Source organism: Silurus meridionalis, chromosome 15 (assembly GCF_014805685.1).
Source record: "Silurus meridionalis isolate SWU-2019-XX chromosome 15, ASM1480568v1, whole genome shotgun sequence".
Taxonomy (NCBI): Eukaryota; Metazoa; Chordata; class Actinopteri; order Siluriformes; family Siluridae; genus Silurus; species Silurus meridionalis.
This window is the reverse complement of record NC_060898.1, coordinates 11,361,809-11,648,672: the sequence shown is the minus strand read 5'-3', so window position 1 is coordinate 11,648,672 and position 286,864 is coordinate 11,361,809. Positions and strand designations below refer to the sequence as shown.

The 286,864-nt window shown below is 37.0% G+C and overlaps 9 protein-coding genes and 2 long non-coding RNA genes across 19 annotated transcripts; 5 read left to right on the top strand and 6 right to left on the bottom strand.

Moving 5' to 3' along the window:
- Positions 1-5,234: 5,234 nt before the first annotated feature.
- rnf180b (ring finger protein 180b) lies at positions 5,235-13,302 on the bottom strand. 2 transcript variants are annotated; one of them, XM_046867019.1, is made up of 7 exons: positions 13,151-13,302; positions 12,448-12,546; positions 11,751-11,837; positions 10,187-10,867; positions 8,758-8,965; positions 7,402-7,527; positions 5,235-5,953 (listed from the first exon to the last, which is right to left on the bottom strand). In XM_046867019.1, exons 1-7 carry the CDS (start codon positions 13,166-13,168, stop codon positions 5,775-5,777), a joined length of 1,398 nt encoding a protein of 465 aa, XP_046722975.1. In that variant the 5' UTR covers positions 13,169-13,302; the 3' UTR covers positions 5,235-5,774. The 2 variants fall into 2 exon arrangements, with proteins under 2 accessions (XP_046722975.1, XP_046722978.1); XM_046867022.1 differs by lacking the exon at positions 13,151-13,302 and having other exon boundaries at positions 12,414-12,547.
- A 2,251-nt stretch (positions 13,303-15,553) lies between these two features.
- On the top strand, positions 15,554-17,085 carry htr1ab (5-hydroxytryptamine (serotonin) receptor 1A b). The gene has a single exon (XM_046868022.1). The coding sequence runs from the start codon at positions 15,562-15,564 to the stop codon at positions 16,819-16,821; it is 1,260 nt and encodes a 419-aa protein (XP_046723978.1). The 5' UTR covers positions 15,554-15,561; the 3' UTR covers positions 16,822-17,085.
- Positions 17,086-24,106: 7,021 nt separating this feature from the next.
- Positions 24,107-29,473, bottom strand: LOC124397583. Its single transcript, XR_006927937.1, has 2 exons — positions 29,396-29,473; positions 24,107-26,634 (listed from the first exon to the last, which is right to left on the bottom strand). It is a non-coding gene; the product is annotated as an uncharacterized LOC124397583 (long non-coding RNA).
- A 45,796-nt stretch (positions 29,474-75,269) lies between these two features.
- Positions 75,270-78,851, top strand: ndr1 (nodal-related 1). Its single transcript, XM_046868348.1, has 4 exons — positions 75,270-75,514; positions 75,666-76,221; positions 76,672-77,402; positions 77,592-78,851. Exons 2-4 carry the CDS (start codon positions 75,990-75,992, stop codon positions 77,742-77,744), a joined length of 1,116 nt encoding a protein of 371 aa, XP_046724304.1. The 5' UTR covers positions 75,270-75,514; positions 75,666-75,989; the 3' UTR covers positions 77,745-78,851.
- eif4ebp1 (eukaryotic translation initiation factor 4E binding protein 1) lies at positions 78,236-89,672 on the bottom strand. The gene is made up of 4 exons (XM_046868349.1): positions 89,469-89,672; positions 89,197-89,372; positions 80,493-80,687; positions 78,236-78,958 (listed from the first exon to the last, which is right to left on the bottom strand). Exons 2-4 carry the CDS (start codon positions 89,330-89,332, stop codon positions 78,927-78,929), a joined length of 363 nt encoding a protein of 120 aa, XP_046724305.1. The 5' UTR covers positions 89,333-89,372; positions 89,469-89,672; the 3' UTR covers positions 78,236-78,926.
- A 2,199-nt stretch (positions 89,673-91,871) lies between these two features.
- Positions 91,872-180,734, bottom strand: ank1b (ankyrin 1, erythrocytic b). Of its 4 annotated transcripts, none has more exons than XM_046867644.1 (43): positions 180,388-180,734; positions 144,200-144,301; positions 143,307-143,405; positions 142,375-142,473; positions 142,176-142,274; positions 141,214-141,399; positions 140,830-140,928; positions 140,331-140,429; positions 139,632-139,730; positions 138,339-138,536; positions 138,104-138,202; positions 137,821-137,919; positions 136,844-136,942; positions 136,562-136,759; positions 135,940-136,038; positions 135,724-135,822; positions 134,839-135,036; positions 133,787-133,885; positions 132,704-132,802; positions 130,772-130,870; positions 130,330-130,422; positions 130,127-130,199; positions 127,664-127,684; positions 126,873-126,996; positions 126,666-126,729; positions 125,674-125,786; positions 125,346-125,570; positions 125,076-125,230; positions 124,680-124,891; positions 122,864-123,068; positions 122,471-122,567; positions 121,693-121,921; positions 119,895-120,023; positions 119,108-119,227; positions 116,089-116,173; positions 113,544-113,618; positions 113,242-113,373; positions 112,750-112,911; positions 102,977-103,640; positions 101,563-101,770; positions 101,384-101,464; positions 100,096-100,187; positions 97,708-97,837 (listed from the first exon to the last, which is right to left on the bottom strand). In XM_046867644.1, exons 1-42 carry the CDS (start codon positions 180,511-180,513, stop codon positions 100,119-100,121), a joined length of 5,730 nt encoding a protein of 1,909 aa, XP_046723600.1. In that variant the 5' UTR covers positions 180,514-180,734; the 3' UTR covers positions 97,708-97,837; positions 100,096-100,118. The 4 variants fall into 4 exon arrangements, with proteins under 4 accessions (XP_046723596.1, XP_046723597.1, XP_046723600.1 ...); XM_046867643.1 differs by having other exon boundaries at positions 102,977-103,046; XM_046867640.1 differs by lacking the exon at positions 100,096-100,187 and having other exon boundaries at positions 91,872-97,837; positions 102,977-103,046.
- Positions 180,735-189,306: 8,572 nt separating this feature from the next.
- Positions 189,307-193,864, bottom strand: LOC124397575. Its single transcript, XR_006927935.1, has 6 exons — positions 193,787-193,864; positions 193,397-193,426; positions 191,661-191,749; positions 191,442-191,549; positions 189,832-189,884; positions 189,307-189,738 (listed from the first exon to the last, which is right to left on the bottom strand). It is a non-coding gene; the product is annotated as an uncharacterized LOC124397575 (long non-coding RNA).
- Positions 193,865-195,028: 1,164 nt separating this feature from the next.
- On the bottom strand, positions 195,029-207,071 carry ftsj1 (FtsJ RNA 2'-O-methyltransferase 1). 2 transcript variants are annotated; one of them, XM_046867310.1, is made up of 11 exons: positions 206,918-207,071; positions 206,173-206,337; positions 202,948-203,017; positions 202,676-202,778; positions 201,298-201,376; positions 201,042-201,094; positions 200,823-200,876; positions 199,316-199,418; positions 196,754-196,837; positions 196,330-196,433; positions 195,029-195,391 (listed from the first exon to the last, which is right to left on the bottom strand). In XM_046867310.1, exons 2-11 carry the CDS (start codon positions 206,291-206,293, stop codon positions 195,197-195,199), a joined length of 966 nt encoding a protein of 321 aa, XP_046723266.1. In that variant the 5' UTR covers positions 206,294-206,337; positions 206,918-207,071; the 3' UTR covers positions 195,029-195,196. The 2 variants fall into 2 exon arrangements, with proteins under 2 accessions (XP_046723266.1, XP_046723267.1); XM_046867311.1 differs by having other exon boundaries at positions 206,839-207,053.
- A 2,238-nt stretch (positions 207,072-209,309) lies between these two features.
- Positions 209,310-246,011, top strand: rictorb (RPTOR independent companion of MTOR, complex 2b). 3 transcript variants are annotated; one of them, XM_046867308.1, is made up of 39 exons: positions 209,318-209,512; positions 209,675-209,722; positions 213,452-213,549; positions 214,307-214,371; positions 214,482-214,613; positions 217,757-217,820; positions 219,836-219,962; positions 220,051-220,220; positions 221,318-221,385; positions 221,477-221,544; positions 221,674-221,756; positions 222,684-222,771; positions 222,889-222,979; positions 223,526-223,592; positions 223,751-223,831; positions 223,922-224,022; positions 225,214-225,379; positions 227,078-227,179; positions 227,259-227,305; positions 227,396-227,531; positions 227,638-227,837; positions 230,120-230,246; positions 230,614-230,778; positions 231,406-231,482; positions 231,723-231,801; positions 232,618-232,727; positions 232,816-232,903; positions 232,990-233,082; positions 233,172-233,278; positions 233,375-233,616; positions 233,941-234,126; positions 234,226-234,967; positions 236,987-237,164; positions 239,227-239,311; positions 239,409-239,609; positions 239,913-240,068; positions 242,729-242,852; positions 245,032-245,170; positions 245,307-246,011. In XM_046867308.1, the coding sequence occupies exons 1-39, from the start codon at positions 209,464-209,466 to the stop codon at positions 245,379-245,381; spliced, it is 5,025 nt and encodes a 1,674-aa protein (XP_046723264.1). In that variant the 5' UTR covers positions 209,318-209,463; the 3' UTR covers positions 245,382-246,011. The 3 variants fall into 3 exon arrangements, with proteins under 3 accessions (XP_046723265.1, XP_046723264.1, XP_046723263.1); XM_046867307.1 differs by having other exon boundaries at positions 233,941-234,967; XM_046867309.1 differs by lacking the exons at positions 239,227-239,311; positions 239,409-239,609; positions 239,913-240,068; ... (1 more) ...; positions 245,032-245,170; positions 245,307-246,011 and having other exon boundaries at positions 209,310-209,512; positions 233,941-234,967; positions 236,356-237,088.
- A 6,576-nt stretch (positions 246,012-252,587) lies between these two features.
- Positions 252,588-271,407, top strand: lifrb (LIF receptor subunit alpha b). 2 transcript variants are annotated; one of them, XM_046867830.1, is made up of 19 exons: positions 252,588-252,797; positions 256,346-256,469; positions 257,981-258,076; positions 260,025-260,107; positions 260,623-260,773; positions 261,915-262,151; positions 262,294-262,420; positions 262,671-262,801; positions 262,898-263,037; positions 263,535-263,688; positions 264,120-264,181; positions 264,283-264,505; positions 264,600-264,782; positions 266,196-266,294; positions 267,856-268,017; positions 268,179-268,301; positions 269,642-269,735; positions 269,844-269,907; positions 270,769-271,407. In XM_046867830.1, exons 2-19 carry the CDS (start codon positions 256,403-256,405, stop codon positions 271,114-271,116), a joined length of 2,544 nt encoding a protein of 847 aa, XP_046723786.1. In that variant the 5' UTR covers positions 252,588-252,797; positions 256,346-256,402; the 3' UTR covers positions 271,117-271,407. The 2 variants fall into 2 exon arrangements, with proteins under 2 accessions (XP_046723786.1, XP_046723787.1); XM_046867831.1 differs by lacking the exons at positions 252,588-252,797; positions 256,346-256,469; positions 257,981-258,076 and adding an exon at positions 258,357-258,417 and having other exon boundaries at positions 259,929-260,107.
- A 142-nt stretch (positions 271,408-271,549) lies between these two features.
- On the top strand, positions 271,550-286,639 carry ccdc61 (coiled-coil domain containing 61). Its single transcript, XM_046867832.1, has 13 exons — positions 271,550-272,509; positions 274,277-274,450; positions 274,548-274,630; positions 274,926-275,086; positions 275,928-276,080; positions 276,182-276,383; positions 283,389-283,471; positions 283,562-283,785; positions 284,167-284,245; positions 284,351-284,557; positions 284,650-284,683; positions 284,780-284,840; positions 285,368-286,639. Exons 2-13 carry the CDS (start codon positions 274,303-274,305, stop codon positions 285,460-285,462), a joined length of 1,530 nt encoding a protein of 509 aa, XP_046723788.1. The 5' UTR covers positions 271,550-272,509; positions 274,277-274,302; the 3' UTR covers positions 285,463-286,639.
- The last annotated feature ends 225 nt before the right edge of the window (positions 286,640-286,864 follow it).

The window sequence follows — 286,864 nt, the reverse complement described above, 5'->3', positions numbered from 1 at the left end:
AAATGTTTTGCCCGAGCTTTCCATGTACTTTAATATTACAATTAAGGTATGCAGAAGGTTTTCTAATGGCAATGCGGCGTTGCACACATTTTGTGGACCCCTGCACCACCCACCCCCAACCCCCCTTAAACAATAGTACAGTAAAATAGAAATTACAATCTTATTTTGTAAGGTAGTTAGCTGGTCCCTCTTCCTGATAATCTAGAGGTCTGTAATACTGACTTTGTAGCAAAACAAATTCATGAATCTAAACTAATAAATTCAGTGATTGTCTGAAAAATAATTAGACATTCATTACCAAAACCAAAACTTTCTTTAAGAGGACAACGCTGTAACAACTGCACTTGCACATGCTGCCTTTTACTGCTGCTCCAAATGAGACATTATTATAGAAAGAGCTTGTAGACCTTTCTCTCAGTTCCTATCACTTTTTTTAATGGCACCTTTACACATTATACAATTAAGGCCAGTTTTAGGACCCTTAAGAGTAAGGTGGAGCACAGTATTTTGTCATACATTCTATTGTATTGTATATGTATTGTATATGTACACTTCAGATTACATATTATGCATTTAACCAAATGAAAACAAAATGAATAGAGAAACCTTTTAAACTCATCTAAACATTAGTATTTTTTCTGCAAAGCTGCATTGTGCATAAATGTTTTATTTCTTTTGCCCAATTGTTTAAAATTAAGCTATATTATCATATCTTCTTCTTCTTCTTTCGGCTTCTCCTATTAGGGGTCGCCACAGCGGGTCATCCGTCTCCACAACCCCCTGTCCTCTACATCTGCCTCTGTCACACCAACTACCTGCATGTCTTCCTTCACTACATTCATGAAACTCCTCCTTGGCCTTCCTCTTTTTCTCCTTCCTGGTGGCTCCATCCTCAGCATTCTCCTACCGATATACCCCATGTCCCTCCTCTGCACATGTCCAAACCATCTCAATCGAGCCTCCCTCACCTTGTCTCCAAAACATCCTACATGCGTTGTCCCTCTAATAAACTCATTTCTAATCCTGTCCATCCTCGTCACTCCCAACGAAAACTTAACATCTTCAAATCTGCTACCTCCAGATCCACCTCCTGTCTTCTACTCAATGCCACTGTCTCTAAACCATACAACATCGCTGGTTTTACCACAGTCCTATAAACATTCCATTTCACTCTTGCAGATACCCTTTTATCACAAATCACTCCTGCCACTCTTCTCCACCCACTCCACCCTGCCTGCAATCTTTTCTTCACTTCTCTAACACACTCTGCAAGGTTGACCCCAGGTACCTGAACTCCTCCACCTTCTCCACCTCTTCTTCCTGCAACCGCACCACTCCATTGCCCGCCCTTTCATTTACACACGTACTCTGTCTTACTCCTACTGACTTTCATTCCCCTTATTTCCAGCGCATACATCCACCTCTTGAGGCTTCTCTCAACCTGCTCCCTACTCTCCCCACAAATCACAATATCATCTGCAAACATCATAGTCCACAGAGACTCGTGTCTGACCTCGTCTGTCAACCTGTCCATCACCACTGCAAACAGGAAAGGGCTCAGGGCCGATCCTTGTTGCAGTCCAACCTCCACCTTGAACCAGTTTGTTGTTCCTACTGCACACTTCATTGCTGTCACACTGTCCTCATACATGTCCTGCACCACCCTCACATACTTCTCTGACACACCTGACTTCCTCATACAATACCACGACTCCTCTCTTGGCACTCTGTCGTACGCTTTCTCTAAATCCACAAACACACAATGCAACTCCCTCTGACCTTCTCTATACTTCTCTATCAACATTCTCAAAGCAATTAAGGCGTCTGTGGTGCTCCTCCTCGGCATGAAACCATACTGTTCCTCACAGATGTTCACCTCTTCTCTCAGCCTGGCTTCCACTACTCTTTCTTATAACTTCATGGTGTGACTGATCAACTTAATTCCCCTGTAGTTACTGCAGGTCTGCACATCTCCCATATTCCTAAAAACCGGTACCAGCACACTCCTTCTCCATTCTCCAGGCATCCTCTAACCTTCCAGAATCTTGTTATACAATCTGGTTAAAAACTCCACTGCCATCTCTCCTAAACATCTCCATGCTTCTACCGGTATGTCATCTGGTCCAACCGACTTTCCACTCTTCATCCTCCTAATAACTGCTCTCACTTCCTCCTTACTAATCCTATCCACTTCCTGCTTCACTATCTCTACACCATCCAACCTTCTCTCTCTCTCATTTTCCTCGTTCATCAGCTGCTCACTTCATCACTCACTCGCATCTCCTTGTACTCCTGCCTACTTTTCTCATCTCTCTTTTGATCCCAATTCTGTTTTGCCTCTTTCTCCTTATGCTCTCCTGCACTTCCTCATTCCACCACCACGTCTCTTTGTCTTCCTTTCTATTTCCAGATGTCACATCAAGTACCTTTCAAGCTGTCTCCCTCATCACTTCTGCAGTAGTTGTCCAATCATCCAGCACCTCTTCACCACCACCGAGCCCGTCTGACCTCTTCCCTGAACCTCACACTACAGTCTTCCTCCTTCAGTTTCCACCATCTAATTTTTCTTTCAGTCCTCACTCTCCTCCTCGTCTTATTCACCTCCAAAACCATCCTACAGACCACCATCCGATGCTGTCTAGCTACACTGTCACCTGCCAACACCTTACAGTCTCCAATCTCTTTCGGGTTGCATCTCCTGCATAGAACATAGTCCACCTGTGGGCACCTTCCTCCACTCTTATATACGTCACCCTATGCTCCTTCTTCTTCTTAAAATACTTGTTCACCACTGCCATTTCCATCCTTTTAGCAAAATCTACCACTATCTGCCCCTCCACATTCCCTCACCTCCTTATCACCTCTGTTCCCTTCACCTACATGCCTATTAAAGTCTGCCCTAATAACCAATCTTTTATTCCTAGGTACATCATCTACCACTTCATTTAATTCACTCCAGAATTTTTCCTTCTTCTCCATCTCACAGCCGACTTGTGGAGCATAAGCACTGATGACATTTATCATCAACCCTTCAACTTCCAGCTTCATGTTCATCTCCCTATCAGAAACTCTCTTCACCTCCACTACACTCTTACTGTTCTCCTCCTTGAGGATCTCCTTCAGGATTTCCCCTACACGTCCCAGTTCCACACATCCACATGATATGGTATGGTTCTATGCTTTGGATCATGGGCAGTTCATTATTCTTCTACAAGCTGAACGTAGCCTCATCTGTCTATAAAATGTTCTTTCGAAAATATGTACAGGGTGTTCTTTTAATATGGTAAACCTGTATTAACTCTGGTGTGGTTTACATTTGTTTGTTGACTTTGACACAGATAGTCCTACCTTCTGGAAAGAGTTCTTAATTCAAACAACTGCTGTGAAGGAGATTTTTTAAAGAACAATTACCACAGCTGTTTTTTATGGTCTTCAAGGCCTTTTGGTGTTTTTCAAGATCACCATTACTTTTTTAACTATATACCAAAAAACTATTTTCTATTTCATTTTTTATTTATTTTGCTGTCTTTTGTCTTGTCTAGTTTTTATTTTCCCAGCCTTGCACCACGGTAAGTAACAGCTCTTTGGACTTTATAGAAAGAGTTAACAGCAACAGATTGCAATTGCAAATGTGACACTTGAAATCAACTCTAAAGCATTCATCTTCTTCATGCTAAGTGAATTACAAGTGCATATGGATTACATTGTCGGGTTTACAGCTTGGTTTTTTTAGATTATTCATGCAATAAATTTCATAATTGTTTTATTAAAAAAAATGGTTAACTACTGGATGGAAGAATAAATAATTAAAGAAAGCACAATTTCAAGAAATTAAATGCTAGCCCTGGTCTCTTTTTTAATGTGTGCAAAGTGAAAAATGAACATGATGGATGCTCCCCAGTGTATTGTGCCCTCATTAGGCATCCTGAACACACTCATGATACAATTATTTGTGTGTAAGGTTGAAGAGTGTCTTTCTGGCCGGCTGAGACTTAAAATCAGTGTGATGTGCTTGGTAATCAGCTGGGTACACTTTAGAGTTTTTATTTTTTATTTATTAAATTTAATATCAAACCATTTTCTCTCCACCTCCTTAAACTCATACTTGGACTGCATAGTCACTATGGGTGTAAGAAAATATTGATACATGTAAGTATCACAATATTTTGTTTGGGGATACTGTATCAATTCTCAAATATCGATATTTAAAATAAAAAAAATAATAAAAATCATACAAGCTGCATGGCAGCTGTTTCGTTTTTAGTTTATATCTCTAATGCTAGATAGATCTGAACTTAGACAGTGACAGTAAGTATTAGCATATGGACATGCCACTAATGTAATAAGTAATAATATCCACCTGTTTCCTGGGGGGGCTGCTGGAAAAACTATTTACTTATTAGAATTAATAGTAGCATTGACTAACTTGCACAAAACGGAAATACATTTTGCTAATATGTTAAAATGGCATTAAAATAACAGGAACATGTGCTGTTACTGAACCAGATGAAGCTTAATATGAGTGCATGACATGCCTGTCTTGCCATGCCTGACTGCATTCTCTACCTTTATAGAATAATAGTCTTCCTATGATTGTAGCTTTTAAATGTATAACCACTAGTTAGTGCTCAGAGCATGCTTCTACTACTAGCCTAATGCTAATGGTAATACTTTATTTAATTAATGCAAATGCAAAATCCACTGAGTTATTTATAAATAAATATATATTTTTTGCTAACGTTTGCATATGGTGGTATGTGCTTAAAACTATCCTAAAATTATATCCTATTTCTAAAAGAAGAAATATCCCAATATTTTTTTCCTTACAGTATCGCAACTAGATCTGCAACAACGAAACAATTAAATCGATAATGAAATTCGTTGTCAGTGCATTTTAGTAACTGTTGTGGTTTTCAGCAAATTCTTATGCATTTGTACACCTATGCATATTTTTTTACTTTTTTAATTAGGCATGTTCGCTTGCTGCGTTTCTCCGTTTTATTCTCTTTTTATAGCATTTGTCTACTACGACAGTAACTTATCTGTTTATAAATATAATTTACTGCAGCTTTACAACGTTCAAATTCTTGTTTTTATTGTTTGTATATTTACTTTATGCATATATCATTTAATTATTATACAAAATTAAATTGATTATATATTCTAGATGCTTATATCTTCACAAATGAACAAAATTTCTATTTTTTTAACAAAAATTGTCTAAGCACTGAATTATATTTTATGTTGATTTTTTTTTAACATGGTTGTCAACTTGCCATCTGCAAAATACAATACAAATGTTGATTTACACAAATTGATTCACCTTGCATACAGTTTTGTGGGACAGGCTCTGGATTCACCATGACCCTGATCAGAAAAAAATCAGTTACTGAAAATGAATGGACAAACTTAAATACAATAAATGGTCAAATGCAATGCAAAATTACATGCCATCAAATACATGCCATCCTATCTTCATATAGGTAATATAAACTCCAAGGTCACTTCCCATGCTGGGAAATTGCCGAATTGGGAACTGGATGTGCAAATAAAAGGTAAGATTGAAGAGTGTATTTTTTTTTCTTTATTAACACTTTTATTATCATTTTTGTTTCTCTCTGCTCAAAATGACCTGGAAAATATATATAAATATCTATCATTAAAAATAAATACTTTTTTTTTTTACTCTAAAAACTGTACATAATGTGTACAGTTATCATATGTATCCACAACTTTGCTTTATACATCTCTGGCATGCTCGAGTTCTCATCATATCACCAGAGGAGGATGTAGAAAAGGCCACACAAGATGATAAAGGAGGGAAGCACCCAGTTCAAAGAGGTGATCATATCAGAGTAAAACGTCCAGCCCCTAATAACGTCCACTCCCAATCTGTTCAGTCCCAGTGCTCTGAGAGGGAACTGCAACTGATCAGCTGAGGGTCTGTGTAGTCCTGAAATATGGAGAACAGTTAAATGAATAGTGAATAATATAATTTAAGTATATTTTGATGTTATCAATTTTAATATATAACATTTAATCTTTAAATCTGGAGACAACAAAAGTAAGAGTTATCCTTTTACTTATAGCATCTATAAATAATCCTCTCAAAGACCCTTCTTACAAAGCCCTGCCACTAAAACCCCTTACAGAAAACATCACCATATCAATTTTAATCTTTTATTAACTCAGAGTCTGCTATACAAGTCCCTGTGAATGAGCTGGTACTAAAGAAACAATACTGTTTTTGAATGAACATTAACATAAACCTGTGATTTGCAGCTGCACTAATGTCAGAGTTGCTGCCATAAAAATATAATCAATATCTTGAAAAAATAGAATATATATTATATAAAGACAATATAAAAGACATGATATGAAGATAGAGCTTCAATTTGGGGGGTATCGGTACACTAAATTCACAGTTTGGTATGTACCTCAGTTTTTAAGTCACTGTTCAGTTCCATCACGGTACAGACAGGGGGAAGAAACGCAAAACAAAAAATTGCTTGTCGTTTTTTATTAACGCAGTTTAATCATTATTATTAACATTTGAAGTTAAAATTTTTAAAACAATTAAAATCAAATGCCCGCTTGGTTAAATAATACCTAAAATAATATTTTATAAAAATAAAACAGAATAAATCAAACTAATGCAATACACTTATTATACTGATTAAACTGAGTAATCAATTAAATTGGCACAAAATATATTGATTAAATAAAATTAAATAAATGAAAAATATAAACAGTTTACATTTGTTAGACCCTATTTGGGTACTACACATGTGCAAGTGTCTAGTTTACATTTAATATTTAATTTAATATAAAGATATGTTCTACTTAACTTTTCTATTTATTTTAGCATACTGTAAAAATATCTTCAGTCCTACCGTTCTACATTTAGTCACTCCCTCGATATGTGGAATTTTTAGGATTTTTAACTTTTTAAGAAAAAAACCATTTAAGAATCCATAGGGCTAGCTTTAGCCGCTAGCCACTGCCTGGTTAGTGGCTAACGCTAGCACTATGGCTTCTTAAATGGTTTCATGCATATTTCCGGTACGGAGTGAGTAACCACAGTGACACTGCGATACTCTAGTTTATTTTTTATACCCAGAGTTAAATAATAATTAATAAAAATGCACTTAAATTGCAACAACCTTTCAGTCCGCCACTTATTACGTTCCTGAGGGAACTCAGATTTGAACTGTGCGCATTCGGTACACATGTATACCAAACCGAAAGCCTGTACTGAAAAATTCTGGTAAAAATACGTGTACAGTTACACCCCTAGCTTCTGTTGTACTGATATGACTTGCAGTTGAGCATCAAAAACACACATATAGCTGAATAATATCTAAAAAACAGAATTAGTAAAATATCTATTAAATAACCAACCCCATAAAATGCGAAAATGCTTCGTGCAGCTGGGCAGGGGCCATTTAGAATAGTTGGTCTTCTGGAAAGTCTCGTCTCTCAACCGGTATTCTTTTTGGAAGTGGGTCTTAGTGTGTTGGTGAAGCCCTGAAACACGAACGCATCCATGATTCTTCCACACATCAGAAATAAATTATGGCCACATTCTTACTGGGTACTACCGTTTTTAATAAAACTCTTTGTTATCGTAAATCATTCTCAGTACTTGAATAGACGTCAAGATGTGCAAAACCCACACAAAAAGAAATGTAAATCAATTTATAGATTCTTCTGTTGCATAAAGCCAATCATATGCTGTATGATTATTACAGTCTCGTTTTTGTTTTTCAATAGAACACACTGCAGCTAGCACCTATCACTAATATTTTCACACAGAAACAAAAATTCATTAAAGTCTGAAGACTGACGGCCAAACATGTCTAACAAGTTTAATGTTGTTCCTTGTGATGGCATTATTCTGTACTGTTAATTTCTTCTTCTTCTTCTTCTACTTCTTCTTACGTAAATACAGTTACAACAGTGTATTTGGCACAGAAATAGGCAAATTGTTTTAATGGTAATTCAAATGTTTCAATTTATGTTTCAATTTTAGACTTAGAAACAATTCTTACTCTTTAATTTTTAAGTTACGCTGAAATTTGTTTATGTTTAATGCAGTGATTTTAACCATAATTAACTATATTGCTGTAGTTAATGCCAAAACCTCACAATTTACATAATTCACAGCTCTTGTTTGTCTACTGCTACCACGACCTACTATAAGGTTTCGCTAATGATTATATATATACATAAAAAAAAAAAACTAGCAGTAAACCTTTTCTTAATATCACCGTAGTACCTGAATGGCTACTGTACAAAAATGTGATATAGCTAATACCGTAATCCCCCGCTTTACCGCGGTTCGAATCTCGCGGTTTATCGCGGAATTGCATTTGCCACATAACTAATTTGTTTAGCTGAATTTCCTGGTCTCTCGTGGAAAACACAATAGACCAAAATACTTAAAGTAAAATGTTAATACAGTACAGTACTGTATACATAAAATATAATTTTTGGGGAGGCTTCCTTTATTGCGGTTTTTCGTTTATCGCAGGAGGTTTTGGGACGTAACCACCGCGATAAATGGCTGATTATTGTACTAGTATTAGAATAATAATGAAAAGTATAAAATATTCCTAGATGGAAAAGTCATGGTACCAAATAAAGAATGTCTGAAATGTGTTGCAAAGGTTACAAATGGTCATTCCTATTCCTATTATATTTATCTAATCATAGACCTAATGCTACAAAGAGATTGTTTTCATTGATTTTGCTGACCTTCCTGGAAGATCACATGCGAGATGAGAGTTCTGCAGAGGGGACATGGTGTGCTGCTAGCCCGGCTCTTTGCCAGCGTCCTCAGGCAGGGCTCACAGAACACATGACTGCAGGGTTGACACATGTACGGCTTGTAGTATACGTCCAGACAAACAGCACACAGCATGCCTTCCTTCTCCTCATCATCACTGCTTAGCAGATTCACCCTCTGGAACACACACATTTCCTATCTTTATGTACATGCCTAAATGATCCTACAAATCTGATTAATTTTTTTTTATAATGTTTGACAAGGTGGTGTAAACTTACCATGTAATGTGGGCTGTTATTTTCTTAATTCAAGTGTTTATTTCCTCTTATGTGGTAATTTGCAAATGTTTTATCAAATAATGACCAATTAGACAATTACAGGATTTGACAATATTGTGGTATAAATTGTTTCATCAAATCTTAAAAAGATTTTCCAAAAGAAGAAAACGTTATTTGCATATATAGAAAATTTCTATAAAATTCTCTACAAGAAAAAACTCTAAAAGATATATCAAATGTGTGTGCATTGGAAATTATTTAGTCACCAATCTTCACCAGAAGAGTCGACTCTTAAATGAGTGTTAAACACTATTGTCTGTTTTTAATGATACTGTCAGAGGTTTTGAGCAGTAGGTGATTGCTAAACATCATCTGTGAACGGTCACTTGAAACGACATCATGCAACTATGCAGTAAAATCTCAAATTCCTCTGCACCAAAACAGTGTAGTGACTAAAGAGAGAAAATTATTTTAGCCATTTGTAGCAAACAATAATCAAGTTTGTATATTCTTAACACATTTCAGTAGAGTCTTTAAATTTTTGCCCTCACATAGTCTTTGAAGTGCATCACTATTGTATTGATAGTGTGTGTTTTACACCAGAGAGATAGTAACCGCTTATTATTATTTAGATGCCTACAATTACAATCTTTTAGCACTAAGGTGGGAATATGTTTGCTTGTATACTCTTGGATTAGAGTGGATTGTATCTGGTTGCTCTTTTGGAAAATGAATGTATTACACAGCAGGGTATACAGCCTTTTAGGATATGACATGCATCTCATATTAATTTGTGCATTTAAATGTCTGAGATGGTTTGTTGAGGATTTTCTTCACTACAGTTCCAAATTTCACTTTGTTATTTTTTTTGTAGAAATTGGTACACTTTATTCCTGATAGAAAGTTTGATCCTGACCTAAGAGAACCTCGATCTGTTGAACAACTTATTCCTCAGTTTATATTTTGGACATTTTGTCATTAAATCACTACCAACTGCATTAAAAAAATGTGCATGAAGTAGAGTTCTTTGCTACAAATTAAAATAATTTGTCCTAGAAAAAGCGACATCACATCCAGTGAATATTAATCTGAATCTGTCTGTAAACCATCTCACCAGTACCTTCTCTTCAAGCTGCCTCTGAATCCAGCGATCTTTTTTCCTCTGCTTTCTCCTCAGGCTCTTTAAGTGATTCTTCTCCCTTTTGGTCAACATCTGCACAGTGGTGAAGCGAATATGATCCTGTGTATCCTCTGTAACACCATCACTGATATTCACTTGTCTGATGTCTTGAGTAGGCAATCTAAAGGAATCGGTATGATTGTCCTGGTCTTGCAGAGGATCCGATAGCTCTGTTGCTGACATCCATGTGTGGCTGTCGGTATCCTGAGCTGCTGCCTCATTCACTTCCTCATGTACAGGACAAATGGGAGGCAAAGGAATAGGACGACTGCATAGAGAGATGACGGGCTGCTCACTATAGAAATGAGTTGCTTGTGTTTGTCTTATCTGGGGTTCGGGTTCTAGACCTACAACATGAGTGACTTGATGTAGCTCACAGCTCGGGGTTTTATCTACTTGACCTTCTGAAACTTTGTGCTTAACCTGAAGCCCTGTCTGTACTCTAGCTGTACCTGGTCTACTCAAGTAGACCAGATGCTTTACAACCTGATCAACACGGCTTTTATTGAGGTGCACGGTTGTGTCTTCTCCAAAGGGGCAGCGTGAACAGTTTAGAAAGTTGAAACCGCCGAGACGTGCTCCACAGTGCTGGCAGTTCAGTTTTCCTGTCGTCCAGTGAACCTGCAAAAGGTGAATATTTTTTTCCCTTCACTCATATTTCTTTAAAATATATACTTTTTTTTAAACATTCACAAACATTCTAATGCCCCAAAGCCCTAACTAAATATGGGTTTTGGGCATTAGAATGTTTGTGAATATTTTACATTGCAAGAATCTTGACATGTTTACAGATGTTTTCTATCAGGTTCCATGACTTATACAAGTGTTTTGTTTCAATACAATTGCATTTATTGTTTACCCCCATTGCTGCTTAATGTTCAAATTGATTAAGCATTATGAAGTCTTTGGCTAAATTATTTTCGTAACAGCAGCTTTGACGAAAGAGTGCCTTTAAATCCACTACTATGATCTACTATATAATAATCTTTATAACTAACAGCTCACAGCTCCTGCATAGCAAACGATCCAGATAAAAAGATTACAAAATGTCTGTTTGATATGGTGATAGTTTCTGGTAAGGACACATCTTTTTTTTCCTTCATTAATGGAAGGAGTCTGCAGTGTCATAAATGTGTAACAGTCAAAGGTGAAGCTGTTACTTTCATTTACAATGATAAATCTTCAGGATAGAGTTGTTTTCAGCTTGGTATCTCACTTATATAAAAAGCATTGTCTGATCACTAATTAAGAAAAAAAAAAGCTAGTGAGAAATCCAACTATTTATCTTGCTTTACCCTTATCAAGAACAAAAACTGGTTTTAAAAATTCTACAATAAAGGGAACAAAACACAGATGGAAAGCATGACAGATCATTTTTAATAAATAAAAAATGCAATCAAACTCATGCCCCAACGTGGTTTATTCCTTATGCACTCTTTAGTTTTAGACACAAGACCATGACAAGAATTGAACTGATCATTTGAAAACTTTACAAGGTTGGTACCTGATTAATAACTGACAAAATCCAATCAGGCAATGCATCAACATTCACATGCCACACTGTGCATTTAGCCATGTGGTCTTCTGAGGCCTGTGAGAGGAAAGAAATAACAGCAGATATTGCCCAGATGTGTTAACTAAATAAAATATATAGAAAGATCATTACTTATCAAACAAGAAGATACCAATGAAATAGTAGCTCAAGCCTACATCAGATTCCCAACTGCTCTAAATTGGCTAATTATGCTGAACTGATGGAATAAGATTTATTTCATGTGCAATTCTTGTATTCTACAGACAAAAAAATCATCAACAGTCATAAACAGCAAGTTTTAACAAGAATCATATTCAAGCTTTTCCCCTATGAGCACCACCTCTCATATTTATAAGCCAACTGTTGTATACATTCTATTATAATTAAATTACATTGATTTTTTTTTTAATTTAATTTAATTACCAGAGTTAGCTCTGGTCCACTAATTTCATTGTTCAAGCGGAGTTCCTGCAATTCTGCCCACACTATTTGAATAGTTCTGGTATAGGTCTCTAACGTTAATAAACAGATGCTCATATACTATAGGTTTCTATCAAGTCTACATAACAGTAGTATGTGCAATAGGTCTCTGTTGTGCAAAATGCCAAACCACTTTTTAGCAAATGAACATACACAAACTTTCACTATGGACTATGAATCAATTCACCGCAAGTAGACATGATGAGTCTACAGCACATCTTCTGCACTTTTTACAGCGAAGAATTGATGGTTCCTCTTGGGTTCCACCAGGATCTGGTACTTCGTCCTGTATTCGAAAATGTCAAACATTTGTTGTCTCTGATAGCCACATAAATGAAGTAAAATATTAGAGGCTGTGCTAAAAGACAGGTGTAGGAGGAAATGTCAAGTCTATTACTATTGTATATATCACATAAATCAGAATTTTTTTTATAAAAATTTAATTTTTTCACTTAAATATTTTTAATCAGAAGAGCATCAAAATATGTTGCAAATGTTGGCTCATTTAAATAAACCCAAGCCAATACACATAATAACGGCGAACAACAATTAAGTAACATATAATCCGATGTTACAGTGACTAAAAGACAAAACATTTTATAAAGATCACTGAAGACAAGGGAATGTTGATCTGTGTTTATTCGAGCCACCATGTTGTTAACTGTTTACAATCTGTAATGTTGTTAATGATAACTGTCTACAGTCTGTAATGTTTAAAGTAATAATTCATAAGTTAACACTTGGGTGCTTTTCAAATATGGTCCTGTAAAACTTTTATACTTAGCTAATGTACGGCTCAGCTAAAGTTTTAAGCATCAGGACACTTACTGTTAATGACAAATAAATATTATGGTCAGTAATATCAAATTAATCATGTAAAATGTAAATACCGTATCAACGGAAGCCATTGTTCGAACGATATTTCCGAGAAAGCCCTGGACGAAACTCAAGCTAACTAGCAAGCCAGCTAAAAACAAATAACACGTTGAGTCGGCTTTTTCCTAACAAACACGATACGGAAGCCATTTGGGGACATGTCTAAAAACGCGGTTCGAAATGATCCATTCACGTCTATGCTTATTGTTTGGGTTTATATCTAGTCAATTACTCATTTGTCCTATTTTCATTTCTTTATCATTTTATAAGGACACTGTCATACAGGAACACTTTCTCTATACATTAGTTTTTTACATCTATCAATGGAAGGAAACCAACCTGAGCACTGAACAGATATAATTTGAGTGGTGTTATCACTTATTACTTGTCACTTATCACCATTCTTATTAAAGCAGTGACCCTACAGTGGTTGTTATCTTTATTGATGAAATAACTTGTGATGGTAGCAGCAGAAAGAACAGTCCACAGAAACCTTCTGTCTGTCAGTTTACAGGGAAATGCATCCAGTCTAATTAGGTGGATTTTCATGATACAAGACAACGACCCAAAACTGCCCATGAGGCAAAAATCTTGTTTAGGGTATAAAGAAAAAGGTCAAATCAATCACCAGTCCTTAACCCAGTTAAGCATGTTTTTCACAAGAGAAGACTTAAAAGAGAAAGCCTAAAAGAAGTAAAATATTAAACATCTAAGCCCCAGTACAAGCCTGATAAGAAAGAATGCAACAGGTTTATGGTGTAGGTGGTATGAAGGCTCGGTAATGTTATTGCGAGCAAGTCATACGTAACCGATATATATATATATTTTTTTTCATTTATTTTAAAATGATGTGTTCCTATAGTATTGATCACCTAAAAATTCAATGGTAAATATCAGGAGATGAAAGGACAGTTCAGTTTTTATTTGTATAGCATTTTTAAACAGTAGACATTATGCCAAAGCAACTTTACAGAGAAAAAAAAGGTTAGATCTTTGAATTTATAAGTTTATAAAGTGCATATAGGTTTTTCCCTTATAGGTTTATGAGCAAGCCAGTGTGACAGTGGCTAGGAAAAACTCCCTGAGATGATCAAGCCATGAGAGAAACCAGATTCTAAAGGAACCTGTCGTCCTCTCAGTGGCACAGAATGTCCATTCATTACATTCCCATCATTGTTGAGGTGTGATGTTCAGTAATGGGTCTTTAAATGCAAAACTGTTCATGCAAACTGCAGTTATAAGCCCCTGTAGCAGATTGTTAATATTAAATTACAATCAACATCCATCCTCATAGTTCTTGAGTTCTTCAGGGCTCTTTAGGCTATTCATGTGGAACCATTCTCAGCTGCACAGAGTGGTCTCCAAATGAAGAGAACTCAATCCAGAGCTACTGTAGGGCATCAGGATGACTCAGGCAGATACAAAGAAAAGAAGGAGACAGGATCTGTGGTTGCTGGTATCTCACGAGAATGTTTAACTTGACACACACACACACACACACACACACACACACACACACACACACACACACACACACACACTAATAATTAATAATATGAATGAATAATATTAAGTATACATATTGTTACATTCAGTTAAAGACACTGTACAGTATGATTAAGGTGCAGGTGACTCTGGCAAAGTCTGGTCTAAAATTTAAAGTTGATCTCAAACCTGACTTTAGTCCTTCGGTCTTAAACTTCCAAATGGTTTTAGAGGCAACTGTACCAGTGCCACATATTCTAAACCAATAATCTTGTCCTTAAACCTGGACAACCAACATATTATATTTTCTGTTTTCTGTTTCCAAAGGATAATGAATTGGCCAATTTCTCTGGGATTTATTTTGATCGCATGTTTAGTGTTCCTGGAAAAGACTTCCCATCCATTGATCAAGAGAAAGTGGTTGCAAAAAAAGACTGAATGAACAAATAAATGAACGAATGAATGAATAAACGAATGAATGAATGAATGAATGAATGAATGAATTAATGAACAACAAAGTGCTAGTTACACCAGGTGGCAGCAGTTGCACTTTTCAGGTTTGTGCGATCGCCACGGAGCTGATGGTGGAAACTTTGGTGGCACAAAATAAGTTGCCCATTATTTTGATCCATTTGTATATCTGACATGAAGTGCGCACGAGAGACTGTATAAAGGGCATATATGACACTATTGGCCTTAAACATTGCCATGTTTTCCTTTAATGATGACAGGTTTTACATGCGCGGATACACACAGAGTGTGAACTCTGATCCACCTGCGTCGGTAACTGACGTATGCTCCAGTACTGGTATAAAAGCTCGCGCGCTCGTCACAAGCCGTAAGTGATGATGCCCATGTCCTGCTCGCGCGCGCTCCTGCAGAAGGAGTTCAGTAAGTAGGTGACCGACGCTTTTTTTTTTTTACCTCCACGCGCTTGTTGATGAACCAAGACATGGATGGACAACCGGAGAACGCGTCCTCGTTGTTCCAAAACGACAGCAATCTAGAGGACCACAATGACAAGGTGTCGCTCACAGCTAAGGTGCCGTTAAGTTATCAGATATCGACGTCTGTGCTGATCGGAGCGCTGATCCTGTGTTCGGTGTTTGGAAACGCGTGCGTCGTGGCGGCCATAGCTTTGGAGAGGTCACTCCAAAACGTGGCCAACTATCTAATCGGGTCTCTTGCCGTGACGGACCTTATGGTGTCGGTACTCGTCTTACCTATGGCGTGTCTCTACCAAGTTTTGGACAAATGGACACTCGGGCAGGTCGCATGCGACATTTTTATCTCGCTGGACGTCCTGTGTTGCACGTCTTCGATTTTGCATCTGTGCGCCATTGCGCTGGACCGCTACTGGGCCATCACCGAGCCCATAGACTATATGAAAAAAAGGACGCTGAAACGTGCGGCGGTTCTGATCGGCGCTACGTGGCTGGTGGGCTTCTTGATATCCGTGCCACCCATGCTGATCATGAAATCGCAGCCCAAAAGCAAAGCAGAAGACATGGCCAACCCCGAAGCGTGCGCGATCAGCCACGACCCCTGGTATACCATTTACTCAACCTTCTGCGCTTTTTACATCCCGCTCATCCTCATGCTCGTGTTGTACGGTCGCATCTTTAAAGCGGCTCGGTTCCGTATCCGCAAGACGGTACGCCGGACTGAGAAGAAAAAAGTCACGTGTCTGACCGTGTCCCCGGCGCTTTTTAAACGCGCTAATGGAGAGCCGGGCAAAAGCTGGAGAAGCAGCGTGGAACCCAAGCCGGCGGCGTCGTGCGTGAACGGCGCGGTAAAGCACACGGACGACGGCGAGTCGGTGGAGATCGTGGAGGTGCACGGCCATTCAAAGCACGAGCTGCCGCTGCCGAACACGCCGAGCTCGGCGCCGCTCTTTGAGAACCGACACGAAAAGAACACGGAGGCAAAGAGGAAACTGGCGATGGCGCGGGAGCGCAAAACCGTCAAGACGCTGGGCATCATCATGGGCACGTTCATCCTGTGCTGGCTGCCTTTCTTCATCAAAGCCTTAGTGATGCCCTTCTGCCCAACGTGCAAGATGCCCGTGTGGTTACAGGACGTGATCAATTGGCTCGGTTACTCCAACTCGCTGCTAAACCCCATCATCTACGCGTACTTCAACAAGGACTTCCAGAGCGCCTTTCAGAAAATCATCAAATGTCACTTCTGTCGAAAATAGCGGTGGATTGCTTAATGGTACCCAGTTTGCTGAATTGACCGGAAAATCTTTAGTCAAACATTCCTTCGGTGGGATAAAGAATGATGACATTTATCCCGTGGTGGAAATAGGTCATTATTCTCATCGTTTATCATTTTTATTATAAATTTTTTTCTGTTTTCAGAAAAGATGTATGATACTGTGTATAAAAGAACTCCATGTACTGCTCATGTCCATTGGAAGCATGAATGTGTTCATGCTTTGAAATAAACTCGTAAATGACTCTCAAAACAGATTCTCTGTGCTTCTTTATTTGCCAGAGCTTAGAAATAAAACAAATATTTTGCATCATTGATAAGCTTTTTATTATTATTATTGTATACAGCAAAACTCTGTTATACAAAAGAGTCACATATATATTTTGATTTCATAGAATGCAGCTTAGCCCCTTGAAAATAATGGAATGAAAATATTTGATAAAATAATGCAATACTAAAGTATAAGATAATGGGAAACTTTAAATCAAACATTTGGTTTTAGATTTAGTTTTAGTGTTATAGTGCGTCATAAGGTGTGACCATTGCTTTCTTTCATTTTTAATAAGAACACACTGAAACTAATTATTATCTTTATCCATCTTTTTTGTTGTTGCTACAGTGTGTTTAAGAATACATTATATCCCTAAATAGATGATTTTTTAGATTTTTCACATACCATTTTAATAATTAGGAAAACTGGAACATATGTTAGGCTCATACATTGATAAAGCTCAATTTATTCATTGAAACTCATGTCTAATTTTCACCTCCAACCCTCACGGCAAAAGAGCAAACAGCCGATGAAGCAAATTTAATTTATTTTTACATGATCAGGCAACCAAATGCAAAGTGATGCAAATAAATGATGGTAAAATGTCTGCAAACATTTCCTGAATTAGGTAGTGGTCACTATCAAGTATACAAAATACATGTTGTTCACCAAACTACTGTCTCTTGATGGCTCTATTATGTTCAGTGATTCTGTTTTTATATCTCTTTTTTTCTTCAGTGCTTAAAGAAAATTCATCTGGTATATTCATATTTTTAATTAATATTTGAATTTTAGTAGCAGTGAAGATTACATTTCTAATGAAATTCAGCATTGTATTAGTCCTTTAATCTTTCCAGCTGTCTCACCTCCTGATCTCTATTCTCTGCACAGACAGATTCGTTTCTAACCCTTCAGTTTAGGCTAACAACACCATCAATAACATCACATATCATATAGTGCTAACCAGTCAGACTCGAATATCTGTTTTAACTCAACATTTTAACTCTGCATTACACCTACAGCTGCACTTCAATGTGTAAAGCTGAGTCCAATGTTTGGTGTCCTTGCACTATGTCTTTGCTGGATGTATTATTAATATAATGTGAATTATATCTGGAATATAGTGACTGGGAAAAGAAGCTTGTGCTAGGGCTTGCAAAGAAACCTGATAGTTATAAAGGATTCATTTTGCTTTTCTGTTAAACACCAGTAACACTTCACTAGCAATAATAATATCCTACTGTGACCAGCATAGTATGAAGAATGCAAAATTCTTATAGGAATACCTGAAATACAGTACCAACCAATAAAGTGACACTAGAATCACAACACAAAATCTTTCAGTACACTTATTACTTGTCTTCATTTACCACAAAATGGATAAATCAAGTAATCAAGATTAAAATGTGTGTTTATGTGAGTAAAGTATGGAATTACATGTGTTGTTTCGAAATTTTAGCTATTTTTTACTTATGGTATTAGCCATACATTCCTAAAAAGCAATATTTTTCTTAAAACCTCTTAAATTATAGTCAAATGTCTACACTTTAATCACATCTTGATTGCTTTATGCCAGATCTTTTTAGGTGGTGTACAGAAGTTGGTCGCTGCCTGAATACTTATGAACCTCACTGTATTTCAGTCAACCTTGAAATGTTTCACCTTTCGACCAGTGTTTTTAGCACAAAATGTTAGCTAGTCTGGTACAATTTATAGAAAGGTACAGCAACATCTAAACACCAAAGCAAAACATTTGCATACTTTTAATTTAAGTCAGTCCAGATTTTTAAAAGGATTTTAGATGTGTTTTTTAACCACTTGATATTTGACCTTCTTAACATTGGAGGTTCTATAGACTACTTATTTTTAATTTTTTGATGTGATAAAAAATAAATAATTATTAATAATCTTTTTGTGTGTGTGTGATTCTATTCTGTTCTGCCTTGTTATCAAAATGCATGTTTCAAAAAAATTTAAGACAAACGTTCTTTTCACATCCAGATGATAATTTTTCACATACTCAAATGACTTCATATTGGTAAGCAGAGCTCATATACCCGAGTAACTCCAGTGGTCAAGCTGAAACCACTAAAAGCCACTCCACACAGCTGGCTGAAATGCTGGTCTCCATAGTGACACTCAGAGGTTGAAAACTCCAGATTTGAGGGGCAATTATCTGATCAAAAGCCCAGGACAATAGAGCGAGAGTCACGTGGGCACCACCAACTGGACAGACACAGAAGCCGAGGGGGTTCACACACAGCTACTGAACCTCCAGGTGAGGATGCAATAGAGACACAGTGGTCCAACCGTAAATGACAGCACATGAGGAGTAAACCACATTGAAAAATGCTGAATAAATGACATGTTAAACTTTTTATCCATCCTCTCTCAAAGTTAAACAGACAAAAATAATTGCATCTTGTCAAACTGCAAAGTGTGAAACTTTCAGTCCTGGAAAATGTAACATTAGAGCTGTATCCCTGACTGTTACAAAGCACTAAAACTAAATACTCTTTCATCAATTATACATTTTATGTTTACAAAAATACATTTAAATATAAATTATTGTTTTTGTTAAAAAGTAACAGGTCAATTAATAATATAAAATATACAATGGATGTTCTAGACAATTAGACAAAAAATCATTATAATTATTTATTTAATTAAATCTAATTCATTTTATTTTGTATAGCACTTAAAAAAAAAGTGTCCTTAAACCATTTACCTATAAATGTATTTACTTATTTTAAATAAACGAATACTCTGGTTAATCGTTATTTTTGCTATTTGTCTATTTACACATTTACCTCATGACATCTGAAATGTGCTTCTTTCTTCTTTGCCTGATGCCTGTTACCCAACATGCTCTACTTCCGCCTACTCATAAGGCAGATGTAGGCTCATCAGGTGGTGAGGGTGGTGGCTGATGATGGCACTGGAAACAGGAAAGAATGAGAAACAGAACTGTTTTCTTTTGAGTCAGCTACCTTTCAAAGCATCATTGTTGATTTGAGCTGTCAGACCGAGCAGAACTAAGAATGTGTGATTTCCTTCAGGACCTAAAGATGGAGATAAGAGGCTTCAAATTCTCTCCCTGGCACTGAACCGAATGACGAGCTGTGATCCGTGTTGTGATTGCTTTACATTCTTCACCTCAAATCAAAACTGCTTATTCGAGCCCAAATATATTGAACACAAAGGCATTATGTATCTATTTTTTTAACTGACACACACAAGCAGCCACACATGTACTCAGCCACACATTCTGAGTCATTAGCAAATTTATCAGTTTAATAAGAGTAAATTAAGCAAATAAACAAAGTGTGCAAATTATTGGAGGAATTATTTGTAATCTTTATTTGAGTCAACACAAACCCTCTAACATTTTATATGCCAGTAAAACCTTAAACAGATGAGCGGATAAGGCTACAGCTAAGCCCCCTGATTATTATATTTACATAAATACCCCTGTTAAAAAGTATCTAATGCATTTAGGAAATGTACAATATATTACTGTAAACATACAATTATGTTGTACTGTAACTATACCACAGTACTTTAATGCAAATATTTCACAATTATTTGTGGTAGATATTCTGTCAGCTCTTTAATGTGGAATATTTACTATAATGCTGCTTAATGCATTAGCTTGTTTACTAGTTTGACATTGGCATTGTTCAAATAATGCTAGGTTGTGGGTTAGCATGTATCCTGCTAGTTAATGATTGGTCTGTTTGTTAAAAGGCAGTTAAAAATGACCATGTTTACTTACACTAATGCTAGTTTATAATGCTAGTTATAGAAACAGACTTTTTAGCCAGTTTCTATAATTGTAGTCAATAAGTTGAAGAAAGACTTACAATATTCTAGACATGATACCTCTTTTTTAATTTTTGACCCTTATCAGACAACACATTGCTCTTGCATATTGTTGTGCTTCTTTGCTTAAAAAAGGTCTTAAATACTTTGCATAAAGGCCTTTAAATAGATACGTTACTGTACTTAAATCGATTTTTCTGGTATCTTTACTGTATTTCACTATTTGTTTTTAACTTTTTACTTTCACTTATTAAATTTTTTACACAAATATCTGTACTTTCCACTTCTTACATTTTCAAAACAGGCTCCGTTCTTTAGTTTTAATCTATTTGGTGAAATCTTTCTCTTCTCAATAAACGAATTCTTTGAATATTTAATCCATATGAAAGTTAGAAGAGGTACAGTTTCTCCGGTATCACCTCATTAAACGTCTGTGTGAAAACATAGTGAAGGTTCCATTTGGTGTTCTGATGATTAACGGAATTTGAAACACCATAATTACTTTAAAACATTTACAAGAATATTTTTTCTTCCTGCTCTATGTTCAGTATGGTTTCACTAATAATAAACATACATTTGCATAAAGCAGGTTGTTAATTTAATGTACATCTAGAACAGATTAAAATGTGCGATTAAGTTGTGATTAATCGTAAGTATAATAACAAATTAATCATGCAAGTAATCGAAATTAAATATTTTAATCGATTGACAGCCCTAATATTAATATGACATGAGATCCAGTTACCAGCATGACACCAAAACACGTATTAGTAATGGCTACTTTTAACTTAAGTACATGTCAGACCCCAAACTTCTATACTTTAACTTGAGTAAAAGGATAAAAGGATAGTCAGTACAACATTTTTTATAACATGAGTATCTTTACTTCTACTTAAGTGAAGGATGTGTGTACTTTTGCCACCTCTGGTAGCATCACGTCTTCTGTCCATAAACGTTCTCCAAATCTCGGTTTTGTTATTCAGGTCAGTTCGATAGATAGCTAGTTGCATAGAATCCAGGTGTCTCTCTTAATTTTTCACTTTCCACATCAATTGTCACGTGTTGTAAGCCCATCTCTTCAGCCAAGCCTTTGCTCTTCACTTTGTTAAATGATGTGGTACATTGACATCTCGCTGTCAAGTGCTGCCTTATCAGCTGGCTCGTTCCTCTCAATTCCCACATGCGCTAGAAATATGCTAATTTCAAAAAAATTAAATAGACACAGGACACTACATTGGCTCTGCCATATGTTTAAAAAAAAACAAAAAAACAATCACTGTCGACCTTATTAGGAACATATGTGCAACTCCATTTTGCAACAAAAATCCAAGATATAGATCTAGATACAAGTCAAAAGCTTCAATTAAAGTTAATGTCAAGAAAAAGTGTGATCTTTGTGACAGTATAAATGACCACACACTCTCCAAACTGGAAAGATGAATACTGTCTCTTACAAGTCAAATCAATGTGATTTTTTTTTTTATATTCAGCTATACAAGTCCTCTCAATGTTTGTGCATGCTGAGGTGCCTTTCCTGCTCACCATGGTTGTAACAACAGTGTTTCCACCAACTGAACTGTTGCTCAGTGGATATTTTTGGTTTTTCTTGCACCATTCCCATTTGGCACCAACAACCAGGTCATGGATAGATTTTCCACATTTGATGTGAACATTACTATAGACCTTGACCTGCATTTGCATGATTTCATATGTTGTTCTACTATTCGCAAATCAGTAAGTGCATTCTCAAAACAATGTGTACAAACAGCACAATACATTGTATTTCTTGCAAAAGCCTGTTTTTTGTTTAAAATCCTTAGTATTTCTCTCAAAAGTAAGTATTTTTATCACTGAACATATAATTGCCATCAAAATAGTAAGTTCTTTTATCATTGTTTATGAACAAAAAAGTCAAAATGTTAGGTCATTTTTTTTCAATATGACAATGCTTTATTTTAGTATTTCCTGATGTAAACTATGTTTTGGATTACAAGTATTGAAAATGCACAAGGCTGATTTGGCAACTATGAATTTCAACAGCACAAATTTACCCATTACTGTATTACTCCTCACCCTTCCAGCATGCATCCTTATTCTTGGCTCTCGACCATGTTCGTTTCCTAGTTGTTCATCCATTTTCAACAATTGTAAATCTGTGTTTTTTTTTTTTTTTATATACACTCGCCAATTACAGTAAAGGTTCATGAGATTCAGCCTTGACCTATTTTAGAGAACTAGTTGATTATTGGTTGATCTGAAAGGTAACACGCCCCTTAATTAGTGACATTCAAGGGGTTCATCTGCACAATTCATCAATTCAAGACACATTTAGCAAAAAAGTTTAATAGAACTGTAAATAAAAAGAGCTTGACAAATTTTGACAACTGGTTTAACCATTTTGCATTCATTGACTTATGCAATGAACTGATGCCTAAATGTTTTGGGGTTAAAACCATTTAGGTATCAGTTCATTGCATAGGTCAATGAATGCAAAATGGTTAAACCAGTTGTCAAAATATGTACACAATCGATTAAATGATGTACCAAAGCATTTGCAATTTGATCAAAGCAACAAGAAATGTTCTAATGATGAGCACAAATGACTAAATGATGTGGAGTTTGAACAAATAGTTTTGAGAATTTAATTTCTGATCTGAGAAATTTTTCATCTGGCTGATACCCACTTTTTTTTTAAGACAGACAGATTGCTCCATTATAATGCATTGTGCTTTGGGAATAGATGATGAGCTCTCGGATCTGGGAGGACCTGATCTAATAAAACAGCTGTGTACATTTTCCCCCGGCTTTACATAAAAAAAATTACGCTTAAACCCACAGTAGTATTTGATGATTTACTAAAAGGTTTTACTGGATAAAGGCCTGCTTTCAACTGTTCCAAACTGAAAGGTTTGTGCATGGTAAAGATTAAAAAGAAAAGAAAAGAAAAGAAAAGAAAAGAAAAGAAAAGAAAAGAAAAGAAGATAAGACAATATACCTGTTATTATTTTTGAAAAGTTATAAAAGTTTGGAAAACTTTAAATGTCAGCAAACGCACACACACACACACACACACACACACACACACACACACACACACACACACACACACACACACACAATATCACAAATGAAAAGTAGGATATTATACACATAAATGCCAGATCACGTACATAAATATAACTCAAATACAATATTTAATACCATTTAAAAGATTCATACAGTGAGAGTTTATAACATGTCCAACATGTTGTAACTGCTTAAAACCTAATTTTTTGTAGACAGAATTAACTTTTTTTTTTTTTTTTTATCATGGATGTAAACTTTTGCACTTGGCATGTTATTGCAAACAACAGAACATTATCATTTAAAAAAAAGTCCCAGTGTGGGCTATTAAAGCTCTGTTGCATTATTCATAATGTTAAATTATTGATAATGTTGAACCTTGAAATTATTCCTTCTGCTGTTTTTAACATAATTAATGTTTTTCTGGGACTACTGCCTTTACTCACCATTCCAATAGCAAATAGAAGCAAGTCTTTAACAACTAGGTATTGGTTTTAGTGATGTTCTACAGAATAAAATATAACTTTAAACTGATTAAAAGTTCATTCAGGTCATTTTCAATAAATAAGAAATCACTTGCAAATTGCTGTTGGATGTGGCAATTGGTTTTAAGTTTCTAAGCTTGGTTTGTTTTATTTTTAGTTATGCTATACCTATATGTCATTTTGACAACTATTAACTGCAAACATGGACAAAACTCAAAAGACTCATTTAGAAAGTGTGGCATAAAATAAAATGTAGGTCTGGAATTGTTGCTATTCTTCTCCTTATAGCCAGAACAGAGGAAGTGAAAAAGTATGCAGTGGAAAAGCTCTCCAGGAAATCCCACCCTATGAAGGAAAGCCAGCGTTACAAAGGAAATAAGAGGCACATGCTACTGTAGATCAAAAACACAGTCAGGAATAATGAGGTCAAAAGAATTTTGCCACTAGTTTTATCTTAGATGAACAACTAATAGAGACAGAGCAAAGAGCATTATGTACAGAACATTTCTGACTAAAATCTGAAATATACTAAATATTTTTAAAGAATAATGTAGCAGTAGTTACAATAACATGCACAATTTCCCCATAGGAAGAAAGCAGTTCTGACCTTAGTGCTGATCTATTAATATAGGTTTATATTAATGCACTTATTAACTAATGCACCATAAAATGTACATGTTTCTATAGTAAAAGTTCATGCATAAGGGATTGTATGCTGTACATAACCAACATTTTTGTAAGAGGAAATTTGTAACATTTATGGAAGGAGTTTCCAGTGTTGGTTGCCTTTTGTAATTGTAAGTAAATATTGTGGCAAGTGAGAAATGTCAGTACAGAATTGTCGCTTTGTTTTGAACCACATAAAGTTAATAAATAGACAAATAAAATTGTTGGCAAATTGCTGTGGTATAGGATGAATAAAACACTCTGTGAAGTCCTGTTAAAGGGCAATAATTAAACTTTGCAATTGGTCCATATCATACTATACTTTCCTTAAACATATTTTTACACCTCATATTCCTTACATACTGTCTGTATTAATATATTTTAATGTACAAATTATGTCTAAACAATATTTAAGCTGAGTATAGGATGATATTAATGCATATAATTTGTGCTAAAGTGTAAGCTATAAGCTTCCCCTGTCAATTACAATACGCATGGCTTTAGTGCAAATATAAAGCAGCAAATCATTTTAGTGTGAAATGGTTATACTATGAATTGACCAAACAGCCTCAACAGAATATTATGTCCATGCGAAGATGGATGAGATGTAGTCCAGTTCTGATGATGCAAGCTTCCCAAAAAGAAACATACAAAAAAGAAACAAACATGACATGAATCACTAGACTGTGAAAGGCAGTCTCTTAGCAAATTCTCTGATGGAAGAGGCAGAGGACAAAGTTCTTCTCTCAAGGGTCAGAGGGACGAGTGTTCAAAAAGAACCACCTGTGTCTGACTCACGCTCGAGAGCCTGGAGGGCTGCAGATTGCCTATACGGGAATATACCTCTGCATCAGACTGAGGGCTGGGTGGGGTAGTGTAGATGAAGGGGTGCGGCAGTGGCACAGCAGAGGGTGATTGAGATAAAAGTGGAGGTGGTGAATGAAGGAGTGAAGGGATGAGTGGATGATTTGGAACAACAGTTGGAGGTGGTGAACAAGAAGGCACTTCCTCAGGGGTTCTATCAGTGTCCACTGAAGCTAAACCTGGAGGTTCATATATTTGTTTCAGGCTGTAGTTAGCCATGTGGTAGAAGCCAAAATACTCTAAAGAATTTCCAGCCTGAACCAGATGCAGTTTGTGCCACAGGTGAAAGACGCAGTAAAACAGAGCCAAAATAAGAAACCCAGCAAGAACCATTAGTACCAAGACCACATTTATTTCCCAGCAAGCCTGAGAAGCAGCTGTCTTACAGTTGACAGTTGGTGGACTCTCAGTGGATGGCATGTGTTTCATGTGCTGAGGTACCAGGCCATCAGAATTCCCCACAAACTGTGTGGGAAACTGCCCAGCAGTCCTTTCAGTGACTGATGCAGGTGGCATGGCACTACAGAAACACTACAGACAACACACCAGTGCTGACTGGTATACTGTATCTGTAGAATCTGGAGAAGTCGACGTTGTGGACTTCAGGACTCAAAACAAAGCCAGGCTACCTCAAAATAAATAACAGAACAGAATAATTAAGAAAGTAAATATTGCATTAAAAGAAATAAAAGCATTCCAGTAGATTAACTCAAATGTCATAAACACAGGACTGCACTTATTAGTTCAGCACGAGGTAGGCTAGTTATAAGTTGATTAGTAGACTACGTCACAAATGAGCTAACTATGATGCATAATGATATATACTTTTATTGTCTATTTACTAGCACAGAATGTATCTATTGCTAGTCAAATAATATTCTGCATAATTTATAGTGATCTAATTTCAAATTCTCCACATTAAGCAAATACAGTGAGGAAAATAAGTATTTGAACACCCTGCTATTTTGCAAGTTCTCCCACTTAGAAATCATGGAGGGGTCTGAAATTGTCATTGTAGGTGCATGTCCACTGTGAGAGACATAATCTAAAAAAAGATATAGATCCAGAAATCACAATATATGATTTTTAAACTATTTATTTGTATGATACAGCTGCAAATAAGTATTTGAACACCTGTCTATCAGCTAGAATTCTGACCCTCAAAGACCTGTTAGTCTGCCTTTAAAATGTCCACCTCCACTACATTTATTATCCTAAATTAGATGCACCTGTTTGAGGTCGTTAGCTGCATAAAGACACCTGTCCACCCCATACAATCAGTAAGAATCCAACTACTAACATGGCCAAGACCAAAGAGATGTCCAAAGACACTAGAGACAAAATTGTACACCTCCACAAGGCTGGAAAGGGCACATGACGGGGCCAAGCAGCTTGGTGAAAAAAAGGTCCACTGTTGGAGCAATCATTAGAAAATGGAAGAAGTCAAGTCAAGTTTATTTGTATAGCGCTTTTCACAACAGACATTGTCTCAAAGCAGCTTTACAGAAATCAACAGTCAAGGTGAATGGTGTGCTTTGTCCCTGATAAGCAAGCCATGGCGACTGTGGCAAGGAAAAACTCCCTTAGATGTAATGTGGAAGAAACCTTGAGAGGAACCAGACTCAAAAGGGGAACCCATCCTCATTTGGGTGAACATGCTAAACATGACTGTCAATCTCCCTCTGACTGGGGCTTCATGCAAGATCCCACCTCGTGGGGTCTCAATGATCCTAAGGAAGGTGAGAAATCAGCCCAGAACTACACTGGAGGAGCTGGTCAATGACCTGAAAAGAGCTGGGACCACCGTTTCCAAGGTTACTGTTGGTAATACACTAAGACATCATGGTTTGAAATCATGCATTCCCCTGCTTAAACCAGCACATGTCCAGGCACGTCTTAAGTTTGCCAATGACCATTTGGATGATCCAGAGGAGTCATGGGAGAAAGTCATGTGGTCAGATGAGACCAAAATAGAACTTTTGGGTCATAATTCCACTAAACGTGTTGGGAGGAAGAAGAATACTACTGTGAAGCATGGGGGTGGTAGCATCATGCTTTGGGGGTGTTTTTCTGCACATGGGACAGGGCGACTGCACTGTATTAAGGAGAGGATGACCGGGGCCATGTATTGCGAGATTTTGGGGAACAACCTCCTTCCCTCAGTTAGAGCATTAAAGATGGGTCGAGGCTGGGTCTTCCAACATGACAATGACCCGAAGCACACAGCCAGGATAACCAAGGAGTGGCTCTGTAAGAAGCATATCAAGGTTCTGGCTTAGCCTAGCCAGTCTCCAGACCTAAACCCAATAGAGAATCTTTGGAAGGAGCTCAAACTCCGTGTTTCTCATCGACAGGCCAGAAACCTGACTGATCTAAAGAAGATCTGTGTGGAGGAGTGGGCCAAAATCCCTCCTGCAGTGTGTGCAAACCTTGTGAAAAACTACAGGAGACATTTGACCTCTGTAATTGCAAACAAAGGCTACTGTACCAAATATTAACATTGATTTTCTCAGGTGTTCAAATACTTATTTGCAGCTGTATCATACAAATAAATAGTTAAAAAATCATACATTGTGATTTCTGGATTTTTTTTTTTAGATTATGTCTCTCACAGTGGACATGCACCTACGATAACAATTTCAGACCCCTCCATGATTTCTAAGTGGGAGAACTTGCAAAATAGCAGGGTGTTCAAATACTTATTTTCCTCACTGTATATGTAAGAAATGGGTATGGCTAATCTAAGAAATGTTTGTGGCTTTTTTAGGTATTTACAAACAAGTTAGATCTAATTAAAAAAAAGACAAATCACTCAATCACTGTAATTAGATACTTGGCACACAGCTAGGTCTTTTATCTGCTGTTTATTTACCCTGCAAGTGCACCTGTCTTTTATAAAGCACTATTTTAGTGTCTCATCAGGTTTCAAGAGCTTCTGGTTAATGAATCCACACACATATAATTTACGTCTACCCGCTTGGTATCCTTTCGTATTGATTTGCTATATTCTTTGGATTCCAAGCATTTCAGAGGAATCTGTGAGTCTCAGATTTATGTTTTTTTAACCACATCCTAACTAATAACAGAGAACTCTAACTCTTTTTAGTTACTGGGTACACCCTTTCAATTCCCAAATCTCCTAATTGTGTTACATATCAAATACACTTAAATTGTAAAATCCTACATCACACATAAATTGCTACTATGGAAACAATAACATTAGAATGAGCATATGTAGCTGTGCTATTTTCAGAGCTTCTGCCCTAAAGCAATACTAAGTAGATAATTCATTCAGAATTCAATAACCCTGTGGTATTATACTGATAAATAAAATGTCATAAAACCTTACAAAATCTACATGTTCAAAACAGTACAGTTGAACTTACTTGAGTGTTCATGCTATAAGCTCCTTCTAGCTGTAGAGACCATTTGAAAAGACAGTATTTGTCAGGTCTGAAGCTCTCTGGTTAGAAGGAAACTCAGTTTTCAGGAAACAGAGCATTTCCTTCGACACATTCTTGCCTGCTGATTGGTCACATTAGTGTATACAGAAAATGGCCAAAGGATCACTGTGTCCTAGACATGAATTTATACAGTGCTGTGAAAAACTATCCTTAATGATTCAAATTATCAAATGTATTATTACACAAAGATAACCCGAGTAAATACAAAATGCAGATTTTAAATAATGATTTTGTTGATTAAAGGAAAAAGCTGTCAAAATTACCTGACTCTATGTAAAAAAAAAAGTAATTGCCGAACCCAGGCCTGATTACTGACATACCTATTTAATAGAGAAATCACTTAAATAGAATCTGTCTGACAAAATAAAGCATGCTAAAGATCTACCTAAAATGTGTTATCATGCTAAAGATAACACATCATGCTACGATCTAAAGAAATTCAAGAACAGATGGGAAATAAAGTAATTGACAATTATCAGTCTGAAAAGGTTTACCAGGCCATTTCTAAGGCTTTGAGACTCTAGCAAACCATGGTGAGAGGTATTATCCACGAATGGAGAAACAGTGAATCTTTAAAATTACTCCAAAAGTGTAAAATAAAAGAACCCAGCAGAAAATCTAAAAAACTGCAGGTCTCGCTTGCCTCAGTTAAGGTCAGTGTTCATGATTCAACAATAGGAATGTGACTGAGCAAAAATGCCATTCATAGGAGAGTTTCAAGGCAAAAGCCACTGCTGACCAAAACGAACCCCAAAAGACATTTGTTAAAATATTCTGTGAACTGATGAAACTTTTGTTTAATGGAACAAAAGTTTTATTTAGTTTGCAAAACTAACACTGCATTTCATAAAAATAACATCATACTTACAGTCAAACATGGTGGTGGTAGTATGATTGTCTTTGCAGCTTCAGGACCTGGACAACTTGCCTTAATTAATGGAACCATGAATTGTGCATTCTACCTAATAATCCTGAAGGAGGATATCCAGCCATCAGGACAATAATCCGAACCACACCAGCAAGTCCATCTCTGAATGGCTCAAAAAAAACAAAATTAAGGTTTTGGAGTGGCCTAGTCAAAGTCCGAACTTAAACCCGATTTAGATGCTGTGGCATGACCTTAAACAGGATGTTCATGCTTAAAAACCTCCAACGTGGCTGAATTTAAACAATTCTGAGTGGGCCAAAATTTCTCAGTAGAGATGTGAAAGACTCATTGCCAATAAATGAATAATAAATAATAAATAAACTCATCTTATAAAAAATTTATTTTGTATTTTCTTAGGATAGCTTTGTGTAATATAAAGATATACTTGATGATCTGAATCATTTGTGTGATTAAATGCATTAAAAATAATGATTTGTTTCACAGCATTGTATCTAATTTGATGTTTTTTTCCAAAAGCTATAATCAAAAGAGAGCCTGGACCTCGTTTCTCTGCTTTATTTACTTGAGCTGGTCATCTAACAAAAATGTACATTTCTGGCAATTAAAAGATAAAGATCACACAGGCTTTAAAATATGAAAACATTATAATGTGTGCAATGCATTCAAGTGCAAACTACACTGCTAATGGCTTTTACTCAAGAAGGTCCATTACTAGTAAAGCTGAGTCTGTTATTATAAAGGCACATTAAAGACCTTTACTGCCTTCAAAGCTACTCAATATCGGAAGGAAAATAAGAGGCAATTATGTTCAGCATCATGTCAAATGAAAGAGAATTCTTTTAAAATACCTTAACAAAAAAAATGCACACTCTACAAAAACGATTTATACATGTGTATGTCTATGCAAATGTCAATACATTTGTATGTACTATAAAAGAAAACAATTCAACATATTTCATGCCTATAGATAATTCTGTGCCATAAAAACCATCATGTCAGGCGGAAGAACGTGCCGGAAACCGACGTGCAATTCACGATGTTTAATGAAAAACAAAAGGGCAAAGGCAGAAAACAGCAAACCAGAACTAAGCTCCAAGTTTAACTAAAGCTGGTGAATGCTATGACCAGAGAAAGTTCAGAGAAATAAACAGACCCACAAACAATTATAAATCCAACAAGCCTGTTTGCTACACAAAAAAACTTATTAAGCCTGTAGAGGTGAGTGTGTGACGATTTAGACATACAGTTTGCACAACTAAAGCTTCAATTTTCTTATGTCTTAATAAAATTTGCTTCTTATTTGTAATGTATTACAATGTTATGTCTACCGCCATGCATATTAACAAATGTTGTGCTTTTTCTACCATGATCTTGTTTGGGCTGAAACCTCTGTGAATTTATCAGGCTCACTGGTGCATTTTTTTCTTCAGAAAACAGTTCAAACACGCTTCTTTGACTCAGCTATCCCCAAAACTCCATATTAAGAGTTCCATATGCAAATGCTTACTTAATTAATAAGCTTATTCAAATTGAATTCAATGACATTGAAATGTCAGAGTTTTGTTCATGTGGGCTTTCTTTGTCTTCCCTGGTGCCCTCATCCCATAGGCTTGAATTTCCCCAGCATACACCCAGTGTTTCTGCTCACATACAAAGCACCTGATATTTTCTGCAGTCTTGTCAACTCATTTCAGGAGAAAGTGAATAATACATGCTCAAAAAGTCACTAGAAGTCACCAGATGGCATCACAGGCTAATTTGCATATTCATAGAATAATCACAATCATTTGCATAGCATATCATAATATTTTACATAAAGAGAAGGATTTCTGAAGAGACTTGTGAGAGTGATTTGGCCATAGTGAAGGTTTAAATGTTTGTCGCTAAAAAATTTTTTTGATAGAAATTAACTTGAGTACCTCAAAAGTTATCAAAATACATAGCAATGATTGTGATCTGACAGTTCCCATTTTATTCAGTTTTTATCAGGAAAACACCAGTGAGGGAGTTGGAGTAAGATATAGTATAATCAATGAACTGAAATATATCCATCCGTCCAAATATCCATCTAAAATGCAGTTATAGACTCCATGTGGTAAAAAAAAAACAAAAAAACACTTGAATATATTTAACTGAAGGCTGAAAATTTTGCAGGACCTCTTGCTTTGTTTATAACATTTTATTTAAAGATTTTTTTTGCCTCAGACACAAAAGAGCTAAAGCTACAAAATAAATAAATGCAATAAATCATAAAAGTCTGTTGCACTTTTCCTTCCCACCTGCAGAAAAAAAAAAAACATCTTATTTTAGCTCAATTTCAGTGAATGATGCTTGAACATCAAATATTCATGAGCCTTTCTCTTAAATATATTCCGATAAATGTAGGTCTGTTGCAGTTATTCTGAGTGGCTTGGTGTGATTGGTGCTTGAGCTATTTACATTTCCTGTGCCTGATTGACGTGCGTCACCCCTGTCATCACCACCGCCTAGAGAAGCTCCTTCAGTCTCCTTCAGCTGGCTCAGGCATCAGTCACTCTGTGTATATGTGTGTGTGTGTGTGTGTGTGTGTGTGTGTGTGTGTGTGTGTGTGTGTGTGTGTGTGTTTGTGTGTGTTTGCTCAAACCAAATCTCTAAGCCCCACTTTGAGCATTAAAGAAAGTTAGAAGTTCACCACTATTGTTCAGGACGAGAGTTAACTGTGCCCTTAGTCATGACATTTTACAGACAATATTAAATATACTATGAATGATCTGTATCATTGTGTGTTACTTTAGACATATCTTTACATCTTTTTAAGTTTTAGTTGATTAGCTTTATTAATATGTTTACCTATTATTAAATTATTATCTTTTCCATCACAAAACACTTCAGAAAAGCTAATGTAAAAGAAAATCATCATGCATTGATGAAAGCCTTTTGCTTTATGAACAATTTCCACTGCTGATTTCCCAGTGATGTCTAGAATAGTTTTAAAGCAATTACAGCCAGGTCAGCAGGTCTTTCCAAGTACTGGAAAAATTGTGAATGTGAGAAATGAGATTGAAATTAAAGGACACATTAACTATCCTGATTAATTGTAATTCTTTATTTATTAAAATATGTCTGCTCTCTCTTCCTGGAGTGAGTGTAGTTCTTCTTAATATGATAGCCTGTTATATTTCTTGCAGTCCTTCAAGAGGACACACAGTTAAAAGGCCCAGGGCTGTCCTCTGTCATATTGACTTTTCACTGAACACTGGATATGACAAGGTTATCCAGCTATCACCTCCGTACATGGGATGACCCTCAGGCCTTGGCTGTCATGAAGAATCCTTTCCCAAACATGGCAGGGCTAAACCCATTCGCTAAAATCAGCTAGTTTCACAAATGAAGATGATGAGCCATATGAGTGTCAGTCTAAACAATACACATGAAGTAAAGGAATAAGCAAGGCCTCTGTATCATTGTAGGAAAGAATTAAACAAGAACTAATGTTCTTTAAAGATGCACAATAAATATAATCACCACTGGTCATAAATGATTTAAAATGGTATTTGATATTACTTTAATGACTGTATAAAGTTTCATGTCTTCTTCTAGCATCCATGTGAATTTCCTCCAGGCTTATCAGTTTCCTCCCAGTTCCCCAAAAATAATCTAATAGGTGGATTTGTTTTGCTGATTGTCACTTATGATTGATTGTGTGTGAATTTGTGCATGCATAGTGTTCTGCAATAGACTGTTTTTTAAACTGTGTAACTTTTTTTGCACTCAGAAGCTCAGGATAGGCTCCAAATGCAGTGATCTTCTAAATAGGATAATCACTTACTATAAATAAATTATTTTATATATTTAAGTCAAAATGCTGGGACATATAATTAAATATAAAATTCATGAATATTATGAAACTTGGGTTACAGCACATGAAGCTGTCATGAGCTTTAATAAAGAGTTTGAATACTGGTATTACTAATCAATTTCAAAATGTATGATTAATTTCTGAAGCAGGCTTTTATTTTTGTATTTTTATTTTGGTTTATGGTTTACTTATGATACTGTTCAGTTACCCTGTAAGGTAGAGGTATTTAACTAAATAGAAGGCACACTTGATAGTTGATTGGAGACCAAGCCAAATTGATTAAACAAGTGGAATCAGGTGTGGCTCCTATTTAATTGGAATGAAAGCCTGCTGCAACATCAGTCTTTTCTGCATAAGATTGAAGACCACTATTTTAAAGAAGGAAAAATCCAGTGACATTAGTCCTTTAGTCTGTCTAGCTTTCCCGTCTCCTCATCTGTATAAACAGAAGAGCTTCAAAAGCTTCAATGCCACAATCAATGATCAAACTTGTCATCTTGTGGAATGCTAACTAGCCAAGGCGAAGACTTTGCTGTAACTGGAACTTTATTATATTCAGGGATTTTCGAGTGTTGTTGGGATTTTGATTGCAGCATTTGTTGTAGCCACTATTTCTGGCTGTATTTTTCATAAATATTACATTGAGCATTACTGATAAATTGTGAGTGAGGAAGAATCTCTTGCTCTTTCAATTTTAGGGGGTAACATCCCACCACAATAGTATTGTCTTTTAAAAAGAATACAGTGTAATGGAAAAGATATTATCTAATATCTAATTTTTTTGCATTATTGCAGATCTGCTATTTACATAAATTTATAAATTGCAGACAACTGCAGTTGTTTTAATCGCTAAAAAGTAGTTGTTTTTTTTCCTCAAATTTTTATTTTTTGTACAACAAATCAACACTATCCTGAGTGTAATAATGTACAGATTTTTCTTTGCTTGAACACTAAACATATTCACTGATTGTTGTTTCTGAAATTATTTTATTTCCTTCTCACTCTGTCAGTCTTTCACAGCACAACTGTGTATTTCTCTAGCTTGAACTGCAAACACTTTCATACACTGTAAACCTATACATAATTTACACCATACACTGCCCTGTGGTGCAGTATGAGCAGTAGTTCTAAAATATATTGAGGTTGACTTCATGTGTTTAGAAGGAAGCCTGTTCAACCATTCCTAGTTAAGTCACCAGTGAATAGAAAGATTAAATTGAATTAATTTTTATTTGTATAGCGCTTTTAATCAATTAATCAATGAACATTGTCTCAAAGCAGCTTTACACAGATAATGTAGTGATAAACAATGAATATGTTCTTTATAAGTGTAAGTTTGTCCCTGATGAGCAAGCCGGTGGTGACTGTGGCAAGGAAAAACTCTTCTGTATGACCCTGGCCATTGCACTGTAACTCAGTTTCAGTTAGCAAGATTTAGCCAGTTGGTGGGAATTGGTCAATCTAATTGAAGGCAATTGGGGGAAAAATAAATAGGGTTACTCATTTCAGCATCAGTATATTTTATTGATAGGGACAAAAAAAACATCATCAACAACTCATCTCCAGTAATCCAATTTTGTGAAAGGTGTTGACTGAAGAAGTCGGGAAGTCATTCACATTCTGGTCCTCTGATAATTTAGAGCCTAAGTAAGCATCAGGATTTAGCAGCTCAACCTTGCTTTTCAAAGATGTCTATAAAACCACTTCCAATGCTGCACATTGCAGAGCATTTGGGAGCCACTACACTATCATCTACTTGGCTCGTGCACTCAGTAGGGAGGCAGAGAAGAGCTAGTGATGAGGGAAAGGGCTCTTGATGCTGAAGAGGAGCAAAGGAGACTGCAGTATGAAAATCTTAAACATTTGCCAGCAATCAGTTTGTCTTTCAAATGAAGGAGAGAAAAAAGAGGAGGGGGTTGATTTTTGCACAGCCATCCACTGATGGCCTCTTGAAAGAACCCACGCAATGGGAGAAGCTCCCGCTCCCCTGCTGGACCTCAGTGATTTATCTGGATGTTTAATGAAGCCTCTCTGTCCACAGAGAAACAGCTCAATCACGCCCAGGCCCAGGGCTTATAAATATTTATCTCATCAGACACAAAAGGCCACTGTTAGATTCTTTGTAAGTCAAAAAGAAAAAGAGTGGATGAATGTCAGCCATGGGGTTTGGCACAGACTTGTGTCTCTACACTATGGCATAAATGTTTAATATTTTATACTTTAAACTCGAAACAGTATTCTTCACGAAGCATTGCACATTCTTCTGGTACATCTGCCTCATGAAACGCTTCACCCTTAAAATTCCCTTATAAATCGAGCTTTCATTGTTCCGCTTAAACTCTAAATAAAACCTCATGTTTTATTATTAAAATAAATAGCAAATAATACAAAATATTTCTAAATCATCCAAAAAGCCATCTTTTGCTTTGATGACAGCTTTGCACACTTTATGCATTCTCTCAGTCAGCCTATGCTTGGGGATACCCCACAGGTGCTCAATAGGGTCCATCACCTTCAGCTTTCTTAGCAAGGCAGTTGTCACTTCTCGGTTTTTCTAGGGTCGTTATTTTGTAGGAAAACTGCCTTTCGGCCCAGTAAAGGGAGGGCATAATGTTCTGCTTCAGAATGTCACAGTACATGTTTGAATCCATGTTTCACTCCCCATTACCAGCAGCACTCATGCAACCTTCACATGCTGGACACTATCTGATCCAAAGAAGTTTATCTCTACAGGACATGGTTCCACTAATTCATACTCTTGGACAGGTTGTCTTTAGCAAACTGTTTGTGGGCTTTGTGAGCCAGCTTGAAAAGAGGCTTCCTTCTGGGATGACGGCCATGCAAACCGACTTGTTGCAGTGTGTTGTGTATGGTCTGAGCACTGACAAGTGGACCCTCCACTTCTGCAACCTCTAATGCAATGCTGGCAGCACTCGTGTCTGTTTTTTGAAGCCAGCTTCACCTGATGTACAACACAAGGACTTAACTACTTTGATCGACCCTTGTCTGTTCCAATCAAGCCTGTTCTGAATTGAAAACCTCTGTATGACCCTGGCCACTGCACTGTAAGTTTCAGTTACCGAAGTTACCGAAATTCCTATGGCTGAGGCCATCTTTGTGGAGAGCAACATTTTCCTTGACATAAGGTGCCATGTTGAACATCTAATGGTCAGTGTGAGAGAATTGTACTCAAATACTCAAATTTGTATGGCCCTGACAAGCAGCCAAAAACAAGACCATGAAGAATAGGACGTGGCTTTGCGTGGTTAAGTAATGTACAGTAATTATTACTTAGGGTGTACTCACTTTTGTCGCCAGCTATTTTGACAATAATGGCTGTATGGTGAGTTAGTTTTAGAGGACAGTAAATCTATACTGCTGTACAAACTACACTTTGACTATATATAGTAAAATATATCCAAGTTTCATTTCTGTAGTATTTTCCCTTGAGAACATATAATAAAATAGTTGGTGAAATGTGAGGGCTATACTCCAGTGGCAGGCGAAACTTCATTTCGTAGCATTTTTATTGGCTGCACTGCTTCCAGTACGTGTATGTGGATGTTAGATTTTTTGTCCAATTAGATTTCAGCCTCTATGTGCAAGTTCGACTGACAAAATGTGAGGATCGTGAGGAGAGGTCGGCCAACCCCAAAGCTAGCTATCTTGGGTTAGCTTTGGGGGTTAGCTTTGGGGGTTAGCTTTAGGGTTTTTTCACCACTTCCAGACCAGTGAATATGAGCCGTACCACTGACTTATAGCCTCTGAGGAGCAGTGCAAATTATGAGTATGCATCTCTGGTGAGTATGTTGTATTTTATTTAAATTGTTATGTTTTTGTCATGTTATTAGACAAATATTGATTCTGAACTGCTTCAGATAATGTAGGTGCACAGTTGCAGTGGTAGTGTAGAGGTTTGGAGTTGTCTTAACTGGGTTTCTTGCTTTAGTAAAATGGTATTCACCCTCCATATACGAAATGCCTCTCTCACTGTAATGCCACACGTTGTTATATTGCGTTTTTGTATAGTATCGATTGTTTCTATAATCACGACATGATAGTGGTAGTATTAAGAGGTGGATTAAATCGGTCCTCACTGAAGGCCCAGGTACCAAATGCACGGCCCGCCACTGGTATACTCACTTTTGTGAGATATAAAAGTGAGATATACAGTATCTCAATTAGAGAATCAATCAAAACCACCGCACAAGCATTGGTGTACTAACACCCAGACGTTAAACAGATTGGCAGAGGAAATCAGAGTTGCTCAGTAGCTCCTGGATCCACAAAGTCAACTGACTGTATAAGGCTGTAGAAAGGGCATTACTCATAATCACACACACTACAGTACTCATGGTAGTTTCTTACTCCCTGGTGTTTTGTATTGTTTTAAGATTTATAATCACACCCTTTATATCACCCCAAATGAGGATGGTTCCCTTTTGAGTCTGATTAATCTTAAGGTTTCTTCCTCATTCATCTAGGTAGTTTTTCCCTGCCACAGTTGCCCCAGGATTGTTCATCAGGGATAAATACACATAATTCACTTTAATTCAAAAGTTCTGTAAAGCTGCTTTGAGACGACGTCAATTGTGAAAAGCGCTATAGAAATAAACTTGAACTTGAATTTGAAAACAACAGTCATTGGCATCAACAATAACCAGAGTAGGGCAGGATTGAAGCTATTACAATCTGTTTAAATATTCATCAGCACTAAGAGTCAGAAGTCTAGATGTAATTCAAAAGGAAATATGGAGAGCCACAAAATTTCTGGACCAAAGATTGAACTATACCAAAATGTGGAAAAGTGTGGTGGAAGAAAGGATTAGAATATGAACCAAAATAGGGTTGTTCTTTTCCATAACTAAGGCCAATTCGATTCTCTTCTCAATGCATAGTCAATGATATGATACATTTAAGATACTTATGAACAGTGTTGGGCATTGTTACTTTTAAAAGTAATGCATTACAATATTGAGTTACTACCCAAAAGTATCTAATTACTAAATGCGTTATATTACTTTTGCGTTACTTTTGCGTTACTTTTGCGTTACTTTTGCGTTACTTGTATCTCTTTCACGCCTTACAGGTGTAACAGGTGTAATATAGATTATTGCCATTAAGAAATAAGATATATTAGGGCAAAAGACATTTCTTAAACATTTAAAATGCTTAATAAATTCTTAGAGAACAATAAGATGATCAATTAAATTTTGACCACAAGGCTGAACACTTTCCAGTCCATATATGCAACATTGCATAATGTTGCATATATTCAACATTATACACACACACACACACACACACACACACACACACACACACACACACACATCTGTAGTGCTGTGCTTTGAATGCAGATGTGGTTTTTTTTGAAGTGGTATTTTTTGCAGTTGACAAGAGCTTTTCACCAACACATAATCTACACTTAACCATTATTCCTTTCTCCTTTTCCTCGACTATTTCAAAGTAATAAGAATACTTCCATCACATTAATGTAATGCTCTGGTTTGCCATCTCCTCTTCTGACCAGCTTCTGTTCCCGTGGCTCGCACGTATGAGTGCGCGATTCTACGTGACTACGTTCATTTTAATTCAGTATTGATTTTTTTATGCAAAATAATTTAACTGAAAAGTAACTCGCATTACTTTTTTAAAAAAGCAACTCAGATATTAATGTGTAAATTTATAAAGTAACGCGCTACTTTACTCGTTACTCCAGAAAAGTAATATTATTACGTAACGCACGTTACTTGTAACGTGTTACCCCCAACACTGCTTATACAGTGTGTTACAGTTTTAGTTTTATTCAATCATCATTCTACAGTAAGGAACATTATTCACAAGTGGAAAATATTAAAGAACACTTGGCATGGCACGTTTAAATTGATTCTTCTTCTGAACCCTATCGAAAGCATTGTCTGTAGGTTTATTTAAATAATTAATCTGTTTAGTTTATATTGCAATAGAGTATGTTTAATTAAATGTGATAGGACCAAATATGTTTGTTATTGCAGATCAGCATTAGTGTGCTGCATTGAGAATGTTTCTTACTTTCTTCTGAGTTATCGATTTATCTATATACCATTTGCTCCATAAACTGATAAGTTTATCATTTTAATTATTGATTTTCTATATATTTATTACATTTCATTTACAGTTTTACTCGGTTCAATGGCTACTAAGTTTAATTGTGTAAACCACAAATGTAAAATTGCATCTTTAAGATGATGTCTGACCTCTCATCACAAGGTCATAATTTCAAATCCCAGCACCACTTATTTGCTACTCCTGGGCCCTTGAGCAAGGCCCTTTACATTACCGCATCTGTCAAATGCCATAAATGTAATGGAAAAAATAAATGCATTTAAACAATCCACACTCATTTTATCACAAAAAACTCATACCAACTGCCAACAGGGTGATGTAGAGGTAATGACTTGACCTTGTTTTGCAGCCACAAGACCTGGGCAACTTGCATTCATCAAAATGGCCATGAGCTTGGCTAAAATTGGGTCATGCAGCAGGACAATGATTCCAAGCACAATCACAAAAGAATGCCTGAAATGTAACTGAATCATGTTGCTGCAATGGTCCAGACCTCAACTTGACTGAAATACTGTTGCAGGACCTTAAGAGAGCTGTAAATAAACAAATGCTCACAAATCTTCAATGTTCAATGAACTACAGTAGAGTAAGCCAAAATTCCTTCACAATTGTGAGAAACTGCTAAAGCCATACAAACATGACTGCTTCCAGTTAAGTGTATGTTACACATAGTTTCTTCATTTCAGCTTGGTTAAAAAAATAAATAAAGTATGGCACGGTGTAATGTCATGTGTTGCTGTTCATCTTAGTTTGTATTTACCAAATTCTGATGAAAAAAACCTCTAAGGACCTGATGATTTTAATTATGTCCTGATATGTAAAATTCGAATAGTGTGTACTATTTTTCACATGACTGTAGATAGATAAATAGGCAAACAGAATGTATGAATGTCTGCATTGGTAAAGCAGTATTTCAGAGAAGGGAAAATAAATTCACGGCTGCCGTATCACATTTATTCCAGAAGCCATTAGAGGCATTTACTAAGAGCCATTCATTAGTCAAATATTAAATACCTAATAGGCATATAATGTGGTGTGCAGGGTCATTTAATCAACTCCTTTAAAAGCAGCCAATTTCCATATTCAAAGTTTATGTCTCAGGGTCAACCAAAGAAAAAACGATCTGCACTTGCCCTTGAATTGCTGTAATGTGCACCCTGAATCTTTACTGCACAGGCACATGCAGTACATCAGACAGTAAAGTGCTGAAGTTTGTGTGAATTCAGTTGAAACCACCTCCTCTAGTAAACCCTTCTAAACAAGTCTCTCTGTTACACAAAGCTGTATTTTTCCCATATGCTGTTAATCATTTAAGACTTTTAATGTTCTGTCTTTCAAATGGGCCTAAATAATCCTTAGTACTGGCATTTTATATGACAGCACTGTTGCGTTATACATTTTGATTGGTCAGAAAGTTTTGATTAACCTCATGACAGTAGTGCAGCTGCAAATCACAGTTTTATATTAATGAGCTTCTTCTAATACAACTTTTTTTATAGTATCAACTTGTTCAGGGATTTCAGACACGAACAAAAAAGAACCTGCAATTGCTGATATGATGAATGTGTCTATAAAGAGAAATTTATATTTAAATGAACAATTAAACATTTAGGGGGTTGGGTGTCCAGTGTCAGCATACAGAGGCGAAGCTGTACCTTCAGGACAGAGCAGATTTCAATTGTAATTATAAATAAATTAATTTTACTATGTTGCATTCTATAAAAAAAATACCTTTGTTGGCAAATTGCTGTGCTATACATAGTGCCCTTCACTAATGTTGCCTCTCTTGGTAAATATGTACAAATATAATCTTTTGTTTATTCAATTGAGAAAAATTGAAAAACACAGCACAGTCATATCTATAGAATGTCTTTGTTACATATATGTATGCCACAATTATTGCCACCTTTTTACTCATAAGTTTGTGCTGCCTCTCTTTGCCAACAAAACAGCTCTGAGTCTTCTACTATAATGCCTGATGTTGGAGTATACAAGGGAAGGCAAGGGATCTGAGACCATTACTACATACAGACTCTCAAGATACTTAAAGAATTGAAGATCCATTGAAGGTTTTCTATGGGATTTAAGTCAGGTGACTGGGATGGTCAATGTCAGGACCTTGATTTTTGTTCAATAAACCATTTTTGTGTTAGTTTTGATGTATGTTTTGGATCATTGTCCTCCTAGAAGATTCAACCCTTGCCTATTTTAAGCTTTCTGACAGAGGCAATTGGGTGTTCATCTAATATCTATTGATATTTGATAGATATTTGATGCTACATAGTATATTCTAAAACATGTCCCGTCACTCTGGCATAAAAAAAAAAAAGTAAACCCAGTTACAGCCACCATCATATTTAACCATGGCATAAGGTACTTTACCAAATGGCCAAATCTACCTCTGGTGTTTATGGTCAAAAAGCTCTATATTGGTCTGATCATATAACCTGATCCCATAGGAAATTCCAGTAGTACTATGCAAACAGTGGTTTGTGTATTTAAATTGGAGTAGAGTATTTTCTCTCGAGACCCTTTCAAACAACTAGCAGTGATGTGGGTATTGGCAATTTCTATCAGTGACTAAGAGAATTTGGCAGAATTTTAATGGTTTAACTTATATTTATACCCCTGTGAAATAGGAAGTCATAATTAAACATTTTCCCATTCCTAGTCTCCCTAGGGCCCTTTCTTCGTACATTGCTAACTATATTTGAGATCAAATCACAGATCAGGATGAGTTAATCATGGTTATTAAGTTCTGGCTAAGTAGGTTCTTCAAGCACGTGTGGATTTGATTAGTATAGCAGAATTGAGTTGTCTGAGATAATTGCATATTCATGCATTGCTTGAAAAGGATATATATATATTTGTGTGTATATAGAGTCAACTGGCAGAAAACCGCTGACAAATAAAATGCATACATGTTCCCTTGTACGTGTGTTGTGCTTTTTTAGAATTATTATTATTGATTGTTTTACATATTACTATTTTACTATTTATTCTGTACTTTGCAGGTTGAAATTTTAGTATCAGGGTCGAACAAATTAATCATGCTATAATATCTTTCCAAAACTAAACTATCGTGCTGCACTAACGGATGCCAGTCTATCTAGCATTCATTGTTGAATCTGAATAGCTCTGCATATTATTCATTAACATGTTGCTCTCATAGAAATGGAGAGGACATGGCTGTGACAGACTTCCCAGATTATCCCTTATAAAGCCATGATCTAATCCTGTTTATGTGACATAATAGAGTTCCCAAACAGGTTTGAGCTTACAGACCTGTTGCTATGACAGCAACTCAAGGATAAGCTTTAAAGAAGCAAACAATCCTGGATCATGTCAATTCATCAGCAAAAAGATCCAGCGAACTGAGTAATCCACATTGACGAACAGACCAAAATGCACTAAAAAATGTCAAATATCAACGGGAATATACTTTAAATACATTTTTTAAATGTATTACTCAAATATATTTTACCATGTGGCTTCGTAAATAAATTTTTAGCTTTTGCCAACACTTTTCTAATAATTGGGGGTAGTACCTGTTTTAGTAATACTTTAAACTGTGTTTTGTTTTGTTTTTTTACAACCAATGCACCACACATTTGTTCTTTCACAGCAGTTAAAGCAGGCAAGAGTCAGAACTTCCATTCTATTACATATGGACAGTTGGGGAAAAATGTCCATATCAAGATTCATCCTACAGTTGATTGACTCCTTATTACGCATCTAAGTTTCAACTGTCCTAATCTTCTCTGTACAACATAAGCTAGATGAATAAACAAAACTGAGTGTTAAAGTAACTACTGATTGAAGGTATTTCCTGTGGGTTAAATTGGCACTAAGGAGAGATAGCTTCTCTGTTGAGACTTTAGAATAATCAGCCATTGCATTATGGCAATAAAGTCTATTAGTTATTACACCTGAATCTGCACCTCAGGCACACAATCTGTCAGCTAAATCAGAATTTATTTTGTCTTACAGTTTTACATTTCTCATCGAATATATTCCTGAAGATGATGAGCATCTGGGACTTTATAATAGCAAATGGGCAGATGTTCTTACAAGGTGACCTGAGGGAAGATGGATTTGTAATAAGTTTTTGGACTGAAATAAATGCAATTCATTTTTTTCCTGAACATGCACAGTAATGCAAATCCAACTTCATTACCTGCTATGACTTTATGAGTTTGAATCTTTTATATTTAATAGGCTATTTTAAAAATAAGCAAATAACTTTTTTTTACCCTCCCCCTCCAGAGAACTTTATTGCTAAGAGGGGCCCATGAGAACACAATACAGGTGAAGGCACAGCTGAAGTGTTACTTTTAAAAAAGTTTCACATATCACATTTGGGTGGCCCATATGTCTCACAGAGGGGTGCTATTTTTCTGTCTACACTAACCACAGGATTCAATTAGATTTCATTGTAGCCACTGAGTCACTGCAATGCAGTCAATTATAATGGAAATAAAGGAAACTATGCAAAAGGTCTTAGCAAGGTAAAGTATCATTACTTATAGTTTTCCCAATACAATATGAAATAACAAATAAATAAAACAGATATAAGACTTTTAGGAATCAGAATCAGGTTTATTGGCCAAGTGTATTGACACACACAAGCAATTTGGTTCCAGCTGTACAGTACAGACATAAATAAAACTATACATTCAGTTTGGACTATACAGAACAAAACAGACAAAACAAGACAAAAACAGACTATACAAGACAATACAGACAATGTGAGACAGTATAGACAGTATGAGTATTAAATAGGGATACAGATTATATGACAGATCAGTAACATACATAAAGTGTGAGAGTGCATGGTAGCACAAATAACTGTTTTGTGCATCAGGTATGATAAAGAATTTACTTTAGAACTTTGTACAAGATATAGCAGCCATAGTGTGTGTAACATATATGGATAATGTAATGACTGACAGATTAAAATTGTTTTGATCTAAATGTGTCTTTTTAAAGCATTTGTTTCTGTATAAGTATTAACAGTTATAAGTATGGATAAGGCAAATTAAAATTAATCTTAATGATAATATATGTTAGTATTCATTGAAAAACTGCAGAAAATCTATCTAGAAATTATTTGCTTTGTTTTATTGTCAATTAATTTACCTTTTTTCTTTGCTTGAAATATACTTATTATAGCAAATATTCTATTACAACATGAAGATGCTTGTAAATACAGGGATAAAGCTTTGCTAATTGCTCTATTGAAATGTCTCATTTTGCATAATTAAATACTGAGGCCACTGTAGAACCTCATAGAGGCTGCAGCTTTGGGATGCAGCTATAATCAGTGAGTGGAGTGTCATTGCAATCAATATTATATGCACAGGTTCAATAAATCATTCCAGCTGTCTGGAGGTGCTAGGCAATTAACAACATTGATTGGCTAATGATAGAGGAGAGGCGAGTCCCAAATGAATCAACTGTCAGTCAATAACTACAAACTGATCCTGAGGGACCTATAAAACTTGCTTGTGTGCTTCATACTTTTGGCTCTTTCAAGGTTATATGTGTAAAAAGTCAAGCAAGCAATATTTCAATGATTCAGGAATACCTGCATCTAGCAGTGCACCCTGGGTTTGTGCTGGACAACCCAATATTCTTTTTGTCATTGCTACCTTGATTCAGTCATGTATCAGGCAATTATTGTCCTCTGAAGCCATTTAGGTACTTTGTTCAGTCATTCTCAAAACCTGCTCACTATCTGACCCTACAATTGATCCAGAATGCACCTGCAAGACTTGGTTTCAACCTTTCCATTTTCTCACACATCGTTCTATTGCTGTGTTCCCTCCAATGACTTCCTGCAGATTTTAAACACAGATTTCTGTCTAAAAAGCTCCACTTGAGTTTCGATACTTTATCTCTCAAGGCACAAGGAAGACATACATCAAGGCTGTCCTTATTTTAGGTGATTGAATTAACTTCTGTTAGCTGGCTGGACAGATGGAGTCTCTCTTATCGAACTAAAAGTAAACTCCAACATCGCCAGCAAACACTTGAAACAGCATAAATTTAATAGTTCCATAAAATAATTGTATAAGTCGAATCCCTTGATTTGTGTGCTTTTCTTGCTACTTTTCTGTAACAAGCTATAAATAGTTAATCTTAAATCTTTCTTTTCATAAGTTTTCTTTTCTTGTGTACTTTGGACAGGATTTGAATAAATAACATTGGCAGAGGACTGAAGCAACTATAATTGTTTCACATATGGCTGTGTTCAAAGTGTGTTCATGTTTCTGATGCTAGATGTTCCATGTATGTTACCCAGTGGTGGGCCATCAGGGCCAGCAAAGCCTTCTCTGCTGGCCTAAACACTATCAGAAGCACTAATCTACATTTACAACCTAAATTCTAATATTTGTAGAATTTGTAAATTAAATTGTATTTATTTATTCCCAAAAGTTTATTCTCTTCATTCCGTAGCGTTTCTCTTGGCTGCACGGCTTCCAGTACATGTATGTTTATGTTAGATTTTTTGTCCAATCAGATTTCAGCCTCTATGTCCTGCCATGTCAATCTAATCTGCCCAGGGCCTTCAAAGTCAGTACTGTTGGCCTTTTTACCTTAGTCTCTAATTTAAATGATTCTGTTTCTTTAACCAATCAGATTTAAAATTTGCCTCACAGGGCAGCTAGCTGGCCCAGAATAGTGTCAGCATTTTTCTGTCCTCTGATTGGTTGGTCAGAGGCAAACTGTTACAGCCAAGTTCGACTGGCAAAACACATTTGTAGCGCTCTGCACACATTATTACGTCTAAGTTACACTTTTTTACGCCGACAATGGCTGACGGAGGAAGATAAATTGATTTGGTCTCTGACATTCTTAAAAATCTATTTTCAAGAAAAACTAGACATCATGAGGAGAGATCGGCCAACCCTAAAGCTAGCTAGCTTGTCTCAGCCCAAAAAGGGTTTGTTTGCCACTTCCAGAACAGTGAATATGAGCGGTACCACTGGCTTATAGCCTGTGAGGAGCAGTGCAATTTATGAGTATGCATCTCTGGTGAGTAGGTTGTATTTTATTTACATTTTTATGTTTTTGTCATATTATTAGACAAATATCGATTCTGAACTGCTCCAGATGATGTAGGAGGCACAGTTGCGGTTGTACTGTAGAGGTTTGGAGCTTGCTTTAGTAAAATGGTATTCACCCTCCATATGTGAAATGCCTCTCTCTCTGTAATGTACGCGTTGTTATATTGCGTTTTCATATAGTATTGATGGTTTCTATAATTGTGACGTGATAGTGCTGGCATTAAGGTGGATTAAGTTGGATAAGTACCCACTGAAGGCCCAGGTACCAAATGCATGGCTCGTCACTGATGTTACCTACATCTCATTTTCATGGAAGAAACTAGCAGTAAATACCCAAAAGTCCTTTTAAACATTGTCTATGCATTATTGTTTGGTATTTAAAGATACCAAAGAGGACAAAGCACATCATTGGGTGTATATATAATGAAAAAAAAGCACAAAGAAGGAACATCCCTTCTACCACAGAATTATAATGAATTTTTTTCCAACATAACAATTCAGACAGGATTTACTATATACAGTATTAGCTTGGGTTATTTCTACTGGTCATATCACAGAAAATATAATGTGAAAAAAATACAAGTAGAATATAGTGTGATATTTCCAAACACAGTGTGTAAAACATTTTAAATAAAGGATTTGGACAAAACTAAAATCCCAGAGATACTCATGTAATAATTACTTTACCGACACCCAGTTCTAATAGGGCTTTTGACCATGACCTATTTATTACCCACACAAGGACATTTTTGATGGAGACCAGAAAGTCTGTAAGTTGCTCTGGATAAGGCTGCCTGTGAAATTCTTTAAATATAAATGCAAATGTAAAAGTTACATGATGAGTGGCTAAGCTTAAAACTCACTTCAGTCCAGAGTCACACAGCACATCAACAGTATGTGACCAAAATACAAAAATATTACTTAAGCAGGGTTTCAGTGGTGTTGCTGTTTTGCTTCACCCCATATCCTCTTGATTAGTTCCTGTCTGTAAACAAGCCTGAAGTGGCACAAGCACGGTTAGTGCAGTGTGACTTCACCATGCTCAGCTGCACCACCACAGCCATGGGTGAGATAAAGAATTTATTAGAGAAGGGACCTGGAGACTCTTAGAAGGGTCCTACTCTGAAGAAGTTCCTACCCAAAAGAACAAATGAAAACAAGCAAACAAGGTCATTTAGGTCCCGATTTACTACACAATTAAATGGCAAGACTAATTTAGCCTTACTGGAAAGTCATATGCACTTATTTTTTTTGTGAATAATATACAGACAAACATGTGAATTTATTTAAACTCATGAAATTATTCAAATAATATGCAATTACAAATTAATAAGCGAAATAGGTCTTAAAATCAAGGGCCAAAAAACCTGCAACCAAAAGATAAAAATAAATACATTGTCACATGGTTACACATATTCATACATAAAAATAAATGACTCATTAGCAAGAAAAATAACAATTGAAAATAATTGTCCCTAAAGAGGTAGTGTTAAACAACCTCTTTATGTTCATCTTTATGTTTATGTTCCAAAAACATAAACATACTTGGCCTTAATATAATATATTTTTATATATAATAATATATATTTTTTTATACAATATAATATATTGTTTTCTTAGTTAGCTATAATAACTAGACAAATACAATATAATAAGTAAACAGACAATAATGCTAATAATACAAGCCATAAACAAGGTGTTTGCAACTCATAACAGGTTCAGAAGTAAAAAAAAAAAAAAAGAATAATCATTTTAACAATTTATCTAATGTCAAACATTTAGGTACACTAGCTAACTAATTAACTTGTATTGTACTCATTAAACTTGTATTGTACAGCCTCACACTACAGCGGAAGGGTGACAGAAAAGTTGTACACATTTTGTTATGAAGGGAAAAGAGGTAATGGAAACTTTGGTAATGACCCTGTAAATGCTAAACCTCATATTTTTCAATTAGTGGTTTCTTAACTGCAAGTGCTTCAATTTTCCAACTTTATTTAACACAATGTAAAAAGTGTCACTGATTCATGTGGTAATTATTACCTAGTAAACATTTCACAATCATGTCCTACATTATGTCCTAAGAACATAAATAGATTTAAATTTAAATGAAACAATTTTCTATATAGCTTTTATAATGGTGAAGACCAGCAAAAAGTCTTTTTACTAAGAGGACAATTCCCTCACGAGGCAGGAGATTTATAATGATATTACAGTGTCAAAGCCCACATTGCTTTAAAGCAATCAGGCTTAAATAATGTGAACATCTTTTCATTTGGACTTGAGACAGTGTCTATCCATTCCAAATGCACATTCGCCTCCCTTGAGCCCCTGGTGACGTCATTTGGATGTGGATCGCAAATCCCTTGTGTATTGAGGTGACAGACTAGCCTCTTTCCTAACCTGATTGATTCTTACAAACTTAAAGAGACACAATTCACACAGGGCAGTAATGCTCATGCGATATATGAGTCTGGTATCTGCATCAATATAACATAGTTGTTGTATCTTCTATATATTTTTATATATATTTTTTCCATTAAAAACATTTTATTTACAATTTTCATAATTAACATTCAATTTCAACCAAATTTAATAAGTAGTAAATGGGTATAAAGAGTGTGTGATTTGACTAAAATGAAACCTATAAATCCTTATATTTTATAAATGTTTTTGTAAATTGTCCTCATTTAATTTTGTCCTCATCTAATTTTTATGGGGCTGCTGTAATTGGTCACATGCCAGGGCCAGGGCTGTGAGATGGAGTAGAGGGAAAAATACTAGAGTGAGTTAGATGAAGTGGTGGAGAGTGTATCTAGGAAAGAAAGATTGGTAATTGGGGCTTCAATGGGCATGTAGGTAAAGGGAACAGAGGTGATGAGGAGGTGATGGGTAGGTATGGCCTAAAGTAGAGGGAAGGGAAGATGGTGGTAGATTTTGCTATAAGAATGGAAATGGCAGTGGTGAATACTTATTTTAAGAAGAAGGAGGATCATAGGGTGACGTATAAGGGTGGTGAAGGGTGCACACAGGTGGACAATGTTCTATGCAGGAGATGCAACCTGAAAGAGATTGGAGACTGTAAGGTGTTGGCAGGGGAGTGTGTAGCTAAACAGCATCGGATGGTGGTCTGAATGACTGGCTTTGGAGGTGAGGAAGAAGAGAAGGGAGAAACTGAAGGAGAAAGACTATAGTGTGAGATTTAGAGAAGAGTTCAGACAGGCGCTCGGTGGTGGTAAAGAGGTGCTGGATGATTGGGCAACTACTGCAGAAGTGATAAGGGAAACAGCTAGAAATGTACTTGGTGTGACATCTGGAAATAGAAAGAAAAACAAAGAGACGTGGTGGTGGAATGAGAAAGTGCAGGAGAGCATAAGGAGAAAGAGTTTGGCGGAACAGAATTGGGATTGACAGAGTGATGAGAAAAGTAGGCAGGAGTTCAAGGAGATGCTGCAGCAGGTGAAGAGGGATGTGGATAAAGCAAAAGAAAAGGCATACAGGAAGCTGTATGTGAAGTTGGACAATAAGGAAGGAGAAAAGGATTTGTAGCAATTATATACAGTACAGACCAAAAGTTTGGACACACCTTCTCATTCAAAGAGTTTTCTTTATTTTCATGACTATGAAAATTGTAGAGTCACACTGAAGGCATCAAGGGCTATTTGACCAAGAAAGAGAGTGATGGGGTGCTGCGCCAGATGACCTGGCCTGGCCTCCACAGTCACCGGACCTGAACCCAATCGAGATGGTTTAGGGGTGAGCTGGACCGCAGAGTGAAGGCAAAAGGGACAACAAGTGCCAAGCATCTCTCGGGGAACTCCTTCAAGACTGTTGGAAGACCATTTCAGGTGACTACCTCTTGAAGCTCATCAAGAGAATGCCAAGAGTGTGCAAAGCAGTAATCAAAGCAAAAGGTGGCTACTTTGAAGAACCTAGAATATGACATTTTTCAGTTGTTTCACACTTTTTTGTTATGTATATAATTCCATATATAATTCAACATGTGTTAATTCATAGTTTTGATGCCTTCAGTGTGAATCTACAATTTTATAGTCATGAAAATAAAGAAAACTCTTTGAATGAGAAGGTGTGTCCAAACTTTTGGTCTGTACTGTATATTAATATATATACGGGGGGAAAGTATATACTGTATATATATATATATATATATATATATATATATATATATATATATATATATATATATACAGTATATACTTTTTCCATATATTTCAGAGGTCTATTTTGCAAACAGCCTCACGGCATTTCGTGATATATTCAAAACTTCAATCTATTGAGTCATCGTCATGGACATGAATTTCCTTTTTTTTTTTTCGTGTCACTCAGCACGACTGCCTCTGTCTGGCTCCATAGCAACAGAGGCAGAGGACATGGGAAATGCTGACAGAAATACCAAAGGTAATTTTTTTCCCCATTTTTATCAGAGAATAGGGCTAAAAATATATACGGTTAGGGTTAGAGTAACGGTTTGGGTTAAGGTAAGGGTCATGGCTTAACTTTAATAAATGTGTGTCTCTAATTAATGCAGTCTCTTTAATTAACCGGGAGAATATATTTACTGTATTTTGACTGGAAGGAACCACTGACAATAGTTTATAATAGCTAGTAGCGTACCGAATATAAGGCAATAAAAACAAGAATAAAATCTCCTGCTTAAATGTTGAGTAATATTGCTTGAAGATTCAAAAAAACCAATAGCAAACAAATGAACAAATAAATTAATAATATAGGTGGGGTAAATCAGCCTTACATTGGGATTTGAACAAATGCAATCGCATGCTATTATTCTATTATTCCATTAAAAGCTTAGTATTGTTTTATTTTGTGCATAGCCTATTTATGGCACAGGAGTATACAGAATACATTACAAGAGAAGAAGATATGAATACCTGGCCATAAGTGTTTGTTGAACATCCTGTTTCGAAATTGGTCTCCCCTTAATTGCCATAACAGCTTCAATTCTTTTAGCTAAGTATTTACACTAGATTTTGGAACTTGTTCAGTCACAAAAATATTAGTGAATGCACTGATAACAGACAAGACTTTGTAGTTTTTACCACCAATGTCTATTTGTGTTGGATTTTCTCATAAACATGGTGGAACATAACCTAATTGTGATTTTAAAGTAGAAAATATATATACAGACCCTCTGAACCTCCGAATAAACCTCTAGCTAATAAAAAGTCATATTGTTGATGTGTCGTATAATATTGTATGTTGAATGAAGAGCCAGTAGGAGGTTTGATTCCACTTTCTCCCTCCCATCATACTTAAAGCTTCACTGAGCTTACTGATTATGTTCAAAAGCTGCCATGAATCCTGCAGCCTTTGACCCTGTCTCTGTTTACCCCTGCTGTCCACTGAGGATTGATTCCTGTTTTCATGCTTGTCTTCACCATGAGACCTATACTTATGTGTCACTGTGGATTAATTCTCTTTCGCTAGGACAATAATGTCTATCAGGCAGATAATAATTTTGTCAGTATTGCCAAGTGTCATAAAAAAGCAAAATGCATATGTTTTCATCCTTGCATTTATAGTCAGCAGCAGAATTATTGGCAAACATGAATGTCCAAACTAAATAATATACACAATTATTCTGATTTGCCATACAAACACTGTACACATGTAAACTGTCTTCAAAATCCATCACTATGTGGAAAAATCAGAAAGCATTTAACTCATGAAAGAGCTGGATATTGACCTTCACAAACACAAGGATAAGAAGGATATACAAGGATAAAAATAAATACAAAAAGTTAAAAAATAATAATAACATTCTGGGATTTAAAGTAAAACTTTAGGAACCTTGTTAGGCTCAGTGGTATTAGAGAGTATTATGTGACATGTTTGCTAGCAGCTGATTTTAATGCCATTGCAACCAAAGACAGACACCAACAAGATGTTGTCCATGTGAGAATTTTTGAATTTGTGAATATTGCTTTTGATGTGCCTCTTAAAAGCCACCAATAAAGGAACAGCATAAGATGATCTGAAGCTCTTGGCACAGCTATGTACAAATAAACTACAGATCTGTTGTTAGAAGATCACTAGCATCAAAAATAGATTTTAAAAAGCAAACATTTATTGAGATCATACAGTGTAACAATTAATAATTTTCTTCATTCTCATGACCTCCATATTGCATTCAGAATAGACCACAAACAACAAATGTTTGTACTGAGGAAATAAACCATTTTAAAAGGGAAATAAATGTTGTTTTTTTAATTTATTTTTTTATTCGGTTACAACAATTGGAATGTTGTCCTATTTGTCTAATACAGGGTTTTAGCTGCTCAACAGCCATGGTTCTTATTTGTCATTTTTTCATTTCATGGTGTGCCAAGTTTTTAATTTGTGAAAGATCTGGACTGCAGGCAAGAAAGTTCAGCACCATGACTCTAAATAGCAAAATTGATGCTGCTGAAATTAAGCAGTATGTGGTTTAGCATTGTCTTGCTGAAAAAATCCCTTCCCTGAAAAAGACAATGTTCGGATGGAACATATGTTGCTTTAAGCAGTGATGGTGCCTTAAACAGCATTGATAGTGCCTTTTATGATGTGCAAGCTGTCCATTTCATAGGCACTAATGAACCCTCTTACAATCAGAGATGCAGGATTTTGAACTGAGTGCTGAATGTAAGCCGGATACTCCCTCTCCTCTTTAGTCCAGAGGATGCAGCGTCCATAGTTTCCAAAAAAAGATTTTTACTTTTTTATTCATCTGACCAAAGAACAGTTTTCCTCTTGACCTCATTTTAAACATGCTTTGGCTCAGATATGCCTAGAGATGTGCCAAAAGAAATGCCGTTTCTGAATCCTGTTTACATATGGCTTCTTCTTTGATGATAGAGCTTTAACCTTATTTGTGGAAGAAATGTTGAATTGTGTTTACAGACATTGATTTTTGTTGATACTTCTGAGCCCATGCAGTGATTTTCATTAAAAAAGAAAGACATTCGAGGGTCCAAAAAAGCATGGGCATATCTTATAAAGATATTTTGTACTGTAGGAGATAAGATATTCAAAGTCTTTTCAATTTTATGTTGAGGAACAATATTCTCAAATTTCTCTACAATTTGTGTTGGAGTTTTTCACATATTGGTAAACCTCTGGCCATCTTTGTTTCTGAGAGACTCTACATCTCTAAAATATTACTCAATCTTTATATATATATATATATATATATATATATATATATATATATATATATATATATATATATATATATATATAATACTTTTTGTTATTAAATGTCCTGTTGCCAATTCACCTAATTAGTTGCAAAATGTTAAAAAAATGTTAACGTTTATTAACACTTATCAGCCTTTTGTTGCCTCCATCCCAAATTTTTGGAGATGGGTTGCAGCCATCAAATTTAAAAGTACGTTTTTTTCTTCATTATTTAAAGTGCTACCTTTCTGTAGTATAAACATTTGATATGTTTTCTTTGTTCTATTGAGAATACAATATAGGTTTATGAGTTACAAATCATTGCATTATGTTTTTATTTAAATTTTACAGAGTCTTAACTTTTTTTGAAAATGGGGTTGCATTATAATAAATAAACGTTGGGCAAAAAGGAATTGTGCACAGGTGGCATTTCAATTCATCCCAATGCTGTTCAGTGGGGTTGAGGCCAGGCTCTGTACAGTTCTTCAATTCCAACATTGGCATATTAGGTCTTTATGGACCTTGCTTTGTACACAGGGGAATTGCCATGATAGAACAGGTTTGAGCATCTTAGTTCTTGTGAAAATGTAAATGAAATTCTACAGCATATAAAGACATCAGATAAAATTGTTTGCTTTCAGCTTTGCAGCAAGACTTTAGTGAAGCACCACATATGGGTGAGATGGTCAGGTGTTCATATTTATTTTGCTTATAGTGCATCAGTTATAAAGGTGGCAGTATTTGTGAAGTTTTTTACAACATATAGCATTACATAAGAAAAAAATATTATAAACATTATCAAAAGCAAACCTACAGAGTAAAATATATATTTAAGATCACTTACTGCATTGTTTTTTACACTACTGTCTTATTCATTTTATATATTTATTTATTCATTGTTTTTTATGTGAAGACAGTTAATAATTGTGGAGTGATTTACAGTCAGGAAATCAGACACTACTGCTGTATTCACATTAATTTAGATTGATTTAAACAGACTGCTTCCCCCCTCTGGGAACTGTCATATTGACTCCTCAGCTCTACTTAGTGATGTGGTCACTGGCTTTCTCAAAAACAAACTGAGACAAAAACAAAACTCAAAATACAACATATTCAGTAAACTGCCTTATTCACTGCCTTATCCTCACTTTACAGTGTGAACAGATCTTAACAAAATAGTTAGCAAAAAGCAAGTATCTTCACAGGTGTTTACACTAATAAATACCAGATTGGGCAGGTAAGTGTGAATGAATTTGTTTGTCACAATTTAAAGTTAAATGTATACATAGTACTCTACAAAAGTTGTGTGAAGTCAGAATGCTTCCAAAAATAACAGTGTAAACTTATTTTCAACAAATAAACAAAAAAAGGCAAATGAACAGAAAAAAAATATAAATCAAATCAAACCCTTTGGATTTCAATTCTTGCGTTTACACATTTTTTTACACTTGCACAAAGTTTTGTAGGACCAGAGTCAGGTGTATGATCACACAATTATACCAAGCAGGTGCTGAAGACCATCAATTTCATATGAAAGTCTAAAAACAGTCATTAGCTGAACAGAAAAAAAAATGGCATTGTTGACGATGCAGTGGTCAGCCAAGAAAACATAATGCAGTGGATAAAATTACATCATGCTTACTTCCCTTTAACATCAGAAGTTTAGTGCCATCAGCACAGAACTGGCAGAAACCAGTGGGTCCCAGGTACACCTATCTACTGTCTTGAAACCTTTGACCAGAAGAGGTCTCTGGAAAAATTGCAGCTGAAAAGCAATACCTTTGACTTGGAAATAAGGCTATATGACTCAAGTATGCATGAAAACATAGGAACTGGGGTGCAGAAAAATGGCAGCAGGTGTTCTAGACTGATAAGCCAAAATCTGAAATATTTGGCTGAAGCAAAAAACATCTATATTCTGCAAATAGAGTTGGAATTTTTTTTTTTTAATTAATGGTGTCCTCAGTGCTGAGAAATATAGGCAGATTATTATGTAAAACCATCTAAGAGGAGCCTGGTTGGTTAAAAATGTATTCTGTAGCAGGACAATGACAAAACATACAGCCATAAAAAAGACAATTACATAAAAATTTATCAAGTCTGTCTATATATATACACATCTGTTCTGTTCTGTTCTGTTCTGTTTATTTCCTTTCCAGTTTGTGAATTGATAAAAAATAAAATAAACCACTAACACATTTATTTTTAAAATCATTCTTACTTTACACACATTATTTTTCTAAAACATGCACAGTATTGTATATGTTATGAAATATCTGCAAGATAAATTCCTGTTATCATTTACATGATAGCAGCTTTAAACAGTTTTTCCCTCACAAGCCTTTCTTTTATTTCTCTGTCATTTGAATTAATGAAACTTGTGATATTCGCCAAAAAAAAAAGCAAAAAGTCTTTTGACCAATAGGATTTAAGAATTAAACAGAATTGTGGTATATGTTGTCTTTTAGTATACCAGCTCCAGCTGCTTTTTTTAAATGATGTTGATCGAAAATGCTCCATATAATCCAACTATAAGCAAACAACTAATAATTTAGCACATTTAAAAGTGCACTATCATTTAACAAAGAAACATGTTTCTTGATACAAACTTTAACATTAGGAGATTTGATGAAGACTCCAGTCATAGTGCTTTGCTAAGCTTCATTCACACATAGAGCGATTTTATTGATTCAAGTCGCCAGTCTTTGTATTATGACATTAGGCAGTAGGCATTTCTACTACTGGTTGCCATGGTAACTTTTGTCAGTGGGTGGCAACTAGCATTCCACTTCTAACAATAAATCAGGAGACAGATCATGTGTGCTCTCCTGTATATTTAATTCCACTAGTAGTTGGCACCAAGTCATTCCAAATTTGCATGAATTAAACTTTACTGAAAAAAAAATCCCTAAACACATTAACATCTAACAATTCAATGGTTGCTGTTGCTCAATTCACTGTAAGGTGGCAGCTCTCATTGAAAAACAATGGTCTCTGGACACTTTGTCACTGTGTATTTCTGTATCTGTGAAAACCTTTTTGTGTGACGGAGTTTTGCAGCCCGAAAACAGTGTGTGCTTATCAATAAATACTTTGTGAAAATGTTGCTGGACCCTCCAGTAACACTCTCTGACCATAAGATCTCCTCATTTTTGTAGTGTCTCTGTGTGATGAACATGTAACTGCTTTATCTTCAAAAAAAAATTCAACAAAATTCACCTTTATTCTTTCCTTCTTTGTTCTCATTTCCTTTGTTACTTTTGCTTCATGAAAGGACCATTCATGAAGCACTGACCTAAAACATCTGAGTCATAGCCGTGATGGATGTGACGTCAAATTCAAAGCAATCTCATTCATTAAAAAAAAAAGAAAACAAGCATGCTCTAAAATTGTCTTCACTTCTAGAACACTCCATCTACATTATCAAAGTTATAAGTTTACCAGCCAGACTTAAGTGGAAAACGAACTGTGTATATTATATACTCTAATCATTCATTTTATCAGTATCGTATATGGTACCTATAGCATAAAAATGACAGGCTGACATTATGACTCATACCATCAGTACAGAATTGAAAAGATCAGATATGATGACAGCACAAGAAGATGCGCAGCTTTTATTATGTCAGTTTGAAATGACAGCAATCAACGTGAGAGGAAACGTGTCATCTCAGGCAGCTGAAGATACTCTCACCGCGACCCGAGGCTGATTGGTGTCATTGGAGAAAAGAGGAAGACTGCGAATGATGATCTCAAATATACACCAGAGTGCATTTGAAGAAAAAAGAAACACAATAAAAAATAATAATAAATTCTAAAATCGATGAGGGAGGGAGGACGAAAAATGTTTCTACAATGAGCATTGCATCATAAAAATGATTAACTTTTGATGCGGTAGAAACTCTGTGGATATTATTGGACATCTGCAGTCTGCACATGTACACTCACCTTCACATTTATTATTATTATTATCAGTACAGATGGACAGATCTGCTGTGCATTTTACTTAGACCAAAACACAAAAAAGCACACAAATGAAATATAAATGACTCTAATACATAAGCAGATTTTAACTCATTCAAATGCAATAATTGCTTTAAGATGTTTTACCAGCCCTTCTTCGCGCTTTTGTTTGTCTCTTTTTTGCGCACCAAACTAATGTGATAAGTTAATAAACATATAAATGAAAGTAAATAGAACCCCATACTGCATTATTTGGCTCATCATTAGAGTCAATTAAAATCAAAGAGTTACTCAAAAATCACCTTCAATCTGTGATAACTGGTGGTCACTTACAGGGCGTCTCTGCCCCATCCACTTGACTAGAGTGCTTGCTAAATGATATGAAGGCAATTAAAATTATGTAAATTAAATGCCTTCACACTTCCGTGGCCTTCACACTTACCAGATCCGAACACCTATCAGAGATTCTGTAGAGAGGTGTTAAACAATGTTCTTTTCACCATCATCACAACATTAACAGAACCCAACACTATATTAGAACACATAATGTTGGCTTATGCTTATCATTTGTCACCCATTGTTATGTCAGTGGTACATTCTGTATGTATGTAACAATATACAGTGGTGTGAAAAAGTGTTTCTTATTTTTTTGCTTTTTTGTTTGGTACACTTTAATGTTTCAGATCATTAAACTAATTTAAATATTAGTAAACTTAGTAAAAGATAACACTAGTGAACACAACATGCAGTTTTTAAATGAAGGTTTTTATCGATGGAAAACAAAATCTAAAACTACATGGCCCTGTGTGAAAAAGTGCCCCCTAAACATAATAACTGGTTGGGCTACCCTTAGCAGCAACAACTGCAATCAAGCGTTTGTGATAACTAGCAGTGAGTCTGTTACAGTGCTGTGGACTGTCCACTCATCTACGCAGAATTGTCGTAATTCAGCCACACTGGAGGGTTTTTGAGCATGAACCGCCTTTTTAAGGTCATGCCACAGCATCTCAATAGGATTCGGATCAGGACTTTGACTAGGCCACTCCAAAGTCTTTATTTTGTTTTTCCTCAGCCATTTAGAGGTGGACTTGCTGGTGTGTTTTGAATCATTGTCCTGCTGCAGAACATCTCTAGGTTACGTATGTAACCCTAGTTCCCTGAGGGAAGGAGACGCTGCGTCTATACACTTTGAGAACGCACAGAGTGTTCATGCTCTAAAATAATAAGTGTTATCAGTCATAAATTGGACGCTGGCCTTCACCGGTGGGGTGACGTCACGACCAGAAACTATAAAGTGCAAATGGAGTGAGGCGATCGCCAGCTTTTGTAAGGGAGAAGGAAGCGCTGCAGGGACGCCGGCAATGTGGCTTAGAGACGCAGCGTCTCGTTCCCTCAGGGAACTAGGGTTACACACGTAACCTAGATACGTTCCCTTTCAGGAACTTGAGCTGCATCAAAACACTTTGGGAATGAGTGTCCAATCACGCTAGACTGACCAGTCCCTGTGTATAAGCACAGCTAGGTCGAAGGACAGAGGGACCAAGAGTTGCACTGTGGTACAGGTTGTAGAACCGGACAAAGGTCAGCGGGGTGGACCAACCTGCAGCGTTGCAAATGTCTTGGAGGGGTACTCCAGAGGACTAAGCCTTTGAGGCAGCCACACTCCGGGTGGAGTGAGCTCTAAACCCAAATGGAGCAGGGAGACCAGAGAACTCATATGATGACACGATGGCATCAATGATCCATCTGCTAAGGGTCTGCTTATTGGCAAGGCCCCATCCAGGCACTCTAGGTTGCACCGGCAGCCTCAGCTTTTTCCGAAGAAAGCGCATGACAAGAGGGTCTCTGCCCAGAGACTGCCCCACAAAATGTAGACTTTCAGGGTGGACAGAGCCAACTCTTTCACGAACTGTCCTTGGAGAAAATCCAGCACTGAACCAACCAGGCAGTGGACTGGATCCAGCTGGTGGTGATTGCACCACGAGCAGAACAGATGCCATCTGGCGGCATACAACCTCCTTGTGGGGAGAGCTCTAGATGGAGAATGGTCTCTATCACCTCGGTGGAGAGGCCAGAACCTCAGAGCTGTGCACACTCAGGGGCCACAGCCACCTTGGAGCCACCTGGAGGAGCAAACTCTCTCCAGAACTCTGCAAACAGATCCCCTTGAGCTTTGCCGAATTGCTCCCAAATCTGCTCCACCACAAGAGGGTGGAGCTGCGATTCCATGGGTCTCAACCCCTGTCTCAACAGGGTGTCTGCTGTTTCGTTTAACTGACCTGGGAAGTGAGCTCTCACTGAGAGGTGCTTCCCATTGGCCCACAGGAGGATCTGGTGCACCAGCCTGTACGAGCGCAGACCTCCTTGATGGTTGATGTAAGAAACCACCAAGGTGTTGCCCGTACAGATCAGCAAATGGTGATCTCTGAGGTCTGGGAAAAATGCTTCAATGCTAAAAGCATGGCCAGCATCTCTAGGCAATTGATGTGCCAAAGTAGATTGGGCCCTTCCCATAGGACCTGCCAAGGCATAAACCTTACCCATGAGCATGACATATTTCCGTTTTCGTGGGTAATGTTGGGGTCTTGACGGAGGAGGCGATCCGGGAAAGAGATAGCTCGCAAGCAACGGTCAACTTTCCGCCCCATGATGTGTGAATACAACGTAGAAGGGTGGTCTCCGGGAGTGGAGCAATCGCATAAAAATGCAAGCAGAATGTGCGCAGCACAATGAACACGGCACAATATGCACAGATCATGCACAAAAAGTGCACAGAATGCGCGCAGTCTGATCTTTTGGTGAACTGACCTAGCTTCGCCCCCAACTAAATAGCTCCTCAAGCCTAACTTGCAAAGCGCACCACCCCTCCTCCTCAGAGAAAGAGGGCCGGAGCTAATGCTCTTGTCGCAGGGGGAAGAAACCGCCAAAAACCGTGCTTCCGAGCCTGTGAGCATGTGCTGGACCAAGCAGGTGAGGTTGGAGAAAGGGACAAGCACGTCTCAAAGGTCCATTTGCAAGCCTCGGGAACTGCCACACCGCTCCGCCTCAGTGAGAGCGGGGCATAACCGCGAGGAGCGCTAACTCTTTCCTCGGAGAGTGCTGCTCAGGAGCAGAGCAATGTCATTGTCTCTTGAGAACCGACTTAGCATGCTCTGGTCCCAGGAATATATATATATATATATATATTTATTCTTTTCTAAGGAACAATTGACAGACAATTCAGCACATGCACACAGAGCGCTTCATGAACAAACAGAAGCTGGCGCTCAACTCACTCCATGTGCATTTTATACTTCCTGGTCGTGATGTCACCCCACCGGTGATGGCCAGCATCCAATTTTTGACTGATTACACACATTATTTCAGAGCGTGAACACTAAGGCGCATTCCCAAAGCGGTTAGACACAGCTCGAGTTCCTGAAAGGGAACCCAAGATGGCTTCAGCTTGAGGTCATGAACAGATGGCCAGACATTCTCCTTCAGGATCTTTTGATAAACAGCAGAATTCATTGTTCCATTTATCACAGCAAGTCTTACAGGTCCTAAAGCAGCAAAACAGCCAGAGACCATCACACTACCACCACCATATTTTACTGTTGGTATGATGTTCTTTTTCTAAAATGCGGTGTTACTTTTACGCCAGATGTAATTGGACACATACCATTCAAAAAGTTCAACTTTTTTCTCGTCAGTCCACAGAGTATTTTCCCAAAAGTCTTGGGGATCATCCAGATGTTTTCTTTAAAGACTCAAAAGAGCCATTATGCTCTTTTTGCTCAGCAGAGGTTTTCATCTTGGAACTCTGCCATGCAGACCATTTTTGCCCAGTCTCTTTCTGATGGTGGAGTCATAAACACTGACCTTAACTCAAGCAAGTGAGGCCTGCATTTGGATGTTGTGGTGGGGGCTTTTGTGACCTCTTGGATGAGTCGTCGCTGTGCTCTTGGGGTCATTTTGGTCGGCCGGCCACTCCTGGGAGGGTTCTTCACTGTTCCATGTTTTTGCCATTTGTGAATAACTGTGCTGGGCTCTCACTGTGGTTCACTGGAGCATTTGTAATGTTTAAACGCTGGTGGTACAAACAACCTCCTGTACTGCCATTCTCTATTTATCTTCTGCTAAAGGTGTGCTATCCGTTTCATCAGTAGGTCATGAATCAGATTGCTGTGAGTTCTTTTCTGTGTGTTTTTCCATGTGTCTTTACTAAAACCACCTCAAAACTCTCTAGTGAGCAACCCCTGACACAGCCAGCTCAGTTTGTTGAGCTTTTTTTCAAATTTAGGAGCACATGGCTTTTCTGGCACCATTCCACAAACATATTTATGAGATCCCTGTATTCCTCCTACTGTCCATATCTAATTTACTAGGATTAGGCACAGCTCATTCGGTCTTGTTTTTTGTATGTCACCCCTAAACAATCAATGCAGTCTTTGTAAATGGTATGTAAATATAAAGACCTAAAGAACTACTTATACTTAAATAAGTATAAGAAATAATGGATTTATTTGTTTCTGTCTGATATGAGTGGCACAATTACTTTTGAGAACAACAAAGGACACTATAAGTACCAGGGAATGCCCTGTGGACTCATATGCTCCATCAATGTTGCAGACAATTATCAGTAAGGTGCTATGGGAATTCTTGGACTATTGTTAATAACCTATGTAACCCCATTTTAACCCTAAAGATTACAATTTACTTATTTTTCACACTCAACTCAGAAACCTGGATTCCCAGCTGTTGAATGGTGAATTGGCTGCAGTGACCGTCTGCAGTCACTGTTCACATGTTGTTTTACTTTGAGAAAATCAAACAAGATAAAACTAATACAGTTTCGTACACGTTGGGCCTTAATATTTCAATGAATATACTCCAAACGATTTACAAACGTTGTTAACCTCTGTTTTTTTAAGCACACACAGTCTCTTCTCACCATGTGCGTTTCTCCTCCCGCATTGTAACTCTCATCGTTAGATGACCTTTAACCTTTAACTCAACATTCATTTGCTAACCATTTTTACACTCACATTTAACACATTAATTCACTGGATATAAAACAAACCCATATCTAAACAATAAAACAATGCTAAATGTAATATTACATTTTGAAATAAAAATAAAATAAATGATTTACATTATACAACATTGAAAACAAAGCATATTTTTAAAGGTCCCTACACCTAAATAGAGGTACATTCTGTTTTCGAAATAGCAAACTTAAGCTTAGGCTATATTATAGCTTAAAAAGGGGTTGCAATGGATCAAAGCCACCTAGTAAAGGTAGCCTCCTGGTCATGGTGGAAAAAATGCCTCCTGGTTTATGACTAAAGAAAATGAATCCCACTTTTTTTAACCTTGCGGCAGGGTCAATCATGCATTGCCTTTGTGGTGTGTGTTTCTCGGGGGGGATCAGACCCAAAATTTGCTCTGAGAAGATGTCCAGAAGGCAAAAACATCTGAGTTTTAAACCCTTCATCTATTTAAAAAAATTGCATGGACCTTAGGACCTTTAAGGCAATGCAATGTATTTCAGTTTGCTCGTCATCTGTGCTAGGTTTGATATTTTTCTCTATTGATATCATATGTGTTCTTACCTTTTTGTATTGTTTAACTGTTGAATTCTGAGATTTTGATTTTATTTATTATTTTTAACCTTGGTCTCTTTTTGAGCATTCATAAATTGTTCATTCTGATGTGAAGGGTGTAAAATATGTTTGTCTGTGGGAAATGTCTATGTTTATCTAATGTGTTTATCTATTTGAAGTGTTTAATCATGTCTACATTGTACAAATAAATATCATTTATGTATGACGATCCTGTAAGGGAATACAAAGCATTTAAACCTCAGTTGCTAAATTAAACTTACATTAAATAGTAATAAAGAATTTATTTTATACCTGACACTTATCATTTTTATGAAGCTACAACTTTTCAAGTGAAAGGAGAAATATATTACTTTTAGAAACAGTGCTGGAACTTGATTTACAGGCTTATGTTACACTCCATTTCTTGATAATAAAATATTATATTCTCAAAAACAAGTTTGCCATTAGATGAGAAACATAGAAAGCTTTGCTATCGCAGCTTTGTAATAATGAGCCCAATCTGAAAAAGCAGCCTTAAATAAAGACAAACAACTTTCCGATGGAAAAGAAATTGATATGTATTTTCTTTCCTTTCGGTGGTAGTATTGCCGGTATTGCCTCTGCAGGTTTGAGGGGCGAGCTGACGAGATTTTTGCTGATTTTCCTCTCAAATTTTTCAACTGTCATCATTGATCATGGTGAAATTTTGGAAGGAACAGAAATAGATGTGGCTCACAGGAATGATACACTCAGAGACTAACAATCTGCCCCTGAGACACACACCGCTTTTCTCTGCTACACTCAATTTTCTGAAAAGAATATTGAGTAGTGGAGCTATTTCGTGCCTGGACGCTGAATCCGAGATTAGACGGCATGCTGATGTTTATCTTGGTGTGTTCAAGAGATGGATTTCATCACTCTATATTGACATCTCACACTCTTCCCTCACTCCGTATCAGCAGTAAATCTCCAGCTTCACCATAAAGCAGAACAATAGGCGTGCAGCTGTAACTGAATTGTTAGCAAGAAAAAAAAGTGTAATATTTTCCTTGTAGTATCACAGCAGTGTCTGAGTTCCTATTTATGGGGCAAAAAGTATGCTTTTTAAATGAAAGGACGTGCCTTTGATCTGGAAAATAATCCAAACCCTTTCATCTTAACAGACTGCTGGAAAACTTTTGATTTGATGTATTGGTTCTTTCTGTGCCATTATTTCAGTAAAACACAATTGTGCCACTCCTTTATACTTGCAACGGCACAAATTGCACACTCTAACCATACACACGCTTTAAATATTAAAGGGTTATTGTGCACTTCCAACACTGATTAAGTAGACTACATGTGACAGATACTTAAAATGTGTCCTGATATCAGAATTTACAGACATTGTATAGGCACTGAACAAAACAATAAAAGAAGTGAGCAATTAACCACTTTTGCTGCTATAAGAAAATAATCAACATTGAGACTGTCTGATAAAGAATACGTTCTTATAACAGCATGCAGTTTGTGTAATTCTTTTTAAGAATTTACTAAAAATGACCATTTTTACTTACTATCTACTTACGTAGGTATTTTATTTTATAAACTATAGTTTCTGTTATTTTTCATGTTATAGTAGCTATAAACATATAACATGACCTCATCATGTTCTCTTTCTTCACTCTCATGAAAATTCATGAACAAATGCAGTTTGTCATGCACAAACTCTAGCCTGAAGACTGAGTGCCACATGCTGAGTATGACAAAATGCTGAGTGTACAGAAAGAATAAAAAAAAAGAAAAGAACAATGACTGAGGATGGGGAGGGAGTACACTGGGACAAATAAGGTTTATAAATGGACAAATTATAATGGTGAAAAGATGAATTGTGGTATGTTAAAATTAGCATCACCCTGTCAAGTAACTGCCAGTCCTCACTGGCGTTCCAGTGACATTCATGGTTTGTCATATTGTTCCAGCCTGTCTTGAAATAAATTAGTCCATTAAAGGACATTGTTACGGATCCATTTTAAGACAGTTTTGATCTTTTGACATCTTTTATGGTACTTTGCCAAAAATCTGTATATCATGTGAAACTCAGGCAAAGGCATCTTTTTATATCTTTCATAACCCTTTGTGAGTTATAACTTGAACTGCAGGATTACAACAGCACCAGGTTGAGCAAACCCTACAAGTCTGGCTTACACTGTAGCACAATGCTTAACTTGGCTTCTTTCTTCTTTGTTAAGGTATGAAATAAAATCATGAAATGCAAGTTCATGATGTTCTGCTTCTTTTTTTACAGCTTGTAGATAATACAGTGAAAATACATGGCTAGTCCTTTTTATTTTTTAGTTTTGCACTGTATAGCTGCCCACATCTATTTTTAATAAGTAAGTAATTATACAGTTGGGGATGAGCTGTTTTAGAAAAATAACATAAAATCATGTCAATCCAAAGTAAAGACGAGATATTGTTACTTTTGAATACTTTCTAATATCACCACATCCTAAGTGTTTTTCTTATATTATAATATTCTGTCAACAATTTGTGCCAAGTTTTTTATATATAAAAAAATGACATACTTTACCATTAATAACTGCATTATTGTTGTTGTTGCATATCTGATAAATAGGTTATGCAGCTTAAAATCCTTTACCAGGCTCTGCTTTTCTCTATCACATATCTAATAAAACAAACAAAAAAATCAGTTTACTCATAAAAATCTGTCTTGAAATCTTTTCTTTGTTGGAAAACTTTATAATTACAGCTACATCCTCTTACTGTTTCAAAGTACGGACACTGTAGATTATATAAATAAATAAACCATAATTAAATAAACATCTTGACTAAATAATTATTTTCATTTGTTTATATTTGCAATGTAAACTTGGGACTTGCACCTGCAATGCCATCAGAGCTGTTGTTATGGAAAATTAATCAACACCTTCTGACCGTCAAAAATTAATATTCAACAGCACTGTGGTTGTTTTTATTAATATTTAAATGAATAAAGATTTACTTGATTTACTTGCTCTTGCAAGATCATTTACTAAGAACTAACTGACTCATAAAAAGTATATTAAGGTTTGAAAATGACTTACAAAAATGATTTGATGAAAACTGGTGCAATTTGCATCAGCTTAAAATAAAGAAGAGTGTTTCAGACACCAAACCATTTGGGGCAAAGCATAAAATGAAATTTTAAATGAAATAAAATGCTTACTGTGTGATTTACTGTATATAATACAGCCATGAGTGATTAGTATAATCTGACACATTAAAGCAAAAGTAATTTTGCTAATATTGAAATATTGACTGAAATGTTTTATTTAAATTTAAAATGTTCTTGTATCTTCCAAATACAGAGGTATTTATGCTAAAATAATAAGGAGACAGAACTCTGGTCCAATATTTCAGTAATTTGATGTGCTTTGACACATGATAAGGAGATTTAAAGTGAATGTTTTTTATTTGAAGTGAACGAGATTTAAAGTGATTTAAATTTAGATTAAGCCTTGAACCACAGTGTATCAGAAAGGGGGGGCATCAAAATCATCCAGAAAATTGTTGGTTCTTCAAAGCCATGATTCTCAATATGGCACCTATGAACCCTCAGGGGTGAATGAAGCCAGGGTGTGTGTGATTGTGTTATGGTGCTGCAAATGACAACATACCACATGAGAACAAAATCTGAAATTATTATATACTTTACAGTGATGTAACAGTGTTTTTAATAAACATATGTAAATTTTGTGAATGTTCAATGCTTACTGTGTAAATTCAGTCTTAACACATATTTTATTAGTCATTTACAAACACCTTTGAGAAAACTGTTGACATTCCTGACAGTTTTTGTTTGTTTTATTTGTAGAAAAGACATACAGGCTAAATTGTTAGACTCTACTATCTATTAGCTTTTACTGGTGTAGCAAAAACCTGATGAAAAACGGCATGCTCTAACCTTACCATGTTCAGAATTCAAAAGTTCTGTTTAAATGCCTCGCACCCATCATGTCAGTTAACTCAAGCGCCATCATAGAATGCAGTTTAGCTAAAGACCTTAAGCTAACAAGAATTAATACAGTGGAATATTTGGACTGAAATCGCATTTAGATGACCTCATTATGAGAGAGAGAGAGAGTTTCAGATGTTATCCCATTAGGCAATTATTATAACATGGAAATTTTATAGTGGCCCAAGCCAATCTTAAATTGCTGAAGTATTTTCATCTTACTAAACAAAACTCTGAAAAGCTGTGTGTGTGTGTGTGTGTGTGTGTGTGTGTGTGTGTGTGTGTGTGTGTGTGCGTGTGCGTGTGTGTGTGTGTGTTTTAAAAGAAACCTCCCTGTCACAGTGGCTTCAAATGACATTGAATATAAACTGCTCACTCGTGAAATAATCTCTTGGCAAAATCCATTTCTCACCATGCCACCAGAACAAACTCAGTCAAGCAGCTCGACATGTTTACAGTAGGCTGTGGTAGAATGAATGTTACTGGACTCCAGTAGCTGTCCTTCAGCAGATAAAGTACAGGACTGAGAGTAATGTCACTGAGCACAGAGAGATGATGTAGGCAAGAGCACTGATGGCAGCAGCCACCATAACGTAAAAATCACTGGACTGAGAAATAGCCCTGCACATCACTTACTTAGATGCAACACCCTGCAAGAAAGTAAACCGTGATACTAAGAACATTTTTTAGTTTCAATCATGGCTTTTAGCTAAGAAAGTTAATGTACCCTATAATTCTATATTCTGATCACAAGGTCAAAACGATAGATAATAGATAGTTTCATAGATTAATTTTCTATAGCAGTCGTTCCAATAGTAGTGCAGCTACAAACCACAAGTTTATATTAATGCACTTATCATTACTATAGTAAAAACGCATTCACCTGACTTGAATGGCAGATGCTTGATTAAAGTATGAATAAATATCTGGTGACTGAGGGTGCCATTATAGTACACTGAGCTCACCGTCATGTATATGAAGTCATTTTGAGTGCATTGTGATCCCATTATCATGTTAAAAGTAGCCATTATAATATGGGAAAAATTGTGGTCATAAAGAGATGCAGATGGTCAGCAATAATACATTTATTTTTATTTATGCTACAGCATTTTAACAAGTCATTGGTTTGTGCCACGAAAACATTCCCTGTACCATTCCACCATCACAAGCCTGAATTGGTGACACAAGGCAGGTTAGCCACAAAGATCCATAAGTTACTATAGATTTTCTGTCAGCTCAAACCAGTCTTGCCATTCTCCTCTGACCCCTCTTATCAACAAAAAATTTCTTTCTACAGACCTGCTGCTCACAGGATGTTTTTATACTGTTCATTGCTCTGCCACCCCACAATTGGCTGATTTTATAGTTCAACGAATAAGCAGTTGTATATGAGTTTATATTTGTCCGCATATCTGTGCATTCTGTGCATTTAATTTCATATTAAATCAGATTGTCAGTCATTTGTATGTACATAAACCCATGATATAAAGGAAGAAAAAAGAATTTCGAAAAATGTGAACTCGTTTCAATTACAAGACCATTTAGGTTTGAGATCAATAAATGAATATTGGATGACATCAGAATTTCAGTTTCTTTCATTATTTGTTATTTAGATCTAGACATGTTCTAAAAACTTAGAACATGGCATCATTTTTTAACATACCAATTGTTCAAATTATCAAATATTTTAGAACATGTGACTGACAGGTGTTCAATTGTTGTAGATCTGTATCCAGCTATTTTGGTTGTTTTAACAATTAATAACGCTGACTGTCTACTCTTGGATTAAGTTATGGGTTTTGCCTCAGAAGACTACATTTGTTAAACAGAACAAACCAACATTGAAGAGAGAAAGCTTTCTTTCAGAGAACAGCAAACCATTTTAAGCTGTGAAAAGAAGGAAACCTCTTACCAGTTATTGCACATGCATTGGACATAGCCAATACAACAGTTACAACAAAGATTCTACTGAAAAAAGAAAAGATATTTTGCAGGAGTTCAAACTGCACAGTGATATTAACTCTCATACAACAATAAAGACACATAATAATCCATATCCTTCTCTTCCTGTCACCCCTCTTCTCTCTCTCTCTCTCTCTCTCTCTCTCTCTCTCTCTCTCTCTCTTTCTCTATCTCACTCTCTCTCCCTCGGTCGAGTTAAACATGCTCCTGAGGTTCCAGTGATCACTGTTCCTGCCCTTCTCCCCTCAGTGGATCCTCCCACTTTGTCCACGCCTGCCTCTGGATAGTGTTCTCTTCGATTGGAGGCCACTCTGTGTGGCTTGGGACGGTTTCCCATCAACACCTTGGGTGGTTCCATGAAATTTCGAAGTATGAATGGGCGCTTTGAGGATGGAGTTGGACTGTAGTTAATGTCAACAGTTTGCTACATTGACTCAGGACTACTTTTCACTTCTGATCATCATCACTGTACCACGCAACATCGTATATCTGCTATAAATGGACATTCGGTGCAACCCAGATGAGGATAGGTTCCCTCTTGAGTCTGGTTCCTCTCAAGGTTTCTTCCCTATGCCTCTCTGGGAGTTTTTTTTTGCCACAGTCGCCACCGGCTCGCTCATCAGGGAGAAACTTACTTATAAAGAACATATTCACTTTTAATCACCACATTATCTGTGTAAAGCTGCTTTGAGACAATGTTCATTGTTAAAAGTGCTATACAAATAAAAATTAATTGAATTTAATTGAATTGCATAATTCAATTGAGAATGCATTTCATCCCCTGAAAAGGAGACTGATGGGAAAAACAGCCCGAGAACCAACAACAACTGAAAGAAGCTTGCAAATGTGTAACAGTACCACTTAAGTGGGTTTGCTGGATTGATGCAGTGATAGAAATTAAAAGATATTCAAATATCAATAGTTAATTACTTTCAGTTGCGCTAACATTATCTGTTCTTTAACTTTTACTACCAATTAGTTTGGTGCATCACCAAACATGCCATGATATAAATATCTGATAATAAAAGAAAACAAAATCATCTCATCATTTTATAGTCATCCTTTAATCTCAATCCCAAATGTCTTCAGCATGCAGGAAAAACTAAAGAATTAACCTTGTCAAATGAATCTACTAGTCAGGTGTCCACAACCTTTTGTCCATATAACGTATATGAAAGTGTCATCATTATAGGTTTTTGTATGTTTTGTTAAGCAGTTTTAAAATAATAAAACATGTGCGAGTACACACACACAACAACAACAACATCAACAACAACGTGATAATGCTAATAAAATCCAAAACAAAGCCCAAAGTCTAAACGCTTTAGGTTTGACTAAGCAGGAAAGACCTGTGGTGCTTTTATCTTTAACAAAATTTTCCTTTCAGCTCATAGTCTATAAACCTTAGCATGAAGCTGAATTAGACTCACTGCTCGAAATAAGCAAATGACAGACACCAGACAGAGCTGACTAATCGACTACATTTTGGATAAGTGGAAAATTGTCTTGTTTTGTTTTTGTCTCAACTATCCTCCCCTAAATTTCACACAGATCAGTGTACACCCACTGATCTTCAAACCATTGTTTCTCACTCATCTGCACAACAAAGTCTACGATACGAGAACATGCTGCAATTTAGCTGTGTTTGCTGAGTGTATCTCTCTCTAGCCGTAAAAAAAAAGCAAGGACCCATGCGATGCATCTTAATGACACAGCACAGATCACACTGAATTTAAGTTGGTATCAAAGGCTTATTTCTAATGCAGGTGCGTCTCTGCAGCGGGGGTAATTATCCCCATTATTCAAATGACGCAGAGGAGGTTGAGCAGCCCTTTCATATTTCACGGCCTTTTTGTTTTTCAGCCGCCTGTCACCCAAGTGCATGGCTCTCCCCAGCGCTCCACAAAGGACCGATCTGCTCTCCTTCTCCTGCTGCTCTTTTTTTTTTTTTTTCCAGAGTCACCCTAAGGCCTCGCTCTGTTTTGCAAACAGATTGACAACAATCAGTGTCCCTGCTGATTAATTAGGGCTTGAATTGTCACAGCAAGTCAGTGTCAAAGTGCCTGCACCATACAGTGACTTCACATTGCATTAAAACACTTACGCTTTATTAAAATCTCAGAGCGCTCATTGCTTTCATCAGTAAAGCTGCTAAAGTGATACACAATATGTCTCACAATCAGTTGTTTCCTCAAGGGACAGAGGGGTGAGATCTTGGAAAGACTTATCCCCCAACCAACACCACTATACATGCATGAATAATAATTTGTAAGCAGTTTAATTGAATAGGGGCACTTTAGATTAAATATCACACCAATAACTATAAGGTTACCGTTCACTTGGAATCACATGTTCACCAAACTGAAAAGAAAATAGAAAATAAATAGCTCACTTGTATTTCTGTGTGCTATTTTCTTTGGCACGTTGGTTAGTGATTGATGCTCAGTATAGAGTTATTGTAATTTTAGTCTTTCCTTAGTAATTTATCAAGCTATCTAAGGAAACTTTTGACATTTTGATACATCTCTCTTGTTTTAACTGCCATTATATCTTCACGTTGTCTATTTTTAAAGACTTAACAACTAAACTATTATCAGTCATTATTTTGAGCACAGTGTTTATATTTCAGTTACCAAGCAACAGTGTGCTCACAACTTTAACCAAACACACTAAACACGGGAACGTTGAAAACACACATTCTTGAGCAGCATCACTTTATAACATCAGCAGAAAATACAACAAACAGCTTTTGTATGAAGAGTCCAGATTCCAAGATTCTTTTTAAGCTCAATTTGAAAGCAATCTGTTACATTTAGAAGACAATTTCACCATCTTGTTAAAACCTCTGACGTTTCTATAGAAAATGTTTGGCTAGGTCCTATAAGCCTTAGCTAAGTGCGCATTACTTTTGAACAGGAAATGTACTTTTATACCACTGACAGTTTTTGCAGTAAAAAACGCTTGACGTATTTGAGATGAAATCAATGTGAAAATCCATCACTTGACACTAGATGTTATTTTGACTAGTTTTTCTACAAAGATATCCCTGCTATCAAATAACAAAGACAAAAATGTTTTGTTGATCTTTAAAAAATTCACCTGAAGAACCACCTTTGAGTTTCTCTCATAAATGAATGGAAACATTATCTAACATTAAATAGCAGTATCAAATGTTAAAGCACACATAACTTGCACATAACTGGAAGATAATCTATCTCGCTTTGTCAGTCTCAAATGTGCACATGTTCATACCTTAATAAATTATTTTCCATGTTATGTATCCCAGGTTTTTTAGTGTTCTCGTTGACAGTCCCATGTTTATTTGATTGACTTGACCAGGTCCCTATTATGTAAACTCAGACAAGATCAAGGCACCTCATACATAGCATTAGACCATCTAATCTTCCAATGTGGAACTGAATCTGAAAGCGTATTTCCATTTTAATGATAATGATCACAGCTGTTATGGATCAGTGCGGATGTGTACAGTGGATTCTTTCATTGGAAGCACTTGATAAAATCATGTGTATTAATAATACACAGCTCTGAAACTATTCCATGATCACCAACCATGTTTCTAGAGATCAAAAACAACATAGGATTCGAACTGCAGCTGACCATGTAGTAACATAGTTCTCAGAATAAACTACAGGGTCTGTAAAATATAAGCAAAAGGTCTGTGATTGTTTATATATAGTTACAGTGGTGGAAACCACAATCCACAATGATAGAATGTTTTATATTAATTATAATTGTTATTTTTTATTTATTATTATTGGGTTATTTTTGAGAATTATCAGCTTATTTCACTGCACCTGACAACATTGTTCAAAAAAGCTTTGTGTATGTGACTGAGGGTTACATTGAGGAGTTTTACAGTTTAAGCAGATGTCAAAATATTATTTCACACATTTGCTGTGTTAAAATCGTACAGTTACAAGGGTCCCTGGGTGCACAAAAAATTTGAGCTGCTGACATAAGGTGGATGTCTAGAAGCTTGGTTTGTGATCACTGATATAAAAAAATATGAATGTGATGTTTACAACCAGCAACTTCTTTTGAAAAGGATGATTCTAATGAAAAACTAATTCTTATTTTAAGGCACCTCTCCATTTTGCAGCAATTTATCCACAACTTAAACTTCACGCCTCTAAATCCCACACGTGTTGTAACGCAGCGCCCTCTGTTGGACATTAAATATAAATTCCATGTCCTAGAACGTTCAGTCATCATCTGGATCTGCACTCTTCTGCTCTCTATTATAAGGCTGAAGCTAAAAAAATTAATTTCCGCAAACTCTTGCTGTCTAAAGATGTTAACAGAAACAAGGACGAAAAGAAATAAGAAATAAGGACGAACACAGAAAGAGCCAGTCAAAGGTCTGGATTCTTTATTTGAAGCTTTATTTGAAGAAAGCTTCGGCCACGCAATAGACAATGAATCTGCTAGAATTTCCAATAAATTAAAAAATATATATGCCTGTGAGACAAATGCGACTTTTTTGTCTTTTGCATAAACACCCCTTCTCGAATTTACATGGGCACAAATATATGTTGAGAACAATAAATAATATTTGTAAAAGATAAATAAATAAATAAATAAATAAATAAATAAATAAATAAATAAATAAATAAATACGGGTTATAAGCGATTTAAGGTAATAGTAGTTTTATACAAATACTAGTTTGTATTTTTTATTATTCTATTAGTGAGTATTTATTTTACTGATATTTTATGAATTGTAATTACTCTCAAAGGCCATTTAGCACTCATGCATAGATAAATCAATAGATGATTGGTACGATTTTCTGCATTCATATACATAATGTTATCTTTAATAACTTTAATCACTTCTCTTTCCTCAAAGGGGTGTTTATATATGAAGGGGAGAGGGTGGGGGGGCGTGATGGGGTTAAAAAATAGTAATCTGTGCTCTGCATTACATTTATGACAAAAAAATAATTGAAAGTAAAAATGTTCAGGTATATATTTTAATAATAATGTATACTTTGGTTAAATACATATTTATAGCATAACATAGAAATGGTTAGTGTGTGTGTGTGTGTGTGTGTGTGTGTGTGTGTGTGTGTGTGTGTGTGTGTGTTAGAGACTCAGAGGTACCTGCTGAGCGAACTTTACATGGGCTGTTTTATATAGATGATATAAAAGCTCCTAAACAGATTACAGAACTGCACAATTTACAAAAGCGTCATTAGGGGATATTCGCCTGAAAGCCCACCTGAGCCAGAAATCGGCGTTGTTAATTAGTGAAGAAATTCTAGCTCGGTTATAAAAGGCTTCTTAGCACCTCAGATGGATTGCGCCTGCGAGCTTTGAAGCCGTGTGAGGTGGGAAACCTGGAGTCGGAAAAGGTCCGAAAGTGCATTATTTTTTTTTTTTAAGTAATGAAACCATTTTCCTCGTCATCTAATAAGGTGAAAAGTGATACGATTGCACACACAAAAAAAACACCACTCTGATTTCCTTGATTTTCATTCAAAATGTAATTGCGTGGGATTGACTTTTCTCCCATTAATCAGAGTAACGGGCTTGAATCTATCTGCGCCGCTAATGGTATTGTTTTAGGCGCGGAGGAGCGGCGGTGCGTTCACACCTCGGCGCTCTCTAAAGGCGGCGTGGTTTCGGTGCGCGATGACCTTGACATGGATCACACGCGGCACTTCAAAGGCGCAGCGCGCGCGCCAAGGATCATCAAACGCCGGCGCAGTTTCTGTAAGTTTTTGAAAGGAGCGTCATTAAGAGGCTCGACATCAGCGGACCGAATTCATTCTATTCCGAGGAGCGAGCAGAGAGCAGACCGTGGAGCTGTCTGTCCTCTGCCTCACTCTCTCTCTCTATCTACTTCATTACACCTTATCTTTTGGATTACTCCTGCCTGGTTATATTGCAATGAAACACTTGGTGTGCGGGATGCTGTGCGTGGCGCTGTGGCTACGCTCGGTCTCCTCCGGTGCGCTCGTTGGCAGGAAGCGAGGCCCCTCTAAAGGACCGTATCCGCTCTACATGATGCACCTTTACCGGACTTTACTGGCCGGAGACGGTTACACTTCGAGTGCGGGACTCGGATACGAGCATCCGTCTCTGCGCCAGTCCGACTCGGTGATCAGCCTCGTCGCTAAAAGTGAGTACTCTTATGTAGATTTATGGAGTTTGGAAAATACGTTGAATCTTGCAAACATTTATTTTAAACTAGTTTAACTTTTTTTTTTTACTGAACGGTAAATTTTTCTTAAACTGCATGGCTTATTATTCTGCTGCATCTAAAGCAAAAAAAAATCCTCAAACCTTTCCTACCTAGCAAACGACTTGTTATTTAGCAAGTCGTTTATTATGCTCAGGGTGTGTATTAGCTGCAAACTTCACGACGTCTGCTTCAAATGTGGGAATACACAATTACCCAATATGAGTCTTCAGCTTTATTAAGTGCGCCTGACTGCAGATGTGTGAAGGCAATCTTCTGCATTGTTACCCGCCCAAAATTAATTAATGATCATTGCGCCTCTTGGTTTACACTGTTTATTATCATTTATAACATGTTCTAATGTCTGTGTTTTCCGTTTTTTTTCTCAAGGTTGCTACCAGGTGGGTGACAGGTGGGCCGTCACGTTTGACTTGTCCTCCATTTCAGCAAGTGACGACGTCCAGAGGTCAGAGCTGCGTCTACGCCTGCCCGGCTTCTCAGAGGCGGAGAAGCCAGTGGTGGACATCTACCATGCTCCCAAAGGCACAGAGGAGCGTCTTCATCTGGGTCGGGTTGACGCGGCGTTGCGCTCGTCCCCATCCACACACTCCTCTTGGAGAGTCCTCAACATCACCCAGCTGCTGAAGTACTGGCTGCACCAGGGGGAAATGCCTCCCACCCAGGTTCATGTGGATGAAGAAGAACACGAGGACCTTGAGCATGCCATCCAGCATCCGACAGGCAACACGGTCATGATGGTGGTTTACTCCAAGCAGATGAGGACAGAAACTTCTACGTTGATCCGCACAGCTGAGCACTCCAAGTATGTGGCACAGGATCGGGCACTGTCCGAGCCTGTGGCCCGGAGAACCAAACGCAACCACCGTGTACATAAGAGGGTGAGCGAAGCAGCAGGAGGCAGTGTGATCCCAGCGTTTACACAAACCGAGGGTGAAAAGAAGACCCTGTGCAGGAAGGTGGACATGTGGGTGGACTTTGACCAGATTGGTTGGAGTGAATGGATTATTTATCCAAAGAGATACAATGCGTACCGCTGTGAGGGTGGCTGCCCTACGCCAGTCGACGAGTCCTTCACACCGACAAATCACGCATACATGCAGGTAAGGAAACAAATTTACGTCTTCTGTCCAGCATGTTGTCCTACTACATTTTTCCCCAGTACACAGATTCACAAACCTGGATCTGGCTCCTGTTCATTTTAATGTCACTCATGTTTCCATGTGTTAAGATAATGTTTTATAATTAGATACAATGTCAACCTAATCTATTCTTCTCTTCTCTTTTTACAGAGCCTGTTGAAACTGCACCAACCAGACCGTGTCCCGTGTCCATCCTGCGTACCGACACTTCTGGCTCCTCTTTCCATGCTCTACTTTGAGAACGGGAAGATGGTGATGAGGCATCACGAAGGCATGGTGGCAGAAGCATGCGGCTGCCACTGATCCAACTCTTAAATCCGAGCCTGATAAACTTCAGCACTTAAGCGTCTTTACATGCCCGTCCCCAACGAGAGACTGCCAGAGAACTTCAGCACTAAGCATAGAGACAATGCAGAAATGTGTACAATGCAGAAACGCATTCTTCTCCACCATACCAGAAAACATAGCCCTTTTATAAAACAGTGGACCATTTGCTCCTTTTAAACTACTCGGTATAGGTGAATCAATTCTCAAGGACGCATGAACCATTATTTAAAAAAAATTCTATTTTAATATTATGTTATATATCATGCTCAGGGTTTATGATTAGCTATTCTGACTAGTTAATGAATTGAGTTCACTCGAACAGCTGGTTCAAAAGAATTGTTAGATACTCAGTAGCTGGATATTTCCTCCAGTGCCTTACTTTCCATGTTTATAAACTGTATGATGTTTGTATATATAAGATCTGACAATTGTAATGAAATATTTTATGCATATTTAGTAAATCTTGATTCTTATTCAAAGGTTGCTTTTATTGTGTGTCAACAAACATCAACAAACAAACAAAAAACAAGCCAAAAGATGAATGAATTGCTCATTCACTGCATTTTTTTTCCATATTCAGATTATTCATAAGGCAGGATTTATTCCTTAGATATTGAATAATTGACATTGTTAACACATGATAACCAAAACTGCAAAAGGGGGGAAAAAGGCATTTTTTTTTTTTACAAATTTTCTTGAATGACACTTTAGGTGAAAAATAAACAAATTCGTACATTTTCATTCGAAAAGGTAACACTGTCACAGGGCAAAATGTTTTGTTTGTTTTCTCATTTAACACTTTCACACTCTCCAGCACCAAGTACAAAAATCATTCAATCGAGCCAATGCTCCTCCCAGTGGTCATGGTAGCAAACTACACAAGCAGCAGGACAGCAAAAAAGGTAGGATTTCACACAGCTTGAGCAGAAGCTTATGCAGAAGCACTGAGTAATTCAAGTGCATTTAGGCACAGCAGTATACGCTGGTGTTGAGACTCGATGGCAGATGTCTTGTTTGTGTCTGGAATGACAGCATCCATACTGAAATAACGGTGGGGAAAACAACAGCAGATAACGAAAGAAGGCAGGATGACAGGAGAAATCGGTTTCATTCATCCTTATGGGACCGTCATCACCGCAACGTTGATGTTTGATATTTCTAGATGTCCATTTCAAATTGGGCATCTTCACCTGGATAGAATGGACACAATCAAAACAGAGCTGATAGAAATACAGTCATGGTGTAATCTATTATTTCGGTTCAGTTCTCTTGTCAATATATCAGATCATTTATGAAAAATTTCCACTCAGAACAATTACAGCAAATGAGCTACAGACACCAGTATAAATCCCTGTTTGCATTGTGGCCAAACTTCTCCACTTTGGACTCATCTCTCCAGTCTCGTGGTTTGTTCAGATGCAACTTTGCAAAACCAAACATTGTATTAACACACACCAGAATGCTCCAGACCAGCAAACTGAAAATAACATGGGCTTTTATAGAAGTGGTCAGACTTCCTGTGCTTTACAGAGTCCTTAAACAGTGGTGTGAAAAAGTGTTTGCCCCTTCCTTATTTCTTCTTTTTTTGCATGTTTGTCACACTTTAAAGTTTCAGATCATCAAACTAATTTAAATATTAGTAAAAGATAACAAGTGAACACAACGTGCAGTTTTCAAATGAAGTTTTTATTATTGAGGGAAAACAAAATCCAAAACTACTTTATGCAAAAAAATTAAAGAATGGACTAGATTTTGAAATGAAAATTACTGTACTGTAACAATTGTCTTATACAGTGGAACCCCGTTGTACGAGCAACCTCGCTCGCAAAATTTTACCCTGTTTCACGAGCAAATTTCGAAGGCACGAGCAAACCCACACTGTCGGTTCCCCGTTTTCGGCGGATGGTCGCATCAGTCGCTTAGTTGATGACGTATCACTCGGTCGCTCTCTCTCTGATCAGTGCAGCAAAAACGTAACTGTGGCAGCGGGGGCGTGGCCGAGCGGTGGTTTGTGAATGGAGGGCGGGTCCGGGAGCAGATAGGCAGGGGATTGCCTCACCTGAAGTTAATGTGACCTAATGATTGTTCTCTCTTTTCAAGTGATCGGAGGGTGCATTTAAGGAGGCGAGCGTGTGTGTGTGTGTGCGTGCGTGCGCCAGAGACGTGCTGCGTGGGGCACTAAGCAGGCCGACACAAAAAAAACAAATAAAAGCAGCTGTGCATCTGACCTGTTGTGGCGTTCCTTATTCCCGTATTCATACGCTCTCCCACAGTAACTTTTTTTTAGTTTTATATTTTTATTTCACTAGAAATCTTAAAAAATGTCTCCCAAGAAAATCAGTGATGGTGCTGTGAAAACGAAAGTAAATAGAATTACCATGGAAACCGAGGAGGTTATGAGCATGGGGCGTGTCTCACACTCGCAATCAACCACTATCACATGAGTAAGTGTTAAATTATGTTTATATTACGGTCATTTGCTGTGTATTTGTTTGTTAAAATAGGCTACAAATACTTTTTAAGTGCAGAAATAAGCGATCGGATGAGATATCTCGGAACGGATTAAATCACTTTTACATTCATTCCAATGGGGAAAATCAGTTCGAACATACGAGCAAATGGACCTACGAGCAATTTTTAAGAACGAATTATGCTCGTACAACGGGGTTCCACTGTATAAGTATAGTCTTATATAAAGTGTCAGTAAGAGAGGAAAACACTTACCTGTGGCCTTGTCTACAGGTGGAATGCTGCTCTTGCTAGTGACATTCTCTTGAGGGTGGGTTTTGTTGTTAGTGCCAGTGTTTGTAAGAGGGCTGGTCACTCCTGGGATGTCAGGCAGGCAGCTAGGGGGCGTGTGAGCCAATGGGGAGCTGCGACAGTCCAGCAAGAACTTCCGGTCATAGATAATTCGGGTTCCTGCAGGGGTCAAATTAAGAGCTGAGATCAGTTCTGTGATTACCGAACACCTTAATGACAGTTTAGCTAAGGGTTTCATTTAAATAAGCACACACATTAGAAAAGTATTCTATTTAATGACAAATCACACCCATGCACATATTGGAATTGGACTTGAGTGTTTGATTAAAGCTCAATCTGCCTGTTTAATGAAGCTGTTACTGTAAGCCTGTATATTACTGTGAGCTGAGGCCTGTCTTACAGTGGATAATAAACGTAGCAACTGCAACATATACTGTATGTTGTGTGCTATAAGTGACCATTATGAGTGATTTAGATCTCAAGTAGGAAAGATTTTCCTTATTCGTTGCTCAGAAACATTGCAATAGAATAAAGATAAGCAGTGTTGAATCAGTGTGAACGAAACTCCTGTTTTCCCCACTCAGAGCTGCCTTTTAGGCAAGTGAGAACACCGCAATCACACTTAAGATCCACTCTAGAGAGAAAGTGATTTTTCTGTTCGCAATTCTGAACTGAGCCAGCTGCAGTAAGTTACAAAACAGGCAGTGTTTGGGTTACAGCAGCATTTTGTACTTGTGAGCCACGAACTGAGCCAAAGAACACTGCTGCTACTCAGGCGCCATTTGTGTTCTGGAGATTGTTTTGTTTAGCTGAGCCTGGTTGTGAAATGAAAAATGTTTTAAACCAGATATTTATACGGTTATTCAATTGTATCTGTACTCTCGAAGTTGTCAGTTTCATGCAAACTCATTAATTGTTTACTATTACCAAATGAATGAAAGTTTTGCAAGAATTCTTGCATATATCCATATTCTAAGTTTGTTGTGCCTCCTTTAATTTTCCTTTAATATTATGCATTGTGAAATCAAACCAAAGGTATTAATTTTTCTAGGTTATAGATTCAGATTTCAACACACAAAATCTCATTGAAAACAATATGAACAATCAGCTCATTATTACAGCTTATTTTAAGACCAAGACAAACCATGTTAAAGCTGTTGTCCTCAAGGTCCTGACAGACAGTGCCTTAAGGTGAGATACTATTACCTGCATGTCCCAACATGTCCCGAACGCGTGTTAAGTAACAATGCATATACACAGGATGCTCAGATCCGATGTTGCAATCACTCGGAATTTGTCACAAGATTCAACCGACTTTTCAGAGACCAGTGTTAAAGAAGTGTGTTGCCACATTTTTGTCCATTTGTGCAATTCTTTGTTTCCTCATTCAATCACTGTTGGCAATATTTACTGTAATAAAAGCTATTTAATCCATCTGTAAACATTTTCTTTGCTTTTTAACTACTCAGCAAAATACTACTTCATTTGCATTCTTGATGCATTCTCAGTCTGCATTCTTCATGAAGAATTTTAAGAAATATGCTATAATCTATAATTATCACTTCTGCTGAAATATTCTTATATGCAAATTGTCACAATGAATATGCAATTTACTCCATGGCATCATCTGATGACTGCTGAAAGTTATACATTGCGCTTTCCTTCTTTATGTGAGCACATGAATGCTACTGATGATAACTGCATACATTACAAATTGGACAAATCATATGACTGACTGCTAAGAAAGAAGAAGAAAAAAAGCCTGGGAACAGGGTGAAATGACTCTGGAGAATAAAGCTCTTGTTCCTGCTTAGCTGGTGAACACTTCTGGTTAAAAGAAACAGCTACTTGAATAAACATAGAATGTAGATATTTAGACCAAAGCAAGGTCATAAAGGCATAAAGTGACAAACTAGAACATAGTATCAGTCATGTGGCTATCAGGCAGCTGAGTTCAGTGTTAGGCTTCCCACCTGCATCTCTCACACACACACACACACACACACACACACACACACACACACACACACACACACACACACACACACACAGGTCCTAATGTACCAGTAAAAACGTTCTGTCCTGCTTTTTTCTACTACTGCTGCCCAAATACAACAATGACATCAGTGCAGAAAAAACAACTAGGGGTGTGTAAAGTGAATATATGAACATGTAGAAGCACAAAACAGCTCTGTTTGAAACATGCAGGCTAATACTTGTCTTGAATAAAACACTATTCGGTTTGTCACTGTTTATAGTGACATTGCACACCACAGGAGAATGGGAAGTGTATAAACAGATGAGCAGATCATGCAGAGGACACATTACAAACCTAAATGTAGGGTTACAAAACAATATTTTGTGTATTTACATCCCATATTTCCTCATATGGTCCTACAGTAGAAGCATGGAGATGTTTTAAATGAGAGGAGTTTTTAACCAGATTGTTCAATAAGATTCTGAAGGGGTGAGCTGCCTGAGGAATGTAAAAGGAGTTTGCTGGTATGGACTTTCAAGAATAAGGAAGATGTGCAGACCTGCAGTAACTACAAAGGAATAAAGTTGATCAGTCACACTATGAAGTTATAAGAAAGAGTAGTGGAAGCCAGGCTGAGAGAAGAGGTGACCATCTGTGCACAACAGTATGGTTTCATGCCGAGGAAGAGCACCACAGATGCAATATTTGTTTTAAGAATGTTAGAGAAGTATAGAGAAGGTCAAAACGATTTGCATTGTGTGTTTGTGGATTTAGAGAAAGCGTACGACAGGGTGCCAAGAGAGGAGTTGTGGTATTGTATGAGGAAGTCAGGTGTATCAGAGAAGTATGTGAGGTTGGTGCAGGACATGTATAAGGACAGTGTGAAAGCAGTTAAGTGTGCAGTAGGAACAACAGACTGGTTCAAGGTGTAGGTTAGACTGCATCAAGCATCGGCTCTGAGCCCTTTCCTGTTTGTAGTGGTGACAAATTGACGGACGAGGTCAGACAGAAGACTCAGTGGACTATAATGTTTGCAGATGATATTGTGATTTGTGGTGAGAGCAGGGAGCAGGTTATGAACAGCTCGGAGGGGTGGAGGTCTGCACTGGGGAGAAGGGGAATGAAAGTCAGTAGAAGTAAGACAGAGTAAATGTGTGTGAATGAGAGGGAGGGCAGTGAAGTCGTGCAGTTGCAGGGAGAAGAGGTGGAGGAGTTCAGGTACCTGGGGTCAACAGTGCAAAGTAATGGAAAGTGTGTTAGAGAAGTTAAGAAAAAAGTGCAGGCAGGGTGGAGTGGGTGGAGAAGAGTGGCAGGAGTGATTTGTGATAGAAGGGTATCTGCAGGAGTGAAAGGGAAAGTTCAAAGGACTGTGTTGTGACATGAGATGTTGTATGGTTTAGAGACAGTGGCATTGAATAAAAGACAAGAGGTGGAGCTGGAGGTCACAGATCTGAAGATGTTGAGATTTTCATTGGGAGTGATGACAATAGACAGAATTAGAAATGAGTTTATTAGAGGGTCAGGGCACGTAGTACGTTTTGGAGACAAGGTGAGGAAGGCTCGATTGAGATGGTTTGGACATGTGCAGAGGAGGGACATGGGGTATATCGGTAGGAGAATGCTGAGGATGGAGCCACCAGGAAGGAGGAAAAGAGGAAGAGGTTTATAGATGGGGTGAGGGAAGACATGCCAGTTGTTGGTTTAAAAGAGTAGCATGGAGACAGATGATGATCTGCTGTGATGACCCCTAACAAGAGCAGCTAAAAGATGATTATTTTCTTTCATAGTCCCTTTTAGACTAGATGAAGTCTGGTTCCTGTCAAAGTTCCTTCATTATAATATCCCAGGCAGTTTTTCCTTGCCACTGCCACTACTGGCTTGATTATTACGGGTAAACCTTTAGGCACTAATTCATGCCTAAAGTAATGAACACTTAAAAACTAAAAAAAACCTGAAAAATAAAATCCCACTCAGCAGCTCAGTGACATGAACCCCCAAAGAGCTTTTCAGCCACCAGCTTGTTCAAACAAGTGTTTAATTTATTTTATACACATTTATTTGTATTCTTTTTTTAATTGTTAAAAACTAGTCTTAAAAAAGGTTCGAATGAGTAAATTTACTTTATTTAAATTGCACTACAAGTGTTATTTGTAGGAATTACAGCTCTTTGTGATTTCAAAATGCAAAAAAACCAACATTAATAATACTTTGTTCCAAAACCTAATCAGTGTCATCAATGGCCATAATCATCACCAGGATCTGAGTTTCTTCCTTGCTGATGCAGGGCCTTGACTGCAGTTTCAGTTCCTGTGTGCTTTTGGTGTGTTTTGCCTTTAAGAAATGAAATAATGCATTCAGTGAAGGTAAATAATTTGGCCACTGCAGGACATTTTACTTCTTTGTCTTAAAATAATATTTTAATTACGGGCTTTAGGTTATTGTCCTTCTGCAATGTGAGGCTCCATCCAGTGTTTACGTTTTGAACTATTTGGTGAAAACTTAGCACATAACTTTACCAAGTATATTAGCTGTTTAACGGTACACAAAATTCATGGTTCAGTACGTACCTCAGTTTTTAAATCACGGTTTGCTTCCATTTCTGAATGCTTATATTCTTAAAGAAATGCTAAACAAAAAAAATTGCTTGTTTTTGTTAAAAAAAAATGTTTTTGTTTTGTAACAATTTAATATTATTAAGATTTGTGATCAACATTTGAACAGTTTACATAAAACGTAAATTAAATAAAATGCTCGCTTGGTTAAATAATATATAAAATATATTTGCATATTTTATAAAAAAATAAAATTTAATAAATCTAATTAATGCAATTATTATATTCATTTAATTGGCACAAATTAATTTTTTTATTATAATTTTTTTATTAAATAGTTTACATTTGTTAAATGCCATTTGGGTAATACAGGGGTGGGTGAGTGTGTGTGTGTGTGTGTGTGTGTGTGTGTACACGTGATTTACATTTAATATTTCATTTTCTGAAGATCTACTAGATTGTTCTACTTACTTCAGTATACTTTAACAAATATCAGAATACTACAGGTTTTTATGCACGTTTCCTTCTTGGCAAACTAATATGGCTCTCTTTTTTGAGGCTTACCAGTGGTTTACGTCTTGTGGTTAAACCCTCCATGTTTACTCTGGGGAAGTTTTGCTGACGCAGATACACCCACTGTCTGGAGGGTGCTCTTGAACTGTTGAGAAGGTTTTTCTTCACCAGAGACAGAATTGTCTGTCAGACATCGCTGTGGTTTTCTTCAATTAAATGTGGTCCATTAAAAATAGAGAGTCCGTGTTCATTATGCGGGCCTTGTTCATTATGTAATTTGAACTCCAATGTACACTCCTCAATAGCTAAATGAAAATACATTTTCTGCGTCCAAACATTAATGAACCTGACCGAGTAATAATAACAACAATAATAATAATAATGGGAAATTAACAGTGCGTAAACACAAAGTGAATAAAACCATATTGTATTAAATGCTACCAACAGCAACGATTATATCACTTATTAACATCTCTTATTAAATCTTACCCATATAAGTACCCATTTGCAACACATATGTAGCCAATCAGTCGAGTTCTGTGTCCAACATTTGTTTGTTTTTTTGTTGTTTGTTTAGCACTGAGGCAACATGACTAATGGTTTCTACCCAGTAATGAAAGTCTTTCAAACAAGTTCAAACTGCCATCACTGCCATCAACAACACCTTTATTTCCAGCTACAATTCTGCCTTCAATCCTAAACGTCTGGCAATAAAAACATCTGTAAAAACATCATTAAATTTGACCATTAAAGACCTCAATTGAGCTAGAGTTTTGATCTAAATAGATATGCAGAATACAAGATACTAGCTAGATTACATATTAACTGTATATTAATTATTCATGGACAAACTATTTTACTTCCATGATATTTACTGTTTATGTTCACCAAAAACAATAATTCAATGTTTTTTTGCACTGTGACCCTTTTGTAAGCAACACAGGATAATTTCAGCCAGTGAAACAGTTCATAAATCATCAGCACAGATTAATTCAAACCCGTTATTTGAATTTTTAATCCAAATACATCGCTTGCCTAAGGTAGAAACTGATATTACAATTAAAATAGTATTATTATTATTTTTATATATATATATATATATATATATATATATATATATATATATACACACACACAGTACAGACCAAAAGTTTATATATATATATATATATATATATATATATATATATATATATATATATATATATATATATATATATATATATATATATATATATATATATATATATATATATATATATATATATACACATATACACACACACACACATACAGTACAGACCAAAAGTTTGGACACACCTGCTCATTCAAAGAGTTTTCTTTATTTTCATGACTATGAAAATTGTAGTCACACTGAAGGCATCAAAACTATGAATTAACACGTGGAATTATATACATAACAAAAAGTGAACTGAAAATGTCATATTGTAGGTTCTTCAAAGTAGGCATCAAGAGAATGCCAAGAGTGTGCAAAGCAGTAATCTAAGCAAAAGGTGGCTACTTTGAAGAACCTACAATATGACATATTTTCAGTTGTTTCACACTTTTTTGTTATGTATATAATTCCACGTGTTAATTCATAGTTTTGATGCCTTCAGTGTGAATCTACAATTTTCATAGTATATATACACACACACACACACACACACACACACACACACATATATATATATATATATATATATATATATATATATATATATATATATATATATATATATATACACATACAACGAAGTTTTGACTCCTTCTGATGGTTCATTTTTCAAGGGGAATTTACAGTACATTTACAGTACAGTAAACTCAACAAAAATTGTAAATTACTTGTCATAAATTTTATTTACTACTTTAAGTGAATAATACAACAATAAAATTGTTTTTCCAATTTTTTTTATGTAATTTATTAGTACAAACTGTTTTTAAATGTTACTCCGAACTTTTGAGCTGCTCACATCTTCTCGTGAACCATCAGATTTTTCTCTCAGTCCCGTTCCAAATGAAGAGTCGCGGTCGCGAGTATCGAGGTTCCACTGTGTATATCTTCCACAGCCAACAAATTTATTGTGTTCTTGTTTATATACAGAATCTCACAAAAGTAAGTGCCCCCTCACATTTCGGCAACTATTTTAGTAAAATTGATATACTAAAATATATCCAAGTTTCATTTTTATAGTATTGTCCTTTGAGAACATGTAATAAAATGTTATGCAGATATGCAGGCAACGTGTATTTTATTTATTTATATATAGAGGAGAAAAACCAAGTAGAAACATTTGTTCTATTAAACATATCTTATTTTCCCTGTTAGTTTTATGTCTTTCTGTATTGAAAAAAAAAAAGTGTTCTAATTCCTCCCAACAAAGTTTTGGGCTGGTGAGATCCTAAGTTTGCAACCTAGTGGACCAGTGTTGATTTACTAATTAACGAAGACTTTAAAACACGTTTGTACATCGCTCTGAATAGGGGGGTGTCTGCTAAAACGCCATAAATGTCAAATGGCGTAAAACGTGTGCGACTTCAGGGGGGGAATCTGGAACTAATTTGTTTGCCATGATTTGGTACAAAGTTGAAGGCTGTGTTTTGTGCGCACAGAGCAGCACTGTAATTACTAGTGTAGCTGCAAAAACTTTAACATGAGAGACAATTGTCTGGTTTGACTGTTCACTCCATAAGAGCAATGGCAAAAGAGAGGTAAAAGGTAAAGGTGCTTTTTTACCAGTCACATGCACGTTACAGCAAAGTGATATTCTTTCTTCGCATGTACTAGCAAAGAAAGTTGGGAACAGAGAGTTATTCGAGAGCCCAAGAGTGGCAGATTGGCAATTCTGGGGCTTGAACCCCCCTCCCTGACCTTCTGATAAGTAACCACAGCAGCTTTAACCACTGGGCTCCCACTTTCAAGAAGGCAACAAATCAGTGTTATGCCAGCAAGCGAAACTTTCCAATCAAACACCTTAACCTATTTTTTTTTTAATTAAACAGATGATAGTTTTAGATATTTGATTGTCCTTGCTCCTGATGCCATTACCTCTGTTAAAAACTGTGTATAAAAATGGTCAAGCTATTTTTGGCCCTGAAGGCTGTGTGTAAGAAAGCGGCCTTAATAACAGCATTGGCATTCCAGTGTGCTGTAACTGTATGTGAGAAAACTTAAGACAGGATAAGAATGGCAAAGTACAAAACACACTAAATAAAACACAAAGTGGGGAAGATGCAAAGAGGAAGCAGCACACCATAAACACAAACAATGCATGTTGCTAAGCATGTGACAGCCTTTCAATGCTGCAATAGTGATACTGGTGATAAATATGACTGACAAAAAAAAAAGTTATATTGGAGATCGGTAGCAAAAAAGTGATACTGGGGATACTAGTGATATGTCCAAGTGATAAAAAACAAAACAGTGAAACTGAAGCCTTCATCCATAAGCATCTTCTAACAGCACACTTAATCATAATAATGATCAAACACGTGAAGTGTTTATTATGCATGTCCCTGTGATTAAGCTGTTACTTATATAAGTGAAGTGAAGCTGCACTAGTGTTACAGCTGCTCTTACAGAGAATAAACAGAAACAATCAGAGAGGAGAATGGTGTTGTGTACCTCCGGGAGTGGTGCTAAACAGAGTTCCTCCAGGTGTGCTGGAGTAATCATGGGGTAGATGGGCCGCGTCGCTGAGGATCACCCTCCTGGTGGCCGGTATGGCGCGGCTGCTGGTCTTCTGGCTGCTGATGGACATCCTGAATCCAGATCTAGTCCAAACGTTTGTCCTTTTACCCCTGAACCACAAGCACACCAACAACACAATTGTCAAACGTGTTGCTAGCTCGCCAGAAATCTGTGGTTATTAGCAACTCGGATTCAAATCTCTTTACCTTCTCCGTCTTCTTTTTTTCTCTAAACCAAATCCAATTCTGTACAAAACAGTCCAGATTTATATCATCTTATCCACGCGCTCACACTTTCCAAGCTAGCTAACAGTGCTAAGCTTTTGCACAACAGCCGTTACACTCTCTCACTCACTCACTCACTCACTCACTCACACACACACACACGACACAAACATACACGCACGACACGCATACCGCACGCACACCACACTTCTATAGAGCTATTTAAAACAGAGCTCGTGACGTTAGAGCGGCGCCCGAATTATGCGTCACAGGAGAGCCAGGGCTTGGCTGGAAATGTAGTGTACACGCGTCAAATATATATATATATATATATATATATATATATATATATATATATATATATATATATATATATATATATATATATATAGACAGAATACCAATACAAGAATTAAAGAAAGGTTATAAATTAATTTGCATTTGATCGAGTGAAATCCTTAGCAAATGTTGACAGTACTTTGAGGAGAAACCCTTATTAACAAGCACAAAGGTCAGATGTTTCTGGTCACCAGTTTTGTGTACATCTCAGGAGGGATTTTGGTCCACTCATCTTTGCAGATACTCTCAAATACGTAAGGTTTTAAGGTTTTCATGTGGCAACTCAAAATTTCAGCTCCTTAAAAAGATTTTCTTTGTGATTAAGGTCTAGGGACTGGCTAGGTCACTCCCGAATCTTAATGTGTTTCTTCTTGAGCCACTCCTACGTTGCCTTGCCCATATGTTTGGGTCATTGTCATGCTGGAAGACCCATCCACCACCCATCTTCATTGTTCTGGCTGAAGCCAGAAGGTTCCCATCCAAGGTTCTACAGTACATTGCCTTGTTCGCCGGCCTCTCAATGCGGTGAAGTCTCCCTGTACCCTGAGCAGAGAAACAAAATGTTGATGTGCCTTTTTGAGCATGGTGACTTGGCGGGCACTGCAGGATCTCAACCCATTACAGCGAAGTGTGTTACAAATGGTTTTCCTTGTGACTGCTCACAGCTCCTTTGAGATTATTAAAAAGCTCCTTATATGTAGTTCTGGGCTGATTTCTAACCTTTCTCAGAATCATCCTTACCCCACGAGGTGACATTTTGCATTGAGCTCCCGATTGAGCGGTGTAATGTATTTACGCCATTGTCGGATTATCACACCAACAGTAGTCTCTTTCTCACAGTGTTTCTTGCTGATGTGCTCATAGCCAATTCCAGCCTTGTGCAGGTCAACACAATCTTGTCCCTGATGCCATTTGAGCTTTTTGGTCTTGCCCATGGTGGTGGAGAGGTTTGAATGAGAGAGACTGATTCTGTGACAGGTGTCTTTTATACACACTATCAGTTGAGTACTTTCCTAAAAAGACAGGACTAATTTGTGTATCTCATGGGCACATAACCGGTCTGTGGGGTCAGAATTTTTGAATGCTGAAGGTGTAGCTATGGCTGCAAAGAAAGGAGATTTAAACTAGTTTTATTTGCTTTATTGTTTTAGTAATGACATTTACTGTATTCTCACTGTATGAGATACCTGTCTGTAATGCAGCATTCTTTTAAACTGCGTTTCTCTATAATATTGATGGTTTCTATATAGCCGTGGCTCCTTTGTCATTTTGTCACTGCTCTTTTGATTTAAACTGCTCTGATGTTAAAGTGTGGAGCACCTACACAAACTGTGCAAAAAGTCTCTCGTCTGACACAGACATTTAGTTATTTTGTTTTTTTTCGGTATACCCCACTGCTTATCCTGACCCCCACCACCACCCAATTGGACCACAGTGTGTACATTCTGCCCTGTGGCATCTGGTGAAGAAGTAAATGTATCCATTTTAAAGATTTTAATTATGTATTAATGACTGTTCTACATAAATTCAGTGTCATATGTTTAAAGTGTATGCAACATTTATATTTTAAACATGATTCCACATAATGTGATGATATTCGGTCCTCAAACTAACTAACTAACATTATGGATGACCCCAGTGTCAAATCAGCATTCGTTTACTTTCTCTGGAAAGGTTTCACAATAAAACACAATTTATTTTTCTTTCCTGCACAGTACATGCAAACTTGATATAAAAACAAACAAACAAACAAAAAAAATTCTAAATATGTTTAAAAAAGTAAATAAAAAAAACATTTATTAATACAAAATAAAAATTTTAAATATTGAATAGATTAAACAAATAAATAAACAAATAAATACATAAAGTTTACCCAGAATAAAATAATTCAGCAGTGAATGCATGAGCACAATAGTCTAAGAAAAACACACCAAGAAAAAGCAAATTAATTTAACTAGAAACTTAAATAAAAGCTGAAATAATTGGAAAAAATGTATAAAAATAATCCAAAGTCTAATAACATATTACACAACACCAGGCCACATCCAATATGTCACATGGTTCTTTATTAAGTTTTTGTAAATGGTCTGAGCTGGTGTGCAGGATAAATGAACTATACATATCCTTGTCAGAATGAATCTGATTAAAAGGCTTGTATACATATTTAGGTTTATTTATTTTTCTCTCCATAGCAATAAAAAAAAAAGAAAAAAGAAAACAGGTTTAGAGCTAGCTCTACATTCCCCATATTCATGTATGGACATGTTCTTGTTCTAGCTAATATGCTTAAAATACATCTATAACAACTCTAATAAGGGTGCATAGCATTCTAATCAATGTATATAATTAGATTTCTTGTCATATATTTGTACATATATTCTTTTGTTTTTAAAAACATATTTTCTGTGCATGTGTGCGGTTGCATTCCTTAGTACAGAGTAATATGATATTGCATTAATATTGTCATTTATCCACTCTAATGAAGTACAAGTGAACTCTAGGGTTTCAACAGTAACATTTTACATAAAATCATCATAATACACTGTAATGGTAACATCTTTGTGTGTTTCTTAAGTGCGTGCCCTTTTTTTTTTTTTTTTTAAAGGGCACAACATCCTTTTTGTCCCCCCACTTTCCTTTCAGACTCACTCACTTCAGTGTCCTTTTAGCTAATATCAAGCCTAAATATTATGGATCTCGTTTTCATTATAGCAACAGTTGCTGCCCATCACATTACACCCCAACGTCCCAAAGCATCTGTAGACTGTCAGAATGATCACTGAACCCCCATCAGAAAATAATGCTTAGGTACAATTTGATATCTCAGAAAATAAACAATGTAAATATTTACTCACTGTAACAGTTAGACAGAACATCAAACTGACCCATTGTACAACTTCCCTTTCAATCCAAATGCACGTCTTTTAAAGAATGAATCCCAATCTAATGTAGCTAACAACTAACTGAAGTCTATCATTCCTTTTTAAATTGCATATATTTCCTTAAATTGTCAGATAATTATTTCAAACTGATTTTTAAGATAATTTTAATATACAAAAGTAATATTTTTTTTTAAAAAAGCAAGCTTATTTTTACGTTTAAATTCGAAACTGAAATATAGTTTCCAACTCTGTCTTGAATTTTTTCTAATATGGCAGGGCCCAGAAAGCACAAAGATAAAGCAAAGATAAAAGTGATTCCATTTCCAAGAGGAAGAACTAGACCTTCGAATAGATCCCTCAATTAACAAAGGAAGAAAATGCCTCACCAATTCAGTATTATTAATTATACACTCAATAAGATCTCTCCAACTATATAGTTTGATGTTTTGCAGACACAAGCATACGTCACTCCTCACAGTTAGCTGTCTCGCTTCCTGTTAACAAAACCGTTCCTACTTTCGTTCTAACAGGGTCCCACTTTATACATTATGTTTTCTAATAACGAACATTCCAAAAAATAAAAACCTTGCACAAATCCACACCTATTAGTCTGCTCTTCTAGATCATAGAATAAAAAAAATAAAAAAAGGTTCACCACTCAAATATAACGTTGGTAAAATATAAACAAAACTTTTCCATGAATACACGGTCCCCAATGATAAGTTAATACCATACATAACTAGTACAGCAGGTTAATGTACTTCCTACACTTGGATAGATTTTGAAACAAATCCCTTGTTCATGCTAATCAAGTCAAGCTAGAGTTTACTTGCGAATATGATTTTATCTAGAGCGACATACAGATTAAATGGACTATAAAAGAGCTGTTGAAGGACACGGGTGCAACAATGGCATTTTAATCCTGCTGGGATTTGATTTGATCAATAGCCTAATGCCTTATCCACTGACCTGCCTCTAGCACTTGACAGTGGCCTCACCTATGCTCTCAGCCCTTAATGTGACTGCTGTGTTCTCACATGGGTTCAGTTCAAACCAAGTAATTTTTACATATGTGAAAGCATTCTAATGGTTTCTGCAAATTAACAAACTGAAAAAAAAACGTTTAAAGTTCCAGTGTTCAGCTAGACGACAAGAAGTTGCACTGTATAACATCACTGAAAGAGATGACAGATGTTTGTAAATTGTTAGCTACATTAGCCTCCAAGCTTGATGATTAACATTTCGACTACATTTGCTGTGAAGGGAAGGTTGTGTGCATTTGATTCAAACAGCTACAAACTTCAAAGTTCAGTTGAGTGCGTTACTTGAGCTGTAAAGAATATTTAAAGATCTGAGTGTGGAAAGTGGAAGAAAAAAATTATTGTTAGAACACAAAACCTGAGTGAACTTTAAAGAGTCAGTAGGATTGGAGTGAGCAGACGTGAGAGGTAAAAAAAATTTGGGTTTCACTCATCCACAGAAAATCTTTAACAATAAATATACAATCGATTCTTTTCATTACTGACACATTCACTGATTATTTACTTTGCATCGTAATATAATCATTCATTCGTTCTTGGAATCTTCATATATATATATAATTGTATTTTTTTTACTCTTTTTCTTTTTAGAACATAAATAACAGAAGATTGTGTGCTACATTTGAAGTGAGTCTGTCAGACGTCAATCGAGCGTCAAAGCTTGCGGCTTTCAGACAGCACCCCCGAGTTCATTTCTACAAACTTGAGCTGGTTTGAACATCACACACTTGCACACAGTGCAACTTTAATACTCATAATGTCAATTTATAATCATATGTAATGTATATACTCTTATATTAATAGAGTTGAATAAAAATGCTACTAGGGTAAACACATAACACACACACACACACACACACACACACACACACACACACACAGCAAATTGTTACCATGATATTGATATTATTTGATATTATTGCTTTGGTAGTTAAAGCATAAATAGGTTTAGTCTGATTGGGAATTTGTGAATGAACATAAAACTAAAGACGATTAAGGATGCACACAGATGCCAGGGTTGGATAATTGCTGTTAATTAAAAGGTATTCATGTGCATCTGTGTGTGTGATATATAATAAAACCAACAGAGGACAGACAGTTGTCACAGTTCAGGGGTCAGTTAATTTCAAGGTGGACGATCACAGTGCTGTCTGTATAGATTTGATCTGTCTGTGCTTTACTGTACACTAATCAGTTGAAAATGTCGAACTTTTGAAATAGGTTTAAAGATGCATCACATCGGTAGTAGCTCTGCGTGTAATTGGTACTGTTCGAAATTGGATCGAACGCCCTGGAAAATGTAGAATGCACATGAACAGGACAGCAAGATGAAAGCAGCATGATGTGCTACATCATTCACCAGGAGTCCAGAGTGAGTCGGGCTTTAAAAGACGTGGAGCTACAGATGCACATAGAGTTGAAGATAGAGGAGATAAAGAGTGGGTGCTTCCCAGTGTTCTAATTGATGCCTCCTTCATCAGTCAGCTTGACTGTCTATCTTAGAAGATGTATCATTTCTTTAACCATCTCAGATAAGGAAAGAGGTTTACAGATTACAGAAAAAACATGTTCAATAGATAGTAGAAAAGTAATAAAAGTAAGGACTAAAGTGTAATATGGGTACTTGTATAGGGTAAAATGGTGCTATTCAAGCAGGCATAAGTGAGGTTTCAGTTATTGGTTGATATGTGTATGGAAGTTTATTGTTAGTTGGTGCCATGTAACACACTGTCCACACTAAAATTTGACAAAGCAACAGGTGACCATTTATTTTCAAATACATGCACAGTTTGTGTGCACACTTTCACTGACAGTGTCAGAATGAAGATCTCCCTAATTCTATGTAACCGCAACAAATACAAATTCAAATGCTTTCTCAGACCAATAGCGTGATCAGTGCTTCTTCAGGGAAACTTCAATTCCTACCTGTGATTAGTTCCAAACATGTCCCTTTTTTTGCCATATGATCTCATTAAGGATAGAGCAAGTAAACGAAACAACTGATTTTCACACATTAGTGTGCTCCTTCATTTATGCTTAACTAGCTGACTTTAGAAGTTAAACATAAAACACAGAAGCCACTCTAGTTGAATAAATGTAATGTTTAAAAAAAAGCCAGACCACATCATCGACAAGATTTAACAGTAGTGGTCACTGCATGGCCTCAAGGGACAAACTACAAGTGACACAAGTTGTTTTGTCATTTGTTAGTGTGAACATGGTGTTATATGGTTGTGCAGAACTTCAGAAATCCACTACATCACTTTACTGAGGCATCACTGAGTAAGTGTGTCCTGTTAGGCAAAACCTTTTGCTACAAATGTTTCCCCTGGTTGTGTTTCCTTTTCGTGCAGCCGTCCCTTTTGTCCGAATAGGAAGAAGCAAAAAACAAGGAAGGGAAGCATGGAAAGGAAACGAGGAAGCACGCAATTTAATAAATGGGAAGCACGAGAGAAATAGAGAGAGAGAAAAAAAAGTGCTTTTCAGAGACAATTTTTCAGCCAAAGTTCCTTAAATTCTGTGTGCAAACAAAATGCTGCCTGTCATATTATAGACAAAGGGCAAATCATGAACCGCATTACCAGGAAGACTTAAAGTTACAGCTTTGCAGAATTCTCCTATAAACGTTAAATAATCATCTCCTTACTCAATTATATGTTTTTTCAATCAATTTCTGTAGTGTGCCAACTTGCATGGCCCTGTGAATGAGCTCACACTATAGAAACAAGAACATATTACTAGTACTACTTTATTTTAAAACTTTGTAGTGTCAGAGCTGCTGGTATAAAAAAATCTATTACCCAATGAGAATACAGAAACAACAGCGCTGTGATATAAGACTATAAAATAGCATTTGATATATAGATATATACACCACCTCAGATCCTTAAACACTGCTTTATTTTAAATAGCAATTACCGACACCTCAGCTTTGGGAGTTCACATTGCTTACGCACATTATGAAGGATTTTTGGCTGAATTGTTCTATTGCTCTGAATATGCCATTTTTACTTCCTCTCCATATTATTGAGCATACACACATACAGCATGTCTGCATTAGTAGAGACGTTGGGGTGTTGCGCTGGCTCACACAGAGACAATGAAATAAAACAACACAACCTCCAGCTGGAGAACCCGATTTCTTGAAATATTCAAACCATGCAGGGGGGATCCACTTATTCCTCCTGGAAGTGACAAAAACCTGGAGGAGTGTTTAAGGAAACACAAAGACACTTCACAACAAAGAACAAAAGGTCCATAATCACACACACGCACACACACACACACACACACAGCAGCCTCATTCTCAATCAATTCACACGCTCGAGAAAAAAGTGTCACGGCAGAAAAAACAACAATCAGCAGCCGGAAGCAAGTACACATGCATTAAATATGGACACACTCACACACACCCACACACACACACACACACACACACACACACACACACGACAACATTCGCATAGCATAGAGTGCATATATCACATAGAAGAACAGGATAAAGGGCCTGTGGAGATGAAGCACTGATGTGTTCAGCGTAAACCTTACGCCGTGTCATGTTGTCCAACTTTTACTTTTTTTGTTATTTGGCTGTGTTGTTCCCAATCCTTAAATCCTCCCCCAATCCTGCTTGGGCCCTTCTCCTCGTCCAGTTTATAGTTGATAGATAATGACAGCTCAAAGGTCATAGGTCATGCACCAGCAGTCGATCATGCATTTACAGTTGACAGGAAGCACTTTTTGTTGTTTTTTTTTTTCTCTTTGTTTTTTTTTTTTTGTTTGTTTTTTTTATGAACTTTTATACAAAAAAGATCATGCCCTAAGCTAGTCTTCTTTTTATCACGCTTGTTAAAAATGTTACAAAAGTACAGGTAGATCTCTTTCTCCTTCCTTTTCTCAAGTGCTGCTCCTTTGTCATTTCTGTTAATTTTTTTGTGGTGGTTTTTGTTGTGTTTGTGTTGGTAATGTTTTTTTTTCATTCACCGCCTTCCATTTTCTTCCCATCATCCTGCCTCTCAGGTGTCTCTCGTCTCGTTCTGTCTCCCAAATGTATTTGAGTGAAGGAAGGTTTGGCAGTGAATGTCCGACCCTGGAGGACAGCAGGAGAGAATAAACCAGTACATATTATAAAAAGAAGCATTTTATCATGGTGACCTTATAAATCCCACTTTGATTAATAGCCAGGCTACAGGTGAATAATTATCACATGCGCTCACCTTTATTGCCTTTAACCTTGAACGCATATATACAGGGAGTGCAGAATTATTAGGCAAGTTGTATTTTTGAGGATTAATTTTATTTGAGGATTTAATTTGAACAACAACCATGTTCTCAATGAACACAAAAAACTCATTAATATCAAAGCTGAATATTTTTGGAAGTAGTTTTTAGTTTTAGCTATTTTAGGGGGATATCTGTGTGTGCAGGTGACTATTACTGTGCATAATTATTAGGCAACTTAACAAAAAACAAATTCATACCCATTTCAATTATTTATTTTTACCAGTGAAACCAATATAACATCTCAACATTCACAAATATACATTTCTGACATTCAAAACCAAACAAAACAAATCAGTGACCAATATAGCCACCTTTCTTTGCAAGGACACTCAAAAGCCTGCCATCCATGGATTCTGTCAGTGTTTTGATCTGTTCACCATCAACATTGCGTGCAGCAGCAACCACAGCCTCCCAGACACTGTTCAGAGAGGTGTACTGTTTTCCTCCTTGTAAATCGCACATTTGATGATGGACCACAGGTTCTCAATGGGGTTCAGATCAGGTGAACAAGGAGGCCATATCATTAGATTTTCTTCTTTATACCCTTTCTTGCCAGCCACGCTGTGGAGTACTTGGACGTGTGTGATGGAGCATTGTCCTGCATGAAAATCATGTTTTTCTTGAAGGATGCAGACTTCTTCCTGTACCACTGCTTGAAGAAGGTGTCTTCCAGAAACTGGCAGTAGGACTGGGAGTTCAGCTTGACTCCATCCTCAACCCGAAAAGGCCCCACAAGCTCATCTTTGATGATACCAGCCCAAACCAGTACTCCACCTCCACCTTGCTGGCGCCTGAGTCGGACTGGAGCTCTCTGCCCTTTACCAATCCAGCCACGGGCCCATCCATCTGGCCCATCAAGACTCACTCTCATTTCATCAGTCCATAAAACCTTAGAAAATCAGTCTTGAGATATTTCTTGGCCCAGTCTTGACGTTTCAGCTTGTGTGTCTTGTTCAGTGGTGGTCGACTTTCTGCCTTTCTTACCTTGGCCATGTCTCTGAGTATTGCACACCTTGTGCTTTTGGGCACTCAGTGATGTTGCAGCTCTGAAATATGGCCAAACTGGTGGCAAGTGGCATCTTGGCAGCTGCACGCTTGACTTTTCTCAGTTCACGGGCAGTTATTTTGCGCCTTGGTTTTTCCACACGCTTCTTGCGACCCTGTTGACTATTTTGAATGAAACGCTTGATTGTTCGATGATCACGCTTCAGAAGCTTGGCTATTTTAAGACTGCTGCATCCTCTGCAATATATCTCACTATTTTTGGCTTTTCTGAGCCTGTCAAGTCCTTCTTTTGACCCATTTTGCCAAAGGAAAGGAAGTTGCCTAATAATTATGCACACCTGATATAGGGTGTTGATGTCATTAGACCACACCCTTCTCATTACAGAGATGCACATCACCTAATATGCTTAATTGGTAGTAGGCTTTCCAGCCTATACAGCTTGGAGTAAGACAACATGCATAACGAGGATGATGTGGTCAAAATACTCATTTGCCTAATAATTCTGCACTCCCTGTATATATATAGTGTACAATTGTTTTGTACTTTTCTGGAATCTGATCATCATTAGAAAATGTTGAATGATTATCTATAACAGCAGCTCTGATAGAACTGCAGCTGAAAATCACAGGTTTATATAAATGAGCTTGCTCTAATACGTTATTATTTTGATATGCTCATCTGTGGGGACCTGAATAGCAGATGTTTCACATAATCTAAAAAACTTCGAAAAAAGATCGATCATTGCTGATGTATTATATAATAATGGAGTCTCTAGTGCTTCCTAACAGTCAAAGATAGAGCTGTAATTGTGAGTTGTCTGACACAGGAAAGAATTCAGGGCATGACAAGCTGTGTGTTTTTGACACTGCACTACAATTGACACCCTTAGTGAATAAGCAATTAAAAGCCAGTTTAACGCTGACCTGACTAAATCTGCTTTTCCAAGACAGTAAAGACTCAGAAATGTATAAAAATCACTTCAGGCATCTTTCAGAAGCAGTTGTGAAGAAGCCAAATGTCAGAATAAAGACTCTGGTCCTGCTCTGTCTATCCCATACCTTTAGAACAGTGTGTGTTAGTTTCAGTGCTTTACACTCCTCAGACTGGCGCGCTTCACTGTCTGCACTCCTCTCTTCACATCCACACCCAGCTAGAGCACGGGAAGGAGGGAAGAGATAGGAGGAGGAGGAGGAGAGGAAAGAAGACCTCAGAAACACTGATTCAATCCCGCTAAAGCTGCAGTGTCAAACTCACATTCTGCCCCTGTCACATCAGCATTTTTGTGAGCCATAATATAAGACTATTATTATTATTAATTTTAATTAATAAATTATTTTTATTTGCTAATAATAAATGAATTTAACCTCCTCTGGAATGCAACAGATTGATCTAAATACTAAATGAGGTTGTTCTTGTCATTATTGTATTGCAAACAAATTGGCCTTATAATAGTAAATTGTAAACTATAATAGTAAAACAGCTCCCAATTTCTGGGAAAAAAACACCTCAGTTGACCTCTCTATAAAGCGTCTGTCAGTCTGAAGGAAAGGATTAAAAATGATGATCTAGGAGCACTCTGAGGAAGTTAGGAAAAATGTTATTAGGACTTTATAACTGTGGAGGACAATTATATCTACAAGGTTAGACATTAATAAGTTCTGTTGGATCAGTAGTGATTTATAATAATGAATAAGAACCTAGGCCAGGTGCTCCCTCAAAACAAGACAGAGATTAGTAAGGGAAGCCACAGTGAGGCCAACAGTTACTCTGAAGGAGTTATAGAGTCTGGTGTTTGAGAGGGGAGTACAGGTGCACTAGACTTACATATTTTGTGCACTCATATAAAGGAAGAGTCATTTGAAAGCATTATTGAAGAGGTTTAAAGCAAAAAAGACCAAATCAACAGACCAAGTAGCAGAACTGCTAGACAGAATGGATGAAAGGGCTGAATTTAATGCAAGCAGGATTTTTCTTCCTTTACATTTTTTTTTTACTGCAATAAAAATACATGTTTATGTGTCATGTGACAACAAATTCTCAATTAACACAACTGCGATTGAAAATAGAAGAGAGTATGGATGTAGAATAACAGAAACTATTCTAATGTATGCAGTAGATGCTATAAATAATTGTTTTTTTTCCAGATTCAAAGGTCACAATAGTATTTTTATTATGTGGAGTAGTATGTACAATGAGTTGTTTTTAATTTATGTATGTCTTATGCAAGTTTGCCATGGTCGAATGCAAGTAGCAGGATCATAAGTTTGACACCTCTGCATTAAAGTGAATGGGATCATAACACCCCATTGTGTGTTCAGTGAACCTGTAACCGAGCAAAACACCCACCTTGCTGACCACATTTCCATGCTCATCAGTGAACTGTTCCTCACTCAGACACTCACTGGTGAAACCAATTGGCTCATCTCTCTGCAAAGAAGAACAATGGCATGTCACCTTTCTCATCAGTAAACACAGTAATACAAGGTTTTTAAATAAACCTGGACAGAGGACACAATTTAATGAACCTGTGCTTTGTGTGCATCCTGATGCGAGAATCCAAGCCCCTTCTCAAAAGGCTGAGTGCCCATAAATCTCCCATGCAGGAGCTCAGACTGACCCGTGTCACGTACCGGAGTGAGCAAGGCTTCTTGGGCCACACGGGCCTGGCTCTGCTCTAGCACACATTCAATGGCCTTCTCTGGAAGGAAAGGCTGAAATGCACCACTACTTAACCTGAGACACAACACGCACACAAACGCACACAAACGCATACACACACACACACACACACACACACACACACACACACACACACACACACACACACACACACATTTATTGTAGCAAAGTATTCAGACCCTTGCCTATAATGCTCATACATCCTGGTACACCCTGTTACATACAAATACTTCATTACTGTACTTAAGTAGATTTTTTTCTGGTATTAGTACTTTATTTCACTGTTTATTTTATAATAACTTTTTACTTTCAGTAAATTTTTACACAAATATCTGTACTTTGTACTTCTTACAGAGCATTGTGCACAGTTTTCAGCTCATCAACCTCTTTCTTGTCTTTGTGCGGCTTTTTCAAAAATCTAAATAATAAAATACAGTTACCAGCGTGACACTAAAACAGGTAGAAGTAATGGATACTTTTTTACTTAAGTACACGTCATAGCTCAAACTTCTTTACTTTACCTTGAGTAAAAAAGTGTAGTCAGTACTTTTACTCTTTCGAAACCCGAGTGTATATATATATATATATATATATATATATATATATATATATATATATATATATATATATATATATATATATATATATATACTTCTACTTAAGTGAAGAATGTCTAATTTTACCATCTGTGGTTTGTTTTGATTATGATGAAATTGATGATTAATGATGATTAATTTACCAATGGATCATTGTTAAAGATGGATTACTATATGTAGCTTTTTTTTTAAGGATTGATAAGTATCAATCCACTAATCCAAAAAAAGATAAATTAAATATCCAATAAATGAATACTTCCTGAACACACTTTGTGTCTTTTTGAGCTACTATGAATTTAAAGTTAGTATTATACTGTACATGCTCAGGATCTTTTTTGTAACATGAGCTAACTAGGTATATTAAGCCTAAAAAAGCTAATAACCTAATTATAGGATAAACATAAACCTAATTATACATACAAACTATAAAATCTGAAAAACAAAACAATTCTTTAAGCAGATTTGAAGCAGTACCATGAAAGAAGACAACAGTAGTACTGTATGAGTGCTGGGATAAATAAATAAACAATGTGGCTTAATTATAAAATTGAAAATGTGGAGCAACTTTGACTAAAAAGTGCATACTACAGATATTTCATGCCAGTAAAGGTTTAAGAAAAAAAATGTAGTTCCAGAAATATGTTCATTGTTAGGAAACTCTTACCTGTCTCCGTTGTGCTCAATTGCTCGGCTCAGTCCAGTTTTCTCACGCAGCTGGGCGTAGATCTGTTGCCCTGTAAGAACAGAAAACTTTTCCCCTGAGCTTGCGCCTAATCCAATTCCTCCACCTCCTATTCCTCCTCTGCCTTTAGCTCCACCTGCCATGCTGCTGCCCGCCGCCACTGCCTCTGCCCTCCTGCTGTCCAACCTCTGACCTCCAACTTGCCCATTGTGATTGGCTTTGGGGATGGCACCACTGGCATGGCCCCTCTCCTTGTCCAGTTCATGTGGAATGTCCTCTTCATCCACCTCCTCCTCCTCCTCCTCTTCCTCTAGCTCCATGATGGAGCCGCTGGCCCCACTAGCACCACTGCTGGGGCGCCCCAGGCTGCTGCTACAGGGCAGACTGAGGGTGTTTGGCTCTGAATCGTCTGCTCGGCTGCTGCCCTCTACAGATGAGTCTTCCACGGTCACCAAGGACGGGCTGATTCCTGCTGGCCACACCTGCACGTCCGACATCTCCATCATGGTGTCCTCCTCCGTGGTGGCAATTGGTGCGCACTCCAGACTCGACACCTCCTGCCAGTAGGGCTCAGAGCCCAGTGGAGAGGGCAGGCTGTACTGCACGGAGGCTGGAGACAGCAGCTCCTCCGGCGCCAGCCCATAACCTGAAGAACGGCCACACAAAAGAGGCAACACTAACACCACAGAGACAAAAGGAGGTGATCTGGACCTCACAGTGGTGCAATCGATGTTCTTGCGGCTTGCTAATATACTTTATTATATGCACATGCTTTAAAGAGAAAATACAAACTCTCAGCTGTGTTTCAATTCATCACACATGCATGTGGCCTGAAACAGAATTTGTGCACATGTTGATGCATAAAACATATAAAAATTATTTATGCCAGTTTACACATAATTCGGTATCACCCAGCACTAAGCTTGTGCAATGATGTTTACTTTTCCCTGTTTACAATATTTAATAAATTCGTTAATCATTCGGAGCCTCCTTGCCTTATTGAACAATAGCGTGTAACAGGGAAGGGTGTAAAAATATTCCACAATAGCTTACTTTAGTGTTAGATTGAGGAGCGCCTCTGCAAAATGCATGCAAATTTAGTTATAAAATATAATATGCATAAATGTGACTTTTAATCTTGCCAATATAACATGTATGGTTATATTTGTTATATAGCACAATTTATATAAACATGTTAAAGCAGTAGAAAGCTAATTTATATATATAAATACATCAGAAATGACATGGCTAATCAACTAAATAAACCAACTAAATAAAAGTGTTTAATGAAATGTGCTCATCAAACGTATTTTTTACATTTATTTAACCATACAGACATGACTATCCCACAAGCTCATTTTATTAACTTACCACTTAAGTCCAGAATGAAGCAGACAGAGACCTTTTGACAATCAGAACATTTGACCTATTTTACTCACATCATACACTTCCCAAGCATTGTATTCCAATTATAAAACAGCAAATTATAGCAGCTACAGATGCTGTTCCTCACCATTTTCTTTCTTTTCAGTATTTTTTCAATTAATAAACCAAACTTATTTAGTCATTGTACAGAGAAATCAAAAAGTAAAATCCTCTCACCCTTAAAGACTTTTCAGACATATCACTTCTACTTTACTTATACTACTACCGTAGAATCACTAGAGACTCCTTCCATAAAGGCCATAACACCAACAAAACTCCTAACAGAATAGACACTAACAAAGAGCCTAATAAACAAAGATAAGAAGAATAAACAGCCTGAAGATAAATAACAACACAACAATAATAATGTGTTCATGAATGCACTGTAATAATACAATTAAGTGCAAAAGTAATAATGTGAAGTTGAGATAATGAAACTCGGGGGAATTTATTTATAATTAGTGTGACGATAAAAGATCCTTACTAAAACTTGTTTTTGCCACTAGTTTAATTCTAATAATGATTCTTGTAAATGGAAGTCAGCTAAGCAGCGTTGAATTACACTGATGGAGCCGCTGGCCCCACTAGCACCACTGCTGGGGCGCCCCAGGCTGCTGCTACAGGGCAGACTGAGGGTGTTTGGCTCTGAATCGTCTGCTCGGCTGCTGCCCTCTACAGATGAGTCTTCCACGGTCACCAAGGACGGGCTGATTCCTGCTGGCCACACCTGCACGTCCGACATCTCCATCATGGTGTCCTCCTCCGTGGTGGCAATTGGTGCGCACTCCAGACTCGACACCTCCTGCCAGTAGGGCTCAGAGCCCAGTGGAGAGGGCAGGCTGTACTGCACGGAGGCTGGAGACAGCAGCTCCTCCGGCGCCAGCCCATAACCTGAAGAACGGCCACACAAAAGAGGCAACACTAACACCACAGAGACAAAAGGAGGTGATCTGGACCTCACAGTGGTGCAATCGATGTTCTTGCGGCTTGCTAATATACTTTATTATATGCACATGCTTTAAAGAGAAAATACAAACTCTCAGCTGTGTTTCAATTCATCACACATGCATGTGGCCTGAAACAGAATTTGTGCACATGTTGATGCATAAAACATATAAAAATTATTTATGCCAGTTTACACATAATTCGGTATCACCCAGCACTAAGCTTGTGCAATGATGTTTACTTTTCCCTGTTTACAATATTTAATAAATTCGTTAATCATTCGGAGCCTCCTTGCCTTATTGAACAATAGCGTGTAACAGGGAAGGGTGTAAAAATATTCCACAATAGCTTACTTTAGTGTTAGATTGAGGAGCGCCTCTGCAAAATGCATGCAAATTTAGTTATAAAATATAATATGCATAAATGTGACTTTTAATCTTGCCAATATAACATGTATGGTTATATTTGTTATATAGCACAATTTATATAAACATGTTAAAGCAGTAGAAAGCTAATTTATATATATATAAATACATCAGAAATGACATGGCTAATCAACTAAATAAACCAACTAAATAAAAGTGTTTAATGAAATGTGCTCATCAAACGTATTTTTTACATTTATTTAACCATACAGACATGACTATCCCACAAGCTCATTTTATTAACTTACCACTTAAGTCCAGAATGAAGCAGACAGAGACCTTTTGACAATCAGAACATTTGACCTATTTTACTCACACATCATACACTTCCCAAGCATTGTATTCCAATTATAAAACAGCAAATTATAGCAGCTACAGATGCTGTTCCCTCACCATTTTCTTTCTTTTCAGTATTTTTTTCAATTAATAAACCAAACTTATTTAGTCATTGTACAGAGAAATCAAAAAGTAAAATCCTCTCACCCTTAAAGACTTTTCAGACATATCACTTCTACTTTACTTATACTACTACCGTAGAATCACTAGAGACTCCTTCCATAAAGGCCATAACACCAACAAAACTCCTAACAGAATAGACACTAACAAAGAGCCTAATAAACAAAGATAAGAAGAATAAACAGCCTGAAGATAAATAACAACACAACAATAATAATGTGTTCATGAATGCACTGTAATAATACAATTAAGTGCAAAAGTAATAATGTGAAGTTGAGATAATGAAACTCGGGGGAATTTATTTATAATTAGTGTGACGTATAAAAAGATCCTTACTAAAACTTGTTTTTGCCACTAGTTTAATTCTAATAATGATTCTTGTAAATGGAAGTCAGCTAAGCAGCGTTGAATTACACTGAAACTCACAGGGGTCCCACAGGGGGCAATGTCTGGCTAGTTTGTAGTCACTTAGTGTAACATTAAAAAAAAAGGTTTTCTATATAGCTCAAAAATACTTCACAGCCCTTAAAAAATCCAACAGGCTTTTTTCTTTTGGATGGAGTTTATTCTTTATTTTAGACGGGACCCCTAGCCAGAATTGACCTTCTCAGCTTTCATTGGTATTCAGTAGTTTTATTCCACTTTACCTTATCATATTTTGTCTTGAAGGGCTGAAAATGTTCCCAACTTTTCTTCTGAAATGTAGGATTTATTTCTAAACTCCTAGATTGACCTTGCAAGCTGTCTGTTCCCTTACTAGTACATCTCACTGAGAAATCTACATTAAAATTATATATATTTTTTATTACAAGTATGCTACAGTATTGTTTCTGCTCTGTATTGCTTGCTAGATCTGTTGTCAGTAATTTTATAGAGACTCCAGGGTTAGGTCTTAGGTGATTAGATCACAAGTGGACAGATGAGATGCATAGCAGTTCACACTTTTCATTATCAATGTGTCGTCACATTGATCTTTGATTGAATTTTCTGTTGGGGAAACACTCTCAAACATTTATTATTTTAGTCTTCTGCTGCATTTATGTGCAGAGAGAAATGTCCTGTGAATCATCTCAAACTCATCTGCTATCTCAGTTTATAAATGAATGTGAGATGAGACAAACAAGATTGAGAACAGCAACTGCTTTCATCTCTACATTTAAGAAGTTGGTTTTATTCATTAGTCCAGAGGCAGAGAAGCAAACCTTTCAGCATGATTTCCACACAGGTTTGCAATAATTACATATTTTCCGGCCAGAGCAATTAAAATGATGATTGATAGCACAATCCAGTGTTCACTGAGACTCATTTACATTCACAGTACAAATCTGAAGTAGCCATATGCATCTCAAACCACCTCCAGATAGTCGTACCCTAATTATAACCTAGCATTTGACCATGTTCTTGCTTGAATTTTTAACCTGTGATCCGGTCACCCAGAATACATCGTAATAATTCTCCTTAGTGCTTTGCAATCATTCTGCAGTGAACATTTTATAGTATAGTATACACCTCCATTGATCTGTCACACATAGAACATATAGTACAGACCAAAAGTTTGGACACACCTGCTCATTCAAAGAGTTTTCTTTATTTTCATGACTATGAAAATTGTAGAGTCACACTGAAGGCATCAAAACTATGAATTAACACATGTGGAATTATATACATAACAAAAAAGTGAACTGAAAATATGTCATATTGTAGGTTCTTCAAAGTAGGCATCAAGAGAATGCCAAGAGTGTGCAAAGCAGTAATCTAAGCAAAAGGTGGCTACTTTGAAGAACCTACATTATGACATATTTTCAGTTGTTTAACACTTTTTTGTTATGTATATAATTCCACATGTGTTAATTCATAGTTTTGATGCCTTCAGTGTGACTCTACAATTTTCATAGTCATGAAAATAAAGAGAACTCTTTGAATGAGAAGGTGTGTCCAAACTTTTGGTCTGTACTGTAAATCAGTATCCACAATCCAGAAATCTACAGAAAACTGCCTATCAAATTAAATAATATAAAAAAATCTACATTTTTAAAAAACCTACAAAAAAATAAAATAGTTGTGATTCAGCTGTGTTGCAGAGAAAACCCCTAAATTGAATCTGTTGCCACCAGCTGCCATCAGAAGTCACATGATTCATTGAATGAAGTGAACAATTAAAATGGTAAATGTGATCTCTTTAATTTAACCTGTAGTAAGTATATCTTTATTAATAAGTAGACCTAAACAAATAAAATCGTGATGACCAAGGAAGTGAAGAAGAATAAGTGAAAGGTATACTGACGGAGCTGGATACATCCACAGCTCATATGTAGCAGTTGTTCAGGACAACCGTAGACTGGACACTTCACAAAACCGAGATTTATAGAAGGATGGCATGGAGAAAGCCAAAAAAAAAAAACATGAAATAATTTAAGGACCAAGAAGATATGTGGAAAAAGCTGTCTTTTGGATTTGACACAATGCACTACATTGGTAGAAACCAAAATATGCTCATCACCATGAGATCATAATCCACACTAAAGCATGATGTTGGCAGAGTCATGCTATGGGGATGCTTCGGCAGCAACTGGGAAACTGGTTGGGCCAATAATAAAATCGATGGAGCAAAATAGAGGTCCAGTCAAAATCCAGATACTTGAGACTTGGGCGGAAACTTCATCATGGACAGGAACAGGAAAACAACTCTAAGAATGCTGCCAAAGCTACACTAGACATGTTTGAAACCATGAATGGTCCAGTAAAAATCCAGATCTCAATCCAGCTGAGAATCTGTGGCATGTTTTTCAAATGGCTGTTCAACAGCTGAATTTGGATGAAGATAATCCAAAATTGGATCCAATTTTAGATCCATTCAAAGATATATAAGACAGAAAACAGGCTGCTGTAATTGCACCTAAAGGGGCAAAGACTGACCCAGGGCAGGGAGTGTAACAAAGAAATGAACATGGTGTGTAAATCAAATGATACAAGCCCCAACTGACTCCATTTCAATTCCAGGTTGTGAAACTACAAAATGTGAAATGGGGTGAATACATTCCTGTGTTTCATCACTAAATATTAGTACTAAAAAATAAATGAGGAGAAACAAAATCAAAGGTATAAGATGGATGAATGAAAAATGTGAGATACTTTACAGAGACCTTCAGTGTCCCTCCCATTATGACAACAAACAGGTGAACAAAAAGCACTGCACGGTATGAAGCACAAGAACCTATGTCAGATATGCCACTAACTTACACCACTACACATTAGCACTAGTACACACTTTCACCCACCTCTACACACTAACATTCATCATTACATATAATACACCAACACTGGACATAAACACACACCACAATGAGGTTTAAAGTATTAGTGCACAATTAATGTGAGACAGAATTCCCACAGTCACACTGTGGGTCTTTGAATAATAACAGAAACACACACAATTACACACACACACACACACACACATATACACACACACACACACACACACACACACACACACACACACACACACACACACACACACACACTGTTGTATTAACATGTCACTATATTTCTTTTTTTTAATCCGGCTGCTTTCTCAAAAAAAGCTTTATTCAAAAGTCTATTGGTTTCCAAAATCTTTAATTATTTGGAATATTATTGTAATCATTTGCAATATATTGTATTGAAATATATATTACATATATTTAAAATAACATTTAACTTAAAATGTATATTTATAGTATAATCTTTATATAATAATATACACAAGGGCAGTTTTAGGAAATAGGCTGTGCTCCTATTATCCTATTAAAGGATATTGTCAAGTGTTTATTCCTCTTGCATCACAAAAATTTGCCCACAATTTAGATTTTTCTATTTGGTGCTGATATAGGTTTGATGCTTTAACCAGCAATGAACAGTCATTTCCTCACAAGCTGCTCTTTTATCTTTTTTAAAGTTACCACAATGAGTCAACTTCACTGTCCTGAAGACTTCCTATAAATGATCTTCTGGCCAAACAGAATTGAAAGAGCTCAAAATATCAGATTAAAACATACAGTTAATAAAGTGATCTGTTAATCACTTCCTGCTTACATTTACAGTAATTATGAGACATATGACATCGAGGTGCATGAATGTTTGGGATGTCATAGATTTCTGGTCTATTAGTTTGTTAAGAGCAGTAAAAGGGAGGCTAAAGCCTGGAAGTGTATTACATCACTTGTGGTTTGTGGAGCTTCTGGCTTTCGTATAGGTTTTGATCAAAATAGACAAATAACTAGTTTTGTCTCTCATCCAGAGACCTCTTCAGAACATTTATTCAGTTTTAATTGAAAGTAATAAATGTGCTTAAATGGAAATTTTTCTACAAATGTTTTAACAACTTAAACTTACGTTAACTTAAGCACGTTCCTTTTTAGCTGCTTTGTTCACAATAAAATTAAGGCATTACAATGGACTTCCTTTGTAAAAACAGCTTCAGCTTACAGTTTGCTAGATTTATTATTAAAAAGGATTTGTTTCATTCAGTGATCATGTTAATACAACCATCGATAATAGCATGGTACACTACTTTCTAAAAAACATGGAAACACACGCACACATAACATCAAACCACCTCATCTTGCACATAATGTTCTCAAAACGCTTCTGTCGACATGACCTGGTCACACAGAGACATTTTTGTAAAGCATTATGCGCACTGCACATATGAGTCATGTCAATCCGTTCACTAATCGTTAAAACGGTTCATAATCAGATGTTTCACAGGTCACTATACATGAAGAGAGCCTCATACATAGAAAGCATGCCATGCAGAGCCTGCACAAGTTGGTTACAGGAAAAAAGCAAAACAAAAACAAGAACAAAACATTTTTATTTATAGTGGAGTTTCCCTGCGACATAACACGAGTTGGTTCAAGCAGCATGCACATGCGCACAGAGGAGGAAAAAGGGCCCTCTTTTCAACAACACAGGACCAAGAGAGGAAAGTAAAACTGAGATGAGAGGAAGGAGGAGGCCCAGAGGAGGTCAGCATGAGGTTGTTATGAGGTCAGAGGTCGTAGAGGAGAGCTGTGAGGAGGAAAAGTAGGACGGCTGGGCTGCAGATGACATGTCAGTAGAAAACAGAGAAAGAGTGAGAGAAAGAGAGCGGCCTGCCTCATTATCAAATTAGCAGTAGAAATGGTTAATTTGGGGGTAGAATATAGACTGAAGTGCCCATTTTTCAAGTCCATACACCATAGTAGTCACGTTTTAGGTGCACATTTACAAACTGTAGCCTGTCTTTTACTATACTATATTAGCGGGTGAGGTTTAAACACGTGAGAAAAACATACAACAAATTTAATTACAGTATAAGATCTGTGGTTATAGTTTAACTATAGAGTAACCAGAATAAGCCTGAGATTCTCCTTCTTAATTTGTTGGCCCTTTAACACTACCAGACACTACCTTTGGTACTGGGTAGGAGCTGCGGTATAATGCAGAAATACAGTCAGACAATGACAAGCTCCTTTTGAGAAAACCACTGGGCAGGGGGAGCTCTATGGATAAAATGCTGGATAACTGATCACAAGTTCACTTGTGAATTCAAATCTTAGCTCTACCTAGCTGCCCTGACTGAGCTCTTGGTCAAGGCCCTTAACCCTCAAATCTCAAAGTCATACAAACATATAAAACGAGATAAACATAATGCACTTTGAATAAGAGGTGTCTGCCAAATGCTGAAATGAAAAGGAACATAGCTGACTCCTACAACACTATGTGCTCGCTAGACATGCAACAATCAGTCAGTCCTGAAATCTGCAAGTCTGAAAAGAAGGTGCAATATAGCGACCGTCTCCTTCACATCACTACTTTGTTCATAACTGTTCAGAAACAAAACATCTCTGGATGCTTTCACATGTGCAGAGTTTATTCCATTTGAACTGGTCCCTGGTGTGTTCTCATACTCAGTGTGAGCGTTTAGGCAAGTGAGAACACAGCACCCACTTCCAGGTACTAGAGCACCTGAGAGAAACCAAACATGCTGTGCTTTGAGCTGCACTAATTTTTATAGAATACAAACTAATCCATGGGGGGCAAACTGTGCCAAAATACAGAGTTGAGGAAAAATTAAAAAACATTTGTTGCAAATCAAAAATGCTTTCAATGAGTTATTTATACAATTATTTGATCATTTATTTAGCTCTAATTTCTATGTGCTCAGCGCTAGGCTTTAGAATTTGGTGATTTCGACATGCATTTATCAAAGGATTGCATAACTGTTTTTTTTCCCCCTTTAAATCAATGGAGCATCAATCCAAATTAACTTAAATAGCAGAGGAACCAAATTTCTCTGATTTAGACTCCTCAAACAGATCAAGAGGTGTGAAAGCGCCCCCTAGTGCTTGGGGACAAGAGTGCCCATGCAGATTCTGACCTGACACATGCACTTTTGGTTAAGGATTATTGCAATGCTCCACTGGATAGAGTGTAAAGCAGTGTGGTAAGAAATCCGCCCACTGCGCAGCCTGTTCTTACCATTGACAACACTGGGAGAGAGCAGGGTGGAGTCACGCTCAGCTAGCCTGCAGGCTCCCTCCATTCCTGCCTCAGGTATTGCCTGTGGCACTGGATCCTCCAGGGACTTCACAATGTCTGACCGGTCAATGTTCTTCAATGCCCCATACAGGTTTTCCACTGCTGGAAACAAAAGTCAAAAAGTCAAAAGTCACTGCTGGAAACAAACAGGAGATGTACGATAAAAAATAACAATAATTCTGTAGAATAGGATTTAGACAAATTCCAGAACAAAATCCCTGCTTTACAAAATAGTCTTTTTAATTTCACATTTTCTTTATCTGTTTTTGGCAGCAGTATGTAAAAATGATTTTTTTATTATTATTATTGTTATTATCATTATTATTCATTTATATGATAATAAAACATTTGGAAATATGTTAGTTTAGAAGTAAAAATGCTGTTACAGGGCAAACATATAGGGAGAAAAGCAGAGTAAATAGAGATGCTCACTCTGGGCTCTCTTGCCCTCTCGAATACCCCACAGGTTGAGCAGAGCTGTACTCTGGTCCAGAAGGGAGTTGGGATTCTCTACTCGTATCCTGTTAATGTCATCAATACTGAACTGCAGTTCTCTGGCCAGTTCTGCAGAGACACAACACAGAGAGAGAAGATTAGCAACACAGTGGTAGAAAGAGTAAAAGAGAGAAAGAGGGAGAAGGACACATCGACCCACCTGCCCAACACACATACACACACACACACACACACACACACACACACACACACACACACACACACACACAAACTCATACCAGTCCAGCTTAAACCCAGCTGCTCAGTGATCAGTGAAATCTTCAGCTCTGTCCTTTCCAAGGTATTCACTGCAGCTAAGCACACAAACATTTAAATGTTAATGTATTACAGTTGCTTAAATATATATAAATATAATACAACACAATAATTCAAATATTACATAAACAAATAGAAACAAATATGAATATCATTATATTTATAATTTTAACTTCATATGAATTGCTATCATGATTAATATCTAATAATGATTATATATCACATATAATGCATATAGTGCATATGCCGCATATAATACAAATACAGGTGCATCTCAATAGATTAGAATATCATTAAAAAGTTGATTTATTTTAGTAATTAAAATACAAAAAGTGAAACTCGTATATTATACAGATTCATCACACACAGACTGATATATGTGTTTATTTCTTTTAATTTTGATGATTTTGGCTCAAATTTAACAAAAACCCACCAATCTCAAAAAATCTGAATACTTCACAAGACCAATCAAAATAAAATAAAAAAATGTGTGAATTGTTGGCCTTCTGGAAAGTATGTTCATTTATTCTATATGTACTACATACTTTGTAGGGGCTCCTTTTGCTTTAATTACTGCCTCAAATTCACATTTTTTTCTCTCATTCATCTTTCCATTAATGTGTTTGGATACAGCACTCTGTGAACTTCTTTAGTGATGACCTTTTGTGTCTTAGCCTCCATGTGCAGGGTGTCAATTATCGTCTTCTGGATAACTGTCAAGTCAGCAGTCTTTCCCCATGATTGTGTAGCCTGAACCAGACTAAGAAACCATTTAAAGGCAAAAATGGCTTTTTATGGCAATTTAATTAGCTGATTAGAGTGTGACTTTAATTTGATCATAGTGTGATTTTTTGTATTGAATTACTAAAATAAATAAACTTTTTAAATATGTTCTAATTTATTGAGATGCATCTGTACATATAAAGTTAATGTACAAATTCATTTTTTAAATATTAATCCTAAAAGACAGTTTTCCAAAATAACAGAACACCTTTGTAAATTATACCTGTTATTTTGGAAAACTGTGTTTGTGTTACATTTATTTATTACGGCACATTTTTTTTCCCATACAAATGTAAATATACCTATTATCAAAGAGAATTAATATTTGCTACTCAAAAATCTGTGTAAAATTATACACTGACAAACGTTTATATTTATATTTTTTTGCTGTACATATACCTAAATATTTATCTGCACTTGTCAATTTGCACAATTGTTACTATTTGCAGTTCTGGAAGATGCTAAACTGCAGTTTGTTAAATAACAATTAGACTAGGGTGAACAATTAGGCTGAAAGAAATTTTGACTGCAATTAAAAATTTTAATTTTAAACGCTATTCAACACATTTAATCATTTATGTGACAAATAACTAAAGTGGTTGGGTCCTATGTAGTGCACTACATAGGAAGACTGAAGGCATTTTACATCCAGCCATAGCTTAGTTTATTGTAGTTGGCACAAATGAATGGCTCAAAAACAGACGGCAACTGTTAGAGAGGTGCTTTTGAAATAAATGGCTGGTTAAGATTCATCAATATTGCATTTACACTGCAAATTATTTTAGTTATAATAAAATTAAAAAATGACAACCAGAATTTTGAGTTAAAACGGGGAAAACTAATCAAAAAGACCAACACTTAAACTCTTACTGATTAAGAGACTAGTGAGAGCCTGGTAACCTGGGGTTACATTGTGTGATTTTGTCTGTCCTTTGAGAGTACTGTACTTCCCTCCAAACTATATTAAAACCCAATAATAATAAAAAACAGTGTGATCACATGGTTATTTCATGTCAGATTACATACTATGGTCTAAAATATGGGAAACACCTGATAATCACATCTAAACGCATTGCTAACATTTTGCCTCACTACTACAGGTCTATAGCTGTTTGTAAGTTTAAAGTTATCCTATCCCTTTATCCTTTTGGTGGCTTTTCAGGAAGTGGCATAGCAAAGCTCACACTCTGGTATTTTAATCAAATAAGTTATGAGTGATGAATGTGTTAAAATGGTTCTGAAAGTGCTAGATAATCTGTACTTACCCAACATGAGTTGTAAATGCTTGTACTGTCTTCATCTACTTTAACCCACTATCATATAGCCTGGCCTGAAGAGTCCATCTAACCCACTCAAGTCTGTCATACAGCTATTATGCATCTTCAGCTTTTTTATAGCGGGCATCGTAGCAGCCCTTTTACCTCGCTCATTCTCTTGCCATGCTAATTATAATTTTTGCACTCGGACCATATCAGATTCAGCAGCATGCACTACATTACTGCTCATTCTCTGGGTGGACGCAGGGAAGCCCTGACCCCACGGAGCTGCCTGAGATTGATTACAATCAGCCCTGCATGGCAGAGTGAGGTGTCGAGGACAGGGCTTAGCATCCAGTGCTCAGTCAGAGCCATGCACATGTTTGGTTTCTGCCAGAGAAAGCAGGGGATACGGCATTCAGATAGAGCGCCCCGTGTCCTCTCGCAGCATGGCGGCGCTGTGTCTTACCCAGTCCCGATTCGCCCAGGGCGCTGTACCTCTCCCTCAGGGCCAGTGGTGTCAAAGTCCGTCTGCGCTCTTCCCCACCTGCCACCTGAATTATAAAAGGCACAAAATACAAATGACATGCTTTTATCTGCCCTATTCACATAGACATGAATGTTATTTGTCTGAACATTTAGCTTGTTGCTAAAAATAGCTCCAAAGATTGACACAGAGGAAAATAATGGCGAAAAAAATGTCTTTCAATTGATTGTGTGACTGTTACTCAGCAGTTTTGTAACAAGTAATGTTTAGGGAAATAATATTAGATTTTTGTTTTGCTTAACAGTGGCAGAAACTGTCTTTGCAAATATTGGCAAATTTAATGATGGTTCAGATATCACTAAAACAGTCTCAAGATGACTTTTATATATCAGTCACAGAACAGAATTCAGTGTAAAGCCACAGCTAAGATCACTGAAATACACCTCTGTCAAAAAAAATAAATCATTGGAAAACAGAGCATGATGTAGAAATATACACCCTGTTAGATAGGCCATTTATCTTAAACAGTCTTGGCAGGTTTTTGGGTGCAGGGTCTAAATAGATAACCCACATGCATAGACAGAATAAGATCCCTGAAGCTATGAGGAAACAACACTTTCCACTTGACCACCTTGTTACCCCAAAAAGTGATCAAAAGCAAAGATTTATAACAGAATTGCTCTTTTGTTTTTGTCCACACAAAATTGGTGGATCTACTGTATATACAGTTGTGTTCAAAATTATTCAACCCCCAGTGAAATTGATTGCTTTGGTCGGTTTGACATTGATTATGATCATTCAGTCATCCTGCTTACAATTAAATCAAAGAGGCACGTGTAGGTCAGACAAATATAACATAACATTTATAATGAAATAACCACAAATGTCTTTTCTGAGCTCACATCATTATCAGTTTTATTCAACCCCCAAGTGACATTCAATCTTAGTACTTAGTACAACATCCTTTTACAGTTATAACAGCTTTTAAAACGTGAAGCATAGCTTGACACAAGTGTCTTGCAGCGATCTTGGTATCTTCGCCCATTCATCATGGGCAAAAGCCTCCAGTTCAGTCACATTCTTAGGCTTGCACTGCAACTGCTTTCTTTAAGTCCCACCAGAGGTTCTCAATCGGATTTAAGTCTGGTGACTGCGATGGCCACTTCAAAATGTTCCAGCCTTTAATCTGCAACCATGCTCTAGTGGACTTGGAGGTATGCTTGGGATCATTGTCCTGTTGAAAGGTCCAACGTCTTCCAAGCCTCAGGTTTGTGACGGACTGCATCACATTGTCATCCAATATCTCCTGGTACTGAAGAGAATTCATGGTACCTTGCACACGCTGAAGCTTCCCAGTACCTGCAGAAGCAAAACAGCCCCAAAGCATGATTGACCCCCCGCCATGCTTCACAGTAGGCAAGGTGTTCTTTTCTTCATAGGCCTTGTTCTTCCTCCTCCAAACATAGCGTTGATCCATGGGCCCAAACAGTTCTAATTTTGTTTCATCAGTCCACAGAACACTATCCCAAAACTTCTGTGGTTTGTCCACATGACTTTTGGCATACTGCAGTCGACTCTTCTTATTCTTTGGGGACAGCAAGGGGGTGCGCCTGGGAGTTCTGGCATGGAGGCCTTCATTACGCAGGGTGCGCCGTATTGTCTGAGCAGAAACTTCAGTACCCACATCTGACAAATCTTTTCTCAGTTCCTCAGCAGTCACACGGGGACTTTTCTCCACGCTACGCTTCAGGTAGGGCACAGCAGTCGAAGTCAGCATCTTCTTTCTGCCACGACCAGGTAGCGTTTCAACAGTGCCCTTTGCCTTGAATTTGCGAATGATGCTTCCTATGGTGTCTCTTGGTATGTTTAACATCTTTGCAATCTTCTTATAGCCATTGCCCTTCCTGTTAAGAGTAATCACCTGTTCTCTTGTCTTCCTGGACCATTCTCTTGACCTCACCATGTTTGTAACCACACCAGTAAATGTCTAGAAGGAGCTGAGTATCACAGTCATTTTAAAGCTGCCTAATTGGTGCTTATTAGGCTTTATTGCTGCTCCCTGATATCCACAGGTGTTTTCAATACCTGATTGAAAACACTTCATTGAACCTCTGTTCTTCAGAGTGGTAGTCTTTAAGGGGTTGAATAATTATGTCAATGAAGAATTCACAAAAGAAACATTTACTACTGTATTACAAAACTAATTGATGTCATTTTAGTTGCATATGGTTCTTTAAGAAGTCCTTGTAGGATTTCATTCTGAATACAATTACAAATGTACACTAAATTCCCTAAAACCATTTACAGCATTGGGGGTTGAATAATTTTGAACACAACTGTACAGTGCAATGAAGCAATTAAAACATATCTTATTTATAGTGCTGTCCAGTTTGGACTATAATATTAGTTTTTCAAATAATAAACTGCTTCTTTCTTTCTCACTTAAAAAGTGAAATTGCAGCAAGGCTTTAAAAAAACAGGGATTCCATAGTGGCAGAACTTCTGGGTTAATATGTCGAATCTCTCAGCTGAATTTATTGAAGATTAAATTTTATAATGAACTAATTCAGTTAGTTTAAAGGTGAGTGTATGAGCTTTATTTAAACAAGGTAATGTCTGCTTTGCAGTCAAGGATATTTACTCATTTTATATTGTACCGAGATGTTGACCTGTATCTGTCTACACACAAGCAAAGCCTGCTTTCAATTTACAAATATATGACAGCTAACTTGCTAGGAACCACTGTGCCTAGCAAAACCTAGCATTATTACTGTTACATTACACCCAGTAACCATAATCATTAGGGGGCAGCAGTTTGTTTATGGCATTTTAGGCAGTCATGGAGATTGGTTAATCTTAGCAAAGTAAGAAAATCAGAGAGGAAAAGTAGAACAAATCCTCCAAAATGTAGCTTGTTCATTGAAATACACGTATAGACTCAAAAAAAAAAATACTGGAAATAAAATAGAATAAAAATTTAAGAATAAAAAAGAAACAGTACCTTTACACAGGGGGGCATGGTGATGTTGAGGTTACACAGCACATGCTGTGCATCTTCATATTTGGTGGACTTGCGGAGGAAAGTCAGGAATCCTGTGGATTCCTTATTGCTGTCTCTTACCTAATAAGCCAAGATGGGAAGACAGGGGAAGGAACAGATAGAAAGAGAGCCAGAGACTCAAGAGGAAAAGATGTCAGAGATGACAAAAGAGTGAAAGTATATGACAGAGAAAGAAAGAGGGTGAGAGAGCGAGAGAGAGAGAGAGAGAGAGAGAGAGAGAGAGAGAGAGAATTAGATAGCTCGGCCACCCAGGGATGACTTATACAGGTAGACGGGGACAGGGGACGGGGAAGGGATGGAAGCAGTCCGTAGGCAAGCGAGAGGAGAAAGATTTACCTTCACATTTACCTTGTCGTCTGTGTGATCAGACAGTAAGAGAGTAACCATGAGAGAGAAAGAGAGAGACAGTAAGACAGACATACCGACAAGCAGGCAGAAAGGTAGGCAAGCAGGCAAGCAAGACAACGTTTACAGCTACACCATGGTGACTGAAAGTACCACAAGAAGCCACAATAACAGAGAGAAATGGACAGGGATTTTGACAGAGAATGAAGCTGGAAAGAAGGAGAGGCTGGTGGGCGAAGAGGTCACGATTATAGATGGTTGTGAGAGATAAATAAAAGTGTGTACACAAAATGAATGAAAACCAATTCATTCATAATAGACACAAGATATGTTGCTGGGAAATAATAAAGACTTTGACACTGAGAGAGACAGATAAACGGACCTTCACAGAAACAGGAAGCCTGTTGTCTCTGAAGGCCTGAAAACTGAATGTGCGAGGTTGCTGTGTGGCCTTCCTCACTGGCACAAGGCTTCCAGAGCATTCCAAGTGCAGCGGCATCCCTTCCATTACCTGTTTCAAAAGAAACAGAAATAAAAAAATAAAAAAAATGCAAATAGACTGTAACGTGAGAATGTGTCAGAGACACAGAAGGGTGAGTCACCTTCCAATATAAAACACACACAAACACTGCCAGTTGATAAATATGATTCATATATTTAATCTTGAAATTACAAAACCATTTAATATATTAGCATTCAACACCAATCATACAAAAAAATTGTTTATATACCAACATAACGAGTCATATCTATGCCACATGCTAAATGGGTTGAAGCATATCAACACAGTGTGTTGGTAGTCTATGCAAACATGATTTTTATGTTGTACCACAAGTCTGTTTATGGCAGTTTATTTACATGCATGGAAATAGTAGTATCGATTTTCCTATTTTGTGTGTAAATAATAAAACACTAATAGGTGCACAGGTATAGAATAATAGTCAACAATATTCATGTGTAATATATAGTTCTTGCCTTTTATGGTTTATAGACATTACTTATGAACTCTACACACTACATTGTTGAATATAATGACTGTATTTTAACATAACATTTTCTCCTGTACACCAAAATAACATAGCAGAAGGTAAGTCTTCTTCTTCTTTCGGCTTCTCTTATTAGGGGTCGCCACAGCAGATTATCTGTCTTCATACTACTTTGTTCTCTACATTTGCCTCTGCAATTACCTGCATGTCTAACCTCACCACATCTATAAACCTTCTCCTTGGCCTTCCTCTTTTCCTCCTTCCAGGCAGCTCCATCCTCAGCATTCTCCTACCGATATACTCCATGTCCCTCCTCTGAACATGTCCAAACCATCTCAATCGGGCCTCTCTCACCTTGTCTCCAAAGCGTCCTACATGCATTGTTCCTCTAATAAACTAATTTCTAATCCTGTCCATCCTCGTCACTCCCAACGAAAACCTCAACATCTTCAGCTCTGCTACCTCCAGCTCCACCTCCTGTCTTTTAGTCAATGCCACTGTTTTTAAACAACATCGCAGGTCTCGCCACAGTCCTATAAACTTTCCCTTTCAATCTTGCAGATACCCTACTATCAAAAATCACTCCTGTCACTCTTCTCCACGCACTCCACCCTGCCTGCACTCTTTTCTTCACTTCTCTTACACACTCTCCATTACTTTGCACTGTTGACCCCAGGTACTGAACTCCTCCACCTTCACCACCTCTTCCCCCTGCAACCGCACCCCTCCACTGCCCTCCATTTCATTCACACACATGTACTCTGTCTTACTCCTACTAACTTTAATTCCCCTTCTCTCCAGCATGTACCTCCACCTCTCCAGGCTCTTCTCTACCTGTTCCCTACTCTCACCACAAATCACAATATCATCCGCAAACATCATAGTCCACAGAGACTCTTGTCTGACATCGTCCGTCAACCTGTCGATCACCACTGCAAACAAGAAAGGGTTTAGAGCTGATGCTTGATGCAGTCCAACCTCCACCTTGAACCAGTCTGTCGTTCCTACTGCACATTTCACTGCTGTCACACTGTCCTCATACATGTCCTGCACCACCCTCACATACTTCTCTGACACACCTGACTTTCTCATACAATAACAACATAGCAGAAGGTAAGTATTAGTCAGTAAATAGGCCATGTGTGGTATAAATATGATGCCCTGAGCACATGTCCAATCCCACAATGAGCTGACCTCTATGTCTCGGCTACGTGCCACCTCGGTGAAGTTCTCATGTAGCTCCAGGGTTTTGTCCATTTTGTCGTCGGTCATGCAGTAGCAGCGCAGGCGGCCCTCACGCGCCTCGTTCATCTTAGCAAACACCACAAACTTGGCCATGTAGGGCACGGCCGTCAGTTCCCGGTACAGCAGGTTGGCAAAAGTCACAGCTTCTGCTGTCCGAGGACAGTCGGCTAGCCAGAACCTGCAGCAAGAGGATACGGAGCTCTGAGCTTCCAGAACACTTAGCCTAGGTTGTCAAACTGTATACAGATATAACAATATAAATTTAAGAGAAAACTTCAAAACATTCTTTTTCTTAATACATATAGCAGATGATCTATGTTATATATGAATTTGGAAGCTGATTAACAACTCCATATGTCTTATGAGATATCTAGTTTTAGCGGACACCCTGAAAGCCCTGCCCATTACATTTTTCAGCTGGTGCGTATGATTTACTTGATGTTAGTGCCTAAAAGTTGTTGCATATTTAAATAGGAATGTATTTGAGGTCATTAATGTTTATATGTTAGATATATAATTTGTAAACAAACCATACAAACAATTGTAGAAACTTAGAAGAAAATATTAAGTGTTTTAATCCACCCTCAGCAGAACTACACATTATTCCCCTTGATGATTGAAAGGTGTGTCAGCTATTAAGGTTTCCATTATTTATACTTGTAGACTGGTTGGCTGTGATGTAAAATGTGTAAATAATCTATTGTTAGTGCTTTGAAGTAAATCTCACCTTGCTGACACATTGGTGGTGAAGTTGGCACAATTGTTGGAGTACATGAGTTTAGTGGTGCCAGTGATGTCCTCCCACTGAGCTGAAGCTGTACCACCTGTAGGAGTTCACACATTTTTGTTAAAAAGTCTGTGTATTTTGTGGTTTCGCTTTAAAAGCAGCACCATCTGGAATCACCATGCTTAGGCTATCTTTATCCCTGTACTCTTTTCCAGGCTGGGCACCATGAGGCAGTCTGTTTCAGCTTTATCCAAAGCCTTGGCAGGGTTAGCATATCAAAGCTGGCTAAGGCCAATACACACTGGAATACAAGCTAATCTTCCTTTCATACATGCGCAAATCCTTTTATCAGAGAGCATAATGTGAGAACATATGTCAAGAACCAGAGTGTACCAATGACGCTACAGAGGAGGCGCAGGCTGGTGGTGTCCCCTTCACCAGCATCGCGTGGACTCTCCCTCCATGAGGGGGGTAGGGGGATGCGCAGGCCGATGGGCCGATGGAACTTGCGTCTGCGTGGCTCCACCGTCACCACAGGGCTGAACGTGGCCTGATTCCCTAAGTGCCGAGTCAGCAACTCGTCTGGGATGGGCTGAGCCTGGAGAGGAGACATAGAGATAAGAACTTAGAAGATGAGTGGGGAAAAAACAGAAGAGTAACAGAAGGGAGGAGATGAAAAATGATCAGATGATATGAAAGGCACCTTGGTGCAAATAAAAAGAAAGAGACTGTGAGTTTGTATCCTTTGGGTAAAATGAGCATCAAGATCAAATGTCATGTTCAGTATATCATAAACTATGTTTAATTGTATAATATAGTTGGCCGTAGGAATTTATTTTTTATTTTGGAATATATTGCACAAATATTCTGTGTTGAATGTGTGAAACAAGACCTCAAAAATTCTTTCTACCATGTTTAAACTAAAAATTAAAAGCTTGTGTAAAATAAATACCCTTCCAATATAATGTTTTGTATAAAAGACAGCAAATTTTCCAGAAATATAATATTCAACACACAGAGAAACAAACAGTAGAGAGACAGTTTTAAGCATGTTTTTCCTACATTGTATATATTGTATTTGCTTCCTTATTCTCCTTAATTACATAATGTTTTGACAGCAGTAAACAGGCAAACTGCTTAATTAAGTAAAGCAAAGAGGAAACAAGCCAACATATTATGCCAATTGAACTAAATAAAGCAAAAGTAAAGGCCACTAAAGCTTATTAAACTTTTCAAAATGTAGACTGGAGAAATCACAGGTGAACAGGAACACAAAAACACACTTTGTGATCGATGCAAAGCAGAAAATAATAAGTCTTGAAAGCTTCCTATACCTGGCCAAAACACCACAAATTAAAAGGTCAACACACTTGAATGAAAAATTCACCCATCGTGAATGACCAGCTTAGAAACCTTTATAACCACGTGATCTTCAATGTTGTCCGGGGTAGATTTTGTAATGAATATCTTTTCTGTCTGTTTTTTTTCTTCTACATGATGGTCTATCATTACTTCAACTATCTGCAGTGCAGGGCAATCCAATCGAGCCTCCACTTCATCTCTGCCTACACAGAGCGACTCAACAGTTCTTTAAACCATTAGGGAATCCAGTTGTACTTCAACTTTGTAAACGCCACTTAAATCAAATCAGCATCCAAAGCATCAAATTTAATCGACAAAATAATGCTCATCATCTTGTAAACTACTAACTGCCAACTCTGGTTTTTGCTGCATTTCCACATCAGTGTAAAAATCTCTGAGGAAGTCCAGAACTGAGACGAGGCTGCCTTTACCTCTAGTGCTGCTTTAGGCTATTACCTTGATGGCACCTCAACAGAATGTACTTTGAATGGTTCTACATACAATTTGTAATGGATTGTGCAGAGGAAAATACCAAAGGCTGGACTTTTTCTGGACTCATAAAGGGGTCCTTTCTTTAAATAAAGTAGAATCCATATAAGAGTGCATGAACTCAACTACCATAAGAACCATTGAATTTCTGGATTTTTTTGGGTCTACATAAAGCAGCATTAAAAAAAATTAGAAAAAAAGATTGTAATAAGTTTGATGGACCAAAAGATGAACATGAAGAAAACCATACACAGATTCTAAGAGGAATATTTTTCTGGTATGAAAAACTGAAGTAAAATATAACTATGCAAATAGAAAATAAAGAATTAATAAACCAATCCTAAAAATCGTTTCTCACCTGCAGGCCCAGTCGCACTCGTTTGGTGACTGCTGTCTCAGGGAAGATAGCCTGAACCTGGGGGACCAACTTACTGATCAGCTGACCACCTTCTGGACCAATCAAATCACTCTCTTGCTGAACACGCGACACCACCGCAAAGTAAAGGGGGAAATCAGTGGAGATGATTCTGCGGATTCTTTTCTTCTCTAGCTCCTCTTGAATCTCCAGATCTGAACAAAAAAGTCTGGAGGTAAGGTCTGCACTGAAGTGATGCACCACACCTAGTCTTTCAGTGGAGTTCTTTACACTCTACTAATTTTATTAAAGAAACCCTTTTATATGCAACATTTATGGATAATCCTGATGAAACACACAGGCTGCAGTGAGAATGCATTAATAATGAGTGAGCCTTACCTTCGTCCATGCCATTCAGAATAGTCTCCAGCATGTTGTCGCCATATCGGCTTCGGTGTTCTTTCCAGACTGAACCATTCTCACTGCGCAGCACCACCAGCTCTCGATCACCTCTTCCCAGTGAAGCAAAGTGAGGAATTTCCACAATAACTGGCCTGAAATTCAGAATTTGAAGCAATTCATATTATCCCAAAACATCTGCATATATGTTGCAATCTGAATGAATGTTTAATACTTTAAACTTTTATATTTGCTAAAAATCAGGCCTACCCCAGGAACTGCATGCTGGATGGTCCCAAAGAGATAATGCGTGAAGCAAGGCCTTCTCCCTCCACCAGGGGAGGAGGGGTTGTGAGTTTCTGTGGTTTGACCAGACGGCAGGTGATGCGTGTTGGAGCAGCACAGGTACGAGGGGGTATGATCACCCGCAGGCCATTGTGTCTGCTGCCACGCATAGACCCACCTCTTGCATCCACCATAAAACTCACCAGAAACCTGTCAACCAGCAATCAATGAACACATTAGTTTACATTTTATACCACTAAACAACTGACATTGTTAAGTGTATGATTCAATATGGTAGCGTATCTCCACTAACCCAGTGTGGATGGGGCTGGCCACTGGGCTAACATTGTCTGAGGTTTCTGTGGCAGGACTACTGGGGATAAGAGAGTCCTCATCATACTCCTTAGGCAAAGGGATAGGAGTGTGCTGCAAACACAGGACATTATGCATCAGATACACAGTCAGATCATCCCGTCTGACAGTGTCCAATCTTTTTTATCTATTGATCTACACTGTGAATGAGTAAAACAAACTAGTACTTAGAACTAGTACTAGTATACTACATATAATTAGAAACATTCAGGGCAGAAATTTCAATAATTGAGAAATTATTTTATATGCAGATATATTGTGATAAAGGTAATATTAGCCCATAAAATATGGGTGACTTAATTTGCATACACCTCTGCCTCAATTCTACACTTTTAGTAGTATGTTTTATAATGAAAAATGTACTTAAGATATCAAGCAGAATTTGAGGTATTACAATCCACCAGAAATGAGAATACAATTTAAATAAAGATTAAAAACACGGTTTGGAAAATAATTTTTAGTGGTTACTTATTATGAATGTAAACCTACAAATCTAAAATCAAAAATTTCATTGTTAAATCTAAGAATTAAATATTCTTCCTGGTAACATTAAGACAAGGCAAGAGAATTCACACCAGTCCCATGCACTGCATAATTTATAAATAGTACATTCACACATTCAGAAAAACAGACAATATAAAGGAAACTACACAAACAATACGTGAACATCACAGCGACCAGAAATCCAGAAAATCAAAACTCTATATCTATACCACAGGGGATGTTTGAAAAAGCAAGTTGTATAAACACCAGTTTGTGTGGTAATTGCCAAAGAGCTCAATTTTGTCTGACTTATCCTTAAAAACATTCTTCAGTTCAAATTTCCCATAGCATCTCAAAACAAAATGTATTTACTCTACATTTTTGTCCATTTCAAGGGTGCTCGTAAATATGAGGCTAAGTGACAACTCCAAAAAACAAACAAACTAGTACCTGGTCAAGCATGACAGTTTCTGGAGATACACATGGAATTCTGGGAATAGCAGGTGAGTAGGGTCTAAAGAGAAGTAGAGATGTTATTTTAGTTATTACTGATATTGATCTCTTAGGTATAATGAACATGTAGACATTTGACTAATATTAGGTTTCAGAATGATCTTAAATATTTAGCTGCTTTTTGGATTAGCACTCAAAACTTACGTTGTGCCCATTCCACTCTCAAACTCCCTTAGAGATTTTTTTGGTGAAAGAAAGTCGTCATCTTGGTCCTTCAAGTCATCTAGCTTCAGGTAGCGAGCACCATCCATTCCCAACAGCTCATCGCCTACAAATTAGAACAACAACAGTCATCAGTTATCTAGAGTAATGGTGTAAAAAAGGGCCAGGAAGGAGACAAAGAAAATGATAGGACAAGTGAGAAAGGTGGAGAGAAGTGAGAGCCGTGATTTAAGGAGAGTGCTGTTGTTATTCCAGCATTCACCACTCGCCATCTTTCAGACACAAGCATACATCCAAGCAATGGAGTTATACACACAAAGAACCAATGAAAAACATGGTGAAAATAAAAACACTGCATTTAAAAGAGGATAGAGTAGAGTGGTTTAATTATTGAGGTCCATGAGGATGGAAAAACAGCCACTGTGTTTGTTCAATTCCTAGGAGCTATCTGTTGAGTCAAATGAAGACCATTAGTCAATTAGGCATTTTATGTTCATTAGTCGATTTACTGTCAGTCCTGTAGTGGTGGGATAAGAGACAAATTCTGAATGATGGTCCCACAAACATGTGTTAGTGCTGACAAAGAAAAAAATCAAGTCATGACCACATGGTGATGAGGAACCCACACTGTTGTAACACAGAGCCATAGATCCCAAAATAGAGCAGCTAAAACTCAGCGTCAGACAGAATGAGAGTGTTCGAGATGCAATCACATGATGTCAGGAACCACCGACAACCGGACAATCAAGGCAGAGACGGTTATACAATCCTACCTAATGTTAGCGGTGCAGCTCCTGGAGAAGAGAAGGAAACAGCACAGTTCAGAGTAGATCATTAGCATCAATAAATCCTTAACCTGTATGCTAGGAATAAAACTCCACTGCATTCGTGTGTTGATCAAACAGGTCCCGTCTTCAGAGATGGTCTGACTGTTTTTCAGCCTATTCACTCCTATAGACATACTATAAACGCTTCCAGTAAGTTTCTATCTATTGAGTATTAGTATTAGCTTAATCATAAATAGCTAGCAGTCCACCAAGGGTTTGTCTTTGGATTTGCTAAACATAAGTATGATAGACATATGTGTATAATCCCTGAAAAACCTTTCACTTGGTGACCTTTCTAATATATGACAATTTTAAATTAAAAGGCTTTCCAGAGAGAAATAAGTCTCTTGGCTATATTTGGCCCAGATTCCACATCTGTCAAAAAAGTGTTCCTAGACATGTAAAATTTAGTAAGTAATACAATTATTTCAAAAATGACATGGCAATGATTCTATGATGTTTCTTTATCTCAGCTTTCTGTTTACATTGTATATTTGAGGCCCGAAATTGAACAACACAAGACTGACAACAAGACTATCAACTCAGCTACACCATTCCCCAATCACAAAAGTACGCTTAGTTCAATAAAGAATGTAAAGTCAAGCTGATTGTTATACTTTCACTGCAATTATTTTGCAATGTTTTAGATGCTTGACTACATATGGGCCATTTTTAACTCAGTTACACAAAGGCCATTGCAATAGTAAGCCCTTAAGTTATGTATCTAAAGAAGGGTGTTCAATCTTTTACAAAATGTGTCTGTGTGGATGCAGGATTTCATCCATGTCAAATTGTAGACACACTTGATAGGTAATTGAAGATCAAGATGAACTGATTTAACAAGTTAAATCAGGTTTAAGGCTTTAGACCAGGGATCTTCAGTCTTATTTAGAAAGGCTGGCCCTTCGTGGCTGCGGGCTTTCATTCTAACCAAGCAGGAGCCATACCTTGATTCTGTTGTTGGTCTCCAATCAGGTGTGGTTTCAATTTAGCTTGAATGAAGCCTGTAGCCACAGTGACCTTTGTGGATAAAGCTAAAGTCTCAATAGATTTTACAGGAGGCAAATTTTTTATTTTTTTTTACTGCAGAAAAAGGTGATAACCGGATATAACAATGTTAAAATATACTATAATTTGTCTGTGTATGCAGCAACACTATTAACCCGGCAGCTTTTTTATATGCAGATTGTTCATTATTTTTAATGCTGTGCTGTGTAAAATGGGATGCTGGGCCACCACAATAATCAGTGTTTCTTTAGCTTATATTTTCTGAAGAGGTGTTGTGTCAATCTTACATTCGTTACTTCTTGTCACATGATATGTACAAACTTGAACTTTGACACTCTGAGCTTCTATTTCCGGTGTCCATTGTCTACATGCGTTGAATAGGAGTCAATGCCCCTTGCTTGGCTGAGGCTCCGTTGGAAATCACTCAGTATTGGTGTTACTAGGTGCAGGTAGCAACACTACTAGCTTAACTCCATGTTTTGTAGTTTGGCAGAAGCTGAAGCTATTTTCAAAATAATGTAACTCTTTCAGTAATTTGGAACCAGGACCGTTCACAAGCAGCTACACAGATCTTTCCATTTGGCATTAACCAATAAAACATTTTTTACCCTGTTCCCTCCCAAATTGTAATTTGCTAATTCAGGCTAGATCTCTTCTATCACAACAACTCAGGTAGGGTGGAAGCTAACACATCTTTTCTCTGACACATAAAGCCATGAGGTTACATTGGTACATTGACATGATTAGTTAATGTCGCTCTGACTGATAATGGATATTTAAAAAAAGCATGTTAAGAAAAGTCTCCCAAATTTACTAACTTTTAATGGGTATATTTAACTAAGTTAAACTGTTTTCTTTACTAATGCCAGACTGGTTAGACTAGTATTGATTGCATACGGTGACTGAACTATGTTTTATGTTGTTTATAATAGCACAGCTGCTTATAACATGCTCAAATAAGTAATAAAATTTTCACCTGAATACAGTACATCTTAAAAAATTAAAACAAAAATCAGTAGAAAAAAAAGGTTTTGATTATTGAGTAGCTCTCGTTACTTTGTTCTTATTTGGCTTGGATCCTTCCACTTTAATTGATTAAGATTTTAATACTTTATCTCTTTATTTATTAAAACCATTTTCGACCGCTGTGGAATGATTTACAAATAAAATCCCATAATATTTTTTTGTGAGACACCCTGTATGTTACAGCTGGTTAATAGAAATGCAATATTAATTCTTATTCATAGTAGATTTGATTGTAGCAAACTACTGTAACAAAGTCGTTTTTTCTAAAACCTGAAACATGAAAGGCTTGCACAAATTACAACTGAACAGTAGCTTTCCCAATACTACGCTTTTACCATCCTGTTAGCCAAAATCCATGTGAAGCACATTACTCACCCTCATCCTCTGAGACATCTAAGATCTCATCCACCGTCTCTGGGAAACTCATGCGATGCTTATCAGTGGTGATCTGAGAGAGAATAAAAATAAAAAACAATGAAGTGGAAGTGATAAAAGCAGACAAGATCAACAGAGACATGGGACTTTTTAACATCATAGAAAGTCACTGATGAAATAAATAACTTCAAGTAAGCACTCACTACGGACACAGATTCCTCAGTCACTAACTTGAGGACATCAATGACAGAGATATATCCCAGTCGCTTAGCGATGCCCAAAGGCGACGTTCCATTCTGCCACACAAGAGACACACAGGTTAGACAGCATGTGGCCATCTCTGATAATATCCCATACAGCAGCACCACACCACATCTTTAACTATTCAAACCAGCTACACTTGATAAAAAGGATTAAATCAGCATGGTCAGCATCAGTAATTCATTTTCTTTTTAAACATCTGTTTCAAATTTAAACCCTGGAACATATTATGGTCTGAAGATCAATATATCCAGCAGGTTTTTCCAAAATACAACACCTGGCAAGATGACTACAATAAAATATTAGTTTGATTGTGGCTTAAAAAATAAGCACAAATGTAAAAGAGTCAAATATTAACATGAACAAAATGAAACAAGTCCTCACAGTTGTGATCTCATTAGGCAGAGCTCCATGTTTCAGGAGGAGAGTGACGATGTCTGTATGACCTTGCTGGGCTGCCTGATGGAGTGGAGTGTAGCCCACCTGAGAGAAAGAAAATTTAAGGACACTAAAACTTGACTTTAGCTTCCAAACATGTTGGGTAGGTGAAACAGTGAATTCAAGTTGCCTCTAGATGTGTGTGAATGTGTGTGCATTAGTAGCAGTGTGAAAATGAATGTACACCCCCTTTGAATTCTATGGTTTTATGTATCAGAACATAATAATCATCAAGTCCTTATCAGGCCTTAGAATAAGTACAACCTCAGATGAACAACAACACATGACATATTATACCGTGTCACTATATATTTTGTAAAAGCTGTGTGTAAAAAACTACGTACAACTAATGGTTTAATAACTTGTAAAACCAAGTGTATTAGCATTAACCTGATGTAGTGTGGCTGTGGCTTTGGCTCAGTCTTCTTTACAATATTGCATCAGTTCATTTAGTTTTGCACAGCTGTCTTAAAGTCCTGCAACAGCAATTCAGTCAGGTTGAGGTCTGACCTTTGGCTGGGCCACTGCAACATCTTGTTTCTGTTCTTTTTCAGCCATACTACTGTAGATTTTGTGGTGTATTTGGAATTATTGTTAGGTTGCATGACCTAGTTTTACCCAAGCCTTAGCTGTCAGACAGATGGCCTCACATATGACTAGAATACTTCGGTATACAGAGTGGTACATGGCCAACTCAATGACTGCAGGTCCTTCAAAACAAGCCCAAATCATCACTGTTCCACAGCCATACTTGACATTTAGTATGAAGTGTTTGTGCTGATATGCTGTGTTTGAGTTTTGCTAAATGTGCATTAAGGCCAAACATTTCCACTTATGTCTTAATTATTCAAAGGACACTGTTCCAGAAGTCTGGTTTGTTCTGATGCAACTTTGCAAACCTAATCCTTGCTGCCATGTTATTTGTAGAGAAAAAAAGCTTTCACCTGGCAACCCTTCCAAATACTTTTTCAGGGTTTCTAATTGGACTAATATGAATTTTAACATTTAACATGGTAACTTAGGTCTGTATAGTCCAAGTCTGTAACTTTTGCATTTCTTTTGAAATGTACTGAGCATTGTACAGTCTGACGTTGGGGTAAATTTGCTGGGGCATCCACAGGATTGTTAACTGTGGAATGTGTTGCAGTTGTGAATAAGCTTTTTGTGGAATGATTGATTTTACATTCTTTGAAAATGGCCTTATAACCCTTTCCAGATTGATAGGCATCAACAATCTAAAATCCTTACCGATGATTTTCCTCTTTGGCATTGTGTCGACACACACCTGAATGTTCCAGACCAGCAAACTGCTAAAACTTTTATAAGCTTTTATAGAGGTGGTCACGTTTTCACACACTACTTTTTATTTTGGCTGTATTTCTGTAACATACATAATGACTATGTCATGTGTTGATGTTCATGTGAGTGTGATACGGACCTGACCGTTGATATATCCTGGTATATGAAACGATAGAATTCATAACTTTCAGTTATGATGCCGTGTATTAGAAGATAAAATGTAGTGCAATTGGCATGGATTTGATTTATGACAATGTATTAGGAGGGGTTGAGTTACAATGATGTAAAGTATAAGTTAAATTATTTAAGTTATAAAAAAAAAATGTAATACAACATATTGGGTGCAAAAGAATTTGATGAAATATATCCAAAATGTTTGATTTATGATGTTATGCAGTGTGAAGTGTTTATGATGTTCCGTATGGGGAAAAGGCTATAGCAATAATCTGATTAAAATCTTTTTTAAATGTATTTTGCCTGCACTTATGCCTCTGCTGTGCATCTAAGTCTATAACAAACCAGTGATTATAAAACTGTAAGTGTTTCAGTGATGTCACATGACTGAAGGTTAAGACTTACTCTGGTCTTGCTGTTAACATGTGCTTGTTGTTGTAGAAGGAACTTCACCATCTTTATGTTGCCATAGTGACATGCTACATGTAAGGGTGTGTATCCCATCTGTGACCAACAGAGTAAGAGATTATAACATTAAAAGTTTATACAAATTAAAAATAAAAGAAGAATAGAAAGAAGTTTGGTTGAGTCCATGCACATGATAGCTTTAGATTTCTGTTCTTGGATGACAGGAGTGAATCTTATGTGTTCCTTCACTGTTGTAGCCTATCTGCCTCAGGGTTCAATATATTGTGCATGTTGAGATACGTTTCTGTACAATTCACTACGATTGTAGAGAGTAATTAGATTTACTTTATCCTTCCTGGCAGTTTGAACAAATTTCCACCCACAGAACTGTCACTCACTCTACGTTTTTATGTTTCTACCATTCCGTGTATACTCTAGAGAGTACTATGTGTGAAAAACCCAGGAGATCAGCAGTTTATAAAATACTTCCATGTCAAAGTTGGTCACAGAAATTACACTTGTTCTTCATTCTGGTTATTGATGTGATCATTAAAAACTTTTGACCTATATCTGCATGATTTATTGCATTGCACTGCTGATTGGCTGACTGCTTGAATGCGTAGGTGTTTCTAATAAAGTGGATGTGAGTGTACAAAAGATAAAGCTATACAGATAATGCTGTACCACAAGGAAAGAAGAAAATTGCCAAAAAAATAAAGGCATTAATATCAGCCTTCACAGCGTAGTGTCTCCAGTAAGAATGGAAGGTCAATGTTGCCCCAATATGACAGTGCCTCAAGTGGGGCTTCTATTATGAGAGTATTGACTGAGAGGTGAGAGAATCCACTTTGGGAATAAGAAGTGTCTGATAAAGGGTCAGAGGTCAAAGCTGAATTGCCACAGCTTGCTCATCAACTCCAGGTTTCACTTAGCTTCATTAAACACTGCATTGACACAGGAGCTCTTTCTCACAAATATCTTTGCTGAATTGTACAGGTTTGTGAATGTAACACTGACATGCATCATAGACGTGTGTGTGTGTGTGTGTGTGTGTGTGTGTGTGTGTGTATGTGTGTTTACCCTTGAAGCTGCATAGACTGAGGCACCCTGCTTCACCAACATGTCTGCGATGCCTACATGCCCCTCCTGAGCAACCAGGTGCAGTGGTGTCAGACCGCTCTACACACATAACAGATATTACATGCAAGTTTTAATGAAAGGCAAGAATTTCTTAAATAAAAACACACATTTTTATAATACAATTAATTAAGTAAATATAATATAATATAAAAGTTAAATAAAACGCTTTAAACTGTTGGATATGAGAGAAAGGGAACCTTAAGATATCACACCTTAACTTTATTTCTCAAATATTGGGCCCAGGGTCCAAATTAAAGTGGACTAGACCAATATTGTGTGAATTTAAGACATATGACAAGTAGAACTTATCACCAAAGGTCTCACCAGCTATGATTCCACTGCCAATAAATCTGGTCTTGTTACTAGTTGGTTGGTCCAAATGCTCCCTTAAAATCTACTTTAATCTGGGAAAATAGAATAACTATTGCAGATATTGCATTGACCTTGGACTGATCTTGCTATGTCCCTGAACTTTTATTGATTACATTTATTATATATATCATGCGAAATTTTGTCCCAAAGTATTTTTAATAAGTGCTCCATGAGTATAGGTTAATAAATATATGAAATATCTCAAAAACATGACTTAGATCATATAAAAAAATGCATAATAACTAACTTTGTGTTTCATTGAACATCAAGGCAAGACTGAATTATAAATTATAATTTTAAACAAATTGTAATAGGTGTGGCCTAATATTGTAATGACTGCTTAGGGGAGATTTAATTTAGATACATGAAAGGAGAAATACAGACATCTGAAATTCACTATATATTACCATCACAAATAATAACATTGTACTGCATATTAACCAGTTAGGACAAGACTGAGTTTTATCTTTAACTGGACTAATTATTTTACACTTTAAAGAAATCGGTGGTAAATCTGTCAAGTAAAGTCAAGCGAAGAACCTTTTTTTTTTCAACCATATATAGCTGACGCAGTACACAGTGAAATTTCTTCAGAACCATGGTGCAACATAAAACAAGACCTTGTTCCCGAGGTTGACGTTGGCCTGTTTGGAAATGAGCAAGGCCACCATGTCAGGCCGTCCCTCTTGAGCAGCCAAATGGAGGGGCGTGATGCCTTGTAGAGACTCCACATTGGAATTAGCTCCAGACTGTAGCAGACAGCTGGCTACCTCCAACTGGTTCTGCTTAGCAGCAATGTGTAGTGGCATGTATCCATTCTAAAAGAGTGAGAAATGTATTCTGATTTAACATCTCTGTATTTCTGGGTTTCGAAATAAAATTAGCTGTTTTAATATTTTTTTAATTTAAATATTATGTATGTATTTAAATAAAATAAAAAACATTTCAATGTTAAGATGATTCAAAATATAGAATCTTTTTTTATTTTTGCATGTTTGCAAAACATTTTGGCTGAATGGGACCTTATTGCAAAAATAGGGCTCTAAATAATAGGTGACATTTATAGTATTCTCACATGTATTCAGTGTCTTATTAAATATAAAAAATAGAATAAAGTCCTTCTTTTGATTGATTATCAGTGTAAGTAGGTAACATGTCAAATAGTGTTCAGGCTTACTGTGGACTACAGATTATATAATGTTGCTTTCTTCAGGGAGCCACTGGCATTCAGCCTGTGTATTGGAGGCTTAAATAAAAAAATAAAATTTTTGAGTGGAAATAATTTAAGAGATAAAAAAGTCACTCGTTTTTATGGGTCAATAGGAAACAAAATTTAAAAAGAAATCAACACGAAGAAATGTACTTTTGCATATGATCATAAAGTGCAGCACTATGCGTCTGTATGTATGTGTATGTGTATGTGTGTGTATGTGTGTGTGTGTGTGTATGTGTGTGTGTGTGTGTGTGTGTGTGTGTGTGTGTGTGTGTGTGTGTGTGCGCATTACTCTAGCTGTGCTGTGTGGAGATCCGCCCTTGCTGACCAGCAGCTTGACCACATCCAGGTTGTTGTGATGGACAGCCACGTGTAGAGGTGTTAGTCCATTCTGTGAGAATAAAAAACAGACATGTTACAGGTTTCATGACACACACACACACACACACACACACACACACACACACACACACACACACACACATATCATGTAGTTTGCCTGCATTACCTTTCCTGCTGCATTTGGGTTTGCTCCTCTGTCCAGAAGCAGCTCTGCCACATCTACTTTCCCATACTTGCATGCCACATGTAGAGGAGTAAAGCCTTTCTGTTTGTCCAAATAATATTAGAAGATAGTTTATATAAAAAATTATACAGAATCATAAAATTATCTAAAAATGATGAAAAATTTGTTATGAAATGATTTGGGAATAAGTCTTGAAAATCAGTGATATACAGTAAACATATTCATATAATATTAAGTGTCAGTAACAAGCAATATATTTTAGCAACAATACAACACAAAAACTATTAAATGTAAAACATCTGAAGGTCTCAATTTATTCCTTATCCACCACATTTGTGTCATATATAACTGTACCATGAAAAATAAATCTGTTTACCTGTTTAATATAATTCAATGAGCAAACATTAAATGATATAAAATTAGTTCAAGTGCAACAGTTATATTGCGCTAAATTGATATCTGTGTAGTCATAATGTGAGTTAAGAGAAATAAACATATTTCTGATATAATTAAATGGAAATCAGAAAAGCTGAACTACATGTGTTTTGTGTAAATCCATTAGCAGATATGAGGGGGAAAAGAGTAGAGACAGGACAAGACTAACCTTAGTCATTTTGATTTGCTGGGCATTGCCGTCTAGGAGAATACGTGTTGTATGGGCGTGTCCCTCACGGGCGGTGATGTGCAGAGGTGTGTGTCCAGCTGTAGTAGCTGAGTCAGGATTAGCCTTGTGTTCTAAGAGCAGCTTGACCAGCTCTTTATGTCCCATCCGAGCTGCACAGTGCAGTGGCGTCTGATCATCCTGCACAGAGAGATAAAGGAAAAGGGATATTTATAAACTTTGAAGATGTTCTAATGAGACTTAATTAATGACGCTTACCCCTACCTTAGCTTTAGCATCCACCTGGGCTGAGTTTTGCAGCAGGAACTGAGCCACCTCGCAGTGTCCTGCCCGAGCAGCCATGTGCAATGGAGTCTCCACTTTCTGCAGGGACATAAACATTGTGTTGCATTCAATATCACATAAATATGCAATTTCAGATGCAACACTAGTTTGTTTATTCAGTTGTCACTAGTTACTCTTGTAACCACACACATGGTCAACATTAAAAGTGCAATAGGTATTTATCTTAATTAGAATTACAAATAAAATAGAAACTATTGGTGTGATTTAAGCCATAAAAATATAGGAAGAAAAATATATAGGAAGAAAAAACAGAATTAACACTGGTAGAGCTTTGCAAAAGTAAGTAAGTGGGTGAATAAAGGTAAAAAGGGTAAAGCTTGTCATAGAATTTACTTCATTTGGTTTACAATTTTATCGAAAGTGAATCATAGCTGCTACAGGATAAAACTGAACAGATCTTTTGTACACCTTTAACTTTAACTTTTTTTTGTTTTTAAACCAGTCCAGAGTTTTATGTATGTTGGCCCAAACCTTGCTCTAGAAAATGGACTGTCTCCGAATATAAATAACTGGATTTTTACATGTATATTGTGTAAAGATATATATATATATATATATATATATATATATATATATATATATATATATATATATATATATATATATATATATATATATATATAGATTGGCAGAAATTGTTTGGTTATTTGGTTAATGGTTACATTTCATGTCACAAAACCTTGTTAGCTATTACAATTAAATTGATATGAATAGTTCTGTTTTGCAACAAAAAAAACACTGCTGCTAATCAGATATTAAATGCTTAATGTTAAGTATAACTTGTTTGTTTGATTGTCCTTATTTCAATGTATGATAGCAGTTTGTACAAAGATTTTTAAACAATGTTTATGTGTATTTAAAGTTCAAATAAATTGAGACCAGAAGAACCTGCTCACCACGTTAGATGCATTGGGAGAGGCTCCTCTCTGCAGAAGACATTTTACTATGTTGAGGTGTCCCATAAATGCAGCCACATGGAGTGGAGTTAGACCAGACTGAAAGAGTACAAACAAAAAAATCCCCACTGATGTTTTCAGTCCTACAAAAGGCTGCTGCAGGCTTTGAGCTCTATGTCAAATAGGACTGAACTACATTGCACTGAACGGTAACATGACATTACTATTGCATAATATAATGGTCAGGAGGACATGGCATTTTATTATAAAAGTGATATCTGACCTCAGTCACTGCCTCCAGAGATGCTGAATGCTTGAGCAGTAGGTCCATGGAGCGCATGTGGTTCTTCTTGCAGGCAATATGTAAAGGTGTAAAGCCATTCTGGAAAGTAAGAGAGCCATCATAGATAGGGTCATCAAGGGACTCTTTGTAAGGTCTCCATACAGGTATATATATAATATTGACATGGGGCAAATAATTTGGCTAAAAGAAACAGAAAATATATAAAATGGCTTACCAGGGCACGGGCATTAGCCTTGGCTCCTTTGTCCAGCAGAACCTTAGCCATCCGGTGGTGACCACAGTGTGCTGCTACATGCAGAGGTGTCAGGTGGTCCAGAGTGATGTCGTCAATCTCAGCATTGTACTGCAGAAGCTGGCGAACACAGTCCATGTGATCACCTTGTGCCGCCATGTGTATGGGAGACAAGCCGTTCTGCATGATGACAGCACAGACAGACCAGATCAGTCTAGAGCACCATTACAATCATACTATCAGCTTCTCAAATGTAGAGAAAGCCCAATCTATGAGGTCAGTAGAGATACTAGTAAAAGCAATTAACAAATAATAACATAAAACTGCAATTATTGCAAGTATGGTTATTTTCATGAGGACAGACATTTCAGCTGACAATTCATTGTATTATGTCTGCAATTAATATTTGTATACTATATATACATATATAGATAGATAGATAGATAGATAGATAGATAGATAGATAGATAGATAGATAGATAGATAGATAGATAGATAGATGATAGAAAATATATGTATATTTTCTGTACAAGAAAATAATTAAAATTTACTGCAACCTTATTTTTGATTACTGTTTTTTAATGTAAAGTAATTAGTAATTAGTGATTAACTAGAAAATGTGAAATTTAACTAACAGCAGTTAAATGCTTAGAGTAAAAATCCTAGAATGAAAACAGTTGTAGTGAATTTTTCTAATAACGTTCTATCAAATGTCTGTATACTTTACACTTTCCTAAAGAGTTTGTAGTATTCATACCAACTAACTCTCATAGTACAGCTACAAATCAAAAATCTTGTCTATGATAATTGCACATAGGCTATAGATGTGTTACTTAGAAAAAAAACTCAGGTATCAACAAGATAATGGTCATAACTTATTAAAATCCAGAATTATGTGCAAGGCAGGACTATACACCCTTTATAAAATGTCAGTCCTCATAGAGAACCACTTACACTCATTTATATCTAGGGACAATATAGCAGAGTGTTTTCAACTACTAGATATCACTATTTGAACAGGATAGAAGTGCTTAGTCACAAATCTGTATTTATTTATTTATTTATTTATTTATTTATTTATTTATTTATTTATTTATGTGTTCTATTGTCACTTCAGTATACAGCAAAACTGCACAGAACTGCACAAAAACATATATATATATAGACCATATAGTATACCAATAGTTAGCAACAGAAACCAGATTGTTGTTGTGAAAGTAGCTTTTGTCCAGAAATGTATACAGCCTTCAATATGTAGCTTAACTGCTGAATTACCTTAGTCTTGGCCTGGATGGGAGCTCCCTGGTCTAAGAGGATCTCGATGACTCGCACATGGCCATTCCTGGCAGCACAGTGTAGTGGGGTCAGCTCATCCTGACAGAAATAAAGAAAAAGACTGATGTATATCTATCTATCTATCTATCTATCTATCTATCTATCTATCTATCTATCTATCTATCTATCTATCTCTCTCTCTCTCTCTCTCTCTCTCTCTCTCTATATATATATATATATATATATATATATATATATATATATATACACACACACACACACACACACACACACACACACAAAATTGCACATATAAATATTTATTTATTTATTTATTTATTTATTTATTTATTTATGCTTTATGCTGCAGTTTACAGTTCCACTGCACCAGTTTCCTTAAAATAGTTTTGTGTAAACCCTTTGACAGTACAGTTTCGGAACATTTCAAGGAAAAGGAAAATGTAACTTTAATCAATCATCCCTACACACCACTTTGCATTTGAATCCCAACTTGAACTGTACATACGAAATACCTGATTTACTCCCAGGAGGACATAAATAGGTCATCCTCTGTAAGCAAGACATAAATAACCCAGCAGTCTAGTTTGCAGAAATTTCATACTGTATCTGATAAATGAACCATCCGCAAGACTGCCATTGTTGGAGGTATTAACAAAAACAAGCAAACAGATATTCTACCTTTGTCCTGGCATCTATCTGTGCTCCTCTGTCCAAGAGTAGTCGTACCATAATCACGTTTCCCCTTCGGGCAGCAATATGCAAGGGAGTAATGCCATTCTGAGATCAGCCATTAAAAAAGGACAAAGAAAGGTTCATTTAGTCATGACTTAAATTTAGTTTTATCCAATAACAGGGTTTCTTAATAGATTACAGGCATTTTTCTGATACCAAACAGTTTCATATGCAAAAATAAGAGAACTTTTATGTTTAACATAAGATGATTAACCTGAGATATGTCTTTCATAAATGTTTAATCATCATTGCAGATACAACACAGTTATTAACTAAATTCTGAAGAGTCATCTTGCGACAGTAAAATGGCTGTATATTATATATAAAACGAAAAGGTTATATTAACTGTTAATGTTTGCTGTGCTGTCATGGGAAGATTTCTCACAATGGGGAATGCAATTCGACAGTGATGTGAACAATAAATGAGATGGAAAAGAGCACCAACCTTTGGCGTGAAGTTCACATTGGCTCCCCTGTTTAACAACAGCTGTGCAACACTAAGATTCTCATAATGTGCTGCGATGTGGAGTGGAGTGAACCCAGTCTACAGGGAAGAGGGTGAGGGAAAGGAGATAGGCAGATACTGAGAAACAAAGATGGCATAAATACTTAAATAAATAAATACATAAATATAAAACTATAATATAAAACCTAATGAGATCAGGATCGGGCTGGATATCAAATTATACTGTTTCCTAAATCCATGCATCAGCAGCTGTAATCAAAGTACACCTGAAAAGAGGATCTTGTCCATGGTCACGTCTTTTTAATGCCAAGCTCCTAAACTGTCAAACACCTGCAAATGGATACACAAACAGACTAATGATACCTTGCTAAGAACGTCTGGATTGGGGTCATTCTGTAGCAGCACAGCTGCAGTGCGCGTGTCATCATTGCGAGCGGCGATGTGAAGAGCGGGCAGGCGCACTTTACCCTTCGTTCCATAGTTAATGAGAAGAGCCACTACGTTCTCATGACCTTGCTGCAAAGCCACAGCCAGTGGTGTGAAGCCATCCTGAGATACCACAGAAAAGAACATACATTACAACAGGCATGCATAGGAGGTCTTCAGACAACCTACTGTACCTCTAAATTATTTCAGGGGAAAGAAGGTAATGTATGATTTAAAACAGCTAGAATCACCAACATCATATACTAATCTGAAATAGAAAAATCTCTCAATTTTATTACTTGTAATTTTAATTAATAATTGAAAAAAGTGCACAGGTGATCAGTGATTGCTCATTGGAAACAATGATGATCAGTGATTGTTAGAACTAACAGTGATCACTAATTGATTGTTGGGAACAAGAGTGATCATCTGTCATTGCAATAATTGGTAATTAGTGATTAGTCACTGGAATCTGTGATTGATAAATTAGAACAATAGTAAACGGTGATTTATCATGTGAAGTAATAATGAGATTTGATTGTTGGGAACAGCAGCAATCTGGTGGCCTGTTATTAATCACTGGGAATAATGGTAAGCGTTATTTGGTAGCAACAATCACTCCGTCAGGATTTAAACACTGGTGGTGGATCAAGCAAACCTGCTCTCATAATTTGTATAACCAGCAGCTATCATGTAGGTTGAAGAACGCATTATTTTCTAAACCCTGCACAAAGGTTTGCTAGATGTTTATACAATTTTTTACTCAAATTAGTTAAAGAATTCTAAAGAGTCACCAAATCTAGCATCAAATTCAGTCCGGGTCTTACACTGGTCTTAAGATTAATAAAAAAAATAAAAAAAAACAGTAGGTGGCAAGTGCATATTGTGTTTTCTCTCACTTCAGTAGGGAGGCTCTGATTGGCTCCATTCTCCAAAAGGAACTTCACTACCTCTAAGTGGTTCTCCTGTGCTGCCATGTATAAGGGACTGAAACCTTTCTGAAAGATAGACATTAAAAAATAAAGCAAGCATCAGCACCTCATATATTGAGACCAGCCCAGAGGCACGATTAAATAAGTCTGACTTTCATAAACTGACCTGAGACTGGGCATTGACATTGGCACCATAGTGCACTAGCTCGGCAACAACCTTCTCTTGACCAGCCAGTGCAGCAATATGTAGTGCAGTATTTCCTTTCTGTAAACAAGAGGAAGGATCGTGTATCCATGCAAACACACATCATCAAACTATATCCATAAACATTTTAATTACCATAATTTCCCAGTTCTGATTGAGCAGTTCATATTTATGGTTTGCATGCCACTTTAGAATCCACAGCAGTTGCCTATTTATCAGTATTTTATTTTATTTTATTTTGTGTGTGTGTGTGTGTGTGTGTGTGTGTGTGTGTGTGTGTGTGTGTGTGTGTGTGTGAGTGTGTGTGTGTGTGTATGTGTATGTGTGAGTGTGTGTGTGTGTGTGTGTGTGTGTGTCAGGTTTTGTGCACTACTCTAATTGATATAAGATAGAAATTTTACCAGTTTTGGTGTAAATGTTCTATTTTAATATTTAGAACAGTTTAATCATTGGTAAAAAAAAAAAATTTGTAACTTTGCTAAAATGGTTGGTGTCCTTTGTAGAAGTGTTACACTTGTTTGCTTATTTGTTCGGGTTTTCCGGTAGAAGAGCCATTACACCAGCTGCAGTAGGTTAAACATCGGTTGGAATTTTTTTTTTAAACAGCATGTACGTTTTTGTGGTAGACATGAGATAACACCTGTTATAGTAGTTTGCCCATTTGTTAGGGTTTTATGGACACCATAGGCATCTCATTCATACACTATTTTGCTTATTATTAGTGGGTTTACTGTAGATGTAATTCTGCATATTCTTCAAGACTTACTGTAACAACTACAATTACAACTGTTACTATAAATAAAATAATCTAAAGTAGAAAGGAATCAATGCTATATTTAGCCCACGATACAGTATATTATTTGACTCATTGCCTACTGTATAGTACAAAATACCTTTGTAGTGCCTTCTAGGTCAATCCCATTGTGCAGCAGCTCCAGCACCATCTTAACATGACCTTCTTTTGAAGCCAAGTGCAACCCGTTAAGTCCATTCTGCCAACAAACAAAAGCAAACAGGTTCTGATCTGTTCAGCATGATGTACTCTTACCAGAGCCACAGTGCTCATATTTGAGTAAAAAAATATCATGCTGTGGAAGTAAGGGGTTTTCATTAAGCAGTGAGTAGAAAAGTGTATCTGGCTGAGAAAAGAACTGAGTTAATTGAAGTTAAGTAGTGACAATTTGCTCTTAAAGGTTTGTGTGTGTGTGTGTGTGTGTGTGTGTGTGTGTGTGTGTGTGTGTGTGTGTGTGTGTGTGTGTGTGTGTGTGATGCTGATCGTATGGGAGGTCTATTTGCTAAAAAATACTTGAAGCTTCTTAAATTGCAATGCCACATAGCCTAGATTTGGTCCATACAACAGCTGTCATGTATGGGATCAGGCTATAGTCACACACACACTCATGTGACTGTCAACTGTAACTTTTTGGGTACCAAAGCATGGGCAATTATTCAGGAGGGAAGCAGACGTGCTTATATCGTCATTAATTACAGCCATTTTCTCATTACAGCACACCAATAAAATGGTAAACACAGCTGCACTTATATAAACATGAATTCACAAATAGGGACACATTCTCACACAAACAGGGTTATTCTAAATGTTAGAGTTCATTCATTTGTATTGCTCAATTTGTACTGTGCCAGCTGAACAATTCAAGATTAATGTTATAGAAACTACAATATTGTTACAGTTTTCAATATTCTCACAACCAAATTGACATTTCATTCTATGAATCAACAGAAATGCAGCTATAAACATGCATGACATTGTGACTCCTGTTCCTACCTGATTGGCTATATTGATGTTTATCCCATTTTTTATGTGATCCAGAGCCTTGTCCAGATTACCTGAGCGTGCCGCACGCAGAAAGCTGGTCGAAGTGTCCGCCTGTTTGAGAGAAATACAGATTAAATATCTGGCAAAGGAAAAAATGCATTGTAGCTAACGCACCAGAGTATATAAACTAAATGATTCGATTTTGACCAAAATACACATTCTAAAGTACATTTCCTTTCCTGATTATCGCTGGTCCTAGTTAGGTTTCTCTGGCTATTCTTCTGGTAAATGAAATCAAAGCAAGATAACCAAATTGTATATATATATATATATATATATATATATATATATATATATATATATATATATATATATATATATATATATATATATATATATATTCATAAATGAGATTTTATGATTAGCAGCCCACCACTGATTGCTGCATTTATGCATAAACACAAAATTACACTCTGTTCTAAATGTTCTGACTGATCTTGCACAGTTTCATATCTTTACTGTCTGCCCTGACCTTTTGTGTTGTTCACTTCAATAATACTTCAATAATAAAATAATAGTTCAGCAGCATGATAAAATCAGTATCTCTGTATGTAAAGCTGCTGGTGTCATTTCTCTTACCTTCTTGAAAACTACAAAAAACACAACAGAATATAATTCTAGCCCATTTTCCCATTTTTAACCCATTTTTTCCCTATTTTTTTTTGCTTCCTTCTCATGTCAGTTATGGAGAATTTTCTTTCCCCTGACCACCACCACCATCTCTCTCTTTCTCTCTCTCTCTCTCTCTCTCTCTCTCTCTCTCTCTCTCTCTCTCTCTCTCTCTCTCTCTCTCAGACATAAAGCTTTTTCATGGCTTCTCTTTTCCTAGTCATATATAATTGTTATGCATAGCTGGTCTGCCACTTAGGGTTGTTTTTCAGTTCTCTCTTACACAATAGCTTTGATTCATTTCTCAGCTTCTGAATGATATGTTTCTCATTATTCATTTATTCCATATTAAAGTACTTATGGAGAGCAGCTCCATCTAATTTTCTCATGAGACTGAATTATTGGAGTCAGAACAGGGCAAGAAATCAATGAGCAGAGGGAGGGCAGAGTTAGCTCATATCAAGCCTGGGGGAGGTTTGACTCAATAAATGAATGAATTTGGCCGGTATGCTTAGACAACACCTCTGCTTTTCAAGACAAATTCTCTCTGTTAAGATCTTCAAATCTGAGTCTTAAAGTTTATTTTCAAACTGATTTTTACTAGCCTAGCAAAAGTGTTGTAAGAACTAATCCCAAAATTTATCCCAAATTATGTTTTAATGAGGTGTTAAGATTTTAAACATTCATATTTAAAATTAAGTGGTACAACTTGAATATAAAATATATAATTTAACCTTATGTAATATGATATAATACATGGAGGCTGCAGGAACAGAGCAAAGAACAATGCATAGCCATTTGAAGCATCAGAAAAACCCACTGAGCCCACAAACAACACAAACAGGCACCATAGTTGCTACCAAAATAAACCAAACAATCTTTGTTTGTTTGTCATCATTATTATACTAAATTCTGATTTATCCTTGAAGGCACAAGCAACAAATTTTAAACCCAACAGGCCCAGTTTCATCTATGAGCTACACAGATGGAGATGGAAAATAAGAAAATGAAAAAAAAAAGCTAAGTACAGCACTGAGGCAGCCAGCCTGATACAAATCACTGAGAAAAACTCTAATATAACACATCAAGTATGCAGGAGAAGTAAACCACACACTGAAACTAATACAAACAACCACACACTAACAAATCAGACAGACAGGCAGACAGTTAAACACTGGCTTTTTGTTGACCACAACTATCATTGTAAAAACATTTGTAACAAGTGAGTAAACTCAATATTCACAGTATTTGTCAAAACAAATTGTAAATACTTCACACATAATAATCAATACTCAACACACAAACAACAAGCATGTGTCAGAACGAGAATACACAATACTTTATACACAAGACTTTACAATAAAGAAACTGAAATATCAGGCCAGATATAAACAACTAAAAACGTAAGTAAGTACTTTCAACTAAAAATGAAAGTAAGTTCAAAAGAAAGCTTTGTGTCTCAGGCTACAAGTCAGAATTCATGACCACAATGATTGTGACCATTTTCCCCATAATCATAGATACAATGCTAGCACAAGTCACAAAAACAACCAACTGGCTTTATTTCAACTCATTGTGTATTAACTCTGGCATATAGAGCTATGTAAATCTATATAACCATGGTCAACAAAGTCCCAGTAAGCAAAAGCTAAGAAAAGATATGGCCCTGGAAATGTAGCTTATAGAGCTCTGGCATGAATCATCGAAGCCTGCGGGATGTAAACTGTATGGTCCTTTTTTTCTAGAGGGTCCGTAGTGCATATGGAATATGACCTAACATTTTGCTACATAAGGAGCTACATAAGGGACATAAAACGGTTGGTTTAATAAAGCCTGTTTAACATAGAACCTTATAGGATAAAGTGCAGTCAATATAGCATCTAGTACCCTTTGAAAATAAGAAACATTGGACTCAAGTTTCGATAATAAACTAGCATTTGCATTCTTGCTAAAATTTCATTTAACTGTAAATATAGTTAATAAGCATTATAATTGTTGTCTAGCTTTATTCCAACTCACACACATGTACTGCCTCTATAAATGTGTATGGAGTGTAAACATTAAGCATTAGTAGGCACACATGGTATGCAGATCCACACCCATTTGGATGTTTGCTGAAACTGTAGATATGCTGATGCAGCCCAAGTTTAGATTTCTCAAGATGATTCAAGTGAGAATGAAACTCACTCTGGGGTGGGGTTATGCGACACCAGTTTCTCTGACTAGGCGTCTATCTGTATATGTCTATTAATATATGCTAAATGATCCATGCTATTATGAGGAATCAGCTCGGTCAGCTCTAAGAAACACAAAAAGAGGTAAAGTGCGTGTGTGTGTGTGTGTGTGTGTGTGTGAGTGTGTGTGTGTGAAAGAGAGAGAGAGAGAGAGAGAGAGAGAGAGAGAGAGAGAGAGAGAGAGAGAGAGAGGTATGATTTGTAATTTACAAAAACACATTAGGAAATAGAACATACTGTGTGTGATTATTACAGATATGAATTTTGACGTATGTCTTCCACCCAGTCATTGAATTATGTCCTATTGTAGTACACCACCAAGTGTTTCACTGGTAACACAAACACAAAATCTCCTCTCTAAAAAAAGCAGTCTCTAACAAGATAAATTATCCAGATTTGTTTCTATATATCTGCTAACTGCTAACTGGTTTTAGACTTAATTGAGGAACAATTTTTTTTTCTCAGAGCAGCTGAACATTGTTTATTATCTATGTTTATCAGATATGTATTATAAATGTGCTAGACTTACACAGCTGGACCGAGGACGCTGTTGGAGAAATGATCTTAGCTAACAATCATCTTTTGTAATAAATTATTCGATCTGCCAAGCCAGAAGAAGTTAAATTGTATTTGTGGTACGGAGACTGACTTCCATGACAGAGGAATTACCTCTTATGTCATAACTCTGCCTGTGTAATTAAGACATTGTTAATCTAACCAATGAGCAGCCCAGCTGTGAATAAAGATACATCGCTACAAGAATTCACTTAAACACACACTAAAAATAGTGGTGGAGACGTCACAGCTAAGCACCAGTAGAGTGAATGTGATGAATCTCAGTAATGAACCCTCCTGGGTTTAACAATGAGACCCACTTTTACAGAAAAAAGTAGCTCGCTCACTCGCTCGCTCTGTCTCTCTCTTTCTCTCTCTCTTGCTCTCTTCTCTCTCTCTCTCTCTCTCTCTCTCTCTCTCTCTCTCTCTCTCTCTCATACACACAAACACATACTCATACCACTGTATACTTATTTAAAGCATGGCTTTTTCAGGGTGAGCAACCACAGGCCTGCAACAGTAGCATAGAGAGACAGAGAAGGTCAGAGTGTTCACCAAACTATAAATACAAGATCTATGATTATCCCACTATCAGCTACCACCTCCGCAACACACACACAGCATGCTAAACCATTCTGTAAGAAAACTAGGGTATAACATCACCTGTATGTAATCATGCTACTCTCAAAATATAAATAAAACCATAAAAGCGCGCTTGCTCTCTCTCTCTCTCTCTCTCTCTCTCTCTCTCTCTCTCTCTCTCTCTCTATATATATATATATATATATATATATATATATATATATATATATATATATTATTATTATTATTATTATTATTATTATTATTATTATTATTATTATTATTATTATTATTATTTGATTTTTTATTTTCAGCAAAATTGCAGCTGTAAATTTAAAACCTATTTCTCAGACTAAATACTCAGGTTTATTGTGTAATCATCAAAACAAATTTTTGGGATTTATTTGTCTCTGCACAGGGTTTCTTTATTCAAGCGTGTTACAGAAGTAGATCATCACAAGCAGGAAAGATTGATCGTTTAGCTGAAATAAAGCTTACATGCTGTACATAATGAATTATTTCAAATGTAATTACAATATGGCTGAAATTTTTGGTGTTTTTTAGAATGTAATTATTGTGCCCAATGTGTCTTTATTCCTCATTTAAACTAATTAAAAAAAGAGGGCTGGTAAGAGAACCCTTTCAAAAGGCTGTTTATACCACACCATTAAATGTTGATAACATTACTATAAATTACTAAAAAAGTAACAAGTTGACAAATTGAGCCACTTGCTAAGTGTCACATTTAAGTGACAAAGTGTAAAATAATATTAATTTACTGACTGTTTTCACCTAAACTCAATCTCACACACACACACACACACACACACACACACACACACACACTAAGCAAAGGACTCTCAGACACACAATCACTAAGCAAAGGACTCTCAGACACACAATCACAGTGAACTATCATCCAGTGTTTTCTAAAGCCTGTTATACCAAGCCATGTTTTGATTGTGATTGATTATTGGGTTGAACTTGGTCTGTCTTGCAGACTTGGTCCGTCTGTGTTAATATAGCCCTAATTCCAAATAGGTTGGTATGCTGAGTCCTTATATATCTGGGATCTGAGAAGACCAGTTGCTGGAGTTTTGGGAGGAGAATGTTGTCCCATTTGTGTCTGGTGTTTATCTGAAGTCGCTTTACAAATTGTAGACACAGTTTTTTGCAGATTGGTGAACCTCTGCTCATCTTTAATTCTGAGAGACTATCCAATAATGACCTCTGTGTATGAAATGTGCTATTCAAATAAACTTGCCTTGCCTTCCCTTGCCTTGCCTAATACACTTTTTATACCCTATAATCTTAATGGCCTGTTGCCAGTGAATCTAACTAGTGTGAAACTAATCCAGCTGTTTATTTTTAGTGCAACTTTTCCAAATTTTTTCTAAATGTGTTGGGAGCATCAAATTAAAAATTACCTTATTTTTTCCTTTAAAAAAATATAAATTTCCTGTTTAAATATTTGATATGTTTTCTAGTTTCTAAAGTGAATAAATTATAGAGATGTATGAGATTTGTAATCATTGCAATCTGTTTTTGTTTACATTCTACCCAGAGTCCCAACTTATTAAAATTAGGGTTGTAATAAAGTCTGTATTTTCAGCCACACCCATATCAGCTACCTATTTATTAATAAATGTAATAAAAATGTTGGTAACATTTTTACCATTTAAATAAAATGTACACACTTTGTGCATTTGACATATTTGACATTTTGTTTCTTGGCACTCATTTTGTAAAATGTATTAAATTCAAAACCTTTCACATTTATTCATTTAATATAAAATTAAATGTAATGAATTAATTACATTGTAGAGTTTGTTTCTAAAAAAATTAAAAAAATAATTTAAACATGCACATTTAAAAAGAGGTTAAAATATGTTTGGATGCACTCGGACACATAACCAGTAATGTTTCCTGAGGCCATTAGGGTTTTGGGTCTTTTGAACATCAGGGGTGATCAGGCATTGGCTTGTGTCCAAGGAGATTATTTTCTATGGATTACCCCACTAATCCTTTAATTTTGCCAACATGTCTAGCACAATCAGAGTCATACCATCTTTCAACACTCTTCAACAAAGTGTGCATACTGTAAATGGTTTCCTACATCCTCCTACATATATATATATATATATATGTGGTTTCCAATGGGTAAAAAAAATATATAATTTAATACTATATTTATAAACCTGTGTTTATCTGGAGGCCACACAAAATGACATGCTCTCACACACTGTTGTGGTGCAACCAAGAACAAGTTGTAGATACTGTATGTTGTAAAATGTAAAATGAGCATCAATAACTTTTAAATGCATGCAGTGTTTTGCACACAATCCTGCAGACATTCAAGGTGCCCATGAATATTTGAACATTCCTCACTCAAGAGCAACTCTTATTGATTTTACATTCTCTGTGTGGAGTGAATTTTTCCTGGCTGGCTCAGGGATTTCATGGAAACTGGCTTTCTTAGAGAACAAAAAAACGAAAAGGCAAGTCAGACAATTTTATACATAGCATGATGATGATGTAGATGTATACAAATTTATACAGAATTATTATTAGTCACACAATGACACCAGACCAGTAAAGACACTTTGCACACCCAATATTCAGACATTAGCCATATATCTTGCCAACAAATTAAACAAAATTAAAACCAGAAGAACTTCAGTGAGCCTTGGCACAGATTATGCAAACCCAGAAACTGTACTGGAGTGATGAACAGCATTGTTCCACAAGATATTCACAGATTTTGCATTGTAATTTAACATTGATGGTGAAAAGACAGCTAACATGTCTAACAAAATTTCTCAAAGGTGTTTAGATCTAAGTGTGAAGAATATTACATCAGATAACAAATGTTTCATCATAGTATAAAGAGGGTCAGTTTTAAGAACTTTGTAGTGATCTAAAGTAATGTTTTACAATTTAGAGTAATTGAAATTATATATATATATATATATATATATATATATATATATATATATATATATATATATATATATATATATATATATACAGTGAGAAAAATAAGCATTTGAACACCCTGCTATTTTGCAAGTTCTCCCACTTAGAAATCATGGAGGGGTCTGAAATTGTCATCGTAGGTGCATGTCCACTGGGAGAGACATAATCTAAAAAAAAAAAATGCAGAAATCACAATGTATGGTTTTTTAACTATTTATTTGTATGATACAGCTGCAAATAAGTATTTGAACACCTGAGAAAGTCAATGTTAATATTTGGTACAGTAGCCTTTGTTTGCAATTACAGAGGTCAAACGTTTCCTGTAGTTTTTCACCATGTTTGCACACACTGCAGGAGGGATTTTGGCCCACTCCTCCACACAGATCTTTTCTAGATCAGTCAGGTTTCTGGCCTGTCGCAGAGAAAACACGGAGTTTGAGCTCCCTCCAAAGATTCTCTATTGGGTTTAAGTCTGGAGACTGGCTAGGCCACGCCAGAACCTTGATATGCTTCTTACAGAGCCACTCCTTGGTTATCCTGGCTGTGTGCTTCGGGTCATTGTCATGTTGGAAGACCCAGCCTCAAACCCATCTTCAATACTCTAACTGAGGGAAGGAGGTTGTACAATTTTGTCTCTAGTGTCTTTGGACAGCTCTTTGGTCTTGGTCATGTTAGTAGTTGGATTCTTACTGATTGTATGGGGTGGACAGGTGTCTTTATGCAGCTAACGACCTCAAACAGGTGCATCTAATTTAGGATAATAAATGTAGTGGAGGTGGACATTTTAAAGGCAGACTAACAGGTCTTTGAGGGTCAGAATTCTAGCTGATAGACAGGTGTTCAAATACTTATTTGCAGCTGTATCATACAAATAAATAGTTTAAAAATCATATATTGTGATTTCTAGATTTTTTTTTTTAGATTATGTCTCTCACAGTGGATGACAATTTCAGACCCCTCCATGATTTCTAAGTGGGAGAACTTGCAAAATAGCAGGGTGTTCAAATACTTATTTTCCTCACTGTATATACTTACTAATGCTCATTATGAAACATGTAGACCCAAGCTTCCATTAGTTTTTTATTAGTTTCTTTCTCATACTTAAACAAGAAGTTCTGAAATATTGATAATGTGCGTCAGGCCCCTGCATATGCAATCCATTAGAAATAAGGTGCACTTTATCTTGCTTTCAGATCCAGTGCTCTGCCTCAGGTCTCTCACAACAGACTCCAAAGACAAGAATGTACAAGATGCAACACACAAACACAACTAATGTAATATAGTCACACACTGATATTTATCTACAATATCTCATTTGCCCCTGACGATAATCTTCAATAAAGTTCTGCCAGCTGCAATTACAAAACCTCAACATGTTACATGAGAATAAGAAAGTGAAAGAGTATTTTGTTTTGTTTTCTCTTGAATCTAATGTGTATCTTAGCATATAGTATACATTATATGCAACTACAGGTCACAAAATAATGACAATTGATGAAGATGTAAAACTTAAAGGCAACTGTAGATGTCAAATTAAAACCGAACAAAAAGTATGCAAACAAGGAAACATATGGTCAGAATACACAAACAAACAAACAAACAAAATAGTGCAGAGGAAGAGTTTCACCACCAGAGAGTTTGAGAGCAAAGGGATTAATTTCAGGCTATGGCCTTCAAGAGGAAGCTGAAGACAGTACATTACAGCCAATGCATAATCTATGAATTTATGCAATTATAATGTTTATATATTATTTTATTTAGAAGCCTTCATTTAAATGCATTTCCTGTGTCTTAACAATAAAAACATGGTAATTACAATCACACTGGTTTCATATCGGCTTGTACTGTATTTATCCAGATTTCTATGACACCTTGTTACAGCACCACAATCTCTTCTCTCTTCCCTTTCACAGGACCAGCATCTCTTCTAAATCATATTAAAGCAGTTGGCTTTCATGCATTGAATACATGTTGAGCTCTCCCATCTGTTTTCATTTCATCCTCATCATCATGTGCTGATGCCATCCTCTGTTACAGTCCATAATATTAGTACTGTGCATTTGGGCATTTTAGATTAGTCCTGCATCTACTTTGCAAACATTTTCAGTTCTATAGTAACAGCTCTTACACTTGTATGGGGAATGTTTCACGTTATTTAATATTAATAATAAACTTATTGAAAACATTAGCATTTAACAGTATACCCCCAAGTGTCTGTTTTCTGAGGTTAAATGCTGGAAACACATGTCTAATGAAGCAGTCCAGTCTCTTACTTAGATGTTTAGTCTCAGGCAGGTGTACCATAGGGCTTTATGATAAAAAAAAAAAAAAATATATATATATATATATATATATATATATATATATATATATATATATATATATATATATATATATATATAGAGAGAGAGAGAATTTTTAATAAGTGATTTGTCAGGATAGATTTATTTAACACTAATGAAAACATCTAAAGTGTCAGGGCTGTAGCAGTCAAAGATAAAGCTGTAAAGAAAAAGTTTTTTGCTATGCAAAGTGTTCCAAACAGTATAGTTTGTGGTGTCTCAATAAAATGATATGCTACATGTAGTATTAACTCCCAAATAGTTTGAAGGAAGGACTGTAAAAATAGATAATCATATACCGTAATTTCCGGACTATAAAGCGCACCCACTGAATTTTACAAATATTTTTATTTTTAACATAAATAAGCCGCACCTGTCTACACTGAAACTAATGAACTTTACACAGACTTTAACAAAAGACACTAAATGCAATATGTTGCGCTCCTATTAGGAGCATAGCGGTATTTTGGGAAAAGCATGTCACTGCATTCTTCCGGTATTTCTGCATGTGTGTGTGTGTGAGACTGAGGATTATGTCCTTTTTATTTTCTGATGCTCATTTCTAAGTTTCTTTGACTAACCCATAACGCTGTTGCCAAGAAAAATACAAAAGCATGAGTTTTGGAAACCTGTCTGTGCTTATATGATTTGTGTTGCAACTGGAGATTTAGTGAGCTCTCCCTTCACCCAGATTCAACGCGCTACAACGGCTTGTATCTAAACAGTAGCCGACCAAGTAAGTCATTGTTCACTGTCTTCCTCCTTCCTTTCACAACTACAGTGGTACCTTGACCTACGAGTGCATTAATGTACGAGTTTTCCGAGATACGAGCGGTCACTCGGTCGATTTTTTTGATTTGTTACGAGAGCAAAAGATTAAGGTACGAGCTCGAGACGCCGCTGCTAGATGGCAAGGCAAAGCCAGAAAGCGAAGATTGTGATAAAAATTAAGATAAGCAAAGAAGAAAAAGTAAAAATGTGAAAGTTTTGGGATACGTAGTGTACTGGAGTGATAGTAAAAAACGAGTTTTCCTTCCGCCTCCGCCTCTACCCCCCTCCAAACACACACACACACACACACACACACACACACACACACACACACACACCCCACCAGCGCTTTCGTTATCTCCAAGGAAAATACACAGAATAAAACCTTATTATATCTTTACAAACTCTTTCTATTATGTTTTTATACAAAATGTGTTATTTATGAATGTATTTTCCAATTTAATAACATGAAACATAAAAATGGGGTGTCATTTTGAGGGTTGGAACAGATTAATGCCATTTTAAGTATTTTCAATATGGAAAACTGATTTGATGTGCGAGCAAATTGAGATACGTGCTAGTCTACGGAACGAATTAAACTCGTAGGTCAAGGTACCACTGTATTTCTCTCTGGAGTTATCTTTTGTCATCGTCGTGCTGAAATGGTGAGGTGTGTGATGTCGCTCAGTTTTTTGGCTTGAAGTTTGTGAATCCGGGAAATACCCAGGATTAATATAAACCAAATAAGCCACTTCGTTGTTTAAGACGAGGGGTTCAAAATGTGGAAAAAAAGTAGCGGCTTATAGTCTGAAAAATAGGGTATGTTATTTATTTTAAAAACAATTTGAAATCTATTTTATTTTTTTTTTTTACTTTTTAAAAAAATCAATAACATTTCCAAATCATTGTTACAACCTGTTGTTGGCTCAGAAACAGCACAATCCAATATGTATTATTTAACTTACACAACAAAAATGCAACAACGGGTAGAATCCTGTCAGGATCTTCCAGGCACTTCCGGGACCGCAGTGTGCACTTCAGCGTTGGAGGCCATCTTGCCGTTTTTTCCAGGCCTTTCAGGCAAGATTATCGCCTAGATTATTACTTTCTATAGGCCCTGGGATTATTCTTGTCACTCTGTCTGCTCGGGATACCTGTACCTGTATCAGTCTAATCACCACCCCACTCACCTCTCTCCTGAAGGGGAAGGCCAAGACCCTTACATGGACCCCAGAGCCCGAGGAGGCCTTCCAGGAACTGAGGAGGAGGTTCAGTGTAGCTCCTCTCCTGCGACACCCGGACCCACGGTTCCCATTCATTGTGGAGGTAGATATCTGCCTTGTTCTCGCGGAAGCTCTCCCCCGCGGAACAGAACTACGATGTCGGGAACTGGGAGCTTTTGGCCATCAAACTGGAGCTCGAAGAGTGGCGTCACTGGCTGGAGGGGGCAGTCATCACAGACCATAAGAACCTCCAATACCTGCAGGAAGCCAAATGCCTAAACCCCTGTCAAGCCAGATGGGCCCTGTTTCTTACCCGTTTCCACTTCACTATTATCTACCGTCTGGGCTCTAAGACCGGCAAGGCCGATGCCCTGTCACGGATCCATGGCCCTGACAAGCCCACGGACCCCGAACCCATCGTTCCTCCTAATCTAATCCTCAGCTCCATCGTCTGGGAGTTGGAGGAGGAGATCCGGACCACGGCGCAGGGAGAGCCAACCCCCGCAGGATGCCCAGAAGGAAGGACATTCGTCTCCGGGCCATGCCGTGAATCCCTGCTGAGGTCGATCCATGAGGTCCCAGATTCAGGCCACCCGGAGAGCAGACAGACTCTTCTACTGGCCCAAGCCCGCTACTGGTGGCTCAGGATGTCACACGTTATGTCCAGGGCTGCCCTGTCTGCGCCATATCCAAGACCCCACGACACCACAGGAAAGCTGGTCCCCCTGCCCATTCCAGCCTCCCCCTTCTACTAATCACCTTCACCTGTCTTCAAACTACTTTCCCCTTCATAAGGCCCCCATTTCCACTCGCTCACCCTCCGATCTCCGATCGATATCGGTTCACACTGGCAATCATCCCTGGACTTCCCACATTACGGATTATACCCGTTTTATGGTTTGTGCTTATACTGAATCTTCTGCCTGGTGTACTGAGAATAAGAAAGCATTTGCCCATACCCTGGTTTCCGACTCTTGATTCACGCGTGACAGAAATGACTAATATGTTGAATAATTACTGATGGAAATGAGAAAATAAGTGGGATGAAAAATGTGATTCAAATGAATTTAATTAACAATTTTGCTGCATAGACAGTCTTGCTAGTCTAACAACAACACTGTATAACTACACTATTTAACATTTAAAAACAAACATGAATATATAGGCTAAATAAGATTTGTATATTAAGGACATTTTAATAGCGTTTCCTAGTTTTTGGGGATTTTGGGGACTAGGAAACCCTGTGGACACTGAGAGAATATGTGAAACACCATATAGATAGTAAGCCAAGCTCAAGATCAAACCAACTACAGAAGCTAGAAAACTACCCACTAAGCCACTGTGTAAATAAGGCCAGCAGCTCCCATTATGTATTTGTAAAACGTGTTGAATAGTGGAGTGAAATCCTTTTCCTAATTTCTTTGCTTGATTTAAACGTCTCTGGCATTTGAGCTCCTCTTTGTGATGTGCAATGTTAAATTAAAGCCGAAATACTTAACAGACATAAAATACTGCACTAAAAGTCTTTTTTTCAGAAAACATACTTCACTTTAAAATAATTAAATCTTTTGAGCTGCCTTTTCATTCATGAAGGACTCATTCAGAGCCAGTAAGCCATGCTGAGATTTCCTGAATGACTATTTTCACTACAGCATTTCCCTCTTTAAAAAAAACAACTTAAAAATGAACAAAGGCAGACATGTCCTGAGGGGAAGTGACCCTTTATAGGATGCCCAAGTCTTGAGGATTACAATACATTTTCTGTGCACAAAGTTGGGTTAGAGGACAGTAGCTCAGAAAGACATATGAACAATAAAAGTATAGCAACTGAATCTGTGCCGAAATATTCTGTTTAAGGGTTCCTAACTGGTGCATATACAACTATAGTCTACTATAGTCTAAGTATTGCTTTTACATTCCACCTGCTCCTATTCCAAGTGTTGGGCAGTTTTACTCTGCAAAAACAGGATTTGAAAGTACAGCAGCTAATAAAGTATTCTGTAATTAGATAATAATCTTACCAAAGTAATACATTTAAATTTTAGCCATTTCATTCTTTTCCCATTCTTACAGTGAGATATTTACAGTGGACTGGGTCCAACTGGTACTTAGCGCACCACACAGTGAACAGACGCCAACTCGCAGCATACGACCTCCTCGTGGAGGGACCTCTGGATTAGAGAATGGTCTCTACTACCTCGTTGGAGAGACCAGAACCTCAGAGCTGCGCCCCTTTAGGGGGCCACAGCCACAGCTTCCACAGCTCTGGTCTGGGTTGAACTATTTTGCCCCAGGAGGAGACGGACTCCGACCTGGCTAACTCTTTTCAGAATTCCTGGAAGCAGCATGACGAGGGAAAGGCCTGCAGGCACCGCCTCAGCCACGGCTGTGCCATGGCATCCATTCCCTGCAGGGCTGGAGGATATAGGGAGAACCACAGGGGACAGTGAAAGACGCGAATGGGTCTACTTGGGCTTTGCCAAACTTTTCCCAGGGCCCATCGGGACACGTCTGGCAGAGCTATCCAGGCTGCCAGTATTCCCTTAAGGGTATCAGTCTCTCGAGACTGACCTCTGGTCCGCTTAGAGCCGGGCAAAAAACCGATGCCGGGCAGAAATCTAAGGAGGGAGCTCACTGGAGCTGGTCGTGCCCTGAAGCACATTTCATGGCAGGGTTAACAAACCAGGTCCCTGAAGAGGAACACGGGCACCGAGAAAATCGGTGCTACATGCCCTCTGGTCCCCCCCTCCCAGCAGGTCCAGTCAGGATCTTTTGGCCGAAGCCCACCAGCGCCGACGTAGTACGCAGGGGTTTGGTGGGTAGTGTTGGAGGCTTAAGAGAAGATGCCACACCTGGGGAGATAAAGCCTGCTAGTGTCTCTTCAACCCAAGGCATGACACCATAGCCATAATCCCTAAGCCAAGGCATTGGAATACACCATGGTCCTGGGGCTAAAGGAGTGGGCCGAGAAAGGCCACGCCCAGGACCTGGACACCTCGGTGTGCAGGTCAAAGTAAAATTGCAGACCCTGACCGGAGGCTCTGGGACACCGAGAGCAAAAAGCGCTCGTCAAGCTTACTGGACAAAGGGGCTTTATGCTCATCGGCCGGCCAAGCTATGTCCAGCTTCTAGACAGCACGTGTCACAACCTTCAGAAGCTCCTAGCTATCAGGTTCGCAAGAGCTCACAAACAAGCCACACAAATGCCTGTGATAAAATTAAGGAAGGGAAAAATGCACGGCTAAAAAGTGTGCTTGGTTTTCTTCGATGCCTTCATTTATTTATTTTTTTATTTTTTTGACAGACAGACAGACAGACAGACAAACAATATTAAATTTCACACAGAGCGCTTTGTGAACAAACAATATGCATTTTATACTTCCTGGTCGTGACGTCACCCCACCGGTGACAGCCTGCCTTAAATTTTGACTAATTACACACATTATTCAGAGCATGGACAATGCAGCCGTGTTCCCAAAGCATTCCGATGCAGCTCAAGTTCCTAAAAGTGAAATGTGTGTTGCATTGAAGGTTTTTATATTGCCTCATTTATATTTTTTGTATCTTTAATAAAAATGGTTGAACAGAAATGAGCGCTGCATTAATTGTGCATTTATAAAAAAAAAAATTTAATTTAAAATGAATTTGTGTTAAGGCGTTATTAACGTGTAAATTTTGACAACCCTAATTATAATATAAAATATTTATTAATTTAGGTTGCTAAAATAGGTTATTGTTTCACTCTTGTCACCATGTCTTTTTATGGGTTTATTCTCTAATTACAATAACCCGTATTGCATTTTTCCCTGAATTATTGAGATATTTATTTCTGCTGTCACATTTTGAACTAAATACGTAGCAGCTCGCCTTATGGAGGTGAACCACTCTCCAGGCTCCCAACAGATAGTTGACTGGGATTGAGAACTAAAACAAAAGCGCCACCATCTTCAGAACACCACCTGCCCACTCTGAGGAACAAATCAAGGCCTCTACTGCTCCTCTGAAAGATCTGCACCAAGACATTTTTTCTCCTTCTAAGGTCATGAAGACTTTTAGTGCTCTTCTGCACCAAGGTTTACTGCTCCCCTCAGTGTTATCATCAAGCTTTCTACTGCTTTCTCCAGGTATGCACATTGAGCTCTACTGCTTTCCCAAGGTCTGCTGAAGACTTCTACTGTTCTTCACAAAGTGTGCACCATGTTCTAAAGATAATTCTACTGCTCAACACTAAGACTTCTGTGAAGGTTATTTTAAACAATTCTACTGCTCAAATTGAGTCCTGCTTTTTTTCTCTGCTCAAGGTAATGAAACCTAAGAATTTTGTGTTTTTATTTACAAAAGTCAGTACTTGCTCAGAGGTATTTTTTACTGCAGCATTTATTAACTTCTGCTGTTTTCCCTGCAATTCTAGCATTTACAATCATTCTATTACAACTTGTAACACCTAAAATAAGCCAAATATTTGTATATTTGTATCTCACAGAGAGTGTAACTACATTAACAAAGAACATTACAGTAATATGAGAATCAGACTCTGTGCTTCAGAGCCTTTAGTGTGCACACTCAACCTAGCAGGGACTATCCGGCATTTACTAACAGCATTTAGAGACCAAATGTACACAAGTAAGAAGAGGTGTAAGAGAGGACATGCTGGAAGACACGAATGTGTGATCACTGTTCTGCGCTGTGCTGACATTGAGCGACCGAGTCTGAAATCTGCCCTGTCATGAATCAGCACTGTCAGGGCTCCCTGAAGCTGACACACACAAATGCAAATGCACACACAAAGACACACACATACGTTTTTCAAACATCTTTTACTGACCTTTTACTTAATGCTTTGATACACCACCATCTAAACCTAACCTCAGTGTTTTGGTTCCAAAATGCAATTTTTAATGTGGGAAAACAAATTTGTTCCTAACATTCATGGAACATACATATGCACACACACACACACACACACACACACACACACACACACACACACACACACACTCTTTTGCTATGCGGACATATGTCTCATATGACATATGTCTCAAACGGCATGACTGCGATTACTAAAGTGTGCCCAACTGCGCCCAACAAACACACACACACACACACACACACACACACACACACACACACACACACACACACACACACACAGATCTCAGCATGCATTTACTCATACCTTCAGTAAACTGCACAGCTTTCTGTAAAGTTAACTGGAGGTATGAGTAAATGCATGCTGAGATGTGCGTGTGTCATTGAGTGTCATTGTGTGTGTCAAGCTGCCAGTCGTGTGCCCTGACCCCCTCCACCTCTCCTCGCTCGATGTCCCCGCTGCATGACCTGGTGGCCTGCATGATGAAAGATAGCCTTGTTAGTGATTCCTCAAATAAGCCACAGGGATTAAGGAAAGCGCACAGCTTGGTTTGATGAATGGAGCTCTAACAGGGACGAGGTGCAGAGCGAGAGAGGGAGAAGTGAGCACAACTGTGAAGAGTATAGTCACTGCTAGAGGACTAAAGTGTCTGAATTACAGTACATTCAGCTTGCAACCTAACAAATGAATAAGCAAGCTAATAAATTTAGCTTGCTTATTCATTTGTTCTTCAACAGAAAATGATAGGAAGAGACTCTTTTCTTACATGAAATAACCATCATCATTACCAATTACCTGGAAAATTAAATTGCTTACTAGGTAAAGTTACCTTTGTACTAAGTAAAACATTAAATACTCTTTCTAGAAAGGGCAACATAAATAAAATGTGTTTAGTGTAAATCATTTCATCCAAAACCTGAGGCCATGAATCAGTGGATATGATTGTGCTCCTTGGTGAAATAAAGGGCTCAATAACGAGTGTTCAGACCACAGATCTGTGTTAAGGCTAATGTATGTAAAGCAGAGAAATACTAAAGGAGTGTTGGATCTCCCATAGTGTGTGTTTGAAGCTTTGTCAGCAGGTCATCACTAACACACAGCAGGAGCCAGAAAAAAACACACACAGGCTCCTGTCCCCCCTAGTCAGGGGTCTCCAAGCAACACACACAGAAAAGATGAAACAGCATGTAAACCCAATCATTAAACTTCTTTTCACAATCTATTCCAAAGTGGCATTGTTTTGACTGAGATTTAACAAACAGCAACTACAGATTTTGTACAAACATTAGAGTAATTTTGCTTACATTTTAAATTTATTGATTAGCTAAGACCAGGAGGTAGGCATTTCTAGCTATCAAATTCGATTGTATTCTACTTAGGTAGCTGGACACAAATTCAGCTGAGTAGCAGCTAATATTACTACACAGTGGCTTGGCCATGAGAGCAAATTACAGAAAAATTTTTCCAGAGTCTAAAAAGTGTTAGGTAAAACAACATATGGCAATATGGCAACAGTATTTTAAATGTTAAATGCATGAATCCAGACTGTAGCATATCTTGTTTGCAGCCCCTATGAGCTATGGTGTTTGATCACATCTAAATCAGGTTAGTTTTTAGTTTCTTTTGATATGCTTAACTCTTTCTGCTTAAAAAAATATGGTTTTTCATGCATGCACAATAATTAAGCATACTAGTAAACCTATTTGTAGGTTCTATCTCAGCTGATATGTCTTGTGCAGCACACGATAGGATTCAAAACTTGTTTTCTGTAAGACTATAATAAAAAATACTCCAGGTTCTGAGCCTTTGACTCTCTGTTTTACAATTATGGATTAACCTTTTGTTTACCTCCTATGCTGTGCATCAGGCCATGCAATGAATCACTATGATTTATGAAGGACCTACAATAAAAAACACCAAACACACACTGCCTTTTAACCTTCCATGTTACAATTAGGTGTTCTCATGGTGATAAAAAAGTCTTGGTGACAGAACTTAAATGATTTTGGTATCTAGGGCCAGATACAATATAATCTTGAATTAAATAACTGCCGGTTGCTTTTTTTCCTCCTATAAATTATTTATATAAATTTTCTTGGCAGGCCAATTACCAATCTACCCTGGTCAATAAATAAAAAAGGCTTTGCAATGGACTCAGCACTGAAGATGAATTAGAGCAATTAGTGGCTTTTTCAGTGCTGTAAGCTCTCTGTGAAAGCTTCTGCCACTTAAGATGAATATGGAGAAGTGGAGTGAGTCAGAAAAGGAGCGAGAAAAAAAATGAGGATGACCAGGATGAGTCAGATTCATTATCCTATAGTAGCACTCGTAGCAGCTGGTGCATCCACAGCTTAATCCTGCAGGCTTGGACAGACAATCCTGAACATTCATTTCCTTAGCATAAATCAGACAGAAATAATCAGAGCCAAGCCATTCTGCTCTCAAAAGAAGCTGAGAACATCCTTTACCAAACCTTGTTATTGACATAGCCTAATACAATTTAAATAAATAAATAACATTCCATAAAGAGAACCAACATCAAAATTTTCATTACAAACAAGACAACAAAGTTCTCATTTTCCATTTATACTTGTGTTTTCATTGCTGTAGGATTTGCACAAAAACACACAGTTTGCCTTAATTTCAAATCCTCAGGGAAACTAATGGACGGAAAAAAAATGAAGAAAACTCAGGTCATTTTATATCGATGCTTCTGCTAGAGATGCTGTATGTGGGCAGCATAGCTGTAGTTACAGTGAAAGAAGACTTGTTGAATTGTGTTCATTGGGTTTCTTGCTTTAGAAATGGCATTTATTCTTATTCCATGAGATACCTGCCTGTGATGCAGCACTCCAATATTATTCTAATATTACTCTAATAATACTCTAATATTCTATAGCCGTGGTGTCATAATGATTGTAGTAAGAAGTGGATTGATTCAGGTAGGACACCAATGAAGGCCTAGGTGTTAAATGCATGGCCTGCCACTGGTGTATATCGACCATAATATATATTGGTAATAAACAGATTAATAATAAACCGTGTTCTAATTTAACAAAAACAAATAGCTGTTGATATGGTGGCATATCACAAAATCTGTCAGCTTTATGAGGAAATTCTTCTGGACAAAGGAGCTCCTGCTTTCAGTAACAGGACAAGCTTCACTGAAGTTCATTTACTTCAAGAAATAAAAAAATGTAACAGTGGATCATGAAAGCCATGTTACAGTAGATAACATATATAACTTTGCTGATGTTATATACAGTAAATTAGGCTATAAAACATTGTTTCCCTCCTATAGTCCAATTTAGTTTAGCAAAATAATATCCGGTTAAGGTTATCTGAATAAGATGTGCATGAAACTTCAGAGAACAGTAGGCTGCCAAATGCAATTGTTTCACAAGAATATTATGGTAACTTTTCTGTGGCATGAAATCAATAAAGGTCTGAGATATGGGAGTTGCTTTTCCTAAATATTAACCACCTTCCGTAAATTATCATTTTATTATCATAAAATAAAGTGACTACAGAATTAAATAGGGATTTAGGATTTTTTTTTTTTTATTTGAATGATTTCTGTTAAAATTTTTGTTAATTGATAATTCATGCTTTTGCAAAATAGCTTGCTGGTGGAGAAAATTCAGGTTCTGTATTACTTTCTAATAAGATTTTAGGATAAATGTAAAAGTTTATGATACACCAATGATAGAAAGAGAGAAAGTGAGAGATAGAAAGAGAGAACGTGAGAGAATGCCTATATCAATAAAGCAATGGCTATGTGTAATTTTCACCTTCATTTTTTCCTCGAGGGCCTGCTGTACCTGCTGACGTTCTGCCACAGGCAAAACAGCTGAGTCAGGCAGAAAGTGTAAAATGAAGAGTACAGAAAAGGTATGTTCTTTTCCCCTTTCCAGCTTTGGAACAGTTCCAATTAGCCACACTATGATCCAGGCTAAGTAATATATCTAAGCACAGTCAGAGTTTCTGAGTAAATTAGCCATAAAATGAAATTCCTGTAGGTTTCATGGACTGACAGTGCATTACACATTAATAATTTATGCTAAAGAGCCAAAGGTGCACCTAACATTGGAACAACATTCATCAGACCATAACTGGCCTAAAGAGAGGCATACAGTTGGAGCTGCTGGCTTTGTCACCTTTACAATACCTGACCTTCACATAATATGTCCATCAAGAAGTGAATATTTCATTTCATAAGCACATAAGCTCAACACAGTGGATTAGATCACACACTCACACATTTCATAAATGAATGCATCTATTTTTCTCCTCTATTCGTATTCCATCTTAGTCAGTTTCAAAGTTAAAGAAGGTTTTGTTCAGTCACAAAAGCCTGCAATGATCATGCAATGATACCAGTCAGTGATAACACCAGCACAATAGAATGACTCACATTGCAATCTTTCAGACTATAACTCATATCAGCTCTCCTGGGCTTTATATGTATAATTGTATGTGCCAAATTCACCACAGTTCTGGAAGAAGGTTCCAAAAATGTCTGCAGGTGTTGCTTCAGATGTGCAAAGGGTATTTCGAATAGGGGTATTTCCAAATTACACATCAAGTTCCTTTCTAGTTCCCAAACGTTCTGGGCAAATTTCAGATACTTTTGTGTAGATTTCACTTAGTTGTACATTTATTTTTCATGTCAAAAATGTTTGCTTGACTGCTCTCATGTAACAAGATGAAGGTGGATGTTTAACTAAATTCCTACTGCAAATGTATACAAATTTAAGAAACAACGACCACAAAAAAAACTAATTTGCATAAAACATTGACAAGATAAACACAACCTGAACTTGTGCAAAGCAATGCCAACCATGAAAGGAAAAAGCAAGACAATGAGAAATACTGAATCCAGGATGTAAATACTGACATAAAAAAGGGGAAATAGGAAACAGGTGCAGGTGATAAGTATATCATGAGGCACAGAGCTGCAGGTGTTGGTGGTAAATGTAGTCCACGCCATAATCCTGAAACCTGCATGAAGTATGTCGTATCAAAACTGTTATTTAGTGGTTATTTTTAATGGTCTGTATTTGGGAATCTGCCCAACAGCTGCCTAGATTTAGGGTACATAAACTATAAACTATTTTCTTTACTTATATTAGCGTGTTTAATAGTTGGCTTGCATTCTTGATATCTAGAATGTTTAGTAGTTATCTTAAACTGTGAACCTGCAGAGAATGTTAGGTAAGTAAGTCAGAAACGGAAGGTAACTCAAGTTTTATACAGAATTCATACAATTCTTCTTAATTATTTTGATTATTTACATTAGCTTGCAAGTTAGCCAGTTGATGTTAGCCAGAAACTATCTTTGATGTAGTTTGAGTTATACCAAATAAAATTCTGAGCTAAGGTATATAAACCTTAAAGTCCTTTCATCACTAAGGTTACCTTTCTTCAACATTAGCTTTCTAGGTATGTAGGGTGATAGCAAATTTTTTTTTTATAGTGTTAAATTAAAAATTGTCCAGGAAGGAAACCAGTGTTAGTTTGATAGCTAGCTAGTTCATTTTAGCTATCAATTATTTTTAGATATTTTAATCTTGACCCGCTGTGACGGATGATCCACTGTGGCGACCCCTAATGGGAGCAGCTAAAAGAAAAAGAATAAGAATCTTGATAATATATCTTGGTTGTTGTTTATTTGGGTGAAGAAATTTAAGGGATATAGTGTGTCAGTTATTAAATAGTGGATTGTCATTTTGCTTCTGAGACAGATTTTTTTTAAAGGTCCACCCACAGATTGTTGACTTCAGTGTCTTCAGTAAATTCTTTATCATGGTCTTGTATGAGGTGGATGTGGGTTAGTTACAGCACACGATGCACACGCCTAGGTGCAATTTAGAGTAGCCAGAGCACCAACTGTCATGTTTTTAAAACATCTGAATAACGTTAGGAAATTGATGTGTACATGAAAACAAGTGAAACTTCATCCAACAGTAGCCAGAGTTTAGGGATAACCCTGGAACTAAGAGGTAGAGGTAGAGGTAGAGGTAGAAAAGCGACCTGCTGTACCACTCTGCTGAGACTGCTTTACATGTAAAAGACTTTATTACATGCTAAATATTTAAGCCATTATAACCTTCTAAACACAAACATATGAAGATGCTGTCTCAGCAGGTCGTAAAGACATAAAGAGCAAATGAATATCTCTCTTCCTTCCTTTCTTCCATTCTTTGCTCTACTGAGGCAGTGAACTGGAAAACCTACTCTGTCATATAAGTACTTCATCTCTAATTTAATTTTAGACTGAGAATGGAAAAAACTGAGCTACCTTCTCCTGTAGCTTCACTTTACTTCCATTAGCCATCACTTCCATCATGAAGTACTCTCTTATAATGGAAGAAAGTCATATTGAAAAGCCTGTTGTTTCCCAGGAAGAGATTTTCCATTGGATAAATGAAATGGGATATATTGCACCATGTTTGCTTTTGTGTACATCCTGAGCCTAAAACAGATTCATCTGAGGTAGGAAGACTATGTTTCTTCTCTGCTCTCTAGCCAAATATCAGGATGTAAATGTCATTCACACATGCTGCAAAAGGAAAATAAAACTTGCAACCATCTTAAGTAGCCAGAACGTTTCTCCGTACTGATTTGATTTAAGTTATGTCGTGTCGTGTAACAAAAAAAAGAGAAAATTTTCCTGGGATTAGGAGGACAGGAAGAAGGCTTAATACAATGCCTTTATTGCTTTTGAAGAACATTCGAGATGATAAATATGGGAACTGTAGCGAGGATGGTTAAGAATTCCATCACAGGCCTGGGAAAGACGAGACTCACACTTATCCATCAATATCACTGTATCACTGCTGCACTGCTGAATAAGCACAGATGCATAAAGATGTGTAATGAACACAACATAATTTCCCCTTTACACCCCAGCAAGGGCACTTGCTTCTTTAAATGCCGCAAGGAAATGGACATTGAGAACACTGAAATAACAAACAACAAGAACTAGATGCCATCCTGCTCTGACTTATGCAATTGTCCTAGTATCAACTCATCATTATGTCAAAGAGATCATGTTCAATGACAGTAAGGACCAAAGTCAGCAAAAAATATGATGATGATAGGGAAGTTACTGTAGTTTATACAATGCTTTTGCATTCTGGCTTCTGATTGGTCAACATCTTACATAGGGACTTGGTATGGTAGGTGTGTATTTTTTATGTGGAGATAATTTTCTGTAAGGAAAACCTTATGTTTCCAATGTTAGCATTTCGTATATTTAGCATCATGTAATTTATGTCTTTTTCAATTTTAATTCTAGAGAAGAAAATAGATAAAGGAAAAATTGTTTATAGCAGGAACTAAGAAAATTTCTTCACAAACTATCCAGAACATTATATGTAACAAAAATGTGTATTAGGGTGTGCTGTTATTGGAAAATACTTAATTAGAGCAGTAATAGTAAATCCTCAAGAAGCATCACATCACCCCATAGGTGGGGTGTTTTCCCAAATATTTTCCGTGTTTTTTTTTTTCTTAAACAACAGTGTAGCTCTGACAATTTTTTTTTTTTTGGTAGACTTGTAACACTTCTGTTACTATAACGTACTCTTGCACATTTGGTAATGTATAATTTTTCCTACCATCACTGTCTCCTTAGGGTCCGCTTATTAGGCTGCTAGTCTTGGATTTCTCTAAAGCTTTCTGTTAAATAACTTTAACAGAGTTCACTCAAAATTAGAATTTAAATGTGTGTACAGTAATTTCTCCTTCTTAAGTGGTGTCTTGGTGCTTGCTATTCTGTCTCACATCATCTTATAGGCCCCAAGGCTTTCATCATTCACTGGAACGGACCTCTGAGGTAGAGCAAATTTTATACCCAGATTTATAGTGGTGTCCCACTCTGCTTTCTAACACGGCCTTGTCAGACTGAAACCAGCTCGGAGGATAACACACACTGCTGAAATATCTCTCTCACCATATATCTCTGATGGATCGTTTCCAATATCACAAAATGTAGAAATATCCAGACACTTTACCAGTGCTGGTACGTCCTGTACTTGTTCCTGCACATTGATGTGTTCAGTTGTAATGAAGCTCCGCTCCATTCAGCTTTTTTTTTGGCAACTGTCTACTGCCAAACCTTTCATTGAACAAAATCGCATGACAAGTCCTAGAAAAGTACACACAGTCCTACTATGTGATGCCACTATTCAGTTCAGAAAAAAATAATCATCTTGTAGAATTCCACATGGTCTATCACTGGACCATTAAAAATGATCAAAAAAAGTAGATGTAATTAAAATGTTTATTATTACATATTTGATAATATATTAATTATAATATACTATTTAATAACACAAATCATTAGTTTTGCTGTCTTGTACCCTTCACAAGTACATTAACACTAGATTCCTCGAGTAACTCTGCTTTGTTTAGCCCATTTAATTTAACATGGCGCATTGTGTTTCCCCACGAACCATTATGATTGAAGCACCACCTGCTATACTCTGGAGCGCTCAGGGAGGGTAACACAGAAGATGCTGCAGAATAAAAAAATGGAGATTCAGGACAAAATAACAAAACAGAAGACTTCCAAAGTTTGAAATTTTTTTCAAGCTAAAACATAAAGAAAACAAAGATTTGTATATTTTATATATATATATATATATATATATATATATATATATATATATATATATATATATATATATATATATATATATATATGCATTTTGTATATGCACTAAATCGGTTTAGTTTTGACAGATATTCTTTTTCAGCTATATATTTCAGGAATAAAAATGTTAATTTTTCTAAAAAGGAAACAAATCACTTGTTCATTTTAAGAGACATGCTTTTTTTCTCTTGTATATTTAGTATTGCTCTTTAATGAAGAAAAAGTACTTCTTATCCGATTAATCGGTGGAAAAATCGGTAGAATACTCGATTACTAAAATAATCAATAGTTGCAGTAGTTTTTGTATGTCCATGTCCATGGCACTCTAGAAATTCTTTAGAAAGGTAGCATTTTAGGTTTAGCATTAAACAGCCCAGACTGAATGGTAGATTTTGTCTATAACAAATGTAATATTGAAAATATTTAAAGCAGTAAAACAACTGATCAGCACAGCTAAACACAGAGCAAAGTCGGATGCATGTGCAGCTCTCAAAGACAGAATAACACACAGACTCTTTTATTCCATTCTTTTTTTCACAATGCTTTTATTTTCAACCTCTCCAGCTTATAGTTGTATTATTGCCCATGAAAAATAATAATAAAAAAACACTAACACGAAAGAAGACTAACACCATTTAGGATAAAGACAATCCTATCCTTGTGCCATTCCATCTCCAATTAATCCCCAGAGGTGCAAGACAACACGTGCTGCAATTAATCATAATAATTTCATGTCTCTTAGTGACTGTTACAGGTAAATATAAAGCTGTTCCTCATTGCAAAAACTGAAATCAGCAGCGCCTGGTCTACATGTTCAAGCAGTAAAATTTGCATATTTATTACCACAAATCATACAGAATAATAAAAGTGATTGTCTCTATTTCCATGTGCACAAACTGGAATCATTTTAATGATGTAGATAATAAATTGAATGGTGATTGAATTCTAGACTTTCCATTCAAAGAGTAATGACACAGTGCTTTTAGGTAGTTTTTATTGACTCTCAGTGGGTCGGGGTTTACTACTGTAGGTTGTCTGGTGTGAAATTTTTAAAACAGATCATTGTATGGGGATCAAAGACTAAAATGGTTAAATTGTGACATACAGTATGTTAACCATTGCCTCCTGAGACCATTCCTACTGTAGGTAGAAAGTTATTGAAGCTTAAACAGTTTGAAGGACATTCATTTTAATATGGCATTATGGCAGATAGGTTGCTGTATTATGGTGTCAAAACTAGATGTTACTGGTAGATAAGGACGAACGAAGAGCCACAGAAACTTGATATTAAATTTTGCTAGTTGGCTTAATCGCATAGCAATTCTTTTTGCCCTTAAACTCTGCTTGCACTTTACTAAAACCTGATCAGTTCTATTGCTGTTCTAAAAGTAAAGTTGTTATAATACCCACAATTATTAAAAAAAAAAAAATTAATTCCAGCTTCACACATTAGGATGTGGGGCTTGGGGGACAGAATAATACCAATTCTTAAAAAATAATTCCAAGATGGCATTCCAGTAACACTTAAGTACATAACTCATTTAGCAGCACTTCAATATCAAGGATATTTTAGCTTATTTACTACATATAAGGTTAAGTGCACACTAGTGTACATTAGTTTTTTAGCCACTCATTTTTTTAAGCAATGCTGCTGACTTTGCAGTCTGACCAGTCACTTATTGGTGCACATTATTCTTGTCCCATCAGGTTTATTGCCGTACTCTGTAAATTGATGACGCCTCCCACTGCCAATGCATTTAAGATTTATTTCAGAGATCTGACAGGTATTTGATAGTGAGCCAGCATGACTGGGAAATGAGAATGTCTGAGTGGACTGTTGATGTCTATTGTGTCATCCCACCTACTGGTGGCTCGCCTCCACTTCATCAAGTCAAGCATGGCAGAACCAGACAGTGATTCTTCACAGTACCCTCAAAATTTTAAATGGAAACACAAGACTCTTTGTGCACTGTGCTTGTGTGCAACATTCCAATTTTTTACTGTGTTTTGTTGGATTGTAAACAAGCATGTTTCATTCTCACTGTTAGCGCAAAGACACTCAGGATCAAACCATGAATAATTATAGTTTCTGCTTTTTATAATAACATATTCAATAGAGTAATGTGAAATTCTTTTCTATATATACACTTGCTTGTTAGGAATTTGTGGACAGAGAACAGGGTGAGATATGATATAGCACTTCTGGGCAGAGAGGCTTAAGGGTCTTGTTTAGGGCCCAACAGTGGCAGCTTGGCAGTGTTGAATCTCCCAATGTATCCCAATCAGATATCCAGAGCCCTAACACCTGAACCACCAATGCTGCATACAACCAATATTAATCAATAATCTATAAAAGAAGCATGGACAGTGAAATTAGCTGCTAGTTTATATCAATGCCCTTGTTCTGATACATCATTTCTATCATTTCTAAAGTAAGAGTTTGTTCAAAGAAATTCATTAAGTAGCATTACAATCGAAAAACAATTATTTGTTTCTTTAATTAATATTTTGTTAGATAAAGCTGTAAGATAAAGCACAAACTTTATGCTTCACAGTTTTAATTATGAAATACTTATAACCATTTAAAGAAAATATTTTCCTTTTCTTTTTATGTTGAGATTGCTAAAGGTTTAATGTCCAACCTAACACAGCTTCACATGATACAAATGGGCTATAAAAATGGGATTTGTGAGGCTTTTAAGCCACCATTATGTACTTGATCCTGAGTTAAAGAGCACCACCCTGGAGGCCAACGATAAGCAGATCTACAGTACTTGTGAAGAAGCTGCACAAATGTGAGACAGGGTGTTCATGTCCTAACTGTAAGGATTACAATAAGATCAAGGAAATTAGATTTCTGAATCCACTGAGAACTTGCTGTGATTAGAGGAACATTATTATGGTCCCCTTTCAATAGGTTACTGTTACCCTATTAACCTAATAGGACCCTTTATTCCTAAATCTAAAACTAACCTTATACTTAAAATTTAGTCAGAGGTTTTCAAATAGCCATGTCTGTGGAAATATATTTTTCACTTTTTTAGCTATTAGTTTTGCACTCCTTAAACTTCTAAACCACCACACACTCTATTCTCAGATATTTACTGTGTAAGAATTCATTCCCTATTTACTATAAAGTGCATTATTACTTGGTGTTTAAAATTTTCAAGTTGATTTCTAGATTGTTTATCTAATAACAGTTTATGATGATGCATGATGGTGCTTTATACAGAACAGCCTATATTGAAAATTGTGAGACAAGCCAATTGGCTTTATTGTCATTTCAACCATTTACAGTTGGAACAGTACACAGTGAAACGTAACATCCTTCCTCCAGGACCATGGTGCTAAATAAACGACACAGGATAACCGTAAGTGCAAGAGTGCAACATGTGCATACATCACAAGACAAAAAATACTAAAATAGGACAATATGGACAGTGAAGCACAGTGCACTGCTGACCAGTACACAGATCTAGTATGAAGAGAAATGCAAAGATATTAGTATATAATAATAAATATTGTAGTTGTAAATGTAAAATATTCGTTTGCAGTGGGGTTTTAGCAGCAGTTTAAGAAAGAAATATGCAAAACTTGTAAAGGGGAAGTGAAAGGGTATTCAGTTAAGCGCACAACTGTATCCCTAATAACCCCTTAACCCAAACCTTTATAAACAGTGAGTGAATAAGTGATAGAGCACATTTAGACACAGTAGTGGTTTAACTTATTAAGTCTCAGAATGATGTTGTAAAAAGTGCAGTCACCTTTTTAAATCAGATCTTTGAGGGCCAATTTAATTATCGCTTTTGGGAAAATGTTTTGTATATGAGTAATTCACAATATAAAGGACTAAACGATGAACTTTGACAACACATTGACTCACTTTAAAAAAATAATAATAATAATAATAATTCCCTTTACTAATCTGAATCACTACTTATATACAGTTCCAACTGTAAACTTCAGGCCAATCTTCCTACCTGAGGCTAATGCTGTTGCTCAGCTATGTGCAAAAAATAATGTGATTTGGCCATTGCAGTTTTACATTTCCTTTAGCTCATGTTTATATGAACTAGATTGTCAATAAGTCAGAAGCCGCATTAGCAAGTAAGAAAACGAACATATCTTGACTGATTGTAATATTTGCAGTAACATTTTTAATTTCCCAACTATCAGTGCATCTCTTTGTCTTTCTGCAAAATGTTTGTCACCATTTAAAGCACTACGGAATAATGAGCCTAATGAAAATCCTTGGTACTCTATAACGTTATCACAGCAGGCATTTCATTTAGCGCACTCGGTTAACCTCAGTCTCTGACCTTGAAACACTTAATATCTGTTTTCACAATCATGCTTGCAGTGTTGTTATACACTGGAATTTAGAACAGGATTTGAATAGATCGTTTAAAATAAAATGTTGTCTCAAACACAAAAATTGTTTCATAAAGTGTATGTACTGTGTTTTCAATTTTCATAAGACAGAAAATAATGCAACATGGCATCATGTAAAATGACACTACTGCCAGTTTAGAATTTTGAGCAAGTGTTTGCTCCAGAGCATGTAGATGTTTTACAAAATTTAATGTAACTTTAAACAGATAAAGCGTACTGTGTCTTTCCTGACTAGTTAAAAACAGTTATGCTTGGTAACGTGTTGTATTATACCAGAAGAACATGTTTCATTTGACGATGCATCACATCGACTCTTCTTTGGTTATTTCCTTGAACAGCAAAAGTAATAAAATCCCTACATATAAAACGGAATTTGAAATTGCTTTTGACTAAATGGGAAAAGCAAGCTTATTTTAAGTTTATTCTGACGAATACTTTAAGGATGATATTGGTACACATTAGTAGCTATATATAAGCTATATGTATACACAAATGATACATCTAAAATAAAGACTCTGTGATGTTTTGCATTAATTATAGAAATGTGCTTAGCCAAATATGTTTTTAAATAACTGGTCAATCAGTACATTTATCTGTTCCACAATTTGAACAAAACACTATGCACAGAAAGCATAAAAGAGATCTGTATGACCTGTAAAACTGCAATGAGACATTTTCTAACAGCTGCTGTCAGTGTCCAAGTGTACATATGAACTTTGTTAGAAAAAACAACAATCACAGAGAAATGTTAAGGTTTTCATTTTAACAGAGCAGCTGAGCAAAGCAGGAAACAGTTGACGCAGAACCCAGCCACAGAAATACCACCCGACAGTCACAAACACGTGCTTTATGAATGTCCTATTCTATATTTATTTCCTTCTTGCTGCAATAAAGTCCTTGACTCTTCTGGAAAGGTTTTCAACTAGATTTTGAAGTGTGGCTGTGAAACTTTGTGCCCATTTAGAGGTGTTCCAGCTAATCCCAGAGATGTTCAGTGGGGTTGTGGTCAGGTGTTTTCTGCGGAACACTTGACTTCTTTCCACACCAACTTTGGCAAACCATGTCTTCACGGACCTTGCTTTGTGCATGAGGCACTGTTATTCTAAAATAGGTTTGGGAAAACACACTCTGCATCTGTGTGATGGCAAAAATGTCATCCACATGCATTTGCCCATATAATCTAGGTTTCAGAACTCAGTATTCCTGTAGTGATTGTACAGAGCAAAATTTTGTGAAACAAACATTATTTTCTTGGTATCCGTTGTAGAGTGAATAAAATGAGTATAAAGTGAGACAGTAAGCAGGAAAGACACAACATGCATAGACAATGTAAACCCAAGTAAAGCATAACATTTTGATGCCATGGTTTTTCAAAATCCTCACCATACCAAATTAGCTGGTAACATTGTTCAGTGACCTCCAGTAATGTGTGGCATCTGTTGAACTCTGGATCCTGACCAGTTAGAAATTGTTTATTCATTTCCTATAAAAGCAATGGTGCAGTAAATAACCTGTTCTTAATAATACCTGCGTACTGTATATTAGTGCACATTTCTATACTATCTACAATACTAAGTATAGCTATAACTTACACAAGGATTTGTATGTCACTCCACATAATCTAACACTAATAATATGATTTCATGGTGTCATTTTATTTTTTTTTCTTTTCATTTTATTATAATAATCAGTAAGGTGAAGTTTTCTTTATTTTACATTTATGGAAAGATAAAAAAAAACAAAAAACAAACATGCAACACGACAGTCCTGGTTCAAGTTAATTAAAGCTGGTGGATTTCTGAGCGTCTTATAGATTTGTGTTGCTGGAATGAGGAATGTTCATAATTCAAAGCAGAATCCTTCACCTATGACACATGTGGCTTGGGTCTAATCTTTGCCAGCTTGTGGAACTGTTCCATTTGTCTTTATTGATGAGGTGACTGTCAATAACAGCAGGTGAATTGTGATGTACAGAATCTGGGTAGAGGTTCGCCACAGAATGACTAATGACATGACGTAAATCCAGTGTCTATTTCTTGTTTTAAACATTATGTTGCTCGCCTCAAACAAGAAGATGTGTGTGTACATGAAATGAAATTTGCCAATCAGGATAATAAAGCTTGCAGGATAATAAAGCTTGCAAAATGGCTAAAAAAGAGAACAAAAGACTATACAGAGTATACAGAGTGTCTGAGGCTGAGACTCTTTGAACCTCATGCGCATTTCAGTAATTGGTGGCACATACAATTACTTGCTTTTTATTTGTGTCCTCTAATTGAGAAAATGGTCTAATCTCATTTAATGGAACATAATAAGTGAAACTGCCAAAACATTTCAAGGGGGTGGGGTTGAATTCAGAGGTATTAAACATGTAAAAGCAAGCCTAGTTAGCTTGGAATGCAAGGTTTCTTTTCATCAAAATATCATTAATTTGCTCTTGAAATGTCCTTTACAAAAATAGGGACACTTGACTACATATTAATAACAGATTTAGGTGATGTTAGGTGTTGATAATTGTACATAGTTGATAAGAGATATAATCTGAAAACAAAGAGAATCAAAAGTGGGTTGATTTTTGTCCAAAAAAAAAACAAAAAACAATATAAAACATCAAATCGAGCCATTAATAACAGCAGGAATAAAACACCCTGTCATAGGAAAATAGTGCTGAGGGATAACATATACCAAACATAAATAATATATGTATGGTATCATATCTATGAAAAAATAAATCCAGTTTTAAAATCTAATATGTCTATAAATTATATGTACTGCAATAACTGAGAAAAATAAACGAAACTCGACAGCACTAGGTTTGATTAAAATATATTTACGAAGCCTTCACTTGTCTCTGGTTCCGTTTGCCCTGTGAAGGACACGCCTGGCTGCCCTGACATCTGCTTCTGTGGGCAACTCACTCAAGATTGAAAAGTGCTTCAGAGTCCTTCAGGGATGTGTTTAGTGCTTGAAAAATCATTTTAGCACAGACTTTTGAGCTAGCTTTAAAAAGTATATTGTAAAAAAAACTAAATCTCTTTAATAGTACTCTCAATAAACGATTCTTTCAATCTACAATGTAGATCATTAACAGTAAGCTTTGTTTGCTAAGAATCATAGCAGGGACATTTTTGAGTATGAAGTATACTTGCAGTCAGTGTGACTCATGTTTTTGAAAGCAGTTTTCTTTAAACTTCACATCACAAGTCCACCATAAGATTTTTCTGACTAAATATTATAAAAACAAACAAACACATTCAACAAATAAATACCATAATAAATACTAATTCTGAGCAATACTTCAAAACAGCGCTACGAAAAAATAAGCAGTCATGATCAGTGTACCAAGGTATTCTAGAATTTTATTACACCAGTAGGAAACAAACTAGGACGTATCTTTAAATTAGCTAAGTTAAAAGTTCTCTCACACACTGATATGAAGACTAACATTTCAGTGATATTTAACCTCATAGAGTAAAGCCTAACATGGCAGTATGACATGGCTGCACAAACACTATATTGACAAATGTTTGTTAAGACCTGACCATAAAATTTGTGCTTTTTTTTAATGTGCTTTTTGAATGTTGCACTCCACCTTTAGTCTCCACCTGCTGTTTTAATACTCACTATTCTTCTGAATAGATGGTTTACTAGATTTTGGAGTGTGGATGTAGAGATTTAGCTACAAGCATGTTAGTAAAATCAGGTACTGATGTAGTGTGAGGAAGCCTGGGGTGCAGTCAGCATTCCAATTCATCCCAAAGATATTCAGTAGAGTTGAGGTCAGAGCTCTATAACAGGGCACTTCAAATTTTACACTCCAAACCATGAAAACCAGATCTTCATTTAGCTGGCTTTGTGCACAGGCACACTTTCATGCTGGAAGGGATTTGGGTCTCTTAGCTCAAGTAAAGGAAAGATTACATGCTACCACATCCAAAGGCATCCTATATAATTGTGTGCATCCAGCTTTTATACTGGTGTGCATCTAACCACATATGTCTGGAAAAGTCAAGTATCCCAGTACTTTTGTCTATTTAGTGTATGTGCATTTTAAGGATCAGAATTTCAAGCCAATTTGGTTAAAAAGATTTGTAATGTTCAGAAATTTAACAATGGCAAATCAGATTTTATAATGGTAAATATTAGCTATTATTTGTAGGGACAAAGTGTTATGCTAGTTGACTAGTTGCTGTTAACATCAAAACCACTTCCTTTATCCAGAAAAAAAGAAAAGATTTAATAAATACACCCCTACTGGATTTCCATAGTATTCTGCAGTACCATTTTCATGATCACATGTTCACAAGGCAGTGGAATTTAAATTTGTTTGACCTATAAATAGGATTTGGGCCATATTTAAAATAGGGAAGCGGTAGCTCAGTGGTTAAGACATTGGACTTTATGTTGAAAGGTCATGAGTTCAAATATCCAAACACTGCCTAGCTGCCACTGCTGTCAGCTAACCTTTATCAGCTCAGTTGTATATATTAGATCATTCTGAGTTAATGATAAAGGCGTCTGCCAAGTATAGTAAATGTAAACAAATGGTAGTGTGTTACTGCTATTGCAGTGACAGCTGGTGGGTGTGTTCGATGAGAGCTAAAATCTCCTGTCTGTCAACAGATTGACCTGTATTGAGCACTGCTTTACATCACCATGTCTTATCATAGTATAAAATAAGAATGATGTGGGGAAAATATTAAACCCACATTGTGTGACTGATTTTAAGACCAAGACAAAAGACCGTAAGACTTGCCTGCTTCATGTGGTTTCTTTGAATGCAAAACATAGTAAACAGAATAGAGACCAGAATAAAGATAGACCTTTATTATTTGTATTTATTTATGTATATATTTATTATTTTCATTTAAACTGAAACTAAACTTGCAGATATGTCATTTGATTTAATTTGTAATTTGCTTGGACAATATATGACCAGCCTACTTTCTACTTTTAGTTTCTCATCCAAAAGCAGTTTGGGTTCAATGTAAGATATATAAATATGACACTGTATAATTACCTTCAAAAATCTACAGTTTGGGCTAAAACATAATCAACACCAGCATAATTTTTACATAGTGTGTTTTGCTTACAGTCATCAATGTTAATGTTGTGCTCTACAAAAATTTACAATTATCCACCTTAGGATATTTGTTTACTGCAAATAATCTTTTGTCAATGCCAGCAATGAAATGTTATACTGATGTATTTTTATCTTTATCAATAAATATCAGAGAGGGGCTTGGCCCTGCTACTATATTTATAAAAGCCGATCCTGGATTTTACTTTTAAACCACCTTCAGCATATTATATATTTTTAGCATTTAGCCAGCTTGTGCATGAACATACACGACCTTGTGCCATGACTGTACTATTGTATTGTTGATGTCTTTGTTTTAGATAGTTGCCTTGTAGCAAAATACAACAGCATTTTCCAACTGTTATTATGTAAATTGTCAAGTTGATATTTAAGAAGGTTAAAGAAAATTGTACTTTTTCATGTAAAACCATAATTATTATTTTTTATTATTACAAATCCAGCAACTAATGCAAATTTAAACATAAAGTGTTTACACTTTACCCAAAATGTTAAGTAGACATATTTTTGACTGAAGTTTGCTCCTCCAGTTCAGCACTGGAAAAATGCATTGTGCAAAACTGCTTAATCATCACTCAGTTGACTCAAACTGTGCCCCAGTTGTTTAGTGTCTCGAACAGACTTGCTTATATGGTTTTTAGCACAGCATGACACACTGTTGCGTAGCTCAACACTGTAGTAGCAGCCATCTTGGATCCTCCGCTCTCACTCCTCACACTCTGCTAAGCATTTGTATGATTTTCACAAGCTTAGTACAAGCCATTGCTGTCCTAAGATGGTGTCAGTGTATGTGAGTGTGTATGTAGTGTATGTAGAATAAGAACAATGACTGGAAATACATCATGTTAAACGTTAAAATTCTATGGATGGCATGTAAGTTCTTGCACCATGACCAACATTAGCATAGATAGATGTGCGAAAAATGTGACTATCTTAATCAAGGGTTTGACTGGATACTCTGAGTCATACTGATTGATGAAAAGCTTGATGTCCTTAAATTGCTTTCATGTCCCATGTGTGTTGAGTGCCTGCATGTGTGTGACACTGTTAATTAGTACAGCAGTGACATCTCTCGCCCACCCCGCCCTCAGAGCTCTGTCTGATCGAGTAGTGGAGTGCTGGCATGATAAATGCTGGCCTGACAGATCAATCTAGTCGAAGCATAACAGTCGGCGTGGACTCCTTCCTCCAGTCACATGCACCCAAAACATCAGGCTTTTTCTCGCGAGTGATGACATGAAAAGCATGTATACCGTGCAGCTCTGCTTTTACAGTGTAAAGGCACTGATGGGGAAGCAAAAGAACTCTCTATAGGATTGTGCATATACTCTAGCATTTTACCTGCATACAAAGAGCTGCAGGTATATGCTTAAATAATAATCATACACAGATATATATACAGAGCTTGTGGAAATTGCTGAAGTGAGCTGAGACCATGCTGAAAGAGGATCAACTGAACAATAGAGCGTGTCGAAGGTTCTCATTCATGCAGCTGAATACATAAAGCATGCAAACAGAACAGAGGCATGGGGTGCACTGCTCACACTGCAGCCTCTGATGTAAATGACATAGCTTTAAAAGCATAAAGCATGCTCTTGGGTCTAAAAAGAAAACCTGTGCGCTTAACTTAACCAATCATCTCCAAGTCCCCACTCATTCCCCGCTCCACCTCCTCCTCCTCCTGCATCTCCTGGCTGAATGAATCTCAGACTAATGCAGCTGCAGCACAATCTACAAAAGCAGTCTGTGCATGTCTGGTTAATGCGCCTGTGCTGTGCCTTCTTACATTTCACGATGATAATGGAATAAATCTGAGTACCCGTTACCTTGCGCCTACGGTCCTTTGAGCGGTTCCTCTTCTTGATCTTCTCCTCCTCTTTCTCCCTCAGCTCCTGGGCCGCAGCCTCGGCTAGGTCCTTGTTCTTGCGGAGCTGCTTGGCGGCTTGCGCCATGATGCCACTGCGCCCGTTAACCTTGGTGTTCTTGTGCCAGTCCTTGGGCCAGTGCCTGCACCAGGTCCTGCAGGTGCCAGTGCGGGAGAGATGGCGGCACTAAGCCCCTGGGAGGGAGCGCCTTGCGAGGTGACCGGTCCCAGGCAGCACAAAAAGAGCTGCTGCTGATGCTGCCGTTGCCACCGCCTCCTGCCTCTCATCCGCACAGAAGCTTTCCCATCCCCTCCACTCTCTCTCTCTCTCTCTCTCTCTCTCTCTCTCTCTCTCTCTCTCTCTTTCAGTCTTTCTTGCACTCTCAACCTGTCTCTGTTTCTCTCACACTCACTCCCTCTCTTTCAGCACACACTAGTCAGTCACGCAGTCTCAGACTCAACACTGTGAGAATGGATACTGCAGCATCTCTCTCTCTCTCTCTTTTCTCTCTCTCTCTCTCTCTCTCTCTCTCTCTCTCTCTCTCTCTCTCTCTATCCCACGATCCATCAGTTTGTCAGCAATCTTACATGCACAGATCTAAAAATATATACCGTATACACAATGAATGAACCTGATATACACCCAGATCTAATGAGCTTCTTTTTATTTCACACCTTTACTATGATTTGCAATCCATTACCATTTTTATATTGTAACCCTTTACATTCCTGCCTTAAACGGTCTTTACACTGAGCTTGATCTTACTCTCACAGACAAAACACATTATAAAATAATTATTTAGACATGAAGTGAGATTGCCTGTCTTAGAGCGCATAATATGACGTGTTTAGCGGTGACTGCTTCAGGGCCATCGCAGCAACAGCATTCTGGGAGACGTTATTGATTAAAATGTTTGGGCAGTGCTATGATGCTCATCCAAAAGCCACTGATATAAGAATGGCTTGGAATGATGCAAATCAAATGAGACAGCTGCAGATATAGGCGTGATAGAACGTACACAGAACATGCTAATGAAAAGCCAACAAATATCCTTATTACCTTAAGCTTAATTTGAAGGATGTTTGTATTTACATGACCCTGGATCAATCTGATGTGCAAATTGTCTTTAATCCCAGGTCTATGGTTAGGAGATCGTGTTGAACAGTTGTTGAATTTGGCTAGGATTCGATCTAATCTCATTTACCATTTTCAGAATTTCCTGCATTCCCTTATTTCATTCATGTATTGTTCAAAATGAATCCATTAATAATATTCCTGCTGAATATAGCACGGTAAGGATTACATTACATGGACCCGATGAGGAATTAAAGACACTAAGTCTGCATATCCTGCATCATGCTTGAGAGAATTTTCTGTGCAAATCTGCAGTTCCCACTGAGATTAGATCTGCAAGGTCACAGCAGTACATCATCTTTATGTGTGGTTATTGTGGTATTGAGCCTCATTGCCTCAGAGTCAATTAGTAACCTTACATTAAAACAATAAATGGGCAAACTAAAAAGGAAATAATGGAACACTGCAAGACTGTGCTCAATTTGATGTCTGGAGTGACAAGCTACAAGCCTAATCCTGTAACACCCTAGCAAGTGACAAGTTGCTTGACAGTGTGCAGTTTGTTGTAAAAGTATACAAAGGGGAGAGTATCAAAAAGATTTTACTTATTTGGAAAATCCCTTTATTTCTGGTAAACCTTTGGCACAAAGGTGAAGCTCAAAGGCTGGAGCATATCAGCTGATATTAGTGCGGTGTTACAATCGACTCTAATTTAATAGAGTCTTACTGTATACCCTTACAAGATCAACTGTAAATCTGCAGTTATACCATCAGCCATTCACAATGTATAAAATCATGCAGACAGAGGTCATGAGCTTCAGTTCACATCAAACAGCAGAACATGTGACTTTTACATAGTTGTTAGTGTCAGATGGTCTGGGTTGAGTGTTTTAGAAAATGCTAATGTCTTGGGGGTTTTACACTCAACCGTTTGTAATGCAAAAAACATTTGAGCAGAAGGTCTGCAGGCTGATTGGAAAGTTAAAATGAAAATAACCAGATTGGTCACTGATCTGACAGGAGTTCTATAGTAGCTCCAATGATCACTCTGTACATATGTGGTGAGCAGAACAAAACTGCTCTTTTAAATTCTTGAGGTGGATTAACTACAACAACAAAAGTTAAAACATCAGGTTAAAATCCTGTCATGCAAAAACAAGAACCTGAGGCGATCATGGACAATAGACTCACTCTAGTGAAAGATTTAGCTGCTCAGTTTGGATGAACATGTGTCCATGAAATGTCACAGAGATCACACTTTATTCCTCATTCTGATGTTTGATGTAAACATTAACTAATGTTCTGGATGTGTAGCTGTATGATTTTATGCATTGTCCTGCTGCCAACAGTGATTGGTTAGTATATATTCTCTAACATTATCCTAAAATTGTATTTTTATAAAAAAAAGAAAAACAACAACAATGTGTAAAGACCACTATTCTGTCATAGTCTGTGGGAGATCTTGTGATTCCCATGAACCGAATCATCCTTGTGTATAATCAGTCCAGATTCTTATTTTTTATCCACAAAACACATTTATACACGTGTTAACTGTAGACACTCACTCACACACACACACACACTCACTCACACACACACACACACACACACACACACACACACACACACACACACACACACACACACACACGTAAGAATGGGAGAATAACTCCATCTGGTGGGCACTTTTTACGGTACTTTTGCGGTACGTTGAAAGTGACAATCAATTTAGGGCACAACAAAGCACGAAGCCTGATAACAAGCTCATAAATAGAACAAGGATTTATAGCGCAGGAAACGTTGTTAAGACCATTAAAAGCCAATTTGCCAGTTTTGGCTTTAGCCAGTTTCTTCTTTGACTGATAAACTCTACTGCTTTTGAAAAAGAAAGCACCTATCAATTTGACCATCCCTACAAGTGACTGGCTTTACATTTTTGACAACCACCTAGTCTCATGTTAGCGACCTGAACATGAGCCAACTTTATGTTTTCAACTGGGATATTTTTAAATCTAATTTTATAGTGCTAGGAAGGAGGAATGCTAATTTAAAGCGTGTGATTGTTGAGGGGTGTGGACAGGACAGTGACCTTGCACATACTTCAAACAATCCCGTATCTTCATTTCTGGTATACAATAAATCCCACTTGGCTTGTTATCAGCAAGTTCAACAGCCTGCATCTCTGATGATATGGCGGTGCATTAGAGCCTATGGAATGTCCAGCTTCAAAATCTGGAAAAGCACCATCATTTTTATGCTTCCATCCAGACAATATCTTTTTCAGGGAAGGCCTTGCATATTTTTGCAAAACAATGCTAAACGACATGCTGCATGTATTACAACATCATAGCTTTTTAATAGACGGGTCAAATGGAAATGTTGACTAGTATTTTTTTAGTTGCTATATTTACATTAGCCATTTATACATAACTAAACTTTAACATAATTAATTAGACAGTCAAATAGGTGCACAAATTGCCATAAATCAAAACTCACAAAAATTTTTTTAATGCTAAAGTGGAAATGCTAGCGAAAAATTATATGACTACAGTTTGGCATTTTGTATATAAATTCATTATTAAAGCTGTACTTATTAGTCAATCTTGTGCTGCACTTCAGCTAGTAACTCGTCATCATACACATTATCGGCTTGTAACTTTTCAAAACTAAACAAAAATATTAAAAAAAGAAAGAAAGAAAGGCACTGAGTACAAATAACTCACTGTAACCAGGTCTTCAAATTAAAAGCGATCTGTTAACAGTTTCTCCTTTGTGAAATGTTAAATTTTAGCTGATCATGGTTTATTTTCACGCGCTGCATGGTTTATTTTACGCTCGCCATTCCGGCACAAACCTATAGTGTTTAATATCTTATTAAACCTTCGGTTTGGGGTGATTTTTCCTTTACCTTTCTTAAAAACTTTACTATGTTTCATATTCAAACAGTCATAAAACATTTGCCTTAAAAGGTTTGCTCAGTCTTTCAAATAATTCTTTTTAGGGGTGTTATTGGACAAAAGCACTGATGTTTAGACCCCCAGGGCCCTACTCTGACTTTCTCATAGAATTTGCCGATTTCATAGCAAATTTTGCTACTTTTTAGACAAAGCATTAATTGTTGGTGACTTTAATATTTATTTTGATAAACAGAAAGACTCCTTAAGAGCAGCAGTTGTGTGGATTCAGTTGGAATTAATCAGAATGTTCTGTTATATGTTATAGGACCCACCCATAGTGGTGGACACACTCTTGATTTGTTATTAACATTTGGACTAAAAATAAGAAATGTAGTCATAATTCCACAGTCTGAAGCTATTTCAGACCATTATCTCATCTCTTTTCAAATCTGCCTCAGTCATTGCATTAGTACCTCACCACGTTACCGTGTTAAGCGTACATTCACGTCAGTTACAGCAGCGAGTTTTATTAATAATCTTCCAGAAATGACGACATTAAATAGATCTCCGTCTGACCCTGCAAAGCTTGACTGGGCCATCTATGCTAATTAGGTTTTTTATTATTATTATTATTATTAGGATTAATATTAGTTTCATTATAACACATAGCTAGATAATCTAAAACTATCTAAATAGCTAGACACTTCTTTCGGCTTCTCCCATTAGGGGTCGCCACAGCGGCTCATCCGCATTCATGAGCCGCATGTTTGATTTTGCACATTTTTACGCTGGATGCCCTTCCTAACGCAACCCTCCCCGTTTATCCGGGCTTGGGACCGGCACTAAGAGTGCACTGGCTTGTGCAACCCTAACAGCTGGGGTAGGTTCCCTGACCGGGAATCGAACTCGGGCTGCAGCGGTGAGAGCACCGCATCCTAACCACTAGACCACCAGGGTAACCGTAACACATGCTAGATAAGGTTGATTAAAATATTTTTCCAGACAGGCCACTGAATACCTAGAATCAACATTCCGTTACACTCCCCTTAAGACCAAAATGATCAGGGAGAAAATATTAGCACAGTGGTATAATGATCATACGCGCACCTTAAAACAGACCACTCGGAAATTAGAACGTAAATGGCATCAAACAAAATTAACAGTATTTCAAATAGCATGGAAGGAGATTCCTCCTAAATTATAGAAAATCTCTTAGTGCTGCTAGATCAGCATATTTCTCCACCCTCATAGAAAATAACAAGCATAATCCTAGATTTTTATTCCGCACGGTAGCAAAATTAACAGGAAATTAAAGCACTGCACTAACATGCACACAATCAATAGGTAGTAATAATTTCATGAACTTTTTTTAATAATAAAGTTAAAAACATCAGGCAAGAAATCCAGACGATTAATATAAATCCAATCTATTTTACAAATAACCCTGTAGACAGCAGTGTAATTATAAAAATCAAATACAAAGTTTTACTCCTATTCAAAAGAATGACTTAATTTCATTTATTTCCTCATCAAAATCATCAACCTGCATTCTCGATCCCTTGCCTACAAGTTTCCTCAAACTGATAAATCCAGAGGTAATTGAACCTGTTTTAAAAATAATAAACTCTTCCATTAGCACTGGTTATGTACCTAAATCCTTAAAACTGGCAGTTATCAACCCCCTAATTAAGAAATCTGATCTTGACCCCTGTCAGCTGTCTAACTACAGGCCAATATCAAATCTCCCCTTTATATCCAAAAATTTAGAAAAGGTTGTAGCACAGCAGTTATGCTGATCATATGCTGATCATATAACCCCAATCTTATCGTCCCTACACTGGCTACTTGTCAAGTTTTGAATCGACTACAAAGTACTACTTCTTACTTATAAAACACTAAATGTTTAGCTCCCATGTATCTCTCCAGTCTTTTTAACATGCTACAATCTGTCACGCTCCCTGAGATCTCAAAACTCTGGGCTTCTAGTAGTTTCTAGAATAGCAAAGTCCACTAAAGGCGGTAGATCATTTTCACATTTAGCTCCTAAACTCTGGAATAGTCTTCCTGACAGTGTTTGGGGCTCAGACACACTCTCCCAGTTTAAGTGCAGATTAAAAACGTATCTTTTCAGCAAAGCCTACACAAAACATATGGCTCACATCATAACCTTGTGCTCCAGAACATCTGATCACATGCACATGATCAACTTGTGCTGTTAATATCATGAACAGCAGCTACGCTAATTTCTCTCCACTGCTTCTCTTACTATAATGACTGTATAAGACTGTAGAAAGAACATTATCTAAAATCACACAATCCAGCGCTCATGTTAGTTCTCACTCTCCAGTGGTCTGTATTGTTAAAAGATTTATGATCAAACACTTGATGTCACCCAAATGAGGAATGGGTTCCCTTTTGAGTCTGGTTCCTCTTAAGGTTTCTTCATCATAACATCTAAGGGGGTTTTTCCTTGCCACAGTTGCCAAGGCTGCTCATCAGGGACAAACTTACTCATAAAGAACATATTCATTTTTTATCACCACATTATCTGTGTAAAGCTGCTTTGAGACAATGTTTATTGTTAAAAGCGCTACACAAATAAAAATGAATTGAATTGGAGTTTGGAGTGATTTTGCCTTTACTTTTTTCAAAAACTGTACAGTAAAATGACTTGAAATGTAAGACAATATTAGACATTAATACTCTTAATAAGAATTATTGGGAAAGATTGGAAAATGTTTATGAGTGTTTAAATATGGCGATTTAAATGCACTGATGTTTGTTTCTTAAAAATTGTACAGTAGAACGACCTGAAAATGAATTCAGTGATAGTTAGGGTCACTCTGAGAAAAGATCAATTGCATTAATTAGTAAACATATAAAGGAAGGTAATATAAAGGTGATTTTGCCTTAAAATTTTACTGTAAAGTCTTAAACACTAAGAGTGTGTGAATATGGGCCATTATTATATATTTTATTTATTTTTATTTTATAACGGAAACGCCGTTCTGAAGCGTGTTTACATCTATTTTATCCACGCCCACCACCCATACCGTAAGTGCACGATTAGAAGCGCAACACAAAGAAAAGTGCGGCTGGCTTGACAGTGTATTTTCAAGCTGCAGCAGGTGTAACCGTAGTTCCGTCATGGCAAAGGCTGTGAATATTAACAGTGAGGAAAATAAGTATTTGAACACCCTGCTATTTTGCAAGTTCTCCCACTTAGAAATCATGGAGGGGTCTGAAATTGTCATTGTAGGTGCATGTCCACTGTGAGAGACATAATCTAAAAAAAAAATCCAGAAATCACAATGTATGATTTTTTAACTATTTATTTGTATGATACAGCTGCAAATAAGTATTTGAACACCTGAGAAAGTCAATGTTAATATTTGGTACAGTAGCCTTTGTTTGCAATTACAGAGGTCAAACGTTTCCTGTAGTTTTTCACCAGGTTTGCACACACTGCAGGAGGGATTTTGGCCCACTCCTCCACACAGATCTTCTCTAGATGAGGCAGGTTTCTGGCCTGTTGCTGAGAAACACAGAGTTTGAGCTCCCTCCAAAGATTCTCTATTGGGTTTAGGTCTGGAGACTGGCTAGGCCACGCCAGAACCTTGATATGCTTCTTACAGAGCCACTCCTTGGTTATCCTGCCTGTGTGCTTCGGGTCATTGTCATGTTGGAAGACCCAGCCTCGACCCATCTTCAGTGCTCTAACTGAGGGAAGGAGGTTGTTCCCCAAAATCTCGCAATACATGGCCTCTGTTAGTAGTTGGATTCTTACTGATTGTATGGGGTGGACAGGTGTCTTTATGCAGCTAACGACCTCAAACAGGTGCATCTAATTTAGGATAATAAATGTAGTGGAGGTGGACATTTTAAAGGCAGACTAACAGGTCTTTGAGGGTCAGAATTCTAGCTGATAGACAGGTGTTCAAATACTTATTTGCAGCTGTATCATACAAATAAATAGTTTAAAAATGATATATTGTGATTTCTGGATTTTTTTTTTTTTGATTATGTCTCTCACCATGGACATGCACCTACGATGACAATTTCAGACCACTCCATGATTTCTAAGTGGGAGAACTTGCAAAATAGCAGGGTGTTCAAATACTTATTTTCCTCACTGTATATATGAAATATGAATAATTTTGCTCTCTTCTGGTAAATTCAGTACTGAAGTTCACGTAGGAGGTAATAGCTTTACGGAGGGGTTTTTAAGGGGAACTCCCTTATTATAGTTACAAACTTTATTTGTGCCCTTGTTACATTTGTATTGCAGATGTGGCCTGAGCGCGCCAGCTGCTGTTTCCTCTGCCTGATTTATACCGCTGTTTTATTGTTCTGCTGGTTGGCTGTTTTGGACACCTGCAGGTGTCGCTGTACTGCGTTGTTGAGTTGCTGGGTTTGATCCATTGCAGAATCCTGTTTGTGTTACTCTGGTTCCGGATGTTGTTGGGTTTTTTTTGTTGTTGTTTTGTTTGTTTTTGTATTAAAATAGTAACGGTGATGTAATTTTGTTTTAAATGTTTGCCACAGTATCTATTTGTATGTGAATGCGGGATGATTGGTGATACTGAAGCTTAACAGCAGGGACGAGTGTATTTGGTTTTAGTGACATTGGTTTCTTCATTTTGTATTTTTCTTTAGGATTGTGATTGGTTTTAAGAAAACGAATTTACTGATTTGCTATGTTTCCTTTTTTTTTTTTTAGGTTACTAATGTAATATGATAAATGTAATAAATTTGTATTGTTTTTGTGTATATATATATATATATATATATATATATATATATATATATATACACACACACACACACACACACACACACACACACACTAATACTAATAAACAGATGACTGATGCACGTAACTCCACAGCAAAATAACAGGAAAATGTCATTTTGTTTGTAAATTTTTTTCCATTTATTTCTAAACCTAAAAGCAAAAAATAAAATAAAACAAATTAGAAATAAATGTACATGTACTGTGATGTTATGCTAATGCAGATTATACATATTCAAAGTTAGTCTAAAAATCTAGTCTGCTGAATGCAATGAAACGTAAATCTTCAAAACAGTTATAGCATACAAATAAATCAAATATATATAAAAATAACAATGCTATTGAAAAGCAAATGATTCTCTAATCAATACATATTTCATTGGACTCCTCAGCTTCATCTGCCAGGTCCAGTTGTAGAGAGCGGCGGTCCGGTGTTTTAATGACCACTGTTGCATATTCAGATTTTTGATCAAAATTTGTCATTTGATCAGGATTTTTGGCCTCTTTGTTAAACTTCACTGTGGTGTACCATAACTCCTCTTCACCTGCCTGAAAGAGCACAGAATTTCTAAAGTGTTAGAGAGCAATTTTGTGTTCTTGTGACATGGAATGCAGCAGGGGAAAAAAAAAAGACAGTACTACCACTATGGTCTGCTCCTTGTCCTCTTTTGGTGAAGCAATGACTGTAGGTTCAGCTTTGATGATAAAAGGAAATTTTAATAGTTATTAGTTTTTTTAATTTTTGTATCAGTTTGCATTTTCAAAATATTCTTAATGAAAATAGGCAATTTAGTTTGTTTATTTACAAATGATCTACAAAAAAAATATTTGATGTAATTGCATGATTGTGAGTACAATATTGCTTTCATATAACAGTGGTAACAATAAATTAGAGTAAGTCACAATATGGCCACATTTTCTGATAATTCTTTGCCAGAAATATTCAAAGAAACATCACTCACTTTGGAGTATGCGTCTGTTAGATTGCTTGCTTTATCACTTCCTATAAAATGTGTTTCATCTTCAACTGATGAGCTTTCATGTGTTATATTAAAACTTATATTCCTGAAAAGTATTTGTCATCATGATGGTGCTAATACTACTGTAGTAACTGTTTCACACTAATAAGTGGAAGTTTATGTGTCAAACACAGACGACACACTTATTTACAGTAAATAAATGCACTTTTGGAACTCTATTTGACAAATCAAATCAAACGTTTGAACATATAGCATAGCATTTAGGTTTAAAATGTAGGTACTAGGTAGGGAAAAATTTTTATACAGCTATTTATGTCAAATTTAGAGAAGCGGTTACAAAGTTATGAATTTATATCATTTAGCTTTTTCTTATTGATGTCTAGCATTTTGACTATTTACTTGCAGTCATAAAAAAAAATAGCTGTAAAATATATGTTAAGGGCTCATTTCCTTAAAAATGACCTGCATAAAATTGCATGTGCAGAAAGTGTAACAGCATGAATTACTTATCATGAAGTAAAAACAATAGACAACTATATGCAAATGTTGTGCTCTGGATAGCCACTGAAAATCCAGATCTCCAACTGACTTAAAATTATGCCTCCAATATGATGCTGATTAAAGGTGGTTAGAAGCATCAAACGTTGTACAAAATAACAGTTTTTGCTGAACCCTAGTGAATGGTTTAATTGTTAATCTTATGCAAGTTTAATACATGCTTTCTGGGTTTTTTCAGAAGCGCAAACAATCTGTAGACCGTGTAAATTATTTTTGGTTTTCAACAATATCCGTTACTCAGGCTATGCAAGACAGGGTTGCTGGATTTCCCAGCCTTACAGTAATTTAATCAAAACATTATGACCAAAGGTTTGTGAACATTTGACCATCACCCCCAAATGCACTTTTTGATCATCCGCTTTGAATGGAGATTATTATAACAGCAAAAAGGAGACTAAAACCTAGATTTTGAAGCATGCCCATGCCCAGACTGGGGAGAAGTAAGTGCCCCAGGTTTGTCCAAAGGGGGGACATTTCATGGGGTTAGGACTCTTCCACTCCATTCTTGGCAGACCTTGTGCATAGGGACATTGCAATGCCAGAATGTGTTTGGACCCCCTAGAACCAGCATACAGCACACAAAGACATTTTATACAATTGTGGCATTTCAAAATCATGCCAAACATTTGGGGAAGAATCATGTATGTGTGTGGTTCCCTGTTTTTCTCTTAACTAAAAACATAGTATAGCAACAGTAAAATGTGAGCGTCATACCTTTTCTGGACATAATGTAAATGCATGATATGCACTGACAAGTCAAAGAGAGAAGCAGCAAAAAGCCCATCACTGGCAGTCCGATGAGAATAAATAAAGTGAGTTCCTCTGCAAGAAACCAAACCGCAGTTGTTATCTATTTTGTTTTCACGGGTCTGTGTATTTTCATAGTACTGAAAAAATGCACAGTTTATTTACAAAATATTGTATAGTTCTTACTTGTCAAAAGTTTTCATTTTCCATGGCATTTGTAGGGGTATTGTTAGCAGTAATAGGTGTACTACTGTTTGAATTATCACAACAGCTACCTAAATATAAAGTTAAATAAATCCATAGCAAGATAAGCAAAGTCAATCAGCCACAATGAAATAGACATTCTATTATAGACATTCTAGACATAGTTTTTTTGTTGTTGTTGTTTTGCACAGGAGTTACAAGGAAATCTATTTTCATCTTCAGAAACTGCATTATAGTGGTCAGGGTCATAGTGGATCTGGAGCAAATGATTGTAAAACCCATGCACATGTAGCACAATCAAGTATAGTCAGATTACCTGTTTACATGGGCGGTGGGGGGGTGACATAAAACCTAAAGCAACTAACAGATATGGGGGAATAACATGTGAAACTCAACACAGAAAAAATGCACCAATTCTGCTCACTGTGACCATGTTTCGCATAAGGAAATCCATATCTCCTGAAATCCTAAATATCCACCACATGCTATTAAGCATCTTCACCTCAGTAGGTGTCTGTGCAGAGCACATCATCAGGGATTCCTCAAATCCCAAACACAAACTGCTTACGCTTTCACCAAGAAATAGATACAAGAACATTCACATCAGAACCAGCAGAATCAGGGCCAGTTTTTTTCTCACAACCATCACGCTACTGAACTCTACAGGACACAGATAGGGCATTAATGTCTCATTAATCCTTTACTGATATTATTTTTACTGCCTGTAATTATCGGGAAGTTTTACTCCACTCTGTACATTCTGTATTGTTTTGGTATAAGTAGATTAATATAAAATAGTTTATACTGTATATCTGGATGCCATCTGTATATACATGTGTATTATGTTGGTACTGTTGTACACAACTCATATATTGTACACTTCTATACATCCATCCATAAATCCATCCATAAATCCATCCATAAATCCATCTATCTATCTATCTATCTATCTATCTATCTATCTATCTATCTATCTATCTATCTATCTATCTAGGTTTAAGACAGTATTAGGAAGACTTCGTTCTTTTCTTGATTGCTGTACACGACATTGAATCAAGAATACTATTAAAAATGTTGAAAAAAATCAGAAGAAATATATATAAACCACCAAACCATCAAAAACTATAGACCATCGAACGTTCATCAATCTATGTGATATACACTGATCAGCCTTAACTTTTAACCCTTCAAAAACTTGATGTAAATTAACAGTAAATTCTTGGCTAAATAGACATTAGTTACCTGGTACATACAATAGTCTCATAGTGCCAGTGCAATACTACACATCTAACATCAGACACAAAACTCATTTAACTGATGTGCAAGCAGTTGAGAGAAGGTGGAAATGATGAACATTTATTTTCCACCGAACATTGAAGAGGACAGGAACAGAAGGCATAGACTTCCTTTTTAAATAGTTCCTTTAAAAGTGCTAACAGTGATGGAGTATAAAAATACACACACAAACATTTACATATGTGTGTGTAATTTATATATATATATATATATATATATATATATATATATATATATATATATATATATATATATATATATACACACACACACACACACACACACACACACACACACACACACACACACACATCTATGTACACATCTATGTACACATGTATACCCATAACAAAGGGAAGTGTGTGTGTATTTTGATTCATAATTATAATAAACTATTATATTCAAAAAATAAAATGTAGTACCTCCATTCAATAGGATATTCGTCATCCACACTGAAATAACAAAAAAAATCTCATTATCTATATAGAAGGCAGATGCAAACTATTAACCGAACCGAAAATCATTTTTGGTTTTCTGTTATTATGATATATTAATATTAAATAGAATATATAAATAGAATAAAATTTTAACCTACACTATTCAAACACAAACATCTGTAACAGCCTATAAATGTATTTCTTATGCTAAAAAAATAATCATTTTTGGGTAATAACATTAACATAGTTACTTTAGTAAAGCTGCATTGGGACAATGTACATTGCTAAAAGTGCTACACAAATAACACTGAATTTAATTGAACATTTCAATAAATCAACACAATATAGAAAAACAAGGATTTTTATTTAACTTACATAAAATGTGCTGGCGGTTCAGACGGCACATGGCTGAGAGTGTCAGGGGGTTTACCAGCACCACCAACACCTTGCTTGTGAACCAAAAAACAGGGAAGTGAAACTGTAGGTATAGAAATTGTTATGCAAATAAGTGTTATATTCTGCTTCACAAATTAGGTATATGCATCCTGTCAAAACCAGTGGTCCGAAGCTTGAGAATTCTAATAAAATTAAACAAACTAATTTCTCTATGAACATTATGGGAGTATAGTATATTATTATATATACTATACTCCCATAATGTTTATAGAGAAATTAGTTTGTTTAGCAATTGTTAAGCAATCAGTAGTTTTCCACTAATTTGAAATTAGTGGCAGTTTGGCATATACAGTATATAATTATATATATGGGAGTGATAAAAAAGAGGAGGTGGTAGCTCAGTGCTCAGACTTATGATCAGTAGATCATGAGTTCAAATCCCACCACCACCAAACTACCACTGCAGGGCCCTTGAGCAAGGCCCTTAACCCTCATCTGCTCAGTTGTATGAATGAGATAATTGTAAGTAGCTCTGGATAAGGACACCTGCCAAATGCCATAAATGTAGAAATAATAAAAGTGGTATCATTGATATACAGCAGCAGCTAGTGATTTGAAATTAGACTTTATATCATTTAACCCGATTATAATCACCTCTGCATGAATTATATCATTACAGCTAAGAAGTATGATGCTGCACAATTGTCATTACCAGATTGTGAGATTCTCCCATTTTTCTCTGCTGAATGCCTACAAATTTAAATTTCAGTTAAAGCATACATTTTTGGCAACATCTGCAATTACTGAGAGAGCTTGTGAAATGTTACAGGAAGTTAACGGTTCAACAAGCAAAGTTATAAAGGAACAGCCGCACCATGTCTGCCTAAAAAAAAAAAACCCTCCTCCTCCATCCCTTCCTAAAAAGTACCAAGTGAAATGTTTTTAAGCTCATTATAGTTTCCACAGAGCAAATTTATTAATGTGTGGTTTATCATTGAGAGCACATTTACATACATAAAAATTTTAAACATCATAGCACACCCTAGCATGCATGCATGCATGCATACACACACATACACACACACACACACACACAATATGCTTAACTGAGATGTGTGTGTATAAGAGTTGCTATTGTAAGAAAGCATTTTCGAACCACTATTGAATCCACCCAATTCATCTTTCACAGATCACAGTAAAAATACAAACAAAAATTTCAGGTTAAAGGTTCAAGTGTTTATTTGAGAAACAAAAAACACTAAAATCAATTATATTTATAATCAATATTCATAACTTTGATTAAAATTCATCTAAAAAAAATTTATGAAATACCTTACAATAGGCATAAATTCAATTTGAATAAAAGGTCATTGAGACAAACAATAGTGTTCAGTGAGTTTCACGTGTGGAAGCATCAGTTTCCTGTTCAGTTCCGAGGTTCAGGGCACCTAGCCCTAGCAGGGCAGAAGGCAAGTCCTCTTTGGCCAGTAGGTTGTTTTTACGTAAATGGCAGGCTTGCTGATATGGGGGTTGAATTGGAGGCTGTGTAGGCGGCAAATACTTGTACTCCTTATTAGAGTCCAGCTGCACACAAAAATAGAGGTTTAGAACGATGTGATAATTACATATTGTGTGATTCAACTGACACATTAGCTACATTTCCATACAGAATAATAATTCCAAAAAAAACAATCATAAAAAAATAAACAATAACACCTTAATCTGAATAGATTTAACTGTGTGTGTGTGTGTGTGTGTGTGTGTGTGTGTGTGTGTGTGTGTGTGTGTGTGTGTGTGTGTGTGTGTGCACGTGCGTGCACTGTTTACAGTTTGCTTGTGTGGTTATGGTAATTTGAGTCAATAAATAGGATGTGCAAGGAAAAACAGTACATGTTACACATCAATCTATTAAAAATAATTGTGAGCTGTGCTGAGCATCAGACTAATATTTTGAGGTAGTTTAAAAACAGGAAAATTCTTATACATTTTAATTAAACTTGTGTTTAATAATATAGTATAATATGATACTTTACTACACGTTTTTTTTTCTTTCTGTCTGTTATTACATTAAAAAAAAAAAAAAAAAAACATTTCAAACCAGTTAAATACTTGGCAGAAACTCGTGTGAGAATGTGCTTCTCATTGCAATGGAAACATGGACACTAAACTTTGCTTCACACACACCAGCATAATTTTCTACAAAGTTCAATGTAGAATGTATATAAGGATTTATACAGACTGTCCAGTTAATGATGCAGGTAATGACTTTATATGCAAACTGCAAACTGTAAGAAATCATCCAGGCTGGTGAAGCTCTCTGTACATAAACACATGTTTATGTTGATTGAAGTAGAGTCAGTAATTAGGGATTCTTTCTCTGCACATCAAATTCGAAATAATGCTCTGCTTTTCTAATATTTACTGGGCAAATTCACTGATGCAGATCCCACACAAAGCTATTCTTTTGAAAAGTCAACAACAAACTGCACTATCTGTTTCAGCAGTGTTTCTTAGATTAGTACCTGAAGTGGGTAGGTCCTGTCCGAGTCAAATGCACTGAGGTCTCCACATGCCAGGAAAGGAACGATTATCCTGTTCGGTCCCTCAAGCTGGTTAAAGTCCACATCTGCCAAACAAACGGGAATTCTAAGGTTCAAACAATTCAGCTTCACAGTCAATTTGTCATAACATCAATCAACAGGTGTGGCTTCAATAGTAGTGCATTATATCATTGTATTTTCTGGACTATGAGTTGCCCAGGAATATACTGTTTTTTTATATCAAATTATTAAACAATGAAGTGTATAGTCTTTGGTTATAATGTTTATAGATTGTGATAAAAACCAAAAGCTAAAGACTGATGGATGTATACTGAATTAAAATCCAAAAGATTCTCTTTATAGTCCAGAAATGACGGCAAATGATTGAAATTAATCATCAGGTTACCATACGAGTGATCCAGCAGTGGGTTAGACATATTGGGGATGTAACCATCAGGGGGTGAATAATTCTGACACACCACAAACGCCTCTTTAGGGAAAAACACACAACATATTCATTTACACCTTTTTCACAGGATTCAGAAGTCATAATTTGGTTTTACATTTTCAGGCGGTGTGACAAATATCTGAATATATCGTAAAAATTATTTCATATTATATATATATATATATATATATATATATATATATATATATATATATATATATATATATATATATATATACACACACACACACACACACACACGATCAAAATTAGAGAACAATTTAAAACAATTGAGCAATTCTGAAATAATGTCATCTTCACTGCTCAAGAGTTGAAGGAGTTTTGTCCTGTCTATACCATGCTACCAGAACACCTTTTCCACAAAATAACTAAGGCATTTAAAAAAAAAAGATTATTTTGCAGAAAACACACTGATCAAAATTAGAGAACACTTTCAGATACCTCCCAGTTATTGGTGTTAATCTGCCACCTGGTGCTAATTTCCTTGATGATCTGTCAACCCCTATTTAACTTCCAGTTTCACTGACTCTGCAAGATGGTGGGCCGTTCTAAAGTGACTGAAAGCCTCCGGCAGCAGGTTGTCCAGATGAAGGCCAAAGGGATGACCCTATCAGCCATAGCAAGACAAGTTGGTTGTTCCAAATCTGTGATTTCAAAAATATTGAAACTTTACAACATCACAAACTCATTAAAGCCCGCCAAGCAGGCTGGTCGTCCACGGAAGACAAATACAAGAGGGGACAGGATACTGTGGAGGATCTCAATGGGCAATCGCTTCCACACTGCAGCTGGAATTGCTCACCAGTTCAGCGCTGAACAGGGTAAGGATCTGTCTCGTCATACAGTGTCTCGACGTTTAAGAGCATTTGGACTGAAAGCCCACTCTGCAGTGACCAAACCTCTCATTAGCAGAAAGAATCAAAAGGCTAGAATAAGCATGTTGTGTGGACAGAGGAGAACTGGTCCAAAGTTCACTTCAGTGATGAAAGCAAGTTTATTTGGGTCTGATGGGAAACATTATGTTTGGCGACAAACTGGAGAAAGACTGAACCCAAAGTGTGTAAAGAAGTCAGTGAAAAGTGGAGGAGGAAGTGTCATGGTTTGGGGCATGTTTTCTGCAACAGGAGTTGGGCCTCTTATACAGCTACATGGCAAGTGAATGCAAATGTTTATCAGAACCTTCTTCAACAACATATGGTTCCTTCCCTGCGTTCATAACCCAATCATCCCGCAGTGTTCATGCAGGACAACGCTCCATGTCACACAGCAAAACGGGTAAAGCAGTTCCTTGAAACTGAAAACATTGAAATAATGACATGGCCTGCCCAGAGTCCTGATCTCAACCCAATAGAGAACCTCTGAAAAAATCCTTGGTGACAAAGTTATGGCCAAGAAACCCACTACAGTCACCGAACTGTGGAGGAGACTGGAAGAAGAGTGGACCAAAATCACACCAGAGCAGTGTGAGAGACTAGTGCTGTCCTGTGCTGCAGATGTGCTGAAGTCATTCAGAGCAGAGGCCTGTACACTTCCTACTAATTGCTGACTGTTGTAACCTTACAGAAAATTGATCAGTGTGTTTTCTGCAAGATAATGTTTTTTTTTTTTAAATGCCTTCGTTATTTTGTGGAAAAGGTGTTCTGGTATACATATACATACATACATATATACATTATATATATATATATATATATATATATATATAATGTGTATGTATGTGTATGTATACATACACACACTGGCGATCAAAATTAGAGAACAATTTATAAACAATTGAACAATTCTGAAATAATGTCATAGGCTAGGTTATCTTTGGGTTGTTTCACTTAGTTTCAATAGCTAATAGAGTCACTTCCTGGCTTTGCTTTTGTTTTCTAAGCTAGTTTCGACTCTCAACCTTATCTTGGGTTTAGCTTTCAGTCACTAGAATAGGTTTGGCTTCCTAAGATACACTACATCAACAAATGTATTGAGACACCTGACAGAACTGTTACTACAAAATATGATACATGCAGTTGTATATGATGTCTCAGATTGCGGCAGCATACAATTTTTCCTTCACTTGAACTATAAAACTTAAACCTGTTCCAGAATGACAAGGCCCCTGTGCACAAAGGCAGCTCCAGGAAGATATGCTTTACATGGGCTGGAGTGGAAGATCTTGACTGGCCTGCTATAGAACTCTGATGTCCTACTGAACACCTTTGGGATGAATTGAAACTCTGTTCCTGACTTCACCAACATCCTTGCGGCTGAATGAGTACCGAATTCCACAAGCACACTCCAAAATCTAGTGGAACATCTTCCCAGAAGAATGGAGGTTATTATAACAACAAATATCATATTTGATATCAAATTTATATCAAAAGAACATGAACAAAAAACTTCATCTTTGACTCTGCAGATTGTGGCACAGGACAGAACTCTAACCTACAGCTACAGGGTCTCCTATCAGACCATGTTCTTTCCCTCATGACCTACAGGACTTTGGCAACTCACCAATGCTTGAGTTGCGGCTGCTGCGAGGTTTGGCGCAGGTCACCATACTGAAGAAGATTTTGAGCTGAGAATAAAGCAGAGTCACATCCTTCCCTCTAAAGATCTGCACACAGATAAATACAAAAGCAGGTTTTTAAATCAGACTTTACTCGAACAGTCACACAGATCTAAAAAGACAAGCCAACCTTGAGTGACTCAACATTTAGCCTTGTTTATTTAACTTCGTTCAATGGTTCTATTCTGTGTAATTCTGCATTACCCACAATGCCATTTGATTGCCAGCTGATAGAGATGCAATGAGATTTAATTCTGTCTAGCATTTCACCTCCTCGTTGCAGTCTGAGAATATGAGAGAAACATTTATCCAATTCCATAATGGATTTTTACCTTAATATGATACAAAACATTACTTCGAATTAGAGTAAAATTATATATTATGTATATATCTTAATCGCTTAGATATCCTTTACATGTTTTCTCCAATTAAACAACCTGTGATGGCAATATACACCGATCAGCATAAGATTATGACATTATAACATTATGACCGGTGAGTGAACACTAATTATCTCTTCATCGTAACACCTGTTAGTGGGTGTGATTTATTAGGTGGCAAGTGAACATTTGGTCCTCAAAGTTGATTTGTTAAAAGCAAGAAAAATGGGCAAGCGTAAGGATTTGAGAGAGTTTGACAAGGACCAAATTGTGATTGCTGAATGACTGGGTCAGAGCAACTCCAAAAATGCAGCTCTTGTGGAGTGTTTCCCAGTCTGCAGTGATCAGTATCTATTAAAAGTGATCTGAGGAAGAACAGGTGATGAACCGGCAAAAGGGCTCTATGATGCACGTGGGGAGTGATGGCTGGCCGGTGTGGTCCGATCCAACAGATGGGCTACTGAAGAAGTTAATGCTGTTAATGCTCAACGGGTCAGGACTGTTTTGACAGCAAAAGGGGGACCAACACAATATTAGGCAGGTGGTCATACTGTTATGCCTGATCATTAGCCATAAAGTTTTGCCTGTTTGGTGTAAACATATTTAATGTGCGATACTTTAATTACTTATTACAATGCAAAGGACACCCGCCTTATAAATACTGTGCTATGCAAAATATCTACATATATCGTATATAAGAGTACAGTCAACCCCCCTAAAATTAGCGGTTCAGAACTTGATGCTCCAAAATTCTCGGGTTCTCATTTGAAACCTAACTAACAGCAAGTTTCAGATTATCTTAAAATTCACGGGAATCCGCAACGGGGCTGCGTGTTCAGGAACGTTAGGAATAACATTTTACACTATGTTTTCACTAACAAATTAAAATTTTTAAAACACATTATTGGATTTAAGTGAGATAACGTCTAGATGAATTCACTAAGGTACTATGGGGGCTGTGGGGGTGCAACCTAAGTGCAGATTTTCACGGTGGTCCTAGAACGTAACCCCCGAGAGTTCCGGGGGACCACTGTATACTTAATCATATAGAAAAGTTTCCATATAAGCTTACCTTTGCTACAAAGTTTCCTCCAGGTTTTAGAACGTGGGTTGTGATATTCAGAGCCTTTAAATCAAACATGAACACGCATTATTAAAGTCATTTAAAATAAACAACATAACTAACCAAATTTTGTAAAAGTCCTGAATGCGATTCAGCTCCTTTTTTTTTTTTCCCCAAAACTCACACTGCTGTAAAATGTGCAATGTGAAGATGAATATTGATACGTACAGCCAGAAGAAGTTGCGCTTGAATGTACTCGTCTACATCGTGCAGTCCCGTAACTGTGAATACAATAACACACACACACACCTGGAGTTCAATCAGCAGCTACAGCATAGTAAATCCACTTTTCAGCAAGAAAATATCCACCAAAAACAAAAACAATACACAGCAGATTGGTGAACTTTCTCAGTGAAAGCACTAAAATCAGAAAGCAATTGAGAAATAATTAATGAATCAAAATAAGAAAAATGAGTATAAATACCATCAGGGGCACCATCACACACCACCAAGTCTGCAGCCTGCCCCTCAAAGTGCCTAATAATCTCCTGAGCTGTGGAAACCTACAACACGAAACCAATAAACATGGTTTAACCATCATCATGTAAACAGTACCGTCATTATGAGATAATACAAACACCACTAATAGATGGTATTTTTCTAAAGTACCAGACAAACACCTCCATTACGTCTAAAGGGGCATTATTACAGTGGGGCAAAAAGGTATTTAATAAGCCACCAATTGTGCAAGTTCTCCCACTAAAAAAAATATGATGAAAATTACAGGCCTCTCATAGGTACACTTCAAATATGAGAGACAAAATGAGAGAAAAAAAAATCTTTATCTGGCACTGCAGGATTTGAGTCCCTGGCGGCGTAGTGTGTTACTGATGGTAGCCTTTGTTACATTGGTCCCAGCTCTCTGCAGGTCATTCACTAGGTCCCCCCGTTCTGGTTCTGGGATTTTTGCTCAACGTTCTTGTGAACATTTTGACCCCACGGGGTGAGATCTGTGAGAGCCAGAAATCTTGCTTTTTTGTAGGTGACCAAATACTTATTTTCCACCATAATTTGCAAATAAATTCTTTAAAAATCAGACAGTGTGATTTTTGGGAATTTTGTCTCTCATCGTTGAAGTGGACCTATGATGAGAATGACAGGCCTCTCTCATCTTTTTAAGTAGGGGAAATGCCACAATTGGTGGGTGACCAAATACTTTTTTGCCCCACTGTAGAGCTTTCATTAAATAAATTGTGCAGGTTCATTCTATTTATTAATTTATAGTTTGCCATTTGGGGTCCCTGGTGGTCTAGTGGTTAGGATGCTGCACTCTCACCGCTGCGGCCCGGGTTTGATCCCTGGTCAGGGAACCAACCCCAGCCACTCTTAGTGCCGATCCCAAGCTCGGATAAATAGGGAGGGTTGAGTTAGGAAGGGCATCCTGCGTAAAAACGTGCCAAATCGTATATGCGGATGATCCGCTGTGGCGACCCCTAATAGGAGAAAAGTTTATTCTATAGTTTTCCATTTAAAAATTGCCTCCTAAAATAAAGGCTTTAAAAGCCCACAGTGCGATTCTGTGGATTCTGATTGGTCAGAAGCTTTAAAAGCAGCTCTTGCAAGTGTGTAATACTCATTGAAATACATTACAGTTTCTATAGCAACAGCTCATTCACATGGACTTTATCGCAAATGCTCTGCATATCTTTCTTATATTAAAATAAAAAAAATCTTTGATATGCTGAAGATTTGTTCGTTTATTTAAGGCTTACAGAATGAGTATCAGCAGTAAACAGAGTTCCCGACCACCAAAATGTTAGGAATGGCTGAGAACTACAGCAAAAATATGGGCGCTGCTGTACCTTAGTAATATCACCCTGAATCTGTGTGACTCCAGGTAGAGGAGCCATCGCCTGTAGATCCACTGCTACAATCTTCACTTCTTCACACGACTCATTTGACGCTCTAGAACATCATTCAAAGTAAATTCTGAATTTTCAGCAAAACATTTGGTTGCATAACTGTTAATAAAAATAAAATTCTTTTTTAAGTTTCTTTCTAAAAAAAATTATAATAATTACGAGATGGATTCTGGGGCAAATTGAATTTTGCTGAGAAGATTAAAGTCACTTACCGGAGTTTGCGACTCAGAACCTGACTCCAGCTGCCGGGTGCGGCACACAGATCCACCGCTCTCCTCACACCTGAAGAAAAAAAAAAACACACACAACGTCATGACTACTCTGTGTTCCTAAACGCAAAAAATCAATCAGGAAGGATTCAAATGATGAACTGTCAATGATTTTTACTGTATTCCACTCACTTATCTGATTAGCAACAAACTATATTCAGAATAGTATCATTACATATAAAAACTACCCATAAACTTCATAGCAAGGTTGTCATATTAACCTGAACAATTTGGTTCTACATTTTGCACTGCCTGTTTGAAACATTTTAAGATGATTGCACAGTGAAGTGTGTGTCATTCTGTCCTATCCTGCGTATTTTAATGCAATCTTGCCCTAATGTTCGTCTTCAGATCAGGAAGGTTTATTATTAGCGAAGTCGTTAGTAATGTGTAGTTAGTAAATCATAGTAATGTAAAGGAACAGTGGGCTCTCCAGAACAATGAATGCGAACCAACGACGTACGAAAGAAAATAAAACAGCAGTTGAGCAGAACATTCCCTTCAGCAGATGCTCGAAAGTGTTTTAAATGACTAATACACTTTTCTTCCAAACACTGAATCAGTGACTGTTTCCTGTGTGGTGGACAGTTAAAAATCTTTTTTTCCTTGTTATATTACTTAAGTATTTTTCAAGTATCTATAATTTATCAGTATTTTTTATTTTGGAAATGCACAATATCTTAGTTTTTTTTTTTTTTTTACTCCACTATATTTCAGAAATACACACCGGTTTTGGCTGCTTTTGAAATGCATTCGTTTTACCTGGCACAAAACCACAAGTCAAGTCAAGAGGCTTTTATTGTCATTTCAACACAACACAAAGCTACATAAAGTGCATCGAGTGCAACCTAGTGCAAACAGTGCAGACGAAAAACAGTACAGACAGACAACGCAAGACAAAAACGCATAACCCAAAATAGCACCGAGCAGTAAACCTACTGTATACTCTGAATATACAGTACTGTTCAAAGAGACCGAGAGTATATATAAACAACACAATCCAGTGCCAAAAACAGCATGTAAACAGTGTAATACTGTCAAGTATAAATAATAATACATAAATGATGGTGGAATGGATTGAGATGAGTAATGAGTGTGTGTTAAGTTCAGGTTGTACATTTCGGTAACACATTTGAGTGTGTGTGCGTGTGTGCGCATGTGTGTGTGTGAGTTCCAGTTCAGTTCTGTATATTAAGGAGCCTGATGGCTTGCGAAAAAAAGCTGTTACACAGTCTGGATGTGACGGCCCGAATGCTTCAGAACCGCTTCCCTGATAGCAGGAGGGTGAAGAGTGTGTGTGACGGGTGTGTGGGGTCGTCCACAATTCTGTTGGCTTTGCGGATGCAGCGTGTGGTGTAAATGTCCATGATAGAGGGGAGAGAGACTCCGATGATCTTCTCAGCGGTCCTCACTACCATCTGTAGGGTCTTGCGATCCGAGACGGTGCAGTTCCCAACCAAGCATAACCGCACAGATATTGCAGGAGTTTTTTTCTGGAGTGGGGACTCTCAGTGTATGTCTATAGCAATATTAAAAAAGTTGTTCAGGAGAATGGGACCCTGAACCACATCAGTTATTAAAAGATAGTTTTAAGAGATCTGTATGTATATTTTTGACATATAAGCACAATGAAAGTACGTTAACTCAAGCAGAAATGTAATGAAATAAGGACACCTCGACATGACTGACTGATCAAAAGACATGACTGCATGACTAAAAACCCGATGCAAACCATTCAGAAGCACTAAAGGAGCACATATTAACCAAAAGATTTTACTTATAATCTCCCTGCAAATTTCAACAAGCAACAAATTCTCATATTTTACAGATCAGATGAGTCCACAAGGGTCTTTATCTTGAACCCCAAAACCCGCTGCTGCCTTCACTCGTGCAGTACATTAAAACCTGCACTTCACACCTTTGTCCACTAGATACCGCTGTTTTTAAACAGTTGGAAGCGTGCATTACTAAAGCAAGAGATCCTACGGTGGCCGAATATCCTCTTCTTCATTCGGCTTCTCCCATTAGGGGTCGCCACAGCGGATTACCCGTCTCTATACCCCAGACCACAATCCAATGCTGTCTAGCTACACTGTCCCCTGCCAACACCTTACAGTCTCCAATCTCTTCAGGTTGCATCTCCTACATAGAATATAGTCCACCTTCCTCCACTCTTTTAAAGCCATACCTACCAATCACCTCCTCATCACCTCTGTTCCCTTCACCTACATGGCCATTAAAATCTGTCCCAATCACCATTCATTCATTCCTAGAACACCTTCTACCACTTCATCCAACTCACTCCAGAATTTTTCCTTCTCCTCCATCTCACAACCCACTTGTGGAGCATAGGCACTGATACCATTCATCACCCCTTCAACTTCCAGCTCCACGTTCATCTCCCTATCAGAAACTCTCTTCACCTCCACTACACTCTTACTGTACTCTTCCTTCAGATTCACCCCTACACCATTTCTCTTTCTATCCACATCATGATAGAACAGTTTAAACCCACCTCCAATGCTCCTGGCCTTACTCCTTTTCCACTTAGTTTCCTGAACACACAACATATCTACCTTTTCACCTGAACCTCTCCTACACTTCTCCTTTCTCTTTCGTCTCTGTAGACGTATTCCTCCTCTCCTTTTCCTCCTTCGGCCAACAGTAGCCTCAACATCTGTCTCTTTCAAACCAACTACCTGCGTGTCTTCCCTCAGCACATCCATAAACCTCCTCCTTGGCCTTCCTCTTTTACCGCTTGCTGGTGGTTCCATCCTCAGCATTCTCCTACCGCTATAAGGCCATGCATTATAATATATTTTTCTTTCGTGTTTTCTCCTGTTTAATTTTCTCATGAGCTCGACATAACCTTGTGATCAGAACTTAATTTTTCCAGATGATCGGCATTAAAGAGCATGTTCTAAAGGCAGCATCATAGATAATAACCATAACCATTTGGGGCATAAACGCCAGGCAGGTGGAGAAAATGAAGTCGTGAGCGAACAAGTTTTAAAGTCTTGATCATGAGAAAAATTTTATGTTTTACTTTAAACTTATACAACTTTAAAATTATAATGCAAGGCCTCTTATGTTTATCAGTGACTTTTCCACCACTACAATGAAATGACATTTCTTCATTTCTTTAAAGAGATTACACACGAGTCTTGCCTTTGAACAGGTTGAACTCCTCATCCAGCTGCAGCAGTTTGAAGGCGCTCCTGGCTCTCCAGCCCTCTTCTTTAGCCAGTCTGTAGTAAATGTCACGCTTGTCTTTGGAGGAGCGACCCATGTCTCCTCAGTCCAACAAAACAGTTCAAAAATAATGGAAATCACCTGTTATAGGGTTTGACAAAGTAAAAGAAATTATGCAGAATGTGGCAGCTGTGTCCAATTTACAGTAGCATGCAGTTATATTTTAAAGACAAACATATTAGAAGGTTTTTTAATATTGAGACTATTATAAAGAATAAAATTCTCTATCGCACATTTTGCATAAAAAAAAAAAATCAGAGGAGCCTATGGACATATTCATCAGAAATGATTGGCAGCTGTTTTGGTGTTTTAACAGCAGGAAGGCCCGCCTCTTTTTTGGCGTTTGAGGTTATTAATATAAATGTAAATCTATAAGTGTATGTTCCATTATGCTCATATGATATAGATAACACCAATCTAACACTAACCCAATCATAACCATTAGCCATATTAGTTAAATAATGTGACATAAACAAATACATAAACAGAGAGGTAAAAAGCGTCACGTGTGCCTGTGTAGTTAGCAATTAGCAATCAAGCTAAATAAGTAGCCTGGATAAAAGCTAACCTCTGCTTACTTACAGGTAAAAGAAATGGACTACATTGAGGCTTACATCTAAATAAATCTAAATTTCTCTTTACAGGTACCATATATTCATACTTCTCTTTTAAAATCCTTTATCGCCAAAGCTCCAGGGTGAACTGCCTCTCAACCCAATTCACACTCAATCAAACATATAGTGCACTAATTAGGTGTTACAGCACATTAAGGTTAACTCTATCAGTCAGAGATTTGAGATCGAGCCCGTATAAGTTCCGCTGTTTGAAAAGACGTGTACTTCTTCTGTTTTCAAGATAAGTTTTATTAAAAGAGCATTACTGCCACCTACTGACCACACACTGTACCTACATGCACACTGTGTGTTTCACTACCAAGCATAAATCAGCATTTCAATCGTTTGAACTAAAAAATTGCTTCAGATTTTTAAGAATGTTTTTATTATATATAATTACATTTTTTACCTCACATTCACATGCAGCAAGCAAACTCCAACTGCCCTCCACTGCCTTTGTAAAAAAAAACTAATTCCCTATAAATAATGTAATAAGCTTGATAAGCAGGGTTTGTAATTAAAACATTGTCTAAACATAAAAGAACTGAAGATTTATAATAAATACCGAAATAAATGTAAAACTTAACAAAACAAAGAATAAAATAATAATAATAATAATAATAATAATAACAATAATAATAATAATAATAATCTTTTTACTTTTTTTCTTCTTTTTTTGTTCTCCTTTGGCTGCTCCTATTAGGGGTCGCTACAGTGGATCATCCGTCTCCATACCCCCCTGTCCTCTACATCTGCCTCCTTCAGACCAACTACCTGCATGTCTTCCCTCACCACATCCAAAAACATCCTTCTTGGTCTTCCTCTTCTCCTCCTTCCTGGCAGCTCCATCCTCAGTATTCTCCTATACCCCATGTCTCTAGAATGTGGTACAAAATACACTTTTTAACTGAAAACAATCTCACTTGACTGACCACCAATGTTATAGGAACATTGACAGGAGCAATGGGATTACAAGATGTGAATAGATTTGATTGATTAGATTAGATTAGATTAGATTAGATTAGATTACATTACATTACATTTGATTAGATTCAACTGTATTGTCATTTTGCAAAGTACATGTACAGAGCCAATTATATACACCACTATCTTACCAGAAGTGCATAAGTGGCTTATTTACAATAAATATCAAAATGCTAAATGAGAATATGGGTTCATATGTACAGAGGTGAAAGTGATTAATGTACAGAAGGTGCAGGAGGTAATAGGATATGGTGTATATGTATCTATGATAATATACATTAGAACTGTGCAGAGGATAAGACATGTCAAAAAGATATACTCAGATAACATACAGTATGTACTTATATGAATATTTGTAGAATACATTATATACAGAATATTTCACTCATTAACTGTAAAATTGCTGTTTGCACAAACATTGCTAAAACATTCAGTATTTTCATGTACAGTATTTTATATTATAAAGACAAATCCATTTGCACAAACACTAATCTTCTTCACTGTACTGCTGCAGTGTCACTGTTTCAACATCTTAAATAATAATAATTATTATTATTGCACATAAAATCCACATAAAATGCCCCAGTTTGTTTAGTGTTAAATTTTGTTGATTTATGTTTCGTATCACTGGTCCCCGGGGAATGTTGTTTCATTTCACTGTGCTCTGTAATCTATATGGTTGGAATAACAATACTTGATTAATTTACGAGGAACTGCATCTATAAAATGTCTTCAGTGTTTTAGATTAAACTAAAGCACAAAAAAATCCAAACCCAACAAAAAAAAACTGTGTTTATTTGAAAGTTTTGTACACTGTAACACTATTAAAGCATGTTTCCTGATACATTTGTAGTCATGTCATGGTGTATGCCAAATTCATTTAAAAACCTAATAAACCAAAATGAAAACAGATGAATTTATAGAGTTCAATAGCTTTTATTGTGTTTATTTTTTTTATTCTTAAGAAACAGATCATAGGAATATAAATATATATATATATATATATATATATATATATATATATATATATATATATATATATATATATATATATATAGGTTTAATGTAGAGTGCAATATAATAATATTATTGCAAGAAAATCAGTGGTAAAGGTTGTGATATTTTATTGGTCGCCATCAGAAGTTTGCACTGTGAGCACACAATAATTTTTTTTTACTAGAAAATTATAACAATATAAATAATTTCCATACACTGTTTATATTGGATGATATCAGACTGTGGTATATGCAAACTGGTCTCTTATATCGTATCAGTCCCAAACCTTTTTTAGACCACGTACAATAATGTGCATATTATATTAGTGTTATACTTATTATATGATGTAATTATTACTATATGTATTGTATACATAATGAAAATGTAACTCAACAAAACCAAATATTCAAAAGACAAAACAATGGGCACAAAATAAATGATTAAATCGTTCTGTGCGTTCCGGGTTCCGGTTTCCGGTATCGGTATGGGGATCCCTGTCAGATCATATCGCGCATTACCGGGGCGTCCCTTTGGCCGAGTTCTCGCGGCGCTCGAGCTTCCGTTCTCGCGAGACTTCGCGGTGTTTCCGGTGTTGTGAATCGTCTCTGGAAAGATGGCGGTTAGCATCCGAGCTCGTCCTATCCGAAGTATACGGATGCGAGGTGAGACTCGGTCCCTCTCCCCCGTCACCCGGCCGCCGCTTCTGGCGTGTCCGCAAACAGGGTTGATTTTATCTACATGTTGTATTTTTGGGGACATTCGGTTTTGACGCTCACGGCTGTTTTGCGGTGTGTGTGTGTGTGTTCTTTTTCTCCTGCCCACAGGTCGGAATGACAGCGGGGAGGAAAATGTACCACTGGATCTCAGCAGAGGTGGGTTCAGTCCCGTTAGCAGCATTGCTAATCCGCGTCCATGGCTGGAATGTCCGGCTTGGGTGGGGAAAGCGAGGCCGATCAGCGGCAGTGTTGTTTGGTGAACGCGATTTTCAGTGCTGGCCGTTGAAGCATCACGCGGACCGGGTGCTGGTTTTAGGGGTTAAATAAGTCTGTGCTTCAGGACAGGTAGCTAAGCTAATTTAGCTCCGGGCCACGAATATAAAGCTCACATTTCTGGGTGTTCTGTAATGTAGTGGAGGCGAGAAATGTGTGGTTTGGGTGCTATTAAGCTTTATAACGCACCGGACAGTGAGACTGCTTATAGCATGTTATTGCAGCCTGCTGAGACGCCCCTGCTTGCCCTGATGGCGGGGCTTGTTTTGGTGAGTGTCTATGTGTGTGGGGATTAAAAGACTTGGTTTTATATATATATATATATATATATGTTTGTATATGTATTTATGTATCATATCCGTTCTGACATGTTGAGATTAGAAGTGTAAAATGGAGGGGGTGTAGGGGGCAAATACTTACAAGCAAATAGTCCATAAGTCTCCCAGGATTCAGAATTTTTTTTGGTGTTGTCCCTTCGTATTAAAAACACCCTTCTGATATAGAAAAAAGATTTGATGAGTCATACTGTACCAATTTTGTGCTTATCCAATGATACACTTTAGATATGTAGGTCCCGCCCCCAGGACTGGGTCTTGCTCTAGAATAGCAGCTTGTTCGCCTTAAACAAAGGCGTGTGTTGCACTGAAAGTCATCCCACACACTGTTGCGTCTAAGTGTTTAAGGACGAACAGTTGGTGTTGGTTGAATTGGAAGTGGTTTGGCACTTGCGTACGCTGCTGTACTCTTCTGTTTGTGTGATAGCTGTCGTCTGGAATGACGCAGCCTCGGAGTGGCAGCACCTGCGCCATTGTAGTGCGTGTCCAATAGTAGATGGGTTTTTTCGGTGGTGCTGAGATGAGATTTGTGGTGAGTCCAGAGAGAAATTTGCAATTTGGCAACAAGCAGCCAGACACAAAAGTGATGAGAAACACAATGCATTTTTATTTAAATTCAGCTTTTTGATCTACGATGAGACGCGTGTAAGTGTTTATGGCGGTATTATAGTATGATTCTTGTACAGACTAGGACTACATTGCCACTGCATCACTCTACTAGCTAGAGATGAAGCAAATAAATTTTACCGCATTACTGTCAAAAAAGGTAGTCGAAAAGCATTGTGGGCACTGGAGGAAACCTTTAACCCAAATAAATGTAGAGCAACATGTTAAGAACATTTTGAACATTTCAAATGAAATCCTGGGCAGAGGTTATTTAAAACGATGAGCTTTTCAGTCAATGTGGGCGCTTTTACAAGCCGATGAGATTTAATGTAAATTCCAGAAGACAAGGTCAGCACGGTTTCGAGCAGGACCTTTCCCCATTATCCCATTATTGCAATGTTTTGTGTATGTTTCTGCACCAGTCGGAGTTCCTGTTCTGGTGTCTGCTTATGTACAGACACCAGATTTCACTTTCTGTTTCCATCTGTTACCTGTTTAGTACTGCGTCGTGTGAGTAAGACGCACTCACTGCATCTAAAAGCACCCCGTTTAAATGTGTGCCTCTAACATTCACATTAGAAAAAGTCACATATGGCTGGAAAAGTCCAGGGTGTCCCTATAGCGCTTTTAATGAAGTCGCTGCTTTCAAATCTCTGTCTTTATATAAGTTTAATGGCCTGTTTGCAGAATTCCAAACAGTCCATTATCATGAGTGATTTACTGAGATCACATCACCTCTGTGCGAGACCTCAGTGAGGTCTTCAAATTCTTACACAAGTTATAACAGTCTATATGATGTTTTATCATGGTGCTGCTGAATTCTGGATAATGACTGGTCAGAAGGTGTTGGATAATTTTTTTTCAGTATCAGCTTTAACAGTAGGCGTGGCTGTAAATCATATGCTCATCTGAATGCACGCGCTCTAATACAGTGAGAGACAGTACCGTTTAAAGGTAAAGCTGCACCCATAAGTGCACCCTTCAGGACAGAGGTGTTCGTGCAGAGGATTCTCAGTAACTTCACAAGCTGCATGTCTTGTTTTGTGAAGAGGAAAAAGAAAGTAAAGGAATGTCTGTTTATAGCTGCTATAATGTGAGCAAGAAGAGAAACAAATTTGGTTCAAAAAAATTATCTAAAAGTACGTCTTGTGTGTTCTAAAGAACAATGTAAATCATTAGAATCTTGCAATGGTATGAGGAATAAAACGTATCAGGATTGTTTTTCACAGTAACATCATGTCCCCAAGTGTTTGTTCATTACAAATGAACTTTTGATTTATCAGGCACATTTGCGACATCACACCAGGATTCTATCTTATGCCATGTTCATACCAGGAGGCGTTTTTTCAATTAATTAATGTATTTTTTAAGATCCGTCTGTACTGGTTGCTGGTGGGCATGTGTAATGAAGCAGTGTTTGGGGAATCTGTTTTAGACGACTGAAATGTGACCAGCAAAGTATCACTGGGTATTTATGTACACGTTAATTTGGATAAACTAACAAACTCATCTTTTTGTCTACATTTTGGGCTTTTCATCCACACTCAGGTGGTGTTTTTCTCCGGAAAACTGTGCATTTTGAAAACCCTCCCCCAAGTGCAGAACTTTGAAAACGTAGGTTCACATAGTAGTGAACATTGAATATTGTTAGTCATATTTTATTAGTTAGTTATATTTTACTCCATTCAAGCAAGCAAGAAATAAACAAGACGTAGGAAGATGTTGTACTGCAGACTTTAAACCTGCTATACGGTTGGATTGCACCTTTAGATTGCAATTTATTTTACTGGGAAGCAAAGGTGATGCAGACCAAATCTTCTTTTTATTTTATATTTTTAAAGTGCGCTATAGGAATGTAAGCATTTAAAGGCTTTTCAGCTTGATTGATTTTTGGAAAACATTTGAAAATGCCTGTGTAGATGGATCGTGTTTTGAAATGGAAATAAATTGTTATAAGGATTGAATAAGGTCTTGTGGGTACAGGGGTTTTGCATGTTTGTTGTTGTTGTTGTTGTTTTTGGTTCTCTAAGGATCATTCCCTCTTTTCTTTGGCCTAAACCCAAAGTCTCAACTCGAGTTTAAAATGCAGAACAAATATAGACGTCATCAGAGATGCTTAGGAAACATATTACATTCTGAGCACAGGTAGAGTCTACGTGCAGGTTATGGTCACATGACCTATTACTGAACGAGTACCATTTGCTTGGAGATGCACCAATGCACACTGGACAAATCAATCCGTTTGTATTAAAGTGAGGTGTATGTTATATGCAGATTTTTTTTTTTTTAAGTCTTAGAAGCAAGTCATGAAGACACACCCATCTGTAATTTGTACTGAGATTGCTTATTCCATTGCAGTCAATCATAGGGAGGCAATGAGCTTCCTAGAGTTTAAGAAGTTAAATAATAAGCGAGTGTGAGGAAAATATATGAAGGGTGAAAGCAGTCTTTCCTGCCTTCCCCAATCTCCATGCTTATCTGATTTACTAGAAGGAAGCGGCTGTTTGTATTTCAAACACGTTCCACTCTCATCGAAAGTGAGGTCTGATTCTGTAGTTGGATTTCTTTTTTTTTTCTCAGGCAATATGTGACCATGAAATCCGGGTTGCTGAATGGGGGACATTGCTCGGGATAATTGTAACCCGGTATTTCTGCTCTCTTCTGCTTTTAGACCCTAAAGACAACCTGCGAGAGATCCTCCAAAATGTGGCCAAGCAGCAGGGCGTCTCCAACATGCGCAAACTGGGTCACCTCAACAACTTCATTAAGGTATATCTCCAGGCGATTAGACTGCTGACGTCCATTCTCTCAGTGCTTCCGGGTATTTTTTTTAGGTTTTTTGCTTTCGGAGTATAAGCTGGGTGTCTTTCAGTATTCTTCAGTACTATTGCACGTGATGCTCGAGAATTTTCGAGGGTGTTTTATTGAAATATAAGAACATGTATTGAAAAGAAAAAAAAAAAACACAACCGTGTGGAAGATTAGAAATGTTTGCAAAGAAATAAAGTTGTTTGAACATTTCAACACACCATTAGTTAAAATAACATTCTTTTAACAAGATTCTTGGCCACGATGCCCAGGGATAACGTAATTGTATTTTAGTTGTGAACTGAATGATCCGTTCACATGGATTTTGGAAACCTCTAATGTGCGAATGGCTTGTTCCTGATCTGCTAGACCTGCTACATCACTTCCTGAAACACTCCAATCCCTGCGTTTCTTAAGAATGACTTTATCTAGTAATATGCTTTTTAAAAGTCATTGGCATTTTCAAAACGCACGTTGCTGTTTTAATAACACCAGCGTAGTTCTGACTTATAGATTGATACTACATACTAGAGATTGTAACCGTAACACTAAACTATCAATAAATAAACTTTTTTTTGGTCTTTTTAGTATCAAGACTAACTAGACGTGACTTACAGTATTCAAGACGCACCCAAATGATTAAAACTATTGTGTGGACTGTCCTATATATGTACAAAACCTACATACTGTCTTAACATGAATCTCATTCTTCACGCAGCTCCTTTGCAATGTCGGCCATTCAGAAGATAAGTTTGGCTTTACCTATGATGAGATCATCATCTGGTGAGTGTCATCAAATTATTATAATGTTTATTTTTTCTTTCTATTATGCTGACTGTTTACGAGTCGGCCAGTTATTTTACACAGCTGGACTTTTTTTGTATGTTCCCCAGCCTCCGATTGGCTCTGCTTAATGAAGCGAAGGAGGTGCGAGCTGCAGGTCTACGAGCTCTCCGCTACCTGATCAGAGACAGCAACCTCCTCCAGAAGGTCCTCCGTTTCCGGGTGGATTACCTGATTTCCAGGTGAGTCTACGCCGTTCTAACATCCATTATTTAATAAGCCGTTGTAACATTGGCCACTTTTAATTGCATTTTAATTAATCCAATTAAAATCAGAAGCGAACATACTGAAGTCAAGTTTACAGTATAAGAAAAATATGAACATTTATCCTTCAGCTTGGTTCGGTTCTGAAAAAGGTCTTGATTTGTTTTTACAACAGCATCTCTGCGATTAATTCAGGTTTATAACAAGCATTTTTGTTTCTATAGTAACAGCGTGTTCGAAGGTTCTTGGTTGACACTCATAAACTGTACTACACGAACTAAACATAATGATAAACTGTTTAAAAAGTGACTGAAAGGATTTTGTTTTGGTGAGGTTTATCTGGAGAAATAAAAAATGAAGTCTGGTTATAGATGCTACATTGTAAGTGGGAACAGAAACTAAATTCATGGAATTTGGAACATTGTGTAACAATTAATCTAAAAGAATTGACTCATTTATTATTAAAGCATAATCACTAGCAAAATGTATTATAGAGGAATCAGAGCAAACATAACGGCGATCTGGGTGGTAATGGACCATGGATTCGTTTCCAAAAACGTAACGAGTGTTTTAATCCGCACTTTTACATTAGGATTCTCTGATCGGGTCACTGTGTTAGAAAACACTGCTTGTTCATGATTGTTCATGAAGCAGCAACTAAGATTGAAACTGAATGATGGATGGAATATCAGATTCAAGACTCAGGTTAGTGTCCTCAAGTTCTCAGATGAGAATGATGGCGATAAAGAACCTAATGAAAGATCTGCACTCGGGACAAATCCGTTCTTTGCATGTAAATACATCCAGGGAGCAGGGGGTCTGTGATTACACTGACAAAGTGAAGCATCTTTGGACGGAAGTTGATGCACATAAAAACCTTCAGAGAAGCCAAGACTCTGTAGGAGAGTTCATGAGTTACTTTACTGATACCGAGGTAAATGGAGGTTCGTGCAACACACACATGTACGCATTGTAAATATAACAACCATGCCAGCTGTAGCGAGCTTATCAGATAGCTAACTAACTAGCCTAGTGTGCTCTTGGGGTTATTTATCATCAGTAACGTAGATGAAATATGGTTTAGTGTAAATCTGGCCATGAGGAGGTTGTTAGCTTGTAGCTTTGGAGGCAGAAAATAACAAGAACATCCTGAGCATTCACATGCTGTTCTTTTTAACAACAGTGAAGCATTGGAAAATTGGTAGTAAAATTTTGGTTAGTAATATTTGTTCACTGGTGAAATTCACTTTGCTTTTGTCATGGTTTTTAAAAAGCAGATAAAGCTTTTTTAGGTTGTTAGACAAGCTCTTCTGAGAACTAATCTGATGCCAGCTGCAGCACTTTAAGTGCTGGAGGTTAAGTGGGAAAATGCCACGTGTAAAACATGTAGTTTTGTCTCATATGTGCCATACAGCATATAAAATGTAGAAGTTGATAGTCAGCAAACGTTTAGTCCACTACTTTGTAATATCCATCACTTGAGTCTCCATCGAAAGAGGAGTACTGGCTTTTCTTTCAGACGCATGATGAGAAAAGCAACACAGATTCTTCCTCTGTGGCTTCCCCTTTAGTGTAGAGTAAACCGGCTGATGTTAGAGTTAAGGATTGTGTTTTGTATGCGTGTGGTTATGGGAAAGAGAAGTCAGCTGTAGTTAGGATCAGCGATAAGCTCGTGAGGTTCTGCGACGCAGAGACGCAGCGGGAACGCAGTGTTCCCTTTGTGCGCATCTCACCCTGCAGCAACAGCTCGTCTTCCAACGCGATGTTCCTGTTACAGACGTGCCTCGCGCAACTCAAATACAAAGGCACTCTTAGGTCAGCTTCAGCCTCACCACAGCCCTGGGGTAAATCCTCCCAAACTTTCCGTAGCAGAACTCACGACTTTTATGCCCTCCAGCAGGTGCTGTGAATGATACAATTTCTGTTTCCAGCTTTAATTTAGGGATAATGTGTTCCTACAAAATTATGAAAAGCCCCTGTAGCAAGTGATATATGAAGTAATCATATGTGCCAATAATAACAAATTATTATTATTAGCACAAATTATCAACTTCTTCTTTCGACATTATTATATTATTATTAATATATATTATTATCTCAGTCCCACTGGTAAAAAAAAATAATAATTTTGGAAAGGAATTCATATGTTTATAGTAAAAACATTTATAAGATAAAAACATCAATTTTAAATACATTAAAAAAAGTATTTATTATTATTTTTTAATGTGTGTATATATATCTTTTTCTTTTATTATGAATATTTTTAAATGTATTTGTACATGTACACATACATAAATTTTGAATACACTTAATACAAGTGTTGTTAAATTTATGAATTTGATTGGTCAGAAAGTATTTGATTAATTCTCTATTACAGTAGCGCTGGCTGTCGTGCAGATACAACGCACAGGTTCTTGTCGATGTTTATACACTACTAATATGCTTTTGGTTCTAAATAACCCAGTTATTCAACTAGGGAAAACATGAAAACTATAATATGGAGAATTTCTTTAATGTAGTGAAGACAAAGTTGATTGCACATTGATGGTGGGAATATCTAGTGTCAGCACTGCCTATCAGTCAGAAATGTAGCTGTAACACGACAGAAAAACTCGGTAGGTGGGGATATGAACCTCCATTTTCTAATAAAGTTTTGGCATCAGAGAAAATAATTCTAACAGGTATTAGTATTATCTTTGGGAGATGATTAGGAATATTGCTAAAAAAAATGTTTGAGATACAGGATCACAAGAGCAGTTTTTCCCCTTCAAAACAGCGGAAGAAATTGGAATTGAAAATCGGGACGTTGCATGTCGTCTTCTCAGAAAATGTAAACCCACAACTGTTTTGTGAAACAAATGGACTGCTTGGAATGCTAACATTATAAACCTTACATAACAAAATTACATTACAAAACCATATGTAGAAAATCAGTAAAATATTGATCACAGCTTTCAGAGCTCTTTGGATCATAATGTAACTCTCAGTCCTTCCCTGTCTGTGTGTGTCTGGATGTTTGTGTCTGTATGCATGTTGTCTGTCTGTGTGGCTGTATGGGTGTGTGTGTGCTTCTCTGTGTCTGGGGGTATGTGGCTGTGTGTGTGTGTCTGTCTGTGTGTAGGTGCATTGACATTCAGCAGAGCAATGAGGTGGAGCGAACTCAGGCACTTCGGCTGGTGAGGAAGGTGAGCAGTAAACTCAACACTTTACTCCTGATGCAGTTTTAACAGTGCAGTAGGTCATGTTTACAGTCATGTGGCTGCACTCAAACACATTTGACCAACAAAACAACAGGAAAAACTATGTGTTTCATCAGTTTTATTTATTTACAAGTGACATTGTCCCAAACCAGCCTTATAAAACTCTGGGTATACAGTTGTGTATGTATGTGTGTGTATGTATATATATATCTCTACACTGGCGATCAAAATTAGTGAACAATTTATAAACAATTGAGCAATTCTGAAATAATGTCATCTTCACTGCTCAACAGTTGGAGTTTTTGTCCTGTCTATACCATGCTACCAGAACACCTTTTCCACAAAATAACTAAGGCATTTTCAAAAAAACCATTATTTTGCAGAAAACACACTGATCAAAATTGGAGAACAACAATGACTGTAGCATTACAAAGATTACAACCAAATTTTTCACTCTTCTTCCAGTCTCCTCCACAGTTCGGTGACTGTAGTGGGTTTCTTGGCCATAACTTTGTCACCAAGGATTTTCCAAAGGTTCTTTATTGGGTTGAGATCAGGACTCTGGGCAGGCCATGTCATTATTTCAATGTTTTCAGTTTCAAGGAACTGCTTTACCCGTTTTGCTGTGTGACATGGAGCGTTGTCCTGCATGAACACTGCGGGCTGATTGGGTGATGAATGCAGGGAAGGAACCATATGTCGTTGAAGAAGGTTCTGATAAACATTTGCATTCACTCTGCCATGTAGCTGTATAAGAGGCCCAACTCCTGCTGCAGAAAACATGCCCCAAACCATGACACTTCCTCCTCCACTTTCACTGACTTCTTTACACACTTTGGGTTCAGTCTTTCTCCATTTTGTCGCCGAACATAATGTTTCCCATCGGACCCAAATAAATTAAACTTGCTTTCATCACAGAAGTGAACTTTGGACCAGTTCTCCTCTGTCCACAGAACATGTTCCTCAGCAAAGCTTAGTCTAACCTTTTGATTCTTTCTGCTAATGAGAGGTTTGGTCACTGCAGAGTGGGCTTTCAGTCCAAATGCTCTTAAACGTCTAAACACTGTATGACGAGACAGATCCTTACCCTGTTCAGCGCTGAACTGGTGAACAATTTCAGCTGCAGTGTGGAAACGATTGCCCCTTTGAGATCCTCCACAGTATCCTGTCCTCTCTTGTATTTGTCTTCCGTGGACGACCAGCCTGCTTGGCGGACTTGAATGAGTTTGTGATGTAAAGATTCAATATTCTTGAAATCACAGATTTGGAACAACCAACTTGTCTTGCTATGGCTGATAGGGTCATCCCGTTGGCCTTTATCTGGACAACCAGCTGCTCCCGGAGGCTTTCAGTCACTTTAGAACGGCCCACCATCTTGCAGAGTCAGTGAAACTGGAAGTTAGGCTGCCAGTTAAATAGGGGTTGACAGATAATCAAGGAAATTAGCACCAGGTGCCAGATTAACACCAATAACTGGGAGGTATCTGAAAGTGTTCTCTAATTTTGATCAGTGTGTTTTCTGCAAAATAATTAAGTTTTTTTAAATGCCTTAGTTATTTTGTGGAAAGGGTGTTCTGGTAGCATGGTATAGACAGGACAAAAACTCCTTCAACTGTTGAGCAGTAAAGATGACATTATTTCAGAATTGTTCTATTGTTTATAAATTGTTCTCTAATTTTGATCACCTGTGTGTGTGTGTGTGTGTGTGTATAATATATATATATATATATATATATATATATATATATATATATATATATATATATATATATATATATATATATATAATATACACATATACAGGGGGGTGGGTTTAGAAAATATATCTGTACAAATGTTTGGAAAATACACTGTTTTTAATTTTCCCATTTATCTGCACAACAAACAAGTCTTGTCTAAACTCGTGTAATATTCCAGACCGTTTTCTGTATAAAATTAATTTTTTGTTGCCTGTGTAATAATATCCCCCTCCTTACTCCCTCTTGTTCTCGCGGTTCAAGATGATCACTGTGAATGCTCAGCTCTTCCCAAGCTCCATCACTAACTCCCTCATCGCCGTGGGCAACGATGGCATACAGGAGCGAGACCGCATGGTGCGTGCCTGCATCGCCATCATATGTGAACTCGGTGAGTGAACACACAAACATATACACACGTGCACGTCTTGATTCTTCTTCTTTTGCCTAATCGGTGTGGCGATTTGTTGTTTGTGTAGCACTGAAGAACCCGGAGATTGTGGCTCGACGTGGTGGACTCAAAACCATCCTGAAGAACGTGATCGACTGCCAACTCAGCCGCATCAACGAGGCTCTAATGACCACCATCCTGCACCTGCTCAATCACCCTCACACGCGGCAGTACGTGCGCTCAGACGTGGAGCTGGAGGTACGTCAAAACATTTATTAATGCCAGCCTCCGTTTACCCAACATGCAGTCTAACAGCAAAGACATGACAATACAGCAATCAGGCTAAACATGAACATTTCCTGCAAACCAGAAACAATTTGAGTGTGAACGAAAATGGTGTTCTTGTGACACAGAGTCATTGAAGCGAGATGTACATTTCTGAAAGAGGTGTGAGCCAATAGAAACGAAACGCAAAAAGCAAAACAACAATTAGCTATGACTACTGCATTTTAGGCTTGCAGAATTGTGTGTAATTTGCCAGTCATTTATGGCTTTATCTATTTGGCAGCCCGGACAGCTGAAGCTAAGAGGTAGCAGAGAATATGTTGTTGCTGTGCTCTGAAATTACACAGCAGGTTATTAAGGTTTAAATAGTTGGAAAAGACAAAGATGTTAAGAAAATATTTTTGTTTTTGTTAATCGTAACAACGCCAACATTGAAAACATTCGATTTGACAGCTACTGTGATTGTCAATATCAAGATCTTCCGAAGCCTGCTGTATTTTTTCTTTTCCAAAATTAAGCCAAAATGCTGGCAAATTTGTCACGCCTTGAGATCCTGAGCCAGTGGAACATAATATGGAATCATTTGTACAATAATTAAGCATGATCACTTGACCTTGAGAAAGAGTCAAAAGAAATAGGAATTGGATAATGTTAGCAATATGTTCACTTATCATTGCCTGAGTAATTGCTCCAGACTGGAGAAGATATTCTTAGGTTCAAACATAGTTTGACCACCACCCACAGTGATTACACACTGTAATCAAATTTTAGCAAAATGGAAAAAAGGCATCCACTGTTAATCCTCACACACTTCCTAAACCCTTCCTTTCCATCGTATTTGAAACTGGATAAATACAGAGGTGAGAGCTAATGGTGTATTGTCCAAAACACTATTATAATATGGAGATGTTACAATATTGTTATAATGTTATGTTATAATATGTTGTCAGTGGCGTCCGAAACAAGTCTCATCGGAATTTAAGAGAAATTGACTGAAGCGATAAATTGCTTAAAGACAATTTTTAAAGCATTCATTCAAACCTTTTTTTTTTTTCTTTTCACCCCTGTAGCAAATCCTGGCACCCTACACTGACTTCCACTACAGGCACAATCCAGATACAGCAGAGGCACAGCTCAAGTAAGTGTGCAATTGCAATTACACCATTGATCGCCTCCTATCATGCTTACTTTATAAACTGCATGTTGGTTTAACCTTTTCTGTTTACTAGGGAGGACAGAGAGGCTCGTTTTTTGGCTAGTAAGATGTCCATAGTTGCTTCCTTCCGCTCATGGTCAGGTAAGCTCATTATAGGATTTTGATTTTGAAAATATGCATTGTAATATCAGGTTCTATCATGACATGGTTTTACCTAGTGTGAACTCCTGTTCCTTTCTGATTTCCTTTTCCCCCTCTGTCTGCATCCAGGCATCATTAACCTCTGCAAGTCAGGCAGCTCCGGCATCCAGTCCCTTATTGGCCTTCTTTGTATACCAAATATGGAAGTGAGGGTATGTAGTATTGAGTGACTGCAAAGGTTGTTCATGACAACACATGTTAGTTGCCATAAGAATAGTCTACAGAGGAGCCAATCATTTTATGGATTAGGAAATAACTTTTAACTGTATTAACTGGCATCCTGAACATCCTTCCCAATTTCCTGATTATAATGGGTTGATGTGGGGCTACTGCTATAAACAAGTATAATTTCAAACATAGATTTACTCTATATGGCTAAATGTTTGTGGATACCTGATCGTTATACTCGTATGCTTTTTGAAAATCCCGCTCCAGATTTTAGTTTCTTTTTGCTGATATTACAGCACTGCATTTTATATATATATATATATATTTTGGAGTGTTTCTATGGGGATTTTCTATTCAGAAACAAGAGCATTAGTGAGGTCAAAGCCCTAGTTTGCAGCCAGTGTTCCAATTCATTCCATTGAGGTTGATTTTTTTTCAGCTAATCATGTCTTCATGCACCTCACTCTGTGCTCTGTGGTGTTTGTCATGCTAAAGCTACAACATACAAAACAATCTGTTCAGTTGTGTTCTACCAGCTTTGTGCCGGTTTTAACAATGTTTTTATTTAAAATATATTTTAACTGTTTGAGTTTTACATGTATATGAGACAACACTAGTCTTCTTAGGAGTTGACATGTCTGCATTGCTTATGGGAGGAAATAAGAAAAGTTACTGACATCTTATAATGCTGTACAGATAAAATATGTTGGTATTGTATTTTTTATTTAAGTCTTATATGTTTGTGTGTACCTGTTTTTAAAAACTAATAATCATCTAGCTTCTTAATTCAAGAGAGAGAGCACTTCTGTGCTGCACTACAGATATACACAGTATATACTGTACTGAGTGTAATAATAATAATAATAATAATTTGTTTTATTTAAACTCTGCTTTACACCCTCTCTCAACAGAAAGGCCTTCTTGACGTCATGTATGACATTTTCCGACTCCCCATCCCTATAGTTACACAAGATTTCATTGAAGCGGTTCTTAGTGTTGGTGAGTGGTGACATGATCACAATCACTCACTATAACTAGACTGTTAAAAGTATATTTCTAAATAATAGAGTTAATGGATTATAATGACTTATTCTTGCTCCATGTATACCTCTGTAGATCCTAGTAGATTTCAGGACAGTTGGAGGCTGTCAGATGGCTTTGTGGCCTCAGAAGCCAAAATAATCCTCCCTCATCGGGCACGGTCGAGGTAAGGTATCTGAACAGAGAGGGGGTGATGGAGTGAGAAAAAAATGTCCCTTTTTATTATTTTTTTATATTTAAACTTAAAATATATAAAGAATGCTGAGGATGGAGCTGCCAGGAAGGAGGAAAAGAGGAAGGCCAAGGAGGAGGTATATGGATGTGGTGAGGGAAGACATGCAGGTAGTTGGTGTAAAAGAGGCAGCTGTAGAGGACAGGGGGGAATGGAGACGGATGATCCGCTGTGGCGACCCCTAATGGGAGCAGCCGAAAGAAGAAGGATAAACTGTTCTTTAAAAGTCTTTTGATAAAAAAGTGTCTTCATATTAAATTAAACATAATTCTAACTAGATTTTGTTTATATAAGCAGATGTCATAAATATATATATATATATATATATATATATATATATATATATATATATATATATATATATATATATAAAATATAGCAATCAAATGGCATATATTGTTTGTAATATCAGTGTCTACTTAAAAAGTTTTATTTTTTTTTATTTTATAAAGCTAATGAATTTCTCATCTATTGATACAGGCCTGACCTGATGGATAACTACCTTGCACTTGTACTGTCTGCCTTCATCAATAGTGGACTTTTAGAGGTATTTTTTATTTTCCTACATTTTCCTCAATACATCAGGGGGAACAAAATAAATATTAATGTAGAAGCGCTCTGAATAGTTTGACTCCAGGAAAGATTAATTGACTGATAAACATGCTAATATATACCATGCTCATTTACACCTGTCTGTATCCTCAGGGTTTAGTGGAAGTTGTCACTAGCAGTGATGATAGCTTGTCAATATGCGCTACCATCCTCCTCGGAGAACTCTTGCACATGGTATCTCAACCTTTTCACTTTAAGCAGCTAATGCTGACGTTCTCTGGCATTTCTTTCTGAGTCATTGGGTTGTGTTTCTATTTCCCGCAGGCCAACACCATCCTCCCTCACTCCCACAGCCATCACCTGCACTGCCTCCCCACTCTGATGAACATGGCGGCGGCGTTCGATATACCTCAGGAGAAGCGCTTGTAAGTCTTCCCGTAGTTTTAAGCAAACGTATATAGCATACGGTATAGACCCAGAGAAATGTCATTTCAAATGTAATCCGTGGTTACAATCACGCATTCATGTAGCAAATGTAAATGTGTAAAGCATAATAATAATGAATAAGCATAATCAAACAGTAATTCATTTGAATGCAATATTCAGTCGTCTTCAATCAGCTGTACTTCCTTTTAGTATGACATAATGTCTATAAATTAGCTATAGACGTTTCAGAGGATGTGGAAGCACCTAACCACAAAAAACACCACACCCCAAACCATTTTTACAAAATATAGTAAATATAAAGTTGCGAAAGAACGCAAGATCTGCATTTCATATGTTTCATTAAGCTCTGTTTCTCAATTCCCATGAGAAGCCTCACAGCAAGATCTCATTCAGATTTGTTTTGAACACACCTTTTCATCTACACCAGCTGTGTCAGAGGTGTGTTACAGGCACATCATTCTGCCCTTGTTGTAGGTTTTGATGCTCTTGTACCTGAGTAAACTGGAAATCCATTGAAATCACAAAACATTTTCTATCTGCTGCACGTTTCTATAATCTACGAAAACGCCCTGATTTTTGCAGCCTGCAGTGATTCGAAACTCATTTTACACCAGTGTAGGGAAATAAACAAAAACTGTTTTTTTATAGGTCAAATAACAAATAGCAATGTTCATTTTTTCAGCTTTTTCGTTTGTTTTTTTTATTTTGGCACCTTATATATTCAGTCTATTCAATTAGTGTCCACTTCATGGCAGTATGGTAATTGAGCAGCTGTGCACTATGGTACTGTCTCGAGAAGAATTCCTCATCGTCGTCTTGTAAAAAAAAAAAAAAAAAAAAACAGTAAGCAATTCTAAATAGCATGTTACACCCTGAGGTACATTTATTTATTTATGCCAGGGCTGTATATTATATAGTATAATATTTGCATGTGATATGTAAAAGGGAATGGGTTTCTACATGGCATCCTGGGAGTTTGTGAACTAAACCTATTGCATTTATTATTTAACATTAATCAGTTATATAAATAAAGAAAATGCCAGAAATATATTTATAAATGGTAATTGAATTGTTGGTCATCGTCATTGGTGCGGCTCGACTTTAAGCTTTAAGATGATTCTTACACAACATGTTCTCTCTCTCTCTATCTATTTTTGATGCCGTGGTAGACGTGCGAGTGCTGCAGTGAACTACCTAAAGCGCTTCCACGAGAAGAAGAAGCGAGGCCCCAAACCCAACAGCCTTTACCTGGATCACATTGTACGCAAGTCAGCTGCAGTCCAGTACAGTCGAGACCACCACCTGCGGCCCCAGAAGGATATTTATGTCATTAAGGTACTGAGAGTAAATTCTTGCTATGGAAATAAAGCTGTTTTTTCATCCCTAGTTAGTAGGATTGGGTATTTTTTCTTTTTTTTTCTTTTTTTCTTCCCCAGAATTTTTTTTATTCTGAATGTCACAAGTATTAGAATAATAGGTTTGATAATAAAAAAAATTAAAGTCTAATAACTATGAGGACAAATAATTTCACAGTGGGGGGAAAAAAAGAAATTGTATAATTTATAACAATATATAATTTCTGTAAGTTTAATTAACATGCTGCTTTTAGACAATGTAAATGGGAGGATGGATAAATCTGTATCTGGTCATGTACAGGTGTTTTTTTCTGTTTGAGTGTGAAAATGCCTCTCCAAAATTCTTTCTGAATTTATAATTGATGCTGATACTCGACACCAGTGGTCCCCAACCCCCGGGTGGTCCGTGGGTCAATTGGTACCGGGCCGCACAGAAAGAATACGTAACTTACATTATTTCTGTTTTATTTATTATCAGATTCTAAACAATTTTGCATATTTACCAGATTCTCTCCGCCACATGTGTCTATGACTCACTGTTGATGCATGTCAAGATGCCTCGGTCACATGTCTTTCCTACATCCGCTACCTTCTAAAAGGGGCTGCTCTGGCCAGTAACACATAATACATTACTGCTAAATTGAAACCCCCAAGCTAGCAAAATGAACAAAAAACAACACCGTGGATTCACGTTTATTCACGTTTTATAATATTTAGAAAATACCAGTTTTTATGGCGGCCGTATCATTTTATTTTGTTTTATTTATCCGCCACACCTTAAAGTCTGGTCCGTGAAAATACCGTCTGACTTTAATCTGGTCAAAAAAGTTTGGAGACCACTGCTCTACAGTACATGCAAAATTTGTAGCAAAATTCTCCAAAAGCAATTCTTAAAGGGTTTTTCAAAATAGAAATTCCCTTTTTTTTTTTTTTTTTTTTTTAATAAAGGCATGTTATTACAGCTGTTTTAATAAAACTAGGGGAAATGTACTCATAGCTCTTATAATTTGCCTGTTATTTTAACCACTTAGATTATGTTCTTAATACTAATCTTTATAATTATAAGTGGGACCATGTATTTATTTTTTTCTACAGAAACTGATGCCTGGTTGAAAAGTTTTAAAGCTTCATGCATTAAATTATATTTTATAGTTTGTGTGTATATGCAAATGCTGTTTTATGTTTAATATATATGCAATGTCACAATATGATGAGCTCACAAAGCTGTTTGTTGAACAGCATTTTGCAGTTTTGTCATGATTAAGACAATCATTGGTTTTTTGTGTGTGTTGAAGTGAAATTAATCAATGTGGATTTTCCACATTAAAAACTATTGCAAAAAAATCTGTTATTCATACACTTTAAGCCTTCATATTATAAATGCAACCTGGAAATACCTCCAACCATTCATATGCCTCACCCCTGTTCCCTGGAAAATCCTTTGCACAAGATTTGCACAGGATATGTACAGAACATGATTGTGAAATAATTTTCACACATTTGCATAGAACATTCATTTCCTGAGCCTTTTTCATGGTTTTTGATTACTGCAAACTTTTTTATGATCAAAACATGTTTTATTTATTTCTTTTATAAGTGCCGTCGAATTCAAATATTTTCTTTGGCATTGCAGACCAAAGTAAATATCCCTTTTACATTCCTGTTATTTTGTTTCCAGGACACTGAGGAGGCTCTGATGATGAATCTCAGAGACAGTCAAATTCTCAATCACAAGCAGAACCTAGACTGGAGCTGGGTTCTAATCGGTACAATACTAAAGGTCAGTAAGAGAAAAGAGGATTAAATGACAAGAGTATTAATGAGCGCAATGGACTGTAATGTAATATGTTATGTTTCAGTGGCCAAATGTCAACCTGCGCAACAACAAAGATGAGCAAATGCACAAGTACGAAAATATACATATTTCATGTATCTTCATACTTCATGTAATGCTTTTTGTATGGTGCGCTTGATAATGTTCTGTGATTTCTTCTAGGTTTGTAAGGAGGCTCCTGTTCTTCTACAAACCAAGCAGTAAGCTGTACGCCAGCCTGGAGCTGGACCACAGCAAAGCCAAACAGCTGACTGTTGTTGGCTGCCAGTTCATTGAGTTCCTGCTGGAGTCAGATGAGGTAAGGGAGGGGAAGTGCTTGTGCCTTCAGGCCTTGTTTTTGTATTTTTTTGTTAGTATGCCTGCTTATAAATTAACTGCTGGTTTGTTTACACCACTCTCATCAGGATGGCCTGGTGTACCTGGAGGACCTGGTTAAGGATATAGTGCAGTGGCTTTCATCGTCCTCTGGGCTCAAACCAGACCGTAGCCTACAAAGCAACGGGCTCCTCAACACACTCAGCCAGCATTACTTTCTCTTCCTGGGTACTCTCTCCGCCCACCCAAGCGGCGTTAAGTTGCTGGAGAAATGCAGTGTCTTCCAGTGGTGAGTTAAAAACAGTTTCTGAGGGTTGATGCTGGATAACAGTTAATATTAATCAAGGACACTAAACTATTGAAACTCCCTTTGCAATCAAACCTGATGTTAGTATTTTTTTTTTCTTTTCGGTTTAATTAAATTTTTTTTAAATGCATTCTATCGTTTTAGCTCACCTGAGGCCAAGGCACATATGTTGTTTTTGTCTCTGTGTTTTGGCTTCCTGAATGCATGAAAACAGAATTTTATGTCACTGAAAACGAGTTGTTTTTCATTTTACAACTCTCTTTTCGCTCTCATTGTGTGGGCGTAGACTTGAGCATGCTGACCGCAGTTTTGCATGTGTAATAAATGTGCTAGCTCACGTGTCAAACACAAGGCCAACCAACGGACTGGTTCCGTTTGGCCCTCATGAACTTGGAATGAAAAATAGTGAAACAAGTCATAGTAGGCCTACACTTTACTAGGCCAAGTCAACACCCTGGACTCAATCCATTCTGAACAATTTTTGCAGTGTGGCAGGGAGAATTATCCTCCTAAAAGAAGCCATTGCCATTAGGGAAACACATTGCCCTGAATTGGTTTACTTGTTGGTATTGTTATGCAACAGTGTTTGTTAGATATTACATGTCAAAGTACTTGCATGTCAGGACCAAAGTTTTCTCAGCAAAATATTACCCAGAGACTCCTCAAGCTTTCCCTCTGCCTATTCCAGATCCAAATAAAATTTTATTTGTCACATACACATACATACATACAGAGTACAACATGCAGTGAAATGCTTTGTACGACTGTCCAACATTTAAGCATAAAAAAGGAATAGAATTTATGGATTAAAAAATAAGTAGATAAATAAAACATAAACTATAGAATATATATATACATACATATACATACGTGAATGAGGATGGCAGATATTGGAAGTACAAATTACAGTGGTTTAGTGATTGTTTTTCAAGTGTCCATGTGCAGTGTGGTGTGATATAAAGTGGTACTGTGCTGTTCAAGTCCAGAGTTAAGGTGTCATAATAGTGCAAAAAAAGGTTGTGCATTAATGAGTGACATTGGAGAGAGTGGTTCAATACTAGATCCTGGGTGTTTTTGAATGGCCTTCAGGAAAAGGCTCCTTCTCATTCTCTCTGTGTTTGCTTTCATATATATATATATAGTACAGACCAAAAGTTTGGACACACCATCTCATTCAAAGAGTTTTCTTTATTTTCATGACTATGAAAACTGTAGAGTCACACTGAAGGCATCAAAACTATAAATTAACACATGTGGAATTATATACATAACAAAAAAGTTAACTAAAAATATGTCATATTGTAGGTTCTTCAAAGTAGGCATCAAGAGAATGCCAAGAGTGTGCAAAGCAGTAATCTAAGCAAAAGGTGGCTACTTTGAAGAACCTACAATATGACATATTTTCAGTTGTTTCACACTTTTTTGTTATGTATATAATTCCACACGTGTTAATTCATAGTTTTGATGCCTTCAGTGTGACTCTACAATTTTCATAGTCATGAAAATAAAGAAAACTTTTTGAATGAGAAGGTGTGTCCAAACTTTTGGTCTGTACTGTATATATACACACACACACACACACACACACACACACACACACACACACACACATATATATATATATATATATATATATATATATATATATATATATAATGTGTGTGTGTGTGTGTGTATATATATATATATATATATATATATATATATATATATATATATATCTCCATCTGTAGTTGCTCGAATCGTTATTTTTGACCATTGTTCTTGCTTAAAAACTGACTGTTCACTTGATACCTAATGTATCCTACCCCTTAACATGTGCTGTTATAATGAGGTAATCAATGTATTCACTTTTCTGTCAGTGGTTTCAATGTTTGCTCTGCACTTAAAACAGTAGTTCTGCTTTTATTGTCAGTTTACACATATGAATCCTTGATCACGCATATGTATCCTAATCAGGATGTTTTTCAAATCGTTCCCTTTTGTGCTGCCCTGTGCCCAAAGTTATTTTTGAGATGCTTGACATTAAATATGGCATAAATATTATCGCCACCCTATTGGCTGGTGTGGTTATTTTGTATTTTTGTGTTTTTCTTTATGGGAATTTATTTGAAAACGGATACATAAGAAATACGTGTGTACACCTGCGGACAGGCCTTTCATCTTTGTTTCTTCAACAGATCTCCGAGTTCAGTATTATGTCTAGTTTGTTTGATTTAAAAACGGCTCTGATTCTGATGTCAAACTTTATTTGATCTCTGCAGCCTGCTGAACCTGTGCTCCCTGAAGAATCAGGACCATCTACTGAAGCTGACTGTATCCACACTGGACTACAGCCGAGATGGCTTAGCACGAGTTATCCTCTCCAAAATCCTCACTGCTGCAACTGATGTAAGGCACATGCTCTGTGAGCTGCTCTTTAAAGCAACACAATTTCCATGTCGCATATAGAAATGCCTTATATACTGAAGAAACTATGTTTAGTCCTGGTGTCTATCTGCTGAGTAGGACTATTAGCAGTGTTGGCATCCGATCTAATGTGTTCCAATATATAGCTTAATATTATAGTACACATAAAAAAAATCTAAAATATTTAAATAGTAAAAAAAAAAGTTCCAGTGCTGAAGAGTTTCTTATAATACTTTTCAGCTAAATGGGCCCTTGTTTCCTGGTTTAAGGAGGATAAAAATGATTGTATACGTTGGGATCAGCTAGTAAATCTTACGGAAGTATTGCTCTCTCATGTGTATGCCCACAGAATTGTAGGCTTTATGCCACTAAGCACCTGCGTGTATTACTGCGTGCCAATGTGGAGTTCTTCAGCAACTGGGGCATTGAGCTGCTGGTCACTCAGCTCCATGACCGCAACAAGACTATCTCCATAGAGGCCCTGGACATACTGGATGAGGCCTGTGAGGACAAGGTGAGTTACAAAAATAATTTCATTCTAAATACTCTGGATTTATTAAAAAAAAATAGAGACCTTTTAATCAACTATATTGAAGTGACGTGTTGCATTTTAATTGCTAAGTCCTGTAACTGACAGGACAAATGGGAAATAATCAGTTATAAGCTGGTGAAATTAAGCAGAGTAACTTCTGTTACATTGAAGATGAGTATGTTTTGGAATAACACAATTATTAAATTATTATTAAATTGTCATATGATAAGTTTTGAGTTAATTTCATGACACACAAGCAAACAGTCTCTTGTTTATTCTTTACTTTATAGCAGCTATGAAATAAACTGTAAGCTATAATCATTTATTTAAGCAAAGAAGTTACAGCACTAAAGATTCCTTCCATAACTGGTAGGTAAACGTGTAATTAGAATAATTCCTCATTACACAGACTATTTAATCATCTACACACTTCAACTACGGCACTCTTGTTTATCTTTGTTGGCCATTTTTGTTGTGCATCTGCTCTAAAAGTCCCTATCAATGAGCTGTTGGCTGCAGAAATAATTTTGACAGAACAAATCTATAAATTATAGTTGGAAAGCCTTCTGTGAAACTGTCAAACTAGTGAACCACTTTTGTTTCTTGCAGGCGAACCTTCATGCACTGATTCAGCTCAAGCCGGCACTGACTCACCTCGGGGACAAGGGTGTGCTCTTGCTTTTGAGGTAAGCTGGAGATCTGTTCATAAATCGAGCAGTGCGTGTTGATGACGAGGAGTTCAAACAGGAAGAGACACGAGATCCCCTCCTTCCTGGAAGCGCTTTATTATTATTTGATTAGATGTGAGAATTTCAAGACCAAGCTGTAAGGTGCATTACACAGTTTACAACTGTGTGGCCTTCTTTAACGTATTATTAAAAAAAAGTATATTATATGTCATATTTAATCTGTTCTTGGCTCCCCAGGTTCTTGTCCATTCCAAAGGGATTTTCCTACCTCAACGAGAGAGGCTACGTCACTAAGCAGCTGGAGAAATGGCAGAAGGTGCTTTATCTCTTTTCTTTCTTCATTGGAAAAGTTTGTAAATCACCTCTACACTCGACAGTGGTTTTAAATCTCATATAGATCAAATGTATATATTTACTCACACCAGTTGGTGCTTGTGCAGGAAGCTACTACCAAATTATCACCCATAGACTGATGTTTCTTATGGGCTCGTAACAGTCACAACCCTTAAAATGAGTTGACTTTCTTTTACCGCATGTAATGCAAACAACTTTTTTTTTTCTGCATCAAGCGTTTTTTTTAATTACCTGTTTAGTTAGAAGAGGACTGACCTGCGGTTAAAAACATAGAATGTTAGAAAGTGCTGACACTGGAGACTTTAATAAATGTTATTATTGTTTTTATTATGATGATATTATTATGTTAAATATGTACTTGCTGAAAGCTTCACAATAGTCCTTTGAAAGGTTTTGGTACTGTAATGGTTTTGATTATTTGATTATCATCTACACTTAAACATTCATATGAATTAATTGTCAGTATAAAATAGTAATAGTACATAGTATTCAAACACATTAAGAAAACCTTTGATTTGCAGCTATGGTCTAAATTCTTTACCATTTTCTGACCAGATTTGAGGATTGAACAGCGCTCTAGTATAATCAGCATTGCAGGAGAAGGAGCGATTGAACATTAAGTCATTAATGTGAATTTAAGCTTTAGCCCCATACATTGTTACAGGAGTTTTCTCGATCTCTGGAATAATTCGCTTGTTTTTGTCTTGATGGGTAAAAGGTATACACTTTATATACTTCCAAGTTGCTAACAGTATAACTGGATCTTGGTTCTGCTCAGGAATATAACCTCAAGTATGTGGATCTAATAGAGGAGCAGTTAAACGAGGCTCTCACTACATACCGCAAACCAGTCGATGGGGACAACTACGTACGACGGAGCAACCAGAGGTCTAAAAGGTTTTTTTTCTCATTTATTTTGGTGCAGATTTTCCTCCTTACTGTTGTTCTAACAACTGTGGTTTAATATGGTTTGCAGGTTGCAAAGGCCAAATGTCTATCTTCCAGTGCATTTATATGGCCAGCTTGTACACGATAAGACAGGCTGCCATCTCCTAGAAGCTCAGGTTGCGACTGGTTTTCCTTATAATATTTCCTTGTCATTACATTTCCTTTTGTGCAAACTTCATTTTTTTCCCTCTTTTCGTGACAGAATATCGTACCTGACCTAAGCTACACTGTGCGATCCCCGGTGCTGGACACATGGGAAGGCATCAAACAACTTAAAGCTGCTCTTTGGGCCTTGGTTAGTGGAGTTCTCCACTATAGGAAGCAAGGCCATGAATAAAACAAAACGTGTAAATCATTTTTGCTGATTATTCTGTTTGTTTTCAGGGTAATATTGGCACATCCAACTGGGGTCTGAATCTGCTACAAGAAGAGAATGTGATTCCGAACATTGTGGCTTTGGCCCACCACTGTGAGGTTCTCTCCATCCGGGGGTATGTAACCAGTAAACTACACAATTATATAAGTCACATAAATCCTTAAATCTTACATTTGAATCACATTTTGCTTTTGTTTGTCATCTCTTTCAGGACATGTCTGTATGTACTGGGTCTAATTTCTAAGACAAAGCAGGGATGTGAGCTGCTGAAGCAGCAGGGCTGGGATGCGGTCCGACACAGTCGTAGACAGCAGTGGCCCGTGGTGCCAGACGAGGTAGAGCAGCAGCCACCACCTCCAACCACCCTGCTCTCATCAGTGCCTAGTACCCTCAGCCTCAACTCTGAGTCCACCAGCTCTAGACACAACAGTGAAAGTGACTCCACACAGCCAAGTAAGTGCTGCTCCAACTGCTTCATGACCATCAGGCACACATTCAAGCACAATAAGCACATTGGTGTTTTTTTTTTTTTTTTTTGTCATTTAAAATTAGAGTAATGCATTTTGGCATATATGCAAAATCATTGAATCAAGAGTCAAAATACCAAAAACACTTTCAAACAACTCAAATTGATTCGAAATGGGGAAAAAAAATTATTCAAATATTCAACTGCAATTTTTATTTATTTATTTATTTATTGTTTACTTTAAACTGCAAATAGTGATCCTAAATATATATATATTTTTTATTTTATTAAAAAAATTTTCTACTTTTTAGGCATGTACATCCTGGATGATGATAAAGATGGTTCTGAGCTGTCTGAGGATCAGCCATATTACATCAGGTCGAAGCTGTTAAAGGACCGCAGTCCCTTCACAATCCTTGCATCCAGTCGCTTTGTGCGCAACCGTTTCCTCAGCTCTCTTTCTGGAAAGAAGCCACGCAGCACTAGCGACCCTAAAGGTAGCAGCAGCGGCGGCAGTCATAAGCTGATTGGTGAACCCAAGCTGGGAGGCCTTAGGAGGAATCGCACAGTTACAGAACCCTCTGTGTTCTCTCCAGGTCAGGGGGATGTGTTCAGCCCGGTGTTTTCTGATCTCTCCAAGAGCCCGTCAGTCACCCTGGAGACCTCGTTCATAGGGAGCAAAGGGGACGAGCAGCAGGACGGCATTGGCGAAGCAGAGTCGCGTCTGCCCCGGGTTACAGAGCGCAACATGTCAGGCGGTGAGATTCAGCATGAGCAGACCAGTCGTGAGAGGCTAGCAGGTGATGGACCTACCTCTGGAAGTGGTACTCAGTTCAAGAGCCGAAGCCAAAGCTTCAACACGGACACAACAACCAGCGGTATCAGCTCTATGAGCTCCAGTCCGTCCAGAGAGACAGCAGCAGGGACGACCGACTCGTCCACCATCGACACAGACTGCGTCAGCCTCAGCACGGTCGTCAGCGCGCAGACCATCCGGACCCTAAACTCACTCACACCCCAGTCCAATCACCTCCCCCTTTCCAAATCCAACTCAGTGCTGCTAGTTCCACCAGGCTCATCTCACACACTGCCCCGCAGGGCACAGTCTCTCAAATCACCCTCGGTCACCACCATCACCAGTCTCACAGACTGCAGTTTTATGTACACGAGCCCCAGGGACGCACTGGGCTACGCCACGCTCAAGCGGCTTCAGCAGGAGCGCATCCAACCATCTCTCTCCCACAGTGAGGCGCTGGCTTCCCCCGCCAAGGATGTGCTCTTCACCGACACAATCACTATGAAAGCTGGAAGCCTGGACTCCAGGCTTACACCGAGAAGGTCTGAAAGTCCTTACACACATCTGTTTTAGCAGCTTTATAACATAAAACCTTTGTGTTATGTGTTTGCTCCCTTTAGCATTGCAGTGGTTTGGGATTTTCTTTTTCTTTCTTTTCTTTTTTTTTTTGTAACATTCTAACTAATTATATGGCAGAGTATAATCACTATTTTGATCTTTAAAAAAACAAAACCAACACCAGTAGATTTATTTTGACAGCAATCTGTTAAAGCTAAAATCGAAAAGTAAAACCAGTCACAGATTTAATAATATATAAAATAATAATAATATATAAAATAATATTTGACAAAATATCTGTTAGCCATCAGCTGTTCCTGGAATTTGGCTACGCCCCACAATTACACGTTTATAAAGCATTCAAGGGACATTTATGGGAAACGGTATTTCTGAGTATTATAAAAGTATCAGGTCACTGCAAAATCTCTTCAGGGGTCTTCGTTCTGACTTCGTTTCCTCCCTACTTTTCACAGTAAACGAGATTTGTAATTTACTTTCTTATTAAAAAAGTGTCTTAATTTTTCATATTGACAGTCTAACACAGACCCCCACCCCCACACAGGCAACTCACAAGTTTTACCCATTTTTTCATTAACATTTCTATATTAACTTGTGTGGCAGATGCTCCACGTAAACTTATTTATCAATGTGTGAAATTTTAAAACATTAACATTTATGGAAGGAAACTGCACTGAAATCACGAGGTAAAGCTGTTTTGAAACTGTCTTGAAACGAGGTCAAAGTTTACAGTATCCTGGTAATACGATGACAGAAGTCTGGGACGTAATATAGCTGCTGTAACTGTGGATGTAAAATGATATTGAAAAAGACCCTGAAATGTCTAATTTATTGACTATAAATGGATAATACAATGACTAGTTAGTTAGTTAAATATATTTTTGATATTTTGCTAATTGCTATCATGTAGAAATAAAACTTATCTTGTTATAGAAAAATAATCAAATTTGGGTGATGACACATGATGACACCCAACACCCACTGCCCTTTGTTTTATTCCCAACCTTTCCAGCTGTTTTAGTTTAGAATTTTTTTCTCCTCACAAAGTTTTTATGATGTGTAATGTGTTAACGCCACCAGAAAACACATTCCTATAGAAGCAGTTTCATTGTACATAATGTTTAGAGCTCTGTTTAGAGATTTGTTTAAGTGTAACTGCACTTCAACTTCAATTATAATGAATTGTCTTTTCAATATAGGGAAAGGAATTACTTGCACATACATTATTGCAATATACAATTTTATTATTATTATTATTTTTTTTTTTCATTTAGCCAGTTAGTGACCCTGATGTAAGCCCCTTTGGAACTCCATTATAAAAATAACTTGAATTGTTTCTGATGGTCCCTCTCAGGTCCCACTCTAAAAAACGCTTCAGCTGTCTAGGCCAAGGCTCAGGGGGGCGCCGTCGGCGATCACTCTTCCCACGGCGAGTGGATCGCCCTTCTAGCTGGCAGCTCTCGTTCATTTGGAAAGACCGGTTCTGTCCTTTTAAGATTTTTCTTAGGGAGAAAGATTTTCATACTTGCCTTTGTGCAGCCCCCAAACCTGCTATATCAAAAGTGCTCGAAGTCTTTATCATCCCTGTTTTTGCCCTCATAATGCTTCCTCAGTCTTGCACGCAGAATGAGCTGTCCCTGCTGATAATCTTCCTGAGCTAGTACAGAACAGTTGAGCAGAACCTTGTCCTGTGTGCTGTAGACAATACCCTGCTAAATATGTAGTACAGATTGTCAAAGTGAACCCTGTTTTTCCCATAAGCTTTAGCACGTAGCATGTGCTGACTTTAGCAACCCCAGTGAATGTAGCAGCTGTGGTAGTCACCTGAGTAAGCTATTCCTAATGTAAACAAGCAATTCAAAATCAGAAATCGATCATTTCAATCTCTCTCTCTCTCTCTCTCTCTCTCTCTCTCTCTCTCTCTCTCTCTCTCTCTCCTCGTAATGTTTCTGTTCTGGCACTAATTGGTTTTTCTGTGTGCACAGGTTCCTGAAGGCTCTGAGCTTTGCATCTTTGGATAAGGAGGACTTGTTGAGCCCTATCAGCCAGACGACGCTACATCGCTCCTCCTCCGTGCGCTCCATGGTGTCTAGCGCCACCTATGGCAGTTCAGACGACTATATTGGCCTCGCTTTACCTGTGGATATCAACAACATGTTCCAAGTACTCAGAATTTCACATTTTTCCCCCTTTCTATATGGTTGACAAGTAGCGCTGCATGAAAACATCAAGAAATCATTCTTAAAAAATAAAAAATAGCGCTTCATTATTAGCCTTGGATTAGGTCCCCATGAATGTACTGTTTCTATATAAATGATATATATGGTATATTATAGGGATGTAACGGTACACAAAATTCACGGTTCATACTTAATTTTTTGAGACACTGTTTGGTATAATTTTGGTACACATAGTGGGAAGAAATGCAAAGCATGAAATCTTTTTATTATTAATTTCATAACATTTGTGAACATCAACTGTTTACATTATTTTAAAACAATTTATAATAAAATGCCTGCTTGGATTGAATACAAAAATTCTATACAGTGGAACCTCGTTGTACGAGCAACCTATAGTATGAGCAAACGGAGTTACGAGCAAACTCGCTCGCAAAATTTTACCCTGTTTCACGAGCAAATTTCGAAGGCACGAGCAAACCCACACTGTCGGTTCCCCGTTTTCGGCGGATGGTCGCATCAGTCGCTTAGTTGATGACGTATCACTCGGCCGCTCTCGCTGTTCAGTGCAGCAAAAACGTGCGAGCGGCGGTTTGTGAATGGAGGGCGGGTCCGGGAGCAGATAGGCAGGGGATTGCCTCACCTGAAATTAATGTGACCTAATGATTGTTCTCTCTTTTCAAGTGATCGGAGGGTGCATTTAAGGAGGAGAGCGTGTGTGTGTGCGCGCGTGCGCCAGAGACGTGCTGCGTGGGGCACTAAGCAGACCGACACAAAAAAAATAACAAATAAAAGTGGCTCCTGTATTCATACGCTCTCCCACAGTAACTTTTTTTAGTTTTATATTTTTATTTCACTAGAAATCTTGAAAAATGTCTCCCTAATAAATCAGTGATGGTGCTGTGAAAACGAAAGTAAATAGAATTACCATGGAAACCGAGGAGGTTACGAGCGTTTTGTGCGTCTCACATTTGCAATCAACCACTATCACATGGGTCAGTGTTAAATTATGTTTATATTATTATTAAATTATGTTTATATTACGGTAATTTGCGGTGTATTTGTTTTTAAAAATAGGCTACAAATACTTTTTATGTGCAGAAATAAGCGATCGGATGAGATCTCGGAACGGATTAAATCACTTTTACATTCATTCCTATGGGGAAAATCAGTTCGAACATACGAGCAAATGGACCTACAAACAATTTTCAAGAACGAATTATGCTCGTACAACGGGGTTCCAATGTATATAAATATAAAATAGAATAAATCAAATTAATGCAATACACTTTTTTTATCATATTGATAAATCTATTAAAAAAAATTTAATTAATGAAAAAATGAAATTATATAGTTAACATTAGTTTGTGTTTATATTTAATATTTAATTTTCTGAAGAAATGCTAGTTAACTGTTCTACTTATTTCAGCATATTTTAACAAATGTCTGCATTTAATAAACACAATATGTATTTATTTATTCATTTCATTTATTTATTTATTTATCCTTCCATTTTTGATTTATTTTCTCACTCCCTCGATATGCAGAATTGTCAGGAATTTCTCCTTTTAAGAGAGAGATTCTTGAAGCGGTCCATAAAACACAAAAGAATCCCTAATGCTAGACTGTCATAATCTGAGTTTTCCCACATGCGCAGTACAAATCATGTTTCCGGTACGGATCTAGTAGCCACGGTGATGACTTACTCAAAGTGCGAATCGGAAACTGAACAAACTTGCAGTCTGCGGCTTAATATGTTTGTAAGAGAATTCAGATTTTAAGTATGTTTCGCGTGTAAAGGAAAGATTGCATTTGGTACACACGTGCACCGTACTGAACGTCCAGCACGGACACGGTACGAATGTGTGTACTGTAAATCCCCTGATTATTAGAACAAGCACATTAAAACATGATTGCCACCGTTAACTGTGCAACCCAAATATCTTTTCATGTGGACTTTTATTTAATCCTCAGTTATGATATAGTGCACGATAAAGCTATTATGTGTGTCATTAGGGTCTTCTGATCATTTGTTTCTCTGTTTATAGATAAAAGAGACTCCGTATTTCCAGAAGAGGACTAGCCCACCTTCAGAGGACAGATCTGCTAGGTTCTTCTCTGGAGATTCTGATGGTAAAAATTTAAACGCATATCTGTTGCTACTTAACTCTGATGACATTAAACCTGCAAAGATGTGCACCAGTTCCTTAACTCCCCTCTCTGCTGACAGGTTCTGACGGCTCGCGGCACGGAGTACTGAAGTCGCAGCTCAGCATTACAGAGCTCATGGCAGTGAGCCGAGCAGATCAGCAGCAGTTGCTGGGCTCAGAGGAGACAGGTCTGCAGGAACACACAGAGGAGAACTGCCTTTACTGCGTGGGCTGCAAAGTGCTGGGATGCAACTCACACACCCCCATGCAGAGTCGTTCTGGTGAGCCGCAGCATCATCTTAGGGTGGAGGAAGGATTTTCCTTTTCTTGTTATATTTAATAGAATGAAATCATTGAGTTATGATTTTTTAGGTTGATAAAGTGTACAATCTAAGAATCAGATCACTGGGACAAGTACAATCTTTTTTGAGTGCATTTCTTAAATAGGCATCAAATGTAGGATTTAATGCTGTAGTTATCTTTTCTGGAGGCCACGTTTGCCACCACTACTAAAAAAAAAAAAACATGAACGTTTTATTCATGAGGCAAACGCAGTATAACGGTCTGGTTTCTCTAATTCCCAGACTTTGCTGATGCTTCATACTCCGAGTGGTGCAGTCAGCCTGTGCACAACCACCTCGAGGTCATGCCTCACTCTAAGTTCTCCGGAGTGTCTGGGTGTAGTGATGCGGTGTCGCAGGGCTCTGCCGGGAGCACTCGTAGCACAGAGCTGGTTCTGGGTAAGACTGGGTTAGCTGATGGTTTTTAGAGCCATGGATTTCCTTTTGTACATAATTTTGAGCAGGTTCTCTCATACTTCAGTGTGCATGTCTCTTAGTAGAAATTCTAGTACTGTAAGGAGCATAATAAAGGATTTAGAAACCACGTAAACACCCATCACTTAATCACACATAATCGTTGTCAGTGGCAGAGGTAATCAAATCATCTGCTATCTTTAGATAACGCATTGTTTCCTCAGGTCTAAATCACGCTTTGAATTTTCCATGCTTTAGTCTTATGCCGATCCATAAAAACTGGCCCTTATGTCTTTGTTTGAAGGCTCTCCTTGTTTCCTTCTGCTTTTGCTAATTAGTGTTCCATAACCAGTGGTGAGCAGCTGTATGTTTACTCAAACTAATTAGAAAGTCCACATCAGTGATGTCATGATTTTACATGAGCAACAGCAGTTGGATAACCTGCACTGACTTTATATTTGACTGAGATACTCACAAAAGTGAGTACACCCCTCACATTTCAGGAACCTTTTTAATAAATCTTCTCAAGGGACAATACTATACAAATGAAACTTGGATATATTTTAGAGTAGTCAATGTAAAGCTTGTATAGAAGTATACATTTACTGTCTTTTAAAAATAACTTCAACATACAGCCATTATTGTCAGAATGGCTGCCAACAAAAGTGAGTACAGCAGGGGTGGCCAACCAGTCAGAGACCGAGAGCCACATTTTTTACTGTGTTACCGCAAAGAGCCACATCATACACATGGGCACACATGACCATCACCCATCCCTTCCTCTTGCGCACACACACACACACACACACACACACACCTCTGCTCAGCCAGATTTATTGTAAATGTCACACACCAACATAATGACAGAAATTGACTCCTACAGTTCTAAGACCACAGCACAGTCATTTTCAACAATGAACATTGTGTGCACTGTCTCACACACACAAACTCTTTTTAACCAAGTCCACAAAAAAAAAATATAATAATTTACAATAGCATTTTTCTTTTATTATGCATGTTACTTAGTGGGACTTTTGGCATTCCTTGCCTGAAACAATCCCCTTCAAATCTGCCTTGTATTCAGTTGTTGCCATTTGAAGCAATTCTTTCACGTGGGTGTCAGTCAGAACAGATTGACGCTTTGATTTCACGTGTTTCAGGGTAGAAAACACAGACTTTGTGGGGGTTTTTTGTGCGTGTTCACTTTGCTTAAGTTCAATACGGTATTTTCGTCAAATACATTGTGTAACAACATGCAAAGCCACATGTCCTATTCAACATGTTCATGTTTTTGTCTGCTTGACAGGACCATACAAATTTGTGTACATTTTTTTAGAGCAGTTAAAAGTTGGTGCTTTGAGTACAATTCTCACATGGGACCTCATGGCAAAGGATTTTAGAAATTAGAATTGTTAATCTCCACAAAGATGGCTGAGGCTATAAGATTGGTAACACCCTGAAATTGAGTTACAGTCCATTGGCCAGGGTCATACAGAAGTTTTCCAAGACGGGTTTCACTCAGAACAGGTCTCACAAGGGTCGATCAAAGAAGTTGAGCCCTCATGCTGTGCATCAGGTGCAGATGCTGCTTCAAAAACAGACACGAGTGCTGCCAGCATTGCTTTAAGGGTTGCAGAAGCGGAAGGTCTGCGTGTCAGTGCTCAGTATGCCTCACACTGCAACAACTTTTCATGGCCGTCGTCCCAGAAGGAAGCCTCTTCAAAAGCTGGATCACAAGAAAGCCCAGAAACAGTTAACAAACAGTTAACAGCTAAATACAACCTGTCCAAGAGCATGAATTACTGGAACCATGTCCTGCGGTCTGATGAGAATGAGAATGTTTGGCTTAGATGGTATCCATGTGTAGCGAAGCTCTGGTGATGAGTACCAAGAAAATTATGTCTTGTCTACAGTCAAGCATGGTGGTGGCAGCATCATGGTCTGGGGCTGCATGAGTGCAGCTGGTACTGGGGAGCTGCGGGTCACATGGATTCCAACATTCTGAAGTAGAACATGGCACTCTCTGAAGGTGAAGGTGATAGAGTGGCCAATTATGTCTCCAGACCTGAACCCTTTTGAGCTACACAGGTGCCTAAGTGCTCCTGTGTATGTTAGACACCATGCTGGATGTTAGATGCCATGTGTCGTAACATCCAGCTGCTTCGTGATGTCATTATAGAGGTGTGGAAAAGGATCCTAGCAACCTGTGCAGCTCTGGTGAATTCCATGCCAAGTGGGATTAAGGCAGTGCTGGATAACACTGGTGCTCACACAAAATATTGACATTTTGGACACAGTTTTGACATGTTTACTTAGCGTGTACTCACTTTAGTTGCCAGTTATTTTGACAATAATGGCTGTATATTGAGTTATCTTCAGAGGACACTGAATACTAGTCTAGTTTTATTTCTATAGTATTGTTACTCGGGAACATATAATCAAATGGTTGCTGGAATGTAAGGTGTGCACTCACTTTTGAGATACTGTAGATGTATAATTTTTTTGTGTGTGTGTTTGTGTGTAAATATCTGGGACTGTGTAAGATTGTATTTCTGTAGTAGTTGGACTGTATGTGAATGTATCTCTGAATGAGCTTGTTTTAAACATCTTGAATTAATATGACCTCGGCCATGGCTTTGTTTCAGGAGTTAAGACCATTCCAGAAGATGCTCCAGCCTGCAGAGTTCTTCTGAGAAAAGAGGTACTACGGTTGGTCATCAACCTCAGCTCATCCGTAGGAACCAAAGGCCACGAGACAGGACTGCTCACGTAAGGAGATGTGCTTTGAGAGAACTACTCTTTCAATCCCTCATTTTCTGTTCAACTCTCTTAATGTGCTTGTGCTGCAATGATGTACTGTGCCTAATAAATTATGAAAGCATATAATCCACAATAAGCATCATATTGCATCCCTGTTATATTGTAGCACAGTGCAAAAAAAAAACATGCAGAAGAGCTTCAGTTAATATTTACTTCAAACATGAGCATCAGCTCTACACAACATTACGTAGAGTTTACACAGACTGATGCAAAAAAGTGAAATGATATAATGAGTGAGTAATAGTTATTTGGGTAGGAAAGCATCCTATGAGAGTCCAAAGGAAAATTCCCAGAGTGGTCCAAACTGCCACAAAGGATCTATTAATCACAAAATCACACTTTGCAACCATGGCGGTCAGAAAATAAAATATGAAGGCACCAAACATTAAACCTTCATGTATATTTGAGGCAATAGTTAGAAGACAGTAAAGAGCAGAAAAAACAGTCTGATGTTTGATTAACTGAAGTTCATGATTGGCATCTGCATGACCTTACGCCTTGTTCTGCGGCCTCATGGTCGGCCCATTAGATAACTACAGGAATTTACGTGTTCCAGTAATGTACAGCCGTGACCAAAAGTTTTGAGAATGACACAAATATACATTTTCACAAAAGTCTGCTGCTTCAGTGTTTTAGATCTTTGTTTACTACGGTATACTGAAGTATAATTACAAGCATTTCGAGGGCTTTCATTGACAATTACATTAAGTTTAGTCAATATTTGCCGTGTTGTCTGTTCTTCAACAAAATTTCCATGAGCCACTTAGTTATCACTATTGTCTTATGGCATGTTCCATCATGCTGGAAAAAGCAGTGTTCATTAGCAAATTGCTTTTGGATGGTTGGGAGAAGTTCTTGGAGGTTGTGCTATGTTTTTGGCTGTGTTCTCAGTTCCCTTGGCTACGAAGCAACCCCACACATGAATGGTCTCAGGATGCTTTACTGTCAGCATGACTGAGGACTGATGTTAGGGCTCACCCTTTCCCCTCCGGACAAGCTTTTTTTTCCCCGGATGCCACAAACAATCAAAGAAAATGACTTTACCCCAGTACTGTACTATTTGCAGAATATCAGTCTGTCCCTGATTTATTTATTTATTTTTTCCTGGAGAAAATTGGCTCCTTTGTTGCTCTTCTTGACAGCAGGCCCTCCTTCAAAAGTCTTAGCTTCACTTTGTATGCAGATGCACTCACACCTGCTTGCTGCCATTCCTGAACAAGCTCTGCACTGGTGGTGCCCCAATTCCGTAGCTGAATCTACTTTAGGGGACGGTCCTGGCGCCCTGAAGCCTTATTCACAACAGTTGTGAACCTCTCTCCTTTAAGTTCTTGATGATCCAATGATTGGTTGATTTAGGCTCAGTCTTACTAGCAGCAATATCCTTCCCTGTGAATCCCTTTTTGTACAAAGCAATGACGACTGCACGTGTTTGCTTGCAGGTAACCATGGCTAACCAAGAAAGAACAATGATTTCAAGTGCCACCCTACTTTTAAAGCTTCCAGTCTGTTATTCGACCTCGATCAGCATGACCGAGTGATGTCCAGTCTTGTCCTCAACACTCTCACCTGTGTTAACGAGAGAATCGCTGACATGTCACCTAGTCCTCCTTCATAACATTCTGGAGTAAATGCAAATTTCTATCATTCAAAAAACTGAGGCAGCAAGACTCAAATCTTTATGGCCATGGCTGTAGATGGTGAACATATATGGTTCTAAATGACAAAAAGTATTTGTAAAGCAAAAATGCCACAGTAATATTATAAACAAAGATGCATTAGCAGTCTTGGGTACACTTTGTACAGCTTTTCATTGGAATTCACTTGGAATTTCTTTTTCTTTTTTTTTTTGACATGGTTGATTAAGTAATGTTACTACAAACCTTTTCCATCACAGTTTTTGTTTGAAAAGTAATGTTCGGGAATCTAAAATGTTTTTACTGACTGGCCATAAACACTTAAGACAAAATTTGTATTAAGAAATGCATTATTTTTATTTGTAAATGAGACACTGAGACAAGTGTTTAAAAATTTAGTTTATTCAGTCTTGGCTGATGAGCAACATTTTCAGTCAGTAGAACATTTTTGTGTATGACTAAAGCTTTTTAATCCCTTTCCCAAAAAAACATAGGATCAAGGAAAAGTTTCCATATGCGTTTGATGACATCTGCTTATACTCAGAAGTGTCCCACCTGCTGGCCCACTGCGTGTTCAGGCTCGCTTCGAGACGCTTTATCCAGGAGCTGTTTCAAGACGTTCAGTTTATTCCGGTAACCTTCTTTAGTTCTTTGCTTTAAGATCCCCACATATATTCGCACTACATGTTTGTTTCTTTGTCTCGCACCAGATGGTGCGTAATTCTCATTTTGCCTATTTTTTGTTTTATTTTGTTATCATGTCCCACAGCTTTATGAGGAAGCCGAGAGCATTTTGTCAATGCCGTCAAAATGCGTCACTGTAAATTCTCCACCGGAGTCCTGATATTGTGAAGCCTGTGCTTGCTGTTACCCCACCCATCCTCCTCCACCCAGACCTCCCCATTCATTTTCGCCTGGCCTGGCTGAGACTTTAATGGAAGATGGAGGCAATAAGAGGTAACGTGGGAATATGGCGCTGGTGGATAGAAGAGACAAAAAAACGAAGACTCGAAGGCTAAAAGTGCGTCTGCAGAGGAGTTTGCAGGATGTGTCTGCGAAGATAAATAGAATCGGTACGGCGCATTCACGATAAGACCAACGGAAACATACTGCCTGAACAAACAAAGCCTGAAATCAAGACAGAAATGTGTTTAAACTCTGGCAGTTGGAGTTACAACCAAAATATTGCTTTTGACTGACAGTAATGCGTGTAAAAGCACTGACAGTGCGGGGACGGTAAGAAAACAAAAATCCACTGAAAGCTGTAAAAGTCGCTGAATCTTTTTAATTTTATTTTTGTCCTGAGTTCTGCACAGTCGTCATGAGCGCATTCAGATATAGACTGAAATTACAAATGCATGTTTGCTCTTCCCTCTGGATCCCTCAAGTCTGCTTTTAACACTACAAGGTTGTGGTTTGTTTCACTAACTTAATCCGTGTATATAAAGAAGTACGCAGTGAGCCTGTAATTGAATTATTCGACAGAAAAAGCCTTAATGATTCACACCCACACGAGAGACAATCATCATTTAAAGATCCAACCATCTGTATGGCAGTAACCACCTCATCTTTTTTTTTCTTTTTTCTACATACTGGGCTTTTACTGTTATGAAGCACTGAATTATGACCCCTGATTAAGCTCAGATGTGCTTATCTAATCCACAGTTTGCATGGTTTTGAGGAAATCTGGTGTAAAATTCTTAATTTTCCAAATGTATTTTCCAGGTAAGGCTGTATATTTTCATACATTTCATACATTCTCTAGGCATCAGTGCAGCGCTCATTGGCTAGTTAACTGCTGCAGCTCGTGTAGGTCACACTGTAGTTGTATAGTTACTGACTGAAGCCTGTTCACTCCTTATTTATCATTCAGAATTTATAAGCACACTGCTAGTTTGAGGAAAAAGTCTAACAACCAAAACTCCATCACTGCTGTGTGAAGGAATTGACCTTGATATAGTCATTGCTAGGAATACTTCATAGGAAAGCTAAATGGGAAGAAAAAAAAATCTACCGCAAGGCTATGTGCCAAGGACTAACATGAAGCAGTCATAAGCACACATCTGCCACCCTCTATTTGCTTATTTTCTTTTTCAGTTTGTTTATTAATCTCGTTCCACAGCCACCTTTATGCTCAAGAATGAAACATTCAGTGCTATTTTTTGTCATCTTACTGTAAAGCGTCCTCTTCTGACCTCTGCCCCAAACACTTTACCACAGCCTGACCTCTGACTGTTACAAAGCAGAGATTTCCTGAAGAAAGCATTTCCATTTCAATGATTACACACATTTTAAAGACATTTATGGATTTTATAATCATCTATTTTATTCACAAAGTGTATTCTCAGCTGCTATTATACACAATTCTTTCAACAGCTTCTGACCACTCAGGTGTGAGAATTGAACAGGTATAAATGGTCATTAATAGACACCGTGGTAAAAAACGAAAAAGACAAGCTTTAGTCTCTAACTGAATGCCTACAAGGTGACCAACAAAATATGATGGTGTAATAAATTAGTACAACGTAATGTATTCAAAATGAATTGCATGAACATTAGTTTACCGATTTACTGAGTCTCCTCACAAAATCGCTGTGGTAGATGAGACCGGGGGGAAAAGCTCCCTGTAATTTTGTTTAACAGTGAGCTTCTGTTGGTTTGTTTGCTGTTTGGTTTGGTTTCATGCTGCACAGAAGTCAGTGAACCAAATGGAAAATTTTAATGTCTGAAGGAAAGTGTTTGAGTGCTGAAAACTTTCCCGTAAATCTCTTTAAATTTGCTCGTCAGAAACACAGCAAACGGTATGCAAAAGTAAATAATTATATAAATACGTAGTGTAACACATTTTGACATCCCAGCCAAGTTTTTCTCTATTTGTTTAGCAAACCAAATCAGCAGGACCCAAGTCTGACCCAAGCGTGATTCTCACTAGTGCAAAGAACCACATTTATGAATGCGCCCTTCTTGGGTTCTGACTTCTGAAACAAACGTGTTTTAGATCGTTTCATTTCAGTTTTGTGACGAGTCAGATATTATGAATTGTGGAGGAATATATAAACAAAGTGTATTGTTTAAGAGCTGATGTACCATCTATTTGAGGGCAGCTTTACTGGGATTTTACATTTGGCAAACTCTGGTAACAGAGTAAAAGTTTTTATAAATAAGTCCATCAAGTCATTTATGATTTTTTTTTCAACTCTTACATCTCACATACAGTCATGAAAAATGTCCATTTCATCAATTGCAGTAAAAAGAACAAGTGCATGTTTGTTGTCCACATGTAGTTTTCTGATGAGGCTAATGTAAGCTGAAAGAGAAGTCCATATGCACCAAATTGCATCATGCAGCAAACAACAGAGAGAAGTGTATGCATGCCTTCTTTATTCCTTCTCCCCCTAAACACTCCCAAAACCATCTTCTAGATCTACTCTTTACTAAAAGTATAAAATGGTCTAATGCATTTCTATTGAATGATTGAGGACTTGGCTGACATGCATTCATTCTTAGTAACATTTCTATTCGATCACTCATAAGGTGGTTTTACAAGTACATCCCACTGGCAGAACCTGTAAAGGTTCCATTTGTCCTTTTTTTTTATTATTATTTCTATATAAAAGGTTTTTCAAAAAAAAAAGCTAGAACTCTGTACAAAATGAAAAATACTTTCAAGTTTTGTCCAATTGTTTTTTTGGAGTAATAAGCTATAATAAGAGACCATGATGGTGATGGTGATAATGATGCAGCTTTTGTGAACTTTGACGCTTCCCCACTATCTAAACACCTTCAATCCTTACTTTCAATGCTCTGCGCTTTTTGCTTTAAAGGGATTGCGGATTAGCTGTGACACCGTGTGCCAATGTTTACTTTACACTCCTCTTTTTAAACTTTGAGACACAGGGCTTGGGGAAAGTATCGATACCAAATTGCGCAAAAAATTGTCCAACACGGCCAATTCTGTATCCATTCTCTGTTCTGCTACACTGAAGTTTTATTTATATTCGTAGATCAGGGGTAAGACTGCTTCCACAGTGTTTGTTTAATCCTTTTGGAATGTGTCTGTTTTTAATAGAGATGGTTGCTGCCAAATAACATATTGTCATCCAATCAGGCCAGGATTTGGGGTGGTCAGAAAGAAAAACAACTCTGGAAGACACAGTGCTTGAGAAAAACTATTCGAGTGAGCGGATTTATGAATTGTTGGATCCAAAAACGATATATAGTTTTTGGTGCCAAAGTAACTAACAATATCCGGATATGTATTTTTGGGATCTCCACTGGAACCATGGAATAGACAGCGGTCCTGTGTGACATGCAGTTGAGTTACACAAACAGCTCAAACTCCCAATTTCCGCCCACTAAAGCTACAGGCAAACAACCTGCTCGTCACACCAGTGTTTATTTTATTCATATCACTGATCATAAATCTTATCAACATAAGATTAAGCTTGTTAGTGAGTCAATACTAGATAAGACTGGTAAGATTGCTTCCATGGTTACAGTGTGTGGAGTGAGTCATTTTCTCCCCCATATGTTTTCAAAATGCATTTCAGCCAGTGTGAAAGCAGCTTTTAGTCCATTTGTGTCCCAAACCACAGCAGCACATATCTGGGGGGAGGGAAGAAGTGGGCATGGTTTGAGACCGATATTAATGTGTCACGTGTAAAGCAGCAGAATTATTATTACAGCATTTGTCCTGGCCATTACATAAGCATGACGCAATAACTAAACCCACTCACGGTGAAGCCAGAGCAATGCCTTGTCTTGTTCAAATCTATTCATTAGATAAAGGTTTCATCGTTTATTGGATTCAGTCTTCACCTGTAACTATAAATCTGAGGTGTTGAGAAAGAGAATATTCAATGTGCCTGTTGATTCCAAATCGATCATTTTTTGGTATCGTACCTGTTTTAATGAAACAGAGTGATGGGATTTGTTTGCTCCTTCTCGGCTGGACCAGTCATGCTATTTAGGCAGCTTAAATTCTTTTCGCCTTTATATGTATCCTTTTTTTTTTGTGCGTGTGTGTTAGCTTTAGACTTAATGAAATTGTCCCAGGCATTTTTAATTTATTATAGATTGTAAGAAATCAGCATCTTTATCTGGCTTGGCTTTTCCCGTAAAACCCAAGGTTTTATTACTATTATTATGAATATTATATTAGTATTATTATAATTTAGATTATTATTATTATAGGTTTTTTTTTTTTTTAGGATGCATTGTAAAGAAGTTATGGCTCTAATATTGACTGGCAATAACAGCCCATTCATGTGTGCTTTTAAAACGCAGCTGTTTCTTTTGTTTGTTTGTTGTTGTTTTTTTTTTTTATATCTAAATGTGTCTGTGACAACCCTCTATCAATTTGAATAGGCTATTGACAGGCGAGCTTGGAGAAACTCGGGGCTGTTTGATAAAGGCATGAAAATCCTGGAGATCCTGTCACAATGCTGATTTTCTCTTCTGTTAAACTCTGAACTGTGTGCGAACTGTTAAGCTTTATTAACATGCTGCCATCATCATCTGTGCATGTGAACGTGTCGAACTCTGCCAACTGCCTCACTAGAAGAATATTTTTGTTCTTGTACTCAACATTCATGATCCATGTTCACAGTTAACCAGTAACACTGGTTATTTTACTGCATGAGTCATTTTCGGAAGCATGATCAGCGCTTGGTGGCTTCAGTGCCACCGAGAATCAATGTACTAAATTCTAGTAAATATTTAGATTTTTTTTTTTATTATTATGATTATTATTATTATTTCTGTGACTGCATTTATTTAAAGGAAGTGTGTTCTCATCACCATTCACACCCAGTAGTCTGAATTGTTCTATCTGAACATCTGTCATGTAAAAAAAAAAAAAACAATTTACACCTTCCATACATACATTTTTCTTTTTCTGTCTGAAGTGCACTCATGAACTTGCAGAGCACTGTATTAAATTTATCAAGAACCATTTAATATCGAGATTGCAGAAATCGATGCAAAAGAAGTGTTATTTATATTTTTCCTTGAGGAAAAAGAAAAACGTGTCTCAGAAAAGTTGTACATACTTGTAATGTTTTCTTTTATTTTCCCTAATTGTGGTCTCCCTTGTATAGTACAGTGTTTGTTTTGGGCATTAGAGAAGAGCCTTGAGAAACAATCTTATGAAAGGGATGCATTGTTAATAAAAAGAAAAGAAAAAAAACATGAATTGTGTCAACTGTGTTTAATCCGTCTTCAGAAGCCTATGAACTGAAAATGCTGTTATTACACTAGAGGGCAAAACCGAGCAAAAACCTCCGGGTCATAAACTTAGCTGTTGACAAAAATAACCTGGGTTAGTGTATTTCTTCAGTGGCACATTCAAAATCGACATATTCAATAATCATTCTTATCTGTATCTCATCAGTACCAACCTACTTTTCTTCATGAAATTTCGACTGTATAACTTTCGAATGGTGCTTCTTAAAGTGGAGACTGACAGGAAATGGGAATGGAAATTGCATCTGAATTTCTTCAAAATATTTTAATTTAATTCTCTCATGGATAATTTCCTAAACGGCATGCCTCTGTCTGTCTGACAAACAAAAATACCAATCAGTCATAACATTATGACCACCTGCCTTTTACTGCCAGAACAGTCCTGACCTGTCGAGCATTAATGTCTGCAATTTGAAGCACAGTAGTTCATCAGTTCGGACTACAGTTACACTCCCCACGTGTATCAAATGAGCCTCGGCTGCCCATGACCTGCTCACTGTTTCACCACTGTTCCTTCCTTGGACCAGTTTTAATAGATGCTGACGACTACAGACCGGAAAACACCCCACAAGAGCTGCAGTTATGCAGCTGCTCAGACCCAGTCGTCTGGCCATCACAATTTGGCCCTTGTCAAACTGTAATCCTTTTGCTTGCCCATTTTTCCTGCTTCTAACACATTAATTTTGAAGACAAAATGTTCACTTGCTGCCTAATATATCCACCCTGATCAGAGAGAGAGAACACTTTAGTAGTGCTAAAGTAAGCGTTTTATGCAAGATAAGAAAAAAAAAAATCATAAACTTGTGAAGGATAAGGCCATGCTTTATCATGTGTCTGTTTTTTCCTCCTAAAACATTGCAACTGCCTAAACCACAGATTCACACAATGTAAATGTAGGAACTATGTAAAAAAATAATAATAATAATAAAATTATGGAACTGGCTTGTTTTCAAATCTTCTGAGATGAGATTATCATCAGCCTATCAAGACAATAACGTTGACCTTTTGACTTGGAGTTTGTATATTCAGCAAAAATGTATAATGTTAAAATAATAAAACCACAGACAGATGAAGTGATTTGATTAACATGGATTATCTCTTAGATGTCTGGTAAGTGAAGGTCTAGCTAAACATTGTTGAGGCGCACCCCCTCATGACACTGGTTTTCTTAAATAGCAGAGGCATCTTTCAGCAAAATACTGCTCCTTGTAATACTGCAAAAATGTTTCAGAAATGGGTGGAGGAAAATCAACTTACATCCAAGTTCAATCCATCCAACTTACAGGACTTGAAAGATCGATCTATCTATCTATCTATCTATCTATCTATCTATCTATCTATCTATCTATCTATCTAGAGAAATCATAAAAAAAATAATTTAGTTGTTCCACATTTAAACTGAGTTTTTTTTTTAGAACACAGATTTACAATGTATGACAGTCATATATTATATAGATAGCTAATATAAATAACCAATGTTGCATGTATTATTATTATTATTATTATTATTATTACAACATTAAAGTAGTCAGTAAATGCTAAGCTGTGCTGAAGACAGTAGTCAGTGTGCTGATTGTCACCTGTGCTTTTATATGGATTTTTATTTTGTTTTTGTTTTTCAAATGAAATAAAATAGCAAAACCTCTAGATTTAAGCCTACAAACAGGGATATAGGAGTCATTTGGTGACAGATGTGACACTGTTTTTTATTTTTATTATTATTTTTTTTTACAGAACCTGTTATTGTGTGTGTGTGTGTGTGTGTGTGTGTGTGTGACTCGCTTCAGTCTCTCAAAGCTGTTGCTCAACACACCGCTGTTTCCTTTTCCCAGGAACTGCTCCGTCCTCTTCCAGTATGAACCTCCTCTCACTGAAACACTCCCATTTCTGCATTTTCTCTTTGGAAGCACATTTCCACTCCACATTTAACACTTATTACAAGTCCACACTCCATTCTGCTGTCTAAGAGCCTTTTTTCCGACCTGCGACACTTTAAAGAAGAGGAACACCTTCCCCGGTATGTCTGTCGTTAAACACACACACACACACACACACACACACACACACACACACACACACACACACACATATATTTGCTTTCAGTTTGTAATCAGAGGTGGGTGTTGGTGCTTGGTTGATAAGTATTTGTGTTAAAAGTCTTGTTTTAAAAAAAAAAATGTAATGATTTAATGTGATGTTTCGAGTTTTCCGATGTTATATATATAAAAAATCAGGAACTGTCAATCATTTGGAACTGTTTGATTTCTCGACAAAAGGCTTCTACTGGTTTTTCAACTGGGTTTTTTTTTTAATCCTGAAAAAAGGTACCTGTTAATTGGAATACTGGTAATAAACATAAGGTTGATCCAGGGTCCTAATATGTTCAATTATAATAATAATTTTAAACCTTATTCACATTACTATATAATAGATACTACAGATGTGCCATCCCAGTTCCGGGGCAAAGTGTATACCCTTTTTTTGTATAAAGTGCTTTATGTGTGTAATAGGCAGCCATTTAGTTAAAAAAAAAAAGAAAATGGGAGTAGCACTTTAAAATAGTCCAGAGATTCTGTCGTAGACTGTAAGTGTCCTTTTTTGAAGAAGGAAGGTCACAATGTCAGTAATCAAATGGAATATTTTATATATATATATATATATATATATATATATATATATATATATATATATATATATATATATATATATATATACAGTGAGGAAAATAAGTATTTGAACACCCTGCTATTTTGCAAATTCTCCCACTTAGAAATCATGGAGGGGTCTGAAATTGTCATCGTAGGTGCATGTCCACTGTGAGACATAATCTAAAAAAGAAAATCCAGAAATCACAATATATGATTTTTAAACTATTTATTTGTATGATACAGCTGCAAATAAGTATTTGAACACCTGTCTATCAGCTAGAATTCTGACCCTCAAAGACCTGTTAGTCTGCCTTTAAAATGTCCACCTACACTACATTTATTATCCTAAATTAGATGCACCTGTTTGAGGTTGTTAGCTGCATAAAGACACCTGTCCACCCCATACAATCAGTAAGAATCCAACTACTAACATGACCAAGAACAAAGCAGCTTGGTGAAAAAAAGGTCCACTGTTGAAGCAATCATTAGAAAATGGAGGAAGCTAAACATGACTGTCAATCTCCCTCGGACTGGGGCTCCATGCAAGATCTCACCTCATGGGGTCTCAATGATCCTAAGGAAGGTGAGAAATCAGCCCAGAACTACATGGGAGGAGCTGGTCAATGACCTGAAAAGAGCTGGGACCACCATTTCCAAGGTTACTGTTGGTAATAGACTAAGACGTCATGGTTTGAAATCATGCATGGCATGGAAGGTTCCCCTGCTTAAACCAGCACATGTCCAGGCACGTCTTAAGTTTGCCAATGACTAATGATGGCCAATGATTTGGATGATCCAGAGGAGTCATGGGAGAAAGTCATGTGGTCAGATGAGACCAAAATAGAACTTTTGGGTCATAATTCCACTAAACGTGTTTGGAGGAAGAAGAATGATGAGTACCATCCCAAAAACACCATCCCTACTGTGAAGCATGGGGGTGGTAGCATCATGCTTTGGGGGTGTTTTTCTGCACATGGGACAGGCACGAAGCACACAGCCAGGATAACCAAGGAGTGGCTCTGTAAGAAGCATATCAAGGTTCTGGCGTGGCCTAGCCAGTCTCCAGACCTAAACCCAATAGAGAATCTTTGGAGGGAGCTCAAACTCTGTGTTTCTCAGCGACAGGCCAGAAACCTGCCTCATCTAGAGAAGATCTGTGTGAAGGAGTGGGCCAAAATCCCTCCTGCAGTGTGTGCAAACCTGGTGAAAAACTACAGGAAACGTTTGACCTCTGTAATTGCAAACAAAGGCTACTGTACCAAATATTAACATTGACTTTCTCAGGTGTTTAAATACTTATTTGCTGCTGTATCATACAAATAAATAGTTAAAAAATCATATATTGTGATTTCTGTTTTTTTTTTTTGATTATGTCTCTCACAGTGGACATGCACCTACGATGACAATTTCAGACCCCACCATGATTTCTAAGTGGGAGAACTTAGCAGGGTGTTCAAATACTTATGTTCCTCACTGTATATCGATGAGTGAATAACACTTATTATGTCATCACCATTACACCTGTTAGTGGGTGGGATTTATTACGCAGCAAGTGAAAATGTTGTCCTCAAGGTTAATGTGTTAGAAACAGAACAAAATGGGCAAGGATTTGAGCGAGTTTGTCAAGGGCCAAATTGTGATGGCTAGACGACTGGGTCAGAGCATCTCCAAAACTGCAGCTCTTGTGGGGTGTTTCCCAGTCTGCAGTCATCAGCATCTATCAAAAGTAGTCCAAGGAAGGAACAGTGGTGAAATGGCGACAGGGTCATGGGCGGCCAAGGCTCATTTGATACACGTGGGGAGTGAAGGCTGCAGTCCGATCCAACAGATGAGCTACTGTCGTTCAAATTCCTGAAAAAGTTAATACTGTTAATGCTCTGTGGGTTTAGGATTGTTTTGGCATTAAAATAGGGACCAATACAGTATTAGGCAGGTGGTCATAATGTCATGCCTGATCAGTGTTTTATATATACAGTGGTGTGAAAAAGTGTTGTCCTGATTTCATTTTTTTTTGCATGTTTGTCACACTTTAATGTTTCTGATCATTAAACTAATTTAAATAATAGTAAAAGATAACACAAATGTACACAACATGCAGTTTTTAAATTAAGGTTTTTATTATTGAGGGAAAATAAAATCCAAAACTACATGGCCCTGTGTGAAAAAGTGTTTGCCTGGTTTGTGGCTGGGCCACACTTAGCAGCAACAACTGCAATCAAGTGTTTGCGATAACTTGCAATGAGTCTGTTACGGCACTGTGGAGAAATTTTGGTCACTCATCTATACCTCATTGGAGGGTTTTCGAGCATGAACCGCCTTTTTAAGGTCATGCCACAGCATCTCAGTAGGATTCAGGTCAGATTAGACTTTGACTAGGCCACTCCAAAGTCTTCATTTAGTTTTTCTTCAGTAAGGTGGACTTACTGATGTGTTTTGGATCATTGTCCTGCTGCAGAACCCAAGTTCGCGTCAGCTTGAGGTCACGAACAGATTAAAGAAACATTCAAAAAAATAAGAAATCACCACAATATGTGAATATATGTATATGCCAATATTCAATATTATTTTTCACCTGATGCACAGTACTGATTTTCAACTTTCTGCAAGAATGTTTTGTGCGAAATGTTGTGTGATGTTCCTGTGTTTTAAGCTTAGTGTCCTAGGGTTATGTGGAAGATCCATGGCAATATCTATTTGCAGATTTGACAGATATCATCCAGCAAAAGACCAAAATTGTTTTTAAACCAAAATGCTGTTTTGCATGAGTTGTTTGTGTGTAGCAGGGAATATAAAATGTGCAAGTTTTACTAGCCAAAATCCAACCTACAACAGGAAGCTTCTACTTTCCAAACAATAGGGTATTGACACCTTTTCCTTGTACTCCTGCTGATCAAAACCCCTTGTTTTGTTTTTCCAGCATATCATTTCTCAGTAACTAATCACACCGGTGTAAGCCGTTGTGTGCTGTCGTGTAATGGCCCGTGTGTGTGTGTGGTTTCTGGGTGCAGTGCTCTTATTGCTGATTGTGGAAAAACAGGATGGTGAGTCTACACCACATCTAAAAAAAAATCTGTAAAGCATGCATTGTTCTAAGCTGCAAATTTTCTAGGCTTACTTCTCTGTCTGATCTACAAACTACTTTCAGATGGTACTGACCCTCACTGACTGAGCTCCTGCAGTTAATAAAAAAACCTACTGTTATCACAAATAATTATGTTTTACACCTTATACAGTTATTGTGCTAATTTAGTTGTTAATTACACTCTGGTTAATGCCATTAGGAGGTTTTGATTCATGTGCAGCTGCAATGTACAGGTTTATATCAATGTAACTGTTCAATTACATTATTAGTTCATGGCTCAATTACAGGAATATTTTCGGTGAGCAACACACATAAACAGATTTAAAATACATGTAATTGTTGATATGGTGAAGTTTTCTCTAGTGAGATATAAATGTATATTTATGAACGCAGTCTCCAGTGTCAAATTTGTTTGGACAGTCAAAGGTAAAGGTATGGGACTGTGCCTGTGAATTTGTAACTACAGTGCAAAGTGAAGGAGCAGTTTACTTCAGATGGGCCAATAACCAGGGAAAAGAGAGAGAGAGAGAGAGAGATTGTGTATTTTGTATAGCCCTTTGAATAGAGATTTTCACAAAGTGTTCTAAATATTTTTACACTAATTTTTCCCCGTGTGTATTTTTGGTAAATGTCAATCACCTAAGCACTTTCATGGCACATTTGGCCACAATTACAAAACTCTTGGCTCTAAATCGTCCAGTTTTACAGCTCAACTAGTGCAGAATGTTGGCTATACTAGACATGTAATAATAATTACTTTTCTTAATAAGGTGCCAATACTTTTGTTGCTCTGAATAGCTGGACTTATATGTGTTAATATATAGATTTGTATTGAATTGTCATTCATTTGAAATGACAAGATTTTACAAAATGTTCATTAACTTTGTATGTGTTGGAAAAAGAACATATTTGAACATATCAGTATAATTCATGTATGAACTCAAACAAACTCATTCTATATTATACAGAATGAAGAAGATTAATTGGACCTAAAAGAAATCAAATTGAATTTTTTTTTTTTACAGTTTTTCAACCCATAATTACAAAGTGTTTGAAGATTTTATAAAACATTACAATGTACAGTATATGTGTGTAGCAATTGTTTTTTTTAAGATACATATGCAAAAAGATTTGAATATGGTATCTAGCAGTGTGTTCCACCAACCTTTTCCACAAAAGGAAACATCTGCTTGTAAAATCACATATATATAAGCAAGACTAAACAAGTAGCCTGGCTTAGAGTTTCCGGAAAAATCCCGTAGGCACTAAAGTGCAGGAAATCTCTCAGGGGTGGAGGGACTTTCACATTGCTGATATGGACAGAAATAGAAACTGTTCTGTATATACATGGCTCATTGACAGAGTTTGAATTTATGCTGAATTTATGCTGTTTTTATTATTTATTTTTTTTACCCCAGTATGAGATTTGCTGATTTTCACATGCTACTGTTTGTAAACTCTCGTTAATAGCACATCCACTAGCTGCCCCAAAGAATCTGCAAGTTTACGCCGAAGGTGGCTTGGATAATTTGGGTGTTTGGAAGATGAATATTGAGTGGGAGGATGGTTTCACCAACAGCATCCAGCAAAAGACCAAAATTGTTTTTAAACCAAAATGCTGTTTTGCATGAGTTGTTTGTGTGTAGCAGGGAATATAAAATGTGCAAGTTTTACTAGCCAAAATCCAACCTACAACAGGAAGCTTCTACTTTCCAAACAATAGGGTATTGACACCTTTTCCTTGTACTCCTGCTGATCAAAACCCTTGTTTTGTTTTTCCAGCATATCATTTCTCAGTAACTAATCACACCGGTGTAAGCCGTTGTGTGCTGTCGTGTAATGGCCCGTGTGTGTGTGTGTGGTTTCTGGGTGCAGTGCTCTTATTGCTGATTGTGGAAAACAGGATGGTGAGTCTACACCACATCTAAAAAAAAATCTGTAAAGCATGCATTGTTCTAAGCTGCAAATTTTCTAGGATTACTTCTCTCTCTGATCTACAAACTACTTTCAGATGGTACTGACCCTCACTGACTGAGCTCCTGCAGTTAATAAAAAAACCTACTGTTATCACAAATAATTATGTTTTACACCTTATACAGTTAGTGTGCTAATTTAGTTGTTAATTACACTCTGGTTAATGCCATCAGGAGGTTTTGATTCATGTGCAGCTGCAATGTACAGGTTTATATTAATGTAACTGTTCAATTACATTATTAGTTCATGGCTCAATTACAGGAATATTTTCGGTGAGCAACACACATAAACAGATTTAAAATACATGTAATTGTTGATATGGTGAAGTTTTCTCTAGTGAGATATAAATGTATATTTATGAACGCAGTCTCCAGTGTCAAATTTGTTTGGACAGTCAAAGGTAAAGGTATGGGACTGTGCCTGTGAATTTGTAACTACAGTGCAAAGTGAAGGAGCAGTTTACTTCAGATGGGCCAATAACCAGGGAAAAGAGAGAGAGAGAGAGAGAGATTGTGTATTTTGTATAGCCCTTTGAATAGAGATTTTCACAAAGTGTTCTAAATATTTTTACACTAATTTTTCCCCGTGTGTATTTTTGGTAAATGTCAATCACCTAAGCACTTTCATGGCACATTTGGCCACAATTACAAAACTCTTGGCTCTAAATCGTCCAGTTTTACAGCTCAACTAGTGCAGAATGTTGGCTATACTAGACATGTAATAATAATTACTTTTCTTAATAAGGTGCCAATACTTTTGTTGCTCTGAATAGCTGGACTTATATGTGTTAATATATAGATTTGTATTGAATTGTCATTCATTTGAAATGACAAGATTTTACAAAATGTTCATTAACTTTGTATGTGTTGGAAAAAGAACATATTTGAACATATCAGTATAATTCATGTATGAACTCAAACAAACTCATTCTATATTATACAGAATGAAGAAGATTAATTGGACCTAAAAGAAATCAAATTGAATTTTTTTTTTTTACAGTTTTTCAACCCATAATTACAAAGTGTTTGAAGATTTTATAAAACATTACAATGTACAGTATATGTGTGTAGCAATTGTTTTTTTTAAGATACATATGCAAAAAGATTTGAATATGGTATCTAGCAGTGTGTTCCACCAACCTTTTCCACAAAAGGAAACATCTGCTTGTAAAATCACATATATATAAGCAAGACTAAACAAGTAGCCTGGCTTAGAGTTTCCGGAAAAATCCCGTAGGCACTAAAGTGCAGGAAATCTCTCAGGGGTGGAGGGACTTTCACATTGCTGATATGGACAGAAATAGAAACTGTTCTGTATATACATGGCTCATTGACAGAGTTTGAATTTATGCTGAATTTATGCTGTTTTTATTATTTATTTTTTTTACCCCAGTATGAGATTTGCTGATTTTCACATGCTACTGTTTGTAAACTCTCGTTAATAGCACATCCACTAGCTGCCCCAAAGAATCTGCAAGTTTACGCCGAAGGTGGCTTGGATAATTTGGGTGTTTGGAAGATGAATATTGAGTGGGAGGATGGTTTCACCAACAGCATCCAGCCAGACACAGTTACCTACGATGTTAATATTTTCTATAGTGAGACAGGGGAACTGGTTCATAATGTAAGTTGATATTTATATAATAAAACAATTTTATTGTTCTATTTCAGTAAAGAGCCTAATAGTAGTTTTTGCAACAAATCATGGCCTAAATTACAGGAAAGAAATTATCTAGCAAATTTACCCAAAAGCCTAGCGATAACCTTTGCTCAAAAACTGATCATTCGATTAACACTGTTTTGATAGATTTGGTAAATAAAGATGTGAACTTAAGTTTCATTTCATATTTCAAAATAACTTTTTTCAGCACAGTAATGATACACACATTCCCAGGTATTTCCAAGCCTTAGAAATTGCTTAACACAATAATCGGTGCCCATAGCTTACTAGCCTGAATTGGTTCAATATACCTGCTAATGGCTTGGCTCTAAAAACTGAAGCAAAACCGAGTCACTTTGTGAAAAAGGTGTACTGTTTTTTTTTTATCTGTTTCAGTTCTGGCATTCAATGTAGCAGCTTCTTGAGCACACTAATATCTATTGTAACACGTTGTGCTTTTTGCATCCGCTGCCTTTTAGGAAAAATTAGTACTGAAAGCAAATCCAGCAGGCCATTATAAGTGGAGCTGGACTTCAACATTACCACTGCAGTGTGCATCACATTCTGTCAAGCTGCGCTACAGAGACCGTGACCACACCAGTTCCTGGACACCTCCGCAAATTTTATCTGGTGTGTATTTATTTGAATTCTTTGACCTGAGAAATGTCTGAATGTTTTTTTTGTTTGTTTTTTTTAACACAAATACAGTTCACAGTGGGTGGTTAAAGGAGCTGGTGATGTGTTGCTCATAAATGAGTCAGCTCAACTCAATATAGGTGAATGTTGAGAGGGTTTTGTATGCAATGGAAAACTTGTTTCAATGATTAAGCTATTTGTTTTGTTGGAATGGAGGATCTGTCCTTCTACATGTTGAAGATACTGGAGACTGTATGTAGTCAAGTGTATTATGGAGGGTAACCATTTGAACACGATGTGGTCCAAGCCTTTCCTTGATGAATTGAACCGATCCCTGACTGCAGAGAATGCTTTCTTACTCGTTTATCAGTTTAAAATGTCACAATTAACCTGGTTAAAATGTAATCTGGTAAAAATGTAAACAAGATGTGCACACATTGTTCTTAAAACAAGTTTAACAGATTGTTGAGAAATTGTGGGTTGTTACACGAGATGTCAACAGGTGATGTCGAAGCAGCGCTAAATATGTGACATTTTCTCTCTCTCTCTCTCTCTCTCTCTCTCTCTCTCTCTCTCTCTCTCTCTCTCTCTCTGTTTACTTTTGAATTATGCTATGATGATGATGATTCCCACAGAGAAAAAAGACAATATGAGACCTCGTATTGCCTGACTTGGTTTAGTGTCAAAGTTTACAATATGGGCAGCAACGTTTTGGATGAGTTGAAATGGAGAGAATATCATTACAGTCATGGGAGCAGGATGTTATTAAAGCATGAATCAGTTGCACTTAGAAAGAGCCACGTGTATTCTGGCAGTGTAGAGAGTGAAGAACGTGGAGGTTGTTTTTAATGTGTGGTGTGTGTAGCAAAGTGAACATAGTTCTTGTAAGGTACAATGCTCAAGCTCAGATTGAATGTAGAGAGATAAAATGTAAAAAAATATATATTTTAGTTGCTGTCTATGTATTGAATGTTTTGAAGGTACATACATAAGAATTCCACTCACCTTATACACTTTGCTTCATAACTGTATAAAATGTAACATGGCAATACATATGAATCTGTATCCTGATAATTATGACAGTAGCACTATGAAATTTGCAAATATTATTATTTTTTCCTTCTTTACCCTACAGGTAATGACACGGACACAACATTGTATCCTCAAAATCATGTTGCACTGGTTAATGAGAGCATCAGGTTTTGCTGTATCCTGAAGCCAGGTCACAATTACCAGTCCGGAATCTCTGTTTTCACAATTAAAATCAGCAGCCGAACTTATGCCACTGAGCCTATCCGACATCCTTATCCATCTCCTGAACATGGTTTTGAGATAAAGTGTGAGGATGAGGGCTCTGTTTACTACATTGGCTGTAAGTATACACTAGCATATTCCTAAACTTTCCTAGATTCAATGAAAGTGTGTTTTGTGAAGAATGTTTTCTATAAGTTACCTCTTTTTTTGGTGCAAAAATTTAAGAATGATCAAAGTTTTTACTTGATTGGTTACTGCAGATGCTCCTGATGACCACAGCTTAACATGTGAGACTCGAGATCTCAGTTCTGTGGAGTGTCACTGGAAACAAGGGAAAATTAAAAACCGTTCTGAAATTTTCAAGCAAACAAACTACATCAATGAAAGGTGAGAAGTTGAGAAAGCGCCATTATAAAAATAATCACTCTTTGTTACTTTGTTACCTGATTATTGGTGTCTTTTATTCAGCCAGATGAGTGCCAAAAGTACAGAAAAGTTGTTCAGGATTTTCAAACTATTTCCCACCAAGAAAACACTACAAACTTACACTAAAATGATTGTACAATGTGTGCGTATTCTACTTTCTGTTTCTTCTTCAAAGGAATGCTCATAATGCCGTATTATGTTTCTCATTTAGGAAATGTAATATATCTGGGTTTTGTGTTCTGGACAACACCATAGACACTGGTTTGGTGAACTGGACCCTCACTGCAAAAAATATCCTTGGCACGAAAATAATCTTTGACACAGCTGATCCAAAACACAGAGGTAAAGTATAGTATAAAAGTTTGGCCTTTTCTATTTATGATTCTTTGAACAGTTCAATCTTAGTGTAAAATGTACAATGTTCCCACTTTTCTGTAGTGCACCTGAAAGCACCAACACTCAAACCTGTCACTCAGTTGAATGCAAGAAATACAACTCTTGAGTGGATTTGGAATGGACTGAATTATGGTTCCTTTTCTATGGTATGCCAAGTGGAGGTCAATGAACGCATAATTAATGTAAGTCTTCTCATTCGAATTAAACAAATAGTTTAGGTGAAGTAATGTAATAGAAGTAACAGAAGCTTAAAGATAACAATTTAGCATTATGCGTCTGTACACTTGTCTCAAAAGACATTGCTTGGATCAGTAACATTAGTTGTACACAAAGCAGAATTGGACACATTAAAATTCAGCTTTACATTATTGTATAACTTACACACTTAAACCTCCTATTTGAATCTGATGCTGACATTGAGTGATTTAACGTCATTTTGAAGCTATAAGTGTTTTTAGTTTCCTGTCCTACAGAAGTGCCAAACAAGCAGAGCCAAAAATTTGCTTGAGGACTTAAACCAAAAAGCAAAAAATAAAATAATCAACTTTTGGGGGGCAAATACACTTCAGTGCACTACCCCACTATTGTTTACTTTTTCCTACTCCGCCTAAGTTTCTTATTTATACTATTTCAATATAATTGTATTTATATTGTATCATTGTAATATCTTTCCTTTTAGGAAAGTTTTGAAGGTACAGGACTGATCTCAGTGATCTTGGAAGATCTGCAGCCATTTACTCAGTATAAAGCTCGCGTACGGTGCGGCTCTCGTGAGCATTTTTATAAATGGGGGGACTGGAGTAACCTCATCACCTTTGTCACCAAAGAAGACAGTAAGTATTAAACATATAAACGTTTAAATAGAAAATTTAATTGTAGGCAATATGTCAGATTATACTTGCAGACTGTCAAGCTTAGACATTTTTATTTGCAAAATTTGCAATATTGGGACAGTGTGCACAAATGATCATGTGACCAGTCATGCAGAAATAAGTCAAGTAAGCTATACATTTGCTTATGTTACATCACATGGACAGGTTTTTAGAAGATGGCATTTTAACAGTTTGTCTTTTTTGATTATTAACTTAACATATTACAGACTGGGCACACTATATATTTTTTATAATTAAATAAGGATTCGATGGTGGAAAATTGTAGCTTTTTTGTATTCCATTTAATGTCATTTTTCTGACTTTGTCATGTAAATAAAAGTTTTATTTATGCAGTATAAAAACGCTTCTTCTAACTTCACTACTGTTTTCAGTTCCAGCAGCTGTAGATGTATGGATGCAGGTTTTTAATGAACAGACTTATGTTGTGTGGAAGGTAAGTTCACTTGATGTTATTTGCCCTCATAACACAGTCAAGTGCTCTGGTGTTATGATTGTAACATTAGAAATGTATAGGAATGTTTAACTATTTTATAGAAACTAAGTGCTGCTCAGAGCCATGGGACCATCACAGCTTATAAACTGGTTATGGAAAGCTCTACAAATGGCAAAACAGAGCATGTCACTAAATCACCAAACGAGCTCTGCCATAAGGTGCCAGCAGGCAGCTCAAAAACACCTCGTGTCTATTCTGTGTCTGCTGAGAACTCTGCTGGTGTCTCTCATCCCTCCAACATCACCATCCCCAATCTGTCTCCAGGTAAAGAGTTGCAATGGACAGTGGTTGTGCTTTGAATGTACTGACTAATATCACAACAAGGATGTGATCGTTTTTACTAAAATTCTTTACACAGGTGCTGGCGTATTTACCAGGAATATTACAGGAAACAACGGCGCTTTTGAATTAATGTGGGAACTGAGCCCTAAGTCCAGATGTGGCTATGTGCTGGACTGGTATCCAACTTACAATGCACAACTGTGTTCTGTTCAGTGGATAAAAATTCCCTCCAGTGTTTTCAGTGCAAAAATTTCCTCAGGTCAGTAACAAAAAAATTTATGTTTTTACTGTATGCCAAAGCTACTAACTTCTAGTTGATGTAATAACAAATCACAAGTCTTAAAGAATATTTTGGTCACAATGTTGAGATAATAGTGTGACATGCCTTTATTGTGACCAAAACAATTTTATGTTGACAGTGTTAGAAACCTCACAGTGGCTGTACTGCTGTAAAACTTCAAAAGCCACCATTAGAAGTACATAGAAATACACTGACAGGACAACTATAAATATCAAACAAAATCCTTATTACCTTAAGCTGTTTAGTTGAGCATTTTGTGCACAATTCTGTATCATACATATTAACGCCCTAAACAGAATGTAGTAATTTACTTTTTTTTTTTTATTAAAATATATTCATTATAGAATCTGACTTATCTGTTATATAATGCATCTTGAATTTTACTTGGAGCTTATAGTGTGATTGGTAATAATCTTAAATAGGTAGGTGTATAAGCACAGGAATGGGAATGTTGTTGCAATGCACAATGAAGTAATGTCATGTCAGCACACATGCCCTTCAAAGTAGCCAGACATTAGAACGTAGTAATTTATTGTGAAATATAACAGAAGAATTTTTCTACTATGTATTATATGTGTATGGCTTTTTCATAGCTAAATGATATGACGATATCTGTTTTATTCAGTTAATTTTCTCATCCATTCTCTGCAATCTTTAAGTGTTTAAGTTTTGGACTGTGTGGCTTCTATATAAAATTTCACAGTGTAGCTATGAAATTAGTTAAATGAAATTGAGTTGTTCCATTCTATTGCGAATATGCATATACGTCTGTGGCCTAAGTATGGAATAAAACACTTTGCTGTGTGCTTCTATTGAGTAATAATGACTGATAGGATGATGTAATATATGCAGTGAAGCAGAATAACTGTTACCCCTTTAATTCCCCCTTTTAATTTTCAGCATATTATCTATTGCCTTCAGTTTTTACATTATTGCCAACTATAATGTTAATAGATTATTGAAAACTTCAGCAAGCACAATCATATGCTTTAATAGAAAAATAATCAGCACTTTCTGAACAATCATATTCAAGAATTTGTTACAAATTGAAGTAGTACTGTGGTGTATCCTACACTGTACTTTCTTTCACAGCAAGCAGCTCATGCACTGATTTGATGGGTAGTGTCTTATATACCATAGCAACATCTTATCTAATTATGAAGGATGCTTTCAGAGTGCACAGCATCTTTCAGTAGCTGAATTAAGCATCTTTGCTTACACAAATTGGACACACTTCCTGATTAATCCTTATGAATGTAAGCACTACACAGCATTACAATTGTAAAAAACAGAAACAAAAAAGGGATATGCTGAAGTCATATTTTCTGTAGATTCATCATGTTTAACCTGATTATGCTGTGTTATTAACAGATTTTAAAGAGGGAGTAAAATACACTCTTTCAGTTTATGCCTGTACTTCAGGAGCACCATACTTACTGCAGAGGAGAGAAGGCTATATGGTAGAGCTGCGTAAGTACTTAATATTATTTTCCTTTGGTTTAACTATTTTGCAGTGAAGGATGTTTTGACAGAAACAGTAAAGGAGGTGTGTCATCTGATTTTGTCAGTATCTTTAAAGGAGGTGTGGCCTCTTTGTCTATTAGAATAAGTGAAGGAGGCATGGCCTCTGTGTCTAATAGAATCAGTGAAGACGGTGTGGCCTCTGCACCCATGTCTATTAGAATCAGTGAAGGAGGTGTGACCACTGCTTCTATTTCAACATCAGTGCAAAAAAGTGTGACCTCTCTACCTGTGTCTATTAGAATCAGTGGAGAAGATGTGCCTTCTTTATCTATTAGAATCTGTGAAGAAAGTATGCTTCTGTATCTATTAGAATCAGTGAAGAAGGTGTGGGCTCTCTGTTAGATTCAGTGAAGAAGGTTTGGCCACTGTTTCTGTTAAAATCAGTGAAGGCTTCTGTGTCAGTCATGCAGAAGAATGCATTGCTTCTGTAACTGCCTGTTCCTGGTGAAAGAGGCATTTATTTGAGCAGTAATTATACATTTTTGAAACCTTAACTCTTCCGATTTAATTATTATATATATATTTTTATTAAAGTCCTTCATTCACTTTGCATAGGGCATGCTGGTCAAATCTTCTTGGATGGAGATATATATTTGTAGATAGATAGATAGATGGATAGACGGATAGATGGATAGTATATGTACAGTGAGGAAAATAAGTATTTGAACACCCAGCTATTTTGCAAGTTATTTAGAAATCATGGAGGGGTCTGAAATTGTCATTGTAGGTGCATGTCCACTGTGAGAGACATAATCTAAAAAAATAAATTCCAGAAATCACAATATATCATTTTTAAACTATTTATTTGTATGATACAGCTGCAAATAAGTATTTGAACACCTGTCTATCAGCTAGAATTCTGACCCTCAAAGACCTGTTAGTCTGCCTTTAAAATGTCCACCTCCACTACATCTATTATCCTAAATTAGATGCACCTGTTTGAGGTCGTTAGCTGCATAAAGACACCTGTCCACCCCATACAATCAGTAGCCAGTCTCCAGACCTAAACCCAATAGAGAATCTTTGGAGGGAGCTCCGTGTTTCTCAGCAACAGGCCAGAAACCTGACTGATCTAGAGAAGATCTGTGTGGAGGATTGGGCCAAAATCCCTCCTGCAGTGTGTGCAAACCTGGTGAAAAACTACAGGAAACGTTTGACCTCTGTAATTGCAAACAAAGGCTACTGTACCAAAAATTAACATTGACTTTTTCAGGTGTTCAAATATTTATTTGCAGCTGTATCATACAAATAAATAGTTTAAAAATCATACATTGTGTTTTCAGGATTTTTTTTTTTAGATTATGTCTCTCACAGTGGACATGCACCTACGATGACAATTTCAGACCCCTCCATGATTTCTAAGTGGGAGAACTTGCAAAATAGCAGGGTGTTCAAATACTTATGTTCCTCACTGTATATTATGAGCAAATACAATAATGTCTTGTTTTTTTTATCCTGTACTTGTACTCTGTCAGTTACTTTTTAATTTTATGTGTCTTTTGTGCAGCCCCATCAGGAAAAGTTCAGAATCTAACTGCTATGCAGGAGGGCTTGAATATTTACCTCTCCTGGGGTAATGTGAAAGAACATGAGCAGAGAGGCTTTATAAAGGGTTATAATGTGTCTTACAGTCACTCTGGAGGAGATCAAGTGAATGTTGTTATATCTGGTAAGTGAGATTAGCTCTTTTGTTACTATCAATGAAACAAACAAATCCTTAAAAGGAATTTTTATAGAGAAGAAATTAATTTTTGCACTGCTTTTGGCATGTTTGTGGTAAACAGTACAAAAACAGTAACATAAAATGTCTTATTGTCGTATTAATTCAAGATCCCAGTATTCAAAAGTACAAGTTCCGTCTTCCTGTGGAAACCTACATATTCACAGTGAAAGCCTTCACATCTGCAGGAGAAGGTCCTAGATCTGAGACCACTGTATCAATGGATCCTCAGGGTATGTGTGTGTTTAAAAGTTTAACCTCATATGTTACCTGTCATTTACAATGTTGAATTACTAGATCAATAGTGATTTTTTATTTTTTGTATTAGGAAATGTGCAATTTTTATATTTAGATATGTATGTGTGTATTTATCTGTCTGACACCAGCTTCACCAGCTTCCAGAGATCAGGTTCATGTTGTAGAACCACATTTACTTAAGAATAGTACTTACATAGTACAATTACCATTTAAAATTCTAATATTTAGCTTTATTCTTATCACTTGCAGTTATTTACTGACCTCTAGTGTTTGTCTTTTTCCAGTGACATAAATCAATTTTATTATACACCAGTGTTAATTTTGCATCTGAAACAATTTTAAATATGATAACTTTACTTATCACAGATACACAGAAATGTGTAAGGGCACGAAAGCAAACAACGCAGCAGAGCAGAAATTGCATTTGGCACTGTCTCCTTTAGGCTACAGATTTGGTGTTGGAATTAAATCCTGCTGCATTATTATAACATAAGCTTACATCTTTTGTTATTATTTATCACTTTGTACACATTGTATATGATCATCTGTTTGTTCTAATATAAACATATAGGTAGTAAAATATTTATGTGGCTTTTTGAGAAAAATGTGCATTTAAAAAAAAAAAAAAAGCCTTTTGTTGGTGTTTTGCTGATACAATAGTTTGCTGAAATAAAGCGTACACTATATTTCGAAATGTATGTGGACACCTAACCATCACTCCAATATGTGAACTGCACAAAGCTTCCACCTCAGTGAACACATCTGGGATTAATTGGAACTTAGACTGCATGCCAGGCCTTCTCACCCAACATGAGCAAAAATCCCCACAGCCACTTTCCAAAATCTAGTGAAAAGCCTTTTCAGAAGAGCTGAGGTTATTATAACAACTAAGCCAGACTAAATGTGGAATGGGATTTTCCCATGTGGGTGTAATGGTCAGGTGCACACATACCAATATAGTCCAATATTGTAAGTTGTATAGTGTAATATCGTATTTCTGCAACTATTTCATTATGTTTATAAAAATTCTTGCAGTTTTTATATATCGTAAAAAACATTTACATTTGACCATATGGAAGGTTTTCCATACATATATTCCACACAGCTTATCACTGCAACTGACTATAAAATGACAAATAAGTGACATAGTACAATATATTATAATATAATGCCATAATTTAGAGGGCCCCTACTACAACCAGCATTACAACCACCCCATTAAATACATGCATGATTGTTTTAAGAATGCTTGAAGTTTTATTAATGTGTATTAATATGCTATTTATTTATTTATTTTTATTATTTATTTTTGCAGTTGACCTGGTGATCATTAAAGTTGCTTTTTTTCTGGCCGTGATGTTAGTTTTACTTTGCATAATTTCACTCCTTTTCTACAGAAATTGGAAATGGTATGTCACATTTAAATTTCACTATATCTTTATGAAAACATTACAGACAATACGGAGTGCAGAACTTTAATATCCTCTCTTCCCACTTTTCTTGAATGATTCCATCAGGGTAAAATCAGTGCTGTGGCCTGAAGTCCCCAAGCCGACGGTTTCAGATGACTTTTTTAAAAAGGTGAGTCGTCAGGACTGATCTACTGCACACATTGCAAAGAGTTGATCTTTTTCGATGCAAGAATGCGAGGAAATAATTTACATTCACATGTTATATTTCTGGGGTCTATGAAAAGTTTACAGCTGCCAGTGTAGCTATTTGTAAACTTGTTTTAATGCAGAAATCATGTTAGAGGTTTTAGTGTTTCAAACAAATATTGTTTCTGGTGTTACTTTTACACATAGACAAATTAATTTATGTAAAAAATATTCACAGTCAAAGTCATAATTTGAAATATTAGATGCATTTGCCTTAAAATACAAATGAGATATTGTTGGAATGAAATTTTTACCAGAAAGAGTAGGTTTGCTGTTTGCACAAGGCTAAACTGGTAACCTTATTAGCTTCATACCTAAAAACTAAAACTAAAGAGGCACACCTTATACAACAGACAAAGCTTGAATAATAGATTACGTTTGGGATTAAATTTAATATTTAGCTATATCATTGCTTTAGATTTGTACAGGAAGTCTCTAATTTTGCTAGTTAGAGCCTCTACAGTACATTAGTTGCTGGTTAGACTTTAGTGCCTTGAGTAGGAAATACCAGGTAATTCCTCCACAATTATTATGTTTTAAATATATTTTGAATGAATAATGGGTTTTACTTTTTTGTTTTCACTGGTATTCCACATAATGATGCACCTTCAATATTCAGATCAAGAACACTTTTGTTTTTTTATCCCCTTTCTGTACTTGAATTCTTGAATATTCTAATTCAGATTGCAAAACTATGTACTCTCTTTGTTCATTTTCTGGTAGTGGATTGTGCAAATTCATTTGACTCCTAACTTTTTTCCCCTCATTTTTCTATTATTTGTAGAATATTTATCAAGGGCAAGTGATCGATCATCTGTTGCATGAAGAAAGTGAAGTATTGAAAGTAAAAAGTCCGGAAATCTGTCCTGCAATCATTGTACTTGATCAACAGAAAGAACATCATGAAGCCCAGAATCTCTACAGCACTCAATCCAAAGACTCACTATCAACCGACATGTATCAAACACCTAATAGTAATCCACAAACTCTACCTCTCATTGTTGATTTTTCTTACAAGGAGATTCCATGTCCCGGGATTCCAAACCCAACATACAACCTGCCTGTGACGCCTGCAGGTGATAATGATTTAACACTGGGCTACATGCCTCAGACACAGAATGGCAGTAACTGATAATGGTCAGCCATATGATGCTCACCTGTGCTCCTATTTACAAGCTAACATGTCTGGAATGTATTATAAGACAAACTGATTCCACTTCAGTCAGTTGGTCAGAGCTTTTAAAACTGAGATTTTCAAAATGTACTTTATACCAGTAGACTTGAGTATTAAAATGGCGCTGTATGCACTTATAATGTGACCACTGTATTATTGTACATTTTTTTATTGTAATTGTATATATGTTTCAGCAGTTATCTTGACAGAAATATATATATATTCGAAATAAACACATTTTATGTCTAATGGCATGTCTAAAAGCTGCATTTTACTCAACCTAGAATACTAGGTTATAAAATACATTTATAAACATTTATTTATATATTTTATTTTCTTATTTAAATGTAACAATTTAAATGCATACCACAATGTTGTTGGATTCTGTGGTTGGTCACAAGGTGTTTTATCAACTTTGTTGTTTAACAAAGATTGTATATTTATTAATATGGTGACATTTTCTTTAAGGAGACACGAGTTTGACATTTATGATTTATGAATTATGAAGTCTCCAGTGTCAGCATTATGTAAGAACTTTGTGAACTGTACAAGAATGTACAAGAAATACTATGTTTCTGACACAGAAACATAGTATTTTATTTTTAGGCTTGTTGTGGTTTCGCTGTAACATGAATTTTTTTATCTTTACTTTTAAATCAGTCTTGCAGAAAGAAAAAAGGCGCAATGAAAGAACTGTCAGCAGAACAACCACATGTTTAAAGGAACTTAGTTGTTTTAACGTTGCACGATATTTAATACATTTGATTTGCATTTTGGTTTTTATGAAAAGAAACCATTTTACTGTGATTTCAATGGTCTATATTGTGAAGAAATCACGTGTGTGTATGTTCATTTGTTTGTTTATTTGTATTTTTTAAAGGTCATGATTTTGGTTTTTAGCTCCCCCATTAGGTATATGCAACGCCGCATACTAACATACTAAACAGCGCGCTACGGCTTATATCGAGTCATATTTTATACACGCTTTCTAGTACGGTAGTACGCACTAGTGGGCGTGAGCGAGCGGATTGGCGTGATCCTGTGATCGACAGGTAGAAGACCCAATTATACGGGTTTTTTAAGTCTCTGACCAATGGCTGAGTTTGGGGGCGGGATTTTTTAATTCCCGGTTGTTGTGCCGCTGTTTTCAATTGTTTAACTGACCCACGGAGAAAGGCTTTCTGGTTAAAATGGCGCATCTAGAGTTAAATGGAACCTGTTTGTATTGAAATTTTAACAGTGTTTTGTTTCGTGTTTAGTAGTTTTCGTGTTACAAATGAAAAACGTTTAAATGTAGGATTTATTTCACTCAATCCAACTCGAGGAAACACCACATCCTCTTCTGTAACGGGTATGTAGCCTGTTAGCATAGCCGGCTAACAAGTCACTAGCTAGTCAGGTATAATAGCTGGCTGGATAAATTCCACATTACAAACACAAGTTACATTGAAGATGACATTTGTAGTAAAAACGGTTTTTTTTTTCTTCATTTAAATGGCTGTCTATCACATGCTGGTTATCTGTTTCAATAAAGTAAGAGGCAAAGATGTCAGAATTGCACTTGAACTTGTTGAAGAGAAAATGATGGAAATTGTGTTCAACTGCTTCAATCTTCTATTTAACATGATTAAAGTAGCTAAGTCCTGGATTGACTTTACTAAGTAAACCTAATACTGAGTTTCTTCGTTTTATTTATTTATTTAACCTGCTTTGTTTCCACTCACATTATAACATTGAACAGGTTTTATATCCTGGAGCACAGGTAACTGTATCAGTCACTGACAGAAGCCTATGTATTACTCTGCACATGTGATCTTCCACGGCGTTGATTGGATGATTGTTTTTTTTAAATATAGCATCATCTGCAATGTATTTATTTATATAGGTTACAATTATATTATACTTAATTATATTTAATTTTAATTAAATTCTGCTTTTGTTTTTCCCCTCCCCCTCACTACTGTTTGTGTAACCTTCTGCTGTTGCTGTAATGCAATAATTTCCCTCACAGGATCAATAAAGTATATCTAAGTCACTAGTTATAGCTCGCAAACCACATCTGTAGCAAACCACACAAGCTCAATTATATTTGTGTGGATTTAAGAGCAGTTTTTTCATTCCACAATGGCACAATGGAAATTAATTTGGTTGCATATATACTTATAAGGATATTTAGAAGATGGATTTTTCAAGGAAAGCTGGACATCATGTGGTCAGCCAGAACAGTTCAAAAACAGCTGTTAAACTTGAATTTCAAATCCCCAGAAAGAAAAAAATGCACAGAAAATGTGGGTTATTTTATGACTTTGATATTGACGGTGCTTCTAGAGATGAGGTATGCAGGTGGCACAGCTGTGGCTACAGTGAAATGAGACTTGTTGGTTTGTGTTCATTGGGGTTTCATTTGCTTTAGTAATGACATTCATTCATCGGTTTAATTGCACTTCTGCCTATTATTGATGCCACTGAAGGTTTCGAGTGTGAGCATGTTTGTAAATTTACACCTAAGAAAACGTACTAGTGTAAGCCTTAACCGATCGACTTTTAATCATATAAAAATCTCGATGAATTACTGCACATATATACATTGTCTTCTAGGGTCTTTTTTAATAGCTTGTGTTTCAAATATATGCGAAATGAATGATTGATTGTTATGATTGTATTTAGCTTTAAAATAAAATATTAGGTAGAAAATAAAAACAAGCGAATACTGAAACAGCTATTTATTTAAGAAACGCATAAAAAAAAAAAAAAATACTGATCAGTGAACAAAGTGTCTCAAACTGTAGTTTGTCGTATATTTACGGGTGTGCCTATATGAGGCTTCCTGTGACACTTAACACTTGGATGCCTTCCTGGGTTCCCAAGACTTGTCATTTCTCCACAATTGGCATTCATCCAAAAACATACATAAGCTTTGCATAAACTTATGTAAATCTGGTGGAAATTGTTAATTCAGTTGGACTTAAGCAAACAGTTGTACACAACTTTATACAAGACTGGAAAAAGGCCCTGTGTCAGTATTTACAGCCTTATTGTTATGTTCTGCAATTGGGGATGTAATGTCAAGTTTTTCTCAGTAGTGGAATACACAGCTAAAAAGTGACACATTTTTCAGGTTACTGAAAGTATCCAGAATTGATCATGGAAGTGGGCACGGTCATACAAGAAGAACTGAAATTTCGTGGAGTTGATTTTGCCATTAAAGTGGAACTGCAAGATCGCTTACTAACGGTCGAGATTTCTGATATCGTGACAGCAGACCAGTGGAGTGGGGAATTCGATCCAGCCTGTAAGTGTGCACTTCTATAACAATTTGAACTTAATATCATGTTGTTTATCATGAATTATCCTTATATTATATTATCTTGCTTGTTGCTGTCTTTCAGACATTGAAGATCTCACTCGCAAAACTGGAAACTTCAAACAGTTCCCTATATTCTGTAGCATGCTCGAGTCAGCAGTCAGTAAGGTAACCTGCACAGTCCAAATATTATTATTTATAGGTGATGTATTATTGATTAATTGATTAATTGGATATATTTGGGGGTGAAAACTAATGAGGAAATCTGTAATGTTAAGGGGTTACGAGATAATTAATTTTGCACAAATTCCACAACATTCAAGTATATGTATATACGAATGGATAAAAAAAAAAAAAAAAAATGGATGATGTTTTGTAATTATTAAATCATTGTAATTGGTGTGCTATGAAATTATCATTGTTTAAACACTCACAACACAATTATCATGGTTTAAACACTCAGACTAGTGAGTCAGTAACACTTGATCTGCTGACCTACTCGGACCTGGAGCTTTTGCGGAACAGAAAGGCGGGTGTGGTGGGAAGGCCCCGTGCCCAGCAGCAGTCTCCTGCTCTCAGCACTAAACGCTACCTCATCCTTATTTACACTGTGGAGTTCGATAGGTCAGTATTCATACCATACTGTATAGGTTAGTATCTGCACAGTTTTCTACTCAACTCGTATCTTTTTTTCCGAGATACGTTTGGTGTCTGAAGTGTCTTTAAAAAAAAAAAAAAGTATTTTTTTTTTTTTTACTTTTTGGAAAGAGCCAAGAGACATCTTTGACCAATGTTTGTCTCCCACAGAATATATTTTTCTCTACATACTTGCATTAGTGTTCATATACCAGTTCTAAACAACACTGTTAAACTCTGTACACATATTTATAGTAATATTATTCCCAATTCTTTTATTTCTATTGTAATTTCATCTTGGACTCTGAGTGGCAGAGCCTAGGATACATTTATATGATATAACTTACATCTATATTAACTAGGGCTGCTTATATTAACTAGGATCTATCTACATACACACACACACACTAGCGAAAATAAATCAGATCTCCTAAAATGAACATGTAATTTGTTTTCTTTTTAGAAAAGTGTAAATTTTTATTGCTAAAATTGCAATCTTTGAAAACTAAAGCGATTTAGTACATATAGTACATATAATATCAAAATACAAATATATAAATAAAAGAATCATACATAAAAAATTTAAAAAATATTCTTTTTTTTTTTTTACTTCAATTTGAAATATAATAATAAGCAGTTGAAGGTTAAGGGCCTTTTTCAAGCACCCAAAAGCAGTAGTTTTGAACTTTTGAATTTAAACCCGTGATTTGTTGATCTGACATTTACAGTCCTTTTTTTCACTTCAGAACTTTGGTGTAGAACTCAGCAAGCCATTTTCTTCTTTCTTGTTTGGCAGTTGTTTTAAATGGCATTTTTCTGCTTTCATTAGGATTCACTACCCTTTGCCACTGCCATATATTGGTAAGCCTGATCCTGCAACTCTTCAGAGAGAGATCAGGGCTCTAAGGGCTGAACTAAATGCTATTAGGATGCAAGGAGACCATGCAGTGCCAGACCAAGAAACACGTCGACTGCGTGCAGAGTCAGTTCTGTTTTTATATTTTAACAATCAAGAAAGTGAAATATAACGGGAGACCATGTCTTCTTCATGAATTTTAACAAACGGTATGTGCTGAATATTAGGTTAGCTGTGGTCCGGGAGGAGAAGAATGCCCTAGCTGAGGCTCTGGAGCGGCTTCGGACAGCTGGGACTGGTTCCAATTCAGGCGCTCGGGGACTCAGGGAAGCGTTGCGCAGCCTTGAGGAGCAGCTTTTGAGAGAAAGAGCCAAAAGCCAACGCTCAGCAAGCAAGAGGGATCAAGAACAGCGCCATCTAATGGAACAGGTGAGTGTTCACACTAACAGGGAACAGGGTGCTTAGAGGTGCTAATTTGTTCACTGCTGATTTTAGATGCATTACATGAATCAGATGGAATTTGTTTTGTATAGGGGTCATTGACGGACTTTTAATAGGCCAATTTTAAAATACCAGAAATATGGATATGTTTGGCCATTTTCTAAACATTTGGAATGTAGTGTACACATGCCTTTATAAAGAAAAGTAAAAAAATTTACATTTTAGTGTTTTTACACTTAAGTTAATAATACATAGCCTTAAAAAAGTCATCTGGGGCGACCGTAATTTATCTCAAAATTCACATTTTTATGTATCATTAAGACTAGTTGAACTCATCAGTAAGTAGATAAACTGATAAAGAAAGATAAACTTTAGTGCCCTTTCATTTTATGAAAACCATTATTTCACAAGTTTATTCTATAATATCAGAGTCTCCCTCATAATCCAGTTACAATACTGATTTTTACTTTAAAAGCAAAAAAACTGAATTAGCATTTATACAGATATTACACATTCAACAATAGCATACCACTGATTAATATTTGAGGCTAAACTGATGGATATTTGGTTATGAATTTATTCATTTATTCATTCATTTGTTGGTTACCCCACATGACATATGTTTGCCCCAAATGATAAGAAAACCACAGGTATAAAAATTTCAGTTAAAATGTACACAAAAGAGTTCAAGACGAAAAAAAAGTAACTCTTTTTATTCAAATAACATTTCAACATTTAAATATAACAAATCAGAAGGACATTAACATTTAAAATTATATAATTTTTATTGCAACACATTAAATGCTTCAAGAACTTAAGAAGCTGAGTAAAGAATCTCTTTTTTGGAACCTTTTTGATTCATTGGACAGGGATGAACACTACTTGCATCTCAATTAACCTTTCAACATTCAAATATCACAAATAATAAGTTTCTTTTTCTGGACCCATTTAGCCACATAAGGCAGTGATGAACACGACTTGCATTTATCTAAGCTGAGGTATTTCTGAACTTCACCCAATCTTGGAGAGTCAGCTTTGAGAAGCGTGATGTTGCTGGCTCAGGCTCTGAGATCACAGCATGCACATCTTTTCTGTAGTAGAAAATTAAATCTACAGTTTGTGGCCACATGAAGAGGTTTTTGTCACCAGATTGTAGCATACAATTGACCTGCACTTCTTCTCCCACAACCTCAAGCACTTGGCCAACATAAGGCTTTTCATCATAAATGACAATGACAAACTTGCCACAAAGATCTAGTTTTTCTTGTTCCCTAGGTGGTTGAGGAGGAGAGCTTGGGGGATTCTCAGTGTTGCACACAGTGCGTCTCACTCTCAGGTCTACTGTTACGGGCTTGTAACAAGGGCATGGACTCCTCTCTGTTTTCCTACAGAAGCATGACACAGTCCTGTGAGTGATCTGTGAAGGCTGGGTAGACCAAACCTGGTGTATTTTAAAGGTGCCCTTCACAGCCTCCAAGTTGTCAGGAATTAGCTCATCACACTTTTCAATGCTTTCTCTGTTTACCCAATAGTGTGTGATGCTTGAGCCTAATCTTGTGTTCAGCATCTCATAGAGTTGCTGTGGTGTCTGAAGTTCACCACCTCTTTGGACAAAGCGATCTGCTTCTCTTTTTATTGCCCCACCAATCCCATCTGGGGCCCCTTTCCCATGAGACTTTTCTGAATAATTCCAGGTCACCTTAGTGAACCCAGAAAGGAAAGGGACAGTACTGAGGAGGTAGAAGTTGTTTTTATTCCGGTACTGTGTAACCGGCCCATCACTTTGAACGTGGAGGGTTGTGATCTGCGGGAAGGTTTCACGAAGCTCTCCTAAGATGGGCTCTACATGTGCCCACACCGCCCGCTCGTCATGGCGCAGGCTGTCAGAGAGTGTTGCATAGGATCTTTTGCCCTCGTCTCACCTTTTCTGGCCCTTTCCTTTTCTTTTCTCATCTTTGCAAGTTGTTTCCTCAGATTTATGTTTAGCTTTCTTAATTCATGCTTCTCAGCCTGCAGTCGTTTACAACGTTTCTCAGCTTTCTTTTCTCTATCTTTTCTCTCTGGTGTGGAGGACATATGTGGATGGAAATCCTCATTTTGAGGTGGAGCATCCACCACCACACACCCCCCTGGACTCTCTTGCTGCCCCTCCACTCCTTCTACACCTGCTGGATCTGGCAGAGTGTTCTCTATGGATTGAGGTGTAAGGTCCAACATTGCCTTCTCCATCTTTCTTCTCTCCCTGTATCCTCTAGATGCAGCCTTCCACTTGTTTCTCAGATTATTCCTCTCCCTCTCTGATAACTCATCTGACTTCACATATGGAATCTTCCCCTCATGCTTTCTTTTTTGGTAGCTGAAACAATAGTGTACAGAGTTGTTCATCAACAACAAGATAAACATTCTACACCTGTGCTCTTTCCTCCTTATCCTGAACCTACTCTCTTTAGAGAACAGCTGTTTCGGTGACCAATGTTTAATAGCTCATTGTAGCATACAGTCTAAACTGTTTATTTGATCTCCCCTGGTCTCCTACTTTCTGTAGCTCTAGTGACTCTAGCTCACTGCTACAGAAGCTCTTTTTTCTTTACCTCTCTCTTTTCCTTGCAAGATACTCTGCTCTTGCTGCAGGGTCGGAGTTGACTTTCTGTCTATGACGAGCAGTCTTCTCTTTGCTTGTTAATCATGCCATCTAGGAAATAGGTAAAATAGGTTAAAACTTGTTTTAAATGACTAATACATGTATAGTCACATAAATAGAATGTCATTGTGTAGTTTTTTTATTTATTTATATATTTTTTTTTTTTTTTACATTTTTCCTGTAGGATTGTACTACAACAAAAAAAAAATGTTTATCCCTATAAAAGGAATGGAAAATGGCTGAATTAAAAAAAAAAAAGATAAAATATACAAATAATTATGCTTAAGCAATTAACTATATGTATATAATTGATGTATAGAATATGAAAACTACAAATATAGGACATGTATCTATCATTTAAAACACTCAGCAGTGGTCGCCCCACATGATACTCGGTCGCCCCATATGATGTTTTCAAGTTCACTCAAGTATAACAGGCTAACAGTTAGCCTCAGAAACCAAACTAGCTTCTTCTAGTGACAAAGCACTATCAAATTTATTATCAAAATATAGATTTGTGGGAAAAAAATTATAATTCACAGTTTTGGGGTGGTCGCCCCACATGATGACCAAAAGTGACTACGACATTACAGCAGTTAAAAAACAGCTTTTTCTTACTATATGAGAGAGACTGATTTACCTTACAGTTGTTTCCAGGGGGTCTTCACTTGTGTCTGGCTGATGCAATATCCCATCCTTGAGATGTTTTTGAAAATAAAGGTCCCAAAATTGTGGTTTGTTGATGGTCGCCCCGGATGATATGGATAGAATCAACTTAATTCGGACAACATTCGTTTGTATATCATGATAGAAATATATGTGCAAATGCTTTATAGTTTTGTCAATGGATGTAAAACATGTTTGAAATTATGCCAACTAGGAAAAGGGATATATTTAAGTTGATTTAAACTGTTTTTAAACCAGTTGTCCTAACAAAAGTCAAGGCTGGACGGTCGCCCCATATGATGTTTTGGCACTTCGGATAGCAGAAAAATGATGAAAAACTTAAAAATTTGGAGAAGTTAGAGTGGTTTAGTAGGTGAAGAAGGTATAACAAGTAGATGAGAAATTTTTATGTATTTTTTAGTTTTTTCAAAAAAATAAAATTAACCCGGACAGAAAAAGGGGGCGTCACGTCATTGACCCATAGACATTGAAGTAATCATTGTAAGAAGCATTTTGAATATGGAAAGATTATTTGACCGTAGATGACTGCCTTAAATAATTCAACCAAAACTTTGCATTACTGCAACTGCTGCTACCAAACATCCATCTAAAGTGAATGAGTGCAACACCTTACAATTGAATTGTACATATAAGGAATCCAGTCAAGAATATATTTTGTTATAGTTTAAAAATATATATATATATTTCTGGTTAAGCCTCTTTCAGCCCAACACACAACATGCTTCTGAATTAAGTGCAGTTCCGAGTTAAGTGCAGTACACAGGTGAAAGCCAAACACTCCACAGTACTGTGTGTGTGTGTGTGTGTGTGTGTGTGTGTGTGTGTGTGTGTGTGTGTGTGTGTGTGTGTGTGTGTGTGTGTGTGTATATATATATATATATATATATATATATATATATATATATATATATATATATATATATATATATATATATATATATATATATATATATATATATATATATATATATACATACATACATACATACAGGAGTGCAGAATTATTAGGCAAATGAGTATTTTGACCACATCATCCTCGTTATGCATGTTGTCTTACTCCAAGCTGTATAGGCTGGAAAGCCTACTACCAATTAAGCATATTAGGTGATGTGCATCTCTGTAATGAGAAGGGTGTGGTCTAATGACATCAACACCCTATATCAGGTGTGCATAATTATTAGGCAACTTCCTTTCCTTTGGCAAAATGGGTCAAAGAAGGACTTGACAGGCTCAGAAAAGTCAAAAATAGTGAGATATATTGCAGAGGATGCAGCAGTCTTAAAATAGCCAAGCTTCTGAGCGTGATCATCGAACAATCAAGCGTTTCATTCAAAATAGTCGACAGGGTCGCAAGAAGCGTGTGGAAAAACCAAGGCGCAAAATAACTGCCCGTGAACTGAGAAAAGTCAAGCGTGCAGCTGCCAAGATGCCACTTGCCACCAGTTTGGCCATATTTCAGAGCTGCAACATCACTGGGTGCCCAAAAGCACAAGGTGTGCAATACTCAGAGACATGGCCAAGGTAAGAAAGGCAGAAAGTCGACCACCACTGAACAAGACACACAAGCTGAAGCGTCAAGACTGGGCCAAGAAATATCTCAAGACTGATTTTCTAAGGTTTTATGGACTGATGAAATGAGAGTGAGTCTTGATGGGCCAGATGGATGGGCCCGTGGCTGGATTGGTAAAGGGCAGAGAGCTCCAGTCCGACTCAGGCGCCAGCAAGGTGGAGGTGGAGTACTGGTTTGGGCTGGTATCATCAAAGATGAGCTTGTGGGGCCTTTTCGGGTTGAGGATGGAGTCAAGCTGAACTCCCAGTCCTACTGCCAGTTTCTGGAAGACACCTTCTTCAAGCAGTGGTACAGGAAGAAGTCTGCATCCTTCAAGAAAAACATGATTTTCATGCAGGACAATGCTCCATCACACACGTCCAAGTACTCCACAGCGTGGCTGGCAAGAAAGGGTATAAAGAAGAAAATCTAATGATATGGCCTCCTTGTTCACCTGATCTGAACCCCATTGAGAACCTGTGGTCCATCATCAAATGTGCGATTTACAAGGAGGAAAACAGTACACCTCTCTGAACAGTGTCTGGGAGGCTGTGGTTGCTGCTGCGCAATGTTGATGGTGAACAGATCAAAACACTGACAGAATCCATGGATGGCAGGCTTTTGAGTGTCCTTGCAAAGAAAGGTGGCTATATTGGTCACTGATTTGTTTTGTTTGGTTTTGAATGTCAGAAATGTATATTTGTGAATGTTGAGATGTTATATTGGTTTCACTGGTAAAATAAATAATTGAAATGGGTATGAATTTGTTTTTGTTAAGTTGCCTAATAATTATGCACAGTAATAGTCACCTGCACACAGATATCCCCTAAAATAGCTAAAACTAAAACTACTTCCAAAAATATTCAGCTTTGATATTAATGAGTTTTTTGTGTTCATTGAGAACATGGTTGTTGTTCAAATTAAATCCTCAAATAAAATTAATCCTCAAAAATACAACTTGCCTAATAATTCTGCACTCCTGTGTGTGTGTGTGTGTGTGTGTGTGTATATATATATATATATATATATCTCAAACTACCTTTTGATGGCTCCGCAAGGTAAATAGTAAACAGTAGTTAACATGATAGGTTCCCTGTTGGTCTAGTGGTTAGGATGGGGCGCTGTCACCGATGCGGCCCGGGTTCAATCCCCTATCAGGGAACCAACCCCAGCCATTAGGGTTGCACAAGCCTTATGCCGGTCCCAAGCCCGGATAAATGGGGAGGGTTGTGTTGTGTTAGGAAGGGCATCCAGATGGTCCGCTGTGGCGACCCCTAATGGGAAAAGCCGAAAGAAAGTTAACATGTTATGATGCATCTTAAAGAAGCAGAATTAATTTTCCCAGACATCAAATTGTCTCACACACTTAATTTCTATGTGTTTGGTTCTTGTATTAAACGCCTGATTGAGTTTACATGGGACTAAGTGCGCCTGGCTCAGATGCACTCAGATGATTTCTATGTTCTTCAAAGTTCTGAAGTCTGTCTTTGATAATTTAAATGTTTGCTGCATGTCTCAGATTTTGTTCCATACTTTTATTTATTGTTTTCACTTCAATAAAAAATGCGTATACGAAACGTATTGTGTAATGTGGGTAGCCATGTTTGGAGTTTAATATTGGCAGAAATATTATTTCCAGCCATATGACATTTGTCTTTGGACATAATGGGGTTTCTAAAATTTACATTTTCAAACATGTAATAAAAGGGGCTTGTAGCTCCCACTTTAATAGACACCTGCAAAATGTTTTGTATTTTTTATTTTTTGCTTTATTGATGATTTGCTGTCAAAATCTGATGTTTGAAAAAATCTATAGAATTCAGGTTATATTTCAAAATTTGCACATGCCTTTTTCACATATTGACATGCAGATAGTAACTTTCTAGTACAAATAATGAAAACTGTAAGGCAATTTAATATTTTTTTTCAAAACATTCTTCATGTAACCAGATGAATGATTGAGATCTTATGTATAATGTTAAATAAGTAGGTTTTTTTTTATTTTATTTATTTATTTTTTTTTTTTGCTTGTCCATATCAAATATCGAGATAAAATAGCTAAAAGTACTGTAGTGATTGTTACCACCAATAATACAAAATTCTATTACCTTCCTAGTTGGAGGATCTAAGGGCCTCGGAGCGAGCTCTACGTATACGTGTGAAGAGTCTGACCACTGAACTAGCCGTGTTACGCAGGGGGTAAGTGCTGTGTAACTGTCTGATCTATTACAGTCTACCTCTCTGATCCTGTGTGCTAGTGTTTGAACCAATCCTGCCTTACACTTTTAGGAGGATTACACCGGTTCTGTCTGGCCGGAGTGGGTCCAGGGGTGAGGCAGATTTTCCACGGTCCGCCTCAAGGGAGCGTGGTTTACCCCGAGCAGGAGTAAGAACTCGCTCAGGGTCCAGAGAGAGAGCGGAGGATCACAGCAGGAGGTCAGAAGATAGAGGGAGAAGATCAGGTTCTTCAGGAGCACGCAACCACTTGTCACGGCCATTACCATCTCCAACAGGCACGTGCTTTTATATTGTGTGGTAAATTAGTAAATGGTGAACTGATTGTGCTGTATCTGTTTCTTTATGCCTTTAGCACTTAATATTAAATTTTTTCACCTCCTAGATTTATTCATCTTGTTTGTCAAAGGGTGAAAATGATAATGAAACTGAAAAATAAAATCCATTTTATTTTGTGTTAATAGCAGATTAGGCAGACGTGGACAAATTCCATTTTCCAAACTTTGCCTGGTGGATTTGCTCTCAGCCAAATCGGTTCTGGTTGTTGCACTCGCTTGTCCGCAATATCATTAGCTGAACATTAGCTTGTGAAAGATTTGTGATTAAACTGAAAATAATAGACTAGACAATTGACAAATTTTTTTTTTTTTTACCGCCAGGGTCCCGGGGGCCTCGTTTTGACCCAACATCTTACATTCAAGAGCGACAACGACGCCAAAAAGAAACAGAATTGAAGAAGTGAGGCTGTTTGTTTTCATAACCACCACAGTGGATCTTTAGTTGTTTTCTTACTGCACTTGTTGTTTCTCTATAAAAGGTTATTTATTTATTTTAATTTGTTAGCCAAAGAAAAGTTCGAAGGGACATGTTGGCATCACCAGCTCTGAATGAACGCGGTCGTTCACGGTCCAGAGAGCACGGTCCTCAGCTGATCAGACGAGGGAGTGGCGGCCGGGGCAGGAGCACATCTGTGGAGAGCAGGAGGAGTCGTCACTCTTCTGAAAGCTCAATGGCTGAGTTTGAGGATCTCGCCAAGCCTCTAAATAGCAGGTCACTAAGATAAACATGCATTCATATTTTACTGATGCATAAATTCATGCATTGTAGTGTTTGGATTTTTAAATATTCCTTCTTTTACACAGGGGAAGAAAACTAGCGTATAATGGTCCAGCTGAGGTGAGTTTCAGGTTTAACACCTTTAAAGTGACTTTGAGGTGAACGGAAGTTCTGTTTGTACTTTCACTGAAACCATAAACTGTTTCTTGTCCATAGATGAGAGGAAGACACTTGAATAAAAAGCCAATGTGTAGCACTCCAACACAAAGAGTAAAAGGTAGGCATGATGACTGTATCCGTTTGATGAAGAGTTATAGTTAAAGTGCTATAGGATATAATGTCTGGACACATTTCTTGATATTTAAAGAAAAAAAAACTTGTTCTAAGCTTGAATTTAGACATGGTTTTAACTTATTTCAGACAAAAATACAGTGAAATAAAAATCCTTTATTACGTTAATGCTGTGTGTTTCTGAGGTGGTTCTTCATCTTCTCTGCGGATTTCTTGGTTTCATTTAGATTAATAAATAAGCATATGAACAGTGTTTGCTGCAGCTTTTCAAATGTGTGGGGGACGAGTATATAAGCAGGGTGAAGGAAAGCAACAGCGGAAACAGAAATCAATAAGAAACAGGTTACTATTGTTAGCATGCTGTAAACCGTGCTCTTTTTACATTCAGGACGGATGCACCTTTTTTGGCATTATTATAATTGTATAATATGAACCAATGTATTAATAATTGAACCTATGTGATAATTATTAATAATAATAAAAATATTTCCCTTACCTTTGCCTCCATGTCAGAGAGTTCTATGGATACAGGAGCAGACCTGTCTGAGATCGATGCACGCCTCCAGGCCCTGCAGGAGTACATGAGAGACCTGGACACAGGACGCTAGTAATAATTGGTGGAATTGATCTTTAAGGGTTTTATTGCACAAGCAGGTGATGACATTCATCAGAATGGACAATCATTAATTTTATCTCGCTGTTCAAATAGAGATGCAGAAATTTCCCGGTTCTACAAGATTATCTGCAATTATGGATTGCCCCCCCATTGACTAACACTGACTTGAAGGACTCTTGGGTTTTATGTGACTAGTTGTATATGCTGTGTTTGTGAATTAGGATATTTGTATGTGGTGTAGCTCTTGTTTTAACCAATTTGTACACATTTTATAACATTTTTATACAAAGATTTTAATTCATATTTCTTTACCTATATCTTCAATTCGTTTTCTAAGATAATGTCCCCTTATGGTGGTGACATACAACGGGATTGTGGTTGACTGATTAATTGTGATCCACTCATTTATATCTAAAACCTTTTAAGGTTTGTTTTCAAACATTAGCACACATGCAAAGTTTACACAATGTTTTAACTCGTGTCCCAGGTGATATGAGATGTGATTGATCAGCTCAATCATACTTTGCATTATGTTTTATTACACCATTGGAACACCAAGGTGAATACTGCTACGAAGAAATATACGCTAATTTTCTGCTGTTTAGCAAACCTATCCCTTTCCTTAAAGGTCTTGTTTGTGAGTCAGTTACACTATTTGCATATAATGGATTTATACACATTTATTTTACATTTCAACCATTAATTTGATGATATTGCACAGACTAATGTCTATGAGCTATGAAAGTTTTCATCTCTTTGCCTCCTTTTTCCCACAGGTGAGTTATTTGGACCAAAAAGAGATTTAGATAAGCAGGCATTTCAATGCACCATGTACATTATTTATAAACAACATTAACCTGGAAAGCTCCATTTTTAAATTGTAGAAGCAAAAATGTTTTAGATGATTAATGTTTTTTGTGGGTTTTGACTACAAAAAGGAAATATTTTATTTAGGAAAGAACTGTTCCTTTAGATGGTAAATTTTTTTTCTGACCTGCAAATTACTGGCTTTCCATAATGAATACCTACCTGTACGCTCCACTAAATTGTTAGTGAAATATGGGCCACATGGTGTAATAAGCCATAATTTATTTATTATTCCACCGAAATGTTTTCACAAAGTTGTTATTTAGAGCCTCAGGCTGTTATGAATAAAATGATAAAAAGAAGCATGCGAGTTTCACCCTAGATTTATAGCTGCCCTACTGTCAGAGTTGCTGTTATATAAATTTAACTAACACATGACGTGGTGTTATCTAGACCCAAGCTGTGCTGTAACTGGAGAAAGGATTCAGATAAAGTGTGGTGGATTGCTGTACCCTGTCACAGCTGGATCACATCTTTTAATGAGAAGCGCTGTGTGTTTGCAGCTTATCCATCTGGCGTAGCATCTG

What these genes read in the sequence shown, in the direction of transcription:
- rnf180b (XM_046867019.1), bottom strand. An exon ending in ACTCATCATGTCTACTTGCG is followed by an intron (nt 11,838 to 12,447) that starts GTGAATTGATTC and finishes TTCCTCTCACAG; the next exon opens with GCCTCAGAAGACCACATGGC. An exon ending in AGAGGCAGCTTGAAGAGAAG is followed by an intron (nt 8,966 to 10,186) that starts GTACTGGTGAGA and finishes TGTGTGTTCCAG; the next exon opens with AGGGTGAATCTGCTAAGCAG.
- htr1ab (XM_046868022.1), top strand. Translation starts at nt 15,562, where the DNA reads ATGAACCAAGACATGGATGGACAACCGGAGAACGCGTCCTCGTTGTTC.
- ndr1 (XM_046868348.1), top strand. Translation starts at nt 75,990, where the DNA reads ATGAAACACTTGGTGTGCGGGATGCTGTGCGTGGCGCTGTGGCTACGC. An exon ending in GATCAGCCTCGTCGCTAAAA is followed by an intron (nt 76,222 to 76,671) that starts GTGAGTACTCTT and finishes TTTTTTCTCAAG; the next exon opens with GTTGCTACCAGGTGGGTGAC. An exon ending in CAAATCACGCATACATGCAG is followed by an intron (nt 77,403 to 77,591) that starts GTAAGGAAACAA and finishes CTCTTTTTACAG; the next exon opens with AGCCTGTTGAAACTGCACCA.
- eif4ebp1 (XM_046868349.1), bottom strand. Translation starts at nt 89,332, where the DNA reads ATGTCCATCAGCAGCCAGAAGACCAGCAGCCGCGCCATACCGGCCACC. An exon ending in GTTTAGCACCACTCCCGGAG is followed by an intron (nt 80,688 to 89,196) that starts GTACACAACACC and finishes TGACCCCTGCAG; the next exon opens with GAACCCGAATTATCTATGAC. An exon ending in ACCTGTAGACAAGGCCACAG is followed by an intron (nt 78,959 to 80,492) that starts GTAAGTGTTTTC and finishes CATTCTATCCAG; the next exon opens with GTGAAGATGCCCAATTTGAA.
- ank1b (XM_046867644.1), bottom strand. Translation starts at nt 180,513, where the DNA reads ATGGCGCAAGCCGCCAAGCAGCTCCGCAAGAACAAGGACCTAGCCGAG. An exon ending in ATGTGAACTTCACGCCAAAG is followed by an intron (nt 140,430 to 140,829) that starts GTTGGTGCTCTT and finishes GGCTGATCTCAG; the next exon opens with AATGGCATTACTCCCTTGCA. An exon ending in AGATAGATGCCAGGACAAAG is followed by an intron (nt 139,731 to 140,330) that starts GTAGAATATCTG and finishes TATTTCTGTCAG; the next exon opens with GATGAGCTGACCCCACTACA.
- ftsj1 (XM_046867310.1), bottom strand. Translation starts at nt 206,293, where the DNA reads ATGGGTCGCTCCTCCAAAGACAAGCGTGACATTTACTACAGACTGGCT. An exon ending in TTCAGGGTGATATTACTAAG is followed by an intron (nt 201,377 to 202,675) that starts GTACAGCAGCGC and finishes TTCGTGTTGTAG; the next exon opens with GTTTCCACAGCTCAGGAGAT. An exon ending in GTGTGATGGTGCCCCTGATG is followed by an intron (nt 201,095 to 201,297) that starts GTATTTATACTC and finishes TTGTATTCACAG; the next exon opens with TTACGGGACTGCACGATGTA.
- rictorb (XM_046867307.1), top strand. Translation starts at nt 209,464, where the DNA reads ATGGCGGTTAGCATCCGAGCTCGTCCTATCCGAAGTATACGGATGCGA. An exon ending in ACAGCAGAGGCACAGCTCAA is followed by an intron (nt 221,386 to 221,476) that starts GTAAGTGTGCAA and finishes TCTGTTTACTAG; the next exon opens with GGAGGACAGAGAGGCTCGTT. An exon ending in GAGGTTCTCTCCATCCGGGG is followed by an intron (nt 233,279 to 233,374) that starts GTATGTAACCAG and finishes CATCTCTTTCAG; the next exon opens with GACATGTCTGTATGTACTGG.
- lifrb (XM_046867830.1), top strand. Translation starts at nt 256,403, where the DNA reads ATGGCCCGTGTGTGTGTGTGGTTTCTGGGTGCAGTGCTCTTATTGCTG. An exon ending in CAGGGGAACTGGTTCATAAT is followed by an intron (nt 260,108 to 260,622) that starts GTAAGTTGATAT and finishes GCTGCCTTTTAG; the next exon opens with GAAAAATTAGTACTGAAAGC. An exon ending in ACAAACTACATCAATGAAAG is followed by an intron (nt 262,421 to 262,670) that starts GTGAGAAGTTGA and finishes TTTCTCATTTAG; the next exon opens with GAAATGTAATATATCTGGGT.
- ccdc61 (XM_046867832.1), top strand. Translation starts at nt 274,303, where the DNA reads ATGGAAGTGGGCACGGTCATACAAGAAGAACTGAAATTTCGTGGAGTT. An exon ending in TCGAGTCAGCAGTCAGTAAG is followed by an intron (nt 274,631 to 274,925) that starts GTAACCTGCACA and finishes TTAAACACTCAG; the next exon opens with ACTAGTGAGTCAGTAACACT. An exon ending in TCCAACACAAAGAGTAAAAG is followed by an intron (nt 284,841 to 285,367) that starts GTAGGCATGATG and finishes CCTCCATGTCAG; the next exon opens with AGAGTTCTATGGATACAGGA.